At 37.8% G+C, this 280,104-nt stretch overlaps 5 protein-coding genes across 19 annotated transcripts; 2 read left to right on the top strand and 3 right to left on the bottom strand.

The window, feature by feature from the left end:
- Positions 1-4,207: 4,207 nt before the first annotated feature.
- Positions 4,208-44,082, bottom strand: DCUN1D4 (defective in cullin neddylation 1 domain containing 4). 13 transcript variants are annotated; one of them, XM_030449827.1, is made up of 12 exons: positions 43,216-43,293; positions 33,630-33,700; positions 32,649-32,688; positions 26,822-26,851; positions 25,427-25,541; positions 16,633-16,721; positions 14,206-14,276; positions 12,511-12,602; positions 11,494-11,602; positions 9,229-9,333; positions 8,723-8,825; positions 4,208-8,613 (listed from the first exon to the last, which is right to left on the bottom strand). In XM_030449827.1, the coding sequence occupies exons 1-12, from the start codon at positions 43,238-43,240 to the stop codon at positions 8,558-8,560; spliced, it is 906 nt and encodes a 301-aa protein (XP_030305687.1). In that variant the 5' UTR covers positions 43,241-43,293; the 3' UTR covers positions 4,208-8,557. The 13 variants fall into 13 exon arrangements, with proteins under 13 accessions (XP_030305687.1, XP_030305689.1, XP_030305690.1 ...); XM_030449835.1 differs by lacking the exon at positions 43,216-43,293 and adding an exon at positions 43,949-44,082 and having other exon boundaries at positions 7,795-8,613; positions 8,723-8,828; XM_030449836.1 differs by lacking the exon at positions 43,216-43,293 and adding an exon at positions 43,976-44,082 and having other exon boundaries at positions 7,795-8,613; positions 8,723-8,828.
- Positions 44,083-50,540: 6,458 nt separating this feature from the next.
- On the bottom strand, positions 50,541-76,661 carry CWH43 (cell wall biogenesis 43 C-terminal homolog). Its single transcript, XM_030449982.1, is given in 16 exon segments — positions 50,541-50,628; positions 52,120-52,275; positions 53,339-53,400; positions 54,071-54,215; positions 56,319-56,468; positions 57,522-57,657; positions 60,397-60,502; positions 61,736-61,815; positions 63,122-63,247; positions 66,792-67,046; positions 68,789-68,877; positions 69,926-70,127; positions 71,441-71,595; positions 71,722-71,842; positions 75,425-75,616; positions 76,591-76,661. Coding segments are annotated over 16 exon segments (2,106 nt in total). The 5' UTR covers positions 76,634-76,661.
- A 5,895-nt stretch (positions 76,662-82,556) lies between these two features.
- Positions 82,557-96,584, top strand: OCIAD2 (OCIA domain containing 2). Of its 2 annotated transcripts, none has more exons than XM_030450192.1 (8): positions 82,557-82,654; positions 85,617-85,751; positions 87,944-88,037; positions 88,741-88,794; positions 90,920-90,967; positions 91,703-91,808; positions 92,976-93,063; positions 95,611-96,584. In XM_030450192.1, exons 2-7 carry the CDS (start codon positions 85,692-85,694, stop codon positions 93,055-93,057), a joined length of 444 nt encoding a protein of 147 aa, XP_030306052.1. In that variant the 5' UTR covers positions 82,557-82,654; positions 85,617-85,691; the 3' UTR covers positions 93,058-93,063; positions 95,611-96,584. The 2 variants fall into 2 exon arrangements, with proteins under 2 accessions (XP_030306052.1, XP_030306051.1); XM_030450191.1 differs by having other exon boundaries at positions 82,563-82,654; positions 85,614-85,751; positions 95,611-96,225.
- A 7,206-nt stretch (positions 96,585-103,790) lies between these two features.
- On the bottom strand, positions 103,791-120,272 carry OCIAD1 (OCIA domain containing 1). Its single transcript, XM_008491821.2, has 8 exons — positions 120,147-120,272; positions 119,272-119,356; positions 117,443-117,496; positions 116,670-116,717; positions 112,221-112,350; positions 109,794-109,999; positions 108,297-108,446; positions 103,791-105,534 (listed from the first exon to the last, which is right to left on the bottom strand). Exons 1-8 carry the CDS (start codon positions 120,195-120,197, stop codon positions 105,497-105,499), a joined length of 762 nt encoding a protein of 253 aa, XP_008490043.1. The 5' UTR covers positions 120,198-120,272; the 3' UTR covers positions 103,791-105,496.
- A 26,820-nt stretch (positions 120,273-147,092) lies between these two features.
- Positions 147,093-277,168, top strand: FRYL (FRY like transcription coactivator). 2 transcript variants are annotated; one of them, XM_030450190.1, is made up of 63 exons: positions 147,093-147,346; positions 185,643-185,842; positions 192,587-192,640; positions 194,291-194,430; positions 194,893-194,989; positions 196,827-196,906; positions 197,381-197,461; positions 197,910-198,078; positions 199,044-199,136; positions 202,052-202,150; positions 203,552-203,653; positions 206,444-206,488; positions 209,750-209,853; positions 210,448-210,556; positions 211,545-211,631; positions 212,237-212,408; positions 213,103-213,235; positions 213,486-213,593; positions 214,372-214,609; positions 215,237-215,422; positions 215,522-215,608; positions 216,415-216,683; positions 217,094-217,289; positions 218,329-218,453; positions 219,416-219,473; positions 220,499-220,590; positions 222,168-222,340; positions 222,831-222,991; positions 223,496-223,606; positions 224,527-224,681; positions 224,924-225,023; positions 226,171-226,339; positions 227,143-227,402; positions 228,259-228,399; positions 229,184-229,352; positions 230,569-230,653; positions 231,953-232,065; positions 234,381-234,531; positions 234,874-234,977; positions 235,479-235,664; positions 237,328-237,529; positions 238,007-238,128; positions 238,602-238,792; positions 239,283-239,377; positions 240,519-241,126; positions 241,700-241,797; positions 243,090-243,260; positions 244,239-244,379; positions 246,473-246,670; positions 247,873-248,034; positions 248,317-248,391; positions 249,915-250,091; positions 252,745-252,948; positions 253,858-254,028; positions 257,464-257,717; positions 259,849-260,056; positions 262,047-262,196; positions 265,173-265,271; positions 269,597-269,665; positions 272,139-272,156; positions 273,090-273,200; positions 274,565-274,761; positions 275,134-277,168. In XM_030450190.1, exons 1-63 carry the CDS (start codon positions 147,169-147,171, stop codon positions 275,390-275,392), a joined length of 9,360 nt encoding a protein of 3,119 aa, XP_030306050.1. In that variant the 5' UTR covers positions 147,093-147,168; the 3' UTR covers positions 275,393-277,168. The 2 variants fall into 2 exon arrangements, with proteins under 2 accessions (XP_030306050.1, XP_030306049.1); XM_030450189.1 differs by having other exon boundaries at positions 237,325-237,529.
- The last annotated feature ends 2,936 nt before the right edge of the window (positions 277,169-280,104 follow it).

Below are 280,104 nucleotides of genomic sequence, written 5' to 3'. Positions count from 1 at the left end.
AGAATAGAATAGAATAGAATAGAATAGAATAGAATAGAATAGAATAGAATAGAATAGGAATTCAAACCTTGCAGCAAAGTCTGTTATGGAGATCCAAGACACAGACAGGACATCACCTATAGTTTGCAAATGTGATGACATGGGCAGGTTAATTTTTAAAAAAGATAACTTACTATTATTATGCTATAATTACCTATTAAAAAGGATCCTATGCCTAAACCAGAATTTTACTGAGAAGGGCAAACCAAGAGCAGCTTGAAAGTGCTGTATTAGCAGGTCAATAGCTTAGTACAGAGTAACTTACTTGAAGTCAAAAGATAAGAAATTGTCACAGTTTAATGCTGGGCTGGGAACTCAACAACTGAGGAAAGATAAAATTACCCCTGAGTATGGCCCAAGGCACTGCCCACAACACGGTATCATTGTTGTCCTTGAAGGATAATGTCAGCATGAAGGGGAACAGGCCCAGGCTCTCAGAAAATTCAGGAGGCTGGCCAGCAACTCTGGGAAAACTCTGTTATGAAGACAAAATTAATTCACTAAAAACTCCAAACAGGAGGAAGACATTTCAATTCCATCAGACAGATGAGCATCAAGTCCAAAGGCAGAGTACGATTGTGAAACTGTCTTTAACAAGAAAGCTAGAAAAAAACCAAAGATGTTGATAGAAGTTCATAATTTTTGCTACCTTCACATACCTGGGTCTAAAAAATCTCTGAGATTGCTCTCCAAGAGCAATCTGTGACACAAAAGCCAACTGTTTTTAGAAGCTGTCTAGAAATAAAGAACTGGGTTATTTGATCATGTTTCATCATAGGAACAACTACATAGCCACTAGGAGCAGAAAACAGACCTGTACTTCCTCATCACTACTTTTCTTAGTACCCTTAACCAGCTTTCCATAAAGTTCATTATACACAGAAGTTACTTGTGTTCTGAGCTACTGCAAAAATAGATAAAAAATGCAGACTTTATCTTTATGGCACATAGGGATCTTCAAATACTGTGTTGACAAACCTCTCCCAGGTCTGTCACCCTTTGGCTGTACCAGCTAACAAGCTAAGAAACCCAAACACACAAGCATTTACTCTGTCAAGGGATTTTTAACATGTGAGAAAGTATTTCATCCTACTACCAGAATAATCTTGATGTTCTGTCTCAAGCTTACTTTGATATTTCTGCCTAATCTTGCATCTTTGATACTCATCACTCCAGACACTTTTTATCACTTGCTCATTCAGTTTCACTCAACTGCTTCTTTCATATTAGTTCCTCACTTCATTAGAAATTGCTCATAAATACAAAACCTCTTCAATTTCCTGTGGCTTCCAAGCAGTACTCTTCATACTTCTCCATGCCCTTCTGTACACAGTAGCTACACAGTCCCCTCCTCACCAAATCCCTCTCAGATTTTAACCACTCACTTGTCATTTTAGCCAACACCAGTCCATTGTATATCATTCACACTGAACCTCTATGAGTTTGGCTGGTTTGGTCACTAAGACTTTTCTAGAATACCTATACTAGTACAAAAACATTTGCAGATATAGGGGCACAAGTATACATTATCAAGACAACAATTTTCCTCCTCCCCTGTGTAGAAGTTGCAAAGAGGTGTGACTGCAGCTGCTCTAGGGATGCTGAAACTTCTTCAGATTCATCAGTAATTTCAGGTAGCAACTCATGTTCAGCTAAGATGTGTGCTACTATCACAGGTTTGTTGATAGCAGGTGAACAGACGAAGACACAGAACAGGCTTGATAAAAAGGTGGCTGAGCACACTCTGTATGAATTCCTAACGAAGTAGGAGGAAGCAGCTAAGATATAACAGTCTGGGCACCCTTATCAGAGCGTGGCAGCCTGCCAAGCTTCTGGTTGAAAGGACACAGTATCCCTCATACTATGAATCAGTACCGGGAAAAACACAAGTCTTAAAGGGCAGATCAAACTTCAGATACAGTAATCAGAATTGGACAAAGCTCTCATTTTCAAACACAAATGTATGATACTTTGATCACCATCAAGTTGTTTGCTGAAGGCACAAAGCATTTTTGTCTTTCCAGAGTATCTCAGTAACTGGAAAATAACCCTTACAAATAAAGAAAAGTCATTCACATTTTGCCTATATATATTTAATAACTGAAAGTACCTGGATAGTCATGTGAAAGTTTTCATGGTACAGAAAACTGTGACTCACCCCCTCTGAACAATATAGGCAGCAGGCTACATTCTCAGAACTGGTAAAGGATATCCCAGACTTCATCACCAACATGAACCTAAAGAACTGCTTCTCCAGAATAGGCTCTGCATTAGTAATATTAATACACTACAAATAGTATATTTATATGAATAGCATATTTGAATAGTATTTTAAGTGAAGAGCCTGACAGGTAGCTGAGAGAAATATATTTTTAAAAAATACTGTGAAATCTCATGTGTATTCTTTATTCTCTTTGCCATCTTTTAAGTCTGCTTCCTATTCAAAAACAGATTTGTAACTCTTCAAGCAATACGAAGTCGTACGATTAACTAACGTCTCCTTTAAAAACTAAGTTTACTTATGTTTTATGGACATTTAGGCTGTAATTTTCATGTCTTGCTGCTAGCAGCTTTTCTAATGCTCCTAAATACTATCACTTTTGCTTAAACAGATATCAATACAAGAGCCCTTTACGAGTCAAATAACTGAAAACCTCTTCTAAATATAAAAACACAAGTATTTAAGATAATTAAGAGAACCTCAGATCAACGTATCACCACATTTAAATACTCTGGACTAGTCTACTCTTCCAGCATTACATGCAAGTAATAGAGAATTTTCTTTAGTATATGCTTTTAGGAATCACAGAAGAATTGAGGTTGGAAGATACCTCTGGAGGTCGTCTAATCCAACCCTCCCGCTCGATCTGCCCAGGCCATTTCCAGATGGCTACTGAGTATCTCTAAGGATGGAGACTTCCCAGCCTCCTTAGGCAACTTACGCCAGTGCTCAGTCACAGTAAAAAAGTGTTTCCTGATGTTCAGATGTAGCCTCCTGTGTTTCAGTTTGTGCCCATTGTCTCTGGCCCTGTCACTGGGAGCTCCTGAAGAGTTTGTCTCTCCTTTTTACATCCTCCCTTCAGATATTTAACACATTATTAAGTTTGCTGTCCAGCACTTTCTCTTCTCCAGGCTGAACAATCCCAGCTCTCTCAGCCTTCTCACATGGGAGAGAAGCTCCAGTCGATTCATAATTTTTGTATCCCTTTTCTGGACTCTCCAATACATCAGGGGGTTTCTGGTACTGGAGAGCCCAGAAAACAACCCGGGACTGGAGGTCAGTGCTGAGTGAAGGGAAAGGATCACCTCACCTTCCTTGACCTGCTGGCAATACTTCATCCAACACACCCCAGAATACCATTGGCCTTCTTTGTGACAAGGGCACATTGATGGCTCATCTTCAATATGTCTACCAGGAACCCAGTGTCTTTTCTGCCAAGATGCTTTCCAGCTCAGTGTTCCCCACCTTAAATTGGGGGTGTGTTCCTCCCCAGGTGCAGGACTTTGCACTTCTTCTAGTTGAAGTTCATTAAGTTACTGTCAAGCCCATTTTTACAGCTTGGGTAAGGTCAATCTGGATGGCAACACAGTTGCCTGGTGTGAATGCCCCTCCTTCCAGGTTGATGTTATTAGCAAATCTGCTGAGGGTACACTCTGCCCCACCATCCAGGTCATTAATGAAGATGCTCAACAGATCTGGACCCAACACTGACCCTGGGGAACACCACTAGATACTGGCCTCCAAATAGACTTTGCACTGCTGACCACCTCCCTCTGGGCCCTGCCATTCAGCCAGTTTTCAGCCTACCTCACTGCCTGCTCATCCAGCCCATATGTAACATCCTTTCTACAAGGACCCCATGGCCAAAAGCCTGTGTCAAGATGAGCACATAATGATCATGCTTCTTGTAAAACTTTGAGACATTCCTGTTCAAATAGACTCCTTTTGTTGAAAACTTTTGTATTACAATACCATTTACACCCACACACTCCATTTAAAATACAACTTTTCCAATGAAGTTTTAAATACTGATTTGCCTATTAGAAATAAGGATGACAAGGCTGTAAGTACAAGTTCTCTGCTACTAAAGGATAAGGGTTGCCTGCTGATTAACTGCCTGTTCAGATGTGTGAATTTCTGAAGTATGAACCACAGAAAAATCTGAAGTCAGTTGCTGAAACCAGCACAAATACTGTTTATTTGCAGGATGCTATTTTACATCGACACCAGGAAAAGGCCTAAAAATCAACTAGATGAACTCATGTTAGGTGGCATAACAGTATTTTCATTAGGTCATGAGTCACAGGATTTAAGCACACCTTATTTATGTAATATCTGAAGACAGAAAGTATTCACAGTTACAGATAAACTGCTGTCCCTGCAACAGCAGTGTTGGCAGGTACGATTTTGTGACAACACACATACACACCTACACACACACACAGAGGGGAGAAAAAGATTAAAAAATAAAAAATATTAAGCTGAGTTTTGGTCTCAGTCACAGACAACAAGCTATTCAGTTGCAATTGATTCTATACACTTTTACAACAACATGAAAGGGCAAAATATAAGGCCTAGAAAGAGGTATTTTATCAGTTTTAACTAAAACCAGGGCACAAGCTAACCTTTAAAGCTGTCTACACCAATTCCAAGAGTACTGAATAATTTTTTAGACTTGCAACCAAGGGTCAACAGAGATCTAGAAAACCTTAACACAACTGAAGTCCATTTGCTGTCCGTAAGTAAATTGGGAACGTCAACCATCAACAGCAATGCAGTGTAACTCATTTTGATTGTGCGAGCGAATTTGTGATGAAATAAAAAGCATTTAGCTGGGGTAAAATGGGAGAATCCTCCAGTCCTCTACAAATGTTAGAAGGCTACACAAAATTAACTTAAGCATTTATTGCAGCTTAAAGATAACCTTAAACAGGTTTTAAGTGACAACTCAAGTATTTCATTGAACTGATCAATTGGAATTAATTCCAATCAATTCTAAGCTCTTCAGACTGCTTTCCTTAAAAAACGTAAGTGAAAAAACAGCAGTAAGATGGAATTATATTAATATTTTAAATAATACTATTTTGCCATAGATTTGTGCAATGTTTCAGTTACTAATATTCATAGAATCATTTATGTTGGAAAAGACCTTTAAAGCTCACTGAGTAGAAAGAGCTCCAAATGCTTGTCATCTATCAAGTGTCTACTGCTATAGTCTCTGGATGCTGTTTTCTTTTCACTAACTGGATTTCCACCTCACATCTCACAAATAGCAAGCATGAATTGCACAAAGATCATCAGGCTTCTGCTGTAAGGATAGGAATAGCGTATCAGGAAGATAACAGTGATGACACTTCATGACACTTCAGCCAGAATAACTTCTCAGTGTCTTGTCCAAAAATTGAATATATTTTATATATTACTTTTTGAAAAGTAAAAAAACAAAAGAAAACCAAAACCCACTGCATCAACTCTATGGCAACGTAACAAAAAAAACCCCAACAAACACACAAAGAAACAAAAAAGCAAGTACCAATTTAAATACAAGGTGAAATGAGTAGCTTAGCTAGGTTTCCACAGTTACTTAAAAATGAGAGAGAATTTTTCCAAAATGCAAGAGCTGGCAATGTTAGGATCCTCTGCTCAATAGCATATATAGCAAGAACAGAAGAAAATATAACACAGGGGAGCTTACCAAGGTATAGAGGTCCATTTTAGTCTATTTGTTCTCGAAAAATGTCGGTAAAGTTGTCTACTAGCTGTAAGTCAATTTGTGGTTTATTTCATGAAGGTGTATGTTTATACATCTGCTGACAACCACAGATTCATTCTTTTAGCAAATGTGGGAAAAAAAATGTCCAGCATCTGATTCATTTCCAAAAACATTCTTCTTTTCCATCACTTCCAAAATCTTTTACCCCCAAAAATATATTGACATTTTTTACTTACGAGTTCTTTCTGATGTTTCTTTTCCTGTTTTCTTCGCTTTAACTAAACTTTGTTTTGCTAAACATCAGCAAAAATTGGAAAAAGAGCACCTGGTTAAGCTGAACAGATTTCTGTTGACCCAGTTATATGGAAGTTATACCTTAACAGTAACAGATTTAAAGTGTCTTTGGCTCTTGCTTCCATTATTGGAAGCCAAATTACTTGTGACATACAAACCCTTTTTATGCAAATGCTGTATTTGTTGCAAAATTCATGCCAATCTGTTCTGAAACATTTTCTAGAGTCAGTAACAAGCTTAATATTTAGGAACAATTACAGTTATTTCACTTAAAATCTTAGAAATCACAATTTAGTCTAGTGTTAAAAGTTATATTGCTTCTAAGTTCATTCTTTTAAGAACTAAACCAGCAGCTCCACTGCTATTTCCTTACAGTTTTACTACTGTATCTGTACACATTTACATCAGAACGCTTATTAAAACGTGTTTTAAAGAGGCTTATTGTAAAAACTAAATAACCACACTCCACTGAATTAATTTCTTGTGCAAACTGGCATCAAACACAGAATTAAGGTTATGCATATAAGTACATGAGAAGCAAATGACTTTGTATGTTCTACCACGATTAACTTTAAAGAGCACTATTTAGTGTCATGGTAATCTGAATATTCAGACTATTTCCCAGGGAAAGGCATTTTCTTCTTAGCATCATGAAATTCTGGGTTTTGTATTTGCATACATACTGTATATTTATGTATATACAAATATACACAAACAATCTTTGTCTTTGGCAGTTGAGTTTGGGAAAAAAAACAACAACAAAAAAACAAAAAACCCAACCAACCAAACAGCAAGAAACACCTTTTAACAGAACTGACCACCTGTACACATTCACAACCTCCAGGTCCAGGGCAGTAAACTGATGTGCTTTTGCTATGCTAGGTTTAATCCTGAAAGCAGTCAAGATAATGACAGTTGTTCCTAACTTCAGTGATAGCAGAATAGGATCTTCAATACAGTTGAAAATTTACCATTACACCTGAAACACTTCCCCCCTTCCCCTGGACTGCACTCTATAGAGATTTAAAAACTGCTAATACATTGTAAAATATTTCTACAGAAAAGTAATGTTTTTCTGTGTTCCAAAACATCCACTGGTCCTTTTTTGTTAAATGCTCCATGAATCCATACGGAACATTTTAAGAAGTCTTTAGGGATCAAAGTTTAATAGCACCTCATACTTCAAGGACCTTCTTATAAAAATCAAGAGTAACATTACCTAATAAAGAAAGGCAAGGCAAAGATAACATGATAAAGTTACAGAACTTAAACATCATTCCATTCATTTCCTCTCCTCCGCCCCCCCAAAAAATAAAAAAAAAAATCAAAAAAAAAAAATCACTAGAACTGTCCTACACAGATAAAGGAAAGAGTGAAACAAGCAGTGGTCCCTACTAAAACGTGCTGTCATTTAATGCTGGTGTTTAACATGCCCATCGCCAGCAACGGGCATTCTGCTAGGGAATTCCAATCCCCAGTATGGAAGAAAAGGTAATATCTGGACTATTCAATAGTCTATTTTTAATTACTTAGAAATTAGTAATTACTTAGAAATTACTTAGAGAACCTGGGCAAGCCTAAAGTTATAAACAAAAAGAACCCAAAATCTGTATTATCTATGTGCTAGGGGTAAGCAGACTTTGTTTCCCAAATGACTACTTTTAGCTGTATCGCAACACAGACCAAACACTCTTGATACACCAAAATTAAAAGAAGTCTGCCAAAGGCAATTTACAGAAGTCTAAAACCCATTTTTAAAAGGTACTTTAATTTGTTCATTTGTACCTGTAATGACTATTGCAGATTTAACATTAAAAAGTCACTACTTTTTTTTTCTTCAAATGGAAATCATTTGTGGTGTGTACAACTATTACAGTGGTTTAATATTTATATGTATATATTATTTTTTAAGACACCAAAGTTTCATTCCTATTAAGCAATAGGGCAGGTTTGGCAAATTCTGATGAAGAAAGTCACAGCATGTCTTCTCCCCTCAGAAATTGGCATCTCAGATAGTAACATTAACACTGACAATAGTTCCTCAGATAACTATGTCCAAGCAGTCTGTTCATTTCATTTTCTGAAATGCTACATTTGAGACGAAAAGAAAAACAAGGTAACTGAAGTTTCAAATATGTAAGTGATTACTAGAATTATGCCACAGAATTATTTTTACAATACATTTCTGCAGAAATGATCCCTAGGTGAAGCTTTTCTTTTATACACATATACAAAATTTAGATAGCAATATACACATAATCACAGTGAAGATGCTGGCAAGTTCACCAATTCGTAATGTAAATACAGAATGCAAAGCAGCCTTCAAAGAGAACAATGCTACACAGCAAGCAGAGCTAGCTTGTTAAATAGCAAACATCAAAAGTTCCCCACAAAAGGGATTGCTGTGCAAGAAAAGCAGCATGCACTTTGATACAAATAGCAGTTTATGGCTAATGGTTGACATAACTGTGGTAACAGTGACTCTTGAGTGGCTGTGCATAGTTAAACTCCTATGTCATCTGTTTTCCTTTATACCATTCCACAAACTCATCCAACAACACTGGCCCTGTAGAGAGATCAAATAACCATATTTTACAAAACTTTGTCAAAGGACACTGAATGATTAAGCTCAGAGAAATAAATTCTTTTAGACCATCACATATAGAGGTACTTACAGGCTCCATCTTCATCATAGTTACTGAGGTCAAGGTTAATTGTTCTGCTGAATTCAAGAACATTACACCACTGGTCCTTATTGATAACTTTGTATTTTGATTGCTGCTTAGGACAAGAAAAAGAAGAAGATTTAGATCTTGGGATGAATTATTAATCGGTATGCCATCTAAAACTAAACAGGATTAAAGAAGCTACTGGATAGTCTAACTACAGTTGGCTAACTCATGTTTCTAATTAAGACATCTTTCAGTGGACAAACATACACCAATAAACTGAAAATCCATAAGCAAATCTAAGACATTTTGTACTTTATCCTGCATTAAGTAAATCTTAACAGCACAGAGATTTGGGGAAAAGAAAGAAAGGAAAAATAATGAGTCCTGAGTGCTGCTTTGGAAGTTAATATATTTTAAATAAGAACAAAAAGTTCTTAGCTATTCATTCTGCCTCTAAATTATAACATAAGAGAGATCAAATAAATGTAATTCTGTTTCAAATGTCATACCTCTAAAAACTGGTGAAATACTGGAAAAAGGGACCATGTTTTTCCTAGAAGAAGGCCCAACATACACTTGGCAGTATTGATATCTAGGCTGCGCTGGTCCTTTTCCTGAATAAAAAGGAAAAGGTCAAGAAGGAAAAAAGAGCATGATAGAAAGAAACAATAAATAGCAGTATCTAACAGTGGGTTTTAATAAAAATTTACTTCCTCATAGCTAATGGCTTGCTATACAGAGATGCAGCAGTCCATAGACTTCCCAAAAAACCTGTCACTGCTAGTGCAGATGAGGCATACACTCCTCTTTGTGACTTCAGACCTTTCTAGGAAGCAACAGCCAGTTCTAAAATATTGACCAAGTCTGAGTCAGAGTGGATTCAGCTGCACCTAGACTCCTCTCTGAGAAATTCATAAAGGAAAGGAGTCTACTGACAACTCTGTGACTCAAGTAGGGTCTTCCCTCATCCCTTTCCCTTACTCCTGTGCAAATCACTCTAACCCAATCTTGACACTACCTCCCCTATCCCTGTCCAGCTCATTTCCCCTGATCCCTCTCTAAGTCACTACCATTCATTTCCAACCCCTACACATGCCTCCCACGTAGTAAGTAACAGAGTGAACCTTGCCATCTAATTCTGTTAAGTTGCACTTTCATAAACTTGTAATAAAATCACCTTTTCCTGGTATCTAAGTGATTCTTTACTTGACCTTAAGACCTTCCACTCCCACATGTGAAGCAGATCCCTGCCGTATTTGCACATGTGCCTCTGCACAGCTGTAATCTCTCAAAATAGTCCCACTGCACCTTATTGCCTGTGGTATTATTACAGCTCTGTGAGGGTCAGTGGACAGCTAAGCAGCTATCAAGTGACATTGACTATGCAAACAGGGAGCAAGGGGGCTTTCTGTTCCATTTTCTACCTATTACATGAAATTTACATTAAGTTATCAAATGAGCAGAGGAAACATATCACACCAGCACATGGAGACCCTTCTCAGAACTGTCCCAGTTTAACAAACACACCAGTAGCATATTAAGGCTTTGGGTGTGGGTTGTTTTTTTATTTAACTATCAGAATTGCCATGAGTTCCATTTAATTTTATTATTTTTCTCATGTTACTTTTTTTTTGCTTTAAATTTTCTTGCTGCTTTTGGTTTTCCTGCACTTAAATCTAAGTTTCAGTTTCCTGTGGTCACTTTTATGTTAAATCTTCTGTACATTCTATCACGTTAACAAGATGGATGTCCAAATTTTTTCAGAAAATTAAAGTTGTTTTATTGCTCCCTTCAAGTAGAAATATTCTTATCTATATTGTAGGTTTCAATACCAGGTGCAACTCTTATCAGTACACATCTTATAGTAGAAAGATACTAATATCAGAGAAATAGATATTAATATCGGAGAAATAGATATTAATATCAGAGAAATAGATATTAATATCAGAGAATGGTTTGAATGGGAAGGGATCTTGAAGGTCATCTAGTTCTAACTCCCCTGCATGGGCAGGGTCACCTCCCACTAGACCAGGTTGCTCAAAGCCCCATCCATCCTGGCCTTGAGCACTTCCAGGGAGTCGACATCCACAACTTCCCTGGGCAACCTGTTCCAGTGTCTCCCCACCTTCACACTGAAGAATTTCTTCCTAATGTCTACCCTAAATCTTTCCAGTTTCAAGTTGCTGACTATCCACACAGATGGTGACATCAGCAAACTTGCTGAGGATGCACTCAACCCAGCTGTCTGTGTTGCTGACCAAGATGTTAAATAGTGCTGGTCCCAATACCAGGGATGTTTAATAAATAATGAGAACATAACTAATGACCTTCCAACAGTCTTCTAAATCAATAATTATATCATATCTAGCTTTTTACCACCTGCAATAATGCCTGGACTGCCTTCCTACTGTAAACAAACATATTTAAATGCTTGCAAAATTCAAATAAAATAAAATAAATATAAAAACAGGGTAATTATAAAGCCAGTGGAAGTAAGTGGCAAAGCTCCAGTCTGCAACAGAACAGGGTCTAAAATACATTGAAGCAGAGAGGTAATAAAACACATGAAAACACTAGACCATTGAACATCAATCATCCTACATGCTTATCCAGTTTTGGAATTTTCCATATACTTCCTTAGATCACAGAACAGTTGCTTTAGTTAGAAGCAATAGCGAGTGGTATCTTCAGAAAAACAGAAGTACAGAGTCTTTCCACTATTACTCATGACAGTAAAGTTCTAATTTCAGATGCTGGTTTTCAACAGTACTTACCCGTGCAAAGTCAAATGCATATCTATATATAAGTTTAAAATTGGTAGGCTCATTTAATAAAGATCTCAAGTAATCCAGAGAATTTCTCAATTTTTCTGTAGTATCACATCTACAAGAAAAACACAAAGTGAATTTAGAGTCTGCATTCTAAAACATCAGACACCTGTGTAAGAAAAGAATCACTAACATATCCCCATCAACCTGTTCAAAATACAGGGCCCTGCAGAAAGGCATGTCTGTGAGTCTGTCTGCATAAAATGCCTTCATTAAAATCACAGTGAAATTCATTTAGATAAAATAGCAAAGTCTTACACTGGTACTTAGACAAAAATTTGGTTGGCTTTGTAGAAAAATGCACTAACAGATATAAAATAAGAGCTTATCTACACATGGCAAACAACCAGCAAATCACAGAATATAAATACACATAAAAATAGAAACACACATGTAAATAAATAAATATAAATATACATCAAATACTAGTTTTGCTGAAACTACAGAACTCTCCACACAGTTTTAGTGATTCTGTTCTGGAAGATAACACACAGCTCTTTTTCCAACTCTCTATGCAACGTGATTATTCAATTACATTTATGTTAATTAGGCCATGAAGATAAACTCTCAACTGGACAAAAAAGACAGTGCAGAGGCACAGAAAGAGTTTATATTATTTAGCATTTTAAACTACACATGATCTAACACATACTACTATCTATAGATACATCCAATCCAGTGCCAAAGATAGATGTCCTTGGGAAAAGGAACAATATCAAACTTCATGACATTTTTGTTTTCTGAAGACTGCAGACATTGTAATCCAGCTGTATAGGAATGCAGCTGTCATGTTACAAGTTGTCTCTAAGTGGCTATATCTCCATAAATAAAACAAAAAAATATATGGCTTCTACTACATAGCAGAACTCTCTGCTTTAAGTATTACGAGTCAAAACAAAGTCTGCTTTTTCTAAAAAACTGGGTTTACTGTAACCACCTTAAGAGGTATTTTAAAGCACTTACTCTAGTGATGTCATTCCTTTTAACCATTCTTGTAATGTAAAATACCCCATGTTTTGTGCATCCAACTTCCATGCTAATACAAGCATAACTACCTGTTTTAAAGAGAAAAAAAAATGAAGACTTAAAAGAACAAAAAGACCCAATACATTTTTCAAGTAACTACAATTCAGCAGTAGTTTGGTAGGACAAATGTTTTACTCGTATAAATAGGATGTTCAGATGTTTGCTATGCTATTTTAAAAGTTTAGAAACCTGAAAGTGCAAACATGTACAAGAATCCAAACAAAGAGAACAGTGGAAAGATAAAGGGTGAACATTCACCCAAGTTATCAGTAGCCACCTTGCTTCAAGGGAGCACACACAATTATCTAATCAGTAAGATAAGGTGGTGCAGAAGCAACATAAAAGGCTTCCCAAAACAACTACAAAATTGAAGTAATTCAAATAATTTAATTCAAATAATTGAAATTCAAGTAACTGAACTTGACAACAAGCTCCATTTGACATTTGTTATCCATAAGCTCTCTGTAGTTATTATTCTAAAGCTAGTATCAATCCCACCTGAATCCTGCTACCCTGTGATACTGTCAGTCTACCTAATTTTGCAGGTCTGAACATGAGAGAGAATTGCAGATGTTCACTAAAGCTAGGTCAACTGACACCAACATATATCACACACACAAATACATCAATTTTGTGAAAATGGAAAGAGAGCTTTTCATCTTACACGAATGACTGATGCAATAAAGAGCTGAAATAAAATGATACCGTAAGAGTGCTATCCTATTTAGGAACCTTAATAAAACTTTTTTTACATATGCAAGGAAAAATCTGCAGGATAAATGACCCCGCAGATTAGGAGAATAAAATAATCCATTTAAATTTGCAAATCAGCCATTAGCTAGCTAATGTTAGTGCATCTCTATACAGTTTTTAATGTGAAATTAGAATACCTACTTATACAGAGAAACGTCTGCATAAAACTCAAAAGTTTATTATACTAATAAACACCAAAATTATCAAATTACATGCTGTATTTTCAGTAAATATATCGAAACCACAATTCTCTTTACTTTGGCAGAAATGATGCTTTATGAATCCTGCAAAAGATGGGACTTGAATATAGATTTAAAAGCAAAAATTAGGCACTGGGAAAAAAACTGAAAAAGGCACAACCATGCCTTTTGGAATTGTATTTACTTCTAAATACATACATATAGAATATATATATAATTATATAAACTCCTTGTTTGTGTTTTGACAAGGCATGATGAGGGTGCCAATACTGCTCACAATATTTCAAATCCCTTTCTCTCCTAGAAAAGCCAAAGAAAGTATTACTTTGTAGTTTTGTATCTCCAGTATTGTCTCCTTGTTTCAAGAAAGACAACCATTAGTTTCCTGGGTTTTCTTTCCTTTTTTAAGATCTCTTTCTTATTTAGGGGAGAAGGGTCCTGGAAAGTGAAAGAGTAGCGGTGGCAGTAAAGACAAAATGATTTTACAGGTTGACAGTTTGGTGTTTAAAATAAAGGCAAGTTGGCTCAAAGCATGTTTATAAATCTCCCTGGCTTGTATTTCTTTAATTTTTTTTTTTAATCTCAATATTTTAACTCTTGATGGAAAAACAAGAGATACAAGACAGGTGCATATGAACTGTAACAGATTTGGCATCTTTTGAATGGACTCTGGACTTACATTTTCTGGTTCAACTCCAATGTCTTCACAAAATTTCTCCATACCTTCTGGCCCTACAACATCATCAGTGCCTGCAAACAAAATGCATTTTACTTATCTCAGAAAATTAAAGCAGTCTGACCTTGACAGCACAAATGCAATCATGCAGTACATGAACTTCCATACAGTTGTTTTGTTTGTTTTGACATGCAATAAATATTTCCACACTTACTATCAGACTTGGATACACTTAAATCTTTATCTCACCTTTGGAAACAGAGACAGAAAAACTGTAAAACAGTTTTCCATTCCTGACAATGTCCTTTATTCTATACATTTACTAAAATAATCTTGGAAGAATAAATTAATAACATCTTGAAGAATGCACTTAAAACTAGCAGAACATCCACATGTTAAACAAGTGGATAATGGTTAGTGAAGCATATTTCTTGACTTGAATTTCTACTGTTATCATACCACACAAAAATGTGATGCATAGCTATACAGGATACAAGATATTACCACTCCCAGAATCTCATTCCTTATTGTCTCATATATCTTCATATAACGTAATCTACAAAAAACAGCCTAAAATAAAAACCTTGTGCTCCAGTTTATTCATGTTGCTATTCCATGGCCACACATTATCTAAAATTTAGTAACTACAGATGGAAGGAAGACATGAATTACAGCCATTTCCTTGCTGAATTAAAAGGAAAAAAAAAGATTCAAAATACAGAGGCACTAAAACATGCTGTTAAATTAAGGTATTTACAACTTCTACAATGGCCTATTGAAAAAACTTTATAGGCCTTAAGAACTGTACTGTGCAATTCTATTTTTAAGAACATTTTCAATATTTGGACTATTTGCTAGATTAAATTTACTGATGTTTAAATAGGGTCATTTTGGAAAAATAAAAAAAACATTAGAAGCTGAAATTCCTACTTTTGTTGAATATAAAGATCACATGTGCAAGAAAGAGGCTTTATAAAGGGAAGATCTATCTATTTTTTATTATCAGGTGACCTACTAGTCTACAAATAACAAGGTTTTATTATATCTTTTCCCATCCTTTCATGGCATCCTCTCACAGTTCTCTCAGTGTATGCAATAGTCTTTTGAAAGACTTATTCTGTAATGTAAAGACATACAAGGGAAAAATCCCCCAAACGTAGTGTCATCTGTCTGCAGATATAAAGGAGAAGACTTATGAAGCAAAAACACAAAAGAGATTATTCTTTGAAAATTTTTTTAGAATGTTATTGACTACTATAAACAGAATCATACTCTTCACTTTTCTTTTTCATCTTGGTGCATCCAATAGTAAGGCAAATGTTCTCTTACAGACTGCCTTCCTTTCATACCTTGTTTCCATGAAAGTCTTGACAAAAATGAGTTATCCCTCTTGCTAGAGTAAAAAAATAAATCAAGCTGGTCATCAAGGCAGAGAATCTAACTGGGTAAATTTGGCTTGAATTTGTGCAAATCTCTTTTCACAGACTGTGACAGAGAAGTGATCTCACAAAGTATTTTATTTAGTTCATGTAATTTTATTAGAAGAAAAAATATTATAATATAGAACAAGCCACACTTCATTATGTGTAAGAGCTAGGCAAAACCCAACAAGCTGCAAGCAACATTATCCAAGAAAAGGGTAAGCAACAGGGTAAGAAAACTGAAATGTGACCTGATTTTATCAATCTCCTATTTCATTTCCTTTGGTCGTTACAGTCATGAGAGCATTTTTTCTGCATACTTCAAGTTCTCTTTAGAAAATCATGTGTAAAAAAATTAATGCAATGACCAGTGTCATTCATTACTAAGGGATCATCTTTTGTGACTGCAGGTCAGAATGAATAATCCTAGAAATAATAACTGAAAAGAGTTCTCTTACATAAGAAAAATTCAGTCTATCTTCCCTATAACGTGGTGATGGAAAACTATGTATGAAGACAAGACTATTATGGGATGTTCTGATTTATTCACTTCTTTGCTTGAAACCACAAGCACCAGATTCAGCGGAACAAAACTGATGTTACAAACTCTCCTAACTTCTGTTTAAAAAAATAAATAAATAAAAATATATACTTCTCCTGAAGCATAATTCTATGCTGTTCAGCACTAACATGGCAGGTGACAAAACTTCTAAAACTGTAGAGATAACAATATTTTAGACAGAAGTAGATTTGCTTCAACTGTAGATTTGCAAAGTATGTGTTCCAAAATACTTTGTTACACACCTTCTGTATTCTTTTTAGAGAACAAAGACAAAATTGACCCTTCAACTTTTCAATTACACATTACACAAAATATAAAAAAAGCTTCTTTAAGACTTTAAAAACCAAACAACTTTATATTTGGTCTTGGAAGAGCTCAATTAATATACTTTTTATATTCCAATGTAGATTAAATTGTTATTAGGAAAAATTTGAATTTCACCCTTACCTGCATATTCATAGAACCATTCTAAGCACCTCTTACTTGAAAAGATTTCTTCTGCTTTTATTCTAGTCGAATCATATTTTCTATACATACTTTAAAAAAAAAAGAGAAACAAGTAATTAATCAAGTTTTTAATAGCAATCTTTTAGTTAACAGTCACTACAAGCAGCATTCTTCCTTTACTGTCCTCATATCCAGTCTTTTGAGACACTGCTTAACAGAGGAAGAATCACTGAACTTAAATACTGCATTTGCTCAGTCTATCAAACTTCTACTGATTCACAGTCTATGTACATCAACTTTCCTTACAACAAACACAGAGTAGTTCAAATTCAACCCCAAACTGCTTTGCGTAAGATAAATTAAGATGTGCACAGTATTAGTTATGACAACCAACTGACAGGATGCAACTTTGCTGTAGACCTAAACCCAGAATAATTCCATGTCACAGTCAACACAGGTCCTACTTGCAGGTACACACATACCTCATACACTTTGACTATTAACTAAAAGGAATTGCACATCCTCTTTTTGCTTCCTAAAAAAAAAATCCTACAAAAGGCATAAAGGCAAAATAGAAATGACCCCCACTTTTATTATTCTAAAGCCAGTAAGCTGCTATCACAGAACCACAAGGAACAGGTTACAGGTTCTCAGTAAGATAAACTCAAGGAACCTCAACTATCATGGGGTACCAAGTTATACAGAAAGCCAGATTCATAGCAGCCCTTCCCACAAGAAATGACCAGCAAGGTAACACTCTCCTTCAACAAGAAGCATGAGGAATTTTAACTACATTCAGAATACAACACCAAAGTACCTATCTTCTGAATTTAGAATCTGAAACACCATGAGCATGGAAGGAGTTGATGAGTTATCCCATGCTGTTTAGATTTTCCTGAAACAGAGACAGTATCTTTTGTGTCTGTTGGACGAGAGAGACTCAGCAGTCCAAAGCAGTTGTTCACTGCTGCATATACATTCTCTGAGCTATTTCCAGCACTCTGCAGTAGCCTGGGCTCATAAAGGATGGAAAGAGACAAGAAACAAATGGCTACCTCCTCTAGTGTATGCCAAGTACAACTCTCAGTGTTCCAGGCACGCAGCCCTTCCCCTTACATTGTCAAACCTTGCTGGGGAAGGACAACAAAGTGACTAATTGGTTCAAGGAGAATTCTGATTAAATTAATTTGGAGTCGATTTCATCACCATTTTGTCCTTCTAGAAAGATACATAAAAGATTTCTGTAGTTAATGAGCTTGGAGTACACTAATCCCACTATCCTCCACCTAACTTGGCTCTAAGTTATGAAGAAGCCCACAGATCACTCTGGTGGCAATTCAAAGAACTGCATCACATTAATTGCCATAGTTCCTTTGAAACAACCAACCAACCATTAGAAAAGTAATACTAGTCAGAGGAAAATTATAAATTACTAATTGGAAGACAAATGCATCTCTTAAGAAACCTCAGGATGGACAAAAAAACCCATAGTGCTGTATTGAAACAAACTGCTCTGCAACAAACTGCAAAATGCTAGCTGAACAGGTTTCAGAAACACATATTCATATATCCACAATTTGTGAGGTTTTTTTTCATTTTCATTTTGAAAACAGTTCTATCTGAGTTACCTACTTTGTGTAAGCTTGACTGCAGATGCAAAGGAACAGGTTGACAGCACTGCCCACTAAGCAAACAACTAAGACAATGTAAGTCAAGAGCTGAAACAATTTTTATTTTAAATAATATTTCTTTTTCTTAAGTAGGTTTGATAACATTCTTATACTTGCAAAATGAGCTGTGATCGTGAAAGACTTAGCCAATATTTTTAGGCTTCTCTGAATTCAGAAGAATCAAAAAAAGTCTTGGAACAAAGAAAGGAGGCATTCTGCCACTTTGATAAATGTGCAATTACTCAGTATCCCCTTCTTTGTAGCAAACAAAGGTGACATACAAACTGGAACTCCAAGAAAATTGATTGCAGCAGGAGCTAGTCAACATATCTATTCTATTTATTAAAGAAGTTTTTAAGAGCACTACTGGGACCTATGGCATGCAAGGCTAATGTGGTTCCCAAAGACAGACATAAATCATAAAACTCAAACTCATTTCTTACAAAGGGATGATAACCAAGTGCATCAACACAGGAACTTGTCAGTACTTTAACAGTGGATTTGGGAAGGAACCCTCAACACACAGTTACTGACAGCACCCTATGTCATCCAAGTAATTCTTGCACCTTCAAGTAGCAGAACTAAATGCTGTAGCCTGGACCAAGACACCAAAGGCAGCAGCATGTGCAAGAGAAATGACAAAGGAGAACAGAAAAAAAAAGCCTGCTATTCTATGCATAGCAACTTTTCATAGGACTGACATGGGACTGAAAGTCATTTGTTGTGCTTAAGGCTAAGGTCACTGTTTAGAAACTGCAGAAAACAACAATATTAGTTAGTAAACCCATGTGCCCAACATTGGCCAACACGGCCAAGCAACTACAAGCAAAATGTGCTGTTGCCTAACTTGTCGTTCAAAAAGCTCAATATCTGCCCCCTGGGGTTTGATTTTTGAGAAACCAGAAAATAAAGTATTAAGCTACCCCAGTCTCTGCTAGAAGCTAATTAGACTTACATTCATTAAAAGTTCAGGTGACTGTATCACATTGGTAATGAATGCAGACTATGGATAGCCAAAAATCTAAACCATGGGACAAAAATGGCTGGATGAATCTTAGATGTCTTTTCTAACCTAAAAGAAACTAATAGCTGATCACATATTCTGCAAGACAAGAATCACTTAAAAAGGACTACAACAGAATCAAGCTAACACCAATGCAGACCTAGTGTTAGAGATGCCTTGTACTTAAAGATGAAGGAAGCATGTTCTCCCTATATAGTCCAAACACCAAATTAATTTCTCCCCCCAGCCTAGACAAACCATCTAGTTTTATTAGCAAAAGACTCCTGATCTGTGAACTGCTTGCTGAAGCAGGATGAGCAGGGGGATGGAAGAAAGGAAGCAGACAAGTATCAAGAGATTTACAGCCTAGGACAACACGGTTCAATTAACACAGCAAGCCCAACCTAGCAGCACAGGGTAAAGGTGATTTCAAGGACTGTGTCCTCTAAACTATTATTAATACAGATTCAATTGTCTCAACTGAAAAACAGAACTTGACAGATGTCTGAAATCCATTTTGTGTCTTAGAGTACTATTCACATCTTGGGAATTTCTCAGTACACACTGCAAGATGATTTGCCTCAGCTCTTTTCTAAGGACAGTGTCTCTTGCTACACAAATACAAACTGCCAGAGTCCACAAGGTAGATTCCCAAATTCTTTGGGAGTACCAAGCGTCTACTGGACAGATCTCACTTTCAAACAGCAAGCCTCAACAGCTCTCTGCTTCCTCAATATGATCACCACCACCTTAAATAGATGCAACAACACAATGCAAGTTTGACAACTTTTTTGTGCACTGATGGTCTGTAAGAAGAACCTGCAGAGTTCCAGTCAAAGAGAAGTAGAAGAACATACTGCCCAGAGTCTGAAGAGAACAAAAAAATTTTAAAAAGGGAAAATTAAAACTCTACACACCTTCCATAAAGAAAGGGCCAATGAGTATACCTGCTTCTTCTGGTACCATAATGTGTACCTCTGTCAGAGAATGCTGACACTGAAACATGGAACAGGATTGCTAAAGGGCGTTTTCTTCATCACATAAGCTCAAAAGGTGTGTGCAGAACTTTTTCCCCAGAATGTTTGCTATACCTGTCACTGATGGACAGCAGCAAGCTCTAAGCCTTTGCATTTAAAATTACCCTTCTATTTCTGAACCCTGAAATGCTGCCTACACTGGCATGGAAAAGAATTACATATGGGCAAAGTGTATGTAATTGTCTCTCAGATGAGACACACATCCAGGAAGAATGACTCGGAAAAATCTCCACTTGAAAAATGTTTGTTTTGTGTAAGACACTGACATAATCAGGACAGTGACAGTATACTTGAAAGACCTTTATATTACAACCAATACCCCTTTAAGGAGCATTAGCTTCTTCATTATCTAACAGCCATTTAACAAGAACGAACTGTAATATTCTCCAATAAATATGAGACAATGTAGTTTGTAACTGGAAGTGCTGCTATAGGTAGATGTATGCAAACTAACTAGAAAAACCTAAGCACCTAGGGCTTTCATGTTTCTTTAAATACACCATCATCTGCATCTTTTCCAGATCATTTTCTTCCATTTGTAACTGATTTGGTGGGGAAGCAAAAGCATGAAAACTCCATCCAGGTATTACAGGGTGCTCAGGAAAGTCATCATAAGAGTACATGACCACTGCCAGCAAAAGAAACAAGGTCATGGCAATGCTCTTCAGTCTACTGCATTCCTCAAATTTGGGTATCTACTCCTGCTCTGAGCGTGCTTCAGCTGTACTGGAAGCTGTTAGAGCTCTGCCTACCACAAGCTTTGTGGCTCCAGAATGCAGTGCAGCACAATGAAAATATTTTTAAAGCCTTACCTATTCACTCAATTCTGATTTTAGCAATAGTTCTATAAATACTGTAGTAGAAACAAGTGAGGGGGAAAGAGAGATGTTCTATGATTTGCAAGCCACAAAGACTGTCTAAAGCAACCCTCGGGTTAACAGACTGCAAAGTTTTATGAATGAATATATCTTATCTCTCCCTATTTAAAGACTTACAATCATCTCTAAACTTTTAAACTTATGTTTGAATTTCATCAGGCTTACTTAAAGAGGCAGCATACATAGTGAGAGTCACATGTCCAGTTAAGACTTCTTCTGAAGGGTGTACTGAAAAGGTGTACAAAATATGGAAAATGGTACCTGTGTGTACTTGAAAATCTCAACCTGGAGGAATAAGGTCTAGACAGATATAAAAGTTGGTAACACAGGCTGGCTGTAAACAACAACAGAACAAAAAGAAAACAAACAAACAAAAACAAAAAAACCCACAACACCAAGAAAGAAAAAACCACCAACAAACAAAAAAACCCCAAAACTAATGGTTTTTATAAACTTCCAAGGTCAGTACACTCCCATTTTATTTCCCCATGTTAATAACAGTGAGCTGAATGTGTCTTTGAAATCTACATTTTTCCACTATAGAGTATGGAGCTTATAACTCAATAAATAAAATATATTTTTCCTGTCAATTGGCCCTTATGTGGTCCATACACATATCTAGGATAAATTAGACTTGAATCTAGTTGCTTGAAAACATAATTTTCAGGGAAGCAGATAAATATCCTTAGTTGTAAGATTTTTTTGCCATTAGCTTGATTCTGGGATAAGTAGAATTATTTTTTAAATGAGACTACCAGAAAGAAGATATTAAGCTATGCAGCTCAATTTTCCCTATGGAAAAAGCCAGTATTTGGCTAGAGATTGTGTAAAGTGAGGAGTACATTATTATCTAGCAAGTATCTTTACATGAAACTTGCCTACCTTTCCTAAAGACCCTTAATACAATGCTGGAAGAGTAATGTGCAGAAAAGGTATTTTTAACTGCAATTTCAGAACACCCTATGCTATAAAATTTGTAAGTACAATAAAGTCAAGACTGGCACTGACACAAAAATACAGTCTTCAAGTTATTATGTTCTCATGAGTGTGCACTGAACTGGTCACTTCTAATAGCTGTTCTTTAAGACAGGATAAATCTTACTGTAATTCATAAATTAATACACCGAGTTATTTTCATTACACATAATCTGGTATAAGAACTCCTTCCCATTAAAACACTGCATTCATGGTTCAAGGTGATGTTATAAACATCAATTAACAGAATTCAAGTTCCTGTTATAAAAGGGTAGGATGCTAATCCCATGTCTGCAATCTTTGTTTTCCATAACCAATCTATGCATGAGATAAGCATTTCCAAATAACTTCACCAACAACTAGATTTGTTCCTATAAATGTTTTCCCTCAATAGCCATTGTCATTATTGCACTAATCGTTGCCAAGATGAAGCTGTATCCCTAACAGCCTGGAACCCAAGGGGAGGGCTATTACAAGCTCCCTGGTATCAGATGTGTTTGTCTTTAGAAATAATCTCTTTCACCACAAAGCACTTCTGAAACAAACTTTCTGAAAAGAATACCTATCTCAAAAATACCTCAGTATCACAGTTGGGAGAAAGTACAGGAATACACCATAAATACTGAAGACTGAAAACATCATCTAACACGATCCAGACAAGAACTAAAAAAATTAATTCCCCTGTATGAACAAACCAGGAGGAAACATGAACATTTGGTCTCAGCTATGGCAAGACCATTAATGACCTTTGATAATCTTCAGACTATTACCTAAAGTATCACACCGAAAGCAAATCACAATTACTGAACCTATTCATTAATATTTCCCCTATACGTCTGCCACTTCTGGGGCGTGTGTTATGAGAATACAGAAAACTTACATTATTCCATAGGCCCTTGAAGTGACATATTTCTGTTAGGAAATAGTCTTTTCTGAAGAGCACACTTGGTAGTTCTTCACTGAAAGTAGACATTCAAGAACAGACACCAACTAGCTTTTTTGGCTTAATACAGAATCCACATGGGCTTATGTCCCTTGAAGGCTACTAGTCATTAGTATGCAGCTTCTAGGAAGTCTGCCTCTAAAACAGAAGCAACAGTAAAGAACAGGGTCAAGAAGTCCTTATATACCATAAGCTGTCACTGCACTACCCAAACTGGTTTTATTGAATACAGCATTCTCTGCATAAAATGTAAGAGGAAATGGCTTCATAAATACCTAGGCCTGTTACAGCACACTGCTGTAGAGGTTCCCAGCTTCAGTCTGATTTCTGCTTGACAAACTGAGATGTCTGACCTCCAAAGACAAGCATGAACTCTGCCTCAAGAACAAGCATGGAAGGAGACAGCTTGCTCCTTGTCCAAATCATTCACAGAAGGTTACAGGGGCATAAGCCAGATTTGGAAAAAAAAAAAAATTAGAAAAAATATCACTCTTTGAAAGAAAATAGATCTTCAACACTGAGCTGAATGTTCAGCCAATAGCTTCCTACTGTCAGTCATGATGAAATAAAAACTCTTTTCCTGAAAACCAAAACAAAAGAATTTATACAATGGGAAAAAAAGAAAGCCCAAAATCCTTTACAAGAAGGAAAGCAGATAAAAATTGGAACCATATCAGAGCATGATATTCCCCTGTGGCCCACGACTGGCAGATCTGGTTTCACCTCCACTTCTAAAAGCAGGCTGAGGTCTTCCTTTTAATGAGGCCTTACAAGGCAGTAGAATGAAGACTAGATCCACCCTTCAAATTATGCTTTCAAAGAGCTCCTAAAGTTATGACATATATGCAGTACTGATACACTACAAAATTAATTTCTTGTGATTTTCTTAGTTGAGTTACATAAATCAGTCTACCTTACTTACACACACCTTACTTTCTAGGGGGGCTGGGTTGTTTTGCTTTATCATCAGGCTCTTGGCAAAGGGAAGCAGAGTTAAATTTCGTGAAACCCTCTGCTTTGAGCTTAGAAGGATTCTGTCCTTGTTTAATTTCTGTATTTTATACATATCTTTGAATAAGTTGTCCTCTATCAAATATTTAGCTTTCATATTTTGTTATCTCAAAAAAGCAACAAAAATATTGAGAACATGTTCTGCTTCTCTGTTCTTGCTAATGTTACATATGCAAAGCAATGAAAGGGAGAATTGAAATCTCTCTCTTCTTCTGCATCAACAGATCATTTAATAAATTCCAGAGCAGCTACAGTTGCACAACCCTATTAAACACAATGGAGTTACAGAAGCATAACTAGAGGCTTAATTTGGCTACCAGCATTTTCCTTACTCATGCTAGAAAATAAAAAGTAAAGCAGCAAACCTGCTTTCAGGCTGAGAGTTAGGAGAAAAATACATCTTTTTACCTTCCTGAAGATACCTGTTATGGAAGCATAGGTTTTCTGAGTCACAGGTATATGAACTTAATAGAGCTCAAATTCTACTGGCTGATGCAGTGGCAAACTTTCTGGCTATATACATGACAAGAGTCCTGTAACTATCATTCAGAAGCGTACAGTCCTGTATTCCCAAAACAAATTAATTTAGTGTATATTAATAGTGACCATCTTGCACACAAGGAGAACAATTGATGGTTTCTGAATGACTGGGGAATGACTGAACATACATACCCTGAATACCCAACACTTTCAGAAACATCCGCTATGCAACACCTATTCCAAAAGAATACACTGCTTGTGTTATAATCCACTTGACACTTCTGTTGCTCAGAGGGAACTTAATAGAAACACCTGAATCACTGCTCCACCACTGACTATCACCTTGTCTGGGCAACCTTTACCTTTCCCTCACATGATCAGCACCAAATCACACCATGACAGGGAGAGACCAGCAGGACTTAAAAGTAAGAGCTGAGTGGGCTACAACTGCATGCACTTTTCTGAGAGACTGTAGATCAAGAATGCCCAATCCAGATCATATGCATGTATACAGAAAGAACTCTCAGAAGTTGTTTTTGAACAAACAAGTATGTCTATTTTGACAAAGAGCGAGGAGAAGCTCACTGCCAGCTTATTTTATAACTCAAAAAAGGTGAGATGCAAACTGAACTTAGATGTGATTATCAATATCCCACAGTTCAATCACAGGCTGTGGTTCCACAATATGAAACCAAGCAAATTTGATTACCATTTCCATTGCTATTTGAAAACACGATCATATCAGCTATTCAACTTTAGATATTCCACCAATCTTAGCTCATGGTAAGAGGACATACCCATCATGTCTACTTTTCTTAGCAGATAAATCATCTCCTGCTGCAGGTCTCCTCTTTTTCCTTGGAGGCATCACTTTACTAAAGCAGTCTGATGAACTGCAAGACCGGAGACTTCCTACAGAGGGAATTAAAAACACCAGTACAAGAAATGAAACTCTTGCAGACCAGTTAAACTGTGTCCACTAATAGGCATGTTATAAAGGGAAGGGAAGAAATTAGTGGATACACAAATTACAAAATAAATGGTCTCCTTTCAATAGCAAAATCCACCTCTCTTTTATATGATGTTCTATGACCAGATTTCAGTTAATGTCAAAAGTACTACACCAAGATGTATACTAATGATAGTGCTACTTCAATCTAACAAAAGGCAGGAACTGAGACTATCTTAAAGAAGTATTTAAGTCCTCAAAAAGGCATCCTTACTTTCAGTCATTTATTCAAATCAGAACTTCCAAGAGTTGTTCTGATTTTTGAAATAGAGATGTGGCTCAAAAACTAGAGCACCTGCCTCTAGAAAACGGAACCTTTTTACTTTTAAGCCCCAAGTTTTTCATGATACAGAGAGCAAGGGGTAGGAAACATTTTGTTGGTTCTTTTGTTTTGTTTTCTGTTTGTTTTCTTTCTTGTTTTGGAGGTATTTGGAAGAGACATTCAGCAAATACTAAGGGAAAAAAAAAAAAAAAGTGGCTGGCTCTATCATTTGGACTGGGTAGCTCTCAAGGAATTAAGGTCCCTAAGCAGGAAGCAGCCAATTCAAGACACTGATGCCAATTAAGTGACTGTCTTTCCCTCCCCTTCTCTCAACAACATTCTCCTCTCTAGTGACTCTTCAGTGTGCAAATCCAGCTCATCAAACCTGTAGATAATTAACCCAGGAAAAAAAGAATAACAACTTTCTGTTCATTAGCACTAGAAAAAGTGCAGGACCAGCCCTTCTGACCACAGCAGGCTGTTAAATTGCCTTTGCTGTCTCATGAAAACAGTAGGCTAGCACTCCAAGCAGAATTTTGTCCTACTTTCATATACTGAAGACACAAGGACACCTGAGGAAAGTGTGTGTAAGAGCAGCTCAAAGAGCTATCAAAGTTCTAAGTGTTATGCAGAGAATTTTAAAAGGACAGCAAGAAGGAGGTGAGGTGTAAAAATCCAGACATAAAGCAATGCCAAAGAAACTTGCAAGAAAACATGAACTCCAATGCCTAAGCTGCCTTCTCTCAGCTTCAACAGCATCCAAGTTTAGCTTTGCTTTATTAAGATGCCCACAAAATTTTCTATTTAAAATCCCAGGACAGAAGCAAGCAATAAAACTTTTACTATTTTTTTATACCACGTGAGCAGGCTGCAATCAGAGGCCCAACTCCCACCACATACTAACAGCAATCTTTTGCTTACCTATTCTTCGTATCTGTGAAAGCCTCTCTCCTGTTATAGGAGAAACACATGTAAGGAACCTTACAGCCTCACAGGCTTTGCTACATGTACTTTATTACAAACATGCACTGAAACTATTATGCATATGAAAGTATGAATTTTTCTAGTATTAGGTAAGATGTTCAAGCTAAGTTTCACATGAAGAAAAACTAATTTGTTCCAACTAATAAAGCTTTTCCACTTAATATGACTTCTTCAGTCTTACCTTTATATTAATTTCTATTAGGAAAAAAATAATCTCTCTAGTTTAATAAATACTCTCTCCAACTCAAAAATTCTTCTTATATATTTTTTTATTATATTTTTTTTTAACCCTGAAGCTTGCCCCCAGCATCCTCCCAGGAAAGTCTGGCCATACCTAAACTATCTTCTAGAAAGAAAGTTTTAAGAGCATTGTAAATTCAAATTGTAATAACTAGTTATAAAAAACTTCCAAACACTACACTTCATAAATTACTATCACATGAAAAAAAAAATAGCTGTGTCAGAATATAATTCTAGAAATACTATCCAGAATACCTTACAAAAGGAAATTAACAACAATATTTATCTTTACACCAATATCAGATATATTTGAAACAGGTAAGCCAAGACCATCAGAAACTCACAGTACACCCAATGCATTCTACTACATTAAAAACACTGAAGAACCCGACCTGCTGAATGTCATTTGTTCCATCTGATTATGCCTATAAATTCATGATACCCCAAAACTGTATTTCCATAAGTTATTCAAAGCGTGATGTTTTATAGCTTTTTAGACCAAGTTTCTAATGACTGCCAGCAAGTAGTTTGTGAAAACCTATACAAACTATAAACAAAAACCCATGCAAACTAAAAACAATTAAAATAACACCAGAACCTGACATATGGCTAGAGACAGCCAACAGACTCAGACACATATTAAATTCAATAAATTAAAACATGTCCTAATGAACAACTTGTTTTGGAAAATATGTGTGTACTTAAGTGCAACCTTTAGCTACCTCACTGCTTTGAGAGCAATTTGTTTTTAAACGCCTTTCTATTAACAAAAAGCAAGTCTATTTATGATGGCCAAAGGCATTGGATGCTGCTAAAATGCAAGAAAAAATGACAACTCCACACACAGGGTATGTTTTGGCTATTTTTTTCATTGGGAAAAGAAATATGCAAGGCTGCTGTGAAAATAGAAGCATAGCAAAAGATGAAAATAAAAGTAAAATTAAAATGGTAATAGAACAGGAAAGTAATTTTGGATCTGCAACCCCATACAAACCAAAGAATTTAACACAAGATTTCCTGCTTGACATCTTTTCTTCATTAAAGGGCAGGACTTAATTTAAGGAGCTCACTGAAGTTGTTTTAAAGGCTTAAGCTTGAGAAGAATTCAGCATAACCCAATTTCTCCAATTAATCATATGAACAACTTGTGCCCTTTCTTGGTTTGAATGTATCTAGTTGCAGCTCTCAAACTGGCAGAAACAGGAAAAAAAGAGATAGCTCAGAAATTGGTAAGTGGCTATTAAATACCCACATACACCCTTCTCACACACAAGCACGCACAGACACCAGGCAGACAAACTATTGTACATACTTTCAGAGATTTAACATCTTAACAACTAAGGCCTGACCGAGTTTTCACTATGTCTTAACTGCTGAACTAAAAAAAAAAACCACAATATAAAAACACTACTTTAAAAATACTTCTTTTTGTTACTAGAATCAGTGTATTGAAGTTGAAGGGAGATTAAAATGTCCCTGTAATAAACTCTGGAAGTTTAGGTAGTACAGTATTTGTATCGTATATTTCTATCTATAGCTGAAACCTATCAAGTTTGGGGTTTTCTGTTTAAATTCTTGAGATTTCTTATTTTACACTATAGCTCACTAAGTGGCATAAATATTCACCTTTGCTACACAGAGCTTTCTTATTTTAAATGTAACTTCAAGGTCTAGCCTTTCATAACTAATTTCACTCCTCAAAAGTCTGTTCATCAACATGCAGCTCTCTCTGACTTCATGCAAAGTTTGACAGGAACTTTACTTACCAAGTACCGCTTCTCTGATGTGATTATCTTCAAATTTTCTTACTCCTGGGTCTCAACTTGAGACTGGCAGAACCCTCCTAGTTCTCACTGTTTTTTTGACACTTGAAGCTAGCATTTGCAAGGTAGAGCCTCCAAATGGCTGCTGAGCAGACCACCATCAGCCAAAAGCCTGCCGAGTATAAATGTTGTTTGCCAAACGTTCTATTCAGTACTCCCCTATTTGCAGGAGACAAAGCTACCAAAGGGAAATATCAGCTCAAGAGCTAAAATTCACCCTAGAAATTTAAAACAACACCCAAGATAATAAACACAAGGGAGGGACACTCCTAGAATAGCAACAAAACAAGAACAAACAAACAAAAAGCTGAGGTCAATAAATAAGAATTCTACGCGCTGTGTCCCTACACAAGTGATTTACAGACATATAATTTTCACCATCTCTCTAGATAATGTCTGTGAGTAATCCTGCTCTTCTGATGCTGAAGTAAAGGGATGTTTCAAAGGAAAAATAATTAGAAACTGAGAATGCTGAAGCAATTGGAAAGATACAGCTACTCACTTAATGATGTAACAAGACCACCACAAGCACAGTTAACTACCACCATTTTTCAGATGCAAGATGAGAAAGCTAAGATACTCATCAAAACATCAAACAACTTGCAATCTTGTTGTGAAAAAAAAATAATCTTCTCTATCTTGAATTTCACACTACAGAATTGCTCTGGACTCAAGAGGGCTTTCTTCTCCAATAAACAAAAAACTAGCAGAAGCAAAAGTAATTTTTTCCCCCTACAAGGTACAAGAACAGCAATGAAGACTTGTTTTTGTTGAAAATATTACTTTGTTCTTTAAAACATACAAACTGCCAACAGCTAGTGCACATTTAAAGACATTTTAGTCTGGATAGGTAAGTAATTCACAGTTTAATAGCCAAATCATGACTCTTAGCTATTAACAAGCTGCTAGATTTGTAGGTATGAATAAAAACAACTATTATTTCAAATTCTAGAGAGAGAGTTTTCCAAGTTATATACACATTAGAAGAAAAATAAAATGTTTACAGAATCTGAATTGCCTGCTTTTCTAGCCCCTACGAACAGCTGAAAAAGGGAAAGGCCCATGACACATTTACAGCCTACTTTATTTTTCACATATATATGCATGCTGAATGCTAACATTTTATGAGACTGTAATCGTTACAGACGACAGGAATTTTGAAGCAAGGTCCACCTTACCTCCCAAATCACTGAAGGAATTTTAAAACTGCCACCACCTAGCTTTTAGATATTTAAGATTTAGTTCCAGAAAAGAGATCTGGCTAATATTTAGGAAAAATATGATTTACTTAAGGTAATTTAGATGTTCAGTATGCTTATTGTTAGCTCAGAAATAATATTTATTAAATCATCCCACACTGAACAGTAATCTTGAAGGATAAAGCTTGATTCAAAATGTAAAAAAAACAAAAACAAACAAAAAAACCCAAAACAAAACTAAAAAATAAAAATCTCTTAGAAGGGTTTGGCAACACTCAAAGAATCCTCTGCAACAGTTATTAATATGACTTCAAATTAGTTCTGGACATGGAACCTCAAACTCACAGCATCTATGCATTCTTACAAATTGTGTAAAAAAAAATTAATACATCTTAACACTTCTAACACTTCTTACTATGCAGTCAGTAAGACTGGAAAATGGAAGTTCCAATTTAGGCAGATTGAAATGAGTTTGCAAAAGTAATTCTCTCCAGATTTACACACAGCTCTCCAGCAAGATGCTTCAGAAGTGTCAAGCCCCATACAGAAATGGCAAGGGAGACTTCTCTGTACTCTGTTCACAAGAGTCAAAATAGCTCCTTGCATGTGTATTTGTCCTAATGAAGAAAACCAAGCATATATTTAAACTGAATCTACCTGGAAGTTATGCAAACATTGGGGTTTCATCTTTCTCTACAAGAAGACTGAACAGGGCAGAAGCATAAGAAATCCTGGAATATGAAGATGAGGAACCTGCCAGTATCAACCTCTACTTCTGGTTCTCTTTTCATACTTGTTTCTGCTTTGAAAGGTTCTTTGGAAGGTTCACAACTATTACAAAAATGTACACTCTTAACTGGGGTTTTGCCCATTACTTCATTCAATGGGCATGTTTAAGCTTTTGAAACAGCTTAATTCAAACAACACTAAGCAGGCAACAGGATACCATCAATGCCAGTATAAAGCAGACCATCAAAAACAGTAACATGCTCAAAAATGTTCCATTAAGAGATAATTAGAGCTCTAAAGCTAATTGCTTAAACTGATCTTTTTTACAGAAGCACTAGGCAAGATACAAGAAAAATTCCAAAATACCTTAAGCACACCTACTCTTACTGACTGGAGACAGAAACCTTAATGATTCAGAACACTTTTTTGTAACCGTAAGTAAATAAAGACCATTAAATGTACTTTCACACAGTAAATCCATACACATCTGTGTTTAGTCTGATCACCTGGATAAGAAAGGGGGAAATTCCAAGTCTCCACCAGGAAATGGAAGAGGACAACATTTCTAACATACAGATAATAAAACTTTTGACTGTCTTGACTTACTTGCCACTTCCTCTTTTGCAGAGGTTTTTCATTTATGTGATCAGCCAATTTCAAGTATCAAATGACTAACCACACAGAAGGAACATATCTGACAGAAGCCTTTTGTGGCCAGGGTAAGACAGTTCAACCATGAAAACAGTCACCTGTCACAGGATGGAAGAGTGTATATAACCACTAAGTGACCTCTGTCCAATCCCAAACAATGCAATCCCATGCATCTCTTACTCACTGCTTTAGACTAAAAATGTGTACCAGAAATCTCCAGGAAGAGCTGACAGCTCTCTCCATTTTCTGAAACGCTCAAGGTAACATCAGCAAACATAGCCAGCACCTCAGGATAGGGAAGAACTTTGAGACAGATGGTAGAATAGATATGGTCAGTTTAAAGAACAGTTCTGCTGAGATCAGGGCTTGAAGCCAATAAATTATTTTTCCTTTCTCCTTAGGTATCATACCTAAAACACAGAAAGGAAGGAAGAAAAAGAAATCAAGGAAGACACTAGCTCATAAGTAATAACGTCAAAATGAGATAACAAATGCTACAAGATGTCAAGTCACAAAGCACAAATGCTGATGAATCAAGAATGGCAGCAAGCTAGTAAACAGGCACCGAGATGCATGCCTTGAGAAATAATGACATTTTACTGAACAAGAGCAGGTTTGGGCTAATACATAGCCCTTAGACACTGAAAATCTTCACAAGACACAGAAAAAATCTCCATCAAAACCACTAAAGAAAACACCTGACTTGTTTGGAGCACAGCATTTAAACTCGGTCACAGGCATTACAATAACCCCAAGAGGTCTTGCTTATAACTTTGTTCTCACTAACAATCTTTCAAGAGTCAAAACACTGTAAGTAACATGGATATTCTGCTAGTCTAATGGGTTGATTCCAAGGAGTGAGAGAAATTTCTCATTACGACTTTTAAAGTATTTAGACTAAGAAATGGTAAAACGTCAGATACTGATTAAAACTGCAAGAGACCTCCACAACTTAATAAATTAAAAGCATGAGTATCTGCTTTGAAAAAAACTTGAAAAATTCCTGCTATTTGTTTTCTAAAACTCCTTTAACATTCTGAAATATAATCTTCAGTGATGTCAGTGTCTTCTTAGATGAAGCATGTCTAAATTGCTTCATTCTATTACACCCCTATTAAATACCTGTCTGGTGATCGTCTTGACCAACGTCCTCTGTCAGATTCTGCAAAAGAGAAGGAATGATACAGTTTAACAAGATGGTGAACTTAATTATTCAGGCATGTCTTTAACCTTTATTTGATATTAATATTCATCTTAATTACTTAAGAAGCATACAGCTAGGACTGCAAAGCCCTTATGTTTTCAGTTGATATTGATTGAAGAAGTTACCCTTGCAAATGTATCGAGACAGTTCAGTGATCATCTTTAAATAATTTGAAAAATATTGACTTTTTTTAATCAAAAATATATCAAAATATGTTTCAAGATTGGAAATTATCCACTTTATGGGGGATTTTACACTGTTGTATTGAACAAGTCCATAATTAAATACAGCATTAGAAGAACTATTTTACAATTTACAACTTTGATTAAGTATAGAAGTGTTCTAATAAAAATGGATTAAAAAACAACTGAAATATTGGCAATGAGTCTGCCCCTTTTTTAGGCAATGTCTTTTCTACTAAATTTGCTGTGTACAAATAGAAGCTATGTCAGCATTTCCAGCTATGGTAGCAATTTTAAAAAATGTAAACAAGCAGGGCCAGTTTTTTTTTAAAAACTTGTTTCACTTTTTGCATGGTTATAAGGGGACAGTTTGTTCAATCAGTATGTTTTCCATAAGAGACATAAGAGAGAGACATGAGAGATGTTTCCATAAGAGACATCAGATAATGATGATGATTACCATCAAGGATCTAGGAATTCTGTTCTACAGAAACAACACCTAAATCCCATGTGCTCAAACTCAACCCTGACCCCCAGGAGTATCATCTTTCACCTTTTGATATTACTGCTTATCTCTTCATTGACTCAAAGCCAACTGCCTCTCAGACAAAAGGCAGCAATAGGGGTTTTTTTAATAATCATTTTATTATTTAAATCACAAAACATTCTGGTCTAAAGCCCTAACTATTCTGCTGACAGAAAATGGTAAGTCATTACCAGCCTATTGAGGGTGTGGTAAATCTTGTGAATATTTGCCAGTGTTGATAGGTGAGAATTCAGTTGAAAATCTAGAGAGGAAAAAAAGAAGTTTTAAATTCCCTGGTTTCCAGCTGTAGCAGCAGAGATCTTCGTATGTTCTCGTTGTTTAATAAAATCATCACATGACTATAAAATAAAAGCCATCTCAACACTTATGGAGCATCAGCATTTTCAATGATGAGTGGAAACGGTAAGTGAAATCTGCAAAAAGATATCCTACATATGCATTTTCCTTCAGGCATGGATGACTCTCAGCAAAATGGAACCATAGCTAAATGCAAAATTATATTAAAAATTTTTTTTAAACCACATTATAATTTCTACCTACTCAGTCCTTCAGTTCCATCAATTCCAAAACTAATCTAAGTACCATGTAACATAAAACCATTACTAAACATGCTAACTTTTAAAAAAGATAATTTTATTAATACACACATCTTGCTTTTATCCTAATTTTCTTGCAAAACTAAGTGACTGGAATACACTTACACAGCTGAAACATGTCTTTTGTATAATGAACCAAAATTCACAACAAAGCAGCTGTTAAGACCAAAGCCAACACTTTGTAAGAGAAGCCCAATAACATAAATGTTAACTTTCCTTCCATGTTTCAAAAATAAAACACTTGTGTCTGCTTCAGTTGCAAAAAAACCACAAACTAATTTTTCTCCATTCTTTTGAATCTCCCATTTTTACTAGAAATGTGTCAAGGGCAAAATTGGAAAGTAATTACATTGCAAAAAAGATCAACTGTGATCCAGCCAGGGCACATGCAAACCAACAAGAATCTCAAGAGCTGGACACAAAACACCTGACAGGGATCAAAGACAGCCAACTATTCGACAGTATTCCTATTTAAACTAAAAGTAACTTAGCTACCCCACTAGAATTCATGCATAGGAACACTCTAATTAGAGACTTACGATATATCAAGTGATGTATTCCAAGCAAAATTGTTCCATGTATGAAAAACTGTATGTGCCAAGTGTCACTGCCCAGTTAATGCACTAAAGCATTTCTACTGTGAGACATTGTGACTTTGCCCAGCAGCTGATGCAAAATGCAAGTAAGGTCAAAAACATAATTCCCACATTTCCATCCCTAGCATTTCAAATAAATGTTCACAAAATACACTTTCAGATGACCCAGAATCTAATATTCAACAGAAGTCACCATTAAATAGGAGATCCCCAATACAGTGAACCACACAGCTGTGAAGTTTAGAAGAGGATCTGAAGGAACTGTCTACTCCAAGTGTACATTTTACACAGGTTTATAGAATTCTCTAGTCACAGTGAATAATAAAAAAAAGAAATCTTCCTTTCATTTAAAGTATATTTCATTTATTATATTAGCTAGAGAGCATCATTCATTAATTGCTACCTATTTAATGCTGTCATCAATCCACCACCACAGAAATACAAATTTAAGTCAGAAGTACCAAAGACAGAACTTCCAACTTTAGATACACCTATTAATATGAAGTGAAAGACAATATAGATCTTTTAACCAAGATCTGATAGGAAGATTTTGCATCTTGAACAAGGTGATAGATTTTTGCCTGCATTAAGTGCTCAATAAAGTTCCATCTCAGCTAGTCAAGCAATATTAAGCAGAATCATTCTGCAAAAAAATGAGTTTATTAGCCAACCTTCAATTCAAGGCAAGATTAAAAGGTACGAGTCATTTTGTTAACTGCCAGACCAGACCAGGCTTTCAGGAATATGAGTTTTAAAATTTCCATTGTTGTTCAGCCTAAACACCAATGAGTCTTTCGAGAAAGAAGTGAGGTAACAATCTATGAACACTGAACATTTTATTCTAAACGATTATTAAACACTAATTTTAGACTGTACTCTTAAAAAAATAGAAAAAATTATTTTTATATTAGGATTTTATATAAATTAGGTATCACCTTCAAAATTAAACAATTCTGGGCACTTCAAAACACATTTTAAGCTGTTACTTCAAAAACAGGTTACATAGTCATGATGGGCTCAGAGGGGTTACACATGTATATTCTACAACTCTTCTACAACAACCATCACACCTTAGTTTCAAAAAGACAGGTCCTCTGTATTCATACAGATAAACCAGAATCTTTCCTCTCTTCAACAGGGGAAGTATACAAAGTAGGGGTATTGCCCAAAATCAAAACCAGGCTTCTTTTACAGTAATACTCATAAAAGCAAATACTAGCAGCCACAAATTAATTCCAGAATCTTAGAATGATTTGGGTTGCAATGGATCTTGAAGATAACCATTTCCAGCTCCCCTGCAGTGGGACACCTCCCACCAGACCATATGCTCAAAGCCCGATCCAACCAGACCTTGAACACTTCCAAGCAGGAGGCATCCACAGTTCCAGTGTCTCAGCACCCTCATACAAGAATTTCTTCCTAATGTCTTACCTGAATCTACCATCTTCCAGTTTAAAGCCATTACCCCTTGTCCTATCACTGCATGTCCTTTTAAAAAGTCCCTCCCCAGCTTTCCTGTAGGCCCTTGCAGATTCTGGAAGGCTGCTGTAAGGTCTCCTCCCCAGAGCCTTCTCTTCTCCAGGCTGAACAACCCCGACTGTCTCAGCCTGTCTCCAGCTCTCTGATCATCTTTGTGGCCATTTCATGGACTTGCTCCAAGAGCTCCCTGTCCTTCCTGCACTGAGGAAGTTTAATCACAGCTCAGGCCACCTTTAGAGCAGGTCACAGTGTCTGCTGTATCTAGATTGAAAGGAAGTTACACTGACTATCATATGCCATTGAGAAGGTGTTTTGAAAACAATGGCTTTGGGGGAAAAAAATAATAATTTTTAAAAAGTGGTACTTCCCATGCTCAAGTAATACAATCTTGAAAATCAGCATAGGGACAATGGCATAGGCAACATGACAATCCAGTGATCCAACAGCCAGCTGTACTCTTCAGAAGCATTGCACTCCCCCTCTACCTTCTGAATTCCCACACCTGCTTTCACAGCATCCAAGCTGTGACAGCTGTTTTTCACCCGAGTACAACAGTTTGAAAGCATATGAACTGGACGGAAAAGATCTGGGTTATTTTCCCTGCAGAAAGAAATAGTTTATAGCACAGTATCACAGAGCTTATCAGCCTGGGATCAGAAGAAGGAAATCTGCTTGCTTCATTAATATTGAGATGTGTGGTAATGTTCTTCAAGCTTAAGAAATGTACGTCACACAAGTGTGTGTATTTTGTTGACAAAATTATTTTTCCTGTAGATGGTTCCTTATGTTTAGCAAAGATTGAAGCAATGGACATTCCAAATTATAAATACTTTACAATAATTCAGAAGGTAAAGACGAAAGAAAAAAAAAAACAAACAAAACAGAAAAACAAAAAAACACCTGAGTAAAATAACTGCAAGCCCAAAATCCATCAAGGAAAGAAATGCCAGAGCCAACCTAATACCACAGAATTAAAACCATGTCTGCAGTTCAACACTTAAAATTGAACGTTAAAGTCTGGGTTAGTCAATTAGCCGTGATCATATAGAATTTAAAAGTAAAAAGCAAACAGTTTAAAAATAACTTTAAATATTATAGGTTAAGGTTTATGCTATGGACTCGACAGTTATGGAGAGGCAAAAAAACCAGCAGCTGGGCTCACTTCCATAACAAACTAGGTAAGAATTGTTTTAACCCCCTCCACAGCCCTCCCCAAGATAAACATGAAATACAGTGAACAAAAATACTCCATATATCTTAAATATAAGCAAGTTATACAGCAGAACTGAACTTGAATACTCTACTTTCCTAACTGAAATGAAAAAAAAAAAAAAATTAAGGTCAAGTGCAATTTTTTACTGGGGGAAACAATATATTGCCAAACGACTCAAAATAAAATCACAAATGAATACCTAATAAGACCAAAAAAAAATTTCCGCCTATGTGCCTACTCCCACTCAGACATGTACCTGCCTGAACACAATCTTTAACTTAGTCCCTGCTACCAAAATTATTACTCTAAAGCTTGGACAAAAAACATCTACAGGGTGCACTACGATCTACTGAAACCTAGTAAAAAATTAACAGTAGTACAAAATCAGATCAGAAGCTGACTCCAAGTTTCCTTTAAAGGCTTTAGATTATTTTTCAGAGTAAACAGAAAACCTACAAAAAATTCCATAATAACACAAGGTCTAAAAACATTTACCCTGGATAGATATGCCACATAAATGCTATAGATAAAATTCAGAATTAAAAAGTTAGGTATGGAAATAATCACTGTGAAGACCTATCTGATTCAGTACAAACACCATGGGTAATTTTCCGTATCCTTCTCAGAAAAAACTAGATAGAAAACATATACTAGACAGTCTCCTTCCTAAAAATTAAAATGGAGTGTTTTGCTTTTATTTGATTTCCTTGATTTCCAATAACAGAACTAAAGAAACCTTGCAGCAGTACTAGAAATAACAGTTCAAAATAGTCTTCATAATTAATTTTAAATAAACTGTACTTATTCAAAAGCAGAATCATTTAATTTTCTGTGAACTACACCATTTCATGCTTATAGTCTACTTCCAGAACTATCCTAACAGTAAAACAGTTTATATTGATTAATGAACTCAGAAGTTCAGATCTCAAACTGACATTTCATGAGAGCTTTTCCTTATATTCAGGAAGCAGAATTGATATATTTCTTTCTAAATGCACAAACCCAAATAAAAACATGCATCAGTTTTATCTTCATTTACACAAAAACATCGCAACACACCTAAAACCTGAGATTCCCAAGCTGCAGTAGAGAGCAGCTAGATGATTCTGCATTCCTGTCAAAGACAGGATTAAGAATTAATTTCCAACGTGTCTGCAGCTGCATTGGCACATGCACTGACTCCCATTAGCAGAGGTGGCCCACAGAAGAGAGCAAGCATGCAGGCAGAGAGGCAGAAAACAGCCTTGAAAAGTAGGGTCTCCCTTGATTTGGTGGGGTTGAATATAGGGCATGATTCAGAAAGCAAGGAAAACACTAAATAATTCCAACCTGAACAGTAAGGACATGCAACTGACTGGCAAGGGAAGCGGGATGATCCATCCTAGCTTGAGGAGCAACAGGATACAGCCACTGGAGCTAAAGACATGGTGCATGCAGGATGCTTCTCCTGCACTAAGCACAGAGCCTCACCCAGCTCAGAGCTACCTCCTGCTGACACCAGTGGTACTCAAAGCCAAAGCAGCAAATTTGTCTTCGTGTTACAAACACAACAAGCTAAGAAGTTCTCAAGCAAAAAAGTGTGATTTATGCTATCTTACAACAACAAAAAAAAACAAAAACAAAACCACAAAAACCCAACCAGAACCCCACAAAAAAACCCAACACCAAGCAAACAATAAAAAAACCCCCAAACAATAATTAATAATTTTCTCCCCATAGGAACAAATCCTTATTCTACCTAGGTATTTAATAAGTATCCTGATCTGAAGGCTTGTTTACAAAAAGGGCTACTGCAGTGTGAAGCTCATTGAGAATTTCAGACCAATTCAAGCAGTGCAAAAGTTGTGTAACTGTTACTTTAGTTTGAATGCATTTCCACTTACCTTGACTCTGACAAAGTAAAAGCTATGCTAACATATGCTAGACTGACATTTAGGATAAAGACCCTGCACATTGACTCATGGGGCTTTAAGGGTTTTTTGGGGGGTGGTGGTCTTGGTTGGGTGTTTTGACTTTTTTACAGAAAAGACCCAGCACTAAGCATACTTCTGATGCAAATTGTATCTGGTTTTGTTGCTGCAAATACTACTGTGCACCTACTTATCAAATGTATTTGATAAGCATTCCTAGTGGAAAATTCCTGACAGAACATAATAGACCTGAAGTGACCAGCCACAGTTGGAAAAGAACAAGTAAAAGCAGTAGATAATTAGAACTAATTTAAATCTGTTTCTAAAGCATGTATTACCAAATCAAACAGCATTTCAGTGATTCCATGTTACTCAGACTGCTAGCAGACATTCTTTTAGTCTATAATTTAAGAATGCAAGAAACTTGAGCTACAAAACATTTAATAGAGCACCAATTTTACATACATCTGATGCAAAGTCTTCATTCAGTCTAACTCTTGCTCTGCCATCAAATTCAAAGTGTCAGTAAATTAGCTTTGCATCATCGGCTACTGTGACCAATGTTGCTTGCCAGCACTACCCTAAACTTCATGCCAGATTAGGTGTCATCTGTCATCCCACAAAGGGCACAAAGCTAATAAAAACTTTGTATCTCATGCTACAGCTAATTCAGCAGAAATGCAACCCTGTCAAGCCCTCGCTACTAGGGTATCCAGCACCATGCAGATCTGGTGTACATCACAATGAAACTGCAGCAGCCTGGAACAGCTACACCAGGCAGAAGCATTACTGCCCCAGCTGTTCACTTTTTCCTCTCTGCCAAGTTATAGACCTCACAGACCTCAGCCAGGTCATGGCCAAATTTCCTAATCCACTTTGCACATAAAAAACCCCAAACCCCACAACCCTGTCAGTTTCAACAACTGAAGTGGCAAGAGCTAACGTAGATACATTTGCCTGAGTGGATCAGAGAGTGCTCCTACAAATCATTTCACCAGTAGAGCAGGGGGAGCAGCAATCTACAGCTCATGGGCAGCTGCAGCAGAGCCCCCAAGTCCAGGCAGCCACACATCTGCATCCAGTGACAGAGAGTGTGTCACATCAGCTGGTTCCTAAGGGCAAGCTAAACCCTTGCAGCTCTAAATACACATATAAACACACACAGATACAGATACATATATATACATATACATGCATATGTATATATATAAAGGAGCAAACTGGTAGCTTTTTCTACCTCTTTATAAGTCAAAAGCAGAAATTCTGTTTAATGTCAGATCTCCGATTTTTGAAGACAACAACTTAACTAACAATGTAAGAAAAATGTTGGCACATTTAAAACCAGGGTTTAGCTTGAAGCCCTTGTCAGTAGAAATTACTTATTGTAGAAGAGTGTTAAATGTGCTGTATTTAAATTGGACACAAGAGTTGTACATTTTCATAGGATATACTGTACTTCTAGTGCTAGAAACAGACAAACTAAGCAAGTTTTCCTCTTCTGCTTGAAGACACCAACAAAACTAGGAAATCATGCTTTGGAAAAAAATCAGAGTCTTTCTTTTCAGTATCTGCAAAGGGAAGGGGGAAAAAGTGAAGAAAATACAGGATTAGTAAGTTAGCACAATAACTACTCAAAACCAAATTTAAATAAAGTGCTGACATTACACAAATGAAATCTCATCCTGATACAAACAAATGAGGAGCAGCAGTGAGAGGAAGATTGTTTACTTGCATGTAATTCATCACATGGCCTTGCACAAACAAAACATTTCCATCTACAGCTACTGGATCTGAAAGAAACTTTAAATGTTTGCAACAGAAAAATGGAAAGTTTATGTTTCTCATATAATGTGAAAGGTGAATATTCAGTTTCATAAGTAAAATTGAGACTGAGCAAAAATGTATTTGTGCTTCTACCGTAAGATACAAATAAGCTTAAGGAGGGTCAAAAAGAAGGCTCAAAAGAAATGTTCTATCAAAAAACAATCATAAGCCATCTCCTGTATGTGTAAAAATCTGCTGCAAACACTTCTTGCTTCAAGCACTTAAATAAATGAGGATAAAAAAACTAAGTAGCTACAGATAAGGAAGTTAGTTAATTGGGGAAAATATTCCTGTTTAAAATAACGTATATACAAAATAATGAACTGCCAAAAACAAAAACAAAAACCAAACCACCGAACAAAAAAAAAAGAGTACTGAGGTAGAAGATTCAATCATTCCAAGGGGCATTTTTAAAGAGAAGCCCATAACACCTGAAGGCTGAGAAACAGTACTCTTCTTGTTTTCTGCAGAGAAATTAAAAATAATTAAAAAATGAAAAAGAATCCCTATATAGTCTTCAACATGCTCAGGGAGCACAGGAATATTTGTAACTGTAGCTTATACACATATAATGAGGAACTGTACCTTTTTTTTTTTTTTGAAAGGACACATGATAAAGAGAATAGAAGGCATTTTCTAGAATAATTATCTTTCTGTTTCAAACATGAGGCAGTTATTTGTGCTTTAATGGTAGCCTTAACCAGAAACATATAATAATTCTTAAATATAAAGGTAAAATAGACCAGAAACACTAAAGAAATCATATAACCTTACGAGTTAGAGCTTCTACCGGGCTGCTCTTATCCAATCTCTGATTTTGATAAATACAGGAGGATCCAAGAAAATCCAGGCCTTACACAGCATTTCTTTCCATAATCGCTTTCAAGACTTTGTCCAAAAGCCAGACCATCATTCCTTAGTGTATGATCAAAGCTTCAATTGTCATTATCTTTCTCATAAGTTCTGCAGTAATGAAGTGTCTCAGGACTGCAACTTCTCACACAGTGAGAACACATCTCTGGGAGATGCCACAGGAACTGTGAGCATCGCTCTACCGAGGCTGCTTTGTGCTCGGGACGAAAGCCTCACCTCTACAGCGGGCAGGGATGGACCCTATTCCTCAACTCCACACCCACTCAGGTTTTTAATCCCCCAACGCCAGGCACCCTGCCTACAGCATACGGTCCCGCCTGCTTGGAAACCAGAGCCAGAAACTGTATCGCGGAAACAAAGCCCTTCCTATGCTCCCCCAAAACAAGCAGCGAGATCCCTCCCTTACTCCTACTCCGCAGCCGAAATGCTTTGCCCCACTCCGCGTTCTGCCCCACTGTGAGGGCAGATCCCCGGCGCTCCAGGGACTCCGGGCCGGCCGCTGGGTACCGGGCTACAACTCCCACCCCGGGGCGGGGGCAGCGCGCCGCGCCGCCGCAGTGCCTGCTGGGAGTTGTAGTTCCCCACCCCCTCCACTTCCAGCCCCGCCGCACGGAGCAGCTGCAAGCGAGACTCCACCTCCCACAATGCGCGGCGGCCCCAATCCCCTTCACAGCCCATTTCTCCTGCACCGGCCCGGGGAATCCGCTAAATTAACCGCCACCCACCTCCCCCCCCCTCCACCCACACCGCTACCGCGTACCGGGGCCGCCGGGCAGCGCCGCAGCTATCGCCCACACTCCCCTCGGCAGCCCCGGCTCCCGCGCCGCCAGCCACGAGGGCCGGCCGCGGCCTCACCGGCTCAGAAGCCGGGTCGGGGAAACTGCGTCACAGGCTCCGACCGCCCCCGGCCCCCTCCGCTGCTGCTCCCCTCACCCGCGCCCTCACGGGCGGCCCCCGCCCAACCCCGGCCCCTCCCGCCCTCCGGCGGCGCCCGCCAAGGGCCGCGGGGTTATTCGCCGTCCACACGGGGCCCCCACCCCCGGATACGCACACCGCCTCTCTGCCCGCCGGCTCCACGCCCGCAGGCCCGACGCCCTCCCCCGCCACCGGGAGCCCCGGCGGCGCGTTCGGCCGAGCTAGTGCTGGGTAGGAGAAGCCACCCCTACCCAGGCAGCAGAGCTCGCCGGCGGAAATACCAAGCCGGTGGCGCCGGGTGCCGCCGCTGGGCGGGCGGGAGTGCGCGGCCCGGCCCCGCCGCTACTCACTGACAGCGGCGGCATCCGAGTGCATTTTCGTGCAGCGCACACACTGCCCTGCCCGGCCCGGCTCCCTCTGCCCCTCTCCCAATCACAGAGCCCAAGCGCAGACGCCCCCCGCCCCGCCCACCGGCGGCACCCATTGGCCCGGGCTGCCCGGAGAGGCCGCGCCTCCGCCTCTCCCGCTGCACGAGGCCCCTGCCATTCTCCCTCTGCCCGCCCCGCGCCGCCCGCCCCGCCCGCTCCCGGCCTCCTATTGGGCTCGGGGCTGAGCCGGCCCCGCCCCCCCTCTCTGATTGGTCTCTGCCGCTGCCAGTTTTTCCCGGCCTTGAAAGCGCGTGCAAAGAACACCACTTTGTGTCAGCCGTGGCTCTGATTGGCTACGGGGGACAAGGGCCGCGCCTACGCCCTGATACGATTGGGTAAACGGGGCAGGGGGCGGGGCCTGGCGGCTGACCCACCCCGCCCCGCCGGCAGGAGGGCAGTCAGGGTCCGGCTGACCCGGGGCGAGAGCCGGGGGTCAGGGGCCTGACCCGCACCCGCCTCTGCTCCCCACCCACCCACCCACCCACCCACCCACCGCCTCCCCTCCGGCAGCCGGCCGGTACGCGGCGCGATCACTGATAGACTCGCGTTCCCCACGTTTGAGCCCCGAGGGCAGCCCGGGGGCCTGAGGGGAGGGTAGGCAGGCTCGGCTCCAGCGCCGCCTCCGCGGAGCCCTGCTGTCAGGAAAGCTCCGTACCGCCTGAGGGCTGGCGAGACCTCGTACCTGCCCCGCTCGGATGAACGAGCGCTCGCACACGTACTTCATGCCTGCCCCGGGGCGGCTGGTGCCGCCTCCTCAGGGCTGCGGCTGGCCGGTGGCGCTGGGGAGGGCGGAGCTCCGGCCTGCACCGCCCTCCCGTAGCAATACCCAACTTCAGCTGGATCGCCGGATCACCAGCTCCTTCAGAAGTTTCTTTGCTTCTCCCATCTCCCTAAAGAGAAAAACAGCTCGAACGCGCCGAGGGGTCAGGTCAGTGCCACAGCAGGGTACTGGGGAGAGCCGAGGGCCGGCAGCTGCTCCTTACGGGTAGAGCAGGCTGCCTCCTCCCCCCCGTACTGCTCCTGCCCCAGACACCCGCGGTACGAAGCCACTCTCCCTTCCCTCTCTTGGAGTGCGGATGGAAAGAGCTCCCCGTTCCTGAGCCGGACGACGAAGCCACCTTGCAAGTCACTGCTGCTCAGGGTGTGAGCTCAGCATATTGCCCTCCCTCTGGGGTAACCGCTTCCCCTTGCACTGCCCTGGGCCACAGATGAGAAAAGACTCAGAGAGAGCCACCTGTGCACAACAGAGGATTATTAAAACAGATATTACCCATGAAACAAAAACTTCCTCTAGGAGGTTAAGTTAAAACAAGGTCAAGGACTCAGAATTGAAGAAGTGCCAGATTTAAGGTAATTGGCATTTTAGGCCAATGGCTTGAGTCCACTCCTTTTTTATGACCCTTGTCTTATTCAGTGAATCAGGGAGAATGGGCAAGTACAACCAATTGGTTTTACAGAGCAACATCTGATGTTTTCAACTGCCTGTTTTACAGAGAAGAAGATGGAATCCATAAGAAAATGAATACTAAGACCATGTCAGAGCACACCAGAACACCCTGTTATTTGAAATATTTATTTGTTCACTAACTCTTCAAAATTATTTCTGTAGAATTTCCTGCCTCTACCTCAGATACTTTACTATTTGCCTCATCTTATCTTTAGCAATTGTGACTTTTATGCTACCACCTCCAAAGAAAATAATAATCTATATCACAGACAAAAGCAGTACAAGATAGGTTTTACTTCTCGGGTAGTTCTAACATCCCATATGCCATGCATACACATCTGTGCATGTCATCCCAAACTTAAATGCCCAGTAGGGGCACCCCTGAGTTGCAATTCACCTCTTTAGAATAGATAGATTGAGAGGAACAATTCCTTCAGGAATGCCATTTGTTCTCATTGACCAGAAAAAGCCCGTAGACTTAATTTAGAACAAAAACTTACTGAAAAAGAAATCATCTCCCATGCCTTATGTATCTGTAAACTAATAACAGATCTAAAGAAAGCTGGCACAAAAACCCAACGACAAACAAAAAACCCAACCTCTTATCTTGTTATATCTGAAGACATTTAAGACCTGAGGAAAGGCTTGTATTTTTTATCCTCTATTAGTCTAAAATGAAAGATACTACTTTGCTTTACAAATCCTTCCTTGGATACAGCTTCTATAACTACTGCTATCCATCAGTGTAAAGCAAGTAATACTGTAAGTTTGACAAACAAAAGTTCAGAATAATTCTGAATAGTTGAAAGCACAAGTATAGCCCCTTTAAAACTATAACTGCAATTAAATCCATAGGGAAATACAAAAGAGACTTTGTTTTCTGCCTCTGCCTGCTACACAAGGGAATAAATGTTTCAGCCAGAGAGGACCTGCCCCATGACACAAAGCCCATTACAATATGCACCTTCTTTCCAGCCTCAAGAAGGTATAAAATCTCCTTTGCTACGACTGGTTGTAACTACTGTGCAAGTCTCTGGGCTGCAGATCATATCTATATTTTCTTTCTGAAGCCTGAATTTACAAAATGCAGAAATATTTAATTTTGCATAGAGCTGGTCAATCAGGTCATGGTGGATCAAGTGTTGTCCCAAGGACAGTGAAAATTTAAGCAGTTACAGCATCAGCCTCTTAAATCCTTTCTTCTGTCCCAATGCAATCATTTGGATAGCTAGATAGAAAGGTAGATCAAAGAGCAAGGCTGCTCCCAGTGCTCCCAGAAAGAAAAAATTCTAAAATAAACACCATCAACCTCAAAATCTTTTTTGGTTTCATTGTGTTTTTTTTCCCAGCCAGCTGGTCAGGCTCACTACACATATGTGCAAATACTCCCATCACAGAGTCACAGAGTTATCAGAGCTGGAAGGGACCTCTTGAGATTATACAATCCAACCTCTCCCCACTACAGCAGGATCATCCACAGCACATTACATGAGACTGCATCCAGGTGGGGTTTGAAAATCTCCAGAGAAGGGGACTCCACAACCTCCCTGGGCAGCCTGTTCCACTGCCTTGTCACCCTCATAGTCAAGAAGTTTTTCCTTATGTTTAAATGGAACTTCCTATCATCCAGCTTGTGGAAAAATAAACCAAGAACTGGAGAGGGGCAGGAAATCCATCAGCCAGTTTACACACTACTAGGTCAGACTTCAAACTGCAAACATTTTTCTTTTTTTTTAAAGGCACTGTCATCCTTTACACTGTTTTGTTGGTTGTGGGTTGTTTTTTTTTTTTTTTTTTTTGTTTGTTTTATTATTATTATTTTGTTTTATTGATAGCTAAAATGTCAGCCACATAAAAAATCACCTGAGACTGTGAAGAATACTGGCTAACATGAGAAAAAGGAGTCATTTACTTAGCTGTATCTTTTTCACTATCAGAAATATAGTACAAAAGGGTTCTTTGAGAAAGAGGATCCCCTCTGTTTCCAAAGGGTATCCAACTCCAGATTGCTAAAGCCACTGCATCTCTCAAGTACCTCTGTTCATCTTGCTTTGCTTAGAAACAAACTTGAAAGTTAATTTTAGGCACCAGAATCACAAACCATTCCGTGTTTTGTAAGTCAGACGGGGAAGAGAATTGTATTGAAAATAAAAACATTAGCAAAGCAGATTAAGCAGCAACACAGCAGGATACGGGGCAGTCTCAGAAAAAGAACAAAATGTCCACCAGAAGCCCAGCAGTCACAGTTCTAAGTTCTTTGCAGATATGAGAAAGTAACCGATACCCAAGTCAACACAAACAGCTTTATGTAATCCTTCTGAAAAGATTTTTCACCCGCAGAGTTGCAATGAGCCACCTCAGCTTAGCGCTATTTTTGCCTGGGAGCAGAGAGTCCTGCTCAGGGACAAAAGAGGACCTCGGGTGGCAGAAAGCAGCAGCTGCAGGTTGTGTAACTGCTTGAAGCCACCCCTTGCTAGGTAATGCAGATCATTCCAATTGCCCCGTCCCATCGACTCATGTTGTGCTCCTTGTTTAGGTAAAAACGGGTTTTTTTGTTACACTTGCTCCACGGATTAATGACTGACTCCGAAGGTCCTTTTGTAACACCCTGCAAACAAATCTAATTTTACTTACAAGATAAAAAAATCTCTTTCAGGGCTGTTGGCAGCTCATTTTTAAATCCTTAAATCAGATTTATATTTTTTTTTTGAGCTTCAGGGGGACATTTTTTTAAAAATCTGCTTAATTTTATGAGTAAGAAGCCCTGAGCAGCCAAGCTTGAGAGAGCAGCTCAGAATTTCTGCACAAAGCAGGTGCTTCAAAACAAGCAGCACCCTTGTCTGGGGCCACAAAGCTCCCTCCGATCCAGCAGAGGAGCCTGAACACTTTCATCAGTCGGCTTCAGTGAGACATGTGGGAGCAAGTCACCTGCATTCTTCAGCTGCACCCAGCTTCTTTCAGTAACATCAGCTCCAGTTCAAAACAGATGGGTGTGCCCACCTTTTACTTAATAAACTTGTAAGTGCAACATTCTTTTTGAAAACAGGAAATAAAAATTTCAGGTCCTTTTTAGGCCAAGAGATTTGAACTGCAGTGCCCAGGTCTGTCAGTGCCCTGTGACAACAACAGAGCCACTGCTCCTGAAAGCAAGCTTACAAGTCAGATATTTATAACCTAGGCCTTTTACCACAGCAGAAGTTCAAACCATTAGAAACTAAGGTCTATTTAAATCTTGTAACATACTATCTTATGAAAGCTGAGATGCAGAGTATGATTAGAAAACAGCAAGATTAGTCACACACCCCTGCATCAGGACCTGTTCTAGCACATTTCTTTCATAGTTAGAAATATAATAGTTGTGACAGAGATTTATTGCATGCTTTTCTAAACCAGCCAGATACAGTGGATTAAATCAGTGTACAGATTCAAGGGCAAAAAACCTGTAGGTTTAGCTGCCCAATTCTAGCCACCATAGTAGAAGCAATATACAAAGAGTTCAGGGACACTTTTCTTAAATCAGTCATTCTGATAAAATAATGCAAATGTCAACAAGTACTTTCTAGTCGTTACATTTGCATACAGTGTCTTCTGATATTAGGCATTGTGAGGTATGGACACACCAGCATTAAATTACACAAGCTACTCAGAGAAAAAGAATATTCAAACTAGATTTTGTCACTGTTTATGTCAGCATTTCTAACAGGGCAAATATTACTGTGTTGTGTGAGAATCTATCAAAGTATGCTCACAGACTTTGAAGATTACACTCAGGGGTGACACGCAGTCTGGTTGGTAATGCAGGACACAGTCTGGTGTCCAACTTCTTTAAAAATACTCTGATTCCATTTTTTAATTGTTAAAAAAATAAGGGGCTTTCCAGTTTTTTGTTTATGAATATTATTTTCTGCCTCACATTAACAAACTGCTCACATTAACCAGTATTTGCAGAGTCAGCCTGTGGAGCATGTTAAGTAATGTGGCAAGACAGTGTTATGTTTGGTACAGGCTATGGAAAGGCAAACCTGTGGCTGGACATGCATCAGAACCAGTTTAGAAGATTAAGTCCTACCTACAGGAAACTGGGAAGTTTAATCAGGCTTCTTGGGCTTGTAAAGACAAACACAGCACCTCTAGGTGAGAGGTAAATTACTCCAATAATGGCTGGTTGGTTATAACTAACAGGCTTTCTAATCAGAGATGAAGGTGTGGTGGCTCTCTGTTCCTCAAGTGCCCTTCAAATATCCTCAGTCCAGAAAGATCAGTGAAATGTTTCACCCCCACAAACACAGTCCTAAAAACAAGAGAGCAAAATGCTGGGATGACCAGGATAAAGTGACAAACTTGGTGATGGCAATAGTTACCTGACTAAGCAGAACAAGAAACCCTGGGTGAAGACACATCCTGGTTTTGCTTACATAAAGAAACAGTAAAATTGAGTATGGTCAACCTGTTCTCAAAAGTACATTGACAGACAGTCAAAGGGAGAAAGAACAACACTTTCTTTCCTGAAACATGTTCTATTCCTTTCAGTCCCAGCATGTTTAGATATTACTGGAAAGTAATACTGATACCAAATACCAACATCACAAATATGTTTCCAAGTTGAGAGGGTCATTTAAATAAAATATCTAACATGTTTGTCACAGGCACAAAACTTTCTTTGGACAACACTGAAATTGTCCTCACTGATTGAGAGAAGCTCTGCACATATACTGAGGAATTTAAAAGACACTGCCAAGAGACCTCAAGAAAACACAAGTTTTTACATTGTGTTACATGGATGTTACACACTAAGTAAGCCTCTGCCCAGGTCAAAAAAAAAAAAAAAGGCCCACCTCTATTTAGCCCCACTAAAAACTGTAGTACAAGCAAAGGAACAATGCTTTTTTTGCTTTATTGCAGTTCATTTTAAATAAAAATTACAATCAACTTTTCGTCCTTCTCAGAAACCTTGTCGTGTTGAACAGGATTATTTTTAATTCTTCTGCAGTGTGTTCACATAAGTGTCTCATAGCAATAACAATTCAGAGGTACTTGACTATTCCCTTTGTTAAAGCATTGGAGTGTATAAGGTTCTGTTAAAAAAGAAAGTCTGTAAAAGTCACTGCCTTTTCTCCAGTGTTATGAACATTATCATCTGCAAATTGTTCTAATAAAACTAATTTAAGAATAAAATGTGGGATATCAGCAGATGTAAATAGTGTTTTAGTAGAGTAAAAAATGCAGATTCTTTGAACACAGTTACTGCATGGCTCCCAATTAAAAACACATCAGTACCATTCCTATTTTGAAAAGACAGGCTGAGCTTTTTATTGTGGTAGCAGCAGGACTACAAAGTGCACCATGCATCAACAGGTCACTGACACTACCACTTTAGTTTGCTTTGTCCCAGACATTAAAAAAGTGTGGAAGTCAGCTGAAACACCTTGCTCATGACTGTTCCAGTGAGCTCCCAGGAGAGGTAAGGGATCAGATCTGCAGCCTAAAGGAAAGGTGGATGGATTCATTCAAGCCTGAACCACCACAATCCAGGATACCTTCAGAAAGCTGAAGAAGTTATTTTTCCCAAAGTTCCCACCCTTACTTTGCTGGGTAGGCAGCAGGCATCTGGCCCAGACAGATCCCCCTCTCATAGTGATGACAACTCATTAAGGAGGTACCAGACAATATTAAACAGACATTCACAGTGTTAGGCAGCACAGGAGTCACTCATCCTTATACAGGGTAGTCTTTTGGGCTGACAATTCAGTTTCAAGCAACAGACCTTTCTTGTTAGTCCCAATGATGTTATTTTCCCATTTTAATCTGTCTGTTTAAAATATTTAGGAGTGCTCATGTGGAAGTGATGAATATTCTCATAATTATGTCCATCTTTATAAGATCCAAACCTAAAAAAGAAATATTCAACAAGTAAAATCATTAGAACATGATTTAATCCATGCAATTAAATCATACACTTCCTACAGTATAATTAACACTTCTTCTGAATGTTCTAGAGAGCTTATTTCAGAGACAGGCCCCAACCCTACTTACATGTAAATCATAATCTATGCATGCTATCTAACTACAAGTCTTTGAGTATAATGGAGACACTTAATTACACTGATTGGATTAATGCCATGGGAGCTCTATAAATTGAACTGCATGTATCAAAGGTGAGAGGTGCACTTGTCTAGTTAAATCCTCTATTCTTATTTTTCTTTCTACTGACTTCCTCAGATAAAATGTAACCCCCCATAGTATCCAAATAATCAACCCCACTGCTAATACTACACACCTTACTTTTGAAAATTATGGTGAAAACTGTGATTTTTCACAACATATTTAAAACTAAATTTTTACTATGGACTATTACAGTAGATTGATCTGCAAAAGTAAAATGTAATACTTATTCAAATATCAGTCCTAAATAACACTTAAGAGCAGAGCCACAGTATTTCAAAAGAACTAAAGTTAATTGGAAAAAGTTGAACCCATTCCTAAGGGGTGTAATTTTTTCTGCTTATAGACAATGTAAAAGAAATAAGGACAAGAAAAATCAACTGAGAAAGCCTGTATATGAATCTCAACTCCAGGCAAGTTTGATCATGTAAAAAAGACTGAGCAAACTCCTGCTTAGACAGGAAGCCAGTTACTGAGTGTCACATGAAAAGTGAGTAAGCTCAACTGTTAGGTGTATAAAATAAATTAATATATTCTATATTATGCATGTTAGAAGTAGTAAATATGATATGGTGTTGCTGGAAATTGCCTCTCTATTGCATCATCCATCTCAAATATCAGAGCTCTTCCACTGATATTCAGTGGAGAATAAATGTTTTTCTATGTATCTCTCTCCTTCAGTGCTAGTGGAAAAATGACAGAATTCTAGAAATAAATAGTTTGTTATGTAAAAACATAACCCTTTTTCTTCTTGACATATCTAATATGCTGCCTCAGGCATTCTCCTTCATTTTTGCTTCAGTTATATAGTTTGTTTTAAAATGGTTATGCAAAGAGTATTTAATGTATATATTGTCTTTTGTGTTCTAAAAGACCCCACTACTCAAAGTGCTGAGAAACATGGGAAATCTCTCATCATCTACAAAATGAGTCACCAGCTGGCAAATATCCCTATCAAAACCCTCAGAAATTAATTACCTGGGTGAACTAATCATTACCATCACTTTATTCTACAACAAGGCAGACTGATTTTCCCAAGGCACATGGCAAGTCAGTTGGAAAAATGGAATTATAAATCAGAAGTTCTTGCCTCCTAATTTTCTGCTCACTTTGGTAGTGACCAGTACCTCTCTCTTTAAGAGCAGTTTTTTTCCTAGGCTTCTGTTTTACAAGATGTCACATGCATCACACCCTTAATTCTTACAAGATGCACTCACCTGGGATTGAAATGTATGTCCTCAGGAACTTGGCTGGGATCAGTGACAATTCTGTTGTTGTCAACATATCTATCCAAGTGTTCCGGGATCCTAAATTTGGCCATCTGGACCTCTGAATCACTTAAACCAGCGTGAGATATGCGGGCATAACCCAGCCTTTCAGATGCAAGAAGAGTTGGTTTGAAGCATCTCAAAGCAATTTCACCACATTTTTAACTCATCTCTTTTTTCCTAGAGTTATTAACCCATCAACCTAACTTTCCATTTCTGTGAATCTCACCTTCAAAAACTTAAAGTGCTCTGTAAACAGGAGCACCATAACACAATGTCACAAATAGAAAAAGTGAGAAAGAACAAAGTGTTTGACAACAAAAGAAAGTTCCTAATTTAGAAGCTTATTTGTAAAATTACAGTTTTAGAATATGCGTACAGGTATAAACTCACCAATTTTTTTCACCTAAGAGAGTCTGTAATTCAAGAAAGGAACTCAAGCATCAGTGGAATAAGTAATGAGCAAAATTAGGTTGTGAATTGTGGGTTCGTTGATTTTTTGTTTATTTGTTTTGGTTTGGGTTTTTTGTGGGGGGGTTGTTTACTCAATAATGTTACCTAAAACAGCTACCTAGTTCACTGGTTTTACTCCTGTGTACTCCGCAGAATTTGTAGTTTATTCAGAATACACTGAATTCCATTCTGGTACATACATCACCAAGAGAATGATTTTCAAACAAATTGCTATTAAAAGGTATAAAGTGCATAAGGCTCGGCACAAGACAGTGCTTCAATATGGGCTTACACATTTAAAGTTTCCACTAAATCCAGCAGAAAGCTTTGCTGGATTAGATCAGGATTTTCCTTCAACATACCCTACAATCATAGGCCAAAATTTGTATTTTCTGTGTCACATACAAATTAGGCCTTAACCTTCATATTTTAGAATGAAGTTGCAAAATGGGAGCTTTAGAAAAAAGTGGGTTTGTGTTACCACACCACATTAGATCTGAAGGCTTTTGACACAGAAGGTTGAAACCTATAGTAAGTTTTTTTTAAATTCTATTCATAAACATAACAATTCATCCTAAGGTCCATGTTCCATATTACATCATGATATATCTAATTATCCATACCTAATTGTTTAGGTAAATAAGACTTTCACAGTTACCTACAGAAGGGTATAAATCTGATTGTCATAAAGGTATTTAAAATGGATAAAACTTACCTTATCACCCCACGATACATAATATAGCTACACCATCTGTCACGATCTGTACTGTCAATATCCTGTGAGTGCAAGGGGAAAAAACAAGTCAAATGAATAAGGCAACCTTTCCTTATGAGTAGGCCTGAAATCAGTAACAGAAACAATGTGTAAACTTGCTGCAGAAAAATGTTTTGCCTAAAACACTGTAATAAGGTAGAAAAGAAAAAGCCCACTGTTAGACAGAGACAAATCAGACATTTTGACATCTTCTGACAGAAAACTGAACTGCAGAACTCAGTACTAAAATTAAAGAATAACAGAACCAAAGGATGGAAGAGATGTCTGGAGATCACCCATTCCCAACCCCAGACTCAAAGTAACCTCAAGCAGGTTGCTCAGGACCTTATGTGGCCAACTTTTTAATACCTCCAAGGATGGAGATTTCACAACTTCTCTGGGCACTGTTCTAAGGCTTGACAACCCTGATTTTTTTTTAATTTATATTTCATTTCTACTGTCTAACAGGCATTTATTTCTCTCGTGGCAGCTGCTGCACACTGCTTTCTGTTCTTCCACTGTGTAATTCAACCTTCTCTATTACATGTCATGAGGCAGCTAAAGACAAATTTGAAATTTGAAAATATGCATGTATTTTCTGATACGTTTATTTCTAAGTTACCAAAGCTGAATGTTTCAAATATATATTATATATTATCCCTAACTACTAAGAGAAGAGTATTTTTATACTACCTGGACATTTCCATTTTCTATTAATTCAGTATAATCTCTGGATCCAGGAGCTGAAGTGATGTATCCTAGAAACACAACTTGCTCAGAGCTTGTCTTCAATAGGCTTGAAACAGCTATAGCCTGGAGTTTTCTGTCCAAGTCCTCTCTGGAAGAAATGGAAGACTTTAACATATATGCATTTTAGCTCAAATTCTTAGTCATGTAAGATAGTAAACCAAAAATTAATCCAGTACCTCTTTTATTGCTCGATATTACAGAGTATGAGAGTTTATAGAAAGCTCACCAAGTCAAAATTATCATTATGTTCAATAAAAGCCACATGGTCATGGTAGCTGTAATTAAGATTCTATTTCTAACCATTACAGAACAATTTTTTCTATTACTGTTTTGGTTTCAATACTGATCTCATCATTAGGAAATGTGAATGTAAGTGCTTGGGTTATCTGAGGCTTTGTCTCTGCCTGTACCTGAAACTGAATTGTGCTGGAGCGGTGCAAAACAAAGAGTTCACGTGCTAACAAAACCTTTATGATGGGCAGATCATGGTAAATACAGTCTTAAAACCTGGACACAAAATTTATGAAATATAACTTAAGGCTTATGTCATCCCAGTAACATTACTTAATGACATATAGCAGGAATTCTGCATGTCTTTAACAAGATTTACACAACAGGTCCAACAAGTCCCTAAGTGGAAACGGGTGAAATACTGCATTGGATCCTATTCCCTGTCCTTGGATTTGTCATAATATAACATAAAGGCAGTTCTGATTTTTTCATGTTAATAATTTTAAATAGTTGTGTAAAGCAAGTACTCTTCTGCGGTTTTGGTAGACTGGACTAAATACCATTGAGACAGGGAGCTGATTTTGGAATCTGTAATTGCAAAAGGTGACAAGTGTTTAAATGCAGCTCTGCTTTCAGGCAGCAGGACTTGTGACTGAAGCAAATGCATTAGGGAGCAAGAGCGTGCAGACAGGAGACAAAAAACCCCAACCATTTACACAGAACTCTGACCAAAGTATACGTGAAGTTGGCTGCTCAGCTAGCTGCTCATTCCAGAACAACACCTATCAAAAAAATACAAACTTTTAAAGGACACATTTTAAAGACAGTCTTTAAAATATCCCTAGTTATCCAGTATTCTATAGTTTACGTTAAGCAGCAGATGAAAAAAGATGGAAACCAGGCAGTTGTGTGCACCATTTAATTACAAATACATTCGCCTCAAGACACAGTCTAATTTGTACTTGTTTCCCCTGCGTCTCTTCTTATTTTCTCCTGCATCTTGATCTCATTTCTCTGTGAGGGGAGAACACAGTGCTACTTCTATTTTGACAAACAGTTTATCATACAGGCAAGACTAATCACCTGCATGAGGCACACAACGAAACTCCCCTCTAGAGTTCAAACGGAGTGGTTTCTGATAACTGTGCATTTAATGAAAGGGAAATCTATAAACAATTTGTATGCTTGGAGCACAGCTCCTGCACAGAGGAAGGAAATGGGGAAGCTCAGTATGGGATCAAAAGGATTTATAGTGCTTTCTGACCATTTTCTTTGTGTATTATATTCTGCACCCAATCCATAAATTTTCTTCTCCATGAATTACAACAAATAAAACAAAGTCCAAATCCATTATACACATGTATATATATATACCCTAATATTTTCCATCACATATTTGAATTATTGGTATAATTCTTCCTTTCAGAATCCAGAGATCAGATTTTTGTATTTCTAGTTTCGCATATTCAGAAGGACACTGGATAGTTTTGTTGCTGTTTCAATGCTGCCCTTTCTCAGAGGCTTCAGAATTGTTACTTTTTACTTTAATTAACATCAATTGTCCTTTAATACTATTGACTGTAACTCTAACTATCTGCACACAATGTGGAGCACAACAGATCTATTCCACATGCAGCAAGTCAGACAGATGTTATGCTGCACTCTGATGTGTCTGTAGCCCTAATACTCTTTGTGGCTTTGCAGAACTAAATCTTCATCATCTGTAAAAACTCAGATATTAGACTGAGATAAGTTTTGTGTAACACATTTGTCCCTTTTAAAAATGCTGCAAAATTTTAATTCAGTAGCTATGCCATAGTATTTCCTCCACCATGCCTTGCTAGAACCAGTATTACAGCAGCAGATTTTTAAAGGTACAAAAGATATCCTGGAAGTTTACAAATTACAGTTATGTTACTCAACTTTGCAGGACATATGTGACAAGAAATAAAATACCCACTCTTCATTTCCAAAGTGGGCAACAACAAAATCAACCAGTTTCCCTGTGAAGTTGACAGTCATGGAGATGGCAGGTGCAATCTCTCCCTCTGGAGATGGAAGGAGGTGGTGGGTAGATTTTACAATTGGATACCTTGATAGCACCATAATCCTACATGAGCAGAGAGAAACAGTTACACGGTTTTTCACAAGCATCACAAGTATGAACTAAGAAGATAAATGTTAGCAGAAAACTGGTCACTGGACCCACACCATCAAACCATAATATAAACCATCACTAGTAGATATTTCTGAATTTAGGAGATTTTCCTCCAAAATGTTGCCTAAGTACACACCTAAAAATGTATTATCAAATTCATTCCAGTACTTAGACACACCATATCTGTGAATTTTACACAGATATCTGTGTATTTTACATCTGTGAATTTTACACTCTCAAAATCTGCATCCTCAGACAAAACAGAATTTTAAACTACCAGTAATTATAACTTTTTTTATTAAAAGTAGAAGGTAGAAATACATCTTTAAAGTTCTGTTTGCAATCAACCTTAAAATCACTTTGCATTAGGTTTTTCTAAACATTTCAGAAAGAAAATTTCAGTGAATGACTCCAGATCACACAGGAGCTGGAAGAGGAAAGTTACTAAATTCCCCTCACATATGGCAAAAATTAAATAGCACTGTGACATTACTGGGGAAGGTCTATCTGCCACAGAGATCTGCATATCTCCCTGAAAAACAAGCCACATCATGAGCCACTGGAGGGCAACAATATTCCAAGGTATGGAACTGGTAGGTAACCAATCATTAAAGTAAAATCAGACACAAAAAATCTGGTCAAAATGGACATGTACCTTTCTATACCCATTTCCCACTACAGAGCCCAAGCTGGATTTTATGAATTCAAAATTTCTAATAACTAAATTTTCCAGCTACTATTACATTTTTAGGCCTGAAATCTAAAGTTCTCATAGATGAAAACAAAACAATGAGAAAAGGGAATCAGATATAGTACTCAGAATGAGAAAATGTCATCTGCATTGGCCTGTAATGCTAAGGAACCAAACTGTGTTTTCAAAGACTTGCTCCAACAAGCAGTTACAGTGATTATTCCAATTATTCTTTGCCCATGATCCAGTGGAGTTAGTATTGTGTAGGGTATTTACATTTATTTATTGCCACTGTGCATGCAAAGATGACTCACCCTCAGGTGTGATCTCTTGTGCTTGGACCAAAATCTGTATAAAATCCTAGTTTTTCTCCTAGCCACATTGTCAGATCATTGTTCCCAATGAATGGTTTAGAGGCATCACTCTCTATAATAGTGATAAAATCTGCATCTAAAATGGGGAAGAAAAAAGAAATCTTTCAAAATCTAGAACTGTGACCTATAAATGTGATGTCATCATTTCCCTTTGATTAAACAGGAATGGATACAAGCCCTTCAGGAGTCAATCAGGGCAAATCTCAAAGCTGGCAACTAAGTCACGCATGAACTTTCAGTCACTGTAGGCTACTCAGCCTCTGATGGAGAGATACTTAGTGTCTGGGTGCCATACCCATCCCTGGTCCATAAGGGGACACAGACCAGACTGGGCCTGCACATACCTGCTGTGGACCATTTCAAAAGCATTAAACATAACAAGCATACACAGCTTAACAGCACAGCAGCAAGTCTACTGCTTTCACCTTGATGAACAAGTGCTACACAGCACATCTGCACTTACCTTCATCTACTAATCCTGTGCTGCTCTGAAGGGTCCTGTGCAAGAGGGAGAAGGCTGCTGCTGACAAAATGATTGATCAGCCCACAGCAAACTTGTGCTTGCCCCCAGGCAGGGTAACAAACATGTTCCCAGTCCTAGTGAATTGTTGAGTGTCAGCAGCCACCTCACTTTCTCAGGGCATCGTGGTCCCTCCCTGCTTACATGCTGGGGTGTGGATTTGTCAGGGGAACATGAGAGGTTCCCCTACATTTTAGCTGCAGGATACAGCAAGAGCCATGTAGTCCCTCCAGGAATGGGGAACTAAGAAAGATCTACCCCTGCCTGGAGGAAAGTGAGAGTCTGCCAGCAGGTCACAGGCTGGCTGAACCATCCAGGCTCAGCTTGAGCAGCAAGCAGATCAGTACATCTGCAGCAGCAGCAAGTGACTGCTGTGATTGTGCCCTTCTTGCTGTGATTGTGCCCTTCTTGCTGTGGCTGTGCCCACCTTGCAGGACTCTCCTGCTCTAGAAGTCAGATTGAGCCACCACGTCATCTCCAGCCTCTCTGTAAGGAATTAAGACCACTCCATCCAGCACCACTCTTGCTATGTATGATTTTTTTGCTTTTGAAATGTCTTATTTATCAGTATGAAAGCAATGTTAGCAGGGAAAATACTAGCTCATAGTACTTTTAAGAGGATTTCCAGATTTTTGCTTCACATAATTGGCACACATGCTAGCCACAGAAAAAACTACTGGAACCATAGAAAGTGGTTGATGTTGGTTCCCTTCACAGCAGAAAGGAGCTCCTGACAGAAAGGCTTTTTATTACATGTTGCACTATTCCAGCAGAGACATGATGAGCCCAAGGAAAGCACACCACCACCACACCTTTAAAGCCAATCCCTATGCTGAAGAAGTTAGCCACCCTTTTCTCAGTGGCTTTCACAATCAGCTACTCTTCTTTAGCAAACATTTTAACAATCTCCAGCTTAACTCTGAATGCATTAATGCATTTCCTGGAAACATTAATGGTATTTTGTATAACAATCTATGTGGCACATAAAAATCCATAATACTGCTCCCAGCAATCAGGAATTAAGATTTATTCATTTATATTTTTTAATTCTCTGCCTTTTTGACTTATCAGTTGCTTCTTTTAGAAGTGATACTTCATTACCACAAAGAAATGCTCAATGGACATAAACAGGTAACCATGTTTAATATTCATTATTTACCATGTTTAATTCATTAATATTAATGAATTTAAACTGTATGTACCAGAAATAAATGCATTCATTACAATACACAAATAAATATACAAAGATCAAATAAATATCCAGGCATGAGCTATGGAATCACATAGGTAGAAGAATGCCCCAAATTTCAATTAATCAAATGTGCTGGTTGTTGTATCACTATTCAGTGTACCTAGCTCAGCCCTCTGAACCTTTGGCCATGGGACAGTGGAGTGAAGGATGCACAAATCAGCCACTTGGCTCTTGGCTAACTCCTGGGCATCTCTGCCACAAAATCAAACCTTGCACAGCAGCATCTGTGTTTGTGCCTTCCCACTGCTTGTATCTGCCAAGCCTGAGCTGCAGAGGGAAGCCCTGTGGTGCATTCACACCACAGAAGGGGAGGAGAACAATAAATGCTTGAATGGCAGCACGGATGATTCCTCATCTCCTGAACTCTTTTAAAACTGAAAGTGGCAGCTGTATAGCAGAAAAAAGGTAACACCTACATGCACCAACTGTCAGCTCTAATCTTTAGCCCATATTCTGCATTTTCCAGACCTAATTCTAAAAAAAAAATTCCTGTCCATAAGCAACAGGTTAGACACCCTTTTTTCTGGTAAAATCATGACAACTCAACCAAGTTACAATTGCTGTTTTTCTTTTATACATTGCTCTGGCTCAGGGCAGACTGAGCCTGCTTCTCCTCACACACCTTAGTTTGGGGCATTTTAATTTCAGACCCTTTAGGAATTCTATAGTGTTTCATATATAAAAAAAGAGAAGTTATAAAACATTAAATTGTATCTAAAAAGGTATTGATCAGTATTACATTTATGCAAAGAATTTCTCTGTAGAGAAGTTACTCATCAGCAACAGGAAAAAAAAACCAAACAATAAGCAAAGTGTTTCCTCCTCAAAATACATTTTCTTTAAAATTGTCACATCTGCAAATAGATTTTTAACCAAATTGATTATATTGGAGCAGCTCACAAAATCAGGAAAATGCCACTAGACACAGATTCTTATGTCAAGGCAAGAATGGACTCAGTTACCCAGCAGGTGTTCTTGCTTCTGTCTCTTCAGGTGAACTCCCTCAAATATAAATGAAGTGGGGAAAAAAAAAAAAAGGTTACCTGTTTGATTAAGCAAATCAGCTGATCTTTCCAAACTAGGCCATCCTTCATTGTCATAGGCAAATCTAAAAGGCCAGATCATAGCAGAGAAGTCTCTTTTTGGAACCTCAAAAAAAGTAATGGAAAAACAGTCAAGTACAATTTGACTTTTATGTATTAAACCTTTGCAGTCAACAAAGTCAGATAGACACTGCCATAAAAGACACACAAGAGATTTTTTTAGCCTATAAATTTTCCTAATAGCTGTCAAGATTACAAAAGACAATGTATTTTTAATAAAAACCAGCTATTAATAAGAGGAGAAAATTCATCATAGTTAAAATTAATTTCTACAATTAACAGTAAAAAAAATTAATGAAAGATACTGAATTTTTTCATCCTTTTTAGGAGCAATTTTAAGAGGAATTATAAGGAACTACAAACCTGGATAAGTTCTAAAAAGAAAGCCATGTGTATATGTCTCTGTGCATGTGTCAGTACCCACATATATATAGGTGCTTATATACACACACAAGTGCCACCAAGCCCTTATCAGCTTTGCTGCATCTTTTCCTGCATTTGTCATCAGCAATGTCCCTAACAAAAAAATTACCAACAGGAATACCTGTCAAGAGCAAGTTTCAAAAGACTATTTCTGAACTCTCACCCAAAGAAAAAAGTCTAATTCATAACTGCAACCAAATGCATCAAAAAATCAATTTTAGAGTAGTAATCAATTAAATCACAGAATAGAAACATGTTAATTTGTATCTAATCAAAACAGCTCTCGTTTTGAATTAAAATTACTATGTAGGCAAGAAACACACTTGACAGCTTGCAAGTAATCAAAATGCTAAACTTTGCAAGCATTAAGCATCTTAATCATTACTATCACTGCAATACCTGATTGTTTGCCAGTTAGAAAACTGGAATCTTCTAATTTTTATCCAATTTCTATTACTAATCTATGTCCAACCTCAGTCAACCAGCTTTTCAGAGAGGTTAAATTCAGAGTTATGCATATAAACACAGAATTCCTTCAGCTGGAAGGAACTTCAGGAGCCTGTCTGTTCAAACTTCCCTGATCAGTTTTCTAACAGCATTTTTCAGTGACGTTTTTAATACAATTAAAAAATTAATTTTTCCTTCATAGCGTACTATAAATCTCCAAAGACCCAGATACTTCCTGTGTTAAACATGAATTTACAAATTAAGCTTTTTGCGTTTTCATTTCTGCATTAGTTTTCCTGAATACTTGGATACTGGTACAAAGATGTCTTCAGCACAAACCAAAGCTTCTAATATCCTAAGATATTACTGCATATTTGGAAGTCACTATTTTCACAAGCACACAACTCACCCCTTGGCCCAACTTCTTGTGGTAAGTTTTATAACGTAGACCCAGTCCTAGCAAACCAACACCAACACACAGCCACAATACTTGAAAGAAAAATACAGAAAAGTTGTTTTTAAAACAAGACAATATAATGTTGTTGTTGCAGTTAAACAGAACTGAGAACACTGTTATTCAAAGGTGTGCTATTCCTTGAATGGGAGATGTCTACATTTACATTTCCAGACATGCCAGCTATAGCATCATTCAAAGGTAATGTACTTACGAGTATCTATATGCCTGCAAAATATCTATATGTGTGCTAATACACTTACATTCTCCAAAACACAACAAGCTGGGCAGACACAGTATGGCAAAAACTTTCTCAATATTTCTGTAAAAATTATACCTACTGAAGAGTTTATTATAGGAAATTAATAAGAGCATCGTGTAAACCTTTCAGTGTTTTCCTCTCTGTGTTCCAGGTATGCATTTGTAGTGTACATATTTTATTTCATACTAATACAATATGTGGAAGAAAATTCTGTTTAATTTGCAAGCCTTTAGATGTCAGAAAGATGTGGTCTCTGCCAGACAGAAGAACAGACACATTCTTGGGAGGACATTGTGGCTTCACTGAATGCAAATTCAGAGCTTTTCCACTGCTTCTGAATAACCTCAGTGGACACTGAATGACTGTCAGGGGTTGGCACATTGTAATTTGATGATCAAACCCCTCTGTAGTTTTTTCATGTACACAGTGGCATATGCTATATGCAATTATTTCACTATGAACTCCAGTTTATTCTTTCATTAAATCTTTAAACACATATACAGTTATTTTTATGCAAGTTTTCTGGATCAAATTTGTGTAAAATTTAAATATATACTGATGCTATCAAAAGAAAGTACACACTATTTACACTAGCAAATGTCAAGCCTTTTCACACTCTGCAAGATGCAAAGATTTTTAAAGGGAAAGCCAAGAAATAACAGAAGCCAGGGCACAACGAGGAAGTACAAGAGTTACTGTTGCAATGTCATAAAATTAGCTAATTAAGGCTGTGCTTTGTGGCAGACAATATTTTGAAGTATTTAGTAGTTTTGCAAAATGCCCTTGAGTAGCAGTAATATTCAAATCACATACATTGGTGCTCACATTGCCTCTAACACAAACTCTCAGGACCACATTCTTCTGGCTGCTGAGTATATAGGGTAAAGACCTTCATAAAGATTTCAGAAACAGCCCTTTAAAACTGGAACTAGGGCAATACCAACTACACATCAGGCTCTGAAACTAGCACCAAAAAAACCCATTTCTAAAACATCTGAGAAAACACTGCACTGCATTACTCTTTTTACTCAGGCAATATCCATAGATTAATGGAAGAAAGTAAGTAAAATTATACTTACATAGTTTAATGTAGTTTTTACTCTTTTTGAATAGTGGTTTTTGGTTGCTTTTCACTTCAAAGATAGTGCTAAGGTCTTTCTTCGGTCCTGTCAGAAAGCCTACTCCAATACATAACGTTATAAACCCTGTAAAAATATAAGTCATTAGTTTTTTTCATAGAGCTTTAACATCTTAAGCATTGCTTATAAATGCACCATTTATCAACTCTCAGCTGTTGTGTTACATTCAGCCTTAGGGCTCCAACAACAAAGACAATTCAAAGCACACAGATAAATTCCATGCCCAATGTAGGAATGTAGGCAATATGAAATTTATTGATAGAGAAAATCCTACTTTTTGTCATAGTATTCACCTCACCTACACCAGCAGCATTTCAAGAATTTTTAATTTACATCATTCTACTTGTTGACATAAGCAATTGCTTCCAACAAGATGAGCCAGTGACATTAAACATGCCACTAATGTTAAATATTTTTTTAAATATTTCAAAACAACAGTATTTAAATAAGAATTCCAAACTAAAAGGTTATTTAAAATGCCACTCAACTACTGAAATGCAGATATTTTAAGTCTGCTGGTACTACTGAGTCCCACTACTGCAAATTTTATCAAGTTTCTTCTGTTAATTAAATATTTGCTTAGGGGCTGTTAATGCTTTCCCTTCATCCATTCATGTACCTGTTGGGAAAACAATAAAACCAAATAAATTTCAGTCCGAGGCCTAGAAAATCTTTCAGCAGACCTCCCCACTGTATCCTAACACAAACTTCTGCAGAACCTCAAGCACCCTTAGCCAGCACTTGGAAGCAAAGACTGTCTGGCAATGCAGTTTCAGGGTGTTTACATCAAACAAGGTAGCACATAGGACATGAATTATGCTAAAAACACTTCCAAGTCCCTGCTGACAGCTATAACTCTCAGCTTAGCCCAGAGCTTTCAGAGTTTACTGGAATTAAGCAGAGAGCAAAGAGCAATTAAGTTACAGATACATATAACAGAACCTGAAAATAACAGCTTTATTAAAAAATACATTGTTGACTGTAGATGTCTATTCTCTTTGTAAATGTCATCAAGATACAAATAACACATCTCTATTTAGCAACCACAAAAGCAATTGCTCAACAGATATTCTAAAACAGTGAAAGCAGATTGCAGCAGGTAGGAGGGCCAGTTTAACGTGGCAGCATCTTGTATTGTGCTCCAGAGCCAATAGAAGCAGCAATGCTTTTTAAGAACAGACAACAAAGCACACCCATAGATGCATTTCAAAAGATAGTAGACTTCAGTTCACTACCTGTTGCAATGCACTGTGATGGTGATCTTTTCAATAGTTAGCTCAGACTAACAGCACAAGCTCTTTTCCCATCCCTTACAAGCTAAAGATTTCAGTTAGAATGGTTTGGGTTGAAAGTGACCTTGAAGATCATCTCAATCCAACCCCCTCCATGGGTCAGGGGCACCTCCCACCAGAACAGGATGCTCAAGGCCCCATGCAACCTGGCCTTGAACGCTTCCAGAGAGGGGGCAGCCACAACTTCCCTGTGCAACCTGTGTCAGTGTCTTACAAACTTCACATTAAAGAATTTCCTCCTAATATCTAATCTAAATCTCCCCTCTTCAAGGGAGACCATTGCACCTTGTCCTCTTGCTACATGCCTATGCAAAAAGACCTGCTCCAATTACTTGTAAAGAAAATGTGGTAGCATAATGAACTGGGTAAGTGCCCTGCTGGATCAAGTATATGTTCTTAATATCTTTGTGGAATACTCAATGAAACATAGAAGTCATATTTTAATTCAAAGTTATAGTTGAAGATTAAATAACTATTACAAAGTATTTTCTTATCACCTTTACTCATTACATGAGATGTATTGATGGTCTGCAAACCAGGAAACTGGGTGTATGGCAGTGAAGAAGGGGAAACACGAAAAACCTTTCTCAAAGGGAGACTGATTCAAATCCATAGAAGTTGATGGAAGACCAGGGATTGGACCACTCAGCCTTATGTTACACCACAGTGAAGCAGCAAAGAAGTTTTGAATATAATAATCTTACTTTCAATGTCACTTTTCCTGGTGCAGTTTCCTACCCAAACTGTAGCAAGAGAAAGGCAGGATATTGGACAGGATGAGAAAGCAAGAAATAGGACTTGCACCTGAAAGAAACCAGAAGAAAACAAGTAGTTTGATAGGAAGCCAAGCTGCAAGGGAGGAAGCACAGCAACAAATATACAATCTCATGGTATAATTTGCAAATCTTTAATAAGCAATGAGATGGCATCAAAAAGATGGGCACTGGATTCTCAGAGGGAATATAAACTTATGTAGTGCCATCAGCTGAGATGGGTTCTGTTCAGTTTTCTTTTTATCAAAGTTGGGGCCACCTCTCTGTTACCATCCAGTGATCATGCCAGGTGAAGTAATCATAAGTGTGTATTTCAGAGGAAGTGACAGAGGTTTGTTTATGTAACAGCCTTTCCTTTGTCAAAGCATTGCTCAAGGAAGGATTTGACACTCCTCTTCCACATGCTTTCTTCATATAACTTAAAAAAATAAAATTAACTCAGATAACTGTTTCTATAGCCCACTCCGTGCCCATGCAGAACAAAGAAAACTGCAATAAATGTAATGGAACTCTCCTCAAAATATAAGAAACTGAAACCTTGCCTGTGATTGCTGTAACATATAAAATACACGTGGAGACCTAAAAACGGAAGTGACAGAAAGTGGCTGCAAAGACATTTTTATAATCTAAAACCACTGGAGCAACAAGTCAAGCATCGTATTCATTACTCAAACAAAATAGGGGATAATACCTCACATTTTAGAATGTGCCACACACTTATCCCAAGACAATGTTTGGCATGGGTTTAATACAATTACTGAAATATTATGGCATATTATGAAATATGCCACTAAAACACATTAGTACCTATCAAGAAAATAACTCTGGACCCAAAATCAGAAAGGGTTGGTTTCATTTCTACCTTCCCACATTCATCAAGGGATCATTTTGCTAAAACCTTCTTCCTCGTTGGCAAATACTCAACACTTTCTTTCATTCATCTCCTGTTTGCATGATCCTGACACTGCAGGCTTATTGGCATTCCTCCAAACATGCTCATGTGTCCACACAAAAATGAAGTTCAGGTCTTCAATGCATACTACCTAGATCAGCAGGATGCTGCACTTTGCTCCTCAGAGCAGAGATAAATAAAGCACTAAATTATGTCACAGTCCCAGTTAGAAAGCCTTCAAAAACCCCTGAACTTCCAGAAACTACGTTGCTACCTGAGGTACCACACTGCTATCTTAGGTAGTCAGCATTCAGGCATATTCACACCTGGCATCACAGACACAATTTTAGGGTGACTGATTTGCAGATCCCTTCTTCAGATGTACTATCACAGAGTTATCAGACTTTTTTTCACTTTGTCATTCTCCCTCAATTGAGTTTCATTTTGTGTTCACATTTAAACTATTTCTAATAGTAAAGAAAGGTATAGGTTATTTTTTGCATGTCTCATTTCTCATAGAAACTGTTACCATAATAAATCAACTAGAAGCCAACCAACCATTTGGAAAGAGTATTTTATATACTAGGTACATTTTAAACATCTGGCTAGGCTAAAGCAAGCATATCTTTATTTGTTCATAGTCAGAAACATACCTAAAAGAAGATGGGAGCTTTCTCTAGCGTAAATTCCTCCAGGTACAAATTTATAAGCTGTGCACCACACACAGAAGAACAATTCAAGAACATAGGCAAACATGGCTGTGCTCATAGCTTTCCCAGGATGCAGACAGCTGATGAAGTGTCCAGCCAGCTGAGGCCACACACACATAGTAAAAACAGCAAGAATGTTGCCTGCAACAGCAGCACTCCAGGTGTGTAAATAGAGGAGACCAGCAGAAGATGCTAAACCTGCGAAGGGATGGAAAAGAACAGAGCAAGTCACAGTCAGGTACTTTATCTGCCACCTTCTTTTTTACATTCTGTCTAGGAAAAAAAAGAGAGTCTGGGAAATACAACTGTGCTTTGCAACCATGCGAACTGCATCACTAAGGCAGTCAGTCCCAATAGAATCATAGAATCATAGAACTGGCTGGGTTGGAAGGGACCTCAGAGATCATCAAGTCCAACCCTTGATCCACTACTGCTGCAGTTACCAGGCCATGGCACTAATAGCCAAAGTCAGTCTCTTACTTTTCCCAGTACTCATTCTCATAAAGATTGCCTAAAAAAGGACAGCAGAGGAACATCACCAAGAGCCAAAACTAAGCAGTTTTTCTTACACAGACTTCTCCCAGCACAACAGAAGGATGATGCAGTTTTTAAGAGATCCTTGATTTACCACACTGTCTCTGACTGATGGGATTTGATCCCAAACAGAACATGGGGAACCATAGAAACTCTCTGTAACAGGTAACAGGACGACTTAATTTTTAAATTAATTTAATTTACTCTTACCAATCAAAGTTCTGAACATTTTAGAATACAATGGCTTGAACCAGGTAAAGAGCCATTCTGTACTTGTTTTAAATTTGCTATGTGTGTGCATCAAAAATCAAACACTCATACTCATATTAAAATCTGCACACACATTTCCTAAAACACCTGTACCAAAAGGTAAATTATTTGGGTAACTGATGCTAACATTTGTGCCTTTGTTATGACTTTCATGATATTTGGGATTATATTTTGGTTCCTGAATAAGAAAAACTCCTTTTGCATTAGATTTCTGTCTTCAAGGTTGTGGAAAATGGCTCGAAAGTGTTGGCTCGTAAGTGCTCCAAGAGAGAAGTTTAATAAGGAAAAAGCGAAACATAATTCATCGTTTCCTACAGTTTCTGTACTTTGGCATATACCATGCTCAGTCTTCTTCATGTAAACATCTTCAAACAATTAGGGGGGCCAAAGAAAAAGCTGATTTACAGTTTTATCAAACAGCATTTAAACCACTGAATTTCACTCTGATGGGCCACTAAATCAAGCTAAGCTTCATCCACCCACCCACACTGAGAAGGTGTGGAAAACACACCTCTCCACAGTTCAAGAGCAGAATTATTTCCATCTCTTTTCTATTTGCTCCATGCCTAGATTGCTTCACAACACACCAATACTATCCTCCCTGAAGCAGATGTCCAGACCCAGAGCTTGAATCCCTCTTTCCACCACCCAAAACCCCCTCTATGCAGACAGATTCACAGATGTACTACTGCAGCAGAATTCCTCTGATGTTCACACTATTTTAGTGCCTGAAGATCTTGGAAGGTAAGGAGGCAGGTGGCAAACTTCTCCCCACATGAACTGCTCAGTGAATTGCAAGTTATTGTGCCTCCTGTGGGATGGAGAGTCTTGTGTCATCTCTACCCCATTACTCCAGATGTAGCCTTACAAAATGCAGATGGTGAGAACTGAGGAACAGAACCTCAAGAGGGGCTTCTGAAAATAGCAACTCTGCTCTGCGATGGCCTGGAGGTTTGGCTGAGGTTTGGGCTGTAACCCTTAGTCAGCTTGATCAGACATTTATACTACAGTCAGCAATAGAGAGAGATTGCTTTGATTAGCAATTGACTTTCCTGAGATGTCATGTATGGTCAGAGGGTTGGAGTAAAGGCAATAAAATAATATAAACAAAAATTCTGGTCAGAATTTGCACCTACCTACAAGAAACCAGGAAAAACTGGTGACAGTAGACCAGCTCCAAAATGAGAGCATCAATCCATGAGCCAGGCCCAACAGAACTGTACCGCTAATGCAACAATGGTGAAAAAGAAATCAAACAATAATACCATTTTATAAACACCTGGCTTTGAAAAAGAAATGTCTAGACCCACAGACAAGGATCCTTGGTAATATTTTATAATTCTTTTCTTTTAAACAGGGCTCACTTGGAGCTTAAAATACCTTTACCTCATACTATGATACATTTTATCCCCTTTACTGGAGATAAAAGCCATCCAGTTGAAATTAATGGCAGTCTATCATAATGTTTAAGTGAGTTATGTTAAGCAGCATAAGCACTCCACTGAAGTACTGGATAGAAAAGGCAAAAAGAACTCACGATAAAATGAGAGCGAGGGATCCACCCCAAAAGGAAGTTTTGTCTTTGGGTAAAATAGTGGACCCTACAACACCTAACGATGCTATCAGTTTTGGATGGCTCTTGTGCATAGCTCCAAATTATTAACTACCTCCTCTGCCACTGTATGTCATTGGCTCAGCATAACTACTCTGGTCTTCTTCTAGGATATGGAACCTGGGTGAGTGACAAACAGCATTAAGACTAAACTCTTCCTTACTGAAACTTCTACAGAAATACATGCTTTAGTATTGCTATTGCACACAGTTTATTTTTTTATCTTCATGCATCACTGGCATATGCCATTTACTACCATCTCCTCTCAAATCAACTGTCATATTCATTTGCTGCGCATTACAGATGCATTTCACTCCTAAGTCCTTGGACCTCAGTCCTAATTTAAAAGTTTGTTTTTCAATATGGCAAAATTATTTTATTGCTGAAATAAAAATAATTTGGTATGAAAAAAATCTAAGATTTTTGAGTATAGACACAATGCTCAGAAGTATATGAAATGAAGAATTAATCTACAAGTCATCTGTGTGAAGTACATTGTACCCACTTGTAAGTTCTTTTACCATTGTCAGGTTGAGTTTAAATTTGTCACCCATTGAAACACCGGCTTTTGGTTACTCTCTTGTTTAAATAAGAATAAGAATCAGAATAAGAATAATAAGAATAATGATGATTATAATAACAATAATAATAAAACACTTACCCATATGGATTAGGATCTGGACCTGTATGTGGATGTCCACTTACTGCCCATCTAGAAATTAATGAGACCTCCCCAAATATCCACAGGGTCAGGAACATGAGGCTGCCAAAAGCAGTCCCTGACAAAAACCAGTGAGAGTGGGAAACACTCTCCTTAACTGCATTACCAGTTTTGTTTGCTTCTTGTTTCCTCTTGTCTCCACCTGGAATACAAACAGAAATACAGCTGAGCAAACTGTCAAGTCCTATTATGAAGGGTTACCGAGAAAAAGAGAGAACCAAGATCACAAAATTACCAGAATAAATTACTGGCTTAGACACAACCCTAACTTGTCTGATGATTCGCGGAAACACATAAGACAAAAAGTCTTTAATAACATTCTTAGGTTTGCCAGGAAAAGCTATGCACCTTATGTGTAGAAAAATGGCAACCTGCCCACATGTTTTGTCATACCACTGGAATAATTAAATTGACTTTGAAAATCAACAGAAAAGTTACTAGAATTTGTTCAGGGGTTTCTGCTCACTGAAACTCTAAACCCTGATAAGAACAAAACCCGACACTTTCACAGAAGCTGGAAATTAACTCCCTTCCTTCTCTTCTCCTTTTTCAATGTACTTTAGATGCCCTCTCATCTAAGGAGAAAGAGGCACCTTTAATTATGGAGATATTTTGCTTTATCACCTAGGAAGAAGACAGCTTCCTAATCTCCTGCAGTACAATTCCTTTCTAAACTATGATGAAAGCTCAGGCTTAATTTATGTCATCTAAGGCAGGTCTAAAAACAATAAACATGATGCCAATTTATATACACTTACACATAGATAAGGTATTACCTTTCAATTAATTCACTACGGTTATACTGAGAAGGAAGGAACTTCTGAGGATTTAACATGAGCTGCCTTACCTAACCAACTCCACCTCACTCTATTCCTTGGCAATTCTACCTTCACAGTTTTGAAGTGTGCTTAGCCTGATGCCAACCCCTACTGCTGTGTATTCTGTCCAGACACTCCAAGAATTCAGGCAAATTTTAACCAGGACAATGTGTCCTCTCTTCAAATTCTTCCTGTCTATTTTGCCACATCAGCTGTTCCTCAGCTTTGCCGTGCCTCCCTTTCTCTGTAAAGAGATACGCACTGACAGGGAAACTCAAAGAGCAGACTGAATTAAGAAAATAACAGAAATACCACAGATGTTTCATGTTAGAATGAGGACAGCCCATTCTAGTTTTATTGGTCTAGGTTATGCCTTTGTTTGTGTTACTGTCACATTACTGACACTGCAATTAGCTGCCAGTTCCAACACCAGCTTGCTACGGCTTGTATGAATTGTGGTACCAATTCTGACATGTTATGGGCAGATGGAACTACCTCGTGCTTTCTAAAATCTACATCAGGGCTAAAACCAGATTGTACTGGGGAAAAAAAACCACAGAGTCTAAACCCAGTGACACATAGACAGGTATTCTGTAGGATGTTTTACTAACTGCCATCTTTGCTGTAATATGCTTACCTGAATAAATTTGCTCCACTGCTGCTATAAAACCAATTATCAGTATGACAGAATTGGCAGCTCTTGAACTCCAGACTGGATTTAGGGATGTATACCAGATGCGAAGAACAAGGAGAATTATCTTGCCAAGAATGAAGCCCCATATCCTGATAAATCTGTAAGAATCAGTTTTTGAAACAGTGTAACATGTGAGAAAAAAAAAGATCTTAACTTCTCATATAAACCCCCCACCTTTTAATATAAACAGATGTCAGTAACAATCCCATCAGGTAAGAAAATACCTTTGTAAACTGTTTCCTGACCACCATGTTACTGTTTGGACCAGCAATGAGGAGGAAACACCAGCAGCCAAGATGAACAGTCTAATTGAAGCATTCGGTGCCTGGTATGATGCTAAACTTCCTACAAAATAATACACACATACAGAGGTTGTTTCAATGGGCAAGAGAGATCAGGCAATAAGGATTTCTTGTCCATCAGTTCAGTCTTGTCTGTAATTTGGATGGCTTTACCAGTCATCTGAAAATATATAACATTGCAGCTTTTTAAAGCAAACCAAGGAAATGTAGGTATGGATGGAAATTGAGTATAAAGCATTGCAGCTGTTACCCTTTTCAGGGAAAAAAAAAAACCAAACGTGACACAATTATCTAAGACTGCAATGATTACCTTAATGTAGGTATATATGGATACTGTAAGAATGCATGGATAAAATATCTAAGCCCACATATTCCTGAACAGTACATTTACATAACTCAAAAGTCATAAAATTTTATGTATGGTGGCTGCTTACTTTTATAGCTTTTGCTTTGTGTGGCAAAAGCCATATCCTTTGTAGAAAGGAACTCTCACCATAAATTGCACAAGGATTAGGAGGCAATTGCTTTAATGGGTGTGAACAAAACCTTTTCTGGCCCAGTATCTGGTCTTGGAAAGGTCTCTAGCAGCCTGTGTCATCTTGTTACTGGAAACTGCCTCTTCCCCAGTCACTAACAGAGATCATGCACATGCACCTCCATTTCGCAGGGCACAGCAACCTCACTTTTATCAGGAGTTTTAAACTCTGCTAGCAGGTTTACAATTCAAGTGACTATCGGTCCCACACATTCTCCTAAATCCAGTCAGTGTGGCAAAATCTGTCACAGGACCAACGACAAACAGCAGGAGAAGCAAAAACATTTTGCTGACAGCCATTTAGTGAGTGTGAGTCAAACTTGAAACAGCATTAAGCAAGGAAGGCCAGAAATTAAGCTGCTGGTTCTGGCAATACCTGCTAGGAATGCTCCAACTGTTCATTTGATCATTCTGCTCAGCGTAAAAGATGCAATGCTTAGAACAAAGGTGGTAAAATGAAAACAACGTGTAGTAAAAATGTACTTGAATGGACTTGATGCAGAGATTGCATGCACAATGCACACAGATTTCTATCACTAAATTGTACTTAAATCCGCAACTCTGCCTCTTCAAATAGTTCAGCACTTGTGCTTGCCAGATAAAATCTATCATGGGTTTGCCTACTTACAGTAGACACACCTTTTGTTGCTGAGCAAATACACCAAAAATGTAAATATATCTATCCAAACACAAACATTTACTGTGCGCTGTTTGAAGACATAGATTCAAACAGACACTACCATTTTGGAGGTTTTTTGTGATACAGAAATTAAAGCAAAATTTTTTGAGGATAAAAATTCCAGAAAAGGGCAAAAAGAAAGAGAATGATGAATTAGGGAAGAGCTTTGTCTATCAATACAAAAAAACTCCAGCCCCCTAAGCATTTTGGTTTCATCTACTTATGAAGATTCCTTGATTGTGAAATTGAAGACTGAATATTTTCAGTGTAATAATGTAGAAAGTGCATGTTGTAGATTGTTCTGTCTGATGTTGTTCACCATCATGGCCTTTCTGAGAAAAGAAATAGATCAAAAACAAAGAAAGAAGAAGTGTCTAGACATGAAGAAGAAAAGAAAGCAGGAAGAACTGAGGAACAGAATAAACAGCAGCACAGTATGATATAACAGAAATAATTTAAAAGAGAGAAAGAAGTGATGAGAACCAAGTAAATGGAAAGCCCTACAGGCCAGTGTTGCCTGTGCAAGGACATGTGGATAATGTAAGACCCTGCAGTAGGGAAGGAAGAGTGAGTTACCATTGGCTGCTAAACTCCTTGCTGGAGATACAGAGGGTGTGGAACATGCTCTTACATCTTACCCAAACACTAACGCTCTCTGTAGGATAATAGGTAAGGAGAATACAGAGTAAATACAGCAGAGCTGGGAAAGAATACAGCACACACTTGCCAAGGGGTGAACAATAGGAGTGTTTGGGAGATGGAAAGAGCAGGGGCACATGGTCACTATGGGAACAGTGAGCCTGTAAAGGCAGGAACAAAGGGGAGGTCATACCTGCATACAGCGAAGCTCAGGTTAGACCAAAAGTTAGGGTGTGCACAGCTTCAGTCTCCCCTTGCTCCGGAGTCCTTCTATAACCATCTCCATAGACACATCTACTACTGAAGGTGCTAGGTTTTTGTCTGTAGTTGGTATGTTCAGGAGCTTATGATTCAGGTGAAGCAAACAGGCTTTACACGCTGTCACAGACCTGTCACTGTGTTTTACTTAACAAAAATTACACATACCTAAGCAATTCCCATCTCTCTTGGCAAAATGAACTAGTAAACATAGCAAGATGATCTGAAAGACTAACCTTAATTAATTTTTGTGTTACCATGATATCTGCAGCTAACCAACTTGAAATTCTTACACTCATTACTAATTTCTGAATTAGCAGATCTTGCAGAAAGAAATGCACTGAGCATTGCTGCAGGAAGCTGAAATAGAAAGACTGCTCACTGAAAAACTTATTACAAGAAAATTAAAAAATTACAAGGACTAGATATGACAGAAGGAGTAGAAAAAGTAAAGAACATGGTAAAACTATACTTCATCTAAACCAATGAAACCAATGAGCTGTGTTCAGCTCTAGTATATTTTTAGGATGAAGAAAAAAAAATTATTTTTAAAAATAAAGTCATGCCATGAAAATAAATATGTTTATCCTATTTGGTCTTGTACCAGTAAAAGAAGAAAATTATATGGAAAGTGATTCCCCGATTACCATCTTATACTGATAAATGAGGATCCAGGAACTGGAACTTCTGAAAGACACCAATCAGCAGCACTTTCTCTGTAAGCAGGATAGAAACCTTTGTCTCCCCTAAATTAATCCAGATGTTGCAAACTCATTAAAGATAACTTGCTTCTGATTATGGGTGTAGCTGCCAAACCTTCTCCCAACAAACCTTAAAATATTTAATGTTTGTATCAGTTAGCAGAAGACCAAAGAGGGAATCCCAGAAATTCTTGGTTTAGGGAGGATCATGTGGGATAGGTAGTGAGAAAATATTATCTTGAAGATCAAACTTTCTGCCAATGCAACAGACAAAATGAGAGCCACCAACTCGCAGGATGAACCTATAAACCCCACCAATATGCTACAGGCATATAGACAAGTTTAGCAAAAAACCAAAAAATATTAACAAAAATTAAAACAAAGAAATGTGCTTCAGGAAGTATGTCTACCAAAAGGAACACTTCACTCACAGCTATTACTTTTATGATAGCCTCACACTGTTCTGTAACAGACTGACGCGGAACACAGCTGCCCTGCTCATCACTCTGCACTATCAAAACCTTTTTTCCTACAGGGCATGAATACTAGAATTTAAAGCATCTAGAAACAAAAGTGAAATGAGATTTGTCTTTAATTATGCAGTATTTGTTTAAAAACCTAAACAATGGATGCAAACAGTACTTCTCTGATCATATCCAAAAGCCCAACAGAAAAAGAAAAGCATGAGCTTGGGAGAGCAAGAACTTCTTTTTCTTGTCTCTTTTCAGAATCACCCGAATTTTGACGAAATTGGGATGTTTATTTTTATGCATTATAACAAGAGGGAATCAATAATTCACAGTCCATACTTACCAACCATAGTCAGTCTCAGAAGGGATAGGATGTACTTATTGTTAGCCAGCCTCCAAAAAGGGCCAATTATCAAAAATACTGGAGAAAAGAAGGCAACGGCAGAAACTTCTAGACCTGTGAGTGCCAGTGTCTGAAGGGGGAAGTAATAGATCATCGGTGGCAATGCATGGTAAAGAGACCAAGAAATGTAGCCTGAGAAGAAAAACAAACCAAAAAAAAAAAAAAAGCCCTTAAAACCAACTCATCATGTATTTTCAACAGGATGGTTTATGGCTTGCTGATTACTTAAATATACACCGTTGTACACTTCCAAATGTAGAATATCAAATTTATTTGAAAGTAGTTCAGTAACAATAGCCATCTTCTGTAAAGAAATATTTGCTATTTTATGTTAAATAAACACATTTTTTTTCCAGGAAATAGCATGACGAGAAGAAACCAGTTCTTCTCGCACTCAGTCGTCCCTACTTTGACCTTCAGTGAAGGAGTGCTCAACCTAGGAAAAAGTCAGCGTTCGGAGGAAACAGCTCTGGCTACAAAAGTGAATCCACTCACAATTTCAGGCATCTTTGACGGCAGACGGGTGGCTAAATGAGCTATACTAGAAAATCGGTGCTCTGCCTGGAAGCCACCTTATCCAGGCACCCAAACGCTGTGCTGCTGCTCTCTGCCACACGTTTCGCGGGCGATGCAGGCAATACGGAGCCCGCAGCCCCGCCGTCTGCCCCGCGGTCCGGTGACCCCCCTGCTCCCCGCATTGACACCGGCCCGGTTCAGCTCCCCACCCGACCCGCACAAGCACCCCGCCGCAAGCCCGAGGCTGACCCATGGGACAAGAAGGGGTAAAATCCCCCAAAGAAGAACACCCTCTAGAGACCACCACTGACCCATTCCCAGCGCGGGAGCCTGTGCTGAAGCACCTTTCACGGGAAACACCTCCCGCAGCCTCCAAGCCCCAGGGCGCTACGGGCGCCAGCAGCTCCCGAGAAGACCCCAGTGCCGCCCCGCCTGCCGCAGGGCTCCCGGGCAGGGCTGAAGGAGCCCGACCGGTGCCGTTAATCCCTCCCTCAGCCGGGCAGCCACCGCCACCTCTCCCCTCGTCCCACCTCAGGCACGGCGGCCCCTCAGAGCCCTCCCCACCCTCAGCCCCGTCGGGCGGCACCTACCCAGGAGGCTCTCCGAGAGAACGGCCTTCCACAGAGAGAACATCGCCTCACGATGCTGCCAGCTTAGCGGCGGCTTTGCCCTTCTCCTCCGCAGCCGCGTCCCGAGTGCCGGAGGGGGGTGTGTGGGTACCGGACCCGCCGCCCGTCCCCGCCTCACGGAGCCCGCCCGGCAAGCAGCACGGCCACAGCGCTGTCTGCCGGAGCGCGGACGCGGGGGAGCGGAGGCAGAGCCCCTGCCCCGGGACAGGGAAGGTGCGGCCCGGGGCCCCGGAGGCGGCTCAGCCCCGAGGAGCGGCTGGGAGGAAACCTCCGCGCCGGGAGGACAGGACTGGCTGCGACGAATATCTCCGGGCCGCCACCGCTCAGGCCACTGTGCCAGGCCACCGGCCCATCGCTGTCAGGAGTGGCGAATTTTCTTTTTCAGAATTTCCTTTTTATTGCAGTGCCCGGGATGGCGAGGGAGAGGAGTGATCCCCCCTCCCCGGGCCTGCAGGGCTGCTGCGGAGCTGGCTGAGCCCCAGCGAGGTCCCACAGACCCTGTGGCTGTGCGGTCACAGAGGTGCTGGAGGTGTCAAAGCCCGTGCCGTGATGACACTGCAGCTGGAGAGGGTGGTGCAGGATGGGGTGGCTATGAAGAGGTGTTGGGTTAAACCGGGCATCTTTTCATGGAGGTGAACCTGGCTGGCCAGAGTTTATCCTTCACAGCCCTGTAGCAAGGTAGAGCGTGTGATCTCCTCTCTTCACTGCTGTGTTACTAAAGGAGCATTGCTCACTGGATGGGCACACAAGCAGGTAACAAAAGGGAAGCAAAGAATTCATCCCACCGGCTGACGGGAAAAAGAAGGTGACTGACTTGCTGGTCAAATGCATGGTAGAGTAACTGTGATTACCTGTCTTGGGGAAGAATGTTCAAGTTGGTGCTCTACTCAACAAAATGTGCTTCGTTTTATAGGAAACCAAGGACTTCTAATAAGAAATCCTGTCTGCAGAAAGCACCAAAAGGAGCATTTTGGTTGCTGAGATTTCTGCATTGAGGCTTAAAAGGCTGTTTGCTAATTTTAAAATAAAGCTATATGAACATAGCCATGATCACAGCCGCCAAGTTCTGGCAAAAGAATTACATAAGCAAAATCTGTGTTTTAGATTTCATTTTTGGCTTGAGAAGTAAATTTATAACTGAACTGAGAGGTAAAAATCCCTTTTGCTCTTGGAAAGCATAATTTTCTTAAGTTTTATTACTTTTCATATAGTACCCTCCGAAACTGCCAGCTATATTTTCTGTTTTGTTGGGTTTTTTTTACTTGCTGTCCCATTCTAAACACACCTCATGATGTGCATTTTGTTTCCCTTGTACCTGTGAAACTCCAGATCCATAAGAAAAAAAAACTATAAACCCCTAACACCTGTCGAATTTGACCTATTACTAGCAAAAAATCCTTCTTACACCTTTTTGTGGGGCAGAGTACTAAGGAAAAGTTTGTCCCAGTAGTCTCACAATCAAGTAATTAATTTGTCCTGCAGTACAATGGGGTTTGTCTAGCTACAGAAACTGTTGAATTTTGGTTGGTATTTGAGAACATAGATATGTTTAAAATGTCTACAATCAAACTGAAGTGTTTTGATTAAAATGAGTCTCTCTAGGGGAGATAGACTGAGATTCAAAGGTTTAATGACCTTTCTCTTTTCTCTTATTCAAGTTACATGTAACTAAAGGCACCTTTTATTTTCTTCATTTAAAAAAACCCATCCCACAACAGTCACCAAATTCACTTTATCACTGTCTTAGGATTATGCAAGTGATCACACCTTTTCATCTTGCTGTGGCATGACGCAAATGAAACCTGTAAGATGAGATCCTTGTCCAGAGTAAACCCAGAACATGTCTGCTTTTGTTTCTGCATAGTAGGAGTGTGAGGCTCCTGTATTCATCCAATAAACATTTGAAACAGTTTTGCAACACTTTTTGTAATCGCAGTATCTTGCTTCATGGTTCAGAGGTGGAGTTCCAGTCAAACGAGACACTACTGGAATCATGAACCTGGTGTGCTTGCTTGGCTTCCATTAAACTCATAATGCTAAGAAAATAATGCAATTCCTGACAAATTTAGCCATTACATTCTGGGTACTTTTTGGGATTCATAAAACTACTATTTGGCTTCAAACACAGCAAAGTGACTTTCCAGTTCTCTACAGAGGTGAACATAAGAGGAGGGAATTTTCAGGTGTAATGTTTTTAAATTAAAACAGACATGTCTTATATTCAAAGTCAGTGCTTACAGGGTGCTTAATTACACATAAATTTGTAGAAATGCCTTTTTTAAAATTATTATTGGAGTGCCATATGTAACCGATAAAAAGAAAAAGCAATGGCACTTGATCTGTACAGAAATACAATGACTGTAAACCAGCAAACCCAAGACAGCCTACTACAGCAGGAGTTTACACTCACAGAAAAAGAACCATCTTCATTTTAGAATAGTATTTAATATACCTTTAGCCTAAGGCAGACATTAAAAAGTTATCAGAATTTAACAGAAAATAAATTACAGACCCACAATTATATCAGTATTGCCAGAGGTAAACTGCTCAGTGATTGTAAAAAACAATGTGTTATTTGGGTTCAAACTATAATACTAGCATGTTTTTAAGCCCAAAATAAACACATGGATTTTAAAATAACTGTGAGACACCTGAGAGAATTTATCCTTGCATATTGCCCTGTAGATATCTGTCTGAATGGGCATGACTAAGAAGCAGAAGAAAGGACCAGGGAAAGAGAGGAAAGAAGCGTAAAAGCATAAACACAAATTAGAATTAAGAAAGCAGCTCTGGAAAAAAAGATGAGGTCGCTGAGATTACCAGTTAGGTACCTGTCAGAGTGAAAGTGGAAACACAAAGACTTGGGTCTGCTCTGTTTGCATACCAGTGTAGAGCTTGTTAGTCATTACCATAACATCTGTTATGCAAAACTCTATATATGCATATTCACAGTCAACATTAATTTGGTTGTAATTTCCTCAATTATGGTAAGTTGTTTCCTCATTACAGTAAGTTGGCTACAAAATAGTTGTTACACCTGGGCTGAAGTGCTACCTCACCTCTTCTAAATCAGTTCTAAAAGACAGGACAAACAAATATTGAGACTTGCTAAAGACCTTTTTCAATAAAATGTTCTGTGGGACATGATACACGAACATTGCCCTAGAGTAATTCCAGTAATTAACTCTGTGTAATAGGTCTTGATTAATTTCAATATGGATTAGACATGGCAGACAGATACAGTCAAGTCTAAGGATCAAAGCACCTATAACCCTGTTGAAATCAGCTAGTGTTGCAGGTCTACTGTAGGAAAGAAATAACATATAGCTGTGCATCTAGGAGAAGAGAAAACTCATTCTTTTTACAATTCATTTTATAGCTTTTCTCACATTGAGAAAAGAAAATCCTAAAACTTGAACACCTGATAATTGTGAGCCACTTGTTTCTACTAAAAGGTAGGCCAGACCATGTGCAAAATAGAAATGAGTACATCCAAGAATCAGCCAGGGCAAAACTGTTACATAATTTCTTGCAGGCAGTGAGAACACTTTAATGTTTTACTCACAAGTATGTTGACTGTTTCCTGCTGTGACTTTTGATGACTTTTCATTCACCCTTAACTCCTACTGCCATTAGCATGTGAACAATGCCCTACAGTATAATTCTCATGTGATTTTCCATGCTCTCAAAGTTTTTATTACTGATACATTTTTTGCAACAGTGCTTCTGTTACTCGAAGCCTTTGTAATTTTTAAGCAATTAACAGTTTTTTTGATTTTCTGCTGAACAAGCAAACCATGTTTTTCACATGTGGTGATAGTTCCTCCTCCTGTCCTGTGCTTTATGCATACATGGAGAGTTTCTCTTAAATACACGCACAAATGGCTTTGCCTTTAGCAGATGTGGTGAACCTCAGAATCCTAGCAACACTGCAGTGTTTTCTAAAATGTTCTTCAGACAAGCAGCCAGAGCCTGTAAAACTTCCCTGAGTTTGTCAGGTCTCAACTCTTTGACCTCTTTCTACTCTGAAAGTAAAAAATTCCTCCACCAAGGATTCAGCTCCTTACTGGTTCTTTTATTTTTTTGTATCTTTGTATTATTATTATTATTTTTTTGGTGTGTAAGGTTGGTTTTGTTCTGAGAGGACTAAGGATCCTTCTCTTGGTTTGTATTTGTTACTCTAAAGCACTACGATTTATTGGTTTCCATCTGTAGTGGAACAAAGCAATCAGACACCTCTGATTACCGAGAAGTGGGTGTGAGCCAGTATCAAATCCACCTGTGCCCAATTAGGGCAGGCCCCCTATTGAGCATGTGCAAGACCAGGGGGCCAATAAAAGGTGAAACTCACAGCCCCAGACTAGCTCACTCCCGTGCACTGTATTACCTTTATTACGACACTAGCACTCATCACCTCCGAGGTGAGGCTCTCATGGCACAGCTGGTTAAGACCCAGTACTGCAATGCTGAAAGCCCTGGGTTTGAGACTCCACAGAGAGCCTCACCTTGGAGGCAATGAGCGCTAGTGGCGCAATAAAGGTAATACAGTGCTCAGGAGTGAGCTAGTCTGGGGCTGTGAGTTTCACCTTTTATTGGCCCCCTGGTCTTGCACATGCTCAATAGGGGGCCTGTCCTGATTGGGCACAGGTGGATTTGATACTGGCTCACACCCACTTCTCGGTAATCAGAGGTGTCTGATTGCTTTGTTCCACTACACCATCTATCAACTTCTCTCCATTTTCATAGCTCTGAAGTATTTGCGGGTAAATCTTATAAACAGAGAGTGTCTGAGGAACATATTCAATTGCAATAAGCAACTTTAAAATGAAAAAGAAGTCAAACCTTTTTTTAATAGGCACTTCTGCACAGAAAGTTGCAAAAATGCAAGCGACCACTATCCCTGGGCATGCACATGCTCATTAAAAAACTGACATTCTGGTGGCTTTTCATTTTATAACCAGTTTAAGCTCAACCAGCTGAAGAAATAATTGGTTATTATGAACTTGCCAGGCATGGGATTTTCTTGCATACTGTAGTTTTGAAAATAGAATATAGTCAGTATCTATTAAGTCTTTTTTTACCCATGATTTCAAGGATACCTCTTACATGACAGGAGATGTGGGTGCACTTTTAAGAGCTAGTTTAGGATGTTTCTCTTTCCAGACATCCACATGAGGAGCAGCAGCAAAGTGCAATTGTATGTCTTTGCTGGCGAGAATGAGAAAATACCCAAGAAAAATGAGAAAGCTTTTGCTTAAAGATGAAATGCAAAAATAAACTTCAGTATTACCTGCCTTGTTTTATGTTTATCATTAAAGAAAGGCATTTTATGTCTCATTACAGAGAAGATGGCACCTTTTTTTCAGTACTCTTAAAAAAAAACCCACCACCCTAAACCGATATTTTAAGTTTTTTTCTTGGAAGGGTATTTTTTATTAATGAAAGGATTTTTTTTTTTATACTCTTTAACTTCTTATTAATATTGATATTAACATGTTTGCTTGCATAAGAATCATAGTATTAAAATCAAAGTAGATAAGCAATACCTTTCATCCAAAAATGGTCAAAATTAAATTTGCCACTTCCTTAAAGCAGAACAAGATTAAATATTTTAAGATCGTAGGACACACCCCAACACCGAATGTCGGACACTGCTAACTTGAAAAATGATATTCCGGATTTCTTTAGGGAAATATGAGAACTCAGAAGGAACCTTACTGACACATTCACTGTTTGCTTTTCTCCCGGAGCATCCCATGAGGAGACGTGACCTGCTGATTTAGTTACAGACACTGGTAGGATCCGGGAGCCGAGGGGAGCTCTGCGGGGAAGCGCCCAGGCGCGCCGGCACCCCCGGCCCCGCATTTCGGCTCCGCGCCCTCCTCAGCACCGCCCGCGGGGAGGTGCGGGCCGCCCCGCCTGCCCCTGCCGCGAGTGGCCAGGAGGTGGCAGTGGAGCCCAGCGGTAGCCACGGCCGGGCAGCGGGCGTGGACCTGGATCCTGCCTCGTGGACAGGCGGCGAGAGGTGAGATGACGGAGGGGAAGCCCCCGGGTGCTGAGGTGGCAGGGGGGGAGGAGTGGGACGAAGTCGGTGCCCACCGGGCTCCTTTCGGGCTTCCGGGGCCGGCACCGCCGCGGATGGGCCGGGCCGGGTCGGACCAGGCCGTCCCCATCCCCTTCCTTCGTTAGGCTGGCGCCCCGCGGGGGTCAGCGCTCCCGGGACGCGGCCGGGCCGCCGAGCATCTTCCGCCCCGGGGACCCGGGGAGCGCTGGTCTCCGCCTTTCCGTACCGCTGGGGCCGGGCTCCTGGGTGCCGGATTTCTCTGGCGTCACGGCGGGAGAAAGGCCGGGGCTGGCGGGGGGAAGGCTGGGGCTGGAGTGGCTCTGGGCGGGGGGCCCGGGGCCGGGGGCTGGCGGCGGCTCCTGGGGAGTCTCCCCCCGATGCCCGACACGCTGCCCTCTCCCCGGCCCCGCCGCCTTCCCCCATCGCTGGGCCCTGGCACGGAGCCGGGCCGGGTGTAACAGCCCGGGACAGGGGTGAAGGCCGCTGTCTCCAGACGCCTGCCCCGGGCCGGGTGGCAGCCACTCCTGCCTTAGACGAAGCCCAGACCCCCCGGCTTTTTGCACATCCCCAGCCACATCCTTAGCTCCGAGAGCAAGCAGCAAGTACGAAGTTACTGCCTGTTCTCGCTGTGCCCTGTGTGAGTGACTGTCCCCAGACCCCTGAGCAGGTGCAGTCACATGGCTGGGCAAGTGCAAGGCACTCACCTGCTTCGTGGTGCCCACCCGGCTGTTGGTAGGAAGCTTTTCATTGCAGCTGCTCTGCTGCCTCTCCTTCGAAATAAAAGCCTGGAATTAAAGAAAAAGTGCCAGTTCAGAAGAGACATGTGAAACATCATTAGTGAGTCTTCACCTCTTCTTCACATTGGACTCTCAGTCCTTGAAAGACTTTTCTGAAGTCCTAATGAGTTTTCTCAGTGATCATTGTATTTCATTCATTTAATCAAGTGTTACACCGTATTTAAGTTAAATAGAAGAATAACACCAGTGGGGAGTTCTTCCTAAGGCAACTATGAGAACATCCTGTTAATCACTAACAATTACACCGGCTGATAAATTGGCAGTAAGAAAACCAGTGTAAGTAGGCAAGAAAGTTAATTACTTTAGCAGCTCAGTGAAAATAAAGTTTTGGGAGGATAACGGTTGTGATTCCAAGACACACTGACTCAAAATCGTGGAATGGTTTGGGTTGGAAGGGACCTTGAAGATCATCTAGTTCCAGCCCTCCTGCATGGGCAGGGACACCTCTCACCATACCAGGTTGCTCACAGTCCCATCCAGACTGGCCTCTAGGGAGGGGACATCCACAACTCCCTGGGCAGCCTGTTCCAGTGTCTCACCACTCTCATGATAAAGATTTTCTCTGTAATATCTAATCTAAATGTATCCTCTTCCAGTTTAAAGCCATTCTCTTGTCCTCTCACTTCACACACTTGTAAAAAGTCTGTCCCCAGATTTCCTGTGAAGGAAAGTGAAGACAGTGAAGGGCTGTGGGCCATCCCAACACTGTGTATTTTCAAACTTAATTTTTTCAAGACGTGGTGGTCACTGTCATTTTTGACAGTGGCTGAGAATGAAGTACAGATTGGTGAGAATGCAATGCTTAACTGAGTCTTCTTTCCATGGGGAGACAAGGTTGTGTTGCTTCTGTTCCATCACATAAGAAAGCATTGCTGTTGGAGTATCCAGTGCACATGTAGAAGAAGTTGCTTGAACTTTATAACTGTGTCACTGTGTAAAGCAACTGTGCACTGTATGTCAGTAAATAATGTGCAAGGCCATGCAGTGATGTTCTAGGTAAAAATGACAGCTTGGGTGTTTTTTTAATTACTTCAGAAATAAATGATTCCTTCTTTCTTTTCCCTAGCAGCACAATTCCCAGACATGGAAGTCTGAAACTGCTGCAACTCTTTGGAATCTATTTATTCTTACAAATTTATATATATATTTATTTAAGCATGTTTGTAACTGGATTGTGCTTGTTGGAAATGCATGTGTGGTTTGCAACAGGCTTGCTTTTTGGGTCCTGTGGAATCAAAACTTCAGGTGATAGCATCCCTTCTAGAGGAGGTGGAGGAGAAAATACAATGAAACAAGGACAGAGAGGAATCTCTCACCAGTTATGGCCAGGGGAAAACCAGATTCACCTTGTTTAATTTGTTACCAATCAATTCAGAGTAGGCACATGAGACTAAAACCAGATCTTAAGAAGACCTTTCCACCCTCCCCTCCCTTCTTCCTGGGATCAGATTACTTTACCCCTTCTCAGCAGTACAAGGGAAGGAGGATGGGGGTTGTGGTCAGTTCATCACACCTTTCCTCAGAGTGAGGACTCCTCACTCTCCAGTGTGCAGTTGCTCCCACGAGAGACATTCTTCCACAAGCGTCTCCAACCTGACTCCCTCCCATGGGCTGCAGTTCTTCAAAAATTGCTCCATCCTGGGTTCCTGTTCCATGGGGTGTAGTCCTTCAGGAACAAACTGGTCCAGCACAGGCTTCCCACAGTCATGTCTTTCCTTCAGGTGCAGCCACCTGCTCTGGCATGGGGAGGGGGCTCCACTGTTAACCCCCAGGGGCTGAAGGGGACAGCCTGCCTCACTGTGGGGAATCTCTCCTTTGGCCCCAAGAGCCCCTCCTCCCCTCCCTTCTTCACTGACCTGCATGACTGTGTGGGTGTTTCTCTCACATTCCCCTCCTCTCTTATTCTGATATTCCAGCAAGCTCTTTTTCCCATCATAACTCTATTTTCTCAGGGGCTCCACCTCATCCAGAGGCAGGTCTGACTTGGAGCTGAGGAAACTTTTATCAGCCTTGCTGGAGCTGCCCCGATACCTAACAACTGTCAAAGTCCCACCACACAAATCCAATATGCAGTGAACTCACAATACCAACATGATACTTTGGCTTTTTAACTTTGTACCTAGCAGGAAGAGAGCTGGCCACACATACAACACGCAGTTTTGGCCCACCAAGATCAGCAGCAGAGTACAAGGAAAGAGAAAATGTCTTCTGAAACAACGCAAGAGGAAAGCCAGATGTTTCCACCAAAACAAAGTAGATGGGTAAGCTGTGTTTCCTCCCTTTTATTTTGATGCAGTTGATAGTGAATAACTGGGATTTTGCATTTGTCACTGATGGGAGAGGGAAGCAGAGACACAGTTGTCTGTTAAGCTTAAGCATGTAAATGAAGAGAAGAAAGGACTATGTATGTGGTGCTCTTCCTGATTCATCCACTCAGAGGGCTAAGAGCTCTTGATTTTTAAGATAGTGGGCTCTGGTTTATGCTCTGCTAGTTAAACTAGTTACTGCCAGAGCCCTGGTGTCTGAGTGCTAGTCTGTATAACCTGCTTGCTTCAGGTTGTGTGTATGTATTCAGAAGGGGAGAAAGGAACATACTGTGCAAGAACCTGCCCTCCAGCTGTATGGCAGCTGAGTATTCTCCTCTGCTGGAGAAACCAGCTACCAATTTCAGATTTTACCAATTTTGTGCCATAAATTTGTAATTAACCATGATAGATATAAATGTGGCATGACCTTGTTGCTAACCAGTTGCTGACTGAGAGCAGCAAAAGTGGGCTCATCTGCAAGGGAAGGTGACTTGGGAGCCGTGAGTAACAGCAAGTTGGGCAGGTGTTGTCACCTCAGGGATAAGGAGCACAGTCCCACAGTACCCCAAAAAGAGGACTAGAGCAGATCCAGTAACATTAACCAGGTTAAGCCATTAGTCCAGTGATTGCCAGGCAAGTTAATATCAATAAAGCCAGGTTTGATAGTAAGACAGGACATCAAGTTAGCAAGGCAAGGTAGGCAGCCTGCCAGCTACAGGCATACCTAGAACACAGTTAACATCAGGGCCTGAGCTTAAATGTAGCTCCTGAGCTGAGGGGCAAAGGCCCTGGGCAAAGCTGCCTGCAGTCCTTTCTCACCACTTCGCTCATTTCACAGCATGCTAATTCAGTGTTACACAACTGTGCCATAATAAAACTGACTTTGAGCCCTAGCAACTAAACCCATGGCAGGATGTATATGGGGCAGAAAGGTTGCAAAGCTTGCTGGTACACTTAGGGCCCTGACACTCATTTCCTTATCTTTCACTCAACCTGTTTGGATTTTGTTGTTGGCTGTGACTGTGCTGTGAAACCAGTTTGGAGTGGTCCTCTAGGGTTTGGAGTAGATTGAGCTCTCTACTGTTTACCCAAGCAGCATTAATTGTAGTGGGACCAGTGTTTGAACAAGGATACTAATTAGCTAAAATATGAAATGTGTGGCTATGGCCAATAGATGCATATCATAATTATGATTACAAAATCATGGATCAGTCGGGCATAAAATGGGGTAGAATCCTCTAACAGACCAATGTTCTTTTTTCCCAATGCATTGTTTATTCTGTGAAATCTGATTTTTACATAAGTAGATATGATTTTAGATGTTGTGGTTTTGCTGACAAATAGTAGCATTTCCACTAATTTTAACTTAATGACAACTTCTTTCCCCTGGCTCTTATTGCTGAGCACGCTACATGGCATGGGATATTCTTTGGGTCAGTTGAGGTCATCTGTCCCAGCTGTGTCCCCTCCCAACTTGTCATGCACCCCCAGGCTATTTGTTGGCAGGGCAGCCTGAGAAATAGAAAAGGCCTCAGTGCTGTGTAAGCACTGCTCAGCAATGCCTAAAACACCCCTGTGTTACCAACAATGGTTTGGTCACAGATCTGAAATGCAGCACCACAGCAGCTACTATGAAGAAAATGAACTCCTTCTCACCCAAAACCAGTACACCTGTATATTTCACATGTCCAGTAATGATACTGCAAGTGCTCATACTGATAAATGAGTCATCTCTTAAAGGAAGAAAAAGAATGTCCTTATGTCCACATGTCAATACCCTGCATAGTGGAATGCAAGAGAGAGTACTGTCACCTTCTTTTTGCACTGTCAGAATGGAAAAAAGAACTACCATTAGCTTGAAAGAAGACTGTCAGCCAGCTAATTATGATGAAGCCAGTAGAGCTGATCTATTTTAGAAAATACAGACCAACAGGATGAGTGGTTTTAACCTAACACCTCTGTAGTTCTTTCTGTTTCTGCATTGGAGTATAAAGTATTTCATCACACTGCTAACTACACAACAGGATGTTCCCCCTGTTGGTTGTTTTCTGCATTGTATTTGTTTTTTAAAAATATTTTTTCGTCTTTATTTTTTTTTCTTCCTATGAGATTAAGTTCAATAAGGTAACCCGGGTTTATTCTTTCAGCCAATGTTCTACTGTCCCATTTCACAACATCCCAGTGCTACAGAAATTGCAAGAATCCGTGAGGAATGCAAAAAGGAAAGTTTCTGGTACAGAGGTGGGGCATCCAGACCTGTTCTTAGCACCCTAAGAATGACTTCTTGATGTACTTACTGAAAATACTATGCAGTTTATTGTAATACATTGGGTTTTGTTGAAATACTGTTGTGGGTTAAGTCTATTATTTTAAGTTAAGCAATATATTATTATTGGGTTAATTGAATTATTTGTGTAGTCATAGTAGGTGAAGGTGATTGAATTAAGCTCTTTTTTAATATGATCTTACTTTAATAGTCATTGAGTTGGTTCTGTTCTTGAAGTCCATTTTTAAAATAACTTTGGTAATATTTTACTTTCTTATATACTTCTCTTGCCTTAGAATGAGAGTCAGGCCATTTCATCAGAGCTGCTGTCACTACTACTGTTGTAGTACTGAGAGGAGATACTCAGGTTATAGAAGCTATTACTTAATAAATATGCTTCATGCATTAGCTCCATGTGTGACAACATGCCTGATGTCCAGCACTGTGTGAAAACAACCTTGCTTTGAAGAGATAGTAATCTGAATGGGCAGAGGTAATAGTTGATTATGACAGTAAATAATGTTTAGAAGAGGAGTAAGGTGTATAACATTATAAACACATAAAATGTTTAACATACAAGAGTTATTATTACATTTAACATTTAAGAGAGTAATGTATTGAATAAATAGGTAACAAACAGACTGATACCAGACACATTCCTCCTTTTTATTTTTACAGCTCTTCCTTTGTCTCTTGGAAGCATGCTTGTCACCCAGGGGCTAGTCTCAAAAGGTAAACATAAAAAATACCTGATAGTCCTAAGTTATGAAGTTGAGTCTCTAGAATTACCACTGAGATGCAAATTTCCCTAAAGCCTCCTGGTTTTCATGATCAATACTTCTCTCATGACAATCATTATTATAGTGATTTGGTCATTATATTTGCATTGTCACAGTCACTCTTGAAAGAACATGAACTGAAAAGAGAACTCACAAATTCAAAAACTGGTGAGTAAAACCTTCCCTGGAGCTGCTAGTACAGCACAGCATCATACAACTTGAGCAAGACCATAAGATTTGGGTATTGTAGCTCTAACTGTTGGTTTATTTAAAAAATGCTGTCAATGTTTTTGCAGTAACCACATATCAACATGAATACAGCTTTGGTGCAAAGGGACAAGGAATACTGCCAAAGTGAGGAGACAGAGTGCTTTTTATAGAGATGGCTTCTGATCAGTAGCCACTACAGAGAATTGTGTTCCATTTATGTAGTGGATGAAACTGGTTCTACACACTGCACTTTCAATTTCTCTTCTGGGTGCCTTGACTAATAATAAGGTTGAGGTTAGCATTTTGGGTAAAGAGTAAAGTACATCCATGCTGAAGACCACTAAGATGGGTGTATCTCACAGGAGCAAATAAGACAGTCCTCCAGCCTCCCTCAGCAGATGATTACAGCAAGGGCACTAAAAATCACAGGGCCTGAAGCAAGAAGCAGAGAAGGATCTATGAGAGATGGGTGGTAAGAGACAGCAAATGGAGGAGGTGAAAATGGCTCAGTCTTTTCTCACTGTGTGGATGCAAGCTCTTTGTTTTGTCCAACCACTATTACCAAGTTTCCTCCTCACAGCATTCTATTACTTTAACTAAGATGATCAGGAAAATGAAAGTAGAAAGCCTAAAATATGTGCTATACCTATACCACAGGAGGCTGGTATGGGTTCCCTGTTGCATCACTGACACGTGAACTTGCAGGTGGATGGATGGGCAGGGAGGGAGGATAGGAGAGTGTATGAGGGAAAACCAAGGTTTACACCTTTGAAAAGGGGTGAGCAGTGATGGAAAGGGCACCGGGGCTGACTGAGTAGCTTGTATGCCACCATCTGGCAGCAAGTACTCTTCTCAGTTTCTCTTCATTGTACTCGGACTTTTCTGATCAGCTGTGACATAACAAATGCCCATATTAGATAATCATTACCATGTGTCAGCAACTGGGAGGGCGAGGGCTGCTTAGAAAGCGGCAGCAATTTTGTTCCTCACTCACCTGAAAGACCCAATTTAAAAATGTGTAGATGCCAGAGGGCTCAGGCCCTTGCACTTAGCATGGGCTGAATCCTGCTCTGTCTGAACACTCTCTAGTGACTGCAAACAGCACACTGGCCCTGGGAGCAGATGGAGCTTCTGAGCCTCATTAGTGCTGTCTGACTGGATGTGGCAAACTGTGTTCCCTTCCCTTTGCCATGGCAATCTTGCTGTGTGGAGCCCTCCTCCACAGCATGGCACTCACTCCTCTGCCCCACACACACTTGCAGGAGCACAATGGTTCCTCCTCTTGCTGCTAACAGGAGGGAGGTGGATTTCTGTAGGAAAAGCTCATCTTCTGCTTTTCATGTTCAGCACACAGTATTTGCCTCACAAAGGCCAAATACACGATCTCTCCTCTCCGAATGAGGAGCTTGGGTGTCTGTGGTGCAGTTTAACACAGGTTTAATCAGCAGCCACAGAAAACTTGTGCCTGCTTCTCACAGCACAGGGAGCTGGACCCTGAGTAAGAGATTTCAGTTTGCTGTTGTATTTGCAAGGCTGGGTTGTGCTGAAACATAAGCCACCATCTCCCTCTGCTGCAGTGCTGCAGGTGTCACCAATGTCATTTTGTGTTGATTTACACTTCAAACTCCTGCCTGCAGTGAATCCTGAGAGTTCCAGGCTTTTTTCCTCTTGTGACTCAAGGACCAAGACACATGCACTAAGAACTAGTGGAATGGAAAGTGCCCTGATGTTCCTAAGTCTGAGTTGGTGGACTTAGAAGATTTTTGTACAGTCTTCACCTTCAGAAATGCAAAAGCTTGTAGGAAAAATACTGTATTTGAATTTGAGTGCTGGTGCATTTGTTTTCTGACTGTTTCCTTTTATTGTAGGCATTTTCTCAGCAAGCCCAAGATTTGGTGCATTACCTAAGATGGCAAGTAAGTTGTAACCAATTCTAAAAGGAAAAGAGGAATTATTTACAGGCAATCTGCACATCTTACATGCATCTCTCTGAATCTCTTTTCAACCTTTTCTTTTTTTTGGAATTTATGAGATGCTACCAGAGTGCTTTAGGACATCAGAGTTCTGCTGTGCTTAAATGTCTGCAATAAGGTTCTTTTAATGTAAATATTTTCAGTACCAGCTTATATTTACTTAATATATCCTCTCAAACTGGTGCAAACTCCAGTCTCACCTTTGTTTTGTAAATAGTTTAAATCTCATTGATGCTATGCTTAGCTGATCACACAGCTTATGGTATCAGGGGGCCATCATAATACATATATATATGTAATAACATGTTCCTTTTTATATGTTCATTTGATTTATCTTAACTGTTGGTTCATGTCCAAGTCAACAAAAAATACAAACACAAGGCACAGAAACTGTACCTTTAAAAGTTGGCTTTTACATGGCAAGAAGTTAAATGGATTCGCTCTTCAGCAGAAGTCCAACAGAAAATTCAGGATGTTGAAGTAATACTTTAATTCTCACTCTGTAAGGAGTGAAAGGACCAGAGCAGTAATCCTGATCAGTACAGTAATCAGAACATTGCAGTACTGTACTGCCTGTATAACTTCACGAGTGTTTGTGATGTGTTTTGAGAAGCCCTTCTTGCTGCACACAATTCATTGCATGAGTAAAATGGAGCCAATTGTTATCTTTCTTTATAGTTGCTGGTGGCCTTGGCTTTGCCATTGGAAAGATGTCGTACATAGGAGAGTGCCAAAAAAAGTTTGAGAAAATTGGTATTGCCCCATTTGGTCCACAACAAAAAAGGTTTGTACTTATTTAAAATAATTAATCATAGATCAAAATAGTATTTACAATAGTAATAATAGTAATAATAATATGCTGCAGAACTATGAATTTAAATTTTGTGATCAGGTTGTGATTTGGCTATGCATGTCAGTATTAGAAACTACTGAATATTCTTCAGAAAATGCAAATTAAACTCAGTGTAATGCCTGTTATTAAGGAGTACATTATTTAAATTAAATTATAATGCTTTTAAGTGTGGTGAAACAACAGCTACTATTCTCTTTTCATCTAGTACTGTGCCTCTAAGTATCTCACTATCTTCTACCATACCAGCCAGTTTGTACCATTCATCCAGCCAAATACACTGCAGATTTTTTTTACACTATTCTCATATTTTAACAACAGTTTCAATCCTCCTCTGTGGTTTTGTCCAGTATCTTACTGTCATGCCAAACTATGAAGAGCACAAACTGCAAGGGTGTTTTTTTCCACCTTGCAACTCTAACCATATCTCAATCGGTGCCTGCTGTTGCCTATCACGTCCATGTTTTAGTCATTGTTTTCTGAACTCCATATGAAGTACTCTTTCCCATCAAATCACACTCTGACTTTCTTCCAAGCTCCTTCTCAAGCTGCCAGTACTACTTTGCATCCCCAGTATGATTTCTCATTCACACACAATATGCATTTTCAAAAATCCTACCCACAAAATTGTTCTCTGTCTTTCCACATCTTTCCAGTGTGGGCTTTTATGCCTATGAAAGTGCCTGATTGATAACAGACAGCTTCTTCATTGTTCCTATGTCTCTCCACTCCCATTCTTCCCCACAAAACAAAGCCATTACTTTCCTCACATGGTGCTACACAAAGTGGCCATTTGTTATTCTTTTGTATTACAGGCTTTGCTCCCAACTCTGTTTGCTCATTATTGATAGGTACAATGGCAAGGACTGTATTTTCCTGCTTAGAAAATCCTATTATATTTGGTAATTGCTGGAAATGCTAGTTCTGAAGAATAATAAATGGGATTTTATTGGCTGAGACAGTTAGATGTCAACTTTTGAAGTCTATGTCTCATAAAGTAGTTAAACAAAATGGAGAGCATAGGCAAGAGATTGCTATGTAATTGTATTAGAAGAAATACAGCAAAGTAATTGAATCCCTTATCTATTTTCAATACTGTAGGCATTGTCATCATACTTGCAAAGAATGTGAAACAAAATTGAGACCAAATCAGAAAGAAGGTTCAATTCCCTCAGCATCTTAGTCCCAGGTAGGCAACCTTGAAATTTAAAATAAACTCTCATTTAATTTTCCATGTTGAGTGGTATTCTTGTTTGAAACCTTTGAACAATATGGTGAAAATAATGGATTTTAATAATGAATTAAAATATGAGCATTATTCAAGGAATTTTTCTCTGTCTATGGTTTGTAATTAAATTGCTTTCTTCGTTTTTACCCTGCATACCTTTCATGCTAATTTAAAATCCCCCATTGCTGAGGAATTTCTGCTTTAGCTGTAGCAGAGTATTGTATATTCACCTAATTAGAATAGATTTGCATTGACTGCTTGTATGAAAACAAATATAACTCCTTTCAGTTTCTAACATTTTTGCTTAAGAAAAAAGAATTCTGGACAATCTTGATACTTAAAAATGCATTAAATATTGAGAATCTAAAAGCAGACACAGTTGGAGTGGGTTTGGTTTTGGTTTTTTGGTGGTGTTTCAGGTATTTCATCTAGTGCTGTGATTTGGCCAGAGCCCTGGTGAGGTCAGGGCAAGAGTGGTGCTGGAGCAGCTCCAGTCTGGGACAGGGAAGGTGGCCCCTGTGATGTGTTCACCCTGAAAAGGGAAAAGTCCCTTTGTGAAAAAGGAGACTTTAGAGGGTGGAGGGCAGGGGAGTGTTTAGAAAGACTTTTACTTGTTGTCTTTGAATATCAGGCCAGCAGCTGGGCTTTTTAAAAGCATTTTCACACATTCTGCTTGTGGTAAGCTGTGGCCTGAGCTTCTGGCAGGCAGGAGAATGTGTGAAAGTGTTTGCAAATAGCTTGGCTGCCTGCAAGAGAGGCGAGCAGAGAGCCTGTGAAATCCTGCCAGGTGAGTTTGCTGCAGCTCTAATTGTAGCTTGGAACAAAAGCCTAATGCAGAAAATATTGGATTGAGTCTCTTTGGCATATATCATGTTGGAGTTTAGACAAGCATACTGATAATGGTCCCTTTCATGCTCTGAAGTGCACTGATGCAAATAATCTATAAGGACTATCCTAGCAGAAGGTGTTTACTTACCCAAAAGAGAGATCTTGATGTTTTTAATATGCATTTTGGCAGTAGGGGTTGTTCTGCAAGAAGCCATGAGAATAAATTCCTGGTTTAAATCAACTTTACTGCTGCTTGAGCATTTTATATGAAGAGCTGCAAGTGCTCAGCCACTATCAAAAATGCACTTTGTCTTAGGCTCACCTAAGTAGGGTTGCTGCCAAAACAGGCAAAGCTTCTCTGGCGACAGCTGTAGAGATCATGAAGCACTGTGGCCCTCCAGATCAGCTTGCTGCTCCCGCTGGGTATGAGACCCAGAAGGAAAAGGGAAAAAGAAGAAATCAGAACTTCCTGAGCAGTAGTTTGTTAGTGGCAGAGTAAAGGAGGGAGCAAGCCAGGCTTAGGTTACTGTAAATGAAGGACAGCCTCCATCCATTAGCAGCTGAGAGCTCCATTAAGCCCTTGCATTCCAGTGCTGATTAAGTGCTTTTTAAGATTTTGAATAAAAATTTGCTTATGTAGGGCAGTATCCTCACCCCTCTCAATTAAGGACCCCAGAGCATATTTAATTGAGGAATGTCACTAATTACCTGTGTAGTGGAATCAAATGTTGATGGTAGAATTTACCTCTACTGTGTCAGAGATGGAGCCTGATGAACCTTAAATACAAACACTTCTTTGAGCTTCCTCCCTTTTTTCAGCCTTTCTCTGTGAGCTGACAGCATGTTTCCTGGTGTATAAGTACCAATGAGCTTTTAAATAATTTCCAAATTGTCTCCAATACAAAGCAGTCTTGCAGCTGGATGAACAGAAGAATGCAAGATGCCACAGGGCCCTCTTGTTTGTTTTCCTCCTGGAATTTCTGCTGTGGAACCTGCTCCCTGTTCCAGCTCACATGTTCATCAAAGAGCTTGATTGCTGCACTTTTTACCACACATTTAGGTCTTGTTTGTTTTTTAAAAAGGCAAGAAAGCTTAGTCAGAAGCATAGTCTGAAAGCAAATGTAAGACAAGTGTAATTCTTTCAAATTTTATTTTCTGGAAGGAAAAAGCTATTATATTTGGGCCAGTAGGATATTTTGATCTTGCCAGAAATCAGTTTTGATGGAAAGGTTTTAGAAACTTAGTAAAATAAACACTGTAAGCATCATGTTGTTTTCCATATTGTTAAACAGTGATGATAACAATAACCTCATAACCTCTTTTATGTTTTAATAAAAATTCTTAATTTATCATTCTAAATATCATATGCTCTAAATATCATTATTATCACTCTAAATGTCATATGCTATTCAGAGCATATCATTATGCTCTAAAAAGGTACAGAGACCCTACTGAGCTCATCTCATCACGAGCCATACTAAATGTACATTACAAGCTCTGGCATTGCCTAAGGGGACCACCCAGATAAAATGATACCCATGTTGGCAATTTCAAAGGTAGTTTCTTTTATCCTCAGTGACTCTGCAGAGTTCGCAGGAAAATCACCAAGAAGATCCATATTTCACATCAAAAGCAAGGTGCCACTGAGCTAAATAACAGGTCCTTTCATTCTATTTACAGATACTGTGAAGAAGATAAAAATCATATGGATCAGCTTCTTTCAAGACTTCCTGCTGCAGAGATGAAATAATGTCTTTGATTTGATGTAAATCATCCTAATTGAAGTAGTTGCATAATGTTACATAGTTCTGTTCACAGTAAATACCAGTTTCTTTGGTTTTTCTTCTTCTCTCTCTTAGCATATTTTGGTTTATTTTTATTTGGTTTATTGGACCCTTCAGTCCAATTTAGATGTTAGTGCTGAAGAATTACATTTCTCTGTTGTACTTAGATGCTGGCAATGCTTTGCATAGCAAGCAAAATGACATATACTGGAATGTTTATGTCAAAAGGAAAGAGTGCAAGATGTTTAAATAATTTTGCAGAAGGGCTAGACTAAGTAGCCTCCCTGGTGCTTTTTTATCCTTTAAGATTTCCTACTTTTCCAAATTGGTGTTTGTCCTCCTGAATTCTTGAGTTACTAAGAACTCTTGTTTCAACAAGGGCTTTAATTTTACACTTTTTACCTTTCTACAGACTTTCCACAGCTCTTTGTCAGCAGTCTTGAGTCAAGGGCACACAGCTGTGCCACATCAGAGCTGATGCTTGGTGTACAGCCAGGTGAGCCTTGGGGAGCCTTCATCAGGGGCTGCAGGGAGAGAGGGTTATGCAACCACAGAGAAGTCAACCTCCTCTGTGGAAATAATGTAATTATCACAGGTGTCCTGTGATAGGCAGCAAAACTGGTGTGGTGACATGTCAGCTACTTACCCTCCATCTGACATCTGCTGTCAAGATAACAGCAGCAAACTGCACCATGACATCCATGTGATGCAGAGGAGATTGATGCATGTGACAGAGGGAGGACCTTTCATGTCAGACTCTCAGAGGGTGTTTTGTGGTCAGTCTTAACTCTTGGGGTTACAGCTTAGCTACTTAACTTTAAGTCTAGTTTTGTTCAGGCTTCCTATTTCCTGTAATAAATGTACTGTTATATAAAAATTCTCCTTTTTTATCTAAATTTGTTTCTATACTTTGCAAGAGGCAATACTCTGATTAGCTGATTGTGTGGATCTAAGTTAATGAGTTGCTATAATACTGTTATGAAAAAAGGTGTGTTTGTGAATCTAAGATGTATTAGCACTAAATTGGTGCAAATCAAAGGAAAAACGAGCACAGCTTATGAACAAACTGTCCTTTAGGAGGTCTTTAAAAGAATTTTTCTCTACTTGTGGCCAAATAATTATTTAAGCCTGTCAGGTGTCAGGCTCTACATAATACTCCTCGATTTGAGAAATAGCAGGGGGTATGTTTTAGCAAGCTTGTTATTTAATTTTGTAAAATACAGTTTCTCCTGTTTTACTCAGCCATCAACTCAGGCAAGTGTGCAGCTGGGCTTCAAGTTTTATAACAAGGCAGTAATAATGATGCAATACTTAAATCTAACTTCAAAGTTTCAGGATAATGTAAAATTCAGGTAAACTGAGTCTTCCAAAAGCAGGAGGTATGGAAGGATAGGGAAGAGTCACAATGCATTCTGTACAATATTACTAGTTTGATAAAATTGGAGCCAACCAGCTTTGATTGTGCTGTGACTTACAGGTGTGTTGAAATTTTCCCAGTGGCTGGATGTCTGTTCTGGATGTAGAATCAAACAAAATGGTGGATTTCTTAGCATTGGATGGTTTACTAGACCTAATTAAACTTGTAAGCATCTTAAGATATGACAAAGAAACATGACAAAGTGCCTTGTAGTTCCCAGGAGTTTTGTAAGAAGGCAGGTGCTGGGGTGCTAGTAGTAGTTATGCTGCATGATGCAGAAAGGGACATTTAAATGCCTACTGATTATTCTGCATTATTACTTTATGCAAAAGGGAGACAGAAAGTGCTGGACAAAACCTCCTGTGCTGTCAGAGCCAGGTCCTTGAAGTGTTGCTACTTGGGAAGATAAGCTCTTGATGATTAAGAGAGTGCTTGAAGAACAGTAAGTCAGAACAGCTGTTTTGTAGTAATGCACAATTTAATGAGCTAACCTGTGGTGACCATTACTATAATGCATTCCACACATGTCAGTTAAAGAATTTGTTTTTAATTGAAGCAGTAGTTCAGTGCACTGAATGTACTGATGTAGGATGACCTACTGAAAAACAGGGTAAGATCTGAGGCACTCAGTTGCTTCCATAATCTTTATTCCAGTCTGGAATAAGAGGGGAAGTGATATTCAGGAGGAAAAATACTTGACCTTACAAAGAAGCAAGCAAGCATTGTTTATATACTGCTAAGACTTTTTTTTTTTTTTTTTTTTTTCCTAATAATAGGATACGCACTCCTTTTTGTCAGGAAGATGTTACAAAAGTGCTAAAAAAATCCAGTGAACACACATAGCTTCCTAATAATAATCTGTATCTGGAAAGTGAAGGTTACTTCATCCAGAGATGAGGGAGTTTAAATGTGCTTAGTTGAAGCCCACGTACTTGCTAAAATCAAGAAACAAACACATGCATGCAAAGCGAGTAGCTGTGAGTAGCTTTATGTAAGCCTCATCCACTTCATGAACTTATGAATAGAAGAAGGGTCAGAGTAGAAGAGAAAAGCTATAATGACAACAGAGTGCAGACTGAAGCATCTTCATGTGCAGAAAGCACAAGATTTAAGATTCCTGAGAAGACACAGCTTTAAATAATTTTAATTACAGTATAGTGCTTTTCTGTGCTGATAAAGGGAAAAAAAGTAGCAGGGTGTGAATGGAGATTTTTGCCATTGTGTTTGTGTCGTGGTTGTTCTATCACCCAACCCCACCTGAGAAGGGGGAATTGGGAAAAGGAAAGGAGACCCGTGGGTTGAAATGAAAACAAATTTAACAGAATAATAATGATGAACTAATATTAATCCCAGTGCTGCTGCTATGTAGTTATACTCAGCTCCAGACAGCAGTCATGAGCTGTGAGGCTGAAGGCCCAATGGTGCCATCACCACAGCTCCAGCCAGAACGTGACGGTCACAGAGAGGAGGAGCAGATCTCAGGGATGGGATGAACAAGGAGATGGACAGGACGCTCTTGGTAAGGCAGCCACTGTAGAAGAACATCCCCCAAACTTCCCAATATATAGTGAGGGTGATATTTATGCTATGGAATACTTGGGTTGCCAGCTTGGGTCAGCTGCCCTGGGCTTTGCCCCTCCCATCCCACTGCACCTGCATGGTTCAAAACTGCCCTCGACCTTGGTCACTATGGAGATCTGCACACCAGAGCTGGGGATAAACAAAACCTGTGCAGCTTATCTCTTTTGTTCTCACAGAATTGAACTCTGCAACCTCTCAAAAGTCCCAGCAAAACCAGGACACTTGGACATAAAGATTGTCTGAGAGCAGCGTTGCTTCCAAAGCAGATTTTAGAACCACACATTAAAAAAAAAAAAAAACAACACCTGAATTTTTGTGTGTTACTTCCCATTTATGTTCATTTTTGAGCACTCAGCAGCAGCCCTGTGTTGCTTAGGCATGTTGGCAAGCTCAGGAATTTCAGAGCAAGAAAAGCTTTAGAGTTTCCTCCCAAAGCTTATTTTAAACCTCTTCACTCACTCCAGCTGCAGGCTGAGGTCTGAGATAACTGACCTGGACATGCCCAAGGTTACTTCCTGCTCTGTCTGTCACTGCATGTAAACTTCTAAATACAAATCTGAAACCTTACCCAGCAGCAAATACTTCTCCTTTAATCCCTCCCATTCTCCTGATTAACTCCACAGATCCTGGAGACTTCTAGTTATCTTGGGAGCTGCCTTTGGCCATTGCCAGCCAGGAGACCCCTTGTCCTCGCAGGGGTTTCACAGGAGGCTGCCCAGCAGCTCTGCCAGGCTGAGAGCTGCTCTGCTGGCCCAGCCTTCCCTTCTGCACCTTGCTCTGCCTCTCGCTGCACAGACAAAACTTGAATGGGCTGAAGGGGCTCCTTCTTGTCCCCTTGCTGGTCCCACAGCATGGTGTGTGACTGGTGCCTCCAATGCAGCTTTCAATGCCATCTGCACTATATCCAGCAGGTAGCAGGGAAGAGGAAAAATAAATGCAGTCCTTCACAAAATCTAAGAGGACCCTAAAAAACACTCTTAGCTCCTCAAAACAAGCACATAGCTGTATGCACTGGCTGCAGAAAACTACTGGCAGAAATGTTTTCTACTTAGCATGGATTTTGATTTAAGACATTGTTAAAAATCTGTCATTGATGATCAGACATCAGCTGCTGCAACCAAACTCCCCCTTTCCTGTATCAGTTACACTGTTTTAAAATTCTACTTATCATAAGATAGTTAAGATTAGCAATTATATTTGAATTCCAGATTAAGCCAAACAAAATTACTTATTTTGTCGTAAGATTTACGTAGAACCTTATTTTAGCTTAATTACAAAAAAAAAAAAAAAAAAAAAAAAAAAAAAAAAAAAAAAAATCTAATGCACTAGAAATGTGCTCCTACTGTGGATTATGGAGAGCAGAAAATAATATACAGCATTCCATGTAAGGAATTAACTGAAACTTTTTGGGTTTAGAGGCTGTTCACGCCAAGATTGCATATCCTGAAAATAGAGTCCTACATCATCACTGGAAAAACAGCAATGCAAAGGTTATACACTGCAGATTTTCAATCCTCAATAATTTGCTTTGAGCTTTGGCAAGGGAAATCTGTCAAACTCTTCATCTTTCACCTTAGTATTTTTTTCTCCTTTCAAGGATAGGTGAAAGCTGTACTTGACTCAATACCTTTTGTATCAGATGACTGTGCCACATCTTCATCATACATCCTTTTCTGCTGCAGTATCACAGTATGAAAGCAGTTCAAAGAAGACTCTTGCTTTTTAGTTTTGCAAAGCTGTGCTTCTGCTGAGCAGAGGACATTACAAATGTATGTTGAAAATGTGTATTACTGTGTATTGACATGCATCTTAAAATCTCAGGAAAATTTTAATTGCTCAATTAAAAAAAGTAGCAGTAACCAAGTGGTACCAAAACAGCAATATGTAAGTAGGATAGTAACTAGTATTAAAGAGAACAATCAGAAACAAAGGCTTTAAATTATGGCTGGTAATGTTTTGATTCTTTAAGAATTAGATGTATACAAATGATGTTCCTAAGGGATTGTAATCTACTCACCCTGTTAGATCCAAGAGTCCATTAACTTTTCATCACATCCTATATTCTGAAGAGTAATCCATTTCTGGTTTTGCTATGTTGATTGGCCTTGGTTGAATAAAAGTGGTTATTCTATTTTCCACAGTACTTGGAGAAAATTATTCACTTGATGGTCTTACAAACTGGAAATCTGTGCCTGGGCCAAGGCTGTTCAAGTATACAACTCTCTGCTATTTCTTGGCTCAGGATTCTAATGCAGGTACTCAGATGCCTCAAAACTTTTGTCTGGTGCTGGTGGTTTCAGTTCAGTTCTCACATTAGCAAAGAAAATACTTGGTGAAAATTTGAGGCACGTCTGTGTCCAAGCCTGCACTGCATCAGCTGAAGTAGTGCAAACCCATATGAGTAACCCCAAGACGTGAGTCTGATACAGTAACAAGATGCAAATTGTCCCATTTATTGCCCTAAAATCCAAACACAATTTGTTGATTTCTACAACAACTTAATAGGTGACCAAACTACAGAGCATAAAGGGATATTTCTAGTGGTTTTGTCTCACTGAGGAGAATACACAGATAACTTACTTGAGTTGCAGTAAGCAAGACAGCTTAAGCTACAAGCAAATCCTTACTGTGAGAGGTTTGGTGTCTGTAGGACAGCTGAGGAACTGTGCTGGGTGGGCATCCTGCAGGGTGCACAGGTTGAATGATGTCCTCATGAAGGGCACCAAATGAAGAGTCCAGCATGGGGACACAAACAAGTCCACAAGCTGCCAGAGAATGGTGGGCAAGTCAGGATTTCTACTTGAGTATCAAGGAGGCAAGAAACTCGTGGGTCAAGTTTGGGGTAGTATGTATGATTTCCCCAGGCTTTGGCAAATCAGCTCAACTTCCATTAAGTGAATGACTTCTCATTTACACTTTTCACTATAACACAGATGTGTTCCAAACAACTTTTAGTAGGAACAAACCCCTGCAAATGTCAGATCATGTACCTGGGACCCCAAACATGCCTGTGAATTTGGGGAAAGACAAAAACTCTCAGGCAGGATTTTTGCTAGAGATGTAGCAGCTGCTTCAAATCCCAGGCACATTTCCACAACCTTTCACAACCCTCTCTCCGTGTTCATGCCTGTTAGTAACAACTGGCTTGAGAGTAACACTTGTATCTCATTTAAATGCCTATGCAACTGCTTGTTTTTAATGAGTTTTAAGAAATTGTGAAAGCAGTAGCAGTTAATTTGAAGCTACTTTAGACATGTTCATAGTGAAGCATTCAGACTAATTTCCTGGTGTTTGATTCAAGGTGTAAAGTAATTTATTTTACAGTTAAAATTTTTTTGCAGCATAAAAGGAAATGTACTTTGCTTTACTATATATTGAGATAACTCACATTTATTAACAAACATATAGATGTGATGATCTATAGGAGAGCTTCAAGTCTTTTTGAATGCCACTGTCTTTGTGGTTAGGTCAGATTGTAAACATACCCGACTGGAAATACAAATGGTAATACAAAATGAAATCCTTGCTGTGATATTTCAAGACTAGGGAGGGAATTATATTCCAGAGAAAGAGCTGGCCTGGTTAATGAATTAAGAAAAACAGTGTATTAGCTGGAAACACATATAAACACAAAACAAGAGGGTCTGTCATGCATTTCTTTTGTTCCTACACATTCACCATTCTTACTAGTTCTTTATACATAAAGACATTGTTTATAGTGACAGTAACTCTATTGTCAGCTCTATGACACCCAGATGCAGTTAAGAATCCCCAGAAGTCATGTCAGCATAGCATGACCAAGGTAACTGGAAAGCTGCCATGAAATCACGAGATGGGGAATAAAAAGACACACTCTGAAAGAAGGTGAAACTACTGGAAGATGCAGAGGAAAAGGGAAGGACAATGAATTCCCATGGCTCTTTGGTGAATCGGGGGGTTCAGCATGCATGTTGCTACAACAGACTGAATGTGACCCCACTTAGACAAAATACCAGTTTAAATTAACAGCTCTGATTGTGAACTCTTATATTTCATACTTATTAAAGACGTGATGGAAAGCCAAAGACTTTTAGATGGATAGTAAACACAACTTGTTGCCATGTACAAAAAAGAAGTTTGTCATCTGAGATACACTAACTATCTAAACCAAAATGAAAACATGATATTAAAGTTAGAAATCTTATGTATGCACAATATTGTTAAGCAGAGCCATTAAAACTTTAACAGTATTAATTATATATGACATTTGTCTTATATATATAAATATATATAACATAAATCTTCCTCAGAGAGCAAACAAAATCCCAGTACACTTGCGTTTGCACACCTAAGATATTTGAGGCAAGATGCTTTGAAGGAAGTCTCATTTTTCAGATCATGGGCTTCTGTGGTAATTGTATGGACTGTGCTAAACATGATCTGCTAATTAGCAATTACCAGCTTCCAAAGTGAGCATTCCTAAACACTGCATCTTGCGAGGTAGACCTGAAATAGTTATTACATTTTCAGCACTTAAATGGCATAGGTTAAACGCTTTGCATCTGTTCTGTACAAGCTGGTCCCCAGGCAGTATCACAGAATGATTTGGGTTGGAAGGGACCTTTCAAGGTCATCTAGCCCAACCTCCCTGTATTCTGTCAGGAAGATGGACACACAGACACCCACAGTAAGAGAGAACAGGTACAGCAGTAGCTAGGCAGCCATCGGCAGTGCCAGTGCCCATGCAGGGGCACAGCCCTGAAACTGGGAGCCAGAGAAGGGCTGGGAATGGGAGCCTAAGGCCTTCAACACCAGCCAGGATGCCAGGGTATTATTAAATACTGGATTACACAGAGCTAAGTAGACTGGCACAGCAGTAATTTTCATAGTGAATGCTGAGAAATGGTGCAAGTCTCACTTGCCAGTGGAATGTCCACACTGCAGAGGTATTTACAGTAACTCAAGTCCTGAGATGATGGTTCCTTTACACAAATAAAAAGCTTGCAGTAGATGCATGCATTAAGACTCCAAAGGAAAATAAAAGATACTATACCCTTATATTATTCTTTTACTTGAGAAAACAGTGTATTATCCCAAAATACAAAGGAATACTTTTATTGGCAAGCTTATTGTTCAACAGTTTGTGTCTCCTAGCTGTTGCTATTTCCTCAATGCTGTCAAAGTCTGCTCCTGCATTTTATCACCTGGAGAGTTTTCATTCATCCAAAATTTTCATTCATTCAAAAGAAAAAGCATTTCTCCTTTTTACAGATGGAAAACCACCACCACAGGAATTTGCTCCAGTTTTATCACCTGAATCTTCAGCTTCCAGTTACATGCGTAACTCACAACTAAGAAACTTTGTGGGTATTTTCATGAAAATCTAATCAGCCTTGGAACAGCACACTGGAAAACACAGCAATGTAATTATGGCAGACGTGTATTTTCCGAGTTCTCTCGTCATGGCCATGAAAAGCATTCTCTACATGTGAAATTTCTGATACAACTTCAAGATTATCTGATTAACACATTCCTTTTTCTGAAGATTTTCTGAAAAACACTGGCTCTTTAAGCATTCTCATCTTCCCCTCCTCCTTTCAGCTGATTGCTCTGTATCTCTCCAAAAATAATATTGTAATTCATGCTGCTCTGCAGCTAGTCCACTCAATCAATAAGGCCTTTGAGAATTTTCATATTGGTAGGTAAATTATTTTTTATCTCTAACAAGGATGTCAGGAATGCTTTTATGCTATCAACTTCATCATGTTTTTTGCTCACCAATAGGTAAAATCCCCAAATAAACACAATGTTGTGAGATGAAACAGCACAGATGAGAATGCCTAATGGAAGGTAACATCTTGATGGAGGCAGAGTGGGTGATGCCAACATTAGGAAATACTCTTCAGTGCTTTTACCAGTGTAGGTCTTTTCAAACAGGTAATAATAATGCAATATCCCATTGATCCAGATTGATTCTCCATAAACACGGGATTTTTTTGTCATGGCAAGCACAAACTGAGAAATAAGGCTAAATACACAAAGCCCCTTATTAGCACTCAAGATACCACTCAAACTTTTAACAAAGTTTTTCAGGTTTAACCTTCTGCACTTTACATATAGCTGTTTTAAATATAAGCATTTTCATTCAATCATTTTCTTCTGAAATTACTGTCTTAAAAGATCCAGCATGAGCAAGTCAGAATATGGGTCTAAAGATAAAGCTGGTACCATGAAAACAGTTTTGAAAAACACTTAAATATGCCTACTTATGTGTTTGGCTAAATTCCTCAGCCCTTTTTTCCATGAATACTTCACAGTATTATTTCAAACATTACTGACCAAGCATGACGACAATTTGATGTTTCCAACATCCCCCTTCCCGACAAAACAAAGTGAGAGGTTAGTTCTACAGGTAACTTTTAATGCAAGCCTTGAAAATTTGAGAAGATTCTGATGTTTTTTACTTCCCAATACACGTGATTGCATTCATTTACATATATTTTTACCTTTTGCTATACACTTGTATTAATTACTGCCAGTTACCCTTTTCATTCTTAAACAGCACAAATGCTTTACAGTCATGACACTTCAGAATAGTCTCACTTGCCATTAATGCAAAATTTAAAAAATTAAGCTTAAATACTTTTTTTTTTTTCTTAAACCTTCTGGCAACTCAGGATTCTCTCCTCATTTATAAATAGCTGTGCCTGACAGAACACACCAAAGGTGCTGATACTCATGACTAATCTAGATGAAGTTCAAGTTAGCTGACAGGAGATCGTTTTTTCAGCTCTTCATTTGGCTCTTACTCATCCCAGGCATCTCCGTATTTATTTACTTTAACTAAAGAAAAGAAGAAAAAATAGTCACATATGACTTAATTTAACTGCAAAAGTTTATCTTACAGAGTGCTGAAAAGTATGCTGAAATGCATTACCATTTTAAGAGGGGAGTGGGGAAGAGTGTCAGTCGCAGCACAACAGACACCTAAAGCTACATTCTAATAAACAGGGAGATTTTATAAATCATTATTTTGTGGTGCATTAATATTCAGTTGAGAGGCCTACAGTGCTAATTTCTGCTCTGCAGAATTTGTGACTACTTTGAAAGAAATGTAACATGGTTAAGCACTGACAATTGGAGGAAACAGGCAAGGAATGTTATGATAAATGATGTGGCTACGTAATCTAGTGACGTGCACAACTGGATGGATGGAGGATACTTAAAAACACATTCAAAGACAAACAAGCAAAAATTAGTAATCCCTACTAGGAAGCTACTCAGCCATTACTATTTGGCAGCTTCCTTTAGTACAGGAGTGAGTCAGAGAGTTAAAAAAAAAAATAAACAGGGTACTGGTTTTAACAAATTTATTCAGAAGTATGTCTGCCTAACTGAACAATGACCAGAAAGTGAAAAGATGCTCTCTTGAAAGTGAGCTGCAAAATAGTCTGTATCTGACTGCTATCACTGACAGGGTACGAGAGGGATCTATACAATCCAGTAGGAATGCTGACACTAGTCAGGTACCCCTTTATAAATCTACTTGCAGATTAATTACCAGACCCACTGTTTATTAATACCTCTCTGTGGTAGCACCTGTGGAACAGAAGAGAATGTATGGTCCTTGATTCAGTGAGACATCAGCAATAGCATGATGCACTGACAAAGCTCTTTTAAGCTAACTGGTATTGCAGTGAGGTACAACGAGAAGCTCACTCAAAGTAGAATTTGATTTCCATTTCTATTAACCATGGCAGCTGAGCAGGCCGCCCTTATTCCTTGAGAAATGGCCCAGTCCTGATTGTGATGCAAATACATATTTGTATGCCTACGATGAATGAAGATGGCACCAGGAGATGGAAGTCAGGGACTGCTTAAAAACAGGTATAAACATAGTTAGTTTTCCTTTATATCCTTGGAACAGAGGGCAGAAACTACCATCTCCTATTTGCTAGTCTGGATCCTATGCCATAGAGGTAAGGGAATAAATAGTGGTGTTATGCCTCAGGACATATGAGTAGGCATACAACAATTAACAACAATTAACATGTCCGGTGTGACATAAACCAGATCCTAGCCCACAACCAACATCAACAGAACCCCTGGACTGTATATGTAAATGTGCTTCCACTCATAAAGTATTTCTGAACTTTTGTATTCCCTCCTTACTCTTTCCTTAAAAATACGAAGAGATACCACTAGAAGTTTATTTACAAATCTCATGCATTGCTCTGTGTAGTTGTATTCTCAAACCCTGAGATATACCCTCATATATGTGAGATACATATCTCATATATATGAGATATAACCATGAAATGGAACACAGAAACATAGCAGAAAGGATGCCATTTTCAATCAGCATTTTACAGATGTCTTTTATAGACCTCAAATAACTAAAAATAAAACAACAACAAATACATTTCATTGTTTGCAGAGTGCTGTTTAAGATTTCTTTGTATGGTTGTCAAGTGGCATGTCTAGGCTTTCTATTTGTGGAAAACTCTCTTGAAAAAACAATGTGTGAATCAGTGGTCAGATGACAGAATTTAGAAGCAATTGGAAACTACATCGTCAATAGTTTTTTAATGTCACATTTGGTATAGTCACATAATATGAGAAAGAAGTTTTTATCCCTGAAATAACAAATTTAAATCATTACCCAATAATTTTTATTTTAGGACCATGTAGATCTGTCCAAAGACATTATCTGAAGCAAGTAATTGACAAGCATGAAATAGACTGCCACTCTTCAGCAACACCATTACAAAGCTTACTCTTACTCTTTCAGAACTTTCTGCATCAATCAATATACTTTTCTGTACCTATTAGCACCTGTTATGTTTGGTAGGAGGTATCAGCTATTCTTGTAGATCTTGTTATGATGTGATTGACATGCCTGAACACTGCACACAAACCCAAAGGATTCAAGCTCACTAGCCCAGCAGTGTTAAAAGGCAAAGATATTCTTCTGACTAATCATTTCCACAGGTGTCACACTAAATACAAAAGTACTAAACAGAGCAAGCAATTATAAATTGCTTCTGAGTTTCCTTTTTAAAAAACTTGTATCTAAGAGTTGACTAAGTGGCATCTTACACTCCTAGATGCTGCATTCTTACTTTTCTGTGTAAAGTTTTGTTTTTCACTGTAAAAACAAATCTCAATATTGCTGCCAAACACTGTTTCCTTCCTTTGAGTTTTAATGTAGAAAAAGAGCTTCTACAAACAATGCCTCTATAGAAATCCCCTAATTCCACCTGAAACAATTCATAAAAACAAATACCTCCCTCTTTAAAACCATCAACCATGTGCTCTATTTTGAGAGAACAATGCTATCTAAAACACACGCACCCCCCTCCACAGCAAAACTCTTCAGTATAGCTCTAAGCTCTGAGAATTCTTGGTTGAAAGAGGTTGCTTGATGAATTCAATAAAGGAAAAGTTACCAGATTTTCAGTCTGGCCATAGGGACCACTTCATATATGAGATACCTGCAGGTACTGTAAAAATAAACTGCTTAAAGGGTCAGCTGAATTAAGCCATTTTAAAAGTTGCTACAAATACATGAATTTGCTTTATATTTCTGTAAACCAGAGTATTACCTTCCTTAACTGGTTTTTCCTCTGAAAACCTGCTTGGAGTTCCTGTCTTTGGTGGTTGCACTACTTCATATGTCTCCCTGTGTTTATTCCTTAATTCCTCGTATGTGATGCCTTTTTTTTTACGACTTTCTTCTGGAATTGGAGCAGAAGCTGAAAACAAAACAAACACCAAAATACTAGATATGGTATCACAAATAAAAAATCAGTTACAACCTAATTTAGAAAGCCAGTTAATTACAACTCAGTCCCAAATGAAAAGGAGCATGACAGCTGCAATTCTAAATGCAACTGAGAATGTGTGTGGTCTTTAACCATTTATCCTTTTCATTTTGCCAAACTGCTTAGGAAAATGGGCAGTTAACTCCTTTTCTTCATTTTATCCAATGGAAATCCTAATCACCATGTGTTATTGATGGATAAAATAGTTCTGGTCACTTTATGTAAAACTTATGATAAACATACATTTCATAAAAATATGGTTTCATGAGAGAAATCTAAGCAAGGCTCAAGGGTTTGCATTCAGGCTTTAAATTCTGCTTTTAAAGAATTAGGACTACATTCATCCTATGTCACCTGATCATCATCTTATCCTCTCATCTGTATTTATAATGCAAAATCTTTGTTCTACAATTAAGGTTCTACCAACTATTGATATTTGTATTGAAGTGTAATTACAATTACCTGAACACATTTATATCTGATATTTTATCTAACTAAAACCTAGTTGCACAAATGGGCTTTCTTGTGAAATAAAACCTTTTCCATTAAGGAGTTAAAAAAATCCAAACAAATTCAAAGCACAAAACTTAGCATTTCACAGTAACTTCCTCCTTTGTGTACCAGAGAGACCTGAACTCAGAATTGAGTTTCCCCTGCAATAGCTGAGACAGTGTTCATACTGGAAGGAGGGGAACAGCTGCACAGAACAGGACTTGAAAAACACGTTATGTCTCTGTGAGAAAATCAGCTGTTGCTGGACAGAACACAATATGCATTCAGGTCTCAGAAGATCTAAATGTTTGTCACAGTATAAAAAACAGTTTAGTATAATTGAATTATAGTAGTACACAGTACCACTGCTGGTGAAAATGAAGTAACCTGAGGAAGGCTAGCAGACAAATAGCAGAGACTATGGGATACTTAGTGCAGTAAAAGGATGGCACATTCAACTTAATTTCAATCAAAAAGAACTTCAGGATGAGGTTTTTGCAGGTTTAATCTCACAACAAACAAAACTTTAATTTACCATCTTTACTTGCAATTAGAGCTACAAATCATACCCCCCCAACTTAGTTTACAGTTAGAATACAAAATAATACATATATTTACCTTCTGTAAAAAGACTTCTGGGAACTTCAAGCTGCTTCATTCAAAAAACACTATATAGTACCATGTATATTTGCATGGGATGAAAATACATAGTTTAATAAGAGAAGTATCTAAGAGAAAGGCAAGAGTCATTGTATTACAAACTGCTCATATTAAGACAAAACTCACCTTCCACAGTGTAATCAGTAATTCCTGTAGGTGAAGATTCATTCAGGGAAGCACTGAATGGAACAGGTTCATAACTTGAGAGGCCTCTATCTGTTGAACTATAATCATCTGAATAGCTAGGAGAAACTGGGAATCCAGCTCTTGGTGAAGATTCAGTAAAGGACTGAGAAGGCATGTCTGAAAATTCAGATTTCCTACTGGAACGGCTGGAAAATAATAGAATTAAACAGTAAATACAGAAACAGTAATGTTAAAAATAGAACTGTAAGACTAACAGTATGTGCTGCTCAAGAAAACAATCTTTCATTTTAAATGTTTTGAAAAAAAGTTTAAGGTGTTCGTGTTTTTATTCTACATTGCAAAGATCTATATAGTCACTTCTCCAATACTTTTCCCTTCCTCCCAGAAACTTACCTCATACTGTAAATCTCCAGAAGAGAATACAAATAACCCAAAGTATTTTTCACTTGACAGGACAAAATGGTAATCCCTTCTTCCAGGGAGTCTTCAGAGAGAAAAACATCAGACACAAATAGTTCTGGGTGTGCCCACGTAACCAGTGTTATTGCTGGCCCAGCATTAAACCATGACACAGTGGTAGCATGAACTATAGTTATTTTTGAAGGCCTTTTTGGAAGAATTTTCATTTGGAAACCCTTCATCATTAAAAGCTGCTGCAATTGTTCAGTACACAACAGCAGAAGAAATAATTCAGAACTATCTTGGGGAATTAAATGATGAAGGTTTATTGAATTGCTGAATTCAGCAGAAACATCAATGAATTTTCTCTTAAGAGAAAATAATATATATAATTATATAATGTATAATGTATAATATGTCATATATTATGTGTATAATAAGAGCATAAGATCATGCTGGAAACTCTATGCCTGCTATTCTACAGCATTTGCTACATACTCCAAATGACCCCACAATGACAGAACATTATAAATTCAGATCTTCTTTATCAAGAATGCCACCACTTGGTGCCACTAGAATGTCTCTAGAGTATTTATGAACCTTCTACTTTAAATTTCTACTTAGCTGTACTTTTAGTTTCATATGAAAAACATTTGCTATTAGTCTTTATTTTCAGAATAAACATACAGACCTAAGCCATTCTGTTGCCTCAATTATATTTTTTTTAAAGTACATGAAAACACAGCTTTAAAGAACCAATCTTTTAGCTCCCTATCTATTTCTAACTGTGAATCAGACCTGCCAAAATGCATTAATTAGAAAGATAGACAATGTAAATGTAATTATTTCTGTTACTGGCTTAAATAGTAGCATGTATAGACAGTAATGCAATTTCAATGAATTAATTATGCAACCAAGAAGAAAAAAAAGGAATTTATCACTTAGGAAACAAAACTTTACAGACACAAAAATATGGATTATTGAAGGTTGAAAGGGCTTAATGGTGCAGCAGATGATGGCATTTAAACATGCTTTCACCTAGAGTAAACACAGTTAATGATCATGACAACTAATCAGAAACTGGAGGGGGGATTAAGGGACAAGTATAGCTCCAGTTCAGCTGAATTTACAAAGTATATGAAGTGGTAATTCCTAAAATTATGTTTGATGTCATAAAAATGTAAGCATTTCAGAATAAAGGTAAATCTTACAGACATAACTACCATAGATCTGAAAGCAAGAATTTAATCAAGTTCTTTATGAACATTTAACAAATCTTCTATGCATATGCATAGGAGTACTACTCACTATCCAAATGCTATTCTCCCAGTATGCAAGGGTTTAAATGAGATATTCTGAAATTAGTTTGCAAGTTTCTACCACTTGAGGTAGAAAACATTTTGGAACAAAACAGGAAATAGTTTTAAGAACCTGATGAGTTTCTCATATGTACAGCATAATGCTGTTACAGATGTAAAGGATTTAAACAAACAGCAGTAAGCTTGACCACCATGCTTCTTCCTGCACTTATATTGTTTACTGAGCTCTTTCCTTTGATAAAGACTGAAATCATTTCCACCCTCTTCCTACTTCAATCAAACTAAACTATGGGAAAAAAATTCCAGAACATAACACTATTTTATTTCAGATAACTCAGTTTACTTCTAAACTAAGGAAGCAACTTCTGCTGTCACACTACTGTAAGTAAATTCCACAGGAAAATACAGTCTAAATTTACAAGGAATACATTTTGCTAAGTATTATGCTTATTTTTCTGCTCCTCAAAGTAATGAGTTGTATGTAAAGAGCTCAAAACATGCGTTTTGTAGCTGGCCAACTGATAGAGATAACAGCTTCCTGAAAGTGGTAATCTGGGCTAATACAGGAAAGAGGGAAGGTGTAGCTCTGGAGGTCTTTGAAAGATGCAAAGGTAGCCTTGATCTGTTAATGTTCCAAATGTCCTATTCAAGAATATGTTTTAAATTTAAAAGAGAATGAAAGTCTTACTGATGTGAGCTATGTCTTTGAGCTTGCCGCAGAACATCTCCTATCGGGGAATCCTTCAGCTTCTTAAATTTCTCGCTACAGACTGGCAAGTAGGATATCTTTCCAGCCAGGTATCCACACATTCCAGCAACTTTTTAAAAGAAAAAAAAGATAGTTTTATATGATGTATCATAACATTCAACGTAGTTTTAAAATAATAATTTTAAATAAATTACGCAGTATCTTGAACCAAATAAAATCCCCAGTTTTGGTCTAAAGAAACCATGCAGGAATCATCTCTGCTTCTTTTGCAGACAAAGGGTACCAAACTCATCAGATGATTTCAGCTCGTACTTGATGAATGAAAGGTGACCAAAAAAGAGAAAATAACTTCAATCAGTTTTTCCCAAGATCCAGACATAACAAGTAGTTATCAAAGATAAAGAAACAGACAGGAATAAACAAAGGTCATAAATTCTGCTCTTTTCATCCATCAGTGCAGTCATATCTTGAAGAGGCTTTCACTAGTAGTATGAAGAGAAATCTACATAAATTTAGAATTAGGCTCAGAATCTTCTGAAGAGTATTCTATGATATGGTTCCTGGAGGGCCAGCAACTGACTTAGCTGAACCTTCACAATCTCTAGGCAAATGCTTTCAATTTTGTGCTTGAGATATTTTCATCTGCTAGACAGAACGTAAGAATAAATGATCACTTCTTTCTGGACTTAAAACTGATGACTTCTATCAACTGGTCCATCAAGTTTTATGCATGGGTCAAACAGAGTACTAAGAATCATGAAGGATTCAATGGCAATAAAGTTTTGTTGTTGACTTTGTAGGAGAAAAGGGCTAGATCCTTCTTACATATACCAGTATTTTCTAATACAAAGACTAAAAACTCTCAATCATCTTTAAGCCAGGAAAGAGTTAATTACCAGTAACATTAATCCTCTGAGCTCCTCACACTGTAGATTAAGGTTGCCTAGGAATCAATATAAAAGGGGATTTTATATTGGTACTGAATTGTGTGATTGTGCATTGGTACTGAAAGTGTGATTCCTGTTCTAGCATCTGTATTTTCAAAAGGAGGTTAAAAATCCTTTTCCAAAGGAAAACAAAAAACCAGACATAACTATGAGTGAAGTTTACAAATGAGAAATTTAAGGGTTTAAGTATTTAGGGGGTCAAAAAAAAACCCAGCAAGACACCTCAGATGCTATGAATACACACAAAGGGAAAAATTACATGTCCTTAAAAGGTAAACCAGCTAAAGAATTCCAGCTAAATATCTAGCAAAATAAAGCTAAGCAGCAAAGGTGATTAGTCTTTGGCATAAACTACAAGCAGCAAGTCTCCTTTTCTTGATACTTTCCAATTAAGAAAAGTGGAAGCAACTCTCTTGAAGATGTTTCATCCAAAGTAATTATTAGCTAAAATATTTGATTTCTCTTCTAACAGAATTAATAGCCAAATGATCCACATTTTTTAAGTTAGCACAGTACATGAGATACTGTTGCTGTCTGCTTCTTCTGTATTCGTTGTGACAAGACCTTGGAGAAGTTGATCACAGACACATAAAAGAGGCCAGGTCCCACTGCAGGCTAAGAGGAAGTAGGACATACAGATCTTACTTCTCTTTGCCAAAGGGGGATAGAGGACCTATGCTATACTGAAGGGGATGCTGTCAATGTAGTGTAGCAGTCACAACTAACTCTAAGTTCCATTAGAATGTCAGAGTGCCTAGAAGATTACTGAGAGAAGTTATGAGCAATTCCTGTAGGCAGAAAAATGTAGAGTAACAAGGCAACCAGGTGCCTCTAATTGCCAAGGAGTGGGTGTGAGCTTGTATCAAGTCCACCTGTGCCTGGTTAGGGCAGGCCCCCTACTGAGCATGAGCAGGACCAGGGGGCCAATAAAAGGTGAGGCTCACAGCCACAGGATAGCTCACTCTTGGGCTAGGCAACAGAGAGGTCAGTAGCCCTTCGAGCCACAGGACCGATCTAGGCTAGTTCCACTCTGTGAGCTATAGACTTAGAGCACTGCTCGCAAGTCTCTATTACGGCACCTGGTTAGACCTTGAAGCGCCGATCCCTAAGAGAGGTTCGTCTCGCTACAGAAAAACATCCTGGAAGCTGAAAATTCCTACCTAGAGTATGAGACACCTCTCAACTTCCAGATAAAACCAGGGAAAGATGCAAGCTGAAGATTAAAAAAACCACCTGATTCAATTAGGTTGGTTAGATATACAAGATCAATTACTGTAATCATGCATAGGTACTCTTCAAAAAAAAGCATCTACAAGTGACACACATCATTATCAAAGACAGATTATTGCAATCAATATATGCAGACACAGTCTGCTCAGCAGAAAACCAAAACCTGTCTTGAATTGTCTAACTACTGTTTAACATAAGCTAGCTATGATCTAGCAGCAGTGCCTGGAATTGCATATGCTTTTCTTTCAGGGCACATGAAGGGGAAAAAAAAACCAAACAACCCACAACTGCACTGCTTCCTTTGATCAGATTTAATTCAAGGAGGAATTTGCCTTCAAATGATTAGACATAATCTGGACCTGTAAACTGTCCCTGGCAATAGTTTTCAGGAAGATCCTGTAGATAGGAGGGGCACCTGACCTAAACAATATGAATGAGGATGGAAGGAAAACTGCTTAGCTCAGTCCCTTTGCTCTCCAAATATGTCCCAGAAAAGTCCCCGTATTTGAACTGCACAAAAATCACACAGTTATCTACTGAAAAACTACCAAAATGCACATTTTATAGAAATTGTTTCAATATAAAATGAAAGTCTATATGCCTACCAGTGTACATCAACAGGGAGAAGTGAGAAGTGTTGTTGGCTTATAATTTAACACCAAGAATAGCTGGTCCACTCCAGCTGCTCCTTATTTTTTTCTTTGATTTTAAAACTTCGTTCTGTTGAATAGGAGGAATGTAGCCCTGAACTAGAAATGTCTAGGAGGTATCAAAGAAATAGTATAACTATTATTTACTGGAACCGTCTGTGTTATAACATTGTTTGGCATTCAAAGAAAGCAAGTAGAATTTAGCATAAACAAATGGCTGGCCCAATCTCTCACATTCATTTATCTGGTTAAACAACACTTCCTTCACCACAAATCATGGGTTTTACCCTCTTCCCACTGAAGGAAACTGTAAGAGTAACTGGCTGTATCTGGGCAGATTGGCAAGATGGCAACTTCCTGTTTTACTGTCAAGAGTTACATTGAAAAGGTTAATTTATTAATTTATTTTTGATTATACTTTATCCAAAATCATTCACTTGAAATTGCTTTTTTCCTACAATTGTATATATATAATGCCCAGGGAAGTAAGGCACTAAAATAGCATGAATGGGACAAGTGAGATGCATGAATAAAGATCTTAAAATTAGGAAGGGAGGGGTGGGCCGATTCTGGCAAAGTAATTTAAAATAAACAACATGAGATGGTGTAGTTAAGAAATGTAACTAAAAAGTTGCTGACTGAAAGAATCAACTACAGCAAGGTGAAACTTATTCCTTGGATGTATCAAATCATTTACTCTTATCTATAGGCACAGTGGTACCAATTAAAAGCATTGATTCTATGATTCTCTAAGTGTCAGATTCTCCACTTAGGACAGGTTAATCCTGGTTATAGATACAAACTGGGTGACAAGAAGCTGGAGCCCCACAGAAAGAGATCTAGGGGTCTGGGTTGGTGGCCAAGTTGAGGATCAGTCAACAGGGAGCTAAGAGGGTCAACCATGTCCTAAGGTGGATCAAGCAGAGCATAGCCAGCTGGTTGTCTGCACTGGTGCAGTCCCACCTGAAGTACAATGTGCAGTTGTGGGCACCTCAATAAAAGAAGGACATCAAACGTAAAAGTGTGTCTAGAGAAGGGCCACCAAAATGGTGAAAGATCTTGAGAGCAGGATTCTGAAGGGCAAAAGGAGCAGCTAAGATCACTTGGATTGCTTAGCTTGGAGAAGAGAAGGCTGAAGGGTGACCTCATTGCAGTCTACAACTTCTTCAATGGGGAGAGTGGAAGGCAAGGTGCTGATCACCTCTCTCCAGTGAGCAACAATGGGACATGGAAATGGAATGAAGCTGTGTCAGGGGGAGTGCAGACTGGACATTAGGAAAAGGTTCTTCACGAGAAGTGTGGGTGGTCACTGGACTGGGCTCCCTAGCAAAGTGGTCACAGCATCAAACCTATCAGAGTTCAAGGAGTGACTGGATAATGCTCTTAGTCATATAGTTTAGTTCTAGGTTGCCACACAGGGTGTTGGACCTAATGATCCTCTTGGGTCCCTTCCACCTTGAGACAGTCTACAATTTTGTGATTTTTATAGAGTGGAATCATGGTGAATCAGCCAGCTAGTCTACTGGGGATCAGGTCTGCATAACAGACTCCAGAACCTAAGCCACAAACACAAGCTGCATTTATATGGAGCTTTTACTTACATGCCACTTTTGAAAAAGAGCTTAATCTCGAGGCATCTCTTAGAACACCTGAAAAGAAGGACCACAGTAATTAGTAATAAGTTATTAATAAAGCTGAAAAACATAATCTGTAGTTACATTTGTAGGTAGCAGGCTACTCTTTCACACTTAACATTGAAGAAAATTTAAGATAACCTAATATCTTAATTCCTCATAAAATTATAAAGATCTAAGATTTACTTCCTTAATTGTATGACATGCAGGATTACTCTACACTACAGAATATATTGTCTCATAATGACTGAGACACTGCATTTGTCAAACAACATAAAACGAGTGTCCCACTGCCCTTCTGAGACACCTGCACTGCTCTGCAGCACAGCTGGAGGGGTCACAGTGCAAACTGTTGCCATTCCCTATTAATAGGTCTCCCTCCAGCCCTGATGGAGTAGCAGTATTAAACGCCACCTTAAACACCACCCAGGCAGGCTGGCAGCAAAAGCCTGGGGCTTTTTTTTTTTTTTTTTTAAATTGGCTGGAAACAGAAGTGCTGAGGTACTAACAGGCTGACTCCTGCTCTTACCTCTGCTGTCACCGTGGTTCCAAATTGGTTTGGAACCATATTGGTTTATCAATATGGTGATAGATGCTTTATATATAAAAATATTAAACACTATAATTAATAATAATATAATTATAATTAATAGATTAGATATTATAGTAACTTTATTAACAGCAAAAATATATTTTATCTGAGCAAATCCATAGTAACCCAAAGAATATTTATATTTTACCTTTCCTGATTAAGAAACTGGTAGCAAGCATGCTCACTGCAGCCAAAGGAAAAGCTGTGAAGAAGAAAAGTTGCTTAAAATATGATTTTTCAGTACTCTCAACTACATTTAAGAAAGTATGCATTAAAATCAGAGTTGCTAGACCTTACTAAGCTCATTTATATAAGAATATATATTAATAATTAACAGACTTTTTATTATGAAACATTCCCAATCCTAGCTTTTAAGACCTACTATAAATTATGGAGTACTGGTTAATAAAATCATCCTCTCTTCATTAGATTTCATGCTTCCTAAAATACAAAAGCCAATGCCAGATGGGATAAAGCTCTAAGGACAAGATTCCAAGCCTAGATACCTCTGCTTACAGCATCAAGATGCAGAACCTTAAACCAGAGAAGCAAACACAGTTCTTCAAGACAGGAAGGCAAATTAGATAAAGGCCAGTGCCTTAAAAAATGTTTTTATAACCAAAAATCATGACTTTAACATAAGAGCTTTGGAAAAAGTCTGACTCTTGCAGAGAGATAAACTACATTGATTAAAATTAGCTAAGCTGTTTTATTCACCAGCAAATTAAAGAATGAGGCAGCTTTTTCTGTAGTTTAAAGATCAAACTCTACAATTCAGGGATAGGAATGCAGAGAAGATAAACACGGAACAGCATTACTGCCTTTTGCAATCAGCTTAATAGTTCATGTCAATTTTTATCACATTGAAAGAGTTCCGGTGGCAAGAGACATTTGGAGACGGCAAACAAAAGAAACATTTATTTCAAGCAGTAATAATTTTTATGTTGAGATTAACTCTGAAACTACTCATAAAGACCATCACGCCTACACAATATCCAGTGACGCTGAAATACTGAACAGGACAGAACATTAAGTTAATTACACTGTAGACTTAGATGTGTCATAATGAAATTACATATTAAGCCAGTCTGAAATTGCACCTGTTACAAAAAGGTTCAATGCCTTTCACTTAACCTAGGGGATAAATTTTTGCAACAGCACTAGATGGTTACAGTAATTAAATCCATATCTGAAAATAAATTATATATTTTAGAATTTGGACAGCACAGTATTAAAATCCAGGTATTTCTTGAATCTTTGGATTAAAAAAACAATGTTAGGGAGTAATGCCATAAATTCTCAATGTTTTGTGAGAAAAAAAAGCCCAGCATAACCTTTGTGTTTCAAGTTAATGAGGTAAAAAAGTATTCTGTGAAAACAGTATTTATTATTCCTGTATACTAGCTGTAGTCCAGAAATCATTGCACACTGCAGAATCATGCTCAGAATCTTAGCCTTTTTCTTTTTTTTTACAGGGGAAAAAACCAACAAACATCTGGTCATGCACAGAGAGGAGAAATTTTCTCCAAAAATCAAACTGAGCAACTATTCATATATTGTTCTTCTCACAAGCCTCCAGAGAGATGGAAAGCAACAGTTCTGAGCTAAACTATTTTTCATCTGAAAGAAATTACAAATATTGAAAATAAAAATGCATAAATAACAAAAAAGAATATTCAGATACATAAACATGAGACTCCACTGATTGTATGTACTTTCAGATTTCTAGCAGGCATATTAGTAAGTATAACTCTTATAAAATATGCTGCACCTTTTACAAAATTCCTGTCCTGCAAACTTTGGATAAATGTAAATCCTACATGGATTAACACTTAACTGGAATGCAACTTTAGACCACGTGAAGCTTGTTAATGAACTGCTGTGGTGTACTGAATAGGGCTTTCCTTCCTTAATCCTCAGATAACAACAGAAACTATGGGTGGAAGGAAAGCAATCCAACCCACATACTGAACTTACCTCTGTACCGGGCACTCTCTTCAGCACATTCCTTGAGGAGTCGTTTTTCCTCCTCTGTCGGCACATAAGGCTTAGGTACTTCCCTCTTAATGAGGAAATGAATTAGAAAAAAAAATGAGTGAAAGAAAACTTTGTGGGCTTTTTAAATCAAAAATTTTGCTTACATTTCGCACCTCGTAGTGCCTGCTCTTTCACACAGCTATATTTAAGGAACCGGTACCTTTTGTCTATAAATGTCATGTGAAATACAGCGTTAAAAAAATCCAATGCGTCTACAAAACACACGGAAAGTATTTAGTTCACACCCAGATCCCAGGCCAGTCCACTCCTTTTTTTCTTCAGGAAAACCTACTTTGGTCCTTGCAACCAGCCTAACAAAACGATGAACCCTGACAGCTCATTCAGATCCCTTCAAACAGTATTTGTCGGGGCTCTGGTTACACAACGCGTGTTGCTCGTTTGCATGCACATGCTTGGTGACAGCTGGCCAGACGTTCCGCCAGCAGGTGAGAAGCTTCTCCTCGAGGTGTTTTCCCTCAGCTGCGGGGAAAAGCGTGCGGCCAGATCGCCAACCGGCAGCTGGGCAGACGTGCGACGGTACCCCCGGTACCGGAATGAACACCTCCTACCAGGACCCCCCTCCACGAAATGCCTCAAGGACACAACCCCCGCCCCTCCGGAGGCCACCAGGGAGCTCAGAGCAGGGGCGGGAGAAAGGCTGACAAGAAGCCCCGCTCCCCCCCGCCTCCCCGCCCCGCGGAGGGCGTGTGCAGGCCCCGATCCTGCCGCTTCACCCTCCGCACAAGCCGCCCCAAGCCCCCGCTAAGTGCTCCCGCACAGCTCTGGCGGTTGCCTACAGGCGAACGAACAAATACCTCGGCCGGATTGCCGACCTCCCCGCCGCCGGGACCCTGCCCGGCCTCCATGGCGGGGCGGGGAGGGCAGTGCGAACGACGCTTGACCCGGAAGCCGACGGGCGGTGGTTCGTCTCGGGGGCTCCGTGCGCATGCGTGGAAAGGCCGCACCGGGGAGCGCTGGGCCCCGCCCCGGGACGGCGGACGAGGCGCAGCGCCGCCCGGTAAAGGGCGTATGGGTTGGGTTTGGGCGATGGTCGCTTCGTAGAGCTCTGGTTTGGGACCTGCCGCCGTTGAACTTTGAGCTGCGGATAAGGGCCGTGTGTTTGCTCAGGTGTTTCCTCGCTGGGAAAGTCGGGTGAGGGCGGTGGGTTTGGTGTCAGCAGCTGAGGAGGCTCAAGGCATTCATTGCAGGCGTTTCCTTCCTGTGCTTTATCGTTTCCTGCCTGCTTAAGGGGTGCCACCCTCTAATGCATTTCAGGGCGAGCACTTCTTCGCAAGTGGTCCGTCAGTCACTTTAAAGGTAATTCTCGCAGGGTTGGGTTTGGTTTGCGCAGCGTTAATGTGTGAGTTGGTGCTTCTTGGCTTTGTAACTGGTTTTGGTGAGCAGCAACAAAAAGCTTTTATCTGTCTGTGCCTAGCTTGAACACGAGGATATTACCTCTACATATGTTAGCTAGCTGCTATAGACACAGGTCCAGAATTGTTTAAAAGATAGGCTGTTGCTTAAAAAAAAATTGCTTGAATTAGGACCAAGCAAGAACCTGGTAGACAGCTGCCTGAACTTGAAAGTGGTAGAGGTTTGGTGGCTGATGTTGTATTTAACTGGGAGATTTGGATTCTCTGTGCCTGCCCCCACTTCATGCTGTTGAAATGGCAGCATTAGCGGATGCCTGCAGTTTATTAGGAAAAAACAAAGAGATGGTGCTGATAGCTTATGCTGTGGTGTTTTCTCGTAAACATTCAGTACTATGGCTAGAATTCACCATATCCTGATCTGCCTCTACTTGCCTGGAATGCACCACTCCCTGTCAGCCTTTCCTGGACTGAGCCATTGTCTCTTCGCCCTGGAATTCAAGTGAAGAGGCTTAAATTGCTGATGTACAAAAAAGTCCATTCCTGAAGACAGGGAAAGGAATGTTTTAGAGATTGCAGGTGTTAGTAATCAGTGTAGATGAATGATGTGAAATGTCTTCAATTAGGGAATGCAGCTATAAAATTAACACTGTGAGCACGTGAAAGACCTAGGGCAAATGGAGCACAGAGTGTGTTTGAATAGGTTTGGCTCCTGGAGTGGAGAGTTGCATCAAGAAAGCTGTAGAGGATGAGTTTGCAGGTACTGGATTCTTGAAATAAGCTGAAGGCTAGAATGAGAAACTATGTACTGTGGCATTCTTAATTCATAGCTTTCATCATACAATAAAGAAGTTTCTGATTTCCATGAGATGGCTCCACCTGATAATGTAGATTACTTCCAACTTTAATGTCTGCCAATCACCTGGGCCCGCCCTAATGCAGCACTCTTCAACACACCAACATCAATTAGGCACACTGTTAATTGGAAAGCAGAAGGTTTTTGCCTCATCTGCAAAACAAAGTCACTGGCGAATATTCAGAACTCCTGAAGTTGGAGCTCAAGAAATAATATTGCCAGCTGTGTGTAGACTGTCAAGTGGTTTATAAGCTTATCTTTGGGATAAATTCTTCATCCCCTTGTTCAGCAGTTAGTGACAGGCTTTACATAGATCCAGTGCAAAACAAAGAGTTGGCTTAAGAAATAGATTTAGTTTAGTGATGTTGCATATGACATAACTGAAACAAGTAAATTACTGAAAGGGCTGTAGTACAACCTCATCTGGTAAGTCACCAATAATAAGGAAAGTCACCAAAACAAGTACTGGAAGTTTATGTGCTTGAATACATGGATACATGGCTGGAATGGTGATTTTTTTGGTTGGTTGATTGGTTTTCTGTTTTTGTTTTCTGTGGGTTTTTTTTGTTTGTTTGTTTGGGTTTTTTGTTTGTTTCTTTTTGTTTGTTTTGGGTTTTTTTTTGCTTGACACTCTGGACAACAGAGTAAAACAAAGAAGCTGAGAGCTGCTGATTCTTCAGTAGCTGCCAAGAGTTAACAGGACCGTATTTGGAAAAATCACTCTCTGCCTAATGAAGAAATAGCAGCACTTCATACCAAAAAAGAGCATTGTTGTAACTACTACATCTGGTGGCAAACAAAGAATCAGTTATTTGCCTGAAGCATTATGGCCTATCAGCAGGAACCCAGAGTGGGTGTCTTTGTGGAGCAGATACTCAGAACCCTCAATTAGTAAGAACTTTGCCCACATTGGTAATAATTAGTAATAACAACCGATACTATAATGTACTTTGGAAAGTACTTTACGGATTAACTAATCCTTAGGGCTATTTTGTAAAGCAGACAGGTAACAGGAGAATCTGGGTTCTGAAAGAGGGATGATTGTGCATCCTGTGAAGTTCAGGTGCTCAGGGTTAAGTACCAACCCTCTGATTTCTACTGGCAGTGAGGTTCAGCCTTTCTTACTTCAGTGACATGGAAATGTCATTCCCAATATGCATTTATTGGGAAGGCTGGGCTGAGTTCCTAACTCAGGGTAACTTCAAAATGAGAAGCAATATGTAACATACTTCAATTGTTTGAAGTCACACACAATACTGCTAGCACCGAGTCCTGGTTTTTTGTTTTGTTTTGGTTTTTGCCAGCATTTAACCTGTGATACAGGTGTTAAAATACAATAAAAAATACTCCATTCACAAAATTATTAAGTCTACAGGAGAGAGTTAACCTGAAATATTTTTCTCAACTACCAGTATACAATTACTTTTTCTTCTCCTGCTTTCTTGTTCCTTCTGGTTTCTGCAAGTTGACGTACATTATTTGTCTCAAGGGTGTGCAGCATGTGTTCATGTGCAGTTGGGCATGAAGGGACCTTTTACTCCAAATAAACCAGAATCGTACAAAGCATGTAACAAAACTTGGAGCTTCTCTTAACAGAGATCGGCAAGTGCTGGGCTGGCTCATTTGTTGTTTGCAAAAAGTATACTTTTTATTTGGTTCTGGTTTTGTTGGCTATGCTTGTTATAGTACAGTACTTGCAAGACAGAATGACAGTGGAAAAATGGTGACTTCAGGATTCTTTCTAGTACTGTAGTGGGGTTTGTTTGTTTTTTAAACCTGGAAATGTTGAGGCACTTCAACAGAAAATAGTTATTTCTAACCATCTAAAATGCTAATGTTGGTACTGTTTATTACCATCGATTCCCAAATCTTTGCGTTTTTTAGAAACAAGTTCTTACATTTGGCCATTTGATTGTATCAGTGAAATCCTGACAAGTCCAAGTGTGAGATGAACTTTGTGAGGATGTTGTTGTGAATTACCAGCATTACCTCGCATTTCTGTCTGTGTCACTTGCATTACCACAGACTTTCCCAATCGGTGCCAGTGGGAAGTACGTGAAACGGGAGCCAAGATCCAGCTCCCTGTGGGAGCTGCCCCGCAGTCCTCCCCAGAGCCCGGCTGCTTCTGCGGAGAAGCCCGGAGGCTCGCGTTGGTAGAAAATGCCAATAATTTCTGGCCCAAAGGCGGCATCTAAGCATTTGTGAAGCTGGCCCAGACACAAGAATGTGCCCTTATTCCTCTGGGGGAAGGGCGTCGTTTTCCGGCCAATCCCGCGGGGGCGAAGCGGGCTCTGAGGGACGAGAGCCTTCGGGGCAGCGGCACCCTGGAGGGCCTCGTGGCTTCCTTAGCGAGGAACCTTCCCTACCCTTCCCAGCCGCACCGCTGCGTGTCCGGAGGCCATTTTATTCCCGGCTACCTGGGCGATATCGGCCTTCTTAACCGTTTTCATCGACAGCGACCGATTCCCTTCTCACCGGTGGTGCGGAATCTTCCATGGCCCGCAGGCGTCTGAGGCTGCTGGGGATGCGCCTCGTTCCGCGCCGCGGACAGAACTCCCGGGTGGGGGTTACTCCCTGCTCCCTCACTCGCCGGGGCAGGAGGGGGGCGGAGCTCCCGAGCGCTGCCCTGGACTGGCAGCTGCCTCAGCCTATCGCGGCCGCAGGAAGCTGCCGGGCGCCGCCAATCGGAGGATCGGCTCCTCCCCAGAGGCCTTGTGATTGGTCGGTGCCTCAGGCGGCCGAGGAGGAGGTGCCGAGGGGCGGGACCGGAGCTTGGGAGCCAACGGGGTGGGGGCGGAGGGGCGGCCCCGCGTGAGTGCCGCGCGCCTGCCCCAGTGAGCGTCGGTTCCTGGTGGAGCGGCGCGTGCCAATGGGGGGGGGGGGGGGGCGGGAGGGACGAGCCGGGCCGTCGAGTTACCGGAGGGGGGAGGCGGCGTCGGGATAAAGCCGGCGGGGGATGCCGGCCGCGCGAGTCGCTCACCGGTTCCCACCAGCGTCGCTCTGAAGGGGACCGTCAGCCGCGTCTGGGGCGACGGCGCCTGGAGCTGCGGCGGGTGGCAGCGCTTCCACCGGCGGGATAGGTGAGGCGGCGAGGCTGGGAGTCGGTCGTGGCTGAGTGAGAGGCTGTGTGTGTGTGGGGTGGGGGGGGTGCCCGCTCCGACGGAAACGGGGCGCCCGGGTGAGGCAGTGTTGCGGCCCCCACCGCTTTGTTGACGGGGGGGGGGGGGGGGGGGGGGGGTGGCAGCGTGCCGCTGGGCGGCCTTGCCCGCTGCCGGGGGCGGGGGGATGCAGGGCGGAGGCGGGGAGGGCTCGGTGTGAGCTTGGTGCCTCCTCACCGGGCCGGCAGCCCCGGTTCTCTTACTCCGAGGAGAGGGAGCCTTTCCCGGCTCCCGCCGCGGCCCGCGCTTCGTCTTCTTCCGCCCCTTCCTCTGCGGCCCCGCCCGTGCGTTGGGGTGCGTGCCCTCCTCTCCCGGTGCGGTCGAAGCCCCCCTGAAGCCCCCGGGGTGGGCGCGGTGCTCGCACAGCCCCCGCGGGCCGAGCGGCGAGCGGCAGCTGCCGCCGGGCTCCTCGCACTCCACGCCCGCACCCGTCCGACTGGCTCCGGTCGTCCCCTGCAGGAGCGGGGCTGGGCAGTCGCCGAGGCAGCCACCCCCGTGGGGGTTGGCGGGGCCCGGAGTGCGCCAGGCCGCCTGGGAATGGCGGGACGGAGCGGGTAGGAAGGGTGGCACGGAGCCGGGCTTTGTTCCCGGCCCCGCCCCGCCACTGGCGCCGCCGGGGGGTATCGGGGGCTGCGCGGGCGCGGAGGAGCTCCGGCGGGGAAGCACGGGTCTCGGCTGCCCTCTCGCCTGCCCCTCCGCCCCCCGCGCAGCTGGGGCTCTCTCGCTCGCCTTGGGAGGAAACTTGTTGTGGAGTCCCGAGCGGCGGAGTGCGGTCCCTGTGCGTGTCCTGCGCCTCGTTAAAGGAGTCGCTTCAGTGTGCTGTTAGGACCGACTTGGGTCGTCAAAGATTTGGTTTTGTAGCCTCACGTAGACGTTACCAGTGTGGCTGTAAGTATTGTTGTGGATTAATTAGTTCACACGCTCCCCTCTCCTTTTCATATATACATATATATATGTATATATAGATATATATGCACACATATCTCCAGTGTTTTGGTTATGTGGTGTGTTTTTTTTTTCTTTGACTGTAACGACGCTTGGCTGCTCAGTGGACAACTTAATTTGTGTCTCAACCAGAAATTGGTGGTCCAGCAGTCAGGATAGCTCCAGGTAAAAGGTCCTTAGGAATCAGAGGGAAAACATTAAAAAAAACAGAATAACCAAACGCAGCAACCTAACGCCAAACCCTAAATATTTTGCTGGTCATTCATTCGGTATGAATTGCCAAAGCAGTTTGCTCATGCAGTTTTAAGGAATAATAAGGCAGTCTGGAGATGAGGTAGGAAGTGTATAACCTGGGCTTCCTTCAGAATTGCAAATCTGAAATGTGCCTTAGGAAAGAGAAAAAAAAAACAGAAGGCAAGTTGTCTTTTATTCGTATGTTCACTGCACATCTCCCAATCTTAGACTTCATGTCGTAAGAAAAACTTAGATGGTAAGCCACCTTTGTGTAAATTCGGGCCAGAAAGAGAAAGCGTTTTGGAGTTACTAAGGCAGAAGGGGAAGAGACACCCATGTGGGCAGGAACAAGCAATACTACATATAGAGTACTGTGATAATGAAAGTGATTTGCTGATTGTAAGTTGAGCAAAGAGTGAAATAAACTGTAGTTACTTAAGTATTTCCTCGATGTGTTGTTTCCTCAGTAAGCGGTTTCAGTTGCTTCGCTCCTGTGTTGTTACTGTCACGCTGAGGATATGCTCCCAATACTTCAGAATCTCTCTTGGAAGCAAGCACTGAGAAACCACACACCGATCCTTATCTTGTCACACTATCGCAGGAAGGAAATAAACCCTTTGGTAAAAATTGTGTTGATAGTTTAGCAATTCAAGTGTTTAAAGATGAGTGACATTCTCTCTGTCAAAAGCTTCCTTTATCTGGTTTTTAGAGGCCCATAGTCAGTGGTACTTGATGGCAGTTGTCACTAGACAACTGACTTCCCTTGGTGAATTGCTGCTGTGAATGGCTCCCTATTTATATTCTAAAATGGATTTGGTTAAAGCCTGTCATGACTTCTCTCTGGAAATGGTTTACTTGGAGCAGAGTGGTATGTTGCCTTGCGTTTTTTAGAAAGCTGTTGCTGAACTTCATTCCAAAAGAAAAGTTGTTTAATACCCCTGTAGGGTTAGTTAAGGTAAAGTTGAAATATTTAACTGATTTTGTTTGGCTGACCTAGGTGAACATAAGATCAGGGTTAGCTGGTTCTCATGTCATAGTACCTTTGAGAATGGAGGGCAGAGGGTTGTGGGGCTTTAAGGACTACACTAGGACTCTTTAGCTTTTCATTTTAATGTGTTAACACTTTCCAGTGCCATCCTCCTAAGTCTCAACAGCTCAAGTGGCCTAGATTTTTTTTTTCCACTGTTTGTCTTCAAATTTAGAGTGTAAAACTAATTGGCACGCTAAAAGTTTTTGCTAATACAATTGAGAACATGCTGTTTGTATTTACTTCTTCTAAGAACTTAAGAAGATTATAATTACCCTCCCTCCCAGTGGCTATGCATCAAGGAAAACAACTTGGAAACCAGGGTGCTCTGCATCAGGAGTTGCTTATTTTATATCTAGTTTTGTATTTCAGGGTGTTCTGTCTTGGTCATCTGGTGTAGTGATAGCTACTTCATTATTGGACAACTTTGTTATTTTTTTGTCTGAGTTCCTTAAGAGGCAGGTAAGCAAACTTTGCACTTCAGTCGACTCACATAATACAGAACATGAGTACATCATACGCTCACTCTGGTTCAGCGAGCCATAAGTTTCAGCAGCTTTTGTCTGTAGGTACCGTGCAAATAATAACATGAGAGTAAGGTACTGTATGCACACAAACTATGCATGAGTGTGAGAAAAAATAGATTTCAGACTTTGTGACCCTGTAACTGTAGTTATTTGCTTTTATTGCCTTATTTGTAGGAAATGCAATGTGACTTAAATCATCAGTGGGAGAGCAGCTGGTCTATTGCACAGCCTGCCTGCACATTACTGCTTTGTGCCACTTCTCCACACTTGCATCCAGACAGCATTCAACCCTTATGACTTTTCTATCTGTAATAATCCTTCCAGGAATGACTATGGTCGGAAGCAGAAGTGTTGCAATGTTAAAAGGTTTTAGGATTCATCCTTATTCTTGTCCCGTCTCACTCCATATCCCAATGAACTCCAGTAATAGGTGCTAGCCAGACTGACTCAGCCAGGGTTGCTTCTGCCTTTTTTATTGATGAAAACAGTAGTTTTTCTTTCTAGTACTTAGCTCACTTATCCTCAGTGTTTGACAGTTAATTCTCAAAGTATTTGTGTACTGCCATATAGCTCTGTCTCCTCTAAGACTTGTGTTGTCCTTCCTTCCCTCCCCTCCCCCAAATCTATTATAATCCCTAATTCCCTCTGACATGAACACTTCCCAGGAAGAATGACAGAATACTGTCTCAGATAGTAAGTGTCTAGTGCTGTCACTGGAAGATATCAGAAAGGATTAAATCCCCTCAAGCTAGTTGGACAATAGTGTCTGCTTTTGATGTGACTTCAGTTTTGAGGGATTTTTGCGTTTATCCCTACTTTTTTTTCCTAGTAATTTGTGCTTGTGTGCAAAAATGGAAGAACTTTTTTTTTTTTTAATTTGACTTTGATGTTCTTTAAAATATTTGGTCTGATACAATGGCCTAGCACCAGAAGCTGTTACTGTAAGCTTTTTTTCATGTGGCCTATGTTCTTCTTGCCTGTGTCAAGCAACATGATTGTTTTTTTGGAGTTAGTGACAATGCATGGAGCTTGCACAGAAATCCTCACAGATGTACCTTTTTTCTGCTATGCAGCCTCTAGTTTGTCAGGTGCTTTGTACAAGTGTAAGTGAACTGTACTTTTCCAGAGTTGGCTTTTGGGCAGTTTGTAGTAGGAGACTGGGGACTATTGACATGCACAGTGCAGTGGTGCTGCTGGTTGCTTTGGAGTCAGTGTGGTGACCTATTTTCTTTCTCCCTCTTTTCCAGAAAATGGGTGAAAACTCCTAGCTTGGACTGGTTTGTCTTTTCATATTTTTAAAGAAAGTCATATGAGATTATGATTATGAGACCAAAATAAGCTTTGTGTTTTGTCTAACTACTGGAAGACTGCTTCAGAATTAAATAACTGATACTTTGTACTTTGTAGTATTTGTAATTTTCAGGTTGTATATTAATAGCAATTTGGCAATGGCAGTTGCCAACAGTATTTTTCAACCTAAAAAGAAATCCTTCCTTTGTAGTGTTTATTTCACTTATCTTCAATGTATTTCTGATGCGTAATAGTATAATTTTGCTAAACCTCATAAACTAGACTCATTCTTGTTTGGGTGAGATGTTTCCTGTTCACCTGATCGTACTAAAATCCTGTTGTTTCCTTCTTTTACATATGAATTAGTCTTTTTAGCATGCATTGACCAGACTTGTATGAAATACTCCAGAGAAGGATCAAGTGGGATTTTATAGAGGTTTTTTTAACACTCCAGTGGAAATACTTTGCCAGTAAATCTGAGGATTGCGTTTTCTTTCCTCAGTCCTCTCAAGGTTTCTCTGCTTTGTCTGTGTTGCAGTTGCAAGCTCGAACTTTTAACAAAGAATGTTACTGTTGAAGTAGTTATATGAGAAAAAATAAAATTTAAAAAATTAAAGGTTATAGACTATAGGTTAAATACAGCCTTGATAAGTATTGCTGTTGCCAACAGTTCTTGGGCCTACCATCGTTTTCGTCATGCTGGGAGTGATGTTAACCCAGCTATGCAGAAGCTATTTGAGGAGCTCCAAGGCACCCATAGCAGTGTGTCAATAAGCACAAGAGAAGAGTGGAAAGGAAACCCAGGTACCATTTATAGAGGCAAGAATGTGCTGAGAAGATCCTTGCAAGAACAATCTGCAGTATTCAACCCTACTTGTTTAGCCTTTCATAGAAGACTGCTGTTGATCTGTCACTACTTGTTTTTCAGACAGCAGTTATGTGAATTTTGCCAGCCCTATACAGTGAAGTTTGTTTGTTTAGAGTAAGGGAATATAATGTTGGGTGTGTTTATAAAATAAGACCTGGAGAGAGTGGTTAAAACTACAAATACAGATAGTTTGTTATATTTGGTCCAAAAGATAAAGCTCAAGTAATTCAAAGTGAGACAAAAGAAGTGTAATTCATTAAAACAAACAAACAAAAGTGAAGGAAATACCTATACCATAAGACTTGGGAATGTTATGATAAAAACAGACCCTGGGCATTTACATTTGAAGCTGATACTGCAAAGATCGACTTTATTTCTTCAGCAATCTCGTTGACTTTGGTAACATGAAGAAGCATCTTTTTTTGTAAATGTCATGCCCTGAAGGGGTTAATAGTAGACCTATACAAAGGCTGATTTTCTTTGTGGAGTAGCTGTCCTGAAAGATAGGTTGAAGTGTTCCTGGGCATTTTTTTTTGTCTTGCATTAGAATAGTCCTCATCAACACCGTGTCTGTTCCTGTGCTATATTAGAAAGAACTGTTAAGGTCATGTCTGTGGCAGCTGAACATCTTGACATTGAGAGAATTTTCATCATCTTGATCTGAGCTAACCATCTGAGCTAATCTAATCTGGTCTCTAATGATGATAATGATAAAAAAGATCACTATAAGCAAAAATGGTAAGATGTCTGCCTCAGTAACATAATCCAAAAAAGGATGTCATGCAAAGAGCTGAAGAGCTACTGTCTGTGCACTGTGACTTCTGACTGTCCTGTTTATTCCTTGAGGTGGGGTGATGAGTAGAAGCTGGTGGTGTGATGGCTGATGGTGTTACAGTGACTCAGGGAGCTCCTGGAGACCCCACCTCAGCTGGTAGAGAAAGGCTGGCAATGAGTGCTCTTAATCTTGGGGGAGTAACAGTAAGGGGTGATCTCCCTGACACCTTCACTCAGATACAGCAAACCTCTTTGTTTCTCTGTACCCTGTAGACACAGATATCATGGAGATGCTGCCCCATTCCCTCTGTTCCTTCAGTTCAGGCCTCACCTCTGCCTCACCAATTTGAACACGCTTGGTAGTAAGGGCTGGATATAAAACTGTGGGCCATACAGAGGTGTTTCTTCAGTTGGAGTTGATAGATATGTTTCTCTGTGTGTAAATATATTTACATATGTCTACCTGGAGAATCAATAGGTGAATAGCTATAGAATAGCTGGCACAGGTGCTTGGGTAGCAAGCATGGGAACAGAAAGCTAGGTAGAGTACATGCACAGAATTAATTGAACAAAGTTTTTGGGGAGGAATCTGAAAGTCTTTACCTATCATTTTACACATTTTTTAGCTAATACACTTGTATGTTTTTGGACCTTTACTGTATTAGGGAAAATGAACACTAAAAAACATTTAAGAACTCTCCCCTTACTGTATGTTGTGGTCAGACTTTGGTTATGGTTTGTTACTCAAAATCTATAAACAGCATCAGGTAGACAGAGATTACATTTGAATTTTTGGTTGTAAATTGTGTGAAGCTGCTTTAGAGTTTGAAGCCCAACCTCATATCTTGTGCAGATATGTGCAGAGGGTACTGCATGGTGCATTCCATGTTATGGTGTAGTGCAAGTTGTTCTCTTGACTTGCGTTTTAAAAAAAATTAGCCTCTATAATTTCATAGTAGTTTTTCTTGCATGCTCCTGTGAAAGCATTTCTAGTATATTAAGTTCTTGCATGTCACTAGTTGAAAGGCATAAAATCTTTACATGGCTTGAGTTAGTGATTCTGGTATTCTAAGTTCAAGAACTGTCAAAAGTTAATGACACAAGTCCTCAAAAGATTTTGAATTTAGCAGGTGGCTGTTTAAAAACTAGTATGCATTTGTTAGAAGAGTAAGATGTGCATAGGAGAGAGGGTATCAGTAGGTCTATTATTCTTTTATAATGTTTTGTGCCTAGAAACGAAAAATATTTAACTACTTTTCCCTCTTATTGTCATGCTGGGTAATGCAGACTGGCATGGTTTGGACTTCTGTTCAAGTGAAACAGCAAGCTCAGGTCTTGGCCTCTCCGAATACAGACTTTATGAGCATCCTGTGTTGAATGCTGTTTAAGAAAAAAAGAATGGATAGAGATGGTCTGCAAGTACAACAAAGTCCTCATTCAGATAATTTAATTTGAAAAACAGCACGACTGGCTTTTGTATGGTATTTATCAAATTACCAGAGGCCAGAGGATATTGCACTGGTTTTGGATATATCCATTTAAGCATGTTTTTTTCTCTAGCTGAGTAGATAAGAAATCTGCAAACAGTTTAACATTGTCTGGTCAGCATATACTAAGAACTAATGGCATTAGAGGACTTGATTTCAACCTCTATTAAAGCTGCTTGGGGGGGATGCCTTTGGGGAAACTGGCTTCTTATTTGTTCAAGGGAGTGATTTTGTTAAATGTAAATTCATATAGACTTTGGTACTGAACATGCATGAAGTTCATTCTGGTTCCTCTTAAATGGTATAAGTAGCTAAAGAAAAATATTATTGCCATGTATTTTTTGTTCTCTTTTTATAGGCACAGTAATAAAACTGGTCAGTGATTTAATAGTTTTTGGCACTTTTAAGGAAGAAAATATATTTTTAGCTTTAACAGTCTGCTAAGGGGGAAAAAATAGTACATAAGCTGTTGATTTTTCATTCAGTAGTTCCAAGTGCTTGAACCCTGCCAGATGTTGATCTTCAAATGCTTACTGAATAAAAAAGAATTGTTGGTTTTGATTTGAGATGCTTTCAAAAGTAGGAAGTTGTCAAAAGCAGTTTAAAGGTGTGATATAAGCTTCTGTTCTTCAGATTTAATTATTCAGTTTCATGCTTGAAGGCTGATTTTTAATTTTGTCTGTGCTTGCAATTAGTTTTGTAAAAAGGGAAAAAATGAGTTTAGTTTCTAGAGCTGTATGGCATTTCTTGCGTTTTCCCCATTCTTGCTATTATGGCCATGGTGCAGAGGTCAGAATTTGAGGCTTCTTGCCCTACACTGCACTCATGGAAGTTCTTGCTTTTCTTGTTGCTGAAGTTTGGCAATGTAAATATGGTGAATGATGATGTTTAGATCAGTGGCTGAAAAACCTTTTGTAGGAGCCACTGTAAATGCTCTAAATGCATTGTTTTGTTTTATTGATGCAGGGAACAGTTCATGTGAGGAAGGTGTTTTTTGATGTTGCCTGTGCTCTGCCATTTCTCCTCCCTAGTGCATGTGAAATAAGAGGAACAAGTGATGATAAATGTCTGGGTTACATAAGATTAACTAAGCTGGAGTCTTACTCATTACTTCCCTTTGAAATACTTGTGTGTTATATTTAACATTTTGTGCTACCACAGACTTGGTCTTAGCTGTTTTCCTGGTGGAAGCAACATCCACTTGAGGTGGATGGATTTCTTACAGCCTCTAATGCTGACAGAGAAGAGCTATAATTTCTTGTTCCTTTGCAGATCACTTGCAGATTGGAGATATCCCTTTATTTTCCTTTTTTGAAAAGCAGCACAGAAATACTTTCACATAGCTAGTTCCCTCTTACAGCCTGTAGACTTAAAAAATAACTGAGATCACTTTATGGGGCTCCAAAATAAGGAGCTGAGGCAACAGTCCTGTTAATCAGGAATGAGAAAATATCAAGGTTAAAGGTGAGAGACAGGATTAACACCAAGGGAAGGAGTAACTGAGCAAGTCTAGTATCATTCTGGTTTCTGAAGGTGGTGGTGGGTTGAACAGAGGCATTAGTAAAGGCAGTTTTTAATACAGGGCTAATCTGAGAGACTTGTAAGGTCTTATGACAAGATGGAAATATCTACTGTGCTCTAGTGAAAACAGTTTTGAGTTCTGGCATATTTCTAATATCCTGAAATGAGATTCCAAAAGATAAAAAAGTTAGTAAAAATCTAAAGACAAGAAAACTTTGTGGCACTGGCCCAATAAACAGGATTTGTGATTCATGTACTTTCTTTTAATCCCTTTTCCTGCTAATTAAGGAAAGGAGAATGCCAATATACATTTTAAAATTTAAACTCTCGTGGTCAAGTTATTACCTGTTTGTCCCCAAACCCTTCTCTGAAGTTTATCTTGTGAATCCTTCTCAACTACAAATGTGGATTGTATGGGAGTCTTTTAAATTGAAATTTATCAGTTTGTAAATGGAGACCTATTTATAATTTTAATGAAAAAGTGTTGGACCAGAATAACAAATTAGTTCTCAGGTGCAGATGTTTGGCTATATTCCAAAGTTTTGGTGTGACAGACATGAATCCTTTTCTTCTTTTTCCATGATTCCCCTTAGGTGATCTTGATCTGTCTCATGAGTGTTATCTCATTTCTGCATCAGTTATATAGAAGCTACCTGCCTTAGTTTCCTGCCTGTGATCTATGCGTCTTCCCATTGCAATATCTGTGTGTTTAATGATTGAAGTTATCTCCCTGTCTCAAGTCCACAGAATATTTGCTATTTTCATTGAGGACCTTTACTTCTCCCCTTTTAGACTTCTGTGCTTCCCAAAAGTTACTTGGTGGACAGCCACCCAGCCTCACTGGTTGTGTGGATCATGGAGTGGAAAAAAGGCTGTGTTTCAGCAAGGAGATGGATGGTGGAATTGTGAAATGACCAGCTTGTTCTTGACACCATTTAATAACACTCATTTAATCATGTAACTGGTTTTAGTTTGTGGTGTTAATACTGTTGCTATATATTTGGTAAATTATGAATATAACTTCTACAAGGAGCAGAAGAGCCAAATTGTTATTAATTTTTTTTAATTAAAACCATATGTGCCACTCTTCAGTAAAGATTTTAATATTGGCTATTCCTCTCTCTCTCTCTCTCTCTCTCTTTTTGTCATTTGTGGTACAGCCTCTAGTACCACTTATTTGGGAGGAAGGCAAGCAATAAGCTGGGTACAGTCTGGCTATGCAGACCATTGCACCATTGCTGAGCATAAGGTTCGGAGAATGGGGGTATTGGGCAGCCCCTGAAAACTTTTCACTGGTAACATCTCCCAGTGCTCTAGTGGAAAAATTGCTGAACTGGTTTGTAGGAGGGAAGTCATACGTGGTCAATATGTTGAATAGTAAACCAGGGTTATAGTTATGTTGTGTGGTTGTGTTGTGTTTTTTTGTTGTTGGTTTGGTTTTTTGTTGGGTTTTTTTGGTTTTTTTTATTTTTTCATTTCCTCACATATATGGTGGGTGCAAGTCATACATTTCTTCTTCTCTTAATGCATCTGTAATCACTTGGAAGAGGGGATGAAGGGGACAGTGACAGGACCAGAGCTCAAAGGATAGTGTGTTATGTTAGGAGTGCTTGTGACAGCAAGTGACTTACCCAAGCTCTATGAAGCACTGGAGGTACAGGTCAGCCACGTGTTTGACTGACCATGATGCCATTCTGTAAATATTTGTCCCAAAGATGGTTTATTAGCAATTTTTTTGTTGTAATTTTAGAAAATGTATTGAAACCTAATATGGTTGATCTTAGCCTTTATTGTACCTCTGTAAAAGCAAACACCTACCTAAGGTATTGAAGCCTTCATAAGGCTTATAGCATGGAAAACTCTACTTATAGCAGCTTGTTAAAACTACTAGCATTTCTTCTGAACTATCATCCTGGTATGATCCACCCTGTGGTTGATGTAACTTCACAGATCCCATTAAGTCTTTAGAGCCTTTTTATAATTACTGTCTCCAATTTGTTTTGTACATTCTTAAATGCAGGTGCTGATGCTTTGTGTTCCTGCAATATTAGTTTTAATCCACTTCCTTGAAGTTTTTGGAAGTGATCCTCTCTACCACATCTCTTCCAGTTAGCAATGGCAAAAAGTGTTCTTTATTGGAGCATCTAATTGCTCCTTAAAAGGTAAGGTTGAGTTCAGTCTTGCATGATAGCCAACATTATGGCAGCTACTCTATGGATACAATATGGCAAGTTGAAAATAATTGAGATTAAAAATTTTTATTTGAACACCCTCCCAAAAAAGTTCACCTAATAAAAGTTTCATGTGCTTTTATTTGGATAGGTTTGAGGTTGGCTGCATTTTTAGCCGTGTTTTCTAATTTAGGATGTTAGAGGAGGTCTGAAATTTTTTTATGTGTGAAAACTTTGGGGTAGCAGTAGTGCCCTTTGAATTGTGTTTAAATCTTATAATGGCTGACCTCTTGTACTTTGAACATTATTACATAGTTTTGTCATGTTCTTCTATGAAAAGCTTCTTAGCTTTTCATAAGTTTTTCATGGTGTGAACCCCAAACACTGAACCTCCTCATGTGTGGTGCCTTTGATTTCAGATCTGGTATAGTTACATTTTAACTTCGAGTTGTAAGTTGCAGTTAGGAAATTAAGCCCAATGAACTTCCTTCCAGCAGCATGCTGTAATTACTGGAAGCTTCATGCACATCTATTGGAGACTTTTGTCCTCACTGCTACCTTTATTGATACCTTTTTTTTTTTTTCCCTAGTAGTCAGACTTAATCTGATCAGTTTGATTTCTGTATTCAAATACAGCTCTTGTTGTCCTTTATATTCTGGGGAGCAGCTGCATTTTGAACTTTGTTGTTGCTCAGCATGTACCACTAAAAAACTTGAATCCCTCAAATGAGTTTTCTTGTGCCTCTCATCCTCCAGACTCTGCAAACACTCTTCTGGCTGAACTGAGATCAGTAACTTGTCCTGAAGCTTGAACAGTCAACTTAGTTTTCATCTTAAGTTTATTCCTCCACTAAGCAGCTGGGCCATTCACATGTTGGGGTGCAAGGGGGATTAAATGTGGTGTGGTGAAGAACTCAGAGCACTGAGAAGCACAGACTTGGTTTGGATGTGTTTACTGTGGATGCAATGAACAGTGTAGTTTATTCATGGCCAGACATTTCTGCTTTGTAGAAAAAGTGTTTGCTTGCCCTGATTGTCTAAAGAGGACGAAGTGATGCTGAATTGATGCCCTGTACTGCCAAATGCACAAACCACAGAAGTCAACTGACATTTAATAGAGAGTTGCAATATAGAAGGCAAAATTCAGAGTTAGTTTATCTGCCTTTAAACACTTCTGAGCCCTTTAAAAAGCTTGACTTGCTTTTTCAAGGAATTGCGTAGAATGTTCTCAGTTTTCATATGAACATCAGCTTGCTTTCTATTTGCAAAAACTTATCTCGTTTTTCTGATTGTTTCTGAGACCCACTTTAAAACTGTGTCTGAAAATCTTCAGGATGTGGTTTTTACCTTTAGATTGCACTTACTATGTGGGTCTCTTTTGTATTTTTGGAAACACTAATTAAGAAGTAGAACAAACTGTACATAAAAGAATTGATGATGATTGAAAGTTTCACCCATCCCTAAAGGAAACTAGTACATTTATGTTGCATCAAAGCAGTGAGAAAGTCATGTTAAGTGTACTGGTCTTTTTATGCACCTGCGATTTTTCAGGCTGTGACTTTAAAAAAAAAATATTTGCCATGCAAAGCAGATGATCAGGAGCGGTGGATTGTAGCTGCACGTTGGGACTTGAGTTGTTAAAAGCAGTAAAAAGTTGTTCTGCCTTCAGGGTAAAATTAAAAATACTAAAGTGCAGTAGTTTGGCAGTGTAGATCAGAAACACACTCTCCTGCTTAGGCAAGTTGTGACAAGTATGTACCTTGCATATAAATTTCTTTTGTGAGGGAATCTTAAATTTGTGAAGTCTTTGTTAGATAGACACAACTGAAATATTGTTTGTTTCTATTTTTGACCACATCCTTCTGCCTAACCACGCAGGAAAAAGAAACCAAAATAAAACACCCAGCAAAAATCACAAGAGACACAAATGGACTACTTGGAAAAAAGTGATTCAGAATGACTTGTATTTGAGAGCATCTGTATATATGATTAATAAATTGTTAATCATTAAAGTACAACTAAAACTACAGAAAGAATGGGTTTATGTAAAATATGCTGAGTGTGGGAAGCCAGATTTTATTTTGGTGTCACTTTAAATTTTTTTCTTAGGGGAAAAAAACATTAAGAATTGCTAGTTTCTAAGCAGAACAGCAATTCTGAAGACACATATAACACTTTTTATAGTTTAATTTTTCAATGGAAAAAATCAGAATTCCAAAGCTTTTGGAAGGTGTTGACATCTCCACTGTCTCAGGTTTGACTGTGATTTTTCTCAATTTCTTTTCAGTGCTTTATTCTTCAGTGGTCTGTACTGTGTTTGGAGACCTTTCTCTGATATTTGGCTGTGTACCAGTGGACTCGTAGCTGTTTACACCTTGGTCTGCTCTCACATCTCTAAGCACATGTTGGACTTGGGCTGAAAATGTCTTGATGGATCCATATTAAGTGTGATATGCTAACAGCTCTTGTCGGTGGTTAAAAATGGCTTCTAAGTGGTAAGACCTTTTTCACAATTTCACAATTCACTATCAGCTATTTTTTTTCCCTTTTTGCTTAGGTCTTTGTTACTTCTAGTGTACTGGTAATACACTTGGAGCTACTACCTCAGATATCTGAATAGAAGGATGTTGGTACTGTGTTAAATCAAATAAGAAAGCTTAACTCAATCATGTCCAGAAGTGAATGTCTACGGAAGAGGTTAAGAACAGGGGAAGTAAGATGTAGAATCATAGAATATCTCAAGTTGGAAAGGGCCTATAAGGATCATTGAGTCCAATTCCCTGCACTTTGCAGGGCTGCCTGAATCGAAACCATGTGTTTAAGAGTGAACTCCCAGTGATCTGCAGCTCAGGGACTTCTTAAGTCAGATGTGCTTCTTGTGCATTTAGTAATCATCAAATTGTACTTGAACTAGTTCTCTCATATAATTTCTTTATGTTCAATAATTCAAATTTTCTTTTAACAAATTAATGTGCTCAGTGCAAATCAGACTTCTTGGGTGCTAATCCTCCTTTATAATGTGCAGGCAGGTCCCTGAGCTCTGTCCTCTTGTGGATGAAGCTGGGTAATGCAGCTGATTAGTAATGGTAGTCACAGTTTCTCATGAAGATGCTTTGTACTGCTCTTCATCTAACGATTTTATCAGTAGTAAGATTATATATTGATATCAAGGACATGGCAGTTATTGTGTGTAAAGTGCTTCTGAGCTGAAGTGTATATGGATATAAAAGTAATTCAACATCTAAACTGTTCTTCAAGAGTAATGTGATGTACCGCTTCCCTGTAGTCAAGTAATAAAACTGATAGACTGTACTTTGTTTTGGCCTCTGAGAACAGAGGGTCGATTGGTATGACAGGACAAAAATATTGATATGCACTTGCTTCTATGGTATTTGCTATGTGGACTTTCATATTCAAGACATTCCATATTTTATTAGTCTATAACATTACTTTATAGATTATATTAGAATATATTATAGAACATTGCTTGTTCTATCACTAACTAATTATAATTTTATGTATTCTAAAATATTTTTAGTGTAGCTTTTGTTTTTCCTTATAGCATTTTCCAATGTACTCTTAGCAGAAGTATACAATAAAATTTGAATGGATCATAAGTTCCACCATTGGATCCTCTCCAGTGTATCATATTCCTGTTTGCCTCTGTCACTGGCTTTCATTTCTAGTTATAGGATATACTGACTTGCTTCACTGTCTTCTGATATATTTTTATATCAAAATTATTTTTGTTCTTTCAATAAACTTGTTGCTGCCTAAGTTTATCTTGAGCATTCCTATCTTTCTGTTGCTCAAGGAAGACAAACACACCAAGTGCATTAGGGTAGGAACCTCAGATAAATCTTAAAGCAAAAAAATGGAGGCTGAGGATTTGAGGATGTTAGTACAAATTTTTTTCTCTTAAATTGTTTTCTGGTTGGTGTTTATCATACTTGGGACAAGTCTAGTTTTACTTCACCCTACATTTCTATGTGTTTACATAGAAAACATGCTCCAGTGACAATCATCAAGTGTTCAGGGTGGAATTGTGTACTTTCTCCTTATTGGAAACAAGGCTGTTCAGTGCTGAGCTAGTTTTCTGAATACTTCTCAGTAGTTTCTATGTTTAATGGTAGATCTTTAAAAAGCAATCAGGTAATAGATTATTTAAAAAAAAAAAAAAATTTCTTGGCATTGGGTCCTTAGCTTTTGAATCTACTACCAGTCTTCAGTATTAAAAACCTGCTGTGTTGGGTGTAGGTTAATTGGACATGGTTTCTTAGCTTCAAAGAAAGAGCAACTTCTTAACCAATAAGTTACTTCATCAAGAATTGTGCAAGTTACAGTGAAGAGTCTGTACAGTTTAAATCTGTGATAGATAATGGAATGGTAACTACAAGTCTTTAAGGAACCAGAAAACACCTATCCCTTGGCTAGCAGAGAATGCAAACAAAGGATGTCTATGCATAAAACAAGTACTTCAAAGACAGGGATACAATGATAGGTGGTTTTCAGGAGTTTGGGGGTAAAGCACAAGTGGTGCAGCTCCTTCTGATAACCCTACATAGTTGGGGAGCTTTCTGTGGAAACATTCTGTGTGTTCCCCTCCTTTGTGCTTCTGCCCAGCACGGCTTAACATGTTCTGCCTCACTTGGCACAGGGCACTTTGCTCCTACAGTGCACCACTGATTGTGAAGTTCTCACCTGTGCTCTCCTTAGCTGCTCCACAGTATCTCTGGCTGAGAAATGGCTTATGAAGTGCAGCAAGACTCACTTCTGATGCAGACATTTCAGTAATGAAACCAATGATGACTAAAAGTCCCTGATTCAAAGGATGTAAGGATTCTGGCTAAGATGTACAGCAGAGTTGAGGAGGGAGTACCAATGTTGTGCAAGAAAATGGGCCTTCTCTCTTTATGGTCTGCTTTGCTAACTTTCTTAATCGTGTTTCACTGTCTCTGTGAATGCTGTTAACCTGAGGAAGACCACTTCAAAATTTTATATGGGAGGACTATATATTATATGGGATTTAAAAATATGTTGCTCCTCATTTGACATAAATATTGTGTTACAAATATTTCACTGACATACTCTACAGGGTTTCAGAGTTTTGTCAGTATGGTCTGTATGACAGAGCACAGAGGATGCATGCCTAAATTAGTACAGGCTTGAGCATGTCAGTCTGTATTGAATGGATTTGTGAATCTACCCTAACCTACATTAATGATTGGCACCTTTGTTCCTTGTATTTCTGTTAAGCACTTAAAAAGCTTTCAGTAAAGGTTTTCAGCCCTCAGTTCCTTAGAGATCCAATTTCATAGCAGTATTGCCATTGTTAGTCTGACTTACTGGTAGTTGCTCCACAGAATCTGTGTCTCTTAAATGTTCTTTAATGTCCTTTGCATAGAAATACCAAAATCAGGCTTGTCATAATTTGCTTTGATCCTTTTATGAGAGAAGATCTGGCCACTTCTGTTTCTACAGGATTGAGTAATGATGTCTTCTCTTGATGTTCCCTACTTGCATAGAAATGGGTATGATTCAGAGTACATCCTAATCTGTAATTTGCTTAGAAATGCAAGTGCTTCTTTGAGGAAAATATGGAAGAAATTTTGTAAGTTTGGGAGATCTTGTGTTGTACATCAGTACTTGAGAAGCAAGAGGTTAGTGACAGGAAGCCCAGATCCTTATCCTGGCCAAGGGCTGTAGGAGCTGTAGGATAAGACTATACCTCGATCTTCTCAGGAATTCCTAATGAGTTCAGGAAAGCATTGTATTCCTGCATGAGGCTTCAAGATAAGAGTTATTATCTAATACATAAATGGTAAAGATTTGGGGGCTTTTTATTAAATTGGATAAAAATTGTGTTCAGTCAGTGACCTTAACAGCTGTGTTTAATGTTCAGCTTCTGCTTTGATATGTTTTGCTACTATTTCATTTCTACTTGCATTTCTCTTCTTCTGTTGCTAAATAATTAAAGCCAAGCTCTTGAAAAAAAAAAAAAACCAACAAAACAAAAAACAACCAACACACAACCAAAACCAAGAACAAAACCCCCTAAACAAATAATAATAAAAAAGGCACTCCAGAAATCCCCAACCTTCCAAAGAAAAAGCACCACAAATTGCTCAAAAAACCCAACCTCCCATACAGAGATAGAAAATACAGTGCAAGTGACTGGAAGGAAAGTGAAACTTTACCTAAAGCTTGCAGTTCTTTGCTACTGTACCTTTCATGTGTCAGGAAACGAAGCTAGACTTTGTTACAGAAAAGCATGGGGACAACTGAAGCTATTTGCATGTGTACATTAATAAAAATGACAATGAAGCCAAACTGCAGAAAGATTAACTTACCTGAAGTATTTTTTTATCCAAAATAATAGTTCCAGCAAGTTTAAAGCTCTTAGTATAGTTTAGTTTATTGCAGACATGTATGTGACTTTGTTTTTGCTTATACTGGTCCCCTGAGGTCTTTTGCTGTGAAATTACATGAATAGAAGTGGACCAAGGTAACCATTACTGCTAAGTAGCTTGGGAACTAGCTGCTGAAGTATCACTTTAAATTATATGCAGGGATAACCCCTTGTTAATTCCTTCAAATATGTCAGGTTAGTACAGGTAGTCCAAACTGCACAAAGGTGAGATGACTCTACAACAGGACAGGTACCCTGTTTTCTCCCTATGCATTCATTTTTGTGGTCACATTTTCTGTTCGGTTACTGTATTTAAAGGGAAAAAAAAAAAGATATATATGTGAACTAGTTCTAAAGCAAAAAGGCTTGTCATTTAAATAAGTGCAGCATATACTGAAAAGAAATGAAGTTTGCCTTTCTTACCTGTATTTTGTGTGAAATTATGGTAGTGTCTTGCTAATTGGCTAACAAGTAGACGAGTCTCTGGAACCTCTCATGAATTTCATTCACATGTGTTAATTTACACTTACAGGCTAGACTGTGGGTTCAAATTTAACTGTATTCTACTTTCAGTTATGTATCTCTGATCTTTTGGGGGAAGAGTAGATTGTTTTCATTGAGATAAGACAAATTCTTACGAATTTGGCTTCTATTCTGAGACTTGAGAAGGAAAAACTTCCTGTCTTTTCCCCCCCCCCCCCCCTAAATACTTGGATGCTATTGTAGTTGCTCTATTTCTTTAGCAGATTCACTTCCACTTGAAACAGTGATGTAAGATTTAAATTAGGAAGTTGGGTAGAACAGTAATGATGCTTGTTTGGTGTACACTTTATGGGCTCAAGGATACGAAGTTGAAACCTTTGTGCTCAGGAAGTGCCAACATCTCTTGAAGAGCTGCATCCTAATGTAGAGACCACTTCACACTGAGCCTGGGACACTCTGCCCAAAGGCAAATCTCTCATCCTTTCCGAACCGCTGGGTCTCTGCTGTTCAGACTGTTTCGGCAGAGCCCTGGCACCGGTGTCCCGGGCCGGGGGGAGGGATAGTTCTGCTCACTGCTTTTCTGGGGTTCGTTTCACCGGTGTGGTTTTGTTGCTGGGGGGAAGGAAGGGTTCTGTGTGCCACACCACGGCAGTGCCGCTTCTACCTTCGTGGCACAGGAATGTCTCCTGCTGCCAACCAGCCCGGTTGGGCGTGCGGGGAACAGTTCTGGAAAGCCGGTACCGCCGTGCCACAAAGATGCCCTCAGCTGCTGACTAGTGTTGGAGGAGCACGCAGGATCCCTCCTCTGTGTGGCAGCGGCGTCCGTGCGGCATCGACAACCCGGTCCCGATTAAAACCAGCCCGCTTTTGTGGTCCGCCTTGCCATTTGGCCCGGTGTGGCCCGGTCCGGTCCGGGTGCGGGTGAGGCAGCGGCAGAGCGGGGTTCTGAGCAGGGCGGCGCTGGGCCGGCAGGAGGCGCTGCAGGCAAAGCCCTCCCCGCGGCGGTGGGGTTGGAGGCGGCGTTACCCGGGCGGTACCGATCCGAACCCCCGGGACCCGGATCCCATGGGCAGTGTAAAGGAAGTTCTGCGTCCTCTGCGAGCGGGGTGGGTTGGCTCTAGCAGGGCGGAATAGTTTTTAAAGGATTCCGTATTACAAAATGGAAGTTTTGTCGTGAGGAGGGCCATCAAATGACGCACGTCTGTGGTGGGCTGTGGAACATCGAGGCTGTCCCCTGAAGTCACGCTTCCCTCTGGGGTGTCAGCCCCATACTTGTCTTTCACTGTTGTTTTTAATTTTAAAATTGTGAACTCGAGGGACTTGCAAGTATTTATCTCCCAGATGGATCTTTCTTCCACCGATCGTGTTGTGTTTTTTCAGCCCATCTCATTGTTAGGATGTTCCTGCCTCAGCGGGGTCACCTCCTGCCACAGAATTCCTCCGGAGCTGCTCTTCCCCTGCACCCCTCCCCAGCAGCTGTGCTGTGTGTGTCCTGAGGTCCAGCCCAAGCAGACAGTGCTCTGGGAAGGGCCTCTGTTACCACTTACGTTAACTCAATGGGTTTCTGTCTGGTACCTCTGCGTATTTCATGATCTGTTCTATGTTTCCCGCTGATGTGGATTCCCATTAGTGAGGGATGTAGAGCGCACGTTCTGTTCTGTCTGTCAGTTCCCTAGCTGTGGAATTATGGCAGGGGAAGCCTGAAGGACCTCAGCAAGCACTTTAGTGCAAAGTTGGAATTGTCTTTTGAGTCTAACAGGAGTGGAATACACACAAAAAGGCAACAAAAGACTTACTGTAATACAAACAATAATTCTATATAAGCTCAAGTCTCTCATTCTCTGTGTTCTTTTTGTGGGGTTTTGTTGTTGTTGGTTTTTTTCCTTCTTTTTATTTTTTTTGGTTGCAGAATAAGAAAGTGTTAACATTTATCCAGTAAGCCTTCTGTAGCCTGTGTTGGTTTCTTCTGTTTAAAGATTAATTTGATTTTAACAATTGCAAGGCTTCTTGTATGTTTTCCCCTGACAGATTATCTGTAAAGCTTCCTCAACTTGTATAAAACCCACAGTTGTACATAGTAGTTTTTTAAGGACTTGGTAAGACCAAGTGAGGGAGAGGAAGTGAGTGAAGTGACATAGGCAGAAACATAAGCTTTCTATCTTAGCTTTGTTATTTATAAAATGATGGTTTCATTGAATGTCCTGGAGTTAACCACCATGTAGCCATATAAGTATATGTTAATATAAAAAAAATATATAAACATATATATATATATATATGCACAGCCCCAGCATCTTCTGTAGAAAATTCTTCTTGATGTAATTTTTGTGAGAGTCAAAGAATAGTCATTCTGAAGGAAAAATGAATCATCTGTTTTATACAGGCTCTAGCAACTAGTTTATGGGGTTTAATCTTGAAATGTAATCATGGTTATGGTGGGTGGTTTTTATTCCTTGATTGTTTGGTTTGTAAATCCCATTACTTGCAAGTTTGTCTTCTTGTTAAAAATATAATAGCAAATAATTTTTTATTCACGGACAATTCATGTATGCTGTGTGTTGTATAGGAAGTCACATTTAACTGAATTAATGCAGTAGGTACTTGAACTACATCTGTCATCTCCACCCTTTGTCCACACACACAATAAAATCATCATAGTGAGGTCAAGAGCACATTCATATCTAGTTTGAACCTTGCAGGGGGTGTTGGGTACACCTCAAAATATCTGAGTATCCCCTTCTTTGCAGCTGCAGTTGGCTGGTGGATGATTGGAAGCATTCTGAGTTTCACAGAAGAGTCTGAATTTATCTTTTGTTCCCAAATGTTAGAAATTGCAAAGTAGTTTTGTGGCAAGATTTCAAGGGCAAAAAAAGAAATTCTATAGGAAGTAATGCTACTATGAATAAATGATTGCTTGAGTTTGTAATGGCTCATGATCTCTTACCACAAAGATAATTCGTGATTATATCACATTATTCTGAAAACACAAAGTACTCTTCTGAAAATACAGTCTGTAGAAGTTTTTTGTATTGGTGGAAAAAATAATGTGAATGTCATCTTTATACAAACATTTTTTTGTTTGATCTCAATTCTTTCACTACAGGAAATACTATTCCAACAATGTGTGTTATGATAAGGTCAGAATTTTGTATTCATTTACAACAGAAATAGAGACTAACTTGAGTATTTGGGGATTTTAATGAAGAGTTGAATACAAGACAGGTACCACATGTTTTTTTCTGTACATATAAACTTGAAAAATATCTCGGGTAGCAATTGTAATGAACTTTCACTAAATTTTTCAAGTTATGGCATTCTTAACTAGATTCAGTACATTACAAAGTGTGACAGAGTTGGTTGGTAAAGGATGGTAAAGGACTGATGAGTAATGAGTAAAGAACAGATAGAGGTGAGCAGACCCTTGTTAGCACTGAACCTCTTACAACTGACAGCCAAAGAAGTTTGGCTACTCTGCCTGTTGCTTTTTGTTTTGTTTTGTTTTTGGTGGTGGTATGTGTGGTGGTATTTTTTTGTTTTATTTTTTTGGTGTGTGTTTTCCGGAAGAGCTAAACACAGTAGGGAATTTCAGATTAAGTACTTTCTCTTTTAAGGAGTTTACAGTAGTGTGGTGTACTTCATACTTAGGTTAGTTAAGTGTGTTTAGAAATACATCTCTTGTATACTGAGGTGCTTTCATCAAAATATTGAAAGCATACAGGCTGCTGCTCAGAAATTGAGTATTAGTGTATTTTTTCTGAGTGATACCTACAATTTTTGGTGGCATATGAGCTGGGGATATTACCTGGTAGTGTATCTGTGCATCTTTAGTTCAAATTTAGTAAATAAAATATGATCTTACGTGATCCCAAATGTAGAAGGCATTGATGAACGCTCTTCTGTGTTAATGTGTCTCTCTGTCCCCTGAGCTTTCTGCTCTGAAGGCAAAGCATCTTTCATAATGGCTTCTTTAAACTAAATATAGAACAACGTTTAAACATCTCCCAAGTAAAACCAAAAAACTCCACTAAACTGGGCACATGTGGAGAAGTAGCCCGAGGGATAAAGTGGACATTTGGTCAAAACGAAGCAGATTAATTCTGTACTTGTTGTTTTCTGGAAGGTGGGTTAAGTGGTAAATACACCATAAGAGTCTCAGCAAAACAAACTTTGTATTTTATAAATGTTAGTATATCCATAGCTAATAGTTAAAGCCATGTAAAAATGCAGAGGGTTTAAGTTTGGTGCTGTTAGACTTTTTGTTTAAAGCCTGTGTATAGACTTTTCCGTATGATAAGTGTTATCTTCCAACTGCAGATGAATGCCCTCTGTGCCCTTAATGAAAATTAAGAGCTATTGAACTCTGGCTGGTAGAAATGTGAAAATGCACCATGTGCTTTATTAGTGCTTAAATTTGCTGCAGTGCTAAATATAGTCTAAAGTCTTCTACAAGCGCAGACTTTAGCGTGGGTAGGTTAATGTATAGGTTTGTTGTTGTTTGGTTTCCTTATCAGTCTGTACAGTTAGACGGCTTTAAAATCTGCCTGGGAGCAGCTGGGAGCTGACGTCCTGGTGTTGGCACCACCCAGGATCAATGTGACATCACCAGGAGAAGTCCTACCTCTGTGCTCAAGGAAGTTGGTGTGGGAGCTCCTTTCTGTAGTGTGGAGCTAACCTGCTGAGTTTAGTGAAGTGCAGAGAATACAGAGGGCATGTAAAAATGGAATTCCTGAAAAAAATTGTTCCCACTGTCACTTCTGGAGATGCAGTTCCAGATGCTGGGAGTGCTGCATATGAAAGCTCCTCAAGGCTACTGAAGATGAGACGTGTCAGACTGTTTTCACTGGGACAGACAATAGATGAAGATGAAGAGACACATGTTTTACATCCTCGCTACAGTATGTATCAGTGTCATCAACCTGGTAAAAACTGGTTACTGAGCTTTTCCTTCTGATCATGACATTTTTTACTAAATTGATAAATTTGATTATAGAAGGCCCTATCACAGTCACTATGATAATGGTGTCTTTAGTTTTAGAACTATTTTATCACTGACACAAGTACTGAGTGTTGGTGACCCATTTGAAAACAGTTTAATGGGGCTTCCAATGTGCTCCTTGTCTTTGCATGCCTGTGTGACTTCTTTTTTTCCCTTTTTGGGAAAGTTTTTTTAAAATTGTACCTATGATTAGGCACTAAGAGTTTTCTAGGCAGATGTGTCTAGGCAGAAATGCACAGAGCTCTGACTGCAGTGCATGGTTCAAGTTTTTTCATCTTTTCTCTCCCTATTTTTAAATCCCCTAAGTTTTGAAAGCTTTCCTTTTAAGAGTTTTTTAATGTAAAAAAATGTTTCTCTTTGTTTTTTGTAGTGTTTTAAAGATTTCAGGTTTTTAAAATAAACATATTAATTAAAGTAAAGGCAAGTAAAAATATGGAGTTAGTATAGAGATTTTTTTAACTTAAGTACATGGGCAAGCTTGCTTCTATGAATTTTTTTTTACTGCCTGTTAGTGTCTAACTATTAGTGTTTTTTGATAATAAAAAGAAGTAGAATGAGCTAATGTTCCTTTTTCAGATAGTTCAGCTTGGTGGCAATGGAAAATACAGCTTTTTTTTTTTTTTTTTTCTTGGTTTTGCTTTCAGCTAAAATAGTAAGGTCTTGAGCCTTCATGGGCTTGGATCCTGATGGCTATCAGTGCTCAGTTTTTACCCTTTGCTATGTGGTGACTATTTTCAGGCATTAATGTGGCCTTGACATTTTTTCCCTTACGTCTCGTAACTGCAGAGATGGGAGGTGGTGACATCCGTTTTACTGGGCGGTGAACTTACAGCCTTAACTGTGGAATTAAGTTGGTGGTGGTGAGAGAAAGGGGTTTCCTTGGAAACACTTTCCATAGCATTTCTGATTGTAATATAAACCACTTCTTTTAGTGTCAGATTGAGTAATGGCAGCTGGGGAAAGCAGGGACAGTTCTGTTTTGTTAAACCGTTGTTCCTGTAGGTATGAAATCAGAATAAGTTTATGTTGAAGTGGTATTTGCTATTAAGGACCTCTTACAGAATAGGGTCTGTTAAGACTGTTAGTGCCTACATGCTCAAACTCGGATCAGAAGCTCACAATGTCTGAAAGGGGCTGTGCTTTTAGCCAGGTTTGTGTCCTCATTTAACTTTTAAAGTTAAAGGATTATAAACATAGAATATACCAGTCATACTGTAGAAGATGAATGCTCCTTTCTTGCTCATGAAATATTTGCCGAGTGTTGATTATTTGGGTGATTTTGTGGAAATCAGTGGTGCCTGACTCGTATCACTCAATAGTGTGATGTCATCTTGTGCGAAATGTAGACTTACAGTCTGTTCTGGGATCATGCTTTTACAATAGCAGATACTAGCTGAATCCTCTTTAAATTATCTGCTTATTTCTATTTTTGTATCCTGGTAATGGAATGAACTGCTCTGCTCTGCGATAGAGCAAAAGAACTACTGTGTTTACCAGTTGGGTATGCTGCAGAAGGCAGGTGTGGACAAAACAGGTAATAAAACAATAGAATGATTCGGGAAAAAAAAATTGTAAACAGTTCCTTGCTTATTGTGAGCAGATGTGGTGTTAATGCACCATCGAATTTAACATAATGAAGCTGTTTAGAAACTCAGTAAGTTCTTAAAGCTTAAGGTGGTTTGTCCTTTATATTTGTTTGATTTTAAAAGTGTGTGGGTTTGTGTGTCGGTTTTTGGGTTGGTTTTTTTCATTTTTTTTTCCTTTCTATTCCTAATTGTTGCTGTTTGGATGGTGTTTTTGTATCAATGAAAATTTAGTTAATAGTCTGACAACTGTTTTAAAGTATAAAAGTGTTTTTTAGAAGGTCTTTCACCATCCTAACAAACAAACAAAAAGTCTATACCTGACAATCAAAGCATAGAATTATTATTTTTATAATATTACTTATCTGGGTTTGCAAATATTTCACCTAAATATTCTGTGTCTATTTCAGTTTATGTGGGACTTTCTTTAGGATTAAAACATTTATTAGTATTGCCTCTCAAAATGTTAATCAGGATATTTTTTTTCATAGTTGAAAGCAAAGCCTTAGAAATGTGTGCTTCAACATATCTTTTACAATTTATAGCTTCTGTCAGAGTGGTTTTGAGTGTATTTTAGAGATCTTTCATAACTGTCTTTTTAAATTTCTAGGGTAGTCAGAACTCTAGAAAAAACTTACATCTCATTCTTCGAAGTATTTGCATATGACTGTATGCATCACAGTAATTAACTGATGTTACTAAGAGAACAGACAGGTACCTTTTAAATTTTCTGTAGCATTTAGCAGCTGCTGTTCTCACATCTGTAAGCTATTTCATATTTCATATAAAGAAGAGCATCATGACTGCTGTGTGCAGATGGCAAGTGGCAGCTGTACCTATGGTGTGTGCAGTGGCCCTTCTGTTGCAAGTCTCTGCTTCCCTGTGAGGCATGGTAACTAATGCTGTGGAACAGTCTCATGGCCAACTGGTAAGCTAAATCTGCAATAAGTGCACAAGAGAGGTTAGGTTTATTGTTGATGTGAGTATTCTCATTGCTCACAGTGTCCACATGTTTCTGTGTGTGGAAAACCTCAGGTGCCTCAGCTAGGGAAGCTGAAATAAGCCAACAGAATTGTGTTCTTTTGTGGTAAAAAAAAAAAAAAGAGAAAAGAAAAATGTAGTAGAGCTGTAGTTGCCTCAGGGTTAAGGGCAGGGGCTGGATAGACAAAAACTGCCTACGAGCATTGTGTTCCCTGTAATATCAGCAACTCTGCAGGGCACATGCAGGTCCTTGTTGCTTCTCTGAACAGCATAGGATGAGCAGGAGGCTATCTATCTTCAAGACAGATAGCATCTATCTTCAAGAAAAGTCAGTTTTTATGCCTGTGTCTTGAGTTTCAGTTAGAGAAGGCTGGAGGGTTTATTAGCCAATGAAATCCCATGGCTTCCCCACACCTTCAGAGACTGCTGCCTAATACTGTGGGATCCAGGGTGCTGTTTACATAAAAATCTCTAACCCTCTCTCCAGTTTTCTTATCACAGCAGATAGCATTATTTTCCTTGAGTAATGCCTCAGGAAACTGTTCTGTGTGTATTTTCCATGAGAAGTAGTAAGGAACCTTCCCTAAGGGCCTCTGAAACCTGCATTTGAAGCTCTTTGCAGCAGAAGGTAGGGGAAGGGGATTTTCCACAGATTTTTGAGTGTGGTTTTACAAGCGGATCAGGCTGAACTAGCAGCCTGCTGCCAGTGAAAAGGGCAATCTCACTTGCAGCTGTGCAGCCCTTCCCTGTCTCCTGTTGGGTGCTGGTGTGGCTTTTCCCTGAGTTGATTCATTTCATAAAGCCAGCAGAAAATGTTCTGATTTTTTGGGCAGTATTTCTGAGATTATTGGCAAGGGGAACCAGCTCACTGAGAGTGCCTTTTTGGTCAGCTCAGCTTTGGATCTCTTACCATTACCTAAAGTAGCAGTCATCTTCTGAATATCCTTTGTTTTAAATATATTGATTTGTGGAAAATGAACTCGTTAATATTTTAGACAAATGGAAATGTAAGCATCTCTCCAGAGTTTTATTTTAAGTGCAGTGATGATAAGTTTTCTTATTACTGCTTATAAGCAGATACAGTGACGACTGGGTAAATGTTTTTTAAGTAAGACATTTGCCTGCAGTGAAATCAATAATGAACTGAAATTGTCTGGCAAGTCTTAAAAATAAGCCTGAGTGCAAAGGGTGTGCATCTCTGACTTGTTCATATTGTTCAATTGACTATAGTTATATTGTTAAAAAAAAAAAAAAAAAAAGATTATATGACTGAGTTCTACAGGACATCTCAAATATGATTTTTGGCCTTGTTTTTTGAGATCTGATTTTTAAAAAAATTATATTGTGTACTTGGCTATATGCCTAATATGCTTTTACTGTAGTTGTCTCAGTGTTTCATCTTGGGAATAAGCATACAGGAATTTAAAATTAATACAGGTTTTTTCTATGATGTTTGTGGGTTGGGATTTTTAGTTTAGTCCCCTTTCCCACTTACATTTACCTCAAACTAGGAAGTGACCAAGTAATTGTAATGTAGTTCTTTAAAGGTAAGGTGGGTGTAGCACAACTTAAAGGTAGATCTAGAAGGGCTTTCATACTTAAGTTACTCTTACGGAGTTCATGAGGAGGTAATTTTTGTTTTACTCTGAGCTATGGTGAACAGAGCTTACAAATTTTTAGTATTTTTGTTCATTTAATGGGTTACCTCTGTATTTGCAGGGGTTTTCATGCAGCTTCTAGACTTTAAGTACTTAAGTTTTTCTGAGGCTTATGTATGTTTATGATAAGGTTTCAGATGGCAGCTGAACCAATGTCATGGCTCAGTGCTGTGAAGAGGAGACTGTACTCTTCACCTGTGTTGTTGTATATTCCTTTATGGGGGTCCTGATGTGTGTGTGTCCTTGCTGAGAGTGTCCAATTTGTTTAACCAAGAGGAACCCCCCTTCCCCATAACAATGGGTTGGTCTCAAACTGGACTGCAGTGAGAGAACCAACAGCAGCCTCTTTTTTGAGGAGCCTTTTTCCTGTGAGGGAAAAACTGCTCTCCTTTAAAACACCAAAATTGATCACTGGGCTAAAAAAAATCTAAACTGTTGCTCCCTTGAAAGGTGTCAATATGGTGGTTACCAGCAGGATTAAATCAGCAGTTGAGGATGAAGGTGCCATGCGACTGACACCAGCAGTTCAGATTTGAGTTACAGAAAGATTACAATTTGAAAGTTCCAATGAACAGTTTTCCACTTTTCAATGGAAAATAAAAATTTTTTGAAAATAAATTTTGAATAATTGAAAATAAAATAATTGAAAATAAAAAATTTGCATGTTTCAAATGCAGAGGTTTAGTTTATACATGATCTAATAAATCTTTTATCTCCTCTAGGGATGTTTTTTTCTGTTGCTAATAAAAATGTGCATACATAAATAATGGACTAATTCTTTAGCTCATTAACACCAGAGGTCTGTCTGTAGTGACAAGCATCTGTGTTGGACCCTGATTATTTGTGAGACTTTCACTGCTCGTTGATAAGACCCATATGGCAATGTGGTTTCAGATACTTAATCATTAGAATACTGTTGCAAGGTTGTAATAGTCACTGACCCCCAACACTTTTCTGTCTTTTGGAAGCTTTTAAGATGCATTAGCATGAGCCTTGTCTCAGTGACTTCTTTGAGAAGATGACTGGCTGAAGGAAGGGTGTTTTGAATTTTAAAATATCTTTAAACTTGAAAACAGGAATTAAATACATAAAAGCAGCTCATGAAATACTGTATTTCTTCGGTGTTTTGTTTTTGTTTTGTTGGCTAGAATTAGTTTTAAAGTATTTGTTCTTTGGTTTGGGCTTCCATAAACTCCTGCTTCATGGAAGTACTGAGTAGTTTAATTTGTTCATAAATTGATGAAATTTTGCCGTATGCCTTTGTTGGTTGATTGTATGTTTGGAAAGTTAACACATTCATGTTAATTACTGGGAGAAATGAACAGTATGCTAGTGCTCTGTCAAGAAGCAACATGACTGACAAATAGAGAGCACCCAGCTCCATGCATAGCAAAAGACTAAGAATATTTGCCACTTTACCTGAACCTGTTTGTACCACCATTACAGTTCTTCGTTTTTCTTTACTGGGTAAGGCTTGTTTTGGAGTGATACGGCCCCTTTCCATTTGATCTGCTCTGCCAAATGCAGGAGTGTGGATGGAGAGCTGCCTGCTTGGAAGCTGCTGGGTCATCTCTCCCAGGGCAGGTGCGGCTGCATCTGCTGCCCGAGGCTCTTTGTATTTCACTACACTTGAGGTGCTTCAGGGAGCTTTGTGCTGTGCACTATTTGCAAAACTCCAAGACAGATGTGATCTTGTAATGTTGGAGTGTAGGTGTTTGCCATTTAGCTGCCTTCAGATTTTCTTCTCCTTTTTTTCTCATGATTTTTGTTTATATTTTTCTCACTTTTTCTTCAGTGTAACAGCATGCTTGCTGAGGATAAAGGTTCAGAAATGACACTCATATGAATCCTGTTAATTCTGACTTGCAAATTGGTGTATATGTATTAATTACTTTTTTTATTCTTAAAGCATTTCTATTTGTCACTCCTGCTTCAGATTCCCTTGAAAATATCTGCAGTTCACAGATATGGGGAAGCTGTAAAATTAGTGTTAAAAGCAGTTAATTGTTTAAAGCCTGGTAACTAAGGCATTACAAATGCACTGCAATTAAGCATTTGCTAGCTTTGGAGAGAAGAAATATGCCAACAACATCAAAACTATGAAGAATGCCATTTAATATAATTATTTATTTGTTGGAGCATTGGAGCTCCTTATGCTTCTGCCCTGTGTAATTGAAACATTGGGAATGAAAATTTCAGCAGTTGAAACTTTGAGAGAAAAGTGCCTATGTATTCCTTTCCCCTGTTTGCTGTCCTTCTGCTTAACTACAGCTTTCAAAGTCCATACACTGCCCGCAGAGCTTGTAAAGCACTCTTGACACCTAAATGCCTTCCTAGGGGTTTAAGCTACGGTGGAGTGAGTTGGTAGGCTTGTGCTTGTGAGGAGGTTTAGCAGAGACACCAGAAGTAGTTCCCAGTTGTAACTGTGCTGTCCCACATCCCCTCCCTGCCTTTAGCACTCTGTGGCAGAGGTGGCTGAGCCAGGCATATATTTGCATTACGTGGGGCTGTAAAGTGCTTTAATGTATAAACAAGAACGGGGCTGCAGGCTGCCGACGGCTCAGGAGCAAACGTTGAGGTTTGCTTACGGCAGAGGGAGGAAGGCAGAAATTTATCTGCTGGTGTGGCACAAGGCTAATAGGGGAGTGAGTACCTTCAGCTGCTGGGGAGGCTGCAGCAGAGAACACTTTCTGCCCAAGTACTTTTGCAAGTACTTGAGGCTTAACAGATGGGATTTCTGTTCTATCTCTATAGCTAATTCAGTGTAGCTTTTGAAGTTGAGTCCTAAACTGGGTGAGTCTTGGTTTTGTTTTCTTATTTGTTTTTTTTTTCTCCCAGTGCTGTGTATAGGAATAGAGTAGTTGATCTTCACATAATGCAAATATGATGTTTCCCATAAAAGTGGCACAGACATCCAGCAGCTTGGGAGGAGCAACAAAAATAGAAACATAACTGATTTGTAGCAGTTGTCTTAAAGCCTTGTAGGGTAACAGAGTTAAGCCTTTCCCTACTCTATCCATTTAAACGCCCAGTAACTAAGCTGGGATTTTCCATGAAGCTGTGTAACTGTTTCCAGATCCATGTGAGAGGTTGGTAAGAACTAGAGTGCTGGGTTCCCCAAACCAAGTCCATTGATGCATTAATGCTCAAGCACACAGTAAGGAGAAATACACAGTACAGGATTGGGCAGACCAGACCTTAGGGCAGTTTTTTCATGTTGTCTGACACAGACAGAATTGTCCTAATTGGGCTTTATACCTTTAAGGTTTTTTTTCAGTCATGGAAGGTCAAAACTGGGCATCTGAGAGGAAGTAAATAAATAAGTTCTCTAGAATTTTAACTACAGGGGTGCCTGTGAAAACTGAGTAACTTGGCCTTGTCAGGCTCATGGACATGATAACAGCTATAGGTTTGTTTGTCACTTCACCTGCCTCATTTCCTCTTGGAGAGAGGTTGGTTAAATATCATCTGAGAACTGCCTGCTGCTTTGTTTTAGATGTTTCACCTTTTCATAACTGACTTGTTTCCTTGTAATTTTACGATGTTTGCTGATCTGGACAGGTGGATTTTCAGGAAGGGCCGCATTTAAATCTGTTTAGTCTAAAGCCTTACAAAGTTGGTAAGGTCTTTGTTAACCCACCTTGAAAGCTATTTGATTTTTCAGGATTTAATTTTCTTTGAAGTTGTTAGGGGGGTGGTGGGTTGTAGCTTGGGTCTTTTTTTAAAGATAGAATCACTGTTCAGTCAAGATGCTGTTAACCTACTGGAAAGTTAAATATTAACAGTATCCTCTTTGATCTTACTCAGAGACTCTGTTCTGCAAGAAAGCTGTGCATCTTCGGTGCCCTTCCAGAACTAGATGGCAAAATTTGTAGTTATCATTTACTTTAAATGGGAAATATTATTTATAGTTATTTGCCTGAATGCATTTTATGTCAGTCTGTGTCATTCTGGAGATTAATGTTGTAGGACTGAAAACCTCAGAGAAACTGGGGGAAGAAGCAACAGTGACTGCATATTTTTTACATAACTTGGAAGGATGACTTTAGCTGTGTTTTTTAAACGGAATACCTATGCTGGAATGATTAATGCAAGCTATTTTGTAGAGAGATGAGTTGACAAATCATATTGTTACCTTAGCTGTCCCAGTAGAAAAGAGCAAGAACTGCACCGAAGGAATTAGGAGAGGGAAGTAGTATGATAGGAATATTTTCCTAGAGAAAGAAAACAATTGTAGAACTATGGAATAACACTTCAAATAAAAAAAATAGGAAATGAGGCTAAAAATCTGTCGTGTTCCCTGTGAAACATAAGTGAATAACACAAAATATTGTTTCTTAGTCATTACAAGCAAACTTAGAAAAGTTAAATATTGCTTTAAAAAAATCCAACTGCCTTTTCAGTTTGTAGAAGTGAAGCTGAAACAACATTGTTTTAAATATGTTAATTTCTTTTGTCTCACATCTTGGTCTTTGCCACAGTGCAGAGCTCTGGCAGTTAAAGAAACAGCAGTTGTTACACACTGCACTCACTTTACATACACTGCTCAGAACAGCTGTCAGTCAAGTTTCTGAGTACTACAGGAAAATGTCATGGTGCTGTTTTAATTAAAGTTGTACAAACAGCCTTTGCATATACACTTGTAGTGAATGTGTTGATCCTAGGAAATAGAGTGATCCTTTTAAGGATGGTGTTATTAAATTCAAATTCTACAAATAAAAGGAAACTTGTTATCTGTACTATCTATTGCATGATGGTCTTTGGTCTCTGTTGCATGGGTCCTAAAGCTACTCATAACACCCAAGACTAATCTTCCAGTTGTGTGACTGGGCTTGCTGTCCATACACTAAATATTACTGTTTTTGTCTCTGCATCTGCTCCTGAGGTGTTGAACTGACTTTTCTTGTGTAGGTCAAGTGTGCTGTGGGTGAACAATACCACAAATGGATGTCCTAATACTTTCCAGAGCAGCTGGGCTTACTGCACGTGAATTGCATAATGGATTGGGCTATTTGCAGCCTGAGGTCTGCAGACTCATGTCACTGAAGAGGCTCAGGCAATTTACTTCTATCCGTCCTCTTTACTAAAAGGTTTTCAGATCTGAACAAAAAAGCATGGTGTGATCTGGACACCTGCATTAATAATTTTAGCAGAGTGCAAGCTGCTTGCTTCAGATTGAGCACTTCTGCTTCACTGCACTTACAGTCTTATTCTTGTCATGCTCATTGAAGAACTTTCTGATACCAGTGTGCTCATTCACACACCCCTCACCTTCACTCTCTAGAAAGCATCAAAACCCATCGTACCTTTATACTACTGTATAGTAGTTTGCTTCCTTTAATGGTGAATTTTAAGATCAGTCCAGAATCAAAGGGTATGCAAATATTTGGATCAGTGTATGAACTGCATATTTACTGGAAGTCTGTTACGTCCAACCTGCTAATATAAGTATGTACAAATGCTCAGTTTGAGAGCTGTTTTTTGGATTGTTTTTCTTACACAGAGCATTTCCCAATCAAAATTACTACTGGCTTACAGCTAAATGCAAGTGTTTTCTGTCTTCTCTCTAGGTAGTAAAATATTAAGCTTATGGAAGGTTTCCCATTTAAGTACTCCAAAGTGATTGGGTTTTCTAGGCTCTTCCACAGTGGACCTATGTTTTGCTCTCTATTTTAAAAACAATGTACTTTCCAAAAGACTGTTTCATTTTCCTTATCTGAAAATGAGGAACTGGTAAAGAATCCATGCTGTAAATGACATTTTTATACACAGTTTTAAAAATACATGATGATGATACCTCCTAACTGTACACAGCAAGTTTTGTTTGGCTCAGTGAATTTGTCTCGTCAGTGCTTGGCAAGGTTCAAAGGCTTGTAATCTCTAGTTTTTCTTTCCTGCTACTACTGTTCTTGTTCTCATTACAAATACAACAAAAGGTTAAGTTTTAAACTTCATGGTTTATCCGGAAACCTAAAGGTTATTTAATTAGTTCAAAGGCAAAACAAAAGCCAAAAAGTAAAATCCTGTACTTGCCTATGCATTTTGGTTATAGGAGCATGTAAATTGCTTTGTGAGGAAAAAGAAATGTTAAAAGGCTTGTGCACAGTTGTATAATAATGCTTCTGATACTGATGCTTACATGATAATGATTCTGACAGATCCATTACCTTTCAGTGGTGGTTTTTTGTTTTTTTTTGTTTTTTTTTTTTTTTTTTTTTGGTTGGTTTTTTGTGAGGGAGGAGCGGTAAAAGTATTTTATGTATGCCATTTTGAAATCTTGTAAATTCATGATGTCCATTGAATAAAACTTACGCCTATGCGTGTATGTATGAAAACATACGTATGTATATTCATGTAGAAAAAGAGGAGTTTTTTTCTTTAAAAATACTTTTGTTCCTAGCCCTCAATACTTCTACTGGAATCTTTGGAGGGAAAGCTTATACTTCTGGTACATACAATTCTCAAAATTTTCTTAACATCCTGGGAGTTCTTCATGGGCTAATATTTTCTATTGAGCTACCTACATTTAAAATTAATTGGTAGTATTCTTGAGGAAGTCCAACGGCAGTGATCAGGAGTGGATATTATGAGTAAGCAATGCAACAAAATCTCAAATATAATGGGAGAAAGCCATGTAACTTGCTTGGCCAAACACATCACAAGTAAATGCACATTTTAAAAAAGATTTCCTAACATTCATTAACTTTTGAGACACCACTATGCAGAAATTCTGGCATCCCTTCTGTTGAAAGTCTTTATAACACGACTTCAGGAGGTAGAACATGGAGATTATTATTTCTGTGGGATTTTTTTTTTTTAGTATATCTCCTGGTGTATCTGGGATGATTGGTTTTTAGTAAGTTTCTGGTACTATTAACTTAATAAAAGCCCTGGGGGAGCGAGGAGGGAGGGAAATTACAAAGAACCCAAAGTGTATTTAAAAAAGTCATTATTTTTGAGGTGCTGGGAGAATTGGCTCATGATTTTGGAATGCATGCTGTTAACAAGGATTCCTTTGAAGAACACTCTGTAGCCTAGTGTTAAAGGCAGTCAGAGACCAACCATAATTAATACAGTCTTTCAAAATAGTGGTGATACTCATCAGCTGGTTCTAAAATTTGACCTTTATATACCACAACAAAATACAACCTATGATATATCTTCTTTAGTGAGAGGAAAAGTACAACTTTGAATTTATTCATAACAGAAATGATGAAAAAGGAGTATGAGGTAACTGGAGGTACTACATAGGCAGTACTACCTGAAACAGGCTATGAAGGAAAGCTTGATGCAATGTCCCGAAGAGTTACTCAGTGTGGATACACTTTCTGTACTCTATCTGGAAAGACAAATAAAGGACTATCCAGATATATGTGGCAATTTAGTATAATATCACAGAAAGAAAAAATAGTGTTGCACTTTGAAAATGAGTACTTTCAATCTATGAAAAGTGAGTGATGAAACCAGTCTCTTAATAAAGCTATTCATCTGCTGAATGGATGTCAGGCAGCCACTGTTTCATGGTTGACCAGCCTAGTGTGGTGACACACTTCTCTCTTTCTCTCTGGTACCTCTGCAGGTGCCCAAGACCTGTCCTTTAGAGCTGCCAAGGTGCTCTATGTTACCTCCCTGCTAATGAGAATTATTTTGTCTTCTTGGGAGGGGCATGTGTGTGTGTATAGATTTTTACAAAAATAAATACTAAAAACTCCAAACCACACACAAAAAAATCAAACCTTAAAACTAATGGATGTACACCATTTTTAAATCTCTTTCAACTAGTATTATCTGAAATTGGTCATCTGAGGGCACAGACATGATTTCCTCCTCATGACTGGTTTACTCTTAGTACAGGGTGAAACTTTTGTAAAAATTAACTTACAGTAGATTTAGTTAATCAGTGTACCTTGGACCTGTATGATTAATTTTTGAGTTTATCAATATGATGTGGGTCAAGTTATAGTTTAAATAAACCTAGTTAAACTGCACTGACAGCAAATGTCATAGTAATCTATCCAGTTCTCTGAATTTTTTGTATTTGACCCGGGGATAATGTTACACGTCTAGTTCTGTGGCAGCTGACAAGCATTATTGTCTTCACATCATTTCTTCCTGTCAGTCCACAGAACTATTCGTGAAATATTTGACCACTTTTAGGTTTGTCCATTAAAATCTTGAGGCGGTTTCAAATGTGTTTTTTAACTGTGTAAGAATAACAGCAGCTCAGGTGGACAGAGGGATCACCACTTTTTGATGGTGCCTGACAGTGTGGGTTGAGTGAAGGGAACTTATCTTCAAATGCTGTGCCCTGTGCCGAGGAGGGCAGAGGCTGTCGATGGGGTGTCTGGCTTTATTCCACAGAACGGTGGTAAATCCTGAGCCCCATTTGAAGGCAGTGCTGGATTGTGTCCCTAGGAGGCTGGAGACTTCAAAACCCGTGATACTTTCTGTTGGGGGCATTGAGATTTTATAAAAAAAAAGAGGTAAACCACCAGAAATGTCAAAATTGTGTTTTCAGGCCCTTAAAAGATGGGCCTGAAATAATATTTATTAAAATGCTTAAAAAATAATTATTACAACTGACAGTAATATTAATAAAAAATAACCCCAGACTGCTATGAGTATAGTAGCAGCGAATGTAGTTCCCTTGCAGGCATCCCTTCACCCGGGGACACCATCTCCTACCTTCCAGACCTCCACGGAGAGGCTGTTTTTCACGTCTGGGATTTTTTTTCTGTAATTGTGCTGCTGTTTCAGTGTAAAAGCTTCTCACACTTCTGGCGCTCTGCGGAGTAATGCTGCGCAGCTTACGTAACTCACCCCAGTGTTCAGAGATCGGTCGGAGGTTGATTTAAAACTCAGTCAAGCGCAAAAGAGCCTGGCGCAGCCTTTTTTTGTTTTAATTGTGCGGCTGGGCCGCGGACGGACGGAGGGACGGAGGGACGGGTCTGCCCCTCACCTGCTGGCAACCCTTGGGAACAGTTCGGATGCGCGCAGCGAAACCCGCGACCCCTCTTCCTCAGGCTAGCACCGCTCAGTGCCGCGCAGGTCCCGCCCCAGTTTCGGGTCGGGTTGGACCGGACCGGACCGGGCCGGGCCCTGCGGCGGTGGGCGTGTCCTGAGGGGAGGAGGGGCTCCGGCGCCCGCCTGACCCTCCACCGCGCGCCCCCGGGGCCCTGCGTCACCGGCGGCAGCGGCAGCGGCGTGGGTCGGGCGGAACCTGCCCGGCACCATGCTCAGCCTGCAGGACTCCCTCTTCTTCGAAATTAACATAAAGTCTCTGCTGAAATCCTGGAGCGGCAGCAGCAGTAAGTACGTGGCTGGCACCGGCAGCCACCGCCTCACACCCGTTTTTAGTTTGGTGGTTTTTTGGTGGTTTTTTTTTAATTATTTTTTTAACCTTTTTTTTTCTCCCCCCCCCCCCCCCCCCCCCCCCCCCGCATGCTGCTGTGTAAAAATTCCCCTTTAAAAACAAGATTGCAGCCGTCCTGTAGGATGGTTCAACTTGGCACAGTCAGAGGCGAACAAAGTATGCTATCTGCTTACCAGTTGTCATGTGAGACTATATATATACACATATACATAATACGTATATATATACACACATACATATATATATACATATAAAATTCCTAGGCTGCAGTTGTTTCTGCCTAATAAAGTTTTTTGCACCCTTTGGTGTCCAAGAGAGATGATGAGTAGATCCTGGTCTCTGCAGTTACCAGATGCTGACACTGTGCTTTACTTCTGCCAGAGCAGCCTTCCTCAGGCTGAGTGTTTTATAGTGGGTATTGGTTTTGTGCCTCAAACTCAATATTATACATGCATAAAGTGCCTGCATCGATCTTGTAAGTAGCTCAGATCTGGAGTTTCAGCAAAGATTTCTTATTTTAATTGAACAGAGGAAAGCCAGGCTGCTGCTCCTGGTAAAGAGGACCGGGCTGTCCTCGGATCACCCCTGCACACACGCTTCAATGCAGGGTCTGGGGAGCTGCCTTGCACTGTGTAGCAAGCTCTGCTATACCTTAAGCACAGAAGCTGAATGACTACACCAGGAGGTGATGGACGTGACGTAATTGCACGTCAGCCAAGTACTTCGTATGTCTTAAGTTCCTTGTATCTGTAAAAATTAAAAACAAACAAAAAAGTGTTAAAAGCGGGAGCAGTCTGGTATTTCATCTTTAACTTATTTCTCATTAATCTCTCCTTTGTGTGGGTGTGGATGAGTTTCTTGTCACCAAGCACCTAATCAAAATACATCTTTCGGGATTTATACCCCAATGCAGCATTGTTTGTTTACCCTTTCTGTCTTGCTTGAAGGAATCAGTAGCAAGTTATTTATTATACAGCATATTAATCAGAGTATGCAGGTGATTAGTTTGTCTTAATGGCTTATCCAGGGATGAGCTTTGCTTTTTGCACTAACTGCTGCATTTCCTGTTTTAGAGTTACAACTCGTAGGTTTCTGACTTTACCTTAAAGCAGTGTGTGTTTCTAAACAGGCATCCTTGTAGGTTTAGCTTTTCCGTATGATTTGTATCTTGTAGATTAATTATATCTGTCCCAAATTATACATTGTAATAGTACTTGGTAGTTACTAATGTTCTTGCTCAGAAAAGCTTTTCTAATATTTTATTGTAGAAAAAACACTTCAAGGTATCTTACGAAATTTTTAAAAAATCCTTGAAGTTGATATTATTCGTGTATATGGTTTCCAAATTAAAGTAAATCATCGAATACCTTGTTAAAATAAATGCAGCCTGCAACTAGCTAAATAATTGCTGTGTGGAGATGAATTGCAGAATCTAGACGAGGCCATTGTCAGTAATGTGATAGAGAGTAATGATAATACAAAAGGATATCTAGGAAGAGGTTATATATGGTGCTGTGTTTTCTCCTTTCTGCCCTCTGTTATGTAAGCACAACAGAGGAATATCTTCCTGACTCTTTCATCAGGAAAGGGTACTTGGATTGCCTACCAAGAAAGTAATGTTCTCTGCTCACTAAGATAGCTGGGATTTATTTCACATTTTTCCATGATTCTCAGTCCATTTTTGAAAATTGCTGTGATTACAGCATGGCTGCTCTGTAAGTGAGCGAGTTGCATTCTATTCTGATGGCTTTCCACTGGGCAGACGTGCCAGGAGCAACCTCTCCATGCAGCCTGTGCTGGGTTTAAATATTGTGATTCTCGTGGGCAGCTCACTGAATCAAGCTGAGCAGCCAAGCCAGTTGCTTTTTTCCTACAGTGTTTTCTGTTCAAGTGATGCAGAATGTACAGAACAAGGAATCGTGCAGTATTTATATTGAGTATGCATTTGGAAATCCAGTAAGTGCATACACTGAGGAATTACTTGAGAAAATTTTTTTCTCTTTTCATAAATTTTTTTATATGCAAATGCTACGTTTTGTAGCTTGTATGATAACTTCAGAATTTTGTATACTGAAGAATGTCAGAAGAGGAGTGGGTATGCTTGCGTGCAATGCCATATATAGAAAAATAAGCATACGTAGAGAGTGTTTAAGTGTATAACAGAAAGTCAGCAAAGCTCCATGGGTCTGCTTAAGGGCTTGCTTAGCTGGCATAATGTTGTTGCAGTGCTGGCTAAGGTTTTATTGTAGTTGATCTTTTTTCTTTCAGCAACAACAATGAAGTGACATTCATATGGCCTAGTTTCAGTGCCAACAATTTTAGGCATTACCTCTTTTTACATGGAGTCAGGAATGTTCTTTCAATCCAGCAGTGAAGTGAGGATGTTCCCACTTAAGAATTATTTGCTTACTGAAGTTGTGAATGCAACGGGAGGCTTTCTGCTGCCTTGTCCTTAGGTTGCTTGGCTCCGTAGCACTTTATGGGCTCTTAATTGTTGTAATGGAACTTGATGTTCTTAAACTTACAGATCCTGGTGCTAAGGCTGTTGCAGTTTGGATTTGTGGTGTGTTTAACCATTCTTCTGAGGTGATACTTTAGCAAAAATACCAGTTTTGATTGTTATTTGTGTCAGTGCAAGAAAGCTCGTATTTTCTTCAGAGAAGCCTTTGTTTAGGGTTAAGAAGGTCTAGATGCCATAAGAATTACTTTTGGTAATGCAGTATAGGCATTCAAAATACAGCTGTGGTGCTGCTTATAATGAAAAGCATCATGTATGAGAGCCTTTCTGTAAGATATGACATGTTTAGAGAAAAAATAGGCATGTATTTCTGGGGCTTGCAGTCTAGAGAGGAACAACTGCTTTCCAACAAGCATGGGTATAGTCCATTAGTGCTATCTAAAAGCTCTTCTGTGTTTCTGATATTTGCTGTATTACCATCTTGCCCACTCCAGAAAGAGTATTATTTCTGGATAATAAAAAGCAAATAAAAATGTATCTGTTGCCTTTCTGTGAATGAATACACAGTTTTCTGTTGCTATACTGCAGTTATGGTTTGCCTGTTTGGTAAATGGAAGGGTACACCTGCCCTGTGGGTGCCACTTTGTCCTTGAACTCATCTCTGCTGTCTTCTGGTTGGAGGTGGTTGATGAGATCTTCATATTGGCTTCATTCAGGAGTCATGCATGTATTTCAAGATCTCAGAGCTGTAAAGAGAACAGGGCTGCTCTTGAAGTTGTGCTTGCCAAAGCTCCATCGAGGTCGTTGCCTGTCTTTGTAAAGGTTTGTGACAGTGATTTTCAAAGTTATTTATACTTGTGAGCCTGGGAACAACGTCATGGCAGGAAAGTGAGCTATATCTGCCTGTACAGCAGTTGTTTTTGAAAATGTGTTATAAAATCAGAAAGAAATTAAACAACTTTAAAAGGAAGTGAATTACTTGAGCTATGGATGCCAGGTGCTGACAAGCATGTGAAAACCAGGGAGCTGCCTGGCATATAGTTCTGAATCGTTCTTTCTGTGAATGAAAAAAGCTCTTGGAGTTGAAGAATCACTTACCTTCCCATAGGATTAGCTTGACTGAAGATTACTTCCTCCTTTACCAACCAAAAATGAGCTCTTGGCTCTCAAGAGAGGTTCTACTCTGATAATATAGTATTTAACAAAATAGATGTAACAGGATCATTTTTGTCTTGTGGTTTTTCGGTTCATGACAGCAGTGAAACTAATTTAAATAAGAAAGGTGAGATCACTTTAAAATGCCATAATAGGGATGTACATGAAAGCAGTACCATATGGAGAATTGGGGAACTAATGTTTTGTGGCTCATCTTGTTTTCTGGGAGGAGATGGGGTGAGATGGAGCGTATGTGGAGGTGTGCATGGCTTTAACAACAGGACAAATCTGCTTCTTCTGTTGCAGTTTGATAGTTTATGATACCTTTTAAAACTGATAAAAGCCCAATTTGTTATTATTTTAGGAATTGTTATTTTGTGGTACATTTCAGCTTTTTTTTTTCTTAGGCAACTCTTAAACTGTAAAGAAAAATACAACCTAAGGAGAAGAATTGGTCTGAAATAGTGTATGTTTGCTTGTCCTCCAAGCTGTCCAGTGGGGTAGCAGTTACCAGTGGCAGAGCAATGCTCTAGAGAACTTTGAGACATCTGCCTCAATGGCAGTTTTATGTTCTAGTGGCAAAATCAGCATTACTTCATAATAATGAGAAATTCATGACATACTATTCTTAGTGTCTTAAATCAAACCAACAAACCAAAACAAACCACTAACAACAAAAAAGCACAAACAAAAAACCCCCCAACAACAATAACAGTACTAGTAGTAGTAGTACAGTATTATATGGAGTGTTAACTTTTTTTCTGCAACATTAAACATTCAAAATAAAAATGTATTCAGTCTTTTTGTATGAAGCTTGTTAACTGTAGCTTTGATTTTAAAAATCCATGACAGTTAGTGGTTGACTTGTCTATTGAAACTCCCCAGACCATCTTCAGAAAATTTACCAGTTTTTCTTATGATTGTGTTTTCACATAATGTAAATGTGTCTATTTTTTCTTTCTTGTAAAAAGACATTATGGAGTGTAACATGTATTTGGCCCTATTTATGACTTTACCTAAGACTAAAGACTACCTGTTTTTAATGGTGGCTTCTGGTGCAGTTCATCTTGGGCCACATAAGTTCATTACTCATTGCATTGTCTGGTATCTGGTATGTTGGCATAAATTCTATGAAATGAAATGCCAGTAGCATTCTCTATAGTAAAATCTGCTATGTAAATAAAAGATAGGGGGGTTTTGTTTGTTTGTTTTATTGTTTGTTTTCCTCAGGAGTTGAACTAGCAAGGTCTATAAGTGGATGTAGGTTGGCAACAACTAGGCTAGAGTAGAACCACCAAACCAGTCAAACCAATGTATCATGCCAAAGCTGAAGAATGCCTGTTGTATATAAGTGAAAGTTTTATCACGCTTTTCCAGTCCCACTCCATTAGGTGTGAGTCAAATGAGCAGGATGAAGACAGAAGGGAAGTTTCATAAGATGGTTGAGCTTGTCAATTCTACCAAAAGTGGTGGCTTTGCCCCCAGCAATGGAACTGTGTCACCTTTCCACCTGCCAACTTCAGTTCTTATCCTTTTTAGGTCATCGCAAAATTTTCTTGGGAAGGTGGAGGATTTTTTGTTTTATTAAATTATCCAGCTGAATCATCTCAAGGCAAGGAGGGTGGACATGAGAGCTGGAGTAAAAGAAGGGTCAGGACCACCTTCCTAGCAATGAGAGGATCACTGCCTCTTCTGTTAGCTGGATCATTGAGCCTTGCTCTCATGAATTGCATATAAGCCTTCTTTTTATTTGTTATTTTTTTCTTCTGTGTGATTGAAGCTGTGTGAATTTTTTTGGGTATTTTTGGATCGGTCTAGCTTTCACTGTTGATTAACATTGATATGGATGTGTCCTTTTTTCCTTGCTTTATCTGATGCCTACAGTCTGTAATACAACACTTCTTATATAGATTGGGCATAAGGGTATGGATGCTCATTAGAAAAGTGTATCTAACCAGATTTTTACCAGCAATAAGTAGATAAGCATGTAGGATGTTTTAGACCTTGCTTTTGACTTCTCTGTACACCAACTTGGAAAGCCTTGAACTGTGATTTTTTTCTTAAAATTTTTTACTCTTAATATGATGCCTGTATTAAGTACATTATGTGTTGGGATATACATTATTTATTTTCCTCAAGCATATATATGCTAGAAGGCGCTTCCTTTGGGTCATTCTTTCTATTAAAGCAATGTACCTTCTACTAAACTCATAAATAGATACTGTAATGATTGAAATTGCAGAAGAGAATGCTATTGAAAGGAGAAAGTGCCCCAAATGCAAACCACTCTGTCAGCTGCTGTTGCTAGAATAAACTGCATGCTCTGCATGGACTTCAGGAAAGCTCCAGTTGAACTGATGCAACAGCCTATATCAAATACCCCGTTTCTGCTGACTTTTTTTTTTTTAAACTCTAGCTCTGGTGCATTTGTATTTGAAGGGGAAAGCTTCAGACACTAGAGATTTAATAGCATTTGAGAGCTCACTGACAAAACACTATTTAATTATTTAGAAAGGTGTCTGCCAACTTTGGAACGCTCTGTGGAGCAAAACTGTTGTTTGCTTTATTTTTTATATCCTGTTTGCATGTAGTGACAGGTTTCTACTGTACAGAGAGAAATATTCTTCCTCATTCCTCTGTGACAAGTAATGATACTAGTCAAAAAGAGCTTTTAAATTCTATTGGATACAGTGCAAAATGAATAGTGAATTTAAACTTTAAGAGAAAGACCATTCTAAATCAAAAGTGGCACTCGGAACCTAAAAGATACTGGGCCATGCTACTGCAACTATGAATTGTTTAAACTCTGACTTTACTGATTGCCTCTGTGAATGTGAGAAGCAAAGTTTTATATTAGTAGGTGTAGTAGAAACTACTTTCTGGGAGAAATGTTTTGGAGTTTAAATGAAATAGATTTTTTATAATATGCTGCCAAGCTGTGGTAACACAACAAAATAAAATTTTAAGACATAAACTTGTTTTATTTTAATTACATTTAATATATTAGAATATTAATTATTGAAAGAATAAAGGTACAGAAAGAAAGAAAATCTTGTGTATGCTTTGCATGAATAACTCTTGATAAAACAAATCTAGGAGTTTTTATGCACCTATCAAGAAATATTCAAAACATGGTGATGATGAAAAAGCTAGAGGTGGAGAATGTTTCAATACAGTTACAGAATTAAATATTTTGACTCTTTAGTGACTTGTTGCCCTGTGTAGGTATAGTTAGAACAAACAACAAAAACAATATAAGTAAAGCATTCATAATAGATATTATTAATACAAATATAATACTTCTGAAAACAACAGGTATATAAATTTTTTTCCTCACTCTTTACCTTTTTTTTCATTTTTTTCTTCAGAATAAGAATTTGAAAATCCAAAGGGAAGAAAGGCTATTTTTCTTCAGATTTATATAGCCTCAGAAATAGACTCCTGTAAGTTTAAAATCCCAACAATTTCAAGCTTCTAAAATAAAAAAAAAATAAATTGTAATTTAAAACAGTAATATCTGTAGGTTTCTTGCTCAAGAATTAGTTCAAGATCTGAAAGTAAATAATTTCTCAGAGATTTTAGGAAAGCAGAACCTGGGAAACATAATGAGCCTCTGGTTTGGCTCATCAGGCGCAGCTGGCATGTGATTTGGGGATATTTTCAGCTTTACTTTTTGCAGGTTCCTTTGTAGACAGTTGCTTCAGACCAGAAAGATGTTCTAGATGGTCTAGAAAGATGTTTGAATGCCCTTAACTCTTGCAAATCAATGCTAACTAATTAATGGTTATTGGAAAGAATTGTTTTATTTACATTGCTATCAAAGCACTGTAAGCAGCCTTAGGAATTGTTGATTTTCTTCCTTCTGCTGCTGCTTTTCATCATCCCTGTTTGCTTTTCACACTGCTGAACCAGGAGTTAGGATCTTCAGGTTAGGAACTCTGATGTTTGTGAGGGTGTCAGTGGGCCAGGGCCACTGGTCAGTGACACCTCAGCTTAATGCAGCCAGTGTGAGGTTTCTATATCTGAGTGTCTGACATCTGAGTGGAAACCTGCCTCCTTTTCTCATTGACATCTTGTTGGTGCTGGCTGTCAGCAGGATGTAGCCATGGGGCCAAATATCACCAGATTTTTGCTGTTCTTTCAGCTACAAATGAGGTCTTGTCCTGGAAGAAAAAAAACAAAAAAAAACCAAACAAAAAACCCCAGGCTGGCAACTGCCACTTCATTTTTATGCCAGCAAAGCAAAACTAACCCAAATATAATGAGGTTTGGCTGAGAAGTTTTTTTGATAGCTGTGTGAGGCACTGTCGCAAGAAACCCGTGACAGACCCATTCTGGGGTATTAAGGTGGAGCTGTGCATTGTTCTGCCTGAAGAGGTATTTTTTATGTCTTCAAAAATTAACAGGGTAGGAAAAGAAGAAGAATCCAAAATGTAGAATTTCCCTAGCAGAATAGCATGGATGAGAAAGATTTTAATCTTTTAGTCTTTTTTTTCCCTCCACCTTCCTTCTTAAATAATAATTCAAAAAGCTCTGTAGGGGTGAAAGGGCACCTCAATCTTCAGTTATTCCTCCATAGGAAGGAAAGCAAAAGTGTATCACTAATTCTGAAAGAATTAAGCAAAACAATATAAGCAAAGCCAGGTTTAACAAAAATGGTGCAGGATGACCAAAAGGAAAGTGATTCCACTCTTAAAAGTTTTCCTAGTGTATGTCATTATAGTGTTGCTAAAAGCATTGCTTGAATATTTTTTTTATATGTAGTTTATAGCAAATTTGTAGTTTGTGCCTCTCTCTTATGGCCACGTTATCCCAAGAGGAGAGATATTGTAACTGGAAAGCTGGATTGCTTATCTTGGAGAGGATAAAGGAAGCAAGAACATAACTTTTTTAGTCAAACATGGGGAGAGGATGGTAGGACGGGCTGGGAGGGTGCAGACATTAGTTATGTGTTTTTGGAAGTAATCCTGTAGCTTTTCACTATCTAAAATATGGTAAAGGATGCGAATTACGCTGCCACTGAGCATGAGAACTTCTTGAAGTGTGTTGAGCTGAAGTTCAGCCTCACTAAAACTGGTATTTCACTGAGACAAATCGGTGTCTTCCCAGGGAGGCCTGGTTTTATTAGAGACAGTGCAAATTTACAGAATGAAAAAAAAAAATAAAGTATGTACTGCTTGTTCTGAAGACCTGAAGTGAGGAAGTACTCACTTTGGTTAATTTTGGTTTAGATACAGGTTTGTTAGAGGTAGTCTTTCACTTCAGTTCTTTCTCAAGCTTCCATCTCTCTTCTGTACTTCCTTATTGCTGCCAAGACCATTTACATTAATGATGCTGAGAAGCATGGTGTCACCTCTTTAGAACTATTTGGTTTCATTTTATATTAGCAGTTTTAATACTCAGGTTACCAAGACTGGCTGCCAAAAAGTGATAATACTGGGGATAGCATTAGCTATCTGGGGTCTGGGAGAGGTGACAGAAAGCCATGAAGGTGTGGAAGAGCAGCTCTCTTGACAGGATTTTCTCTGCATAACTCTTGGGAGCCTCGGTCCCTGATTTCTGCTGACTGGGAGTATTGTCCAGAAGCTTGGCTGGGCCTGAGCAAATCCTCTGAGTTAATGGCACTGCAATGTGTGTGTTCTTTGCTTATGTCTTACCTGGAAAAGTGGTGTGAGAGGGGGACAGGATATTTCTAACCTTTAAATGTACTAGCCTGTCTAGTTAAGTTGAAGATGTTTGCTCATGGTTGTCTTCATTTTGATCCCATTGAGGTGGCAGAGCCTCATAAGGGGTTGCAAGTTTTCATCAGCATCTGCAGTAACAAAAAAACCTGACAGATTTATCTCCACTTTCCTCTGTTTTCCTTCTTTTAAAGCACAGCTGCTGTAGCAGGGTATTGATTGCAATATTTCTTAAGCACTGCTCCTTCCCTTGAATTGTGGTTGTGGTGTAGTCATGCATTGCTGATCTGACTGCCTTCCTTTTCACCCCTTGCAAAGGAAGAAAACCATAATCTCATCCTACTGTGTGTCCAGCAAACTTACAGTCAGGTCAGAGGGGAAGTGGACTTTTATAGTGTGATTAAAACAGCTTGCTGTTTTATGGTGTTGTCAATATGCAACCACACAGACTTACACCACATCATCAGAGACAAAGATGAGTGATGAGCTCTGGATGTAAAATGCAAATTTCTAGGTCACTGGCTGAGAGTGTAACTCTCAGAGGCCAGAGCTTGTTATCGTGTTGTGTTTTGCCATTTGGTCTTCTTCCAGATGTCAGGACCAGAGAGATCCCTGCTTTGAGGCCATTTGAGCTCTGTGGTCACTGCACTGTCCCACCGTGGCCAGACTGCTTCCTTGCTCTTTTTTTCCCCCAAAGTTGTTCAGTGAATCAAACATATGTTTTGTTACTGTAGAGTGATTTATGAGATAGTGGGTTCTTAGGATAGATACCTAGATTTTGCCTGTGTAACTCCAATATACTGTGGAAGCTTGAGGTACAAAACCTTGAATAATTGGGAATAATTGGGCAGCACATGAAAACAGCTTTGGTAATAATATACCTGAGCAGTATTGAAGCAAGTATTGCTTCATTTTCAAAGTAATTCTACCCATATATTTATATATTGCAACTTGGGAGATGGCAGCATTGGCTAACTATTGGTGCTAATTCTGGTCAGTAGCCTAAGTGACCTTAGAATTTTTCTTTGTGTAGCAATAATAAGGAACATTATGGATTGTACACCCATTTTTTAGTGGTATCCTCTGTGAAGAAGTTTTGCCCTCTGTTCCTGAAGAGTGCCTGATGTCGGAGAATTTTTATGACAGAATCTTAACGGTTTTATATCTTTCTTCCAGTATGTTTCTTCTTTCCATATTTTGTATTTGTTTTGTATTTGTATGTGTTGTGTCTGTAGTATTCTAAATGCCAGTCAAATATTGCTTCTGTTGCTTATGGCCAAGCTGTAGTCTGTGTTGGTGCATAGTGAGATGTTTAGTTACTTTTCAAGCCTCAAAACTTGGTAGTATTCAAATTATTAGGATGTAGCAGTGATACATTTGTCCTACCTCCTTGCAGGCTACTGTCTATAAAATACGGTTTTAAATATAAACATAATTTTATTCCTTTCTATTACTATGGAAGACTTCAGAACAGATTTTGCCATACTTCAGTTTGTAGATGAGTGTCTCTGCTAGATGCTGATAGACTGGATGTTTTTTCTGTTTTCCCACAAAAATACAAATCCTACTATTGTTTGTATCGGATGACAGTGTAGGAAACAGTGTTGCAACATTGTGTGAAGCATGTAGAAGACGAAAATGTGAGTCTTTATAGAAAGGAAAAATGGAGATGTTACTTAAAATAAGAACCAAGGGTAGAAAAACTTTTTTTCACTAGGTTTCACAGTCTCTCAAGCCCCAGAGCGTGTGTCCAAGAGGCCCATCCATCTGAGCACCAGGACAGGGATGTTCAAGGCGTCTGTCCTGGAAAAAATCACCACAGTGCTTGTGTCCATCTGTTAGGTCTGGAATCCATGGCCACGGTATGAGGGGTAAGAATGTCGGGGGCTACATTCTCCTCACATCCCAGGTTCCTCTTCAGCTGCCAACAAATTTCAAGTATATGTTTTTGGAACTCAGTGACCCGTGTCTGCCTCCTGTACCACCCCTATCATTAGGGGTGGACGTGGTTCTTTGTGTCCAGGTCTGGGTGTGTGAGGGGTCTCCCTGACCTGCTTACCATGTGCAGGGCCATGAGGAGAGCCCTGCTTCTCCTGGTGCCTCCACAGCCAAACCTTCCTGCTCATACCAGTCCCAAGCCTCTCAGGTACGGGTCTCTGCAATGCTTCTTAGAGTTTATGTGTTGAAACCAGGTAAAGGTTCTTATTGTGGAGAGAGCAAACTACATTCTGAAGTCAGAATCAGATAAAAAGTTAAAATGAAAGCTGAGGAAGGCAGGAGAAAAAGGCTTTTTATTTTTCTTTTGAATTCCAGTACATAACATCTCAAGTATTTTAAATGACCAATTTAAGCCAATTGGAGTTCCACAGACAAGTATATGATAACCTATTTTTATTTCATATATGACTACTCTTCTCCCCTGGAACTGACAGAGAAGCTGTTAAATCTGAAAGCTAGGTGTGTTTATGGTGGCTAAGAATAGCACTACGTGGCACTTAGAGCATTTTCTTTAACAGAGGTCCAGTTCAAGCACTGGCTATGTCTGCATGCTATGTGAGATTGTTTTGTCAGGTTTATGCTCTGCCCTTGCACTTTCTCTGAAGACTTTAAGCTCTGGAGGCTGTAATCTGCTTTTGGTTGGTTTTTGTTTGTTTTGGTTTTTTTTTTTTTGTTTGTTTTGTTTTGGTTTTTTTTGTTTTTTGTTTTTTTTTTAAGGAGTTGCACAACTTGAGATTCTTGCTGGTTTAGTTTACTTTTATTTGCAGTTAGCATAGATAAGTGTCTTCAGAAGGTCTTGTTAGAAATATGAGTGTCTTGTGCTTGCTTTAAAAAAAATTGTTTATTAAACTAGGGCTTCATGTGAACCTGGCACTACTTTATGCTGTTAAAGACTTAAAAAGTGCTGAGGATCCTCAAAATAGAGTTTATGCATTAACCACAGAACAAAAGTAAATTTGGATAAGTGACTTAGTGAACTTCTGAACCTTTTAGATGCTTGCTAACTTTCATATTCATCAAACTGTTTTTCCCCAGAAAGAATTAAGACATCCCAGACCATCACCAGTTCAGCAGCTGATATTGCTCTTTTTCTGTAGAGTTTGCTGAAGGAAGAGATAGCTCAGAAGATTAAATTTGGTAAAAAGAAAAACAGACAGCTACACTTAAACAGAGCATTTACAATGTAAGGTATACGTGTGCCGTCACAAGGAAATTTATGCTCTAGATGAAAATTAATCAATCTCTCCTATATGCTAACTGGGAGCTGAAACCCATCAATGTCAAATTTTCAGAAGAACTGATCCCCTCAGGGCAGAATATGTTACTTAGAGAATATATTCAGATAGGATTGTTAATTTATTTTTCTTTCAAACAATCAAATTTATGTAGCTACTCAATGTACAAAAAAAAAATTATGTTGTGGTTTGACACTCCAGGAAACTTATTCAAAACTATATTTTTACAGTATTTTTTTTCCTCATCCTTGACATGGTTACGTTAAATGGGAGAGACTGAGTTAGTCTTTGCAGGTTTGTTTCCCTCTGCAGGTCATATTTTCCCATTTTGGTGAAACTATCAGAATAGGAACATACAAGGGTCAAAATTGATACTTAATGCATGAGACTTATTCAAATCCTATATTGTGTGTGCTTGTGTATATTCCAATGCTTAAATGCATTTGCTTATTCTCTTTTTAAATCCTTGTGTATATATCTGACACTTTAGTTTTCAAGCCATACCTCAGTATCATAAATACTATTATAATATTTCTGTGTACTTCACTAAGCAGTTACCTCTAAAGTTGTGAAAATGCTCTGTAAATGGACCCAGTCTGGGGTAATACAATATTTTTGATCTTTACTTGCAGAAATATTTTTCATTTCCAATGCCAGTATGCTTATATGGAGCATATTAAAAGGAATTGAATTGGTAAATAGGTTTCTTCATAGATTTTTTTTTTTTAAAACCTGGGGTTTTTTTGTTTGGGTTTGTTTTTTTTTTTAATGATACATGATGTGAAGTTACTGGTTACTTTATAACTTATGCTCCAGAGTCCTTTTTCCAAAACAGCTTTTTACAGCAAAGCTGCCAGTATTCATTACTTTTTGCATTTATGCAGGAAAGGTATCAGCTTGACATTAATGAGGATAATTGAGGATAATGAGCATAATGGAGATAATGAGGAAAAGTCTTTTCCTCTTTCTACTGGGAGCTGGAATTGCCCTCAGAAGGAAAGAATAAAAAGGCAGTGGGAGGTGGAGTTTAAACAAACTACCTTGGTTTGTGCTCTTCCAGAGAACTCTTTGAAAAGCTGCTGGCTTCTGACACTATCTTTTTAAAAGTAATACCTAAGTAGATTTCTTAATTGTTTTTTCTTTCAGTACAGTGCATCAGTAGGGTTTTTTATATCCTTAATTCTTCAAAATGAGCATGTGGAGTTTTGTTTTTCCAGAGAAGTGTGGATTAGGGAGGATGAGAGAAGGTATTTAAGTTTCTTTTCCTATTTGCTGGCTAGCAAAGGCATGCCTCTGATCACTTTGACCTAGTTGCTTGATGCATTTTTTGTTGGCAATGTCTATGTATGTTAATATATTGGAAGAAAACAAAACCTCATCAGAGATGAAATGTTTGCAGTGACAAATGTTAGAATTAAGTTGCTTGTGCAACCCATGTAGTGGTGTGTTTGTATTCCTTTGATGCTGTATCATTGGCTTAGTCTTAGTTTTTTAGGTACAACTTTTAAAAGCTTTAGATTTAGGATTTATTTTGTACTTTTATTTCTCTTCATGTATTTAGCATACCATAAAAAAGAATTCTTGTTATTTAGAACAAGTTTACTCTCATCACTGCTGTGGAAAAGCATGCTTCCTTAACTTGTGAAACATGGGATATGGAAATCTGGAATAAACACTAGGAAATATAATTATTTTTCCTTCTGTTTCTGTTCTAGTCCTCAGGCCTGTGTGGTGTATCTTCCCACTCCTGCCCTTTCCTCCCTAATGCTTTTGAATTTCACATCACTTGGCCAGGCATTGGTAAAATTGTGTCGTGTCTCTTAGGTCACAGTTAACATGGGATTCAGAGCATCAGTGCATTTCTGATGCGGTGCAGCCTTCAATTTGCTAGTCCAGGGAGGAAAAAAAGCATTTTTCAATTAACAGTAAATGTTCTGTTCTCTGTCCTATTTCCCTCATCCCCATGAGCTGAGCAGGACACGTTTTCCCTACCCTGTAGGCTTGGGGGAGAATGCGTTGGTCCAAGAATACCTGCAGGCTTACCTGCCAGCTGGGAAGTTGGCTCTGGCTCTCCCAGCTCCAGTCCATTTGCCAGGAGAGGGGATGGAGAGAGACCAAACTGCAGTTAGCAAGCTTAAATTTGCTCAGTAGGAACCTTGGAAACTTTCTCTAAAAAAAAAAAAAAAAAAAAGGAAAAAAAAAAATTATTGCTAATGGCAAAATATTGGAAAACATTAATACAGGATGATATGTACCCACTCGCCTCAAATTAATACCTTGGTTTTGGGTGCTTATTGGTGAATTGTGGGTAAATGTTGCAACCAGGTTGGGTGTCCAGCAGCAATATGAGAGATGGTGTCAACATTGTTAGCTATTATGTCGTCAGAGAAAGCTGTGACTGCACATGTTTAGAGAAAAAAATTGAAGGTGTGGCTCATTGGAATTGATGCCAGATAGCCAGACATCTAAGCTGATGTCCTTCTAGTTGTCCTCTGACTCCAGAAGTTAGAAGTAAAAGAAAATTGTGTGGTGCTTTCACAAATTACAACCTTTTGGGTAATACATCATGAATGCACAGTACTATAAGCATGATAACAATAGTATAGTAATGAGCCAGAGCTTCTAGGTTCCTTTGAAAGCCAGGGAATACTGCTAGCTCAGACTTAGTGGTGGCATGGTTTACACTTTCCTGCGGACAGGTGGATCACAGGAACAAACAAAACAAGCCAAAGTTTTGCTGTTCTTTCTTTTCTCTCCATATTCAATAGGAAGGCATCATCTTCACTCCTGTTGCAGTAACACTGCAGATGCTTTTTGCATCATTACCAAAAGTGCGAGTTACAAGTGAGGTGGAGGAGGTAAAGAGAGAAGTTTCAGGATTTTAATGCTTATGTGGTTATTCTTCTGGGGGAATACAACATTTCTAGATGAGGGAAACTTGTCAGCTCTATATGCTCAGTTATTATCGTTCAGTGTTTTGGAGGAAACTGAGATCTTCATACCTCCCTTACTTCACAACTCCTGGTACTTTGCTGGTGCCGTCCAAAGGATTTTGATGGAAGAATCTCATTAAGTCTTCACAGTAAGCCTCCTGGGAAACAAAACAATAGATAAGAGATGTGTGCTTAGAATGATACCTTTGACAAGTTTGCAACAAGTTTGATTAAAGGACTGTTTTTCAACAGAAATTAATATATAGGCCTAACTTGCTTTATTATATGTGAAGCTTTAATTTGAATTGAAAGATACACTTGTATAAATCTTCAGGGCAGTACAAGTGTTTCTGATAATTATCACTGGGAATTACAGCCCTGAACCTTTACATTCCTGCTATTATCCTGCTTCCCTATGGGCTATCTTGTGTTCCAGATTATGAACAGATGAAAGAGACTTATCCTTTGTATTCTTTTAAGCTCCTCTTGCATGAGAATGGCTTTCTGAGAAGGAAGGAAAGCATGGTAAATGCTATTTAAAAAGCATGGTAAATGCTATTTTAAAAGTATGGTAAAAGCAATTTGGAAGAATGCTACAAAATATAGTTTATTTCATCCTAAGTGAAGGCTTCTGTGAAACTAAAAATATTATTTTTAGTTGAAGTTGTTTGTCTGAAGATGTTTTCTATTCTGGCAGTTGTCCTAGAAGGGAATTACATAAACTACATTTTTAATGGTCTGACACTTTAACGTTCAGGATTTCCTGATGGCATGCCATAATCAAGAATGATTGGGCAGGACTTGAGACAATTGAGTTCAAACTGATTTCCTCTTCCTCCTCCAATTTTTGTGCTTTATCACATTGTTTTCCAAAGTGTATGGTTTCGCCTTTTGGCATCTTGTGCTATCAAAATTATTTTTTTAAGTTGTTAATTTTTTTTTTTCCTATCTGATAATAATCTACAGGCCTGGTCTACTGTAGGAAGCTTTGTAATGTGATTCACATATTGGGCTGTACTTGTTTTTGCATATGCGTATAGCAGTTTCAGCCAATATTCATTTCTGTGTCCTAGCTGTTATATTGTCAAGGATTTTTAAAAATATAAATATATAAAATTGGTCTTGCATATATCTGAATGATTTTTAAAAAAATGTCTTGTTTGCAAAGGTTGCACTGTAGATGGGACATGCTGCCCTGCAATTCCATACTAAATAACTAACTTAGAATTAGATAGCATGAGAGATCAGGTGAGCTTCAGCAGTATCTTTGATACTGTAGGTTGTAGCATCCTTTGCTGCTCTTGAGTTTGAGATTCTCAGTGGATAGAGTGAGCCCAGCAATGACTAATTGTTTATGACTGGCTGCCCTGGATATCCTGACACTGTCCTGGATGTCAGGTCTGACCTCTTTTTCTGCCATTAAATTTCTTAATAATTGTGCTTTCTACCTTCTGTAAAAACACCCGCCCATGATTGTACATGATGCATGTGGCTGTTGTTCGTCCTGTTAAGTCACAGTTCTATTAGAAAAGCAGGTTCTCTATATACAGTATGAAGATAGTGTTTAACTCACTAACAGTTTTAAAATATTGTTGTGATTTGTATTTATTTTTTGACTGACTGGGAACTTTCGTCGGGCAGAAAAAGGGCTATGTTGTAGTTCAGTGGTGGTGCTTTTTCACATGTGACAGAGGTTTAGAAAGGAGGTTTTGCAGAGTTGCTACTTCTCACCTAAATATAAAGGTAAGAAGAGTGACTGCAATATTTCTTATTCAAGAAGCAGTAAAGCAGTAGGATTTACTTGGTAAAAGATGTACCACAGTAAAAGAAGTATTTAAAACAATTTTCCTAATTTAATCTCTGTAATCTATTTCATCTTTCCACCAGTTCTAGAGTTTCAGAGAAGAAATAGTATACCTATTTTAATTTGAGACTTCTCAAAGTAAAGCAAGGAAGAGACTGCAGAGAAGTCCTTTGTGTTTCTGCTGAATTTGCTCAGCCACTAAGACATTTAGGCAAGAAGAGTTTCTTGTTCTTTCACAATATTTTTTAAGACATGTCTGAATGTTAGTACAAATAAAAGGAGGAAATGTGCTATGAGGCAGAGAGCATAGCAAAAAGTCTTCAGAAGTTTTTGGTGATCTGGAGTTTAGATAGGAGGCAGACCTTTCAGTGACTTGTCTGTGTTTGATGTGCAGTGAGCTGACTTCACACATCTGGGGATGTATTCTTAGGTGCGGAAAAATGGACACATTTTCTTCTACACTGTAATTGATTTAAAAGAAAACCCAAACAACCCAAAACCAAAAAGCATCCATTTTAAGTTTGAAGAAGGATTACGTAAAGTTACTTCCTATTTCTTTCTCCCTTGGAGGGACACTTTTTTATTAGATCTCTAGAAAGCATTATGCCAAGTGAAAACATAAAAATTACAGTTTATGAATGAAAATAATGAAATGAAAACATGAAATGAAATGAAAACATGAAATGAAATGAAAACAGCAGTCAGGCAAAAGCCTACTTAATCTTTGCAAAGGCACAGCTCTTTGAGGATCAGCAGCAGAAGTATCTGCTAAGGGATTATAATCTGGTCCAGATATCTCAAAAACTAGGTATTGCCAAATTAAGATTTAATGCCTTAAAATTTCTGCTGTGTCTCTGTGTCTTTCTGCAGTAACATTTCTGTGACCATTGACTGGCAGAGGAGTCTGTGTTTCAGGAAAAGTGAAAATTTAATTTCTTGCCTGTGTTTTCAGAGGCTTTGAAAGCAGGAAACAGGCTTTGTGTGAATACCTGTAACTAGACAAATTGGCAGCTGCTCTCCTGGTTGAGTCAGCTTTCCACAAAGAATGTTCATATTTGTTGGGGGCAGAAAAATTATTTGTAAGATAGTTGCTGAAGATTTCTGTGCTGGTGGTTTTGTTTGTGGTTTGAGTTCAAATGAAAGCTCAGCTGTCATAATACCAGTTTCCACAACACACTGAAAAGACTTCCCTTTCCATATTCTTTCCCAGCTCATCCTTCACATTTACCCATGTGCTCAGTTGGCTACTTGTTGAAATACACTTCTTTTATTGATGTGGTATTCTATTATGTTTCTTTATACATGGAGAGGAAGTTAGCAGTATGTATATAACTTCCTTTCACTGAAAGGTTTGATTTGTTTTTGCAAACATTACACTGAACCATACCACTGAACTAAGCCAGTTCTAAGCCTGCTTCTGCTTCAGAGATGGGTAATCTGTTCAGCTTAACGTAACATTTCATAAATGCATGACAGAAGTACCAGCTACCACTGTTGGTTATTTGATTCTTTTTATCAAGTTGGTAAAAAATCAGTGAGAGTCTTGAATAAGAATTTGCAGTCTGAACTTTTAGTCTATGGATCTTATTAATGAGATAATATTCATGGCCATGTAGTGTGATTGAACTTGTGGAGATATGATTCTCATTAAACATTTTCTAAAGATGTTTCACTGTATACTGCCAGTTCAAAGAGAGAAAAGACAATGCCATACCTCATGTCACTGGATGAATTAAGTCATGCAGTTTGTATTAAAAATAATGTTTGCTTGACAGGAGCTGTGTATCTGGACCAAGATACAAGAAATATGAGAGAAAGAGCAGTTTTTTTCCCCTCTATTTCCTTGATAGAATACGATTTCCTCATATTCTAATGTATTTTGAATGAATTCATTTTCAGCCACTGTGTGTTTATATTTGTGGTGTTACTGTCAGTAGGTATATCTTATGTAAAGCAAAGGGTTATCTAGGTAACACATCTACGAAAGTTTGTTCAGCCAGTGGCCCTTAGTGGATGCACAGTTTCACTGGTAACATCTGTGGATTTTATTCACATTATTTAGGCTGTCTTGTTGATTGTCATGACTGGTGTTAGGAGCTTAGTATGCCTTTGCCTTCACCTATAGGTTTTCATGACAATGTTTTTATTAGGTACTTCTTTTAAACACATCTTAAGAATGCCTCAAAAATGGCATCTAGTAAAAGCTTATTATCTCAGTATAACTAAGCATGTTGCTGAGAACAGTACATCACTGAAAATATTGTAATAGCATATATATATCAAGGTGGTTAAAATACATATTTACATCTGTTTTACATGTTTGCAGTTTCTTCTTTTGTTATCTATTTGCACAGTTTAAAGTGAGCAAAATTTTGCTGGTTAACGAGCTTTAATGAAATAAATGGAAAAAATGCCCACCATCTCTGCAAAGAGCCAGCCTGAGCACAGTGTGTTACTGTAGCTGACTCAGTGCCATTGATGGTGTACCTGGGCAGCAGCTGGCATCCCCTCACTGTGCTGCACACCCTGTCCCCTCCCTGATGGGTGCACAGCCCCTGGGGCTGTAACTGGCTGGAGCTGATCGGGGGTTCCTGGTGATCACCGGGAGCCGGGCAGGCAGTGGTGCTGAGCATGAGATCATCTGGGTTCAGTACAGGTAGAGCTGGTGAGGCAACAGTAAGTCCAGTTTACAGACAGACTCCATGCAGTGTCGCTATTGGTGCATACTTTGGTTAAAAAACAGTGAAGTAGTAATAAAATAGCAACCATCTGCTTGATGAAAACTATGGAGGCCCTTTCAAAAAGTGTGCTGAGTATCTTTACATTATAGTTGGATGCCTTATGCAAAATACATAAAATAATTCTAGATGTATTTTCAGGTATCTCAAAAAGGGGAAGATACCTGATAGAAAGTTATGCTTCAGTCTGACCATTTCAACTTCCTGAGAAACAGCAGCAACTAAAAGAACAAATTTAAGTCGGAGCAAAATACATGAAAAACTTCGAAAGTACTATTTAAAGCTCATATGAAGTGTCAGCACTTGGCTCAGTGAATAGTAGTACCAAAAAACCCAAAAACCAAAAAAACCAAAAAAAACAAAACAAAAAAAACCCCGCATACAAAAGATAAAAATTACTGTTTAATATTAGTTGTAAAGTGCAAGGCATTCATGGACTGTTCACAGGCTGCAGTGTCTTTGTTACCTTTTGTTACCTGCTTTGAATTCTGAATAATCTCGATGATAAATAGAGCACTACTTATATCCTCAAATACTTGATGCCTTTGAGCTATACAGAGAGAAGTGGGGTGATTACAGTAGTGTTCTTTAGTATCAACTTGGGTATTAAGTAACCTTTCCTAGTTGTGGACACTTCTGTTTAACATGAAACAATTTTGTTTCTAATTTAGCATACATCAGGGCGTGTTGCCTTTTGACCTTGGAGTATGTTGTCTGTCTAATTATCCTTTGTATTGTTTTACTGTTCCTTGAAACTATCCAAACAATTTGGTGTGGCCCTAGCAACCAAACAATACCGTTTAACAGAGATTTCCTACAGCACTTGCTCCCAGATTTCCCACGTAGCACTAGCTCTCATCAGAGAAAACAAACAGGATATTGTTTCAAGTGAATAATGTTCAGTGTTTTCGAGCCATTTATGAAAGTAGTTTCTTGTTTTTGAACTGTTGTGAGTGGCATGATTTGTTGGTTCCAGATTTCATCTGAAATTCTATAGAATGGTTCATGTTTTGAAGCTTCTTCAAAAGGTTAGAAACTTAAATATTCTCTGGCAGCTAAGAGCAGAGAAGGGCTTATGTTTTGATGACAAAGAAGAACAGAAACTGTTTAATCCTGACCTGTAAGGAGATTTTCTTCCATTAAGCACATGCTCTTTTATATCTTACTACAGTGTTATCAATTGCAAGTTCACGAGTAAATGGATCCCCCGGAACATAATTATGCCAGATAATGTTTCTTGACCTAATTAAGAAATCTGATAATAGATTTTGGCTTTTCTTTAAGGAACTACTATGTATCTTATTAAACACAGTCAAGCTTCATCCCCTTTTACCCTCCTATGTGATTTTTGTGTTTTTTATTTTTTTGTGTGTGCATTTAACTATCTTACTGGTTTAGCACAGCAGATAAAACCACAGAGCTTGTGATATGCAAGGCAAGAGTGGTTTATGTGAGCCATTAATGCTGTCATGAATCACGAGTTCTCAGCAAGTTCATAGTTAAAAGTAAATCCTAGTCATTCTGCCTTTTGAATACACTGGCATTTCAGCAAAGTTGAGATATTTGTAATCCCCTCACGGCAGCATTTGTAATTGCTTCAGCTTGACACTTTTCCCTTCTTTTTTTTTTTTTTTTTTTTTTTTTTGTGGGATTTGAGGGGTGACGGGGACATTTATTACCAACTGAAGAGATTGTTCATGTTACACATGGTGACATGGATGACTGTAGGATGGCCTTAACTCTCCTGCTGGAAGAGTAAAAAGACAAGTGCTGTCCCTGCACTGACTCTTCTTCTTGTGCTGGTGCATGCATATGTGCTGTCAGATGGTGAGCAAATTGGCAACAGGTTGTGTCAACATTAATCTGGGGAATAGAATGAATACATTTGCTGCTTTTCCAGTCCATTACACAACTGCACACTAATGTTTGCTTGCACCAGGGGAGGATGGCAGAGAACAGGAGATGGCTGACTGAGAGGGGTTACACCCTTTGACAGTGCTTACACCATCTGAAGGAGCTGTGTGAAACAGGAGCCAAGGAATGGGCTTTGCATGGATAAAGCTCTCCTGGTACCACCTTCCCCTAACTTGCATGGTTGTGCCCTCTATCTTGCACTGAAATTCATGCAACTCTTCTAGGAGCCGGTCTGGTGGTAGCCCAGTTGTTGCTTTTTTTTAACTTGCCAGGGTTGGGCTTTTTTTCCAGTTTACCTATTTTGAGGTTATTTCCTGTGTCGAGCCATGAGCCTGGGGGGAGGATTTGTGTGTGGTATGTCTGGGTATTGGCATAAACAGCCTTGGGGTTTTGTCCTTAGTGGCTGTTTTGTAGGTTTGGAAGTTAACACACTAAGATGGTCTCTTACTCTGAGGACTGGGTTACTAATACAAAGTAAAGATAGTACTTCAGAGATGATCAGCTCTCAATGTTTTCCTGATTCTTTAGTGAACAGAGGCTTTTTGAGGTCATCTTTTGAGAACTGGAAACAGAGATGTATTGTGTGAACACATTGTTAACGCTTGTCTACGTAAAACAAATACAGATGTGTAGGGTTAAGAGGCAAGTTAGTCCTTCTCAGTCTCACTAGAGAGAGACAAAAGCTGGTTGAGTGCCATCTTCTCATTGATCAGGAGCATGGGCTGCCCCAGAGCTGTGCCATGTTCCCTGAAGTCTCCAGTCCCAATAACATGGGGATTGTGGCACACTCAAGTAGGTAAGCCTGAAAGGAACCAAAACACCTGCTTAACTAAATTTCTTCTGACCAGACACAACTGAAGATGGTCAAAAGGATAATTAAGCTTCTTATTTCTTTCCAGTCTGTTGGGTTTAATGTGTGATTTAAAATAAGAATCCATTTTGTCTGTTGAGTAGAACAAAGCTTTAGATTTCTTAGAAACTTTCATATTTAGGATAGAAGCAACTATTTACTTAGATGTGTGTCGTATTTGTTAGGAATCCTTATCTACTTGATATTTTAATTTTTATATTCATCTGCAAATGGATATAAAAGGAGGGTTGTTCAAGGCTGGTGTGTTGCAGCATTTTTCTGTTTTGTCAGTCTCATAGTTGTGTTTCTGTTACCTGCAGTGGTTAGAAAGGGTGATCTATTCTTTCACTTTTCTGTCCTCAAAGCTTTGTACTTTTTTTCTTGACATATAGTGCGTCTCTCTTTCATTTCCTGTGCTTCCTTTGGAAGCATCAGGCCTTAAGAATGACAAGAGTACTGATGCTGAAGAATGTAGAAGTTGTAAAGAAATGCATTTTTTTTAAGTGCCTGAAACTTTTATGCTTCCATACTGAGAGACAAACCAGTCATCAGGTATGGGATAAAAAAGAATTTTTCTTTCAAGTCAGATGTTTTGGGTTGTTGCCTTTCTTTGCAGCTTGCACTTTGGTCTGTATCCTAACACCTTGGTGCACTTTCATCCAGCACTCTTCCACTGTAGGGATGTACAGCGTGGCGGTCTCTTCAATCACCCAGTGCCTGTGCTGTGTGGCACAAACTCTTCCATATCTTTTAGGACCTCAATTGCCAAGATCAAAGTGCTAGATCAAAGTGTTAAGAGGATGTTCAGAAATACTTTATGGCATGTGGTGTGCGTGAATGCCGTTCTGGTGTTGCCCCTGGTTGCTGGGAACTCAGCTCTGTGACCTTGGCGAGTCCTTCCAGCCTCAGAGGTGGCATACTGCAGTTTATGTACAGGAAAAAATAAGCTTAGCTCAAACCAAACACAGAATTTGTACAAAAAATACTTACAAAACAGTAAGAAGGGAAGAAAAACAGATCATATGTAGTACTCCCAACCTTATTCAAGGTAACCTTTCTTTTGGATTAGAAGTTAAGGTAGTTTCGACCATTCTGTTATCACTCATGCTGAATTGCTGTTCACTTCATTTGGCTTCATAAATGAATGCTTTCTGTGGAAGTTGAGGGAGTCCAAGTTATGTAAAATGAACCTTTCTGAAGTGATAGAAGAAGGTACGATTGACTGAGGCTCATACTTGGGAAGATGTGCAGGGAAGTACCAAAGGTTTGGTCTCCAAGGCAACCAATATTTTCATGAATGAACTGAACACTGAAAAAATGTTTGAGTAAAAGTTGTGGATAATATTGAGTTAATAACAATCAACTATATAGAAGTAGAAAACACAAAACTTTAATTAGGCTTCATTGAGTTCAGCCAAGAATGTTTCCTCACGCTGCAAAAAGTCTTGAAGAAGCCTACCTGAACAAATAATGATATGTAATAAAACCAAATAGACTGAGGCTAGGCTCCTTATACAGTTAGCTTAGGAAAATAAAATCTTAATATCATTAGATAAGATTCTTAGTATACTGCAATTAACTTTGGGTGGCAACTGTGATAAATATTTTTGAGTGCTTAGGGAGAAAAGTAAAATTAAAGGTGGATAAATGTAAGGAACCTTTGCCTATGATAAATTCAGTATATGGCTGAAGGTGCAAATCCTAAGAGATGAGGAGACTAATACCTCCATTGTTATTTATTCTTGATCAACTAATATTTCCAATAAGAACAAGTCTTTCAGACTGTGTTTAGAAGCTCTGCTTTATCGCTCTTTTCTTTTCTTTTTTGCTATAGCCTCCACACCACCCAGCAGAGTAAATAAACGCAGAGTTTCTCCAAGCGTTGTTTCTACCTGGGAAAAGAGAGGCATCATCATGTCTAACATTACTATTGATCCAGATGTCAAGCCTGGCGAGTATGTCATCAAAAGCCTCTTTGCTGAATTTGCTGTTCAAGCTGAAAAGAAAATTGAAGTTGTAATGGCTGAACCTTTGGTGAGTCCTTGTTTTGTTTGGGGTTGTTTTTTTTTTTTCCTAATGCCTCTTGAAATGGGACTGATTTGTCATACGTATGGTTATTGAAAACAAAACACATCTCCAGTGTTAACTTTTCAAAGGGATTGATACAAGGGTAAACAGGCTTCTGCAAACACAGTTGGTGCCTGGATTATGGTTTATTGACTTCCGTTAAAACTGTTATGTAGGGGTTACTGGAAACAAGACCTCTCAGTATTCATAAGTTCTGTAAAGTTACAAAAGGAAATAGTGACAATGAAAATGTTCCTTCATTAACACTGCAGAGTGCTTCCTGTTGATGTTTCTTTGAAATAATATTTTCAAGAAAAGATGCATTTGGTTTGTTTTCCCAAGTAATGTCTCTAGGACTGGGAAGAATATAACAGCCAGTATATATTGCAGATAAAGCAAAATGCAGATTCTGTTGGTGATCCAGCCTTCCTGGTCCTGTTTTATTAACTTGTAAATTTCACGCTGGTGTGTTATTTTTGTTTGTTTGTTTGTTTTTACCTTGTTTGCTTAAGCTATGACTTAGTATTAGTATCCCTGTAAGGGGTGATTTACCACCCTGAAGTTCAATGGTAAATACAAATACACCTTCTAGTCTCCACATATGACCTGTGAAGGTCATACCCAGTGTGTTGCAACTGTGATCAGATCAGAACTTTCACTAAGATAATATTTTTATAGGTAAAATGTAATACAGCAGTATTATCTTCCGTCTGGTAATGCAGTTTCTGCTGTTCCTGATTTTGCTTAGTTCCTTGCTGTCCTGGTCCCTTTGCTTTTTTTCCTCCTTCAATTCTCATAATAAATTTGTTTTGAAGGTATTTTGTTCTTCTCAGTCTTTTTCATTCAAGGATGTATATGCTGTTCCTAAAAGAATTTGTCCATTGTTCATCCTGCTGGGAAAGTCTGTCTGAGCTTGGGGCTGGAAGGGCCGTGCGCTTGAGTGCTTGCATCTCCATTTCTCCTTGTGTCAGCACGCACTGCCACACTCTGCATGCCTGCTCCTTTCACTAGCTCTCCCTCTTACTGCTCTTACTCTCTCTAATTTTTACCTACTTGCTTTTGCATATGACCACTTTTTCTGCACATTTCTTCTAATCATCTGAAGGTACAGTATAATCTGCAGGACAATGATTACTCATTTCAGAATCAACAGAATCAATCCTTTCATTAACACTACAGCACTATAGGATGTTTTCCACACTGTTCAACTGGCAATACTTCCTGAAACATAAGTTTTAACTTTTATTTCTACATAGATGCAGTTATTTTGTTTGAATGCAATTCGGTTTTATTATTTCCTTACATAGAGCAGAGGGCTCTAATCTCTGCATTGCCATCTTGGAGAAAAATGCTCAAGGAGAGAAAATAGATTTGGTTTGCAGCAAATTTTAGTGTTGAAATCTTAAAAGTTCTTCTAGTTACAGAAAAAATAATTAAAAATTATCTCTAGCAAGACAACTAAATCAAAAGGTTTCTGCTTGCAACTGCTGCTTGCACAGAAGTGTTCTTTATTGCTGTGAATGACCCTGTTACTGAAAAAGGTGCAGGGGAGCACCTTCAGGGGAAAATGTTATAAGCAATAGTCCAAAGGAACACAGAAAAGAGTCTAAACATGTTTTGTGGTGTCACTGAATTGGATCATCTGCTACCAAAGACATAACAAATCAAAGGCTAAGGGAAAGGAAACATGTCTGTGTACACACCTATGTAGGTATACACTCTATGTGTCTACCTGTATATGTATGCCTCTGTGCATTTGTATACCAGGCTAGCCCACACCTTAAACATAAACATTGTCTGTTTCCTTACAGACATTCAAAAGAGTTAGGTGTTCATGAGAGTTTGCTGAGAAAGCACAGAAATGTTTGGAGGAAAGGGACAGGTGGTTAAGAGGGCAGAGGAGAGCTATGGGTTAGCACAGTTAAATCTCCTAACAAGAATAACTAGTACCAAGGTAAATATAATAGATCTGCACTTCGCTTGTGCTGAAAAACTGGTCCCCAGGCCAGGTTAAAGAGAGATTAAAGAGAGAGTCCTTAGGTGTCTGATTGAAAGGAAGTACTAAAATGGTTTCATTTTTGTACGTAGTATTTGAAATATAAATACAGACTATTCAGTTCCAGTGTGTGACATTTAAAAAGAAAAATAAAAGGCTGTAAGGGCACGGGAATGGTAGCGATTGAGATGGCAGAAAAGGCTTTACAGGAAGAGAGGAAGACCCTGTGTCATCTTAGTATGATTTGATTTTGTTGATGACTTGGCTATAAATAAGAAAGTTTGTGTAGGGTGGAGGATATATATATATATATATAGCGTTACATAAATCTTTAATCTGCTAGATGAATCTAGGCTGCTGGATGAAGCTGTTGAAGAGAATTTGGAGGCAGACTAATTGAAGTTATTAGCTAGACATTTTAAAACTTGAAGATGCACATGTCAGACAGGGAGTAAAAATGACTTGAAAAAGATAGTTATAAAACAGTAACTTCAGATCAAGGCAGCACCGGGGCTGTGGGGATGGTACCATTTTGGCCAGATGTATGAGTATCATCTAGGAGTAACTGACTTGTAATTTTAAAAAGTAATTAAATGGTTTCTCTGGCTGTGAATTTACGTAGGATACTCAGTGGGTGAATTCCTTTCACTGATTTATTTAAGAGGTCTCTGCTTGCAAAATTTTAATACCGATTTCCAAAGTTACAGAAAGCTTATCAGCAAATTCTTAAATAAATGGTTCAAGTAGCAAACATAACCACGGGAAGGAAGATAACCCTTTTAGTGAGTACAATAAATTAAAACACATTTTTCCCCCCCTTCTCTAAATCATTTCTTTTAAGTCTTTTGTGGTATTCATATAGTTTTAAAGGAAGAAGGCTTCAGACACAAGTTAGTGTAGCTTAAAATACTCTTCCTCATCTGAACTAGGATGACTATGAGGCATGATACCATCCTTTCCTTAATGCTGAACTAACTATCCCAGTGAAAAAGATCAGTAATTCAATACCATATATTTTGTTAGGCTGCATGCAAATAGAGATGATCAGATGATTTAAGCAGAGACAGTTTAGCGTGGTACCACCAAGTCACCAAGGTGAACACCAGGTAAGGTACTAGCTTTCTGAATTGAAGAAAATTCAGTCTCATGTATGAGTCAAAACCAGCAAGAGTATTTCACTGGTGTTGTCAAGCAGGACAATTTTATGCTATAACAGAGAAACTAAACGTTGATCAGTCTAGTACTACAGGTGTCTGCAAGTCTTGCCTATGTGCTTAAAAAATCCTATCTGAAAACTAAAATTTAGCACACTGCATTTCTTCAGTGCAGTGTTTCTCATTCACTGCTCTGGCACTGGGGCAAGGATGCAGGTGCTGCCCTGTGCTTGGGCTGGATTCTTTCTTGCAGCTGGGAGGAAAGCAGCAAGTAGTCCAGTTTGCTGTGCTCTCCTGACCCACCCTGCTGAGGTTTGCTGGCCCCCAGAGAATGGTGCCAGTGGGTAATGGAGAGGGGCCAATGGGTGGTACCTTCCACAGGTGCAGTTGTTTGCCCAGCACAAGCAGGTCTGTCTACATCCTGATCTTTGTTGCCTGCCATATGTTGACATTTCTACTTTACACAATGGATGCAAACTACTCTTCCCTTAATTCAATAGTGTCTTTTTTTTTTCTTTCTCTTCTTCTTCATTTCACTTGTAAAAGGTAGATGTTGGTCTATTATTGCTGTCTCCCTCTGAACTTCAGGAAGCCAGGAAAATAGATCTTAAATTATTAATTCGGTTAAAGTTTCCAGACCTTTATGCTAGATCTGCCTTCATGTTGGATAGATTTTTTTGGAAGTGAGACAACTGGAGCCATGACAAAGCAGAGCTGGAACAAGTCTTTGAAAGAGAATAAATTTTAAAGCCATACAAATAATTCAAAGGCCTTGACAAACCTGTAATAGGGTTAAGGAATATTACCTGGTCATGTCCCATTTGTTTGTATGGTGTTACATTAACTGTGGTGTATTAGCAGTTCAGATTTTTAATACTGAGGAGAAACAACACAGAATTATGAACTTGTAACATCTTTGTTCTGATACTAAAAATCTTAAGTTGTATCAACATTGAAGTGTGACAATTTAGCACTGAATGTGTGTGTGTAGAGAAGCTAAACTTGGACAACTGTGTTAAAAAAAGTTTGCCACCTGTTGATTAGGGTTTCCTCTTTATCTAAAGGCTTAAAGTTTATTTCCATTTTCTTTGATTTTTCTACCATTCTTTTTTTTAGATATTTCTGTTTATTATACCCACTGCATGTGGGTATAATGTCTGTTCACCTGTGTAATAGTTCTGTAGTACTTTACTGGAAATGTGACGTGACAGGCATTGTGTCATGAGGAGACTCAAAGAAACTGACTCATCATCTTCTTACAGGAAAGTAACTTCTCCATCTTTTTGGGAAATATTTTTCTAGTTACTTCCCTTCAGCTCATTCAGCAATATGCAATGCTTATATAGGGTGGATTATTTCTCAGGATTCTGCTTTATAGATAAGATAACAATTATTTGTGCAGTGTATCTAAAAGCATAGTACAGATCATAACATGAAGTCACCTCCAATAGATGTTTTCTTATAAAAAAGGAGAGGGAGGAATTTACTTAAAAGGGGATTCTGATTTGCAAGTGCTGTCTGGAGCTTTCCATATCTGCTGCAAAAATTCTGGTTCTCCTAACAGTATTTAGAGCATAATTCATAAAATTCTATGCATTTGTAAGGTTCAAAAAAATCTTCCAGTATCTGAAACCTTTCCCCCCTTGCTTTTGAAAACACAGTTGGAAGAACATTTGTTAATATGTTGACATATTATGTTAAATATATTTTCCTGAAATTAACTTCTTTTAACTTCTTTTAAAAAATGTTTTTTTACTTAAGTATACTGGAAATGTACCTACATGAGTTTTCTTAGTTAAGTGGGTTTCTTTGGATTATAGAATGTGAAAATGGTCTGACTTGTGAGTTGGTACCAGTATTATTTCAGGCTTTACTTTAAGAGTAGGCAAATGGTTTTTGCCTGGGCAGAGTTGAATTCAGGTTTTCAGAGGCTGTAATAGTTGCCAGGGTTTGTGTTCTTTTCAACACCAAATGCTGCTCATGCAGTCATGGCAGAAAATTCCAGAAATGGGCCTTTGTTTCTAAGATACAGATAAGAACAAGTGAAAATAAAGTGCCAGGTTGAATCTTGAACTTGGTACTAGCCATTCCGATTTGTATCTCTTTACCATGTAGCCTGTCTGTTGCAGCCTTGGAAGTGTTAAATATTGAGTTTTTAAATTATTGCCAACAGTCTGACAGCATGGGTGTTGTCTCTTACTGAACTCCTGAGCAGTTATTTTATGTGGACTGGGGCACAACCTTTTCAGAGCAGTTCTGGCTATCTGTGCCACTGGCACCTCCCTTTACATCCCAGATCAGGCACATTGCCACCTCCTCCACTTTACTGTGTGACTTAATTTGCACCATAAAAATTCTTTGGTTTTTGTCACTGCAATCTAATGAAAGCTGTTAATGCCTTACCTTGAGTACTTTTTCTATTTTCCTCCTCAAAATTAGGTGAAAAGTAGATTAAAAATTCTTTTATGTAGCAAAAAATGTTCATCACATATCTTACTGCTTTGTAGTATGCCCTTAAAGCTGTTATTGTGGCATATGAGTTACTGTAAATCATTGACTCTCAGAGCAAGTGCATAACACTTGCTGGTTGTGTTGTGGGTTGTTGTTTGGTTGTTTTTTTCTCTCCCCATTTCCAGTTTTTTTTTACTTTCCTGAATACCCTAGCAAGAGACAATAAAAGTTGTATTTCTTGTAACTGTATAATTTGGTACTCTCAACAATGACCAGTAAGAATTATTGCTACAGTTTAAAAAACCACAGGAAGGTTTAGGTTGGAAAAGACCTTTTAGGTCAGCGAGTAAACCTGACACTGCCAAGTTCCCTGATAAGCCATGTCCCTAAGTGCCTGGAGTGTTTTGTTTTCTTATTACAAATATTCTCACTAAGTTTTTTTTTTCATAGGAATATAACAGGCTAGCATTTAACAAAACAGTATGTCTTATGGTACTGGTAGCAATGAAATATTGTAATAATTAAATACATGGCATCTCTTCTATACCTTACAAAGTTATTTCAAATGTAAAGCAAGTTATTGCTGACTTTCTCCTGTTCCTGGATTAAGTTTTCTAGCTGATTTTCATTGAAGTTCAGAGAAAGTGCAAATGAAAATGCATTGAACAATTGTCTCTGCCATTGTAAGGCTTTTAAAAATTCATTCTGGTGGCTTGCAATAGCTGCCTGATATGAACATAAATATAATTTTTAATTCAGATGGGAATGGCTTTCCTTCTAAGTTGCTCTTGGCACCCAGGGCCAGCAATCTCTGTCAAGCACACTGCTGTAGGCCCTGCTTTTAGGGAGAGGTGTTTGACATTTTCTATTTTTCAGTCTTTATTACTATTAAGATAACAAATTCTAGCTGTCTAATCTTCTGTTTTGTGTGCATACTTCACGTCTTCATAAAAAGTTATAGCTGAAAAACAATGAATACAAATACTCACATTAAAAGTTATTTCTTTGTTCTGTAATATCACTGAGAAAAAAGGAATCAGAGAGAAACTAGGTGTGAAAACAGTTGAGTGCATTGTGAAATTCATATTTCTTTTTATTTTTTCTTTACAGGAAAAGCTTTTGTCCAGATCTCTCCAAAGGGGTGAAGATCTTCAGTTTGATCAGGTAGGAGACACATAACTGAAGGCAGTTTTTATTGGATTAAGGTGGCCTCTCTTTTTGCAAATCAGTGTTTTCACTGCTGTAATGACTTGCAACATCTGAATCAGCATCAGCAAATTTAGACCTTCAATGTTACTTAGATTTTACATTCCACTGTAGATTTATCAAACTAAGAAACTGCTGGAATAGATGGTTAAAGAATTGAATGTTTGCATCTGGCAGTGAAAGCTGCTGGAGCAAAGATGCTGAAATATGGTAGGGGACAAAAAGACTTAATTTATTTCTGTTACTGTTACAGGTTTTGTGTTACCACAGCCCATATCACGTGTTGTTCCAGTGTCTGGGATTCTACTTTTATAAGCAAATAGTATTAATTTAATAGTATGCATTTTGCTCAGAGCTTTTTGTCCTATGAGAAGGCATACTGTAGATTCAGATTATTACCTTGTCCTTTGCTGTGTATGTAGTCATATTGTGAGGCTATTCTGTTTTACTTACTGTAAGTGAACTCTACCTAGAATATCTCTGCTCAATTTTTTAATGTTTATTGTCTGTATTTCTAAATTTGTCATAGTATAGACATATTTTTGTCACGTAACAACTTCCTTGCAATGAGAGGAGGCATTCAGATCAAGCCCCATTACTTGCCTATTCCTGTTCTCAACTGTTACTGAATAGCATCTTAATGTATGAAGTGTTGTGCCCAAATCTTCTGTAATTGGATTTTTTGTTTCATTTTTTCTATTACTCCTTAGATACAGATAGTAGGCATTGCAGTTCAGTCCAGGGACCTGCCTCTATTTTTCAAGTAGTAGCCATACGTGCACCTTTTTTTCACTCCTTCCAAAAGAGAAAAAAATGTAATATTTGAAGTATGATTTTCTTTTCAAAGAAATCTGCACCTGAAATCTGATGAAGATTTTTTAAAGCTTTATCAATAAAATGAGTATTTTGAGTTCCTTTTTTCTGTTGCTTTCTCTTGCTGAAGGATAATACTTCTAATAATAGCCTGCAAATGTCTCAGATTTACTCATAGTTTTTCTTCCTCTTCTCTCCCTCTTCAAAGTTCTTTCTATTGTTTTTTTTCTAGGGAAGTTTGTCACATCTCTCTGCCACATCAGAACATTGTCTTGAGTAACATCTTAATTTGTACATGTTCCTTTTCATGATACACTGTTGCATTTTCAGTGGTAAAGCTGAGCTTTTTTTTACTGCACACTTGTAGAAGTCTAATGTATGTTGGTTAGTTGATTATTTTGTATGGATATTGGTGGAACAGGCTTGAAGCATTTTTGTTTGCCAAAAGCAAGTCATAAAAATTTCAGTGTACATTAGTATGAAAGTGAAGGCATTCTCAATATGTAGCCTTCTCTTCTGAGATGAAAGGTACTGTAGCAGCCCTACAGAGTGTATCTAGCTTCTGTTTCTTTTATATTTTAAAAGCTTTCTCATGGCTCTCTAACACTTTGTGTGCTTAAATTTGTCATATTTACAATAATTGTCTTAGATCAAACTGATAAAGTTTACACTTCGTGAAGTTATACAGTGTATGTTTTTTAATGTCAAATACCAGTTTGAAAGAATGATAATAAATCTAGGATTTTTAGATTGCTTTGTCATGCTAAACTGTCCTTTTCTTTTTTTCTCTCCCAGTTGATAAGCTCTATGAGCTCAGTAGCAGAGCACTGTCTCCCTTCCTTGTTACGCACCTTGTTTGACTGGTACAGGCGTCAAAACGGAGCAGAAGATGAATCTTATGAATACAGACCTCGGTCTAGCACAAAATCAAAGGGGTAAGAGTTTTTCATGGAGAAATTTGTCTGATTTTTGTGTATGTTCATATAAGAAAATGTATGCTTTGTGTTCTTTTAGCTACTGTTTTGTATTTACATACAAATACTGAATCTGTGTAGAAAGATCATGGGCTTCTTTGAGGTAGTGATTTAACTTGTGTAGATGATGTGCTTGAAATAAATTAATGATTTTACAGTTGTTAAGTAGAAGGAAGTTGGATGCTGATAATTCCAACCTTGTTTGTCCCTTTTCTGAATTGTTTTGGTTGTTGGCAGGTCCCCTCAGGAGGAGGCAAGATGTCAGTGCTGCACCAAACCCTGAAGTCTTGCTAACCATACATTTTATATACCTGTGCTGTAATGGTTGCATGAAAGACATCTACCCCTTCTCTGTAATATTTGTGTTCATTTGTGTTTGATATATGTGTTCTTTGATTTTTTTTTTAAATTGTTTTTTAATAGGGATGACCAGCAGCGTGAAAGAGATTATCTACTTGAAAGGAGGGACTTAGCTGTAGATTTCATTTTTTGTTTAGTTTTAATAGAGGTTCTAAAACAGGTAAGATCTTTTGCAAATTTCTTTTAATATTTTGCTTTTAATGTCAATTAGATAATTTCCTTTAAATTTTTATATTAAATACTGAAGGTTATATCTATGATGAGCATATGCAAGGCTGTAATTATACTCTAGTTGCATAAAGCCTTTGGCCTTTCTTGGTTTTCTTTATATGCCTGCATTCTCTCAATTCACTTCTTGGCTTCATAAAGTCAAAGCTGTTGATTTAGTGAAAAAAGCAAGACTGTAAAAAGTAACATTTTATGTTTGGTACCTCTTGTCTGCTTAAACATTCTGTAAATAAAGAATGCGAAATCTTTGAATGACAGGATAAAAATGGGAAAACAATTAGGGTATGATTGGCCTTATAGTGTAGTGCTAGGTGATGTCACACACAATTTCTGTTAATATAAAATTTGCATTGGTATTTGAACAAGAGGATAGAGTTTTGCTTCAAGTAGCAGCATTTTTTCTTGCATTTTTTGAGAGGAGAAAAAGATAAAGAAAGAATTTGAAACATGAAGCAGACTTTGGGCAAATTGCATTTCAAATATTTAAGTAGTTCATGTTTTATGCATAGATAGATAAAAAATAAGTGGCTTTCTGTACTATGTAAAGCAAGGACTATGATTTAGTTTGAAAATAATTTGTAGGAAATGTATGTGTATATGTTTGTGTGTGGCATGTTTGTGATACAGGGGGCAATGAAATCAGTAAAACATAAGAGCTGCCTATCCTCTGAGACACCCATGAATCACCCAGAGTGGTTTTCCTGTGCTGCACAGAGATGCAGAGACCAGTACTATACCCATCAAACTCTTACGTGTTTTACAGAAAATCTTCAGGTTTTGCACTCTGTCTAAATTCTCTATCAGTGCAAAAGAAAAAGGGAAATGAAATGGGTTATTTAGAATTGCATGGTTGAATGCATACTTTCTGTATTTTGAACTGTTCCTAGTTTTATTGTGTAGTATATGTTGCCAGGAAGATGTTAGGAGGTGTACCAAATTTTGGCCTTACAGAGAGTCTGTGATGACTCTTGTAATACTTGGTGAGCCCTCACATCTGATCCAGCACTTTCTACTGCTACAGACCTGCAAAGGGCTGCTAAACATAGACATGCCAGTTAAGATAAATCATTCAGTCAATTTAGTAATTAAAATTATCTAAAGGAGGTTTCAAAAATATTATGACTTTGTAGTTATATGTAGTGCTTCTAATAAAGAATACATTTGATGTATAAGCACGTTTTCTTTTCAACCAGAGAAAGTGGTGATTTCAAAGAGAAGCTCTTTAAAAAAGGGCCTTCTAAACAGTGCTTTGGTTTGGTTTCTCCCCGGATTATTACTTATTGCTAGAAAGATTTTTGTGTTTTGGCTGCTTTCAGTTGCAGAGGGTCTGAAACAGAGATGATAATCTTTTCTGTGGTTTTATTTTTTAGTTTTGTCTTCCTTTGCATCAAGATAAATTGCATTTTGAGGTTGAATCCACACAAGGGAGAACGTGTGGAAAGATGTGGTTAACCTAGTCTGATAAATTTTGATGACAAATTTTTAGCATTTACATTGCTGCTGTTTACTGTATTATTAATTTAATCTCTAAAAGCCAATATGCAGAATAATGTCAAAGAATGTTAATGCGTGTAAAGTGTAAATGTTCATATATTGCAGAATTAACTTGACATCATATACCAACAAAAGATTTGTTCTTTGATAGAATAGTGGGAGAGATTTCTAAAGGGCATCTCACAGTACTGTTTATGTACTTTATACATATGACTTGTATATATATATGCATTGTTACATATATACAGATGATATAAATGATTCCTGCATTTCAGATACCTGTTCATCCAGTGCCAGATCCTTTAGTACATGAAGTTCTAAATTTGGCTTTTAAGCACTTTAAACACAAGGAAGGGTAAGTGTCACTCATGTACTTCCAACTCTGTTGTGTGTATTACCAGCCTCTGATTGACTGTTGGGGTTGTTCGCCTTGCATGTAACATGTTGGTGATAATACTGTAAACAAACGCTGATTAGTGGCTTTAAACTTAAAATGTACCTTGAAAGAAGACAGCTTTGTTCAATTTAATGCTGAGTTTATTTTGCTTAAAATATAGAGAATGATATGCATAGCCAGCCAGAGTATGAAAAACCATTGGGTAACTATAGTAAAATTCCCAGGCAGAATATGTCTCTTATGTCTGCTCAGTGAAACTACATCACTTGAAATGTCACTCATGTATTTTACACTTGACTTTCATAGGCTTTAAAGTTATAATCTGCCTTGCTATTGAATATTTTTTTTTTTTGTATTTGAGAGCATTCTTAGAATTCAAAAGTTGTATATGAAACCTAACTTTTTCTGTTTTTTTGTTTTTTTTCTCCTTAGGTATTCAGGAACCAACACTGGGAATGTGCATATTATTGCAGACTTGTATGCAGAAGTGACAGGGGTTCTTGCTCAATCAAAGTAAATTCAGTCTCTTGCTCTTCTTTTGTTTGAGGGAAAAGTGGCTCTAGACTATTTAATATAGCACCATTTATTAATGACCCGGTATCTAACCCCAGTAACTGTAGACTAGCATGCCCAGCTTATGTTCCAGCACAACAAATTTGAACAAATTAAGAAATACTCTTTAGTGTAACACTGAATTGTTTTGCTGTCAACTTAACATATGCAAGCAAGAGGCCCAGTATCAGTCCATAGTTCTTAACAAGTATATTCTGAGGTGCTGACCATCACAGGCACTCCTACATGGATAGATTTTAAGTATCAGGGTGTCTTGCTTGTATCTTGCTTGTGTTCCTTTTGCTATAGTTGTTATCATTAACAGACTAGAGAAATCTGTTCAAAATAATAGACATCACAAAAAAGTAATTAAGAATGCAAATAATTGTCATCTATATCCCTTGTTCAGGTTTCAGGCTGTTAGGAAGAAGTTTGTCACTGAATTAAAGGAACTGCGGCAAAAAGAACAGAGTCCACATGTAGTGCAAAGCATCATCAGTTTGATTATGGGAATGAAGTTTTTTCGGGTAAAGATGTATCCTGTGGAGGATTTTGAAGCATCATTTCAGTTCATGCAGGTAAATGAGCATTACAGTAAACTGACATGGGCATAATTTTGATTAAGTTATGAGGCTACAGTGATGCTTGCTGCTGTCAGTCACACTATTCCAGTATTGCCCTTATGCTTTTCTCTTTCATTGTAAATTCTCAGAGGAATGAATCATTTGTTTCTCTACTTCATGAGCAAAATGACAACCCATAATACATTAATTTACTCAAGACTAAATAAAAATTAGTAGCAATCAAATAAATATTTCTTTATTCATTTTTTTAAACAACTGAGATGCCAAGAAACAATTTTCTTTAAAAAACACTTAGGTTAATTTTAGTGAGATTTAAAATATATTTGTTTGCTTCTCTTGACTGTGGATTAAAAACCATCTTAATGAATAACTTGCCCATTCCACACTAAGTGAAGTTATTGCAACTCAGTCATAAATTTTCTTAGAGCTATTTAACATCTGTTGATACGGATCTCAATCCTGAAGAAACTAACATACTTTAGGTGCTTTAGATTGTTTCCAGAGTGTTCAGTTTGATATAGTAGAGTATGCTTATATGTGTGTGTATTATTTATCTCTCCGCAAGATTTTCTTTTCCTCAAAATAATCTAGAAAATGAGTAAATAAAAAAGTAAACCATTATTTTATAGTAATTGAAATAGTGATAAGTGTTTATTTTTTGAACCTCAGAATAAGGAAGAATGTGCATCTTTATATTCTGTTACATTCTGAGTAGAAAGTGAATAGCTATTTAGTGATACAAATGTTCTTTCAACTTCTTTTTAATTGCTGTAGAAACAGGTTTTAAAGTTTCTGATGTTTTGCAAAGTTGGTGTTGTCACAGAATGCAAGACTAGCTTATACACATTGCGTTTTTAAAATTTATATTCAAAATCACTGTTATACTGCTGGTGGTTTTTATGGCATAGTGACATTTGTCTTATTTTTTCTAAATATTTTTCTCACCTTTCTTTGCTAAGGAATGTGCTCAGTACTTCCTGGAAGTAAAAGATAAAGATATAAAACATGCACTTGCTGGTTTGTTTGTGGAAATTCTCATTCCTGTGGCTGCTGTAAGTACTCCCATTTTTCCCCCACTATTCCCATCACTTCCAGTTAGGCTTTCATTATTACATTCACTATCACATTTTTTACAGATTCAAAAAGACCATCAAATAAATTAAAAGCACGGACCTAAGCTTGTTTAAGGGAAATGTTATCAGTGTTATTTGTGTATTATCCATTTTCCAGTTTAGTTTCAGAACCTTTTAAAATTGTTTTCAATACCTTTTATCACCAAAGCACTGTGAAATCTTATGCTTGCTCTAAAATTTTGGATTTGTCTTGGTTTAATGTTTTCACTCACTTTTCTTTATTAGCTGAAACATTTTAAGTTTTCTAGAATAAACTGAGGTATGTAACATCTTTAGAGTCCAGTAGGGAGAGTGTGAACTCCTATGGAAGAAGGAAGTTTTGTCTAATTAAATAACAATTGTTCATAAAGTTGACTACCCCTTCAACAGGAAAAGCAGTCAGTCATCTCCTGTATGTGTTTTAAATCTAAAGGCAAAAACTTTGCTCAGCAGCCATGAACAAGAAAAAATCTTTGATATCAGTCACAGTATTTTATCACAGTATTTTATACATGCACAGTGCCTGTAGTACGGCTTGTGAGGATCGTTAGTCAGGACAGATTTTCCTCCTTTTTCCCAGGCTGATTCTCTCAGTTGTGTAAAGCCTAATCAGTAGGTCAGTTACTCCAGCTCTGTATACCTGAAGTTGACCATTTACCACAAGCTCAGAAGGTTTCATCATATTAAGATGAGAACTTGCTGTGAGTGTTATCTAAGACTATAGTTGTATCAGCAAATGCTGGGCCACAGTGTTTTCAGCAGGCTGTCCCAAAAAAAGGCAGGTCATGGATCCATGTTATGACTGATTGTGGGGGTATCTTGTTATGAATGGAGAATTGGGATGTGTGGAACCGGTTTTGTCAAATGGGTTCTACAAAGACTAGCAGGCTGAGTGGGATCCCATCCTAGCAAGCTTGTAGGAAAAGAAAGACAAATCTCTATGAGCCGTGTCCCCTTTTGCACAGGCTGCCTTGCCCTGAGCCACCTTGGGACTTTTTTTTAATTAGAAAGGAGACAATCTTTCCTCTTAAGGCATAACTACAAAGAGGTGCTGTTAGTAGTAACTGTTTACTGATGGAAATCTTGCTCTCACTTGGGCATACTTACATCTTCTGGAGAATTCCCTGTCCTTTTAAAGAGTGAATGCATTTCTCGTTTTCAGTTCCATTGTTGCTCAGCAGTGGGAGTGTGGGTGCATGGTGAAAGCACTTAGCATTTAGGTAGACATGAACATTAGTTTGCAGAGTGACAAATCAAGAATAGTGGGGACTGCACATGGAGTCATGAGGCAGAAGCAGCATTTGGGCACTGGGACTGTCAGGTGGGAGCTGTGGAGGCAGGCATGCTGGCTGCCTGGAGCCTGTGTCTGGATTTTTGGATCACTTCCTCCAAGCGTAGCTTGAATCAGTGTTTTAAACGGCTGATGAGGGAGGTTTGATCTTTCTTTCTGACTCATTTTGTCTCTAATCATTTTCATACAAATGGAGCTTCTTAAATAGAAGCCAAGAGTCCCAGTTCCCTGTTGAGAGGGTTAGTCATTCTCTTGGAAGATGTGAGATGCAAGTTTGTGTCCTTTTCAAGCAGATGAAGGAACTGAATCTGGATTTTTTGGTATCTTGGATACAGAAAATTGCTTAAGTGAAGCTTATTTGGTTTCAGCATTCTGACTTCTTTACTGTCATTGTCTCACTTAGTCATTCAGGCTTTTATTAAAATATGACCTGGTTTGGACCCTGCTGCTTTTATGGATGACAGCATATTTTACAGTGGGAAAGTTAAGGATGATCTGTAAGCCCAAGGTTATATCCCAAACAAAGAGTGGGGTGGGAGCAACAACTGACTCATGTGGAGTTAGCAGTTCACTGATCAATTTATAACTTCAGAACAGGAAAAGATAAATCATTTGAGGCTATGTAGGAAGCAATTGAAAACATAATTACTTTCTCACTTCTCTCTTATTGGATTTGTGTATTACAGAGATACTATACACTATTTTTTGTGTTTCCCTGTCATGAATACTCTTAGAGTGTTCTTAGTGAGAATGACATATCTTTTAATAACTGTGAGTAATAAAAAGTAACAAAAAAATCACATTTTAGGGAGATTATTAGTATAGGGTATCTCTTCCAGAAGAGTCTGATCCCTTCCCAACACTCTTACCCCCACCTCCCAATTTGGCAAATAAAGCAGAAAACCAATATAAAACTGTAGGTTGAGATTAATGTTCAAATGAATCATCACAGATATCCATGGAGAAGCTTGAGAGGCTTGCAGAGGTTTTGATGTATTTGTCTGGTTTGTGGAAGGAAGGCTATTCTGTATGCAAGGACAGAGTGGGTAGAAAAGGTTTGGGGCTCCGTGTACCTGTTTCATTAATTCTAAAAGCCAAACAAAAACCACTTTCATTGTTGGTTGGCTGGCAATCCTCATTATAAGTTCCTGTATTTCCAGTTTTGAGAACTGGAGGACATAAAAATAAAGGGGAGCATTGAAGAGTTGAATGGTGAAAGTGTTATGAGTAATCTTTTTTAAATGTATGAAATTATACATTTTAAAAGTTTCTGTGTAGTTCTTGTTAGTGGATGACAAATACTTTTTCTTTAATGGTGGGACACAGTCTAAATTCTTAAAATACTGGGCTTTTTAATGGGGTTTGGGTTTGTTTGGTTTTGGCTTTTTTAACTGTCTGTAGTGTATGACATGATTTCTTATGCTTATGTTTATATTTCCAGAAAGCACACTCAAATACTTATTGTGAGATTTAACTTTTCAATGTTCTTTAATTCTTAGCATATATTTTAAATGCCTTCTCTGTAAACTTTTAAACCCATTTATTTGTGTATTTTTTTTAATAGGCTGTTAAAAATGAAGTGAATGTGCCATGTTTGAAAAACTTTGTGGAGATGCTTTATCAAACTACCTTTGAATTGAGTTCAAGAAAGAAGCATTCGCTGGTATTTTAAAGAAACATTTCAACTTCTTCATAATACTCATCCTAGACTTTTAAGCTAGTAGTTTACATGAGGAAAAGCTAACAGCTATATTAATTTATATCTTAGCCGCTCAGTGTTTATGTGCATTTAATGTGATATTGATTTGTTTCCTTGTGGAAGATACATGCTCTGTTATCTTGTGAGATTGTCTTCAAATCAGTGCTTGTTATATATATTTTAGTGGGTTTTAGCACTGAGTTATTTAAACAATTGTCTCCTTTTAAAAAAAGAACTTGGATTCAGGGAATCAATATATTTAAATTAAGTTTAAATAAAAGATAAAAGTGTCAGACAAGAGTTTTCCAGCAAAATAACAGCCTGCTAATAGTCCTGCTCTGCCCGTTTTCTCCTCTACTCATACACTTAACTCTTTGGGATATAAATATCTCTGGGCTTTTATCCCTCTAAGACTGCATCTTAGCAAGGATTTATCTCTCCTATCAGTGCTGTATTTGGTAATTCTTGATGACTATGGCAGCCACGTTTCAAGTCGATTAACTTCACCTTGCTGAAATGTAGAGCTAAATTTTGCATTACACTTGACATCTTCAGTAAATTCACGTGAGCTTGGAATGATTTATCCTTATTTCATGTCAACAATGAGCTTTATTTTATGACATTCTGAGTATTACAAAGCATATATCATTGTATACATGATTAAACCTCTTGAATGTGAAAATAACATAAAGTAGTTGATGTTAGTATTCAAAATGTCTTTTTATGTATGAAGTCAGAAACATGAAGATCACAATTTACTTATTCATACTCATTCTTTAATTTTGCTCTATAACAAGATAATCTGAATCAGATTCAACATTACCATTATGTATTCTGTTAAGTTTATGGTGTTTAAACAAATCTCACATTACGAAAGCAAAGCCAATTCACACTAGTCTACATATTCACAAACTTTATTAAATTGTGCTTCATTCCTTACTAAAATAGATCTTGAGGGAACAACCTAAAAACCTAAAGTCTGCCTCATTTTTTGCAGAGGCCGTGAATATATGAATTCCCTCTCTCAGACTGTAGAACCCCATTAATTGAATCATATGGTTGCAGGCAAAACAAATACTGGGCAAAGGGTGAGATCTGCTCACAGCCTTTTGTTTGAGATCAAACAAGGGGATGAGTTTCACCATGGTCCCCACTGCCCTGTTCTTACACCCTGCGCTCTTACAGCACATAGGTTGTACCCAGGACACCACTCCTGGCACACGTGTCCTGGTGCAGGGGGAAGGCTGAGGTGCTAAAACTGAGAGTGAGAGACAAGAGCTGACTGTGTGTCTCATTCTCAATGTACGAGACTTGGGAGGTCTGAAAAGAGCAATTTGATCAATTCTTTTTCCCCCCTGCTCATAGGCTTTGTATCCATTGATCACCTGCCTGTTGTGTGTCAGTCAGAAACAGTTTTTTTTAAATAACTGGCACGTTTTCCTGCAGAACTGTTTGTCCCACCTAAAGGTAAGACTTCTTTTCGATTCAGGAACTGTCGTGAATCAATAGCATTTATTCCAATATATCCTCAGCATTCTTGTGTCAAATAAACCATCAGTGTTTGTCAGTTTAAAAGGACACTGTGAAATAATTTTTTAAAAAATTAAAAGTGTTAAGTTTCCATTGGTATTAAACTTAGGGGTAAGTTTTTGTTATTCTGCTGTGTAGTGGTGGAAATAGATACGGCCCCATTGGGGACCATTGGTTTTAATGAGTAAAATCTGCTGGAGGTATATGCTAATATTTTCTAATTATGACAGAGAAAATACAAACTGATTCTTCATGTTTACAATTTGAGAAAATAAGTAATTTGTCTCCTCCTCTAAGTAGAATGTGCAGTAAATGCAAAGTTTGTCTCTTTTTTATTTGTTGAAGGAATAGAAAATTAAATGGGACTCTAGACAAGAGCTTGTATCTACAGCCTGTGATGAGTATTTTCCAAACAAAAGTTACAGTGTCCCTTTAACTCATGGCCTCAGTTGACGGCATTGTAAACATGAATTGATTGATAAAGAGATCAAGCTACTTACAAATTAGGTTTTGATTTAGTGATTTCCTTGTAGTATTAATTGTTGTAAATGTTCTTTCCTTAATTAACACAGTTAATGATTTTCCTAAATGTATTGATTTTAATAATTTAATAAATTATTTGATCTGCCTTCACAATATTCATTTTTGTTAGGTAATACCTGGTTAGATATTATCATATCTGGTTAGTGATAATTCCAAAGTAAAATATGTAAGCCATCAATAAGCCAGGAGGAAACAGGTTTAGCTGCTTGGATTTTTTTTAAGGGTCTTTTTGTTTTCATTACATCTTTCACACTTTTCTGTTGCTTGTTGGGTTTTTGTATATTTTTCATCTAACATTTGCAGTTCTTTCGCAAATTTTGCCTTAATTTTTGTTTTGTTGTTTATTTTGCTTGTGGAGGCTGCTTTTGCTTTTGTTTTTAAAGCTTTATGAAAAGCCTTTACAATCTAGGAGTTCAGTTTTTCTGGCATACTGTCCATTAGTGATAATGGACACGTTAAAAACTATAAATGCCAGTGAGTTTAACTTATAGTTGCTGAGCATGCATTTTATATTTTACTTAGTTTAATTAACCACTAACAGCTTAACACATGTACTGTAAGGCTCTATTCAGCAGAAACTCCGTTTATTCGTTTCTGCAATTCATAATTTGTAGTGTGTGGTGCAGTGCCACCAATAAGTTATTTAGGATATTTTATGGCTTGGTTAAACTTGGCCCACCAAATACTGTTCTTTTTTTTGGTGCTTAACTTGTTCAGAAATTTTGTTGAGTTTAATCTTGAAAAATGCACCAGCACTGTCCTTATGTGTCTTACGAATTAATGTGTTTCTGAGGCTAATTAAATGCATGCAGTCTGTGATTAGTAATCTCATTAATTTAGAAGTCTGAATTTCACAAAAATTTAGCTTTTAGATTTGCCCTTCCCCATTTTCATGTTCTTTTATTGGCAGTTACTTAAATATTTAATGTGCTATAGGGTTCCAAATCGATTGTCTTTAAGTGTCTTTGTTATTTGATCAAATGATTTTGAGAGTTACTGGGACATACTAACTAAAGAAGTTCATCCACCCCTCCTGTAATAGTTAAAATTAATTGGTTAAGGATTGAAATAATGACAACACATAGGCCCTGCCACAGGGACATTCTGTGAAGGGCACAGGCCCATTAGCAAGTTGATAAGAGGTAATACTGGTCATGGAACTGTGGTGCTCTGTTTTCTGGTGGCTTCCCAGTGAGCACTGTGTGGGCACATTTCAGTGGCAGAAGTAAGCAAGAAGTAAAAAAGGATTTGGTCTGAAATCTCACATCTTCACAGTTGCTCCATAGTAACTGCTGCATGGATACTCACCCATCATCAGGAAGGTGTCCTGCCTCACCCTGCAGTATTTCAGTGCTAGGTTGTATCTGACAATCCTCTTGAGGGCACTCTGAATCCCGATCCAATGCTAGCAATATTTATTGCCCTTGTAAATTCTTTGTGCTGGGTTTCAGTGCACCCTGCCTGTAGTAGCCTTGTTTTATGGGCAAAACATCCTTGCCTTGCTATGACGCCTGAGTGTGGGGTAGTTTTTTCTTCTTTCCTGCAGTCACTGCTATGAGAAAGGATTAAATAGCTGGTGTAGATCAATGGAAATAGCAGATGAGTGTAAGAGTCCATTTAGACATAGAGTGTACCAAAGGGTGTCCTCTTGGCATAAATATATATAGCTGGCCTAGTCCCACGAAGTGGGCATTTCTTTACAGACTGTAGTAGTGTAAGCAAAATTCTGAATTTGTTCAGCAGACACTAGCACTGGGTCAACATTGTAAAACATTTTACTTACTTTTTTGGCTATTATTTAGGTAGACTAACAGGTTTGTCAGAAAGCTGATAGATTCTTGGATGAAGCTGAGTTGTGGTATCCTTACCAGCTTTTCCAGAGAGAGGAAAAGCATTTAAGAAAGCTGCTAAAATGGGAGATAAAATAGCCCTGTCATTCTCTACCACTGTTGGGTGGAAAAGATTTGTTTTTTTTTTTCATAGTTTAACCTCAGTGTCTGTTACCATAGAACAGTCAGAGCTGAAAGAACATTTTCTGCCACTGTAGCAAAACCTGTATTTCTACTGAATAGAGTCCTTACTAGACAGCTATCTGTTGGTTTTGTGCTTTTTTTTCATCTAACATGCATGTGCCTCCCATTCTCATGTTTGTTATGTTTTGCTGTCTCACATTGCTTTATTTAGATGCCATCTAACAACAGTATCAGAAAACAAATAGAAACACTGCAGGTGAGTTAATATGTTGTTATAACTCAGTGAAATGTTGCTTTGTCTTATGTAAATACTTTGTTCTGATTTTGTATGTTAAATGTTGTATTTCGTGCTTTCCTTTCTTTGCAAAATTTCTTTTAGTACAGTTCATAAGGAACAAGACTAAGAAAATCAAATGTTTCAAAGAACTTTTTTTTTTTCACATGAAGAAGTAAAGGAGCAAGATCAGAAAATTATCTTTTGTTAGTTTCCCCTGAGGGTGAAAATGTGGCTTTGTGAGAATGAGTATCAATATCACAGCTAGTTTCCCTGAGCAGCATTGCATGTTACTACTGGAAGTAGACCAGATATATATTCAGATGTATGTTTTTTTCTGTTAACACATTTCAAAAAGTGTCTTGCATGCCAACAAACTTGAAAACATTTTCACAATTAAAAAATGTGAAACTGATTTACTGTAACAACTTGCAGTGCACTAACTTGAAAGACTTTTACACTGTTGGTTTTGCAGGTTTTAAAAAGTAGGAATTGTTTTAGTTCAGAACAGAAGAAAAGTTTAACATCAGTATTTAAAAGTACTTTATTCAGTAAGTGACTACATTTGACTAAATGGAAAAAATGCTATTTTGTTTCTTGCCTTCATTGAGATATGTTTCATTGATTCATCTTAATGTGTCATGTAAACCCACTGTGGATTTGCTCTTACATTTTGGTTTTTGTAACAGAGATGCAGCTCTTGACAGTTTATTCCCTTGTCTGCTGATTTAATTTATGTTAAAAGTTTAAGAATTTTAAACAAAACCATATTTGAAAAAACAACCCAGACAGATTGCTTTAAAATCTGAAAAGCATCATCTAAAATGACTGAAATTCAGCCAGGTTGGTGAATTATATAGGCATATATAATGTATTCCAGTTGCAGTAATCTCAGAGAGAAAAGGAAATGCTGACATAGTAACACCAAGTGTACAAAAAGCGTGCCATCAATTAGACCCAAAAAGCCACCTTCTAGCATATTGATTTAGCTCCAAGTTATAGGAAGAGGTAATGAAAAGTTTGTTTTTAAAAACTTAGAAGAACAGCTGCATTTATTTTTGAACAATTTTTAAAGGGTGAATGCCTCCTCATGCTTTTTTTTTTCTTCTTCTTTTTTTTCTTTTTTTTTTTTTTAACAAAGACACAAACTTTATTATAACTGTTCAAAAGTAGCTGTTCTGTATTTTAAAACTGCTGACAGGTGGAATGCTGTTAACACACTGTAAAATATTTGCTACCTATATCATTTTTTTATTAGATGATTGAAAGCCAATAGTAAATTTGTGGTTTTCTTTGGGACTTGTAAGTTAAGCTCCCCTTTGGAATATCAATAATAAGAAAACTGAAGCATTACTCAGCTCTAGACACAGCATTTCAGATAGGCTGTAATAATGCACATACCAATTAATTCACCAGCCTCCTTTCAACATGAAAAACTGTTGGCCTGTAGATTAACTATGATAAGTAATAATATCATGGTCTTTTCCTGTTTAAGTTGATTAAGATAAAGCTGTCACGTCACACCCTCTGGTACAGTTATGAGTGTTTGTTTCTTCCTCCCAGTAGTGCTGCTGGTAAATTAACCTGACAGTGGGACACTTACCTGTCTTAGTGCTAACCAGGGACATGTGCAACTATTTGCTGGTTTGATTTTGTCCAGATCACCTTTCTAACTTTACACACTGCCTAGCTAATTCTCAGATGATGGCAAGAACTCATTGATGAGTGTGAGGGGAGAGTAGAACAGCATTATCACTAATGTAGGGTGGGTTAAACCGTTCCTTCTAATAGTCTGCTAAAGCCATGTATGCTGTCTGTCTGTGAAGTACCAGTTTTACCTCTGTGAGTTTTGTGATAGGTGTCCTCAAAGCAAGCTGCTGCCAAAAGCACTGGTCCCCACCCATCCATGTTAAAGCCATCCAAATTGCACTCCTTTGTATAGGCTGTAGCACAGTCATGGTCAAGGAATAACTAGGACAGATTTACTTGGATTTTTTAGTGCTAGAGACAATGCAAAAGAGAGACCAACGTTGGGACCATCTCTTTCCTGATCATTATGGTCTTAGGTCCACATCCACCCTTTGGGAAATGGCACTCCACTTGTCCTGGGAGGACAAAATACTCTGCTACTTGGATTTATTGGCTTGTGGTAAAGGACACAAAATGTAAGATGAATTAGGTTCAGGCCATCGTATAGATACGTCTGAAAACACCCTTCAGTAGAGATGGGAAAGGTGTGTTTTGAGGCTTCTTTTATTTTTTATATATATTTTTTTTTTCCTGGTTTTGTTTTGATTTTTTTTTTAACTGAGAAAGAACACCTGAAAAGAGAACAACATGGGATTATTTAATCTCCTCATAAGATCATACTTGCAGTCAATTCCAGGAATCTCCCTGGATGCTTCAAGGTTATGAATATGCCAAGAATCCCCAGTTGGAGTTACTATGAAGAAAGTTAGTAACTTACTGTTTTACACAGTCTAAGAGCTAGGTGGAGCAAAAGTAAGATTCTAGTAGCAGCTTTAAGAAAAAATTTAATCTTTTTTCATACAGTGCATAATCTAAAATGAAATATACGTCAAATTATCTATTATATAATTGCATATATTGTATAATGATATACATTTTAATATATTATATTTTTTATAACTGAATTGTTATAATAAAAATTCATTAGATGTTAATGAAGACTAATGCAGGCCACAGGAAATGGCTGTGGAGTTGAGTGCAGCGTGATGTGCACCTCTAGAAGAAGCATCCTTGTGTATCTGCCCTGTTTTGCCCTCTTTTCTTCTGTACTTGCTACTGTCTGCTGTCATAAACATAATGCTTAGATTTTGTACCTGATCCAAAGCAGCTACTCCCATTCTTGCGACAAAATATAAGTTAGTTTGCTATAAAGTAGGTATTTGTTACTAATGGCTTTCTGAGAAAAGATCTTGGAAGCAATACAGCCTTGGTATTCATCTCAAGAGGAAAATCTGCTTATTAGTTAATCCTCTGTTGTCAGAGTGAGAGATGTGTAAAATAATCTGGAATTATCAGTTAAATATTCAGGTAATATTGGAAATATACAACACAGCGTTTTATTTTATGAAAACACATTAAAATTTGTAATCAATAGTAAATACATCAGCTTTCATTGGGAAATCTGAAAATATTTACAAAAGTCAAAAGAATAATAATAGAATTTTCTGAGTGTTTCACAGGCAACTGTAACTGTATTTTTCATTTGTTTTGCAGAATAAAGATCCCAAAATGTCCCGAGTTGCACTGGAATCTTTGTATAGGTTATTGTGGGTTTATGTGATTAGAATAAAATGTGAAAGCAACACTGTAACTCAAAGGTAAGGTCATTATATGAAGGGTGTTCAACTGGTGATTCATGGTGGCTTTTTCCCCCTATGGATATAAAGGGATCTTGAAACCTACCCAGGAATGGTGTAGTTGGGTAAACAGAACAAAGACTTCATCTTAATAGAGAAAACTGAAAGAACTTGATTACTTTGAGGAGAAGAAAGAATAGAGTCTGTGATTGCCTTCGCAGGGGATAGAAGAGGGTGGAGAGATAAGCAGCAGGAAATTGATTAAAATTCAAAGGTACCAGGTACGAACAGATAGTGTCTGAAGTGGCCATCACTAAGTATGGGCTGGAAATTAAAATATTTTCTTTAGCATCATGACAGTCTGGCACAGTAATTCAGACTTTGCCACTCCTCCTGACTGTTACTAACTTGTTTAAAGCAGCATCTTGGTCACTATACAAGAGAACTTCTGATACTGATTGTTGCCTGTGACAATAGAGGGCTGTATTTTCTGTAGGATCTATCATATGCTTCTGATTATTTAGTAGTAACCCTCCCATATTCTATCAGACTTGAGCTGTAACACTGATGCTATTACAAAAAATTATTATTTCTTTTGTTTTTAAATTCTTGTAGCCGACTCATGAGCATTGTTTCAGCACTTTTTCCTAAAGGATCACGCAGTGTGGTCCCACGAGACACACCTCTGAATATATTTGTGAAGATTATTCAGTTCATTGCTCAGGTAAGGATACTTCAAGGAAGAGCTATAAAAATAGGATGAATATTATTATTTGGAACAAATGTAAATTTAAGGAAAGCTTTTGAAATTACGGTCTTGTATCTTGGATAGAATTTCCCCAAATATGTATAACAAATAAAACAACTCAATCTCTTTCTAGGAGTGGCAAAACAATTCTCCTTAAACTTCAGTAACTGTTGAGTGCGAACATTATGATGATTAATACTGGCATTTGTACTGCACTGTGCATTTGATTATAAAATATATTAATATTTATTATATTTTATTATAATACATCGTAAGGGCTAGAGAATTCAAATAGTAATATCCAATTTTTTTTTAGCCTGGAGACTAGCCTCTGTAGACAAAAAAAATATTAAATGCATTTATATTATTTTAAGTGCTTTTATTGTCCTAATGTCAAAATGCAGGATACAGTCTCAAAAGATAATTGTTAATTTGTCTGTAACCTAATAGTTTAGAGGCACATTTTCCTGTCTTACAGGTAGCTTGTCTGTGCTTTACTTCCAAAATTATTTGCTTCTGATCATATAGGGTTAAGGGAGGACACACAACAGTTGTGTTACCTAAGACCACTTTTAATCACTCATTTTTTGTTAGTCAAAATAGTTCAGCTCATTTGTAGAAACATGTTTCTGAGCTTACAGTGTTGGTCAAAGTCTGAACTGGATGATCTTGAAGGTCTTCCAATCAAAGACATTCTGTGGGATTCTGTCTGTTTGGTCTGAGCAAAATTGTCGAGGATTTTCTTCAGGAGAAACAGTTCAGATAGATGAGCTGAGCTGAATTATTGCTATATTTAAAAAAGAACATAAACTCATAAGAATGAATAGGAAAAACAAATATTTTAATAACCTTTACATTTATTTTTTAAAGCTCTTAAACATGATACACCTGTGCAAATCCAAGAAATTAAACTATGCATATTTACAGAAAAGAGATGATCATATCAGTCTATTTTCTTTTATAGGAACGTTTGGATTTTGCAATGAAAGAAATAATATTTGATCTTCTTAGTGTTGGAAAATCACCTAAAACCTTCACTATTAATCCAGAGGTAAAAGAAGCTTGTTACTTGCATGCAGTGAGAGCAGGGCACTGGAGGGTTCTTTTAGGGAAAGTGGTTAACTATTTTTTTAACTGGTAATAAGCAGATTACTGAATATCTGAACGGATGTGCTGCTTAAACTAAAGTAATTGTAGTTGGGCACAATTGCTGTTTTATTTCCAGAAAGTAAACTAGCAGCAGTACTATAGTTCAGACTTACTAAAAATAGTTTCAGTAAGCATTTATAAATTCTTGCTACAGTATAACTGCAAAGCCTTTTTTCAGGGGAGTTGTAGCTAGTCCATACCATTCAAGACCCAGACTAACAGGTGAGGTGTTTAAGCAAGGTCTGTCCTTCAGTGTATTATTCTGGAAGTTCACATCAAGACCTGTAGGGCTTTGCACTATAAAATGTGTGGTATATACATGCCAAGTTTTTTAACTGGAATCAGAGTTGTGGGAGGCACAGAAGTCTTTCATTACTCTGTTCTACTGGAACTGTACATCTGTTTAAGAGAGAGAAAAAATGTGTTTTGCTTCATCTGTGTTACTTTAATGTTGTCATTCCGTCTGGTTTTTCTTTCCTTTTTTTCTCCCTTTTCTTGCTATTGAAGAGGATGAATATTGGCCTCAGAGTGTTCCTTGTCATAGCAGATAGCTTGCAGCAGAAAGATGGTGAACCACCAATGCCAACAACAGGAGTTGTTCTTCCCTCAGGAAATACTCTGCGTGTGAAGAAAATTTTTCTTAATAAAACACTGACGGATGAAGAAGCAAAAGTTATAGGTGTGTTGTATTCTTTTGTAAAAGGGCATTCCATTATGTGTGTGTATGTTGTCACATTTGAGTAACTTTATTTCCATATTTACTTTGTTAGGAAGAATCTAATGATAGTCTGTTGTAACAGTACTGCTTTGATTCTCTAGATAGGGCTGCTAGGCAGCATTGACCATCTGGTGTCCAAGACCAAATCCATGGCTTTTTTAGAAGTGTTTCACAATGCCAAATTAATACAAGAAGCTTGTGTGCAATTAGTGTGGTAAATAGCAGGGCAATTTTTGTTTCCTGGATGTCACTCTATAATATCCTAAGTGTCCCACAGCTGAAGTGGAATAAGACGGTTCTGAATCCTTTGCTTTATTGATCTTCTGTGGATGAAGTAGTCATCTCTGAAGGACTATTTAAAATGTGAAATTTAAACTAGAACTGAAATGCCTTGGAATTGAGAAAACAGAAGAGCAACTAAAAGGTTGCTTTCTTGTTTATGTTCTTTCTGAAAGGAACTTCTGCTTTCATATAATACCTCCTACTAATCATTTTAGCACGCATTTTTTCTGACACTTGAAGTGTGTGTTTCATGTCATCTTTTGTACAGGAAGAGAACTGTCCTAAGATGAATAAGTGACAAATAATTTTATTAAAATGTGAAAAATAAATAAGAACAAGTGAAAGAGGTGATCAGAACTCTTTGGCTTTTCAGGCATGTCCATATACTACCCTCAAGTCAGGAAAGCACTAGACAGCATTCTTCGGCATTTGGACAAAGAAGTTGGAAGGCCCATGTGCATGACAAGTGTGCAGATGTCTAATAAAGAACCTGAAGACATGATTACGTAAGTACCAAATTACAGGATTTTCACTGTCAAAGTTAATGTCACGTTATTTTTATGCTGGAATGTTGCTCATGTCATTGTTAATGCATTATAGTTGTTGGCTTATTACTTGACTATTAAATGAATGCTGATTTCATTAATTAACGATAAAGAATTTGTGGACTCCTTAATTTTGACATGAACTTGAAAGCATTTATGGTGTGCTGAAGTAGATGCCTTGTTTCTTTCACTGACCACATGCTTTTTCTAGGGGTGAGAGAAAACCTAAGATAGACCTGTTCAGAACTTGTATTGCTGCTATCCCAAGACTGATTCCAGATGGCATGAGCAGGACTGACCTCATTGAATTGCTTGCAAGGTAAGGGAAATTAAATTCAGCTTCTAGTGGATGTGCCTTTTTAGATACTGTGTTTGGGCAAGAGTTTGTCAGTGCACTATGTAGTGTGAGTCCAGTGCATACAGAATCCATTCTTTCTACCTTCTTGAGCTGCTCAAGTGTTACTGGCTAGCGTAGCATGAGGTAAATTTACCCTGACTATCTACACTTTCTTCTAGAGAAATTTCTTTGAAAATTAGGAATTTATTTCTGTTGCTTTGTTTTTTGAACTTGCCTTGTTGTTGCTACTATCATCCTTCTCCCCTTGTCCCCTTTTTTTCTTTTCATGTGGCACTTGTGGCAAACTTTTTCTTGTTCTCTGCTAATCCTTTTTTAAAGTCAAGGGTTTGTTTTGTTTTGTTTTGTTTTTCCCGTATCCAAAGTAAAGCTGCTTTATCTGCAAAAAATAGTCTTCTTCTTTTCAATTTTAATTTCAAGATAATGTACATCACGGGGTGCTGCCTGCTGAGCTCTAAGCTGTTTGCTCAGATGCATGCAAAAATGCTCAGCCCTAACCATGTCTCTTGAAAATTATTTGTTCGTACCAAGTTTTGTGAAGTCTTGCGTTATTTTGCTGTGGTATTAGTGGCTTCTATTAATAACCAGTTTCAGATGTATTCTGTGCAGAAAATGCATCTGTATGAAAGTATTATACATTGTACAGTAAAGAGTGATGAATTAGCAACAGAACTTCAATTTGTAAAGTCTGGTTAAGCGTGTGCCAATCTAGGGTGATGATACAAGTATTTTTTCTAAACAGGCTGACAATTCATATGGATGAAGAACTTCGTGCCTTGGCTTTCAATACTCTCCAAGCATTAATGCTTGATTTTCCAGATTGGCGAGAAGATGTTCTTTCAGGATTTGTGTATTTTATTGTGCGTGAAGTAACTGATGTCCACCCAACGCTTCTTGACAATGCAGTAAAAATGTTAGTGCAGCTCATAAATCAGTGGAAACAAGCAGCCCAAATGCACAATAAAACCCAAGATTCTCAGGTATTTCTAAATAAGATCACTTGATGTTAAAATGTGGTTTGAATCTACATAGATTTTTATTAGCAGGCTTTGTTGGTTTTGTTTAGTAATAAAAATTTAGCTTACTTTTCTACAGTGCTTTGAAGATTTTTAGACATTATTTTAAATTGGCACTTAGGCAAAAATACTGCTATAATATTATTAAGTATTCCCTAAATACTAATTCATGGTCACATTTTTTGCTTATATCAAAAGTCATCATTTGTAACTGGAAATACATTAAATAGGAGTAGTTAAACAGTAGAACTAGATAAAAAGCACCATTTTTCACCAGAAAACAGAAATGCTTCAAATAATATATACTTATACAATCCCATGTGTAAGAGTGTCATTTATTTTTAATTTTGCCCTCACTGCTTCATTGTCATGAGAGTGTGAAATAGGACTTTCCTTATGGTAGACACTGGAAAGCCAGTATAGCTGATACTATACCATTCTCATAATGCAAAATTTGACTAGTAGCCAAACAGAATCTTAGTACCTTATGGTTAATTCTGCCATCACCAATAATGGAGCTAGCCTGGTTATTCTTATGTTTCCAAATGTGCTTACCTTCTGTGATTTTTTTTTTTTTTTTTTCCCCTGTAGCGTGGTGTATCCAATGGGGCTGCACATACCCTTCCTCTAGAGAGGACACTTTATTCCAGTGTATTTCATGTGGTAGAAGGCTTTGCTTTGGTCATCCTTTGCAGCACAAGGCCTGCCACCAGGAGATTAGCTGTCAGCGTTCTCAGAGAAATAAGGGCCTTGTTCATGCTTTTAGATGTTTCTAAGGTAAGAGTTAATACCCCATCCTTCTGACTGCTTAATGAAACTGCTTTTCTTTTTATTTTCTTTGAGGGTTTTTTTTGTTTTCCATTCTGTCTTTTGTAGAGTGATGATGAATTGGCTATAGATGTAATGGACAGACAAAGTGCTACTATCCTGGAGAGTTTCATCCATCTCACTGGGGCTGACCAGGTACAAGAGTTTTTATTTTAAGTTGAATGTAAGATGAGGGAATTCTGCTGAACAGGTTGTATGTATTTTAAATTATACTGTCACTATGTTCATGCTAACTTTAACAGCAATTTATCACCTTAAAGCAAATTAACATACCAAACCAAACAAAGCAAAACAACAACCTCAAAGTGAGTAATGAGGCTGACACCACTGTTCTACACTTTCTGATCAATAGTGTGTCATTGTAACCACCATATACTCAGTGTATCAGTTTTTTCTCATCTTGTATAGATTACAGTTTCTTCGCAGCAAAACCCACTGCCTTTTTCTGCAGTGATACAGTGTCTAACCATGTGTCCTTTATCCACGATGAAAGCTGTAACAAGCAATGCATAACTGAATTCCATCTTTACATGCTTTACAATAAATTCTTAAATACCAAGGACATGAGCTTATTTTAGTAAAACACATTGAAATTCAGTTGTCAGGCTTCTAGTGTCCAGAATCTTTTGGAAGAATGAAGTCATCATGAGTGAAAGGGCCTTTTTCTTCAATGTACTATTTCCGAGTATCTATTTCCTTCCGAAGCAGTATGTTTATATGACTATCCACTTTAGGAGCCTCTGTAAAAAAAAAAACAAAACCAAACAAAAAAACCCCCAAGAAGCAAACTAGTCACCACCACATAAATTAAGCAATGTGTTTTATCTTTTCCAGATGTGGTTTTGATACTAGCACTTTTATTAGACCTTGTCAACGAGGAGATTGTTGTTTCATCTACATGGATATTAAATATTGCCTTGTTTGCTTTTTTATTTACACAGACTACTTTACTGTACTCTCCCAGTTCAATAGATTTACAGACTCTGGCTGACTGGAATTCCTCCCCAATCAGCCATCAGTTTGATGTGGTCAGTCCATCACATATATGGATATTTGCACATGTGACTCAAGGCCAAGATCCATGGATTATAAGCCTCTCCAGCTTTATGAAACAAGAAAATCTTCCAAAACACTGCCCAACAGCTGTAAGCTATGCTTGGACATTTGCTTATACCAGACTCCAACTACTGTCTCCACAAGTGGATATAAAGTAAGTTAATTTCTAAAATAAATAAAACGAAATACCACAATATTCTATTAAGTGTTCTTTCAAGGTTTATCATCATTGTAATGACATCGTGTTTCAACAAGGGGACATAAGCACTGTTAATGTTTTCTTTGGGTTTAATTCAGCTTTAAATAACAAAAAATTAAAGCAGTTCTGTCTGGAAAAGTGCATAAAATAGTTTGATACAGTGTAAAGAGTAATTAATGCCTTCAGCCATATTGTGGTTCAACAGATTTGACTATAAAATCACATATATATTGATATACTTGTCTATTATTACTAATTTATTAGTAAATGCATTAACCATCTTGGAAGCAAAAGCGCTCAAACCTGGTAAGCTTTATTTACTATACTGAGGTGTTTTTTTTTCTTTTTCCCCCCCTTTTGAATAGCAGCCCTATCAATGCCAAGAAAGTGAATACTACCACAAGCAGTGACTCCTATATTGGGCTCTGGAGAAACTACCTGATCCTTTGCTGCAGTGCAGCATCTTCTACAAACTCCTCCACTTCCACGGGCTCTGTGAGATGTTCCCCTCCTGAGACGCTGGCGTCTACCCCTGACAGTGGTTATAGCATTGACTCAAGAGTAGGTTCTCCTAATGCTTACTACATGTTAATACACCTACATGTTACTGGGAGTAGAAACATCTGAGGATCACAGTTACTACCGTAATTCTTAGAAGCTTGTGTAGAAAAGTAGCATGAAACTTAGAAATTTGTAAGGAAACATTTTTAAGGATACACGTTTATTTCATTTGTTTAGGGTAGTATTGTTTCTGTTTGCTTCTGTGCAAGCATAGGCTTTTCTGCATGTTTTTTTAAGGCAATATCTAATCATCTCATGAAAATGTTAATCCAGTCTCCAAGTTGTGTGTAGTGGTAATGAGGAAATGTTTTGTTTAGCATTAAGGCTGAGTTTTTTAGTTTGACTGGTTGGTTGGTTTGGTTTGTTTTTTTGGACAGTAGTATTCTGCAATTCTGAGCAAGTAGCCTCTCCCTTAAGTAACTGAAGCAGTGACCTATTCAGGCACGATGCATCTTGCTACCTTTTCCCCCCATCACTGACAGTTTTCTGCTTGCCTTGCTTCATGTCACCAGCAGGTTTGGGGGGTTTTTGGATTTTTTTTTCTTTGTTCTTTTTATTCTCCTTTTTGGATTTCTGTATAAGGTACAGGTAAAAATAACTCTTGGACTACAAGGAAATTTTTGGCAGAATCAGGCTATCCCATTTGTTTGTTACCAAGATCTTTTCCCAAAATCTGAGAAAGTGTAGACTGAAAGCTGTGTTCTCTTTGAAAGCTTCACTGCTCTCTAAAGAGTTGAGCACCAGAAGTCTGTTTCCTCTCCCTAAGAAGGACAGATACAGTAAACATGAAAAGCATCTGTTTATTCTGTTGAGGCCTTCTGACAAAGAAACTCCAATTATACAAGGAATGGAGAAGTAGTTTTCATGCTGCCTTATGATTTCATCAAATCTTGTTCTTTGTCAAAGATTTTAATTTTTATAATTTTAAAATTCACTAATCAGCATGAGAATAGTATAAAATTGCAGCAAATGTTTTAATGTCACGTGACCTTATTGTTTGCTGACTACTTTGTTGTGTTATTTTGTGGTTTTCTTCTAGATAATTGGCATTCCATCCCCTTCCTCCCTGTTTAAGCACATAGTTCCAATGATGCGCTCTGAGAGCATGGAAATTACAGAATCCCTTGTACTGGGACTTGGCAGGACCAACCCAGGAGCTTTTAGGTAACCATTGTGTTTCATCTGGGTTTGTGGTCATTGATAACAAAGGTGGGGAATCAGAGCTCAGAAAAAAATGTGTTTGCTTTGTTTTCTTTTAAGAATTTAAAAAAAGCTGTTAAAAATTATTACCATTCTCTTTTGTAGCATTTAGTGGTGTGGTAAAGATTATTAGAGGTTGAAAGAATTTTATGTAGAAGTCACATCTGTACAAATTAAAATAAGTCAAAACAGCAAACAACAACAGCCTTTCACTGGTATTAAAGGCTGCCCTTACACAAAATAAAAGACTGTGTGGGCTACTAATATTTGAAATGTTAATCGTAATCATGGTTGTGAGAGTTACTAAACTGGTGTTGCCACCAAACATGTTTCTGAGCTCTTTGTGTGTAGGAGATTCTTGATAACTATATTCTAAAAAGAGATTTTTTTGATCAAGTTGAAAAAAATTCCCGTTACAGCTGGTTTCTGACTGGTGCTGAAACTTCTGGAAGTTTGCAGTGTATCACTCTCCCCTATCTCCTTCTCTTAAGAGAGTAATCCTCTGTAACTTAATAACTGATACCTTTTGCCTCTGTTGTACTGATGACAGTGGCTTAGTTTGGTAACTGTGCTCTACAGAAGTATAATTAAACTGTGCCAAATCACTTGTCCTGTCACTTAAATTTTATATATTCCATTCAGCATACTTGGATTCGGCACATACTCCAAAACTCTTATTTACTCTATTGTGACAAGACTTTATATAAAGGTTGAATTCAAAATGGCCTGCTGAGCCATCATGACAATCTTACCTCAACTGAAATTGACTTTTTTACAGATCCTGACATACTGTACTATTAATATGTAGTAGAAATCCACTGGGGTGAAAAGGGAGTTCTAAATGTGGTTTCGTCACAAATTCTTGTTCTTTTACAGAGGTGTTAATTTAATGGTTGTTTTTATTCTTTTAATTCTCTTTAATTCAGGGAACTAATAGAAGAATTACATCCTATAATTAAGGAAGCACTTGAAAGAAGGCCAGAGGTAATCAGATATTTTCCACTGTATTCAGTATGCAGTTTAACTGTCTTCTCACAAATGGTAGTAAACAAAACTTACATTGTTTTAATTTCTGCACCAAAAAACTGTCAGTATACCTGATAAAAAGGTGGTAAGTTACATTTTTAATGATTGTGAAGTGTTTTCATTAGCTTGGTATTTGTTTTGAGCTCTGTATTATTCCTGTACCGGAGATTATGTTTCAAATTATGAAAAAACTACTGTGACCTATTCTACATTCTTGTAATTCCATTTACCTAAGTGTAGTTTACACGATTGTTATTTTATTGTATCATCAGTAACATGCCCACAGTTATGAGTATCCAAGACATAGAATTGAGTTCTACTGTCTACCAACTCGGTTAATTTTTTTGAATGGGAAAGGCTGTAAGCTCACCTGACAGACTGCTATGCCAAAAAATTTTCTCATGGCCAGCATGTTTTCCAGCAGGGTTTAGAAGCTCTAATAGACATTAATTGAAATAATAATCTCAGCAAACACAAACTCAGGTGATTACTAAGTATTTTTTTTTAGTAACTGTCTGATTTTTACTTAGGAATAAATAAATAATAAGTTATTCTTACTAGTAATAAATTAATGATTAATGATTATGAGAAGGAGCATTATTTACGTTTCAGCATGTTAGTGACCATGGTGTGTATATTCAGCCTTGCCTGCAAATATGTAGAAAAAATAGCATTTCCACTTCAATCCATCATTTTATGTGTTGCAACTTCGCAACAGGAGATTGATAGAAACCATATTATTTTGATACTACATATAATAGCAGACCTATTGTATCTTGGAGTTGCAGATGGGAAAAAATTTGTTAACAGCCTGTTTTTTTTTTTAAATTGCTAGCAATTTTTGTAACTCATTATAAAAGGTTGGCACCCCTGATAATTGATGCTAGTTGTAGTACAGATATAATAATGCTTTTATATGTTGTGCTGGTTTTATACGAAGTTTTTCCTCTGCTTCATTTAATTTTGTTTCCTCTGTTGAACAGAATATGAAACGACGCAGGCGTCGAGATATTTTACGAGTACAACTAGTACGAATATTTGAACTGTTGGCAGATGCTGGTGTCATTAGTCACAGGTAGGGGCAGCACTGATGCTTCTGAATTAAGTCACTAATATTCTTATAACCCAACATAATAAGCATGCAGAATTCTTCAGTGAGTTTTATTATACAGATAGATGGGGTTTTATAGAACTTGGAATTTTGCTGGCTTTGTAATCTCTCTTTCTCCCATGTTTTTTATTACAGTGGTCTCTGTTTTATTCAAAATGCTACAATTCATTGCTTTGAGCAGGCAGTGTGTCATGTTCCTTTTTCTTTGCTTGTGGTAAACATCACACCAGTTATATGAATGAGAGAACACAAGTCAAAACTATTCCATAATCAGTCTGGAATTCTTCCTCACCTGTAGTCCAGATGCTAGTCAGTGTGTCCTATGCAGCAAAGGCTGCTGCTCTTTAATACTGGACCTTTTCTTAATGAGGGAGGCAGAATGCTAACTGAGTTAGTTTGGGTTTTTTTCTCAGTTTACCCTACTTGTATAGTGACACTTTGAAACAAGACTTAAAAATCTAGAATAAGTTTTACATGTCTCTTATTTTTTTTTTTCCCATGCAGATGCAATAGCAGGCTAGGAGATGGTTAGGCTAGGTCCTCCCATTTGGTTAAACATTGGTACTTAGATATTTATTGTTGGCCATAGCAATGTAATCAGTGTGAAAATTCTCAGTCTTTAAGCATGCTACTACAGTTTATTTTAGAATCTTGTCTAAAACCATTCTTAAAATGCCTTTCTTCCTCTTGGCATGCTGATTTTTCAGAGTGCAACCATTAAAATCATACTTTCCCTTCTTTTAAGGTACTGGTGTTTAATTAGCCTATGTGAAATATCTCCTAACTGTAGTCTGCACTCTGGAACTTTGTCAGCTTCTCTCTGAGGCCAGTCTGACTCTGTTCTGGAAGCAATTATGGCTACCATAAACCTCCTCATCTTGCCTTTGTTGTGCAAGGCATACTTTGTAGTTGTCTTCACTAGAAATGTGTAAAGATGGTGGAGGGTGCTGAGAGGAAAGGAGTCACCCTTCTAACAATTGTTTTTCAAAGGAGAGCAGATTTGAATCACATGCAGTATTTAACCTCCTTATTTAGTTTGAGTACTGACATCTAGTCAGATACTAAAGCAATGATGATGGGAAATGAATACATAAAATTAATAAATTGCTTTAATCTGCTAATAGTCACTAGCATGTCATGAAGTACTGAACCTTTTGTCTGAATTCCAAAAATCAATATGTAGTATAATTGTCTACAGTCAAGTGGGAGTAGTAATTTTTTCAGGTTTGCAAATTGCATAGTTTATCCATGAAGCATGGTTTGGCTGTTTTGGGTTTGGTTTTTTTAACACTTGTTTCCAGTATAGTAAGCTAATTCTTTGGAAGGATGACTGATTCTGATAGTGTGGCTTGATTATTTAGTTTGCTTTCCATTTTTTCTTCCTTTTCTTTTTCTTTAATTTCCTACTCACTGGAGCTTTTTCTTCACCATTGAACTAGAAGCTGGATGAAGAAATTACTTTAAATATTTGCATGACGTTTTCAAAAATTAGTGTATGTATTTGTCATACTATTTGATTTTTTTTTTTTTTTAATTTTAAGTGCAAGTGGTGGCCTTGATAATGAAACACATTCCCTCAACAACACTTTACTTGAGTATGTTGATCTAACAAGACAGCTCCTAGAAGCAGAAAATGAAAAGGATTCCGATACTCTGAAAGATATCCGATGCCATTTTAGTGCCTTAGTGGCAAATATAATTCAAAATGTTCCAGGTATGTAAAAATATTTTAATAACTTCTGATTACTGTCTTTGGTATGCAGTACATTAAAAAAACTGAAAAAAAAAATACCCCAACAAACAAAAAACTACAACAAAAACAAAAGAAACACAAAGGTGCTTTTCTCTGTCATTTCAGAATACTTTGATAAAAATAATTTATGCCATCAGTTTTCTATATAACTTTAGCAACATGAGTTTTTGAGGGGGATTTTTAGTACTGTTTGGAAGCATACAAGAAATTTTCTTATTGATCATAAATCTTATTGGTTAGCAGTGCATTTAAATCTTCTACAATAATAAATTCTTGTATATAATTGTATAATTGTATATAATTCTTGTATTTTTGTATACTAGTGGCACTGAAAAGGACAACAGTAAACTTATGTCCAGGTGTTAAGCTGTTGAAATAACATGTCTTTACAATGTACTTTATTTTAAAAAATGACAAGAGGAGCATGTCTGACTGTTTGCTTTTCTTACAGTGCACCAGAGAAGAAGTGTCTTTCCACAGCAGAGTCTACGCCACAGTCTATTCATGTTGTTCAGTCATTGGGCAGGTCCTTTTAGCATCATGTTTACTCCCCTGGACAGATACAGTGATAGGAACATGCGAATTAACAGACACCAATACTGTGCATTAAAGGTATTTAAGCACCTTTTCAACTTTGAAAATAGATTGTTGATTTTTTTCTAAGGCAGATTTAACATTTGGGCTTTTTGAATGTGGTTTCCACATTCTGGTTACTATTCATGACTTTGTTCTTTTTCTCTTCTGCCTACATCTAAATTTATTTTTTCACATAGTATTACACTTGCTAGAGGACTTTCTTAAAATTACTGCTAAATGTTCAGTTCCTGGCATTTTAGTGCTCAGGTGTGTAGGGACAAAGATTTTCATGTAGAAGTACATTAAGGATTTTAACTGACATACTAATGCTTGCATATGTAATAATTTCAGTATTGGCAGTTGAGGAAAACATGACCTGTTGTTTTCTTGAACTAGAAGTTTAACAGGTTTTTTATTAGCCTTGGTCTTCCTCCCTTAAATGAGTATGAGTTAGTTTTCTGAGTATTTTAATGGACTTGGTAAAGGCACTTCCTGTGTCTGAGTTTCTAAAATGTAGTGTTTTTCAATTACTTTCTGAAGGCCATGTCTGCTGTACTGTGCTGTGGCCCTGTTGCAGATAACGTCGGGCTCTCATCTGATGGCTATTTATACAAATGGTTGGATAATATTTTGGATTCACAAGATAAAAAGGTAAGTACAGGCTAACTCATCAGTGATTTGCAACTATCTGTGCCTTCAAGATATGCTTTAATTTTTGCAGTCAGGTTGGCCTACATGCTTTAGAGTGGCTTCAGCTCAAAGCTGGTTTAGTACTGCACTGTCCTTAATATGTGTATTAAGTTAATATGTGACAGTTTTTGCAATGTCTTTAATATGAGTATTTGCCCTACTGAGGAAGTCAGTTCTTAATCATATCTTAAAAGCAGACAAAACAGAATGGAAGAGGAAAGGACAAGGACCGAAATGCTTTGTATCCTTTAAAAAAAACAGCTAGGTTAAGTTGCAGTAATAAGCAGATAATTTAGAAATTTAAAGGTGATGAGATTTTGAACATGAACTCTTGTGAGTCTGTATTGTCCATTGTGGGTCCTACACAGTTACAATGACCAAGCTTTACATCTAAACATTAAGGAAGATTTAGATTTAATTCTTAGATTTTAAAGACAGGGCCTCCGTTGCACTAACACAAGAAAAATGCAATTCCAGTGGTCTGCTTTGATTCAAGAGAACATGCAAGTCTCCACATAGACCTATCCCATGTATCCCACTGGAATTCCTTTGTGTGCTTAAGTGCTTTTCTGTATCTGATGCATTCAGGTCAGTGTTCAGCTTGTTGCAAATTAGAAAAGTAAATGGAGCTGAGGGGAAAAAAAAAGCCAGAACTAGTTATTTGCTTCATTAGTTTATGACTGTGTGTGCAACACTGAACAGTTTGATAGAATTACCTGTTGCTTTAACCCGTGGTCTCATTGTTTTGAATGGAACAAATTGTGTATATTCATTGGTTTTTTTATTTTATTAAGTATCTGTTTCCCTATTTTATGCCATTTTTGCAAGTTGGTCTTGTTTCTGTATTTATAAATAGATACTGGTTCCTTTCTGGAATACAGGTTCACCAGCTAGGCTGTGAGGCAGTCATGCTGCTCCTAGAACTCAACCCTGACCAGAGTAACCTCATGTACTGGGCTGTAGACCGGTGTTACACAGGATCCAAGCGGGTGGCTGCTGGCTGCTTTAAAGCCATAGCCAGTGTGTTCCAAAACAGGTACTTAAGGATCTTTCAAAACTTTGAATTTTTCATTTTCAGATTGTGCTTTCGTGTAGAACTGAGATTTTTTTTCTCACCTGAAAAGATCATCCCTGTTTGTGTGTATGTGTTAACAGAGAAAATTTTCAAAACACTACATTATGTTCTATCAGATCACATGTAAATTTAGCTCTAATAAATTCACATTTTAAAAAGCACAGGGTAGTTTTGCTTATTTCACACTTGCAATTTTTCCCTAGGGACTACCAGTGTGATACAGTGACCCTCCTGAATCTGATTCTGTTTAAAGCAGCTGATTCTACTAGGGCTATCTATGAAGTTGCTATGCAACTATTACAGGTATGTAAGTTAATTTTTTTTCTTTTCAAATAGGAATTATCCCTGTGTGTTTTAAAAAAATAAATGTTACTATTTGATTGTCCCTTCGTTAATTAAATACAGGGTATATATGTTTTTTCTTCTCTGTTTTGATGCATAGTCAGGCCAGATCCTTACTTGGCACAAATAGACTTCCATAGAAGTGTGTTCGTTTTGATGAAATAAGCTCTCAAAACTTGTATTTTCATAATATCTGCTTTTTCAAGAGGCAAGACCTAAGTGTAGATTCATCTGTTTTGGCCCTGAAACAGCATGGTATATTGCTGCATTTGTTCTAAAGCACATCAGAGAGAAGTGTGTTATTTCCTGTCTCTTAACTGTTTGCTGGGGTAGTGGTCAGCTTTCTGGTTTTTGTATTAGTACCAAACATTTTTTCATCCAACTGTGTGGAGAGATGACAGTAAAAATCTTGTTAGCCATTTAATTTATTTATTTGTATTGCTTTGCGAGGTCATTTAGGCATTGCGAGGTCATTACAGGCAGTGTAAGTATGTAAGAATATACATAAATGTGTGCTGCTTGTGTCTCAGACCAAAAGTACTGGAAGTTTTTTTCAAAGGTTTTTATTGTCAGCCAAGTTCAATTGTAAAGTCCCCACTGAAATCACACCTCTTTTGATATGTCAGCACTCACACCACCTTCCCTTTAAGCCCCATCTTTCTTTTCAAGTGTAAACCACTGCTTAAAATCAGCCAAAACTGACTTAAAGTATGACTGCTTTAGCTTCCTACTGCACATCTGCTACATCAAAGATTATATTGCTCCTCTCCATGCCTCATAGATGAGAAGAAACTGATACTGTTTGGAAGTACAAGTGTTCAACAGTATTCCATGTTTTGTTATACAGAAATTTATATTTATAGTGGTATTTTTTGAAAGCAAATTTCTGAAACTTATTGCGGGAAGCTCATCAAGTGGAGTGAGTCTTAGTCTTAGCTGATTTTCTATGAAATTACCAGAGTGTTGGTGAACGCTGTAGATATGTGGTGATCCTCACAGATAGGAATCATTAAGTGAGAGTTGATACATGAATTTAGAAGTGATCTTCTATAAAGATTTCCACTCTAGCTCTATACTTTGCTTCAAATGCTGTCCATTACTTTTGTAGATCTTGGAACCAAAGATGTTCCGTTATGCTCACAAACTGGAAGTTCAGAGGACAGATGGAGTTTTGGGTCAGCCTTCTCCGTTGCCACATCTGTATTCTGTGTCATATTATCAACTGTCAGAAGAATTAGCAAGGACTTATCCTGAACTAACACTTGCTATCTTCTCAGGTATGGCTTTAAAACAAAACTAAAAACTTAATCGGGTCAAAGTATTGTACAAAACTGGTAAAACTTATTTTTTACTGATTTATTTACATGTAACCCACTAAAATGAGGACAAGAGGATAACAAAATGAGTGGAGAAAATGGAAATTATGGAGACACTTAACATTGACTTGTGTTTGAAATATATTTAAGAGGAAACAACATGAATCAATGATACTTTTACTGACTTTCTGATTGCTATGAAAAAACATATTAGACAAATAATTTGCAACCATTTAAAAAAACCATTATTCTATTGTTCTTTCTAGTGTTTTCTTATTTACTGTACATTGCTTAAAAATATTATTCCAAAGAGGGTTGAAACAAATGCTGAATAATTACCTCTCATGTAAATAAAAAGAAACAAACTACTAGGGCTAACATGATGAAAAGAAATTTTACATACTTTTTTGCCAAAGTTGGTACATTTTTGCATGCTCTAGGTTTTATGTTCCCTTCTCTTATTAGAGGAATATATATATATATATATACACACACACATACACACACACATATATACATATATAAATATATATATATATATATACACTAATATGGTTTCATCAGCATACTGTTTGTCAGCAATGTCTTCAATTAGCTCTACCAAAGTCTGCAGATTTTGTCATTATGAAATAGTGGTAGCAGCTAAACAAAAAAATGTGCATGTATCAGCATTACTCAACAATCAGTGTGGTCTTCTGAGCTCATTGATGTTGTCATTACCAAAACATTTTGCAATTCATTATCTACCTTATGTTTAATGACAGAAGTAAGTCAGAGAATCCAAACAGCTCACCCAGCTGGGAGACAGGTGATGCTCCATTATCTGCTGCCATGGATGAACAACATTGAGTTGGTAGACTTGAAACCTTTGCCAACCATCCGTCGTCAAGATGAAGATGAAGAAGATTCTTTGAAAGACAGGGAAATGATGGTAAACAGTAGGAGATGGCTACGAGGAGAAGGCTGGGGGTCACCACAGGCTACAGCTATGGTGCTGAACAATCTGATGTATATGACTGCAAAGGTAAAACTAAATACTTAAGTGCTCCATCCTTTTCCAGTGGATTGTTGTTTTTAGGGTGCAAGAAAATATTGTTCAAAGATACTGTGTTACCAAATTTTCAAGGTATTTATTCAGATCTGTTGAGTTGCCTGTGTATAGACAAGCTATATCACACAGTTTTGAGGTATTACAAGACATACATATTTTTAATACAAATCTTATAGTGATAGTTATATATAGTAACAATGTATAACCATTGTTTTCCAATATAGAAGTGTAGGTGGATAGCTAATACCCAGTCACCTCTATATATGTGATCTCAGAGTGGAGTTTTGGAGCTGACCTTGTAGCCAGAGGCTGACAGACCCTTCTCCTTCCTGTCATAGCTGCTTCCAACTGAGAAAAAGCATCTGCCACATTGAGCCCTGCTTATGAGAGATAATGTTTTAAGATGCAGATTAAAAACATTTGGCAGCCTCTGGTCCCTGGAATTTTATCCAGGATTTTCAGTAACTGAGAGTATTGGTCTTTGTTAAATTTAGATAACTTTTAAAGTATATATACGTGAACATATAAAAAAATAGAAATAAATGCACATAAATGAATATTTTTATGTATACATTACGTATGACAAAAATAAATAAATTATCCATGCAGCTATGTTTAGATACATTTATATCTCTAAAAATGGTTATTTCTAGAATGTGTTTATTAAAATATATGTGAAAGCTTTTTTCAGGAGTGTTAAAAGACAACTGCTTCTTACAGGATTCTTCTCTAGAGCCTGTCTCATTTGTCACTTGTGCAATACAGATTGCTTACGAATACAATGTTTTCTACTGGAGTCTTTAGGAGAGGTATTTATTTTGTTTTCTAGTATGGTGATGAAGTGGCTTGGTCAGAGATAGAAAATGTCTGGACTACTTTAGCAGACAGCTGGCCAAAGAATCTGAAGATAATTTTGCACTTCTTGATCAGTATCTGTGGAGTAAACAGTGAACCCAGCCTTTTGCCTTATGTAAGTATGGGATATCTCCTTAGTACTATTGATATTTTTAAAATTGATTGTGTGTCTAGCAGGAAGATGACCAAATAAAAAATGTGAGGTAGGATTCCTAGTATCAAAACCCCCATCCACATAATAGTGTCACTTCACATTTTATGAACAGTAAGTTCTACAAACAAATTAAATTCAGTTCTTTTGACTGACTTTGGACATGTGTGTCAAAAATTCAGTATAAGTTTTGGTTAAAAGTAGTATTTGTGGAATGGACTTGAGAAAGGAAATAAACATAAAAGGATATAGCACCTTAAAGATAGGTGAGCCTTCCTTAAGACAATTTACTAACTACTGCAATTTACTTAGGCTGGTAAGTCCACTAGCCATCTTTCCAGTTACAGATTGTCAAAATTAAGCATATGCTTGGTGGACTATAGACTTCATTTACTGGTATATCATAGGAAGTGGAAAAGACTTACTAGCATTTCTGCATTTGCCCTATTATTTTTTGTTCCTTTGTCATAAAAGGAAGACTTGTAAGTTTGATTGCAAGATTTAGATTAAATTTATTAGGAATATACATTCCTACTCTTGTGATGTATTTCCGATAGCTTGCTGCTATTGGCAGCTGTGAAAGCAATTTTTTTTGCTTTTAGACTAGAGTATGTTTCAGGTACCTAGGTATCCTCACATTTCAGGTAGATTACAGTTACAGTATTCAAATCTATTACTTTCTTTTTTGTTTTTTTTTTCCTTAAAAAAAACCCCGGATCACTGCTATAACAATTTTCTTTATGTGCAGGTAAAGAAAGTTATTGTTTATTTGGGTAGAGATAAGACAATGCAACTACTAGAGGAGCTGGTGAGTGAACTTCAGCTTACAGATCCTGTCAGTTCAGGAGTCACCCATATGGACAATCCACCATATTACCGCATAACTTCCAGTTACAAAATACCCTCTGTCACTTCAGGTGAGAATTTGTTAATTTTTGTCAATGATAAACATGTTCTTATCAACCAGCTATACTCTTGGGGTTAATCTGTAAGTACTCAATAGGAGTACAAAGTCCTATTTCTAGAGATAAATTAAGGTGCAACGTTTGCTTTACAAGTTAAGCAGTTTTTAGTGTAGTTTTTAGAGTTCTTACTAAAAACCATCTGACAGGTTCTCAAGGAACAGGTTTTTATTAATATATGTGTTAGACTTTGTCTGTGTTCACATCTTGTACTGTTTACCTTCTCTCTATCACTTTTATGTCAATTCAGTCAAAATGGAAAATGATATAAATTTTTCAATCTACAGAAGTTGTCACATTTTGTAGACAGTATTTATGCAAAAGGGTTTAACTGAACTTAGGAGAATTTATAGAGAAATTGTTAATAATAACAGTATATCAATTAAGAAACATCCGGTAATAAAAAATGTCTATCTATTTATGCCTAAATCCAAGAACATGCTGAAAAAGTTGAAGAGCTGTCTGGTTTTGAGGAAGCATCTTTCAAAGTGAGCCACTAAAGACATGGATGGGGGGATATCTAAACAAGGACTTAATTTTTGTGCTTCCAAATGGTCAATGTTAAGAAACAGCCTGGATCTATCACGTAGCCATTATCTGGGTCAGGAGGTGGATGCATTTGCACTTGTTCATGGAAGTGTTTAAGAAGTATGAAAAAAAATTAAGGGGCTCTCACTCTTAGGTTTAATTGAGCATAGCTAAAATCTCAGCTAAGGTGCAAAATCATTTCTGATTGTGGCCATCTATTCAATGTGATGCTTGCAAGCTTCCCTTAAAAATAAATTGATACCAGTTTCACTGCAAGCTGCTAGGTTTTAATGCTTAATATGTTTGTTGTCTGAGTTAACTGTGTACCAAAGTCCCAACTACATTTGCATTTAGCATACAAGAAAGATACCTTTCTACTTAATTTACATTCAAGACTCAGTGATTTCTGGAATAGATTATTTTGTTTTTTTCTACGTAGTGAAATTATGATAGCAGCTTAGAATCAGTCTAAAAAACAGTTTTCTTGCACGTGAAAGTAATTTCTATGGCTCAGTTTGTATTTGTACCATTTGCTGTAACGTAAAACCCTTGGCATGGGCAATTAAATAATTGTCATTGTGTAGTGCTTAAGACTGCTGATGTTTTTTATTCACCAATCTTTTTCTGTGTCCATAATTGACAGGTACCACTTCTAGTAGCAATACAATGGTAGCTCCCACAGATGGCAACCCTGACAGCAAACATACAAAAGACAGTATTGAAGACAAGTAAGTATCTCCTCAAAGAGTAGTTACTAGTTGAGTTACAGGAGTTCCTGGTAGGGATTATAAATATTTGTATCTCATTGGCTCCAAGTGTTTCTTACATTGTAAAAAAGATATATAAGGTTATATAAATTAAATAAAACAGAACTGGAACACTGTTTGAGCTTAGCAGTAGCAGCCTCGATTATAATTTGAACATGGAAATATGTAGAAGAAATCAAGTAGAAATCAACACTAGAAATCAACAGTGCCCATGTGTTGAAGGCTAGTGCATTCTCCCAGTTAGAGTATTTAGATGCCTGGTATCTGTGGCAATATCCCAGCCATCCAACTTTATATCAGATGCCTCCCTCTCTAGTTTTTGAGCTTCTTAAGAACAGTCTTTTGGAGGTATTTTCCAGACAGTGGTACTAGTGTGAGGGTGGTGGAAAGCAAACAGCTGACATGGACTTAGGGTGTGGACTCTGAGCTCAGCAGTAACAAACAATGGGAATGCACTAATTTAGTGTTAAATATGAGATAGTTAACTGTAAAGTGGAAAGGGAGTAGGGATTCTATAATTAGCATGAGAAAAAGTGTACACAGAAAAAAGTGCGTATGTACTGTTACTGTACTGTAAACTACTATGTGTTAAAATCACAAACCAGTTTGTTTAGTGATTAGTTGTTTGAGAGCTGTAGTAATTATATTTCCAATATAATTTCCCAGTTGGACATTTTTTTCTTCCCTTTGATAATGTTAATATATCAGTAAATAAATTGTTGGAGACAACCTCCAATACTTTAGTGAAACTGGGGTGGGGGAGCTGTGTGAAAGTACATCACAGAAGATGATGGAATCTGAGGTGTCATTCAGCATACATCCTGTCAAGGCTAGGTTGGAAATAGTGCTTTTAGCACTCAGTTCTCTAATTTCTTCCTAGCTTATCAGGTTAGCAAGGTAGGATCTTGGACTGTGTTGAATGTGTATGTCTGTGCTAGATCAAATAAGGTTTCATTATTCTACTCAAGAGAGAGAAGAACTTTTACTTATGTATAATGGTAACAAATATTTTGATGCACTTAATGTAATTAATCTAACAGAAATACAATTCATAGTGAATTATCTCCTTGAATCCCCTTATCTAGAATTGCTACAGGGGTGTCTTATACAGCTGGGATGCTTTGACATCAAACTGGCAGTCCTTGTAATACAAAGTATTTTTACAGAACAGTTCTGTTAAAATCCAAGTTTACTGAGAGACCCTGATTAATTTTTGTCACAAAGTGTCAGCTACCAATGCTGCTTTGTTTGTTCCTGCAGTTATGTCCATCTAGACATCTACAGTGGGTTGAACAGTAACTTAAACCGCCAGCATCACAGACTAGAATCTCGATACAGCAGCAGCTCTGGAGGATCGTATGAAGAGGAAAAAAGTAATATTTTTATTTTAAAATGTTATGATGCATAGAAAACAAAAATTTCACAAGTTAGTAATTTTGCTGAAGGTGGTGGAATGTGAGAAAATAGGTTTTACCTGGTTATTATGCACAAAATACATATTTTTTTGTGTTCCTTAGTTTAGTGCTTCTACTGAAGTCTAGCAAGTACTTAATTACAACAGAATGTGCAAGGAAGGTAATACAGTTTCTTTCCTTTACCCTCTGGAATGAGTTTTGTCCATCCTCCCAAATTAATCTACTCTACTTAATCTGTTTTTCTTCTTTCTGTTTTCTTCTTTCTATATTCTTGCCATTACCAACACCAAAAATGAAGAAACAGGAGAGACATTAGCAGGAGGAAGATAAGATGAATAAGGAAAAAAATGATGGAAAAGAAATTTAAAAAATAGAAAATCAGAATTAATTGTGCTTTTAAGTGGAAGCAGTCTTTGGCCTGTTTTAAAACAAAAGAGTGCAAAACTTTCTGAGAAGGCATGGCAAAGGAAAATATAGTAGGAAAAAGAATCTTGTTGTGTACCTCTAATTCTCAAACTTCTTTCTAAAAATATGTTTTGGGTTATTTTTTGTGATCTATAGTCTGTTTTTTCTGAGGTGCAGAAGTAAGGAAAGAGGTGGAAATTTCTCCTGAGAGTGAGACTTTTGGAGACTTTTCTTTAACAAAGGCTTATTAATTGTGCCTACTTTATTACCAGTGCCTAAAATACAAAATCATTGCGATGATGCTAGGGAAAGCTAAATATGTCATGTAATCAGGCAAAGCTGAGGACAGTGGTCTAACAGTAAATGAGATATTACACTAGTGTGTTCTGAATGCTTTGTCGGAGTACTCATATGATAGAAACCCTTGGTTCAGCTTACCAGGTGTTAGTAATTACAGAATCACAGTGTTAGGAGTTGGAAGGGACCTTGAAAGATCTTTGAGTCCAAAGCTCCTGCTAGACCAGGATCACTTTGTACTTAATGACTTAAATGACTTCGTACTTAAACTGTGCATAAGATTGAGTTAGATTTCAGTCAGATCCAGTCCCACAGAGTGACTTGCTATGAATCACTCAATGTTTTTATTTACGTGATTTTGCTACCAGTCGTATGGAAATGGTGCATTACATGCACATGGTACAGTACTGCCTTTTCCTTACTTGTGCTGCTGAACAACAGGATCTAAATTTCTGTATTTTGAATGCTGCATGTCATTATGGAATCTAGTGTGTCCCACACTATATTAAAGCAACAAAATCCATTGGGATGTCCTTATGCACTCCTTAATGACTGATTCATGCAGACCATAAACATTAGAGTGAATTTATGGCTTGTATTGCCTCTTTTCTTGAAAGTGGAACATAATGTCCTCTACGGAACATGTTGTAAAGGTTGTGCATGCTGATACTGATCATCTAAAATTTGGGTTAGTTAACAACTTAGTGGACCTTATGGGCAGCCAGTAAATTTACTGCTGCCTGAAGGGATGATAGCCAATATCATTGTTGTGGTCATTTTCATTTTTGCTATTTGTGATAGCAACACTGAGTTTCCTGAAGCAGGTGATCTTTTTCATGTTCCATTAGTGAGATGTTTGTCACTTCCTGTGAAGGGGAGGATAGTAACAAGGTGATAGGTTAGTGAACTTCTGAAACCTCAGCTATTCTTTCAAAAGGATATGGTAGAATCACTGAAACACTGAACTGTTGAGATACTCTCTCTATTTGTTTCTAGCTTTAACTGTTCTGAAGTCCAAGACATCTCATCTAAAAACATAAAAATCTGTTGGATGTGTAATAGAGTGTACTCTCATACCAAATAGCTGATGCGTTTCTTCCACTTTTGAAGCTTCCTTAATCATAAACTAAATGTCTTTCTGTATTTTCTTGACAAATTTACTGATATACCGAGCAGTGGCTTTTGTGAAATATTGGTACTAGACTGTGCTGCTTTAAAATTGGTGAGTTCTGAGTTACCCCATGTATCAGGCCAGCATTACCTGACACACAGGACTAGTGATATTTCGCAAGCAAGACCTATAAAAAGAGGTGCCTTAGCCTATGATTAAATACAGCTGTTCAAAATTAGTTGGGACCCAGCCTTAACTCCCTATCTGACATGACAGTTAAAATTCAAGGAAATTATTTTAGATGACTTTGCCTTTTTCCTTATGTGCATCCATGTCCTCTGTGTGCATCTGTTTATTTTATGTACCTATTCAACAAAAAAAATTTAACAGTATTTCTTTAGAGGATTAGGTAGTACAGTAATGTAATTTTTTTTTCTGGTTTAATTATCTCCTATGTCAGGTGATTCAATGCCTCTATACTCAAACTGGCGGTTGAAGGTGATGGAGCACAACCAAGGAGAGCCTCTGCCTTTCCCACCTACTGGGGGTTGCTGGTCACCATTGGTGGATTACTTGCCTGAAACTTCTCCTCCGGGCATGTCTCTCCACAGGTAACTTTTTAGCAATGCTGATGGCAATTCATTATGCTTTAATTTGTTTTGTACAAATACAAAGTTATTTTAAAATAAGAGATCTAAAGACAGGAGATTTAAAGATAGATTTTTTTTTCCTTTGTTTTTACTCACAGGTTTAGCAGTTTAAGATTCTTAGCAGTTTTAATTTGGAGGACTAATGTTTTTCTGTATTTATTGTGAACATTCATCTTCTTCCTTATTACAGCTTTGTGGATGTTTATGGACATAAGGAGTACTGGTTAATAGTATATTAAGCTATTTGTAGCTCCTCATAAAGTTCATACATTATGTTCTAAGAAATTACCATCTTCTTTTTAGATGCAACATCGCGGTGATCCTCTTAACTGACTTAATTGTTGACCACAGTGTGAAGGTGGAATGGGGAGGATACTTGCATCTTCTGCTTCATGCAATTTTTATAGGTAACTAAATTCTTAGAGAAATATTTATAGTTGAGGAACTATAGCTGTTTATGTATCTGTTCTCTACATTTAAATTGTTTGCCACTGTATTGAATTGTGTTTGCCATTTGTTAGTATTTACAGTATTTTTTTAAGTTCCACTAAATATCTTTCAGATACTAATATAGTGAAGAGATTTTTGGAGTCATTAGAAGGCACTTTCTGTTGGAGTCACTTTTACCTTGAAGAAGACACAGTGAAATTCAGATTTTTTTCTTAGTAGCAATTTTCATATAGGGCACATCTTAGGTTCTTACTGCTTATATGAGAAACAGAAGGATGTATTAATATTTGCTAAACTCTATGCTTTTGCTTTTATACTGAAAACCTGAGAATGTGTCACTTGTATAGTGAATTATATATCTGTTATTTGGCAAAATATAACAGACCAGTTTGGATACTGAATTTTTAATAATTAGTTTCAGTGTGTTTTGAATTTAATACAGTTTTTCCTTTTCTTAGGTTTTGACCACTGTCACCCTGAAGTCTATGAGCATTGTAAACGACTGCTTTTACATCTGCTGATAGTGATGGGATCTGGCAGTAATGTACAGTCAGTTGCTTCTGTTCTGCTCAGAAACAGAGAGTACAATGAATCCAGGGTGCTTACGGTCAAACAAACTACCCATTTAGATTATACTTTCACAGGTATGCCTTAGATTTATTAGGTATTGCTTGTTAAAATGACATGGAAAGTTATTTCTTCCAGACATTATTAAAAGTTCTGTTACTTGGAATATTTTCCAGAGTCCTTGGCATTAAAATGTCTTTGTTTTAGCTGTGTCTAGCTGATTAAACTGTATTTTAATTGAGTCAAAATGAAGATGGTTCATGTTACCTCTTTGTTACCCGATCATCAGAGCTGGGAGCACAGTTGAATAATTAAATAAAAGTGGAAGTTAGAGAGGAAGCTCTCTGTTTTGGGTCTATAGTACAGCAGGTTTTATGATGCGCTAGAAAATAAAAAACACAAGGATCATTTTTCACTCATTTATAGCAACATTAGATTTCTGACTATTGTTAGTTGTAATTGTATTTTTCAATAAGCTATGAGAATACTCTTTTGACTTTACCTTTTAGCATTCACCTTAACATTACAGTATTATAGTTATACAGGGAAATACATGTTTTATATGTATATCTTTATGAAAGTAATAATTCGATGGTGTGAGGCTATTATAGTTTTTAAAGAAATAGTGGAATAGTTTGTTTTGTTGAAACCTAGTATTTCATATTATTTCAGTAGGGGGCAGCATATTGCTATACAGTCTGTAGTGGTTCACATCAAGTGATTTTGTCAGTAACTGAAAACATTTATCTGTTTTCTGAATTTGATATTCATGGTAATGAGGAATTATAAGGTGAAGATAGTGGAGGAATTCTCTTATGTAAATATATTCAGCTTTACCAGCACTCCTGTATGGTGATCTGTACAAACAATTCCATTCTAAATCTTTGCAGTTTTGAGTAAAACTGTCTAAAAGTGACATAGCATTTTGCTATTATTGAAACAAAAATGTCTGGTAAAAACTAGAATGAGCCTAGAATAATGTAAATCACATGTTTCTAGCTAGGAGTTAAGAAAATGTGGTTGCAGGTATGCATGTCTAGCACAAAGTCTGACAAGCTGATACTGAATTTGATTTAAACCAGCTAATAATACCAGCTCTGTACAGTGAAAATTTGTGGTGGAAGGTGATCAGTCTCAAATGTACGTACAGTTGTTACAGTAAAAGATTCATGGCTGTCTTTTCCTTGCCAGTTTCCTGTCTCCTAGCACCTCATAGGCAGGTTTGAGCATAACGTGAGGAGCTGCTGAAGCTGTGTTTTATTGCCATGTAATTCTTGACCTGGAGAGAAAATCTTAGAGCAGCAAGTTAACGTCATAGAGATCTTGTACAGCTAGAGAGGCTCTGCTTAGAATCATTTGCTAGTTAAAACTCTAAGCTGTCAGTCATGCTGGAACCAAGGGGTTTTTTTAAAACCAAGTTATCTGCATATTATTAGATAGTAGTTCATATTATTTGTCTCTGCTTATGAAAATGATATACCTCAGAGAGCAGTGTTATTTAGTCATACTATCAGTACGAAATAAAAAATAGTTCACTGTTTTTAACGAGGGATCTAGCAGATCCTTATTATGGGTCCAGTCTTACAAAGACTTTGCATGTATCAGACTTGTTCATTACTGCATCCAGAAAATTATTCTCAATAGATTTGCTAAATTATTGATTTTTAAATGGCTGCTTTTTCATTTTATATATTTAATATTAATAGTCAACAGCTCTTAATTTTTGTTTTATTTCAGCAGGTGTTCATGATTTTATACCTGATTACCAGCCCTCCCCAATGACAGACTCAGGGCTTAGTTCAAGTTCTACCTCTTCTAGCATCAGTTTAGGAAATACAAGTGCTGCCATTTCTCATCTGCACACCACAATCCTCAATGAGGTTGACATTTCAGTAGAGCAGGATGAAAAAGTGAAAACTCTCATAGAGTTTATTACCTCAAGGTAAGATTTCTATTTGCCTTTTTGTCAAGACAAATTGTCAATTTTCATTTTTTGGAAATACCATAGAATCATAGGGTTGGAAGGGACTTCAAAAATCATCCAGTTCAGCTCCCTGGCATGGGCAGGGACATCTCCCACCAGACCAGGCTGCTTAAGGCCCCATCCAACCTGGCCTTGAACACTTCCAGGGAGGGGAGAGCCACAACTTCCTTGGGCAACCTGTGTCAGCATCTCACCACCCTCACAGGAAAGAATTTCCTAATGTCTAACCTAAATCTTGCTTCTTCAAATATTAAACCATTTCTTCTTCTCTTTCTGTGTCAAACTTCTTGCCAGTATTTATTCCAATTTTCCAAACAGTTTCTTTTCACAGTAGGTAGTAGTTTATTTTGTATTTAACATTAAGGTTAAAATAATATTTAAATAATACTAATGACAAAGGAAATGTTTACTATTCTGTCTATTTTATAATTTTAGGAAAAGAGGGCCACTCTGGAATCATGAAGATGTTTCAGCCAAGAACCCTAATATAAAGAGTGCTGAACAATTAACTGTGTTTTTAAAGCATGTGGTATCTATATTTAAACAGTCTAGCTCAGGTATGTTAGACAACAGTTGATGTGTGATTAAATGTTCAAGTCTGCAATCTAAATGATTTTTTTTTAATGCCTGTAAGTTTATAGATGATCTATAAAATCACTCCAGGTGATTGCTAAATGTTTTTAAAGAATACATTTTTTCTTGTGCATGGAAATCTTCAGTTCATGTTTCTATCACAATGGATTTAAATATAATCTTTTAGGAATGAGGTAAAATATCATGTTACCTATTGGTGGCCACTTACTATCAAAATCATAAATGTTTTATACTCTGTAAGTATCCCCAGTGTAAATTAATATGGAATACAAGTTCATATGCCTGGAAAGATTTTGAGAGTAACACTTCTTGAGAAGAATCCAGGTTACAGTATTGGGAATGATTTTTGGTAACTTCCTTGTTATTCAATTCAGGTTGCTTTGTTTGTTATAAAGCATTGTGTTGCTTCAGTATTCAGTGTTCATTGCGTTGGCAGGAGGATTTCAATTGGAACACCGTCTCAGCGAAGTTGCTTTGCAGACTGCGCTTTCCTGCTCCTCTCGACATTATGCTGGGAGGTCCTTCCAGATTTTCAGGGCTCTGAAGCAGCCTCTTACTGCATCTACACTTTCTGATGTTCTCTCAAGACTAGTAGAAACTGTTGGAGATGCAGGAGAAGAAGCTCAGGTATTTTAAATTTCACCCTTCACTTTATTAGAAAGCTAAATTTGTCTAAATGACATATTTAATCACTTTAATGTCAGTAAAATTACAAAGCATTTTTTATTTGATTGCATTTTATTTTTAAATCAAGATATTTCAAATAACTCAGTCATTGTATGTCTGAAGAAGTGGATGTAGTCTTTAAATATTGCAAAATGAATCTGAATGACTCCACTGTTAAGTCTGTTCCTCAGAATGATGGAAGCCAGAATGAATTTTGGGAATAGTTAGAAATTAATTTTAATTTTTTTCTTGTCTTGAATGCATACTGTTAATTTGATCAGTCTCATCAGGTTTGTGTTCTAACTGAAACATGAAATAATAGTTTAATTACTGATACCAGTTTTATATTTTTATATTGCTACTTGTTAGATTTTCTGTGATCCTTCCTTGAATTTCTAATAATTTCTAATTATTAGAATAATAATTTCTAATGACCTGTGGCTTTCCCCAGGGTTTTGTCATAGAACTGCTTCTGACTTTAGAGTCTGCTATTGATACGTTGGCTGAATCCATGAAGCATTATGATCTACTTTCTGCCCTTTCTCAGTAAGTTTTTACTGCATTACAGATGATTATACATTTGAATTATGAAAGTTCTGTATTACAAATCTATTTAAATAATTTCTTACTGTCTTTGCAGAATGGTTGAATACTAATAGCAAAATGGCTTGTTCTTTTTTATGTTTTAAAATTCTGCCTCAAACTCATAAGAGTTAGGATTTTCTGAAATGAAATTTCTGTTACCTTTTCAACTTACCCTCTTTGGTCCAATTTAAAAAAAAAAGGGCAAAAGTTGCTTAATTCTGAAGTGTTGTCAGTTCTTCTGAAACTTCTCAAAAATAAAGACACCGAGTGCATTTAGAACTTTTTTTAAAAAATCAAGCTGTACTGACCTCAATTAATAGTGTAATTTTGGGGGGTCTTATTTTTTTCTTATATGTATAATGAAGGCAATGGCACCAATTTTTAAAAGATAATTTAAGGTTGACAGATGAAAACTGCAGTAACACAATAAATGCTTTTATTCCAGTATTAATACAGAAGAAATTTCTTCATTTATAGCAAATGCAACTCTGTCTTAGGCCTCAAATTTGTTGTCCATAGATGAGAGAAGTTTAGTTGAACAAACTGAAAGAAAAACCTTAAATGTAGAGGTATCTTTGTTTCAGCTTGATGGCAAAGGTTTTGAAAATACTGAGATTTCTTAGAATGTCTCCCAATTTCTCAGTATCAGAGTTGGAAGGTGGTGTTTTTTCTAGGTCAGATACTTATGAAAAATATTAGGTAATAAGTAAATAATTTCATTTATTAATTTATTAATTACTCTGCCTTACATCTGTAAGTAAGTTGGATTGTTGGATATACATTTACAGATACTTCTTACATGCTATAGGCTAATTTTCCTGATTTTACTGAATTGTTACATACCTATTATGCTATTCTGGGATTGTAACAAATGGATTTTACAGCAGAGATAATGGGATGCTACAGTCTTGTCCTTATGCTGTAAAGATATTTTAGCAATAAGTGTATAGAAGGTCTGCACTTTCATGTAATATTCCAGGTTATTCACTGTGTGTATATATGTGATTAGACTCAAATCTTTTTTCTTTATTCCCTTTTTCTAAACTGTATGCTATTGAAATATCTTGCATGGAATAAGATGTGTCCCTCATTTTTATTTTAGAACCTCATACCATGATTCTGTAATGGGAAACAAGTATGCAGCTAACAGGAAAAGCACTGGACAGATAAATCTAAGCACAAGTCCCATTAATAGTGGCAGTTGTCTGGGATACTACAGCAATACAAGGAGTAATTCTTTGAGACTGAATTTAATCAGTGAGCGGAGAAGCGATCGTCGACGAAGCAACACACTGGATATAATGGATGGAAGGATAAATCATGGTGGAAGCTTGGCAAGGACTAGAAGCCTTTCCTCCCTGAGAGAGGGAGGCATGTATGATGTGCAGCCCACTACTGACCCTGTCAACTTGATGGCCACCATATTTTGGATTGCAGCTTCGTTACTGGAGTCAGATTATGAGTATGAATACCTTTTGGCTCTCAAGCTGCTCAATAAGCTTCTTATTCACTTGCCTCTGGATAAATCAGAAAGTCGGGAGAAGATAGAAACGGTGCAAAATAAACTGAAATGGAATAACTTTCCAGGGCTTCAACATCTTTTCTTAAAAGGCTTTACTTCAGCATCTACACAGGAAATGACAGTTCATCTCCTTAGTAAACTCATCACAATTTCCAGACATGCTTTGGTGGATCCTTCTCAGTTAGCAGGTATCTTTAGTAACTGTATATGTAATTAAAATTGTTTTACTTAATGTAATTAAGTAATGAAAATCAGTAGTGACTATGTATTTGCCATTAAAAAACACTGTGATTATCTGCCAAGAAGCACTGCATGGAAAACTTTGTATTGACTACTAACTTGCTTTAAACTTGCATGCAAGTTTTAAGAGCACATGTATAGTTTTTCATGATCTTGTGCTAAATAGGACAATTAGTACTGTTGGAAACATTTGCATATTTTTTAAAAATCATAACTGTACTGCCTAAAGCCACCCAGTTTCGTTATGGTTTTGATTAATTGGTCCAATAGTGATATTTTTTTGATCTTTTGCATATTCATTCCTATACACAGATGTGTATGTATCTTCTACATACATGCTCACTTAAGTACATGTGTGTGTATATAATTTAGATATCTTTATGAATAGATCTTTGTCATGCTCTAAGGGTAATGAAATACCAGAAAGCTGTTACATGCTTATATAACTGGACATTAAATTAAGTCATATTGAAGTCATTCGGGCTCATGTAACTGTGTTTATGTATTATGTATGTGTTTAGGATTTCCCCTAAACATCTTGTGCCTACTTCCTCATCTGATCCAACATTTTGATAACCCAACTCAGTTCTGTAAAGAAACAGCCGACAGAATAGCAAAGGTATGTAAAATGATGCTTGGGGAATATCCAGGAGTTTATTGCCTGCACTGCTGCATTTTTCTGCTCTCTCATGCAATACTTCCATGTGATTCAGTGAACATGTGAAAGTGTGTCCAAGGCCAGACTGGATGGGGCTGTGAGCAACCTGTCTAGTGGGAGGTGTCTCTGCCTGCGCAGGGGGTGGATTGGAATTAAGTCATCTTTAAGGCCCTTTCCAACCCAAACCATTCCAGGAGTCAATTATTTTAAGTCTTATAGCTATAAAAAATGTATTTTAAAGATGTGATCTGATCCTGATTTATACAGCTGATCCTCACATCAACCCCTGAGTTTCCTTTTTTCAATGAAAAACACATTTTGCTTCTTCTAGAAACTGTAGATGTGAAGAACAAATTTACTTATCAATGATATCAGTTAGTTTTTCTTACTTGCTGGGTTTTGCAAATTGTAATTTTAAATTCCTAATTTACTTATAATAAGGAAGTGGTCCTTACCTTTTGGACTAGGAGGTCGAGAAGAAAAGGTACTATGTCCTTTCTGTTATTTGTACACAGTGATTAACCTTGGAATTTTTCTGAACTGTAGTGTGTTGAAGCAGTAATTTTCACCTGCCAACAACCTCCTGCCCTGGTAGCCTGTGTTTTAAGGAAGGAGACTTGGAAAGGAGATTAGAAGTGCTTTCTGTCACAGGAGATGCAGTCATAGCCCTTTGGCTTCCCAAACTGAGATGTGTAAATCATTTAAGTGTGTGCAGGCCATCTGAAAGGAGTACGGGCTTGGTGCAAATCCAGGAATTACTTTTGCCTTGAAAGACATGCACTGCTAGCTGGGAGCACTAATTATATTTTACTATGAGTACTAGATAAACACAGAGCACTGATGCCATGATACCACTACTGCAGATAGCACTGCTGTCCTAGATACAAGCCCAAGCCCTTGTAGCTCTAAAAGGTCATCTAGGCTACAAAGGAGGAGAGGCAGATGAAGACTTCTGCTGAGTGCAGTTGCCTGTTCAGAAACATGGAGCTCCTTTTTTGTCATTTATACCTCATGCATGCATTTATGTAATTGAAAAATCAGTTTAAGTCTCTCAGGTAATTCTCTACAATATTTTTTGTGAATTGCCAGGCTCCTGAATTCTACTGGAACTGTGAATGTGGCTTGTATGATTAATTTGATTTCATTTACTGGAAAATAGAGTGAAATCTGGAAGAAGTGCATTATGATATGTGAATGCTTACGTTGAATATTTGTCATTTCTAGTATCATTAAATGGGCTTTTTGCTTTTCAGGTGTGTGCAGAAGAGAAATCACCAACTCTTGCCAATCTGGCCCACATGATGAGTTTATACAGCACACACAGTTACTCCAGAGACTGTTCAAACTGGATTAATGTTGTGTGTAGATACTTGCATGACTCTTTCTCAGATGCAACATTTAACCTAGTGACTTACCTTGCAGAGGTAAATTTCTAATAAAAGTCTTATATTATGTTGACAACCTGTGATCAGTATTACATTTACTCATTGCAGATTTTTCATTATTCTGAATACTGGGGGGGGTGGAAGGGAAGCACAACTTCCGTAATGGGAGAATAACAGTAAAATGTGAATATAGAAAAGGGATGACTACTGACATTTTGGAGTGCAACAATTTAAATGTGTCTTGAAATATAATCCCTCTAATAAAATACCCATTTTTATGAGAGTAGTAGTTTGTATTGTTCCAGTATATTTATGATCCAGTCTACATGGATAAAATGAACACACTGTCTTGGCTCTAGGAAAATATACTCAGTGCAAATCATAAGAGACCTTTTTCAGCCAAAGAGACATGTAAAGAAATCCTTCAGCAACCTAAAAGTTAATTTAAAGGTTCAATATTTAAGTATTGCACAGTGTATATAGTATCACCTAAATTAAAAGAATTCAGAATATGATTCTGCCAGCTATTATTACCAGAAAACTGTTATTAACTTGCATGAAAAATTTGTAGAGCTTGAAGTATACCACTCCAAACTGATGAAGATACTTTTAAAGAAAATTGCTCCACTTTTGTGAGTGAATTTATAAGTGCTTATTTTGTTTGTAAGTTTGTGTATACTAGTCAAGCCATAGATATAATTTGTGTTCATCCAGCTTTGAGATTTTGAATCTGTAGGAACACTTGTTATATAACGAGGAGTATTTCATTATTTGGTGCTTAAGATCTGTGCCACTGTGTCAAAATTAAGGGAAAATAAGACAAAAATGTAGAGTAATATATACATTACTTTTTTAAAAAAAATGCTAAATTAAGTATTGAAGAAGTTGTACTTTTAAGTTTCCTGGAGAGAAAAATAAATATGTATGGAAATTAACTAAGTTTTAATGTTTGTTTTCACTTTCTGCTATCATTAAATGACCTAATTAAATTCTGTATATTTTAAAATTTCTTTTTAGCTGTTAGAGAAAGGGTTATCCAGTATGCAGCAGTCCTTACTGCAGATCATTTACAGTCTTCTGAGTCATATTGACCTATCCACAGCACCAGTGAAGCAGTTTAATTTGGAAATCATAAAAGTTATTGGTAAATATGTCCAGGTAGGTACTCTGAAATACTATAAAAGCCTTTCTACTTACTATCAGTGTGGTAGTGAAATTACACTTGTATTATTTTTTAAAGTTAATTTATAATTAATTTTATAATTATTTTATTTCAGATATTAAGAGCTCTTAAAAGTCAGATTCCATAGTATAGTATAGTATAGTTTTGTCCTATGTACTTAATTCATTACTTGCTTATGTATTTGTCCAATTTGATTTACATTTTGTGGAACAAGGTTCCTGGATGACTGTGAATCTCTTTACAGATGTGGACAATTGTGCATCTGTAGTTTCCCTGAATTACTAAAATACAAGGATATGTTTACAGATTAATACTGTGCAGATGTTTTATTTCAGTATATGTGTTTTCAGAAGGAAGTTTTACAGTCAAGTGCATGTTTAAATCAGACTATTATGTCTGTGAGAAGCATTGAGGTCCGCCTTAATGAACTTGAGTGCATTTTTTATTAAAGAAAGTCCCCCAAAGATGAACAATAGTGTTTTGCCTTAGGTAATTTGCTCCTTTGTACTTGGAACACAATTTACTGAAAATCTCTTTTGCAAAAGAAGGCCTAGCATCTTGCTGAAAGATTTTCTGAAAATGCCTGGAGCATAAATCCATTACAGTGTATAAGATTTTATGTTGGTGTTTGGTGGGGTTTTTTCATCCTTTTTTTTTTTTTTACTGAATACCATTATAGCCAAATGTATTTCAGACAAATGGTTTAACCATAATTAACTAGGAAATGTAGTGTTCCTGGATATTTTGTTATTGATGGATCTGTACTTTATTTATTGTGCTCCTGCCAGAGTGCATTAGGCAAAATGGAATGATCAGCATGACTGTGGTTTTCATGGCCTGACAGCTGCTTGCTTTGCCCCTAACCTTTATCTGAGCTTTCTGTGCAAGCCCACACTACCAAGGAATGTAATCTTCATTAGAAGATGTTAGCTATCAAAACAAGGGTACTATTGAAAAAATACTCTAGAGAAGCCTGTGTATTTTTAATACTTTCAAGATGTTACTATAGATCACGAGAGACCATAAACGAGCAAGTCTTGTTTAAAAATGGTTACTAAGCTGGCTTTTTTAGTCCTCTGCAGTCACAAGAAAACCATCTTAAGTTGCTATGGGTTGGTTAGAGTTTGACACTTTTTTTTATATTTATGCTGCACAGAAATCAAGTTTTTTGAAGACTCGCATTACCTACATAAAAGCATTTACTACTTTTAGAGCCTTAAAAGTGGTTTATTTTTTTAATGCAATAAAAAAAATATTTTAAATGAGTATAGCATCCTAATTCAAAATCAAAACAAAAAAATAAAACCCAAACACAGGTATCTTCTAATTTTAAAAACTGGAAGGTTTAAGTTTCAGTGTCTCCTCTGTGATCCAGTCCACAGTGTCAGTGGTTGAAACTGCTGAATTCTTTACATTACCTTAATCATCTTTTTAAGAAGAGTGCCATTAACTAAAGCCCTGCCTATTATGTTCTCATACTTTTGCTCTGGCTTTTTTGAGCACTCCATTGGTCCATATATAAAAACCTTGTAAATGTTTGTGCTTTTTTCTTAAGATCTTTCAAATGCATTAGGAAATCTAAAGCACAAAATATTCTTGTCTGTTTCAAATTCAGTTTATTCTGCCCAGAAGTGTAAAATAATTCAAAGATGCCAGGAGGTTAAAGTTGGTTTACTTTTATAATGCTGCCAGTTTTTATATTCTGGGTCATAAAAGGCAGATATTTCAGATAGTGTTGAAGAACACAGTGTAAATACAGGGAGCAAGGGACATGGTACAGGATCTGATGCAGCTGGCACTGACCCAGAGCTGGTGACCCTGCCTGGCTGGACCTGACTTTCCACCATGGTGCTTTGCCAGTGCCTTCCCAGCACTTGGAGGTCCAAAGCTGCCCACCTGGCCTTGCAGTCATGTGTAGAATATTTGAGCTTTTAGTTTGGGGAATCTTGCAATGAATCAGTGTAAAATCCTAATTACATTAAAACTAAGTTAAGTACATTAAAAATAATTACCTAAGTACATTAAAACAAAAAGTGATTGTTTTGTGATTTGTGTGCATTCTCTCTAGAGTCCATATTGGAAGGAAGCCCTCAATATTTTGAAGCTGGTGGTGTCTCGCTCAGCAAGCCTCGTTGTACCTAATGATATTCCAAAGTCTTATGGAGGTGACATAGGTTCTCCTGAAATCTCCTTCACAAAAATTTTTAATAATGTCTCCAAGGAACTACCTGGGAAGACCTTAGATTTTCATTTTGATATATCAGAGGTAACTATATTTAAATTACTATGCAGTAATGACGTTCTGTTGTACAATCAGAATTGTTTATTCTTAGCCTTCTCTGTTTACATGTTTTTAAATAGATGTAATTTTTAAGAATGACAGATGCTGAAATTTTACATATATGCAACTAGAGTAATACCGAAAGCTAAACTTCTGATTCTTTTATGGTGTGCTTTTTGCCTTTTTTCCCTTGAGAATATCTGGAGAGTTAATCACTAAAAATCAATAGGCTTGTACTCAAGGCTGTTTCAGCTGTGAGAGAGGGAAGGCTGCTGCAGCTGGGTGCTGCTTGCAGCTGAACCTTGCAGGCTTTCATCAAATGAAGGGTTGTGCATTCAAGGGCAGAGAGAATTAAAACCCTTTACTGCCATTTAGAGGACAGAGTAGGATACAGATAGGACCTTCCATGTGAGACTGCCAGAACTGGAAAAAAACCTGTTGTTAAAAGCAACACTCCTACCCATCCATTTAGGGTTGATTAGAACTGAAAATGTATTAATGCAGCTGATAGTCATTCTGTGCCTGAAAAGGGAAGCATAGCCAAATGACTGCACTGTGATATGAAAATGGTAGAAACTTTAAAAACAGTAAAAATTTAGGGATCCTGGTTGAAGCTGACCCTAGATAATGATTGGAGATACAGATGTCTTAGTGGCATTACTTAAATTGGTAAGTGAATTCCTTACTGGAAGTTTCGGTGCATGCAGATAACCGAGAGTTGAGATGAATTCCCACAGAGTTCATTGGAGTAGCAGTTGCTGTCAAAAGAACTGAATTTCATCTTTGGTTTTCAGAAGCATGCATGTGGTAGTGCAGTTGCTGATCTGTGAAAATAATTTATTCATGTCTGTGAATGATTCTGTAGAGAAGTGTGCATCTTTTAAACTTAAGCCCCAGTTGTTTTAAAACTGTGTTTAAAAAATCTGACTGGATTGTAAGCATAAAACTTGTGTAATTCAAAAAAACATGGGTCAGCAGAATGCAATTCTGCTCCATAGAGGTGAAGTATTCAGCTTTGTATTGCCAGTGTATTGATGTTCAGTGGATTGGACACAGGCTTCGTAGAAGGCTTAAAACAAACTGACAAACCCTCCTACATTTTGTGTAATATTAAATTCTGAAATTAAATGTGTAGTCTTTACTAACATAGATTTGAATTTAAAGGAAGTATTTGTTGTCTTTGGTAGACACCAATTATTGGGAATAAGTATGGTGATCAACACAGTGCAGCAGGTAGAAATGGGAAGCCCAAAGTCATTGCTGTCACCCGGAGCACTTCTTCAACTTCATCAGGCTCCAATTCAAATGCATTAGTTCCTGTCAGCTGGAAGAGGCCACAACTATCTCAGGTACATGGTGTCTCAAGCACATTATACATCTATCATAGTCGGTGTTTTTTAATTTATTGTAAAAAAAGCCCATAAGTTGTTGAAATGTAATTTGAAGTCTGGATTACATCTTGGCAAAACAATAAATAAATATGGCATAAACTAAAAGCTAATACTGGTGAAAGGACAAAAATGGTAAGATTCTTCTTAGAGGATGTCACTGTGCAAGATACATGTTTTGCATTTTTACCTGGACCTCCAGCACATGCCTTGCTATGTGACTTTCTTTGGTATGTTTTTCAGAGAAGAACTAGGGAGAAGCTAATGAACGTGCTTTCTCTGTGTGGTCCAGAATCTGGTCTTCCCAAGAATCCTTCAGTAAGTGGTGGTGATGGTTGTTTGGTTTGGTTTTTAAATTCCAGTAGTGAGAATGCTATTGCATTTCAGGTATTGGTGAAATTATGAATGATGAGTGGGTTTTGACACACTTGTTTTTTGTTCAGTAATTCACAAATCCAATGGAAGAATGCAAAAGAGATGGATTAATGACTAATGAATTAATCCTGAAGAAATTCAGTTGGCACCATTCTTTTACTAGGCAGGTCTCAAAACCATATTTAAATTCAGCCAAAACTAATGTTGACATGTCAGTGAATTTATGTCAGTCTTATGGGTAAGGACTATATCTTTAAAGCAAAGATAAAATACTAGGATCAATTGTTATAAAACAATACTAGGAATAATTGCAATAAAGCAAATATAAAATAGTAAAATTCATACCTTTTTTTTAATCTTAAGTGATTATCAAAACAAGATTTTTTTGAAGTCTTTGGATTGGAACTCAAATCTTTCCTCTGAAATTCAATTAGTTGACTACTGAGGAGCTCCAAGATTAATTCTTACTATTTTTCTCAACATTTTGCATTCTTCACAGAAGAGCAGGACCACACTGCCACTCCATAATAGTGTGTTGAGTGTTTGAGGCTGCATGTATTAAAATTGCCTAGAAGAGGGCCTTCAAACTAGTGTCTTCCAAAAATATCTCTTTCTGGTCCATTATAAATAAAGTTGTGCTTTGAGAGAAGCAAAGTTCTGGCTGAGTTCTGCAAAGATACCACAGAATCCATTGAAAATTACTATTGGATCCTATGTCTTCAAACTAGCATGGATAACAGTAGGAATGATAGACTTTTAGGCTAATGTTGTTAATTCTGTGTACAGCACAGAAAAGACACCTGATGGCATACTAAGCTTCATGGTGGTGATGATATTAAGAGATTTTAAAATAAATTGAATAGCCTGCCTTGGTTGGCATCAAGAATACTGCTTTTTATTGTGACACAGAAGTTCTTAGCTGAGGAAAAATATTGATGGGAGATGGATCTTTAATTTAGGGGACAAGGTTAAAAAAATTAAATTAGATGCCTGAGGGCTGAAACTGAAGAGATTTTGAAAAATTCAAATTAAATAAACAGAAAGTTGTAATTTTTGATTATTGTCACTGGAAGCTGGCACTGAATGCCTTTTTAAAGGTATACAGTCCTTTCACAGAAACTGGTAGGCAAAATGCTACGGCTTGTGTCATGTGGTTGATTATTATGGTGATTTTTTTGCTCTTAAGCTTGACTGACGTTGTGGTTAATAAAATGAAGGCTGAGAAATACATTTTAGTCTTTATTTGTACCTTTGTAGCTCTCAATTACGTTAGGGAAGAATTTTGTCACGACCAAATTTATAGTTCAAAATCCAACAAGTCTTGAAACAATTGCAGTCTGCCTTGTCCTAGTCTTATTGTTACAGTGGTAAGCTGACTGCCATTAATGACATTAAATTGTGGGAAACAGGATAACTGACTTTCAGATGTCAGATGTTTTTATTTCTATTTTTACCCATATCTGCAGGTTGTATTTTCTTCTAATGAAGACTTGGAAGTTGGGGATCAACAAACTAGTCTTATTTCAACAACAGAAGAAGTGATTCAAGAGGAGGAAGTAGCTGTAGAAGATAATACCAGTGAACAACAATTTGGAGTTTTTAAAGACTTTGACTTTTTAGATGTTGAATTGGAAGATGCAGAGGTGAGACCTTGGGATATCTTCTGTGTATTTCCTTTTGAGAATATTTTAAAAATTACATTATGTTTGTGCAATTCTAAGGAATTGGCAGCTCTACTCACTAATCCAATTGGGAAGGATTTATTACATGATTGAACTTGTGTGATAGAGAAAACTGTGCGACAGACTTAAGTTGTGCAAATTGTTGGGTGTTTTTTGTGAGAGAGTTGGGATTTCTGGGGGGAGGTTAAGTGAATTAATTTGAAAGTCAAAACATATGACAGTAAAAGCCAATGACAGGATGAACATCTGTATATAATGCAGTAGAAAAATTTATGATGGAACAATATGTTAAGAAAATAGCATCATCTTTGTTCCAGATATATTTCTGCATTTTGAAAACATGAAAAATGTCTTTCAGAGTTGCAAGCTGTAGAATATACTGTCTCATTATATACAATTGACTTGGTCACCATAATTACTTGTATTGACTTACATTATATCAGGTTTCTTGCAGTTCTTATATTTCCTCCACTTCTCCTTCTGTCATAAAAAGGGAGAAAGCAAAATTAAATACTGAGAAATAGTAAAGATGCTGTTAACCATTTGTACTTGTTTGGGATAAATAAAAGGCTCCAGTCCAGAATTTAGTAAAGCTTAAAAGTAGGACTGTAAAAGCCCTGGGGAAAAGAAATCAAATGCTTGTAATTTCTTTCAATGCTTTATTGAATTAGCAATGAGACCTTACAGGTCATGAGCCAACAAGCTACTAAGAAGAACCATCTGACTGTTGAAACCCTAAGATTGTTCTTCTGATTAACAAATCCTCATTTACAAAATTTTTCTCTTTTTTCCCTGTAATGCATTGGGGCTTTCTCACTTTCTTAATGCTTCCTATGTATTGCTTCAGTTCAGCCAATATTTAGATCTTCTAGGAAAAGTAGAAGCTCATGGTGGTGTATTGCATATGTATTACCACACACTATACAATTTCCTTTATTAAATATTAGTAGTCAAAGAGTTCAGAATCATCAGAGCTCAGTAATTTTAATGCTAGATGGGGCTTTGCAGGTAGGGTGCCAAAAATTGAAAATGTTGCTAAAACAAGTTAATCTTCAACTTCAATTTTTGTATTACTTTAATAGCAGACCATAATGAAGAAAAGACAGTTTCTTTCTTATTGCTTCTATGCAATGTATAGTGCTATACTATACTATATAGTGCAAACAAAACAAAAAAGTACAGCTTATAAAAGTTTAGGGCATTTCATATAAATTGTGCCCTTGATACAAGAGCTGCCTAGTTCTGCATCAAAAATATAGAATGCTCTTTATTGCTAAGAATTGTCAGCAGTATGAACTAGGGCTTTCTGGGGCTTTTACAAAAAAAACCTGAGTAATATTTAGATTAAATGTAAATGTTAAAGCCCACAGAAATAGTACTTTGTTGTTTCTGGGATTCTTTTGCTCTGCCTTAACTTTTCAGCTTTTTTGGAGCAAAGCAAATCATTAAGGGAGGAAAAAGACTACAAAATGTTTAGTTTGTTTTGATTATTTAATGTATTATGATAATCTCTTAAATCACTTCAAGAGAAACTCACTGTTAGAAGTGTTTTGGAACCCATACTTATATATTTGGGGCTACATTGTGAAATCAGAACTGTCTTTAGACTGAAGTTGTCTGACTGGGTTTTCCATCTTACTTAGATGAACTGTTGAAAGCTGATAAAGTGCTTGGGAAAATCAGAGCTCATTACTGTACATGTGAACTAAAACACACACATATTTAGTATGTTGGATGTTGACACCCAGGTATCACAGATTTAAAATGTGCAAACAGAAAGAATTCAGCTGTTGCTGTTCAGGATTTATTTCATAAAACTGGCACAATGTAGCTGATAAACAATTAGTGAAGACAGTATTTTTTTTTTCTATCAGCCTGTGTATGATTAATGTTGGTGGTGCTTGGTCAGTTGGATGTGGTCAGTTTAGATTCGTGTGTGTTAGTTAAAAAGTTTCACCTAATGTTTGTTGAAACAGTTGTTTCCGTGTTATGCTAGAGAAAATGTACCATAAGCATGCTGGTTTTAGTGTTTTGTCATCAGTTTGTTTATTTTTTTTTAAAAATCTCCCATCAGAAAAAAATTATATTAAATACTAGCTTTTTGACAAAAGCTTTTTTTCAGAGCTTGAATCAGTCTTTTACTGTTGGCACATCTTATGTAATAAAACATTTTTCCCTGGTTCTAGAGTATCTTTAAGTGTTTGTCCTCATTCTTTCTAATTATATGTGTTTTCCTTTTTGCTAACCAGGAGCTGCAGGTAAGTTGCAGCCTGGTGCCCTGGCTTGTTCATCTGTTGTTGTCCTGTGGTGTGTTTGTACTTTCTAGTCAGATATAGAAAACTAATACTGATACAGTTCTGTATTATGTATTGAGTTACTTTCCAACAAGGTACTCAAAACATTTCTACTTCATTTGCCATATATTACAGATTTTACTTTATCTGCAAATATAATTTAACAAGGTATTTAAAATTTTAATAAAAATTAAAGGGCTGATTGAAACTCTGTTCATAATGCATTCAGCACATGTGTTTTCTGTGTTGTATTTCTGTATTAGTCTGATTATGTTGAAAGTCTACATGCATACATACATACTCAAACTTGTTTATTACAGGGTGAAAGCATGGACAACTTCAACTGGGGTGTTCGCAGGCGCTCTCTGGACAGCATTGACAAAGGAGACACACCATCTCTTCAGGAATGTCAGTATTCTGGCAGCACACCCAGCTTGAACTTGACCAACCAGGAAGATACTGATGAGTCTTCAGAAGAAGAAGCAGCCTTGACTGCAAGTCAGATACTGTCTCGTTCACAGATGGTAAGTTATTTTTCTGAGAAAGGAAGCTGAGAACTTTCACTTTTTAATGGGAAAGTCTGGCTCACACTTTTAGCCTAAATGAACTGCAGAGGAACCAAATTAATTAAAACTACTTTTTCATAGCAACATCACTGAAGGGGAAGCATTACTTTACCTACTGGTGGTACATAACGTTTATAATTCTAATACAACATTAAATTTTTAGTGTCTTTAATATATTTATTTACATATTTAATGTATTTGCTTAAATACAAATATTGTATAAGTACATGCAAACTTGCATGTGTTAGATAAAAAGTGTGTGCCTTTTTGGATTCTTAGCTTCAACAAAGACCCTGAATACTAAATAAGAAAAACAGCAGTAAGTAGTCCTGTGGGCTCCGTTGTTTGACCATTGAAATTGCCAATTTAATTACAGATGTAGAAGGATGTGCACCTATATCCAAGGAAAATTAAGGATGCTGGCCACTCAGAAGTCTCTCTGCATTATATAAATTAAATAAGGGAAAAAATATGTGGACAGGGAGTAGCAGGGGTAGGATGACACTATTCAGACTTTAGGCAAAGTTTGTATAAATGTTCCCCATAACACAGAGCTCTGTCTGCTCTTCACTGTTTTCAGTTTAGCGTTTCACCAGTGCCAAAGAACAAAAAAGATACATCTTTGAGAACAAGAAAGCATAAAATTTTCTGGATCCCCAAAATAACTGCAAACTTAAATATTCCAGAAACACATGTGATGATTCTAATGACTTCAGTGTACAGCTGTTAAACTTCCAGTATGTAAAGAAATTCAAATAGCTAACCATACTGAAACAGCCTAATTCCAAACTAAAGAGTGTTTTTTCTTTTAACTTGTATGTTTAAGAAATTATGAAGAATTTTACTTTTCTTTATTTTCTGTTGCAGTTAAACAGTGATTCTGCCATAGATGAAACAATATCAGATCATGCTGGTTTATCACTTCAGTCTCAAGATTCCACTAGCAGTGTGGGAACAGAAGAGGTGCTTCAAATCAGAACTGATACCCCAAGTTTGGAGGCTTCTCCTCTAGATAACTCTAGCAACCAGCTGCCTGAGGTGGGGAGAAGTGTGGGCTGGTGCATGGCTGATTTGGGCTCCTTCTAGTGTTTAGCAGCAACTTTGGCTTTCTTTTCAACTGCATTATCATCTGTTACACTGATTATTTGATTCGCTTTTAATATTTCTAACCTGTAGGAATGCTTCCTACAAAATGTTCCCTCAGTATGAAAACTGAGGTGACTTACCACAGGTTAAAAATATTGTTGAAGGGCTGATGATGATCATTTTATGGTGCAGAATGAAAATAGGCTAAAATTCAAGATGATTTTACTTGATATGGTTGAAATCCTTGAGCAACATTTTCTATCAAATACTTTTTTATTTCCCTCTTTTTTTTTTTTTTTTTTTTCCCCCCCTCTTTTCTTCCCCTCCTTTTTTTTTTCCTTTCTTTGGGTTAATGTGGTTGGTGCTACATGGGAATAAAACCTCAGGCCAGCTGTGTTAGCAGTTGGTTCCATTAAACAATCCTTTAAAAAAGACCACAGATGCTAGTGGTATACTTTTTTGGAAAGGCCTGTGTGGAGTGAGACAGATTTCAAGCTAATGGCCACCTGGAAATCTGTGAGTACTTAAGTTTCTTAGTCTTTAAAATCTTTAGAATAAATTAAAATCTTTAGAATAAATTAAAATTTTGAAAACTCATTTGAAATAAAAATCTTTTCTGGTAAAATTCCTGCAGTTGTGGCTAAAACCTCAGTATGTTGGGTTTTTTCTTGAATTAGAAGTGGCTTGATTTAGGTGGACATTTTAATCTCTTAAGTTAAAACTATTGATGCCACTGGTAAACTTTTTTTTGGCCAAGCATTGCTACTCCCATCTTTAATAGGATATTTTGTTTATTGTATTTTCCAGAAAATTAAGTTATTCGTATGTGTATCTGAATAACCTTTGCATGTTTTACACGTAAGAATGAGTTGTCATCCAACTTAGTTTAAACAGTTAACTGCTGACCAACTTACTGTGGTTTCTGAACCCCGGACTCAAGTCTACTTGTTTTGCTACCTAGAAAATAACTCTTACTAAGAGGCAAGCCATCCACCTAGTTAACATTTAAGAAGATTAAGTGTAAGAACAAAAGACATACTTGAAAATACAAAAAAGGGAAAGTGTGGGTGACTGGTTTCCTGTGATAAGATACCTTCTACAAGTGTAATATTGTGACTTTCATAAAGAAGCTTTCCCCACATGATTTTTTAATTTTTCCATTAGGATTATCAGCATGCATTTTCATAGGTGTTTGGTTACATTGCAATTCAATAATTATTATCACTCTTGTAGAGCACCTGTGCTTAGATTGTTAAACAAATTACTCTGTTAGTGCTTCATCTGCTTGTCTGCCACATGCATTGTTGTTCCAGTAGAACTCTGGCTGAGGATGCTTTCACATAGGCATAGATGAGTTATGTTAAGATTTCAAAAGGTAGAAGCAATAAGCTGGGATTTTACAGAAGGAAATTCACCACATTGGAACTTAAGTCTTCCATTGTTTGCTTGTGGTACCTCAGCTGTAACTCATTTTTATATTTTTATAGTGTTTCTGAGACTGCATTTATACTTGGATTAATTTTTCTTATGCAGCTCTTTTTATAAAATCATATATTTCTGATAATACAGGTTAAAACATTCACACAAAAAATCACCACTATCATTAAAATACTGAAAGCATTTAAAATGAACTGTAAAATAATTTAATGACTGTCCTGTTTTGAGCCAGAATAGAGACAAACAAAAAAGACTGCAAATGCATATAAATACAGTTGCTAAAGATGAGGTGTTCCAGGTTTATTTCATGCTTGCCAGAATATGGGTTTCAGTCAAATACACATTTTCTTTAAGCACAGTTCAAACACTAGGTTATTTCTGTACAAGTGTTATCTGTCTAGTTGGATTTTGTTGCCAAATGGGAGAGCTGGCTTTATGCCTCTGTAACAGAATGAACTAGAAAATATGTGCACTATCAATTTATTTTGAAAAATTTGTGAAGCCAGTAAAACTAATTTTGTTCTAAATTCTTATATCACACAACTTGCAGCATAGTGCAGTTGTTTTTTCCTGTTCTCATTTGATTTATATGTGACTCTTTCAACAGGCATTTCATTGTCAGTTAGCAGAATGTTTTTTAATATAAAAATGTGTATCAAAATATATGTAAGGTAAATTTTTTCTTCAAAGAAGTTATTTTAGAAATACTCTATTTTCAGTTTTGAACAGTAAGTTTTATGACAGTTTCTGACTAAAGTGATTTTTGTCTTAACTCTGGGTTTATGAGGCAGTGGTTTACTAGACATAATTTTCCTTAGGTTGTGTGATGATGTAATGTTGTTAACTATGTAAATCACATTTTTAATACACTTAAAGAACATTCTTGTTGGTAATAGACATGTCCAAAGTTACCTAGAAAACTTCAGTGTCACATAGAGGAGTGTCATAGTCAATGTAAGATAGAATTGTCTTTTTTAATGTGTACAGTTATTACCTGTCAGAGGATGTGTTCAGATGAGGAAAGCTGTGATGTGTATGCTTAGAGGCTGGCCAAAGGTTCATTAACCAGTCTTGGGTATGCCAGTAAGGGAAGAGCATCTCACTGCAAATGAAGTGTGATAATTTGTGCCTTTAGGAAATAGCAAGTACAAAAAAAGTGTTTATTTTTATTCCACAGAAAAACCCAGTAAAATGTTTCAAATGGATTGATTGTAAATTAACTAAATCTGAACTCCTCTGGTCAGTATAGCAGTGTTGATGAGTATGGGAATGCTAATAGAGTAAGAGAGAAGGGAAAAAAGGTCATTCTAATATCACCTCCCCAAGTTTAATTATTGTTTCTTTATAATTGCCAGAGATTGAAAGTCTGCATTTTGAGATTCACTGATAAACCCTTAAAGTTCTCTATATTAACAGTAATGGCAAAATAATAAAAATAATGTATTGTCCCTTTGCCATTGTTCACCTGTTACACTGTTTCTCAGTTATGCTGTAGAAACTTGTTAAAATGGAGAAGAGCAGAAAGGAGAAGAAATGTTCTGTACTGGTTCCAGACCTCAAAGGCAAGCATGAGGGAGTCATGCTTGTCCTTACCTAGAAATGTAAAACATGAAAGTCTGGTGTTTGTGGTGATCTAAATATGTTTGAGGATACTTGCCTGTATTTTTCTGGGAGTGTTCTCTTAAGCGATTTAGTTGAGTGTATTTGAGAAATTGTGTTTGGTATAAATAGTAAGTCATATTCTAGGAGATTGATGCTAACGAGAAGTCATAAACTTTATAAATAGACTGCCTATCTTTAAGTAAATTTGTGTAAACAATCCAAAGAGCTGAATTATTAAAGTGTAAGTGAATGTTTGTAAACATATAACTGTTACTTTATCGTAATAAAAACTGATAAGAACACATAAGCCCTGACAATAAAAGTAATAACAGTGTGTCTGATTCACAGGAAGTCAGTTCTGCAGTGAGGGATGAACAGGTTAGTACTACTAGTGAAGACACTGGGTCATATCTACTACAAGAACAACAAGACTGTCTGGTCTGTCATGAATCTCTTGAGTTGGAAGAGACCCCAGAACTGGCAGAGGCAACAGGTCCTGAGAGCTATTCTGAATCTATCTGTGAAGAGGATGTCACTCTTGCTTTGAAAGAGTTAGATGAGAGGTGTGAAGAAGAGGAAGCTGACTTCTCTGGTTTGTCTAGGTAAGATTCATCTTGGTTCTAAGTAACAGAAGTTACATGTTACCAGCACATGAATCAAGCAAAGTGGTCTTTCTTACGGCGTGGGGTTTTCCATGAATCCCATAATACAAATATCTAAAATGATGCGTCTGAAATAAGGGTTGGTTGGTTTTAACTGTTATAGCAGGTAAACTCCATACTTTACTCAGTAGTTTTTTCTGGTACAGAGACAATAGCTGACCAGGAAAGGATGAGAATTCTTGAGTAAAAGCACATTTCTAGCACATTTTGTCACCATTGATAGGATGGAAATGTGAAAACAAGTCACGTAATGTTTTGAAGTGTTTTCTTGGCAGTCACCAGCTGCAAGCAAGTATAGTGTGGGAAAGCCCTTGAACCATTCGGAATTATGGCAGAACCTATTTTGATACCCAAAGACAAAGATAGGAAAAAAACATACTTCTTTTAAAATAAAAGCTCCTGTAGGGTTGCCTAAGTTTTATCTTCAGTTTTAAGTGTTTAGGTAGGGTTTTTTTTTTCTCTTGTGTATTGCTAAGATGTTTTAAAGTAAAATAACGTTTTTCCATATATAATTTTTAGGAGGAATTAGATTTCAAAAAAAACTATTGTTAGTTCATCTTAGCTTATTGAATCATATTTAAAATTAAATCCTTGACAGTATCAGTCTAAGAAGGAGTGAAAAGAAACAAAACCCTACCAACCAAGCCTCTCCAAAAAACACAAACAAAAAAATCACAAACCAACAAACAAACAAACAAAAAGTATTTTTAAAATCTGTTCCAAAAAATTGATTTATTAATAATATAGACTTAGTGCGTATTAGAACAAAGACTTTGTGTATGTTCTGTCAGATCCTGTAAGGAGCCTTCTACAGAAAAGGACACAACAAAAGCTGTAAAGGCCCAGGTCATTTGAGAAGGTTCTACTGGGACAGGGACAGAGAAATGGGGACTTGTACTCCTCTACAGAACTTGCAGCAATATTCCTTGCGTGAATTAAAGACTGATACCAGTTAATAGATGTTTATTTCCTAATATGCAACTGAAAAAACTCTTATGGTTTTAGTTCATTTATGCTAAGCAGGCAAAAAGAAACCCCATAGCTTTAGTTTGAAGACTGAGAGGGATGATTATTTACAGGGTTGATACAGAAGTTAGAAAAAGTCTGAAAATATTTGTGAAGCTTTCTTTTCAGATATGATACAAAAGGGAATTGAATCTCAGCTTTTGAACATTGCACTACTAAAATGAATGTACCTAAAACCAGCACCAACACTTCTTGCTTAAGAAATACTTGGTGCCAGTGTGAATGAGGTGGTTGTTATAGAAAAAAATGGCATGTGTTTAAAAAGTATTTTAATAAACTATCTGTACTTGTAATCCTCATATATGTTTTTTCTGCTGAAGTATTAATTGCAGTACAATTATACAGCTGTCAAAATATATCATTCCTTCTAATACAGAAAATTTTAAGAATTAAGTTAATGATTGTAAGTAGTAGCACTGATTAATTTATAGTTTGATAGTTTTATTGCAGACTTAGGGCCTAATGAAAGTATGACTACAGAAAGCTCTTTGAAGAAAGGCCCATTAAATTGATTGCCCATATAAATAGGTGTTGCAATCTTTCTCCACCCACTTATGATGTTACTTAACATAGCTGTAAAATACTATAACACTGATAAATGAGTTCTTTTGTTTCTCTTAAGGAAAGCTAGAATTTCTTATATATTTGTGTACTATAGTTAACATGAGTAAAATTTGAAGAATGAAGTGTTAATTCAGTTATTAGGGGCAAGAAAAAAAATTCTGAGCTGTGTATATATATATATATATATATATTGTGTTATGTGTAGCTATATGTAACCTACAGATAGCCCTTTGTGGATATATGGAAAAATAACGTTTTGATAGACTTTGGAGGTATTTTAGAATATAAGAAATTTTTATATCACAAGAGCAAAAGTTTTTGATTTTTAGTCTCTTTCTTAATTCATAGTTACCTTAGTTGAATAATTATATTTTTTACAAAACTGCATTCTGAATTCTTTTTTTCCCTTCTTACTAAAATGAAGGGGTGGTTACCTAAAACAGTTACTGAGGAGTTAATTTCTGTGGATTGTTATTTGTAGCCAAGATGAAGAAGAACAGGATGGTTTTGCAGAAGTACAAACGTCCCCACCTCCTTCACCATTTCTTTCTGCCATATTGGCAGCTTTCCAGCCAGTGGCATACGATGATGAAGAGCAAGCCTGGCGCTGCCATGTCAATCAAATGCTGTCAGATACAGATGGATCTTCTGCTGTCTATACATTTCATGTCTTCTCAAGATTGTTTCAGGTCAGTACGTTGCCAGTGTGTGGTTGGTTGTGTGAAATCCTTTTTTTTCTACTTTCAGCACTGTTCTTCCCCTCTGTAACTGCAAAAACCATAAGATTATGGTAGCAAGAAGCCTTAGAAAGCAATTCATAAGCAGACCAAAAAAATATACAGCTGAAAAAATGTATATGATCATACACTATTTTTCCATGGGATATCTGATGCTTCATTGTCTAGGAGTGATTCTAGTTGGGGGGGGTGGGGAGGGTAATGCACTTCAGTGTTTCCTGTAAGCTCTTAATTCAGGCTGTATCTTTACTTTTCTGAAGGTCACCTAAGTTCTGTGCTGATTACAGAATTAATTACTTCTTCCTGGGTTTTCTGTGGGATTCATTATCATGGGATCACAGCATGACGGACATTTACAAAGTTATCATGTGTCTGTCTTGAGAAAAGGTTTTTTTTTCTGCAAAGATATAACTTAAGGAGATCCAAAGATATAACTAGGAGATCCACAAAGGCTGGAAGTTTGAAATGTCTCTCTTTACATCACATTAATGTCTCTCATTACATCACATTTGTATCCAACACAAAATGCTTATGGCTTAATTTTTCTAGCTTCCTCCTCCTTATATGTAGAGGTGTTTGGTTTTTTTTTTACATGTTCAAAGTGGTATCACTAGAACATAAATTATTCTTTACAATTTCTTATGGGATAGGAGAAGCGCAATTATTCCACTTTATTTACAGGCAACATGCCAAGTGACCTAGGAGTTAATTCAGTACTACAAATCAAAACCTTGCAACTCCAGCCCTTTCCTATATTTCCACTGTCTATTGTTCAGTATATCATAATAAATTTCTCAGTGAAAGCCTTCACTTTGTTTTACCATGCTAGCAGGCTTTTTATGCCATATGTATGGGCAGGTTTAGAGTTAGTACCTAGTAACCCTAAACGAACCCCTACGTGAAGAATTCATACCTTACTTTATCCATGGAATAACTAGTTTCTGTATCTATACGTGATTTTAGTTGAACTAGGTATTTTGCCACAGTACTGTGAAATTCCTGTTCTTGTTTTCAGATGTTTATCTTCTTGCTTCATCTAGACATCAGGGATTTAGTTTGTCTGTATTATACCAAAGCTTAGCTGCTGTTGCTTTTCACAAATTCATTCATTTCCTGAAAGCAGTAACATGAGAGTTCATATTCTCTTGTGAGCATTAAGGAGAGAGATACAAAGAAAAATGAAACTTTTTGTGGCTTGACAGGATAGCCCTCAGTCAGCTGGAAAGGTGGATATTCTGGGAAAAGGGACAATAGTAATAATCCAGGGCTCAAGCTTGGGCTAAGAAGTGTTCCTGAGGAGTTGCTGCCAGGTACAAGGGAGGGTTAAAAATATTAAATGCAACCCTGGAGGACTTGTTTGACCCTTTCCATTTTGCCTTCTGGCTCCTACACTGTGTTTAACTTTGCAGGTGTAAAGACCATCTTTGTATAGTTTAATCTACATGTAGCTTTCTAGGGTTTATGATGTAATATTTAGCAAAGCACAACACTATTAGAGTGTCAAGCTGACACTCTACACAACTGAAGATACTACACATAGGACTGATTTTTCAGGTGGCAGTTCTGGACAAACATTGTGCCACACAAATAATTTTCTGATTCATAAAATTTGGTGTATCATTTTCTACTACACAAACACTTGAAATTAATTTAACTACTATCTATCTGTACTGCATAAAGGCAAATGGTCACTTAGCTATACTGACAGTAAAGGCATAGGTATGAAAGGAGTAATTGTCTTTATAGCTACAGGCTGGTTTTATTTATTGGTTGATTGCATTTTCTTACACTAATTTTAGATAAATATTCACAGCAAATTGTGTATTAGTTTGTAATTTAGTGATAAAAATATATCCTGTCATGATGGAAATTCTTGATTTGAAAAGCCAGAGGGGTAGTAATATACAATGTAAAATAAGTGTTTTTCCTTTATTATTTCCAGACCATTCAAAGAAAGTTTGTGTCTATAACAAATGATTCAGTCAGCTTTCTTGGTGAAAGTCTCCAGCGCATTGGAATGAGATTTAAGAGCTCTCTGGAGGTGATGATGCTGTGTTCAGAATGTCCGACGGTCTTTGTGGATGCGGAAACGGTAAAAATCTCCAGCTGCCCTGCTGAAATCCCTCTCTGCCTAAACATTTTTATTAAGCATACACAATGATGTTTTATCATTTGAAAACCAAAAAAAAAAAGCTTGGAAAGATTGTCAAAGGTTTGAATCAAATGTGTTAATTAGACTTTTGCCTTTTTAAATGTTGCTCTCTTGCATGTCTCATTGAAACACTTGAAAAATATATATCATGAACATTAAAAACCACAAATAATAAGTTAATTTTCTCAAAAAATAACCTCCAGCTCAAACAGTGAACTTAACTGATTCTGGTGTGATCACTTAAATTCCCTTGCTATTCTTTACCTTCCCTGCTTGTTCATATTTATTTTAAAGTCTTTAAAAAGAGAAGAAAAAGGAAGACTGTAGCAAGACAAACCTCTCTTAGGGAATGGCTTCAAGGTCCAACCAGGTGTTCCAGCAGAGACTCACGAGCAATGCTCTAAGCCTATAGCCCTCAGGGTTGACTAGCTTGGATCAGTGCTGTTATTTCAAGAGCAACTGACCTCTCTGCTGGCTTGCTCAGGACTGAGCTGAGCCTGATGCTTCAGCCTCACCTTTTATTGGCCCCCTAATCCTGCTCATGCACAGTGGGGGCCCGCCCTAATCAGGCACAGGTGGGCTTAACACAAGCTCATGCCCACTACCTGGCAATTAGTGGCACCTGGTTGCCTCATTTCACTACAGAAGACTAATTATCTAGCATCAACTTTGCCTCTTTAAATTTTATTTCCATTGATTCTATGAATATATTTTATGATGCATGAGAAAAACATTCTAGCAAGAAAATATACAACAAAACCTTTGAATTGTATGTTAGTATACAAGTTGAAATCTTGGGTTCTAGTTTTATTCTGAGAAGTTATTTCAGCAACAGTCAAAAAAACAACCCACAAACCTCAAATAATACCTGCTTCCTGAATTTTGGGGGCAGCTCTGGTCCCCTGCTCTCAGAGAAAGCACAGTTGAACTGGAAAAGATTCCAAGCAAGATCACAATGTGTATGCAATATGTGGAATGGCTTCCATATAAGATACAAGTGTGTAGGCTAGGATTTTTCTCTTTAGGAGAGAAATCAGTCCATATATGTCTTCATTATTATGGAAAAGTGACAGAAATTACTATGTTGTCATTTTGATGTTCAGAATGATCAAATTAAGCGAGCAATGACTTAAAAAAGTACAAACACAAAGATTGGTGGTACTGCACGTGGCAGACAATCAAACTGTGATACTCTGCCCCTTTTTACTGTATCTGCTCATGTTTACAAAAAGCAACAGAAGAGGTTTATGATAGAAATATCCCTGGATAGGCTTTTGAATATGCAGAATCACAGAGGCTAAGGAAGCATTCTGGAGCAAGTGGATCACCACACACTTCCCCGTTTTGCCATTCCCTAAGGAATTGTTATTGGACATTGTCAGATGGGGGGCAGAGATGGATGGATCTTTTGCCTTGAGCCACTGTGAGACTCTTCTGACCTCTTTTTTTTCCCTTGGTGCTAAAGGGCAAATCTGCTCTTAAGCTTTTACTTCAGAATACAGGGACTGAAAAAGCATGATATGGATAGGGCATTTCAAGGGAACCATGTGTAGTGATGGTTCCTTCATTGTTATTGTTTGACAGAAGTTATTGTTTAACTTCTGCCACTTTAAAAGCAGTAGAAATTAACCAAAAGAAGAAATCTGTTTGGAGTAAGACTCCACAAGAAGAGTTACACTAGTGTCTAGGTAGAACAGCAGGTGTATTTTAAAAAGTAAATATTGTCTAGGCAAATACAAATATAAAAACGAATAATAAATATAATGTATGTTCACACAAGTGTCCAGACTTGAGTTTGTGTACCTGTATATACACATATACACACATTAGGGTTGTTACACTGGCAAACACTGTTTAGATATTCTCCAGATAATTTCACTGAAATGGACCTACTTGTTTATCATATTACTTCTTGCTAAGAAAAAATGGCTAATCCAAACTAATACTTGTGCACCAGTCTTTGGTTTCATGATGTTTACTCGTGTACAAGATTAGCATTTGATTCAGATTTATCCTTTGATTGATCCAGTTTTACAGCAGAAAGATGTCCCCTTCCATCAAAAGACAGGCTCATGAGCAATTTGGGAATGCCTCATGGCCAACTGCTGATGCAAGATGCCCACTGACTTCTTTGCACTTTGATGTTATTGCATGTGTTTAGTAGTAGTAGTAGTAGCAGCATTGTGCCACAGAGCCATTAACTTGCTTCTTGATTGATGTGGATATGATGTTGGGGCTAGCAGTGTCTTAATAGGGTGGTAGAATAGTAATAATGGTGCCCTTGGAAAAAGATTGGGCATCATTTCCACCCCTGCCTGAGTAATGTGGGGTACTGTGATAGGTTACTCCACAACTTCAAGTTGATCAAGAAGTTCCAGGTAACAGGGACTGGAGAAAGGTACAAAGCACCTCATGTGTGCAAGGGGTGACTAATGTGAAGGAGGAAGCATCTCAGACTGACACCTTTGCTGGTGGTATAGTTTGTATATTGGGAAGGGCAAATAACACTTACTGGACACTCCTTAGGTTGCTACAGGAGCAATCCAGCAGCACCTATTTTCCTGCTGCAGGCTATTTCATTTACACTTGCTGTGTGGATATCAAATATTATTATTCTTTTTGAAATACCAAAGATTTCTTTGTAATCTTCGTTCAGATATTAACTAAGTATTGTCCTTCTTATTTTGGAGTCAAAACTGCTGCTCACTGATTTAACTGATACAGCTACATTTGTTAGTTCACTAACTCAAAGGTGTCACAAATGATCTGTACCCAACTAATTGGAATTTGGTAGTTTTTCCAAATGTGGACTTAGTCTTCATATTTCATAATTTAGATATGAGACTGTAAGATTAGACTATGTGGATTATAGTTACATGTTACCTGACTACAGAGGTGATTGCTTTTATCTTTCAGCTAATGTCTTGTGGCCTGCTAGAAACATTGAAGTTTAGTGTTCTAGAACTCCAAGAACACCTGGATACCTATAATGTCAAAAGAGAGGCAGCTGAGCAGGTGAGTATCTTCTAGATCAAAACAAAAAAACTGCAGCATTTTCTTTGAGTAGGTTTTAATATTTTTTCTCCCTCAGCATGGTTATCTAAAAGTAAATTGCAGGAAAAAAAAATCTGAAATAAAACCAGTTTTCCTTTATACTCTTCTGTGTGTATTATCTTAACGTGAGATTTTTGTGCAATTAATTTTTGATGCATATATATTTTTGAAATTGACTTTGAATATATAACATTGCACAAATGCATCAGCATTGGGAAAAGGCACATTCTTAATTTAAAAATGCTCCTAAAATATTCAGATATTTTAAGCATTGTTATCAGTTGATCCTGCTAATTTTTTTGTTTATTAGTGTTCTGGCTTATTTTATTAGACTAGAAGGGTGGGATTCACCTCCAGATTAAGATATTTGCAGATAACTATATGTGAATTAGGTGGCTTAACACCCTTAGTATACAAGAATTAAGTTCAATGAAGGAAATTAACCAAGTGATGCATTCTATCCTGGTACAGATACTGACCTGTTGCTTAGCTGAAGAGGTCTTCATACTTTTTGTTGACTGGATTTCCATTGACTGTAAATGGGGCCTTAAACACCTGTGTTATACATAGACACTTAAATTTAATCTCTCATTCTTGCAACTGGATCCCGTTGAGACTGACATTTATGTTGGTTCTTAGAATAATACAGTTCAATTTTCAGGGTCTGTGTTGGTGGTTGTATCATTTTCGCACAGAAACACAAAGTTTAAATGTTTGCAGTTTTTCTAGGAAGGGTCTGTGTTTTTGTGAACCTTTGTGTGAAGTTTAGGAGGGAACTTCAGAAAACTGAAATGGGTAAGATTTCTATGCCAAAAGAAAACGTGTATTTACAATCGGTTTTGCAAGTACAAGAAGAGAGGGAGAATATATGAAGCTTTTGTAGTGGAGAGAAAGCGCTTCCCAAGAAAATTAAATTTGCATTTGAAGGAACTTATTCTCAGCAACCTGTGAGGCCATGACAGTGTCTCTATGGGCAAGTTTTAATGGTGCAAAACAGAACTAAAATTCCAGCCATGACGTCTTACATAGCTATGTTTGCAGCCCAAGTGGATCCATGTTTCTTGATCATACTGAGTTTATTTGGAAAGTGTGGCCTCTGACTTGCAAAGTTTGCTGACTTCTCATCTGTTGAGTAGACATCTTTTTTGGGGGGAAAGGATCTCAAAAGAAATGCAGTTTCCTCACAATCTAAAGTATGCTACGTGCTGTTAATGTAGATAAACTGTTCCTAGGATCTGAGCCAGCATTTCTGCAAAAGAGCTGCTGCATTTGTTGCCCTCTGCTCTATGGTAATAACAGTTTAGTTGTAAACTGACTCATGAAGTCTGATGTGGTGAGCTACATTCTGTCTGCCATTTAGACTTACTCAGAAACAAAGGATTCATCAAATGACTAAAGTTGCCTTACTTGATTTAATATGTAATGTCCAATGCATAATCACTCCAATGAGAAAATTATTCCTCCTTTTAGAGACCAGCACTGAGGCACAGAGAGGCTAACTGATTTGCCTCAGACTCAGACAGGAAGATTTGAGGCAGGGTAGAGGGTAACTTGTGTTTGTGTGTATGGACTTGAATGGTGACTGTCCATATGTGGAGGAATTCTTTATATATAAACTCCTCATTTAGCCTCCAGCTTTTCATGGCAGTAACAAATTGTATTGCTGAGTTGATTTTTGTAAGTATGATGAGTTAAAATTTTGTCCCTTGAATTCAAGTAATGTATTTTTAGCTAATAGTATTAGGGCATATCATATTGACATAAATCCCTGCTTGGATATTCAGAGCTTCTTTGCATTTGAATTTACTTGATAAAGCAATGTGGATGTCAGTTTGATGGCCTCTGTCAAAGAGTTCTTTTTCTGTAGTGCAGCTGTCAAAAGGGTGCCCAGTAACATGTTCCTGTGTCAGCTTGTCTTCTGCCACAGGATTTGTGAGTGACTGGAACAACAGGAAGAAGGTTCACAGGATTAAAAGAATTGTTCTAAAATAACTAGGAGCATTTTTCAGGGTTTTCTTTCTAGTTTATTGTTTATAAATAGGAAGAAGCAGCACCAAAGAGGAAGAAATGTTTAGTTTTGATCAGTCACTTTTGATAGTATGTCATATAGCTAACTCAGTGCATTATGTATAAAAAATTAGCATGTTTATTTAGAAGTAGTGGCTAATTATCTCAGTTTATTTTTCTACAATGTTTTTATAAAGCATTTCTTCAGCTGTTCGCCCTCAGTTGTTTTTTTAGTTGTGTATTATATAGTATACCATAGACTAAGAATCTTCCAAAGCTACTTCTCAGGTAGGTTTTACTGTTTTTTTTTACTCTGACCTATTCAGCAGACTATAGACAATGACTGAAAGAGGCTTCTTCAGATCAAATCTAAATTTCTTTTTATTGCATGCCATTGTGCTATGCATCCTATTCAATTGGGAGGACCTTATTGCAGATTCTTGTTGGGTTTTTTTTCATAGAAATAGGCAGAAAAATACCAAACCAAGCTGTTTGGGCTATTGTATTAAAAAGTAAATATAAATTAACAGATATTTAAATAAATATAATTTGCATGTTAATCCGATGTCCTCTAGAATCAACCATGGAAAATTCTGTACATTAACTTCTTCAGTGAAAAGCTTGTTTCAAGTTACCCTAGTAGATCATGTTTGTCTCTCTCAGTGCTGTGTGTGGTACTGCCATTCACATGAATGGGAAGGCACACAATCTACTGCTGTTCTCAGTGAGGTCTTTCTACTATGATGAATTGCAATGATTCTATAAAAATTTTTAGCACATTAATTTTGTCACCTTTTTGGAGCTACTGTTCAATTTTTGTGCAAGGAAACTGCTTTGACATTGTGTGTATTAGTGACAGTGACACAGCATTACACACATGTAATAGAAAATAGAAGGTTGTATGTATCATGAGATTCTAGGCACACCCTTTATTCAGTCTGGTTTTGTGATTTAAAAAAATTTTAAAGGTCAGTATGTGAAAATACATACTAGCCTCCCGATTGCTGATGCTGTTTGTTCCAGTGCAAACCTATTCCATTGTTACTGATAAGTGCTGTCAGATAAAAAGAAAAATGAGATTTGCTGTTTACGTTGGTATCCATGTCACTAATTGAAACTGACACCACAATGTTTAGAGAATACCATTTCTCCTCTTGATAAGCACACAGGCCTGGTTAATTCACTAAGTAACCTTTATTCAATTGAGCAGATGGGAAATCACATTTTTCTTTTTCTTGCATCAGACAAAGGTTAGAAAAAGGTCACTAAGATTTCCTGTGAGACTGAAGATACCAAGCACCCAGTATGCTAAATTATTCTTCCTTGGATGTATAGAGCCTGTTCTTTATTTCAGAAGATAATCTGCACTTTATCTCAACATGACGCATTCCTGTTTCAGTAATAGCTGAGTTACCTCAGCTTGCAGCTGCTTGCACTGTATGGAAACATATGCTGGGCACTGTGTCAATTAGGTGATCAGACTGTATTGTCCAATAGGAGAATATTTGATTTTGCAAATGCTTTATATTAACAGTTCTAAATTTGCATTGTTGGTAAAGCCTAGAAGATGAGATTTTACCCACTGAAACTGATAAAGTTCTTGTCTGCTGTGGGAACTAGGGTTAAAGACAGATATTTATGAAAGAATGAAATCTGTATGTTTGCAGTTTGCAGTGTGAGAGTATATCATCTCCCTAGTTTCTGTCAACTGGAGGTGATGCTAAACTCCCACTGAAGAATTTAATTGTTTTCCTTTCCATCCAGTAACTAACACTTGAATCTAGCTACACAGGAAACCTCTCTCCTTCTGCTTCTAAAGTAGTCCAAAGAAATAGAACAGCCTTCCTCTTACTCTCTACTTTGAATTAGTGCTATATTTTAAATGCTGAGTAATTATGTTGGTGTAAAGCTTGTGCAGCAAGTAAAGAGAAAACATGATCTCATTTAATGAACAGGATTTTTCTGCCTCCACCCTTCCATACGTCTCACTATAACAGTATGTAGATTCAGTCACAGATTAGTATTTCTGCTAGTATACTATCCCCCCCATCTGGGGTAATGCCAACAGGAAATTTACAAGGTAAGGGACACAGTAACAGTTACAAAGTGATATCTTGAAGTGAAAGATCCTTAGTGGATTGGTAAACAATTTATTTTGTATCTCAGTTTCTTACTTAATTTGAGAATGTGCAGGATTTGATGCAGTGTTTTATGCAGCTTTATGGTCTACAGTTTGCTGTTTCAAAAGATGTTTGATCTTGTTTATATTTATTTTGCAGTGGCTAGAAGACTGCAAAAGAACATTTGGTACTGATGATGGTATTCATGGCACTAACACAGATGCCCAGGTAGGTGTATGACAGTTGTGAGTCTCTGGATATGAGATTAAAAAACATCTTTTCATCAGTTGCACAAAAATTCCAATATTTGCAGAGAGATTAAAAATGTATGAAAAGCTTTTCATTTCAGTTATCATACTATCTTCTGGAAACTCATATTCTTATGAAGTAGCAGTCTAATAAAAAGGAGTCTTCTTAATAAAAGCTGGAAACTAATCTTGGGTTCTAGACTTAATAACACTTGAGTAGATAAGAAGACTAGATACCATCTGTGTTACCAGCAAGACTATTTTTCTGCAGTAGTTTATAGAAGAAAAAAGATTAGTATTCTGTTTACATGCTCAGATGAACTGTCTAGCCAAAAACCTCTGCTGAATGTAATACAATTAGTACTATATAAATACGACCTTTCTGGAGCCATTATTTTGGGTGGGTAGGAACAGAAAGTAAAGTAGCAGTATCACAAAAATCTCATGAAGTTCTCCTCTCAAAATACTATGTAACAAAAATAGGTGAAATAACGTATTAATATTAGTTCACCATTTTGTATGTATTTGCATGGCAGTCATCCATGTTTAATATTACTAATTGCTATAGTAAGTGATAGCTTTTCCTCGGGTAGACTGGGACTTTTTATATAACAGTAGCTGCATAATATTGACACTAGATAAAAAAGCAAATTAAAAAAAAAATCATTAGTAGATACAAGAAATCTGCCATATAGAGTCCTGTAACAAGAACAGTGAAAGGTGTAAGAAAGTAGAATCTTTAATATTTTTCTTTTTTTATTTACAATCTTAGCCTACTAGGCACTTAGACAATTTTTCTGTGTGTGATCCTTTCACTTGCAGGTTTAGTTAAAATAATTGTAACTTCTAGTATTCACTGAGAAAGTAGGATCCTGTTACCCAGCTTCATAAATACACACAATTTGCAGAAGTTCTAAAATTCCTGACAGCAGCTTACAGTGAGTTAAAGGAGATGGAGAAATTACTGAGTACATGATCATTTCAAAAGTCTGTTGTGGAGCTGATACAAGTCTTATCCACTCAACCAGTTAATACTAAAAATATGTGTTGTCTTGCTTAGGGAAACAGATCTGTGCTTCAATCAACAGATATTTTTCATTCATTCACACAAATAAGATTTTCTTACTAATTTTTAATACTCTGCTCAATACAGCTAAGGAATAGTGAAATAAATTCTGTTCTGGCTTGTGCATTGCCAACAGACTTGCAAATAAATGTAATTACTGGATTTTTGCTATCAGTACTTACACACAAGCCTGAAGGAATGCATCTGGACTCTGGCTATTTGTGCAGGACTGGCAGATAGAAAAATCAGATTATTTCTCAAGTGAGGAAGGATGTGAAAGACACTGAAGCAGTACAAAGCCGTTTTTAAAGGAAAGCCTCTACTTCAATTTTCAGAATGGATATAAAGGTGTGATTTTGGGGAAGAGGGATTATTTATGGCTGACATTAATAATGAGATTTGGCTTAAAGAACACTGGAACTTAACAATTACAAATATTAACTGCCATTCCTCAAAGACTGATTTTCTGTGCATTATTAAAATAAGTCATAGAATTCTTGTGTTCTCTGGCATTTCAAGATCTCTCTTTGCAGCGTTCTGTGCATCTGAAGTTTTTGCTTATATAGTAATTGTGCTGTGTGTATGCCAGCACAGAGTGCAGAACAAAAGCATGCAGTGTTTATAGTCTGTTAAGCACACAGTGTGTATGACTGTGCATGTAGTGAAGCTTAACTGCTTCTGCCTGTTGGAATCAGGTATCTTAGATATCAGATGTTTACTATGCCCATTTTACTTGCTTAAATGCTATCAATACACTTAGTGCTGCTGTGCAAAGCACAGAAGTGAAGTGCCTGTTTCTAGCTTTAACAAATATACTTTCTGATGGGTTTGCTCCCTGTCCCTCTTTGTCAAATGTTTTCCTGAAATAGCTTGTAAAAACCAAGTGCAATTAAATTACAGAAATCTCACAATGAGGTTTTGAGAATGGAGTTTAGCAAACCCAGGCATGTTCTAAACTGATTCAGAAGCCAAGTTAACATTACATCTCAAATTCTAAAAGGCTTAAACTTCTGCTTAAGCTGTAGTAGTACACAACAAAAAAGCAGCATTGTACAGATGATCAGACACAAGGTTTTGATTTCCTTAAATTTGCACTTTTAAGACCACATGTAGTATAAAAACAAAGAGGGTTGCAACTGAAGTACCTAAGTCATGTTGTAGGACTACAAAGCCAATGCTATATTTTTAGTCTTAACAGCAAGTAATTTCACTTCAAATTCAGTCTGTTATTTTTTCCATTCAGGGTGTATTTGGAGCATGTTACTTGTATTTCTTTCTTCATTTTACCTGGGACATCTTTTACCCTAATCAAAATTATTTCCTACACTAATTCTTGATCTTTTTGTCTTTCTTTGTGTTTTTGTGACCTGCTCATCTTCTTGCTTAGCAAATGGAAATTCTAGCAGTAAGTGACAGTTCTTGATTTATCAAATATTTAACCATGCCAGTCACCAAACTGGTCTCTATCTGTCTCGTCCATTTGTGACATAGTGATGTCTTGTCATAGACTGTTACAAAAATGCTGTGTGCTTCAATTTTGCATCATCTAACCCAATGAACTGTTGGTCCTTTGTAGATAATAGGATCCTGTAGTTAGTAGAACATTACAGAAAATTATTCCATTAGCACTAGCTTCTATGTCTGTAAAATGGTATTAACACTGTCTGCACTTTAACTAGTGTTTTAGACACATAAAAATGGAAGCAAGTCAATGCATAAGTTAATGCTGCTGTTCCATTTCATTAAGAATATATTGTGATATTTGCTAAAATAGAATCAGAATTACATTTTGTAAAGGAAACACTATTCTTGCCTCCATTAATGGAATTATTCTCCTCTTACTGTATCAGGCAGTTGTAAGCTAAGGGCTGGGCTATCTACTGCACTTAAATAATTGTATTAATGGATATGAAAGATTCCCTACTTCCAGACAACTGCTGCTTTTGGGTATTAGAACTTAAATTTAAAACAGTGAAATAGCAACAATAAAAGTGATCCATGAAACTCTGTCTAGGAACATGAGGTTTCAGAATACCTTTTGAATAACTTTACATCCCACCCCCCTTCTCAGAAATGTAACTTTGTATGAAAAAGTTAACTTTAAAACTTTGTGAGAGAGACTACCTGTAAATCTGGAACTGAATGAAGCTTTCATCTGCTTTTTATTAGCTTCCTGCTATGTTAGCTTCTAAGTCTTTTTGGCATTTTCTTCACTAACCAAATAACTGCTTTTAATTTTGCACATTCTTTACTGAAGAAGTTGTCATTTATTGTCTCCTGTACTGGATACTAGATGCTTTGCACTCCCTGAATATAATAATGTTGGTTTTGTTTGTAGGAGCTGGAGTTGTGTCGGAGGCTTTACAAGTTGCATTTCCAGTTGCTGCTTCTGTTCCAAGCCTATTGCAAACTTATCAGCCAAGTAAAAACAATTAAAAAAGAAGCAGAGGTAATGGAAACCATGCCATTTAGCTACCAGTTGTTGACATTTTAAAGTCAAACCATTTAAAATACATTATAACATTTTCATCAGTGGGACACATTTTTTTAGAAACTGAAGGAGGGTACCAGCTGTTTTATAGACAATTAATGAAGAATTTCAGTAGAGTTTGCAAGAATTTTCTGAAATGTTCAATTACCTGTGTTGATTTTTGTACAGCTTGAAAGCTCTTAAATAGACAGGAATGCAGGGAGTCCAATCATAAGGACTTCAAGTTTCAGTAGCACTCCTCGTATATTCTAATCAAGCTACAATCAAGGCACATGAACTCCAATCAACAGAATTCTGTGATGAAGCCCCTTTCTGTCACTCCAGTGTTCCCTATGGTGAACACTGTCACTGGTACCAGCTGATTTATGTAACTCTGTCACTTCAGGCACCATTCAATCACTCTGCAACCTTTGGCACAATCCAAAGAGCAATCAGTAATGCATTACTGACTCACGTTTAGTTTACTGTGCATGAGGCATTACTGTGCCTCATGTTTAGTTTCACTAACTTTTACAAGTGAAATGTGTTCTTCAGCTGTGCACTTGTGATAATAATTGAGTTTATCTGAATGTGTTATCCTATTAAGTATAGGAAGTTCTCCCCTGGGTCTGCAATGCAATAAACAGAGGTAGCAGGAAAAGAACTTGTCCTGGTCTTGCTTGATACAGCAGGGAGGAAAATGAAAAACATGGATAGAAGCCTTTGAGTAGCTTAAGAAAAAATGATGCATGTTCCTTACTTAGATGTCCAGACTTTTGTAGAAGCTGCAAATCAGTAAGTCCATTCCCATCTGGAGAAAGTTACAGAAGATTGGCATTACACCAGTACCTTTTACCTAAGTTAGTCAGATGTAGAATCATATTCTGAGCAATGGTGTTGTCTTCTACTCATACACTGAAATTAAAGCCAAAGGTAGTATCATATACACAGGCTGCATCACAGTTGTTCTGCTTGGTCTTCCAGATTTTTCTCCATGTAGTTTTCCTTGTAGTAATAATTGCTGCTGTACTTTTCCAAAGTGTTTATTTATTTTTGTCAATTTGTCATTAAGTGATGGGAGGGAAAATAATTTTTTAAACAAATTTTAAAAGAACTAAGATGGAAACTTCATCAGGGGCAAGCCCATATACCTGACATGAACACGTGGGCTGTTAAATTAGCTGTATAGTTAAACATCTGCAGCCAGTATTTGGAGGCTCTTTGCCTGCCTGTCATTTATGATTGCAAAGAGGAGAAAAACTGAAAGTCAGATCTGCAGAAAGTTAATTTGGCTGAAGAAAGTACATTTAAATGAGAAAAGCTCACACTTAAATTTGTTTTAGGTCATAAACATGTCTGAAGAACTTGCTGTTCTGGAGAGCTGTCTGAAAGAGGCTGAGGCTGCATCAGACAGTGGTATAGAAGAAATTGAAATTGCAGAGGCTTCCCAAGCCAGCACAGAAACAGCTATTCACTCTCTCATTGAAACCCTGAGAAACAAGGAGTTTGCATCAGCAGTAGCACAAGTCAAGGCTTTCAGGTAAGTGCTTAAGGATTCCTTTCAGACCCAAGTTTGCTAATGGGCCTTTTTAATTTAGAGCTAGTGATAGGCACTACTCAAGGTTTTTCAGCTCCTGCTAGATGTCCTTCCTGAACAGGACAAGTACTGTGGCTTCAGTGCAGCTTGATCATAAACATTTTGCGATTTAAAATAAAGAAGGAATCTTAGTAGTACTTGTTCTTTAGAACTTATCTCTGAGAAAATGATACTGTTAACTATCAGGACTCTACAGAAGAAATCTTTCTTTTGTTTTCCAATGTCTTCTGTTCAACTGTCTGTTTCAAGAACAAGAATGTTTGAACATTTTAATATATTTTTTTAAACATTTAAATCCAAATTGTATGTTTACAGATCTATTTGGCCCCATGACATCTTTGGCAGTTCTGAAGATGACCCAGTTCAGACACTGCTGCACATCTATTTCCGTCACCAGACGCTTGGGCAGACGGGCAGCTTCGCAGTAGTAGGCTCCAACCAGGATATGTCTGAGGCCAGCTCCAAGCTGATGGAACTTAATCTAGAAATTCGAGAGTCACTACGGATGGTGCAATCCTGTCAGATTCTAGGGAGAATTAAACCAGGAAAAAATCTTGTGAGCACTGGATTCTGAACAGCTGTCATTTAGAAAAGAACTGATGATGGAGACGCTTCAGACTATTATTGAGCACCTTTCATAAAAAAACAAACAAAAAAAAACAAACAAACAAACAAACAAAAAAAACCAAAAAAAAAAAAAAAAACACAAAAGAAAAAAGAAAACCAAACAAAAAGAAACAACCCCTCCAGCAATCCTGACAACCAACACAGTTTCATCGCAGCAAGAAAATTGTTTCATCAAAAAAAAAGCAAAAATCTGAAAACTGAAGTTAACATCCTACGTGACTGCTCTTTCTACACAGTAACTGTGTGGCAGTAGTATTTTTTTATTAAATTTTATGTGTGAAAATTACATGAAAGGAAAAGGGCTTAACTGTAATGCATATGTAATGCATTATTTTCTGTTGAAACAGAACTATAAATGGTGTTTTCAGTAACAGCCTCTAAAGGTTGAATCAATTTCGCAGGTGGGATGAGGCTAAAATCAAGGCTGGTTTATTTTGGCTGAAGACCTGCAAGGCTTCCTGGCTTTCCAGCAGTAGTAGATACAATTGTCAACTAGTACTTAATAAGACACTTTGCAATGTCATCAAGAATGCGTGGTCAAACATGAGGAGAATGATTTGTGACTGCAAAACCTGTTGACTTCTCAATATTTTATTTACATTTGTTGTCTGTAACAAGGAGACGATGTGTGTGAGTTAGAATGTATGGCTTTGTAACAGTTGTTTTTTGAAGGTATGGATGATTGTTAAATAAGGTCTCAGAGCATGCTTAAAAGAGCTGCAAGATTATTTTTGAAGAAATTTTATTTTATTAGACTTAATCCTCATAGTCTGTAAATGTTAGGACATTTAATAATATTTTAAACTGGGATTTCCCAGTGTTTCTAAAGAAATAATATATCTGTTAACTTTATTGGAATGCTGCTCAGTTCTCTGATCAGTGCTTATGTTACAAATATTGATAACAACTAACCAAAAAGTAGCTGCCTGCAGAGACTTTAAAATGTATATTAAAGATATATGCTGCCCATCAGCAATTCTCACTAGAAGTTAACTTATTTTATTCTGTAAATATTCTAGAAACTGTATAGTGCAAAACCAGTATTTTTCTTGTAAATTTGTGCAATGCACTGTTAAGACAGTAGGTGTATAAAGCTATGAGGGGAAGGGGGGGGAAATCTCCCTATTGATAGTCACATACATTACTTGCAGTCTGCAAAATTCAGAGTTTGTGAATGCACATACAGGCATCTCCATGGCTCAACTTAAGCCTAAGGAATTTGGACTGACTACCAAAACATGCAAACAGGCAGTATACTCATAGCTCAGTGTCCAAGTCTGTAGCATAAAACAAACTGGATTCTGTTGAAACCAATAACATTTTGTAAAAAAAAAAAAAAAAAAACACCAAAAAAAACAACAACAACAAACAAAACAGAAAAAGAATGTAGTCCCATAATTCCTGTGATTTGAAAGGAACACCCAGTATTTTTATATACATCTCTTACCCACTGTGATTTTTTTTAATGGGCTCTAATCTAATTCCAGAGTTTAGAATGTAGACTTGAAATTCTTAGCTCTGCCTTTTTGGGGGAACTGAACCCCCCTAGAAATGTAATTATGCTGAAATGCATTAATTGAAGGCACTGTGCACGCTGTTGGACTGCTGACAGTAGTTATGTTATCCTAACAAGCTCTTTAACTGGTCAAGGCACATCCATAATCACTGTATTTTTTCCCTGTCCCTGATAAAACAATTATTTTGATGGTTTTGTGGTACTGTAGATGGTGTTCTTAATTATTTAATAAGTATTTACTGGGGATGAGTAGTTTTATTTAGGGGTGCAGTACACTTTTATTTACATCATCTTTTACCAGCTTTTTTTTTTTTTTTTTTTTTTTTTGTAAAAATAAAAAACGTTGTATCTGTCATTTTGTGTATTTTTATAAGCTGGAGTTTAAATACTTCAGCTAACCAGACTAAACAATGACAATAAGAGTGCCCTGAAATCATGTAGTTTTCTGTCAATGCAACAGCATTTTCCTAGGCATCTTCTGAAGCTGTTAAGGGTTTTCTCAGACAACTCAAACCTGAATTTATATACATAATTCCTTATAAATCTTGCTCCATTTGCAGGGATGAGTGGCACACACCCTATGGAGTAGAATCATGGTAGCTGACTCGCTCTGAGGTTTCTTTAAATTTTTGAACCTTTTCCAAAATTATTCATTCTCAGCTACTGCCTAAGTTGTTACCTACATTACCTGGTGCCAGGTCTGCTCCAGAGCTGAAACTATGATAAAGTTATCTAGAAATGAGCAGAACATCAGACATCATCTGGAAGATGCAGCAAGTACAGCAGTGACTGAGCTAACACATGCAAAAGAAGAATCTCTTCATGAAGAAGCTGTACAGGGCAAGTTCAGGATATCTTTGAAGAATTGGCAGCATGAAGCCTGTGCCTTTTGCTTTGCCTTTAATCACACAGGTCGTGAGCAGCCTTCCTTCCTGCTGAGTCTAGGAACCAGTGCCCATGACACACAGTGTATGGTGTCAAGGACATGACTGTAATAAAGTGGAAAAGGATACAGAACAGTATTGAGGAATCAAGCAGTAAAAGCACTGAATATATTGAAGTAAGAGGAATGATGTGTAGAGCTGCTGCAGAACCAAGGAATGCTACAGGATGAAGGAAAGCTTGTTTAGCATTGCTGCCCACCACACTGCTCTCCTCCAAGCCACAAAACCTTGCAGTAGCTCATGACAGCAGGGCTGGCTCTTTGCCATGAGCTGCCACACCCTTCATCAGCTGGACCAGTTGGTGTTGAAGCACACCATGCAGTTCAGCTCAGTTAGGCCTGTTCTACATCTTACCCACTGCTACTTTCACTGTAGTTTGTGGGCATGAGAACTCTTTAAGTTGTACTAAATTTCACTTTGGGTCATTACTGATAATAACAGTGTGTGTGTCACTATATTCACAGCAAGTCATCAAAGCAATGCTTGCAAGGATATGTATAAATAGGAAGCACTTGGCTGCTCTTAATGCTATGAGTTGCTCTATGACTTCAGTGCCATGGCACAGAGCTTAAGTTCTCAGACTCATTACCGAGGTGCAGCCTTCTCACAGTTGGTCTCCCACAGGAGAGAGGAGCAGACTACAGCTGTTAGACTGGGGAAGGTAAATATAATTAAAGGACATCTTTAGAGGGAAATAGGCACAGAAGTGGAAAAATGGATGCCCCAGATTACAGTTGCAAATGCAAACTGGTGCAGACTATGGGCAGATGGCTTCACCAAGGGCCCCAACTGTTCCCTCAAGCTGGAGACTTGCCCCCACTCACTCCTGTTACAGGTAAGTGCAAGACCCAACTCATTTAAAACAGAAAATTGCCCAGAGCAGGTGTACTTTTCAGGTTGAACAGGGCAAAGACAGAACTTGCTGTGAAAGTGTTTGAGCTGGTAAAGGCAAAGGATATTTATTTTTACTGTGATACAGAGGAAAAAATGCTTCTCATGAAAGCATGAAATAAAACAGCCCATTCTGAGGAAGATAGGTCTGCTTACTCCTAGAATGCCTCAAGCTGCTATGATAACAAATAGAGCAAGAATTAAGGAAACTAGTTGGAATTAAATCAGTGCCAAGTAGCAGCAAGTTCAAGGGGCACACTAAAGCAGGAATCTACAGACAGACAAGTTAGAGAGGAATTAACACTCTCACTAGCCACCTGAACAGACATTTGTTGATGTTTGCCTACCCAGCTATACACGCTTCCACTTAGAGATTCAAGACCATGTTAGCACTGAAACTGCTACAAAGAAGGAACTCAAGACTGGTTCCCCCAGTAAGCGGGGTGCAGGTGTAGGTAAGTTTTTATAGTCAAGATAAATTTTTTTGCAAAGTTAGCTCAAGATTTCTGCAAAAGGCTTTTTATGCTCAGTTTCAAAATTAACACCTTTATTTTCATTCTCAGATGATTTTTTTCCCCCAAGTTTACAAAACTTCTTGGCTACAGGGTAGACTAGTAGGGTGTAGGTTTTATTAGCCTGTAAATCTGCTCAGATGGTGATGCTTGTGGTCCTAGAGCCAACTTGTTACACTGTGAAGTGTGGCATCTCTACAGAGGCCACTATCACTCACAGCACCAATAGGTTTTGGAGACCATCATCTGAGAGTAACCATGCTGGTTCTGCCATAACCACCTAATACTGAAAGTACAGTTCCTAGTTGCAAGCCTAGTCCCTGAAGGATGCAGTAGTTTGAGCCTTCCCCAGTGTCAGACAGCTTTACTTTTGTACCTGTAGGTACAAGAGGCAGTCAGGAAGATACAGTACCATACTCTGAGCATCTTGATAACCTAATGGAAGTAAAGATTGGCAACTCATTCACCAAGAGACTGTAACATCAGTGACTCCCTTCCTCAGCAGTTTGAGAACTGTCCTGGAAGATGCATTAGCCACAAGCTTTCTTTGGCCTCAATCCAGAGGACAAGAACACCAGCTGAGCTAAATGAAGACCAGGTGCACAAGTTACCTGGTTTTTACACATTTTCCCTCTAATTTTCTAGTGATTAACAACAGGTGCAGGAGACTTCCTACATGGAATAGAACTGCCCAGAGTAAGTGAATACTACCAGGTGTTCAGTTGATGCTCTGCTACCTACTGTAGATATCGATTTAATGTTAACTTCTAGTGTTGAATTAATTGAAGGATAGGAG

Source organism: Calypte anna, chromosome 4A (assembly GCF_003957555.1).
Source record: "Calypte anna isolate BGI_N300 chromosome 4A, bCalAnn1_v1.p, whole genome shotgun sequence".
In the NCBI taxonomy this organism is placed as follows: domain Eukaryota; kingdom Metazoa; phylum Chordata; class Aves; order Apodiformes; family Trochilidae; genus Calypte; species Calypte anna.
Note: the sequence above shows the minus strand (reverse complement) of the source record. Positions and strands in the feature narration are given on the sequence as shown.

What these genes read in the sequence shown, in the direction of transcription:
- DCUN1D4 (XM_030449826.1), bottom strand. Translation starts at nt 43,240, where the DNA reads ATGCACTCGGATGCCGCCGCTGTCA. An exon ending in AAAGGAATGACATCACTAGA is followed by an intron (nt 11,603 to 12,510) that starts GTAAGTGCTTTA and finishes TTTTTCTTGTAG; the next exon opens with ATGTGATACTACAGAAAAAT. An exon ending in TATTTCACCAGTTTTTAGAG is followed by an intron (nt 8,829 to 9,228) that starts GTATGACATTTG and finishes TCTTGTCCTAAG; the next exon opens with CAGCAATCAAAATACAAAGT.
- OCIAD2 (XM_030450192.1), top strand. Translation starts at nt 85,692, where the DNA reads ATGTCTTCTGAAACAACGCAAGAGGAAAGCCAGATGTTTCCACCAAAA. An exon ending in TGCATTACCTAAGATGGCAA is followed by an intron (nt 90,968 to 91,702) that starts GTAAGTTGTAAC and finishes CTTTCTTTATAG; the next exon opens with TTGCTGGTGGCCTTGGCTTT. An exon ending in TTTGGTCCACAACAAAAAAG is followed by an intron (nt 91,809 to 92,975) that starts GTTTGTACTTAT and finishes TCAATACTGTAG; the next exon opens with GCATTGTCATCATACTTGCA.
- OCIAD1 (XM_008491821.2), bottom strand. Translation starts at nt 120,197, where the DNA reads ATGGAGGCCGGGCAGGGTCCCGGCGGCGGGGAGGTCGGCAATCCGGCC. An exon ending in AGAGAGTGCCCGGTACAGAG is followed by an intron (nt 117,497 to 119,271) that starts GTAAGTTCAGTA and finishes TCTTCTTCACAG; the next exon opens with CTTTTCCTTTGGCTGCAGTG. An exon ending in CAGTTTCTTAATCAGGAAAG is followed by an intron (nt 116,718 to 117,442) that starts GTAAAATATAAA and finishes CCTTCTTTTCAG; the next exon opens with GTGTTCTAAGAGATGCCTCG.
- FRYL (XM_030450189.1), top strand. Translation starts at nt 147,169, where the DNA reads ATGGAATTCCTGAAAAAAATTGTTCCCACTGTCACTTCTGGAGATGCA. An exon ending in TTTAGATTATACTTTCACAG is followed by an intron (nt 235,665 to 237,324) that starts GTATGCCTTAGA and finishes GTTTTATTTCAG; the next exon opens with CAGGTGTTCATGATTTTATA. An exon ending in GACTTCTCTGGTTTGTCTAG is followed by an intron (nt 257,718 to 259,848) that starts GTAAGATTCATC and finishes TGTTATTTGTAG; the next exon opens with CCAAGATGAAGAAGAACAGG.